The following is a 288,358-nucleotide window of genomic DNA, read 5'->3' on the forward strand; positions in this document are numbered from 1 at the left end:
GCCAGAATTTATGTTCAGGGTAGGGAGAACTTGGAGGTATTTTTTATTAGGAGCCTGAAGGGCATTTTAATAAACCTCTCCCAAATCCCAAACCAACCACAGTTTGTTATTATTAAGCCTCATCTTAGCTAAATCCTACATAGTGAAAAATTTCCTGTTACTCCATAGGTTTCCTCTCACAAACGCCAAAGATAGCCTTTCTAAAGTTAACAGAAGAAGTTAATTTTCCAGCTTTTATTTAACCAGAGAAATGTCCATTTTTTTTACCATGACATCAGTGATCTATTGCCTTACTGCATTTTGTAAGGCAGGAGAGGTTTCCCTGTAGAAAGAAAAGTTTGTCTTTCAGCTATAGGAAATTAACTGCTTCTTTTGAAGATGTGCTGTTTCCTTCGTGCTCCCGTGCAAACCATGCGGCTTACACTCTAGCCATTCCCTTAATGCAGTGTAGGAAACTCATAGTGAACATGGGCCAGAAAAGGAGTTATTTTATGAGCTATTTTCATGTGAACTGAAATTAGTTAGTAGCCATCCCCTGAAGAGAAAGATGCATCACAAAGAAATAGGTGATCCTCATTGCCTATGAACTCCACAGACTAGAAGAGAACAAAAGAAAGAGCAAGAAGTGTTCAGTTTTGTTTGGGTTTTTTAATAATGTGACACAATAATTTCTTCGGTTAGGTCGTGAGGTCCAGAAGGAAAAAGCTTACAAATAGCACTATGCAATTGCAATTGCAGAGTTTAGCTGGCTTTTACAGAGAATTTTTCCCTTGCTCCTCAAACTGATCTCTGGGCATTTTTGATTGCAAAACATTTTTGTGATGGGTAACCTTGGTAAGAACATCTATTCATTTTCTTAGTTTCTTTGTTGTCATCTCTGTTTTAATGTGCTTTTTGTTGCATCTGAGAAAAACCAGCATGACTTTGAGAAGTAGTGTGGAGAATGGAGGAGGGTAGTACCTATTACCTTCTTCGTTCCTGTATCTCTAGGAAGATGAATGTTTCCTCACCCCTCCATGCTCCCAGGGCAGAAGCTGAATGCAGGGTGCAAAAACTGGTGAGCACTTGGCCTATTGCCAAATATTCTTCCACTTGTTCACTTAAATATTCCCCTTGAAAAAATGCCCTTTATTTGATACATGGGGTGTAAATTCAACCTCCATCTTCACTGAGTTTCTGTCATTTACTGAGCTTACCTTGTCAGCTGTTCCAAGCCACATCAGTTGGACTAGTGATGAATCTGTCAGTTTATAGGTTGCCCCAAAAGGCCCCTGCAAACTTATCTCAAGTGTAGAACTTATTTCAACCTCAGATGAGATCATTCAGATTAGACAGGCAGAGCACCTGATTTTGTTTTTGCAGCATGAGGAAAGTGTGTGGTTGAGAGAAGCTTGTAAAAGCCTACTCAAAACCAAAAAGGGCCTCAAGCATAGTTCACTTTTCTCATTATGCGTTCTGTAGACACTAGCATGATGACCCCAGCTATTTCTACTTAGAACCAAACTGAATGTGCAGGAAAGAAAACAGATTAATAAACTAACAAAACCCTCAATGAAAAACAACACATTCCTTGATTTCCCCATGCACTGATAGAAGAAAGTATAGTTTATTTAGCTTCATGAAATCTCTGACAATGGACATGGACAAAAAGGATGAAATGTATCTAGAACAAAGGAAGACTCAAACCCCTGCATGTTTGTTAAAGCCAGACGTTTTGCTGGCTGCTCAGATTTGATAAGTGTTACAATAATAATGACCACTGTCTAACAGTAATTTTGTCTCACAGACTCATTCACAATTTTTTCCTGTGTCATTGTTCACAAGGGCACAATATATGTGCTTTACAAAAACATAAATATTTCTGTAAGTGTGCTCTTATTTGCTGGCTGCTCTGTGTTCCTTGTTTTGATGCATCTGTTTATGCCACATTTGCTATGGCAAGTTTTGTCTGACACGAAAAGCATTTTGATTCCTGAATTATTAATACACAAATATGAACTTTGATTGAACAAGAACCATTGCAACTCAACTTTGAGTGAATATAATGTTTTGGTTTAATATAATAAACAGCAAGTCTTTATTTTGTGTTCAAAATTGCTCTGTTTTCATAAGTAACAATATTTTAGAAATCTTCAGGACACATCAGGAATATTTGCAGTAAAAGAATACAGAAAAGTATAATTATTGTTGTTATCATACAGGTTGTATCTGCCCAGTTCATTGTAGTGTTTTGCTAAATTGGCTTTTTGGAAATAGGTTAATCCCAAAATAACTGTCAATTCTCTAATGATGTTCCAACACTGAGACCAGCAATACTGTTATTCTTACTTTACCTCTCTCTGATGCTGGGTTCCTTTAATGTGGTTCCACTCTGAATCCGAATTTACTTCTGCTCTAAAAAAGAGCTCTCAAAATACTGTGTTTGAACCCATGTGTCACTGAATTGTAACATAAGATAGTGTAATCCTGTAAGGCCCAGCAAGAAGATTTTAGTTGTTCTAATATGCAATCTTCAGGCTGTTTCTCAGTCATTATGCAGAATATCTTAAATCCCACCCAAGAAATATTTTTTTTACTTTCTTGATAGGAAGAAATGGTTTAATATTTTTAAAAATATATACATCAAAAAATTGTTGTTGTTGTTGTTGTTGTTGTTGCTGTTGTTGTCTTCAAGCATGCAATATCACAAGACCTGAGTATCTTGTGACATGAGAATTACCACAATGAGCAGGTAGGTGTGGGAATGGTATCTGTGGAAATGTCTGAGTGATCTACAGCCTGATTTTGAAGTCCCAGATCCTGAAATACCTGTCAATACTCCAGCCGATATCAAACAACTGGGCATACCCAAAAAATGGCTGAGAACAACCAGTTGGTGTTTCATGCACCACTTTTCTCCTGGCTGTGCCTTCACCTGGAGCTCCTGCAATAGGGCTGCAGCCCACTTCTGTGCGTTATCCTTCACTCCAAAATTATTGTGCAGGACAGGAAAAATACCTGGCCTCTGGCATCATCCTATTCCTGTAGTGTACTTTTATTCTTATGAGTTTGTTTTGTATCCCATCTCCACCTCTTTTCATGTACAAACCTGCTCCTATGGCTTGAGAGGATTAAAACAGAATGAAAGAGTGAAGTTGTACCTTGTAAAAAGGGGGAGGTGGGGGGAAGAGGTTTTAGTTTTTTGTTTCTTATCCACTCTATTTTTAAATGGCTATAAATCAAATTAATTTTCCATATGCCAAGTATGTTTTGCTTGTGAGGGTAATTTTTAAATGACCTATCTGTCTTTATCTAAATCCAGCAGCTTTTTCATCTTATTTTCTCCCTTCAATCCTTTTGAGAGTGAGGAGTGGGCAAGCAGATGGGTGGGGATCTTGCAGCCAGACAAGGTCAACCCACCACAGACACAAAAGAAGAAATTCTGATCTGAAGAAAGTTGAATCTCTAGCATACACTTATAAATAGTTCACCTGCGCAAGCTTCACCTAAAGTGTGAATAGTCTGATAAGGAAAGAAAAGAAAAGAGTAAAACCACTTTCTTTTTGAGAAAATTAAACCCAGGTAGAATTCAGGAAATATTTCAGTAGATTACTGAAAAATAATTAAACTGTAAATAGCAAGTCAAAGTTTAAAATAAAAACTGATGGAGCCTCTCAAACAGAAATAAAACTTTTAAATCCAAGTTTGGATAATGTACAGATTTTATTTTGAAAGTATAAGGTACAGTTCAATATCCATCAATCCATTTGGTTTCAGAACTGAGAATTTTTTATTTGTACGTAGAATGAAATGGTCAAGAAAGAAAACCTCTGAATAATTCCTGCTTCCACCACTCCTACAACAACCATTTTAACCTATCGCTTTGTACTTTCTTATCTGTAAGTCAGTCCTCAGCAGTAACACTGAAAGATAGCAGAAGGAATTAAAGCATTGCATGTTCATGAACAGACATCCACAAAAGGCGCTAAGTAACACAGTATGGCACCAGTCTGGTTTGAAGTCCAATCATGACAGTCTGGTTTATTTTATCCAGATATTCTTTGTTTTTATTATGAATATAATTTTTGCATTGGATGGAAAAACAGCTTAAGATGCATCCTTTACTTGAATACAAGAGCTGAAGGCTCTACCATCTCTTTTGGTTGCTTATTAGTAACATAAATGTTTAAAAAATAAATTTTTTTTTTTTTTTTTTTAATTTAAATTGCCTGGCTTCAGCTTAAAGGCATATTCCTACCATTGTTTGTCATGCATATTTGATAAAGAAACCAGGTCAAGCACTCTAAATTTCCCACAATACTTTTTTCTGTATTCCAAGTTTATAAAGTATTTCTTCCTCCAAGATGATCTGTTTTTGTGCTGTAGATGTTCACCTTTGAACTACTTCAGGATAGGCATGTTGCTTTTACTATCATTGCAGACACATGTAAAAGCCACAGCAATGCCCCAAGTTGGGTGGGAGTGTTGATCTGCTGGAAGGTAAGAATGCTCTGCAGAGGGATCTGAACAGGCTAGATAGATGGGCCAAGACCAGTGGTTTGAGGTTCAACAAGGCCAGGTGGAAGGTCCTGCCCTTGTGTCATAACAATCCCGTGCAAAAATACAACAAGCTGGGGGAAGAGCAGCTGGAAAGATGCTTGGCACGAAAGGATCTGAGGGTGCTGGTCAACAGAGGGTGAACATGGCCTAGCATGTGCCCAGGTTGGCAAGAAGTTCAATGGCATCCTGGCCTGTATCAGCAATAGTGTGGCCAGCAGGACCAGGGAAGAGATCATTCCCCTGTCTTTGGAGCTGGTGAGGCTGCGCCTCAAATCCTGTGTTCAGTTTTAGGGCATTAATGACAAGAAGGACATTGAGGTGCTGGAATGAGTCCAGAGAGGGGAAATGAAGCTGGTGAAGGGTCTGGAGCACAAGTTTCATTAAGAGTGGCTGGGGTAACTGGGGTTGTTTAGTCTGGCGAAAAGGAGGCTCAGGGGAGACCTTATGGTGCTCTAGAAGTACTTGAAAGGAGCTTGTAGCAAGGTGGCAATCAGTCTCTTTTTCCAGGCAACTAGCAGTAGAACAAGGGAAAATGGCCTCTAGTTGCACCAGGGGAGGTTCAAGTTGGATATTAGGAAAAATTGCTTCACTGAAAGAGTGGTTAAGCATTGGAAGAGGCTGCCCAGGGAAGTGGCGGAGTCACTGTCCTTGGAAATGTTCAAAAAAAAAAAGTAGTCATGGTACTTTTTGGATAAAGTTTAGTGGGCATGGTACTATTCAGCTGAAGGTTGGACTTGAATCTTGGAGATCTTTTCTAACCTTAATGGTTCTGTGGTTCTGTGATTAACTTGTCTGGATTTTTTCAGTTCTCATTACTCTTTACAACACAGTTATTTTTCAAACTACCCATTCAAACTTTAACACTTTTTCAGGCTTTTGGAACTTCAATGGTGCTTAATATTAAGTTAATATATTTCATAGACTCATAGGATAATTTGGGTTAGAAGGGACCCTAAATATAATTTGGTTTCAATTCCATATTTCTATACTATAAATAGCCTTTGACTCTCTTTGAGTACCCCACTCTGGCCCTACGTGTGCTTTGAAAATATTGTTCTTCATCCTCAGCAAAGAACTGAGAAGCACATCAACATCCTGATGACATACAGGGTCTATTTTCTGCTTCTTTGCAAATAGGAACACATTTATGGGAGCACTTCTCTGGAATCAGTCTTTCCAGCATCATTATGAAATTATCATCATCTCCATTTCTTAATGGCCCAGTTCCACTGGGCCATTAAGAAATGGAGATGATGATAATTTGTTCCTAATGTATTCTGGCTCCTCCTTATTCTGAGTTCTCTAAACCACATTACTTTTTTTAACATCTTTTGTTTCCCTTTATTTTTGTCATGTTACATTTCTCCTTTTTTGTACATCTTTTTAGCAGACAGTTCCTCTTTTTTCCATCCTTTCTTGGTTTTTGTTTGTTTGGGTGGTTTTGGTCTTAGTTTGTTTTGGTTTTATTGCTGTTCTTGCTGTTGTCTTTTGGGTTTTTTGAAACATAGCATTCGAATTCATCAGAGAAGATGTCGGACTATTTTCTTTCCACTTGATAGGACTGAAATCCTAAATTATTCATTTGTGAGAAATGAGACAACTCTTAAAAAGATTAATTTATTGAAAACAGAAATATTGAAAAATTACAGAAATTAGAAAAATATAAAAATTTGGGATCCTATGGCTCAGTAGATGGTATGCCCCAGGAGTGCAGGGATTTGAGATCTTCTGGCTGAGACAGCACTAGACCTCAGGTAGAGAAAAAGAACTTGCAGTGCTGGGCTGACTTTAAAAAATTACTAAAAGCCCCTTAAAAAGGGGTAAGGCTTTGAATGCCCAGCACCGACCTCTACCACAGCCGGCCTGCAGAGAGAGAGAGGAAGAAGAGAGGCCCCGCCTCTCTGCTTCATCCTTTTTATAGTGTCTTTGCTCCGCCCCCCCCATCCGCCCACAGCCCGCCCCTTCGGTCCAAAGCGATTGGTGCTTTCCCTTTGATGGATCATCTCCATCCACCAATGACTCATCGTTGTCAGGGGGCTAGTATTAGTTAAGGGAGCTACAATGCCTTCATTAAAATTCAGGTATTCAGGTTGCCATGGAGCTTGCCTGCAGAGTAATGGCTTTGTGGCTAAAAATAGCTGCTTGCTATTAGCCTGGGTGAGGTTTTTTGGCCTTGGAATCAGAATGCAAGTGAAAACCACCTACAAAAAAGTATTAAAATACATCCAACACATCTCAAAACACTTGTAAAAGTATACAGTAAACACAGGAAAGGTAACTCTTATGGTGTACAAGTGGTTTGAAGTTTGAAAAGGGAGCATAAGTTGGTGATTTTTAACTGGGGAATTTTTAATTGGGAAGGGTGCAACTCTCTTAATAAACTATTTTGGACAATTGAAAACACTGATAATGGACCTGGATTTTTGTACCTGGGCTGATGGGTTAATTTTAAGATTCAATTTAAAAATATTTAACTCAAAATTAATTAATTAAAGCACTTAATATGCAAAGACCAAGCACAAATAGGGATTTCATGTATGACAATTAAAGTGTTCAAGTCAGAAAAAAAAATCCTGCAAGGTGATTGTGAAAGTTGTTGTCAGATCACCATCACCATTACATTTTTTACTTTTTTTTTCTGCTGGATTAGTTATTTGCTGTCTAGGAGAAAAAGGAATATCTAATCAGCATAAATCTAATCAGAGGACAAATATCTTCTAAGTGTTTAAGGTAACAAAACACATTGCAGATGAGAACAGAAGTAGCAACTCATGCTAACATGGCATGTTAACAGCAATAAATGAGATTGTCTCTGAGCACATCATCTGCACAAAATTATGATTTAAAAAATTTTGAACTCTGTGCAGCATACAAATTCCCTCACAACAAATGGCATAAATGCTAGACAGACTGAAGAATGGGAGTAACTTGTTCAATAGTGTCTAAAGACACCTCTTAATTATTTTTAGAAGATGCTTGGGTTTTCTATCCTGTCAACCTAGGCAGCAAATCCAATCTAGCAGGTGAGTTCCTCATCTGCAGTTTTTGACAGCAAAACAATGGAATAACATCAGGCAAGATCAACATGAGTGCTCCTCCTGCCACTCTTGATCCCTGCAAATGGCAAAACAGGCCATAATCAGCAGTACATTCCGGCCCTTTATTGACAGCAGTTCCTATTGTCACCTTAAAATGTTTGCCTGGCAGATTTGTTCATCAGGTCACCAGGTCACCTCTGCTGTGCTCTCGGAACAGCTGCTCAGCTGCAACGTGCAGCACCACTGTATGGGACACTTGTTTTAGTTTAAAGCTGATTCACATTCACTGGTAAACTGACTTGCCATACAGTTAAACATCTCCCCAGCTTTCTTAATTTTGGTCAGTTTCAATGAAGCCATACTTTGGAGGACTTTTTCATAAAACAGGTATTTGGTAACTGAGCAAAGACTTTCACCCAGGTTCTGATTGTACAATCAAAATGGAAACAGAACCATACAAATCATGCAAATTGTGTGAAGGAACATCAACAATCAGGTGATTTGCTAACATTTACTCCAGCTGAAGAATTAGTTTTTTCCTATTAATATATTCAACATCAGTGAAACAGCTGAAAAGAAAGAACTTAATACAGAACGTGAAAATAGTAAATGGGGATAACGTTAAAAAATTGTACGTAAACACTCAAATTTGGGAACTTAATTCTCCAATTATTCCTGCATATGGAGTTCAACATTTCCAGTGGCCTGATGTGGAGGTAATATACTGTTTATATTGGATCAGGCATCTCAGCCATCTACCCCCAGGTGCAGAACCCATATATGGAGTTATGTAGTTTTCAGGGGAATTTTTATCTTTTCCCTAAGTATCAGATTTCTTAACTAAGTCAGTTAAGGTTGTCTTCACTGGAGAAAGTCTGCACTTTCCCAAATTCTTCTTCAGAGAGGAAGCTTCAGCACCAAAATGCAACCTAATGCTATATTTTTAGCAATGCAAAGGCTCTGGCTTTAAGCAGCAGTCATTAATATTTCCTCTTTTTCTGCAACTGCTAGGGTGATGACATCACTCGAACCATATCCCTGTATTTATTTCATTATCAGGCCAGACCTTCTGCTTAATCAAAGACCAGTTGTGGAAATTAGAAGTTTCTACATATTTCAGTAACAACAAAGCACAGTGATACTAGGAGCCAAGGCAAACAGGTGAATGTTTTCATTCTTTGCAAGGTTTCTGACTTGCAAGAAAACTTTGTAGAGGAAATGATTTGGATTCCTTCATTCAAGCTAGAAAACTTGAGCTTGAAGAATTTGAGATCTATTAAAACTTTTAATGCATTCAAGTGGAGAGAGAAAGCCCTGATCATCACTCAAACTTTGTGAAAACAAGCTGTATTAGAAGGCTCCAAAATATGGTTCTTCCAAAAATGTGGATTGAGCTTGTAACAGTAGTTTCTTACTTATATTAATGGGAACACTTAGAAGCCTCAGTGAAATCTGCAGGTATAAGTTCCCATAAGCTTAATAAGTAGACCATACACTGAAGTGCTGTTATCCTATTTGACCATAGAGAAACAAATATACAGGAAGGTTAAAGCCTGACTATTCCACCTTTCAGTCTCCATGGGCTTTCATTTTGATAATGATTATTGTAAATCAGTAGACTGTGCTTCTGCTAAGAGCACTCACAATTAAGCCCTTGGTGACATATTTTTTATATGATGACATCTGTATTTTACCTGCAAATCAACTGGAAAAGTTCAGTGTGTTGTTCTCAGAACACAGCCTTGCAATTATGCTGGCTTCAAGGGCTACTTTTGCTTATGAAGCAACATTAAAAATTGTTGAGTCTGAGATGCTGACAGAATCTTCAGCATCTGCTCTGTGCTTTACTAAGAGCTAATGATAATTGTAATTTGACCCATGCCCCTCAGGAAGTGCCTGGATTTTTTTTTTAAAGCAGATTTTTAATTCAGCCCAAGTATCTTTACACCATACAGGTGTCATCACTGTGCCTGAATAGTGGCACACAAGACCAAGAGCAGAGCTTTTGAGTTTATAGTCATTAGATAGGGCTAGATGAAGGCATTAGAGATTAAGCTCCTTCTTAGAGACAGTTTTTAATATGTCTGCCTCTAATCTCCTATAGATTCCGTGGTATAGCACCTGGGACCTGCCACAGTGCTGCACATATCAGCGTGCACTGTGCCAAGCACAGAACACAGTTTGGTCCTGGAGCAGGCTCCTGATCCCAGCTCACACCTCCCTGCTTTCTCAGCCTGGGGACTTGACTGAAGCACAGAGCCTCTGAGGTATTGCCTGTCCCAGGAAACAGGGAGTGAATTCATCCTTAAAGCCACTTCTAGGTGCCATTAATTTGAAACATTCCCTTCTATACCAATACTTCCTTCATTTTGATAGATTGTTCCAAATCCACTCTTTTACTGTTAACAGCTAGAAAACATCATTCAGAATCATAATTTTGCCTCATACTTTGATCAGCCTGCAGGAATTTTCCCTTTGCTGGATACTTCTGGAGAGGACCTCCCCACCCATTGCTCCAGTCATGCCTAACAAAGCCCTTCAGAAAGGGTTTTCTACCAGCATAACTCAACCATCTTTGTAAAATCTTTCTTGCTTTCAGCACAACCATGGAGCAAATACATTAAAGTGAAATTGTTTCTGCTTATAAAACTGCAATCACTTGACAGTCTCTATAGGATTAAATACTCCAGCCTCCAGCAACAACACATATGGCTACCACAGACCCTCAGAATTTGGTCATTTATTTTCATAGTTGCCACTAAAAACTGGATTTAAATGCAGCTGAAACAGAACATATAACTTTATCTGAAGATTTAATTCTGAGATGACTGAACCCAACAGGTCCCACCTTCTGTTGAGATATCAGGTCAGCCAACCTTAAGTCAGGCTGGAGAGGGGCTTCTGACACTGATGCTCTGGCATAGCTACTCCTCACAGAAGTGATGCCACTGGAGGTGAAGAAAAGAATAGGATGTCTGTCATCTCTGCAGGTGCTCTTGGTACTCACTCATCCCTCTGCTGCTCCCTGGTATGGGAAGGGATCATACTAGAGCTCCTGCTCATCCATTGTTTGCCACATCCCTCCCTGGGGGAGAGGAATCCAACTCCATCGCCTTTCATCCTCAGGAGAGACAAGGAGGACACATGGCATGAAGGAAGCTCTCATTGACATCAGGCTGAGGTAGTGGGGAATGGCAAGGAAGGACTCTAAGCAAGTGAAGAATTAGGGTAAAAGCCGGAAAGGGAAGGGGGTTCACTGAGCATACTGGAGAAGAACCTAGTGAGCCCATGGAAATAAGAGGACAGCACTGGCAGCCGGAGTTGTTTATGAATCCCACTGTGAGCCTGGATATGTCAGCTCTCTGTCTGTCCCTAGAACACAGCGAACAGAGAGATTTGATGTTTCATCGTGAGATGCTGTGCCCAGTCAAATTTCATCCTTGAGCACAGGACAAGACTCCTTCTTTTCCTGTCTTACCCTAATATCATCCTCCTGGGACCCTCTGAACAACTATCAAAATAGAAAATTAATTAATTTATAAATATATAAGATAGCAGGAGTTTCTGCTCCTCACCTTGCTCTTTGCATGAAACATCACAGTTCTGAACAGAAGGATTATAAATCTAAAAACTGCTGTGAAGGTGTCTTGCATATCTCCTTCAAAACATAATGGTGTGACAGGAAAACTAGCTACTAGAAGGCCATCACTGTACCACTCATTTTATCTTCCCTATTCCACTCCTTTATAGAAGTGTTCCAAAGATCCCCAAGGTTTCTTAGGACCAAAGATCAAAAGCCACTATCCTAAAGGAACGCACCATCCACAGCACGTACTGTGGGAGCTTCCTACTGATACACCAGTCCGGGCTTGCCAGGACCCCACAGGACCCTCTTGCTGCTGTCTGTCCTGAGCAGAGTGATGCTGGCACCTGTAAAGTGACAGTCATGCTTGTGTGATACTCACATAGCATGCCCAGAACGCACTAAGATTAACAGGTGAACATGTTTGCATGATCTGCTTACCTCCCTTTCACATCCTCCAAAGTGCCTTAACTCATTTAGAGTCCACATATTGATATATCCAACTTGTGCAAGCTCTGAGTCTTAGAGGCATTGTGTTATATTTAGTTAATTTCCTTATTACTGAGTGCATTTTATGAGTATTGTGGTGTGTCTCCTCCTCTCCTGTTCAAAGTCAAAACAAACTAGCATACATTAGACATTTCAGGTATTGGATACAAAGTGAATTCCTGTATCACATTCTTTCAAAAGGAGGGACTGAGGATGCCACCTAAAAAGAAGAAGAAAAAAAGGCAACAAAAGGAACAAAACCAAACCACCACCCAAAAAACCCCAACCTTATCTTTGTATTCTTGTCTCCATGAAATAGAAAATACACTCAGCTTCTAATGGTTTTCACAGATCCACCTTTTCTGGTCTGTGAAACAAATCCACTGTAAGTAACTGTGACATTTTTTCAATGTACTTCAGCAGAAAAATACTGAGGGAAATATTTCAATCTCAAATAATTTGAGGGAGAGGTGTTTTAAAACCAGAATAATGCCTGAAAAGTGTTTAAGTATTAAAGCCCCCACTTACCCTTTGGTGACCTCATTGCATTGTGCGGCATTTCAGTGCTCTTACTGGGGGCAACATTTGTTTCTTGAAACATCAGCAATTATCTGATCAGAGAGTTTCTGAAAATTGAATAGACAGCTGCTTACAATTGATATGGTTCCAGCTTCACAGTGCTGCAGAGCTTGACTTGTCAGTTATGTAGAGATATATCTCTTACCCCTGCCCCAGTCCTGTGGTGTATCAGACTTTCTTGCCTGTCTGCCCATTGCAATATGTGCTGGTTGTGGCAGCTGCAGTGCATCTAAATATAGTCAATGGAGACCATTTTCTTAGTAGTGAGCATCATCTTAGCAGCAGAAACTAATATTTTCTGCTTTGAGCATCTCCTTTCACCCTAAGGTGTCCACCTCAGGGGAAAAAAGAAAAGAGTATGCATATAAAGGCTTGGAAAAAAATACATCTTCACCTTAATTAGGGCGCCTTGCCAGCAATATGGGCAGATTTTAATAAGACTTGTTAAAAATCAGTTGACAGATTTCTAATGACTCCAGTGGCATCAGTCAACTTTCCAGAGGAACAGGTCCCACCTACCCCTCACTCCCTTTTTTTAAGCAGCAGGTTCTGCTTAGATACTCATAACAGCATGTGCAGAAGCCAGCTGTAAGAGAATGTTGATATGAAAGACTGGTGGTGTTCTCCTGGCTCCCATATGTTCAGCTTTATATTTTACAATGTCCTGTAACTTGGTTCACTCCGTTCTTTCTCTGGAGAACATACTGATATGACAGATTAAGAAAAGTGGACCAGGGTACAACATAATGGTGAATGCCACAAAAGGTTAATTGAGTTCAAGACACACTTGAATCCTTGCTCAGCTTTGGATAAATGTTTACAGCTCTCAGCAGCTCAGTCCATCAACATTTGTGGGTAATGGCCTTGGTAAGAGTGGCTCATCTCATGTCAAGGACCTTAAATAAGCTATTAGGGGACACTCCAAAGATATATTTGCCAGGCCAGAAGAGGATACCTCTTCTCATGAAGATCTTGTTTAGGTCCTGCATATGTCTGTCAAAGTCTGACAATGCCAACAATTTGTTTTAGAGTGGTCTCTGTTTTAAAATCTTGGGGGACATAGTTCTACCATTTCTAAGGGTAACTTATATAACCTATCTATGAAACAAGCCTGTGAAACAATCCTGTAGTTACCTTACCAGAAAGATTTCAGGTTGCAGCTCTTTTGAGTGGAGATATGACAAAGTGCATGAGAATCACCTGGAGAGCAGCGATGAACCTTTCATCCCTCCAGCAAATTGCAGGCAAAATTTGGTTCCATCCTTGCATTCAGTAACCTTCTTGTGTTCATAGACACTCCTGACTGTGACTCAGATACAGGCAGCTAAACACTCCCAAGGGTCCCCTAGCATTCAGGGGAACAGATCCAAAGAAACAGAACATCAGGGGAGCATCCCCAAAGAAACGGATGCCCATGGGCTGAGGCTCACAAGCAAGATGCTAAGACTATGTTTGCTTTAACCTTTACCCAAGAAACCGGAAGCTGATTGACCAACAGTTATAATGTGCAAATTTAGATCAGTAACCAGCATAGAAATTAAGATAAGACTCAAAAAGAATCCAAGATATAGCAAAGATTTAAGAATTTCATTTAATTACTTAAGCAGCAAAAATCTGTGAGGTGGCACTGCACAATTCTACTTTGTTGCTTGCATATGTGTTTAGATCTGGTGTCAAGATTTATGTTATTTTTCAATAACAATTTTTAATCTTGTGAGAAAATACACAAAAACAACACTGGACTTGGGAAAAAAAATAATTGTTTGTCCATTTCTTCTCAAAAATCTTGCAAATGGGAAAACAGAAAGGCCTGAACCAGGTGTGTTCCCCTTTTTGTACTCACCACAAAGTTGCAAGTCACGGTCTTTGCATTCTCTCCTTCCTGCTACTTTCATTTTGGTCTTCTTAGACACTGTATTGTGTATCTTGAGCATGGCATTGCAGCCCAGGCTGTGGCACTGGCAGTGTCAGGCAGCTGCCATTCTCTTTCCTGAACTATTTTCATCGTGCCACCCTACAGCTGGCTTGCATAGAATGGGGGTTCAAAGTCATTCAGGATTGCTGCAGGCATCATCAGTGGTGTGCTTTGCACGGGGCTTAAGAGTGGCTAGAGAAGTAGGGCATTTTCTTAACAGAACGGGGAGGTAGGAGTGAACTTAATTATCTCTGGATTATGCAGGAAAGTTTTCTGGTTTGGATCTTTTAACATGGAACCTGATGTCCTTAATATAGTCTTCAAATCATGGCCAAATGACATCATTTAATGAAACCCCAGCAGGAAAAATCATTTGAATTTCCTAAATTTTCATGCCTGACAATTTGTTTTGGAAAGACACACGCACAACAAAGGGCCTCTCCCTGAAAAATTAGTACATTTCATAAACAAATGGTCTTTGTGTAAAAAAAACACTAGGGAAAAATAACAAACCACTTTACCTTTTTCACACTACTAGTTGGAACTGGATAAAACTTATGTTTTAGAAACTGCAGAATACTTTTATCTAAGTAGATGGAGAGCTGTTTAGTTTCACTGTGGGACAAAATTTGATGATTTATACATAATCCAGTTTAAGTCTTTACACTGTTATCCCACCAGTCTCTTGACTATATTCATGTTTCTTGCTAACTGCTACTACTGGTTTATGGAGTCCTAATGGTCTAAGAAGAAAACGGTCTGTTTCCTGGAACAAGAGCTGAATGAAACATCCCATATATACATCTAATTCACACTTATGAGAAATAATTCTTTTGTAGAGTTGAAAGGTCTTGACCCAAGATAAGTGTTTCTGGTTTCAGGAAGAATTTTGGGAAGCTTGGATCTTACTGTCTTTATTTAATGAAAATGTAATCATGACAGCAGTTAGGAAATCAAAAGTCTGTCAAAAACCAAGAAGGCTAAAAGAAAACAGAGGTCTCCTGCCCTTCTGCTATCATGCCTAATCTTATATCACAGGAGATGCAGTGCAGATTGATGCCTTTTTCTGGTCCCTAAAATCGTGAGCCAGACACAATTAGGTGATAAAATGCAGCTACATTTTATGAAGGGTCCCCTCAGGCTCACAGCAAGCTGAAATACACGCTGAAAATGTGCTGAAGATGCACACGTGACACAGAGCAAGTACAGTTTTATAAATTTAGCAAATTAGCATAATTGACAAGAATCCCCAATTAGAGGTGGTGATGAGGTAATTCTCCCTCTTGGTTCGACCCTCTTCTGAAGCCCCCCTTCCTCGCTAGTTGTTTATGGGAGAGTATCTCAACCTTGGTTCTCAGAAGAAGCAAGATAGGATAGGGGCCTAGGAATGTGGTTTGTCTTCCTGTCTAACAGGTGGAAAACTACTGGCTATGAATCTATATAGTTATAAAATAATAGGCTGCAGAGCTACAAATATTTGTGAAGAATATATAAAAGCAAAAATCAGTCTGGCACCAAGATCACCTGTATAATTTGTAGGGTTGGTTAAACACGATGATGAAAACTAAATGGAAAAATTAAACTGAACTGATTACCTGATTGTATTTCCTTCTGTTCTTGTTCTCCTCCATTTTCTGTGTAAGCTAAGCCCAAATGTGTGCAAACAAATACATTAAATCTAAACTAGGTATACAGAGAACTCCGTAAGTTGTGCCACACTGTCAGGCTACAAGGTTTAAGGTTTGTTTCTGAGATACTGCCAGTTATGACTCTTAGAAAAGAAAACGTAAGACCAGGTCTGTAGCATAGCTCATTTTTATTGTTTAAACAGTTTTTGCATAGGAAATATATCCGCTTCCAGTAATTGACTGCAGTATGAGCAGCTGCTAGCAGTATAGGCTGGATATAACAGTAACAATCACATTAAGTCAAGCTTGATTTACACCAGTTTAAAACTTGTGGCAGTTGAGTTCATTTGTAACCTAAAAAAAAAAGTACCAAAAAGAACATTATTATCCTCCAACCAGGCACAATAAAAACCTTTGTTAACGCTCAGGCTAAAATCAGATCTGATGCCAGAGGGCCCTAATTCCAAAATTAAGTAGCTGTACTGTAATGCATCCTCCTAGTGAAGGTTCATTACACCAAGACTCTGCATGCACCTTTTTTTTAATTAAAATGGGACCTTCAGGATTTATGGCCTACAGTATGGGGAAAAATGCCAAAAGTTTTAAAATGGATCAACCCTGGTATGTAGCTAGCAAGCAATAACTGACTACTTGTCACCTATAGTTGTACTAAATGTATCTAAAGAAACACACAGCCCTACAAAAGTTTTTCTCAGAGAAATATCATTGAGATGGGGTGCCTCTTCCCAGATTACTAAAAGTTCTATATGATATAAGCACAAATTAACAGCTTGATGAAGACATAATCTAATGCAGCTCTTGAGAAGCCTATGCCTGGGATTGAGGAACCCCTCACATTCTACAATGTTGTAGAGATTATTTTTGAAGAAAATGTTATCTGAAACATATTTACAACTGAACTCAACAGAGACTGTGAAATTGAACAGGCACTGCTCATTTGTTTGAGTTTTTTGGTAAACATTTTGCTGGTTTTTGTTTCTTTCTCATTTTGCATCAACTTCTATCAGTCCATGCAACTTCAATGCCCTCAATGAAGAATGCATAATAAGCCATACTTCTTAAAAAACTTCCTTCTGCATATAGAGATACATTTGCCACATCAGTCCCTGTAGCACAGTTTTCAAAACCATTCTGTCAAAAATACAGTAATACAAAGACTGGCTTTAGTGTCACTAGCTCACACTGCTCTCCCTTTATTCAGGCCACCTTTTGTTTTACTGTTACGGTATCATGCAATGAAAGTATCAAAGGCTTATTCCAGGATATCATGATGCTAGTGACACTGAAGCCCTTTTCACAAATTCAACATACATCTGAATTGCAACACACAGATATTTCTAAAGAGTACTAACTAGTGAACCCTTTTATCAAAAAAAAACCAAACAACTACTTACAACCATTGAAGAAAAATTTGCAACAAAAAAATGTAAAAATTGACCGTCTCCAACTTGTCCCCTTTACTATTGACAACGTGACCAACAGAGCTGTGGCATGGAAACAGTACAAAGAGTTGTCATGGCAATAAGTTTGGCTGATGCAAAGGTCATTGTGCAGGGTTAAAGGGCAAAATCAGTGGTCCATGTTATCCTCCAACTGCAGTGCTCCACCACACCCACACAATTTTGAGGAATTATTAAAACTGGGGAACTAGCAGAAAGTGCAAATAAGAAGGAGGCAGTTTTCAGCTCCTTCAGCATGGAGTAGAACATTCAGCTTTGAGCCTTTCCTGTTTAACTTGATTAGCTGGCATGTGATTTTACTCTCTTTTTTTTTTCTTAAGTTTTCTATAGAAACCAAATTTAAAAATCCAGGAGCATACAGCTGGTTAACGTTAACAAAAGACCTTGACAGGATCATGTAAACCATAGAGGATGTCATGCTTGGGGCCTTACTGCCAGCAACATTAGAGAGTTTTTTCATTAAAAGTGAAAACTGTACACTGAATATGGGATAACTTTCTGCAGCCTTCATAATCTCACACAGTATATATAATTTAGGTTTAGGTACAGAACACACTCCGGTGTCACAGATGTCTTTGTGCAATCTCTTTCATTAAGTCCTTATGAAGCTACAAGTTGCAAATCCAAAATTCTGCTCCCTGAGGACACAGCTGTGTGAGACTTAAGTACTGTTTTAGCTCTCTGCCTATCCTGAATAGCTCTGTGAACCTAATCTTAAATACCATCATGTAACAATCACAAAAACTTTTGCTAAAGGCCATATATACTAATAAAAAAGACAGTGGTACTTCCAACATTTTGAAATGCTCTGAAAACCAACTTTTCCAATACTAAATACAACAAAATAACCTTCATAAAATATAACTTTTCTCCATTTACATTTTTAAAGGATTAGTAACCTATGCTTTTCAAGCATAGGAATCTGCGAAATAACTCCTAACATGGACAGATTTTTCTTAATACATAAATTAAGAAACTGGAGAGTTTTAACCCAAGTCCAGTTTCTAAACAAAGAATATTCTTGTTTAAAAATGGAAAGGCATTTCCATTATAATTGTTAAAAAGTTAGCTTTACAAACAAGGGTATTTTAATTAAAAAAAAAAAATTCTTAACAAAACTATACAGTGTACAAATTACTGTCTACAAGGTAGGCGGTTTATTCAGAAGATCATCCTTTCTTCTTGCTACTTGCAGCTTCACAAACTCATTCACATATTTTCAATGGAGATGCCCACCTGAACATCACCCCACAACTATATTGCTATAATTAATATTTTTGCCATGTCTTTATGTACAGTCTCCTTCACTGCCTTTTTTTTTTTCTTAGTTAAGCCTCAAGCGTTCATGTCACTCCAGGGGAAACACACTTCAGTGGCACAGCCATGAGGCCAGGGCTGCAAAGCAACTTAATAAAGGCAGAACAGTGCACATAGAACGGGGTGGCTCAATTTAGTCAGAATACACTTCCTGGTGAAGGAGGAGGCCAGAGACTGGATTTGAGTTCTCAATCTTATCTTAATCTTTTGAATGCTGAGCTTAAAACACAACCAACCAACAAAGCCAACCTAAAACCAAACATTAAAAAAATGAGAAGTTTGTTATCTTCCAAGCAGGCTTCTCTATTAGAGAGGCAGGTGACAAAAACCCACAGTTGTTGAATAACCCAGTTTAAGGAAGGAGATTATGTCTCTAAAAAATTGCATCTTTAAGCTCAGCATTTTTTCATATAGGAGGCTAAAGATAAAAAAATAAAATAAGAGCATCTATCTTCCTACAAAGGGCAATCATCATTCTGGATATTTCATGTTGAAGCCTGAACTTGTTCCAGTTTTGTCCCAATGTGCTATAAAAAGCTTTCAGAGAACACCTTGTTAATGGTACTCATCAAGGACATGCCCCCAGCACACCTCTGCTCCCAAACTGCTCTGTATCACGACGTGTAAAGGACAACACATACCAGGCTAGAGACTGAGGTGCACTCTGTTTGGGTCTAGCACACTTTGCCATGTGCTTAGCAAACAAATTACTGAGGGGCTCCAAAAAAGAACCCTACATTTCTTTTTGTGTCTGTGTCTTATCTTTTTCTTTTTTTTTTTTTTCCAGTTCAGCAAATCTCAAAGGCTCCTGTCTTTGTAGCCATTCAAGCCCTGCCTACACACTCTCTCTCCCTGGAGCCATGGGGACGTGCCACCACTACTGCTCTTAACCACACTTGGAACCAGAAGGGACTGGTTCCAGAAGCACGCCCCCAACCAGTGCTCCTTGGGGTGACTGCTGCTGGAGCTGCACCTCTAGGACTGCTCCAGGGCAGGAAAACCTCCAAAACACAGAGACAACTGCGACGGATGAATTTTCCCATCCACATGGCTATACGCTCCTCTGCTTTTACCCTAATTGGAGAATGTGTTTTAGAGAAAAATTCAGCCTGTGTTGAGCCATGCATTGCAAAGATCCCTTGTGTGTAAGAGGTCACCAGCAATAGGCCCACTACTGGTCTGCAAAATGGGATTTTACTGGAAACACACTTTAATTTCCACCATGATCTAACTCCTTACAAAAAGAAAATCCTTCTCTACTACACCCCAGGGGTCTTCATCTGATCTGCTCTATCAGAAGAGAAGACTGCAAATCTCTGACATAGCCCAAGCAGGCTGAAAGTTGTAATTCAAATGCTGAATTAACAAACTTGGCAGGGTGAGAAGGGAGTGGAATATAAAAAAAAAATTATGTACAGGAAAAAGTCAAGAAGGATGGGGGGGGGGGGGCAAATTCTCTGCATAAGCAATTCCAGAGTACACTGGAGTCAGTGGAATTATGCCAGCAAAGATGCCCTGTACTTGTATTTCCTAGACAAAGTGAGTGTCTTTGTCATTCTGAGCTAAAAACATTTTCTAACATGAACACTTTAGGATGCACTATCTTTGCCAGAATGGAAAAGGCTTCATCTCACTGTGGGTCTTGACCTCTTTCTCCATCTGTCTCTCTTTCTCATGAAAAAAAACCTTGAAGTAAAACAATTTCCTCAAGTCAAGTCTGCCTCCAACAGAATTCATTATTTATTTTTTAAATCCAGAAATGATTTCAGCTTGCACCCCAGGTGGGAAGTTAAAAAGAGGGAACCGATTTGAAAGTTTGTCACAGTAGGCAGAACAGTTGCTTTGCAGCCCTTGCCTGGCTAAGGGTGCACTGCTTCACAGCTACACTGTAAAGTGTTAAAAATCCTCCCCCCCCACCCCAGAATATATATATATGTATGTATAAAAAAAAATCCCCTGTCCACCTCTCAGTACAGAAAAGGACCTCATCACACTGCAAAAATAGCAGTACCCACTTTGGTCAATTAAAACAAACAAAAAAAGCATACATTATTCTTTTTTTTTTTTTTTTTTAAATCTGTGTACTTACCTATAGTAACCAATACAGCTAAAAGCACTACCTACATAGGCAAAACTTGGTATTGCATAATTCGTATAAATTTGTATCCCCTCCCCCCAATATTAATTGGAAGATGAAAAACATGAAAGGTTAATAGAAAAAACACCAAAATACTGAAAATATTGCTGGTCGATTACAATTCTTAAGCGGCAACTATACACAGCCATGATATGCTTTATAAATGTGAGATAAAGGTATAACTGTCTAAAAAATCCATGATGTCACACATTTTTCGCATCTGGAGTACAAAATATTTTGTCATAAAAATGGTAAAGATTTAAAATTATAATAAATGCAGCAAAACAAGTGTAGTGATGTCAATTTTTTTGTAGTTTTTTTCTTTTTTTGTTTTTTTCCATTTTTTAGATTTCAAGGCAAGGCACGTAATGTGGACATTATATCTTCGTGCAAATTAGGATTACTGGAAAGAGTATTTTAAATTTTTAAAGAGACATAGAGGCAAAATGTCTGCCCATGCACATTATATTCCTGTCAATATGTGAAAATTGTTGAACAAGGCTAACTTCTGAAAGCACCATGCAAGTTTACAGCACCCTGTAAATAGACTTACATTAAGAGTGCATTATTTAAATACAACATATCCCCATCCTGGTATTACCAGTTTGTAAACGGTAAGCTTTGCCCTTGTGACATGGATTTGCCTATGTCTTTGTCTCTATGATGTAGATTTTACAGAAACATGTAAACCCTATGGGTTCTTGATGCAACAAGTAACTTTAAATAAATAAATCCTACCCCTCCGAGGAGGCAGCAGCTAAACCAACATAAGTGCTGTATTTCCATTGATTTCTTATTCTCAAGGACATGATTTGTCTTGACTTAATGCCTTTTAATGCCCTCAAAAACTGAGGGGAAAAATAAGTTTGTTCAAAGCAATTTTTATTTTTATTTTTAATCCCCTCAATTTAGAGTCCAAGGGCTGAAGGACTTATAGTGATGACCTCTTAGATATGATTTTTAAATTGCACTTGCCTCTGTAAGTGTTTCTTTAGTGGGGAAAATGTCATTTTTTTCCTTTTCTTTTTTTACTGTTGCATGAGAAGATAACACTTTTACCTGCATAGAGGCATTTCTTCCATAGAGCCTGTGTGTCCATACTGATTGAAAATTTCAAACTGCATAACACACTAGAAAAAGGCTGAATTAAGGGCCAAAGTTTAATAAATCCATACTGATAACTAAAGGCTACAGAGCTTATTTTTAAAACATTTAGAAATCAGACTGCTGAGAAAATGGCTGGCTCACGGCCCTTGTCCTCCTGCAGCTCTGCTGCTGCTGCCTAGCCTTTGTTTTGTGAGATAACCAGGAATAGTGATCTCATGCGTAAACAACAAGAATACTAAACCAATAGAACTAGCTTATCATGCAAATATTAAGGCATCTAGAAAGTCAGTTAAAATATATTGTCGGAGACAGAACATCTATTTCCCAGCGGACTTCATATAACAAAGGCTACTTAGCAGGAGCTGCATTCTACTCATCAGTGAAATATCATCGACCCTTTGTATACCATTTCAGTTTCAACCATAAGGGAATTAGTGATTGTAAGAGCTGCAATTGCTGGTCTATTTTTTTCTTCTTTCTTCAGTTTCTTTCCTCATACTGTCTTCTTTTCTTTTTTCCTTTTTTTTTTAAATTTTGCTTTTAATTTTGTTTCCCTCAGTTGCTTGTTTCTGCTTGAAGGAAAGGCTCTCCAATTATGTTCAAACCATAATTTGGGACATTTGTCGGCAGGATCGGTGTCCTATTTGATACTTGGAAAGGAACCAAGCTAGCCCAGGTACCAGGACTGTTGAAAAGGTGAAACAGACAAGGAGGGAGAGAAAGAGAGAGAAAAAAACAAAACATAAATTAAACATGTATACAATGAATTTGAATCAAGGTTCAGCCAATATTCATTAATAATAGCACTACTTAAGATAAAATTGGAAACAAAATTTGTGAATGTAACTTGAGATTCTACTTCACAGTTTTATTTGTGAAAGTATGAGTTGTTTGAAAGAAAAATAATTGTGTTGAACTCAGTAGCAAGTTGTATTACTCCTAAGTTACAGTAAGTGGTCTGTTTGTTTATGAAAGCCTCCCAAAATGTCGGATGCAAATATATGGAGCAGGCACAACTAAACCATATAAGTGACACTATATAGCATAATGTCATTTAAGAACTAGTGAAATGTACCACAGGGTACATGTGTTCTTTTTTCAAGAATACAGTATAAAGATTCAGTGGTTCAGCATCCTGTGAGATTTCCTCCTCTCTTACAACACAGCAGTTTATCTTGTCACCATCCCAAGATGGACCTCTGAGATGCACAGATGCCCATAAGAATAGAGGTCTTGTAATTTCATAAAACCTGCTTCTTTAAAAAATTTCAGTGTCTAAGAAACACCAGTTAGCACAGGACCTTGTGCATCTACACTTGCAGCCAAGGGTAGCTGTGAGTCAAGGGTAACAGTGTATTCCATAGTTTTTTCAACAAGCCTCTGAGAAAAAAAAGTTTTCAAAGCCAATTCAACGACTTAGGAACTTAAGTCGTCATTTCAAAAGCACTCTGTCACTGAGGAGCTGAAGTCCCAATGGCATTCACAGGTTCACCGGGCACCAACCAGTCATAATTGCAAGATGGATACTCAAAGACAGCCTCAGCTACTGGTATTCAGTACCCTGCAGCCTGAGCAGCCCTTTCCTTAGATATGGTTCTGGCAACCCAGAAGTTCAAACCAAACTTTCCTAAGTTATAGGATTCTATGACTCCAAAGAAAGTTTTGTTACATTTATTCAGAAGAAAAAACAACATCATTAAGTCAGCATCTTTGCCAAAGAACTAGAACCAAAACTGGACATACAGCTTGCAAACACATCTTCCCTCTGCATTCCACTGTATTGAGCTTTTCTGTGAATTAGTCTTTTCACAAACGTAAGTTCTTACTTGAAAATACATTTTGGGATTAGACTAACGAGTTTCATGATAACACATCTTCAGATTAAACCCTTCAACAGGTGCATTGTGGAGGCTAAAAGTTTTCTTTCCTCTCTGTCTTTTGTCCCATTTCTGCCGTGCTCTCTCCCTGGGCAAGAAGATGCACTTTTGTGGCACCGTGTATAAGGAGGAAAATAGACTCTTTTTATCTATTTTAAATGTGCACAAAATAACTACATTTCATTTGGCAGATTTTTGTGACCACTTCAGTTCCTGAAAAGCGGTCAACTTATATTGGGGAAGAAAAGTCAATGAAAGTGGGCTGCTGTGCATGAGCCCAGTGAGTCTTGTCGCTCGTCTGTCTCCAAAACTGCAGCAAGGGGACATGTTTCTCAGGCCTTTCATATTAAAAATAATACAAACAGATTCCGTCGTTTATTCCTGCTTGAAACTACTTACCTCTCTAAACCTGTTAATTTAGTATTTTACCTCCTAGCAATTAATTTCAGGTGCTATGCCTTACACATGCTAAAAATGCAAATAGTTCCTGACCTGTTTGTCTCAATGATGGTCATATTTCCAAAGGAGAAGGACAAATTTAATTTCATGAAGAAAGCACACTAAATATTAATATCTTAATGTTTTCAATGCCTGAAGAACAAATATTATTCAATAAGGCTGTTGGGGCTTTTTTCTTCAATTGGGTATATTCTCAAAGGACACCTAAAATCCAGAGGATTTTAACCTTTTCAGAATTTTTTTTAAAAATTGCTGTTTTCAAAACATTTGCTCAGGTAATATGTTTAACTTCTTTGTCATTGTTTTTGATTCCATTGAATATTACACAAAAAAATCTATTGGAGGAAACAAAAAAACTTCTGAAATTTAAAAATCACAATTACACCACAAATCTTGAAGCACTCACAAAGATTTAAACCTAGTTATGCATGAAAGATTTTTCCAAGATGATCTAATGAAAACATTATGTTCCAAAAAGAAAAAAAATTGCAATACCAGAATTTCATTTAAGAGGCTTAATTGTTTCAACTTCTTCTTCTTCTTCTTTCACAATTTGTTTTAAAATGCATTTTTTTGTTTCTTCCTCCTTGGATTTCAATGATGTTAATAAGCAAATTCTAAAAATAACAGACACAAAGCAAATTGCTTCCAAGCACGTGGAATTGTAAAAATAAGAACTAGTAATAATACAGAGCCAAGCAGATTTGTTTGCTTGGGATCTGTCTGTATACATGTTTTACAGTGCACAGTTCTTTGCTATCTTGTTACATGGGATTTACTGTGTTTAGTGACTTCAAAAAAAATACAACACTAACTCAAAGAACATAAATTCTGTTTGAGGTCAAGACTCTATTTAAAAAATTTCTGTGGCTAAGGCTAAACACACAGGCTCCAGGTTATCTTTCTGAAGATTTACAGATTTACTTCAATGATTGGATATATACTGTTGTGACTTTTTGCTTTTTTTTGAAGTTACCAACCTTCTAGTGACTACAGTGGATGAAGGAAACAAGTCAGTGCTAACTAAAAGCAAATTACTATTTGCAGCTGAATTTTTATTTATTACTTGAAATTCCAGACAGAGCTCTTGATTTCTATGAAAAGTGCTCAATAAAAATAAGTTGTAGCAAGTTCTTAATATGACTGTTGTTGCCATATGACCTACCAGGTTAATACAGGTGTTTATTTAAACCTTTCAAATGTCCCACCTTATATTGTGACTATGACAAAAATGTAGACTGCCAGAAATTCATCAGTACTACTTATGGATCCTGAGGGAGTAATAAATCTCCAGTGTTGACACTGTGTATATCCCACAGGAGTTTCAAAGTCCCTTTTACTGCTCACACCAAGCCTTCTGCCAGAGATGGTGGTGCAGACAGTGGAGCACCTGTGGGACCAGGACAGCCACACAGTGTCTGCCTGCAGGGCTGGAACTGCCACCACTTCCACACCACTGGAGGCGGCTGAAGTCCTGGTCTAAATACACACACTGGGCAGAGTCTGGCTGTGCTGGCAGCTGGGAAGAATAGCCCATTCCTTCTGTTTGCTGGCATTTTCTAAGCTGTTATCTTCAAGGCTTGATGAGTTCTGGTTGCAGTTTAGAAAACAACCTTATCATACTATAGGTGGATGTAACTCTGTCTTAGGCCACCCCAGGGCTGGTACCACCACCAGATGCTTACTGCAGACAAAGGAAGAAACCTGAATGAAAGCTATTGAGGAGAACAGCCCTAGTTACGGAAAAGCTGTGACACAACTGTGAATAACCAAAAACACAACACAGGCTCTGCTAACCTGAATGAGTATGGCTGTCTATCCAACATTCCCATGACCTCCCTTTATATTTATAGCAAATTTAGCTGGACTTTCAGCTATCCTGTGAGCCACACTCTGCTCTGTAGAACTACAGCATGATGCCAAGCCAGACCAACTACCTCAAAAAGTAAGGTTCCCCTGTTAGCCTTTTCCAGCCTACTGGGAAGGGACTTCTTGAGTACTGCAGAGCTTAGCTTCTGCCATGGAAACCATCCACTGTTTTTAGGCAGAACATCCTAACAGGAATGACAGTTACTTCTGGCTGCAAAAGCAAACTTCACCTGGGTGCCTATGAGTGGAAATACAGGAAATGGGGAAACAACTTTCCCTCCACCATACCATCCAGCAGTCTGTGTTAGTCCCAGTTAAAGTTCAGCACTTGGTTTCACAAAACCAGAGGCAATACTCTGCCTCTGTGCACTAAGTACCTTAACCAGGGAAGCCAAAACTCTTTCCATTGCTGGGACACAGACAAGGTTGTTGTCCTTGCAGAAACTAATAGAATGTCTCTCTGCCCACATGGCTTCTCCTTTAGATAAGAAATCTTTGTATGTACGAGTGGAATAAAACAGGTCTGTCACACACTCCAGCTTACTACTCCTGAGGAAATCTGCTATCTGTCTGCTGACAGAAGGTATAATATAAATGCTTTTCCCTTGAAACATGAAGTGAGACTTAAAAAAGCTGCTCAAGGCTAAGTTTTGAAGAAAATTTCATGAGAAGCACCATGAGATTCTGTTTTGAGATTCAGATCCACCTTTGTTGAAGGACCACCTTCGTGAAGCATTTTGCCTTTCACTAATTTCACTACTGGTAGTGGTTTTCACCATAGCTAGACTATCAGATACATTATACAGTCATCATCTCCTCTCTATCCACAGGAGGTATAATGTATTTATCTGTTCAAATGTAATAAAACAGTAAAGGAAAATTGTGCAAGCATCCTACAGGGTTAACATTCTCCATTACACTTTCTATTACAGTTTCCAGATGTTAATTCAATCAAGATTTCTGCCATGATTTCCTCTTAAAGATAATAATTGCTGTTTCAAGAACCTCTGATTAAAATATTACTGGAATGAACCACAAGTAGTGCTTACATTATATGTGTATACAGTCCATTTTGGAGGTTGTAATAACATAAAGAGCATAATAATGTTAAAAAATTAACTAAATGCAATAAAAAATAAATCTAATCTGACCTGAGTAAATGTGGAGGTCTTTGAAATTCTTATTTTCCACCAGTTATTACCTTCTTTCTTTTACAGTTTCATAAGTCTGTAAGAGAATTTTACCATTCAGAAGTACATCTAAAGAGTACTTCCTTCTTGTGGCTTTACTATCACCTACATGAACCCACTAGCTAACAGAAGGTAGATCAGATTCTGCCAAGTCAGACTTTGGACAGAAAAGGTAGAAATACCTTCAATGTTGAGAGAAGGGACAATAGCAAGTCACCAAGCAAGGCACATCAGTCTCTGTAGTAAGTGCTTGCCCACACACGTACAGGGACTTTCACCATTTAAAATTACTAGGATCATAAGAACTTTGGAAATGCAAATTTGCTAACCTCAATGCCTTGGCTAAATTCCCACTTCTGCCTACCACCCTTCCAACATCTACTTAATGGGGTACTTCTGTTACCATTCTGAGCTGGTATCCATAGGTAAACAGCTGTCAAGTTTTACCTCCAAGATGAGCACTTGTTTCAAGAGATGTATTAAGTGTGTCTCAGGTTAGTTTAGGATGAATTCTACAGTTTAGCAGGCACATACTACCCGTCTAGCAGATGGAGGAGTTGAAAACCTAGTGATTTCTTTCCAGGGGAGGGAAAAGGGAAATCTCCTATAAGAATACTATTATTCTATTCCCTGCAGACTCCTTTTTTTTGATAGTGTAACACAAAAAAGTATGTAAAGATCAGGAAGAGGCTACAGAGCCCATTACTAATAAATACCCACAACAGAGGGAGGGTCCAGAGAAATGCTGCATGTCCCTGCTGTGCTTTGGACCATCCAGGTATGAGAATTTGGTGCAGGAACAGGCCTAATAGAGGGTTTCAAATACGCACTTGTACAGAGGAGACTATGACTAAGTCAAGCCAAACCATGGAGAACATGTGCTCAGTTACTAGAGCCCACTGGGTTGCCTATGAAAAACTGACTCTTCACTTTACACACCTGCACTACCTTTTTCTTTTTCCAAATATTATTATTTGCATTTCAAACCATTAGAATTTTTACCTTAGCACTTATAAAAAATATAACTACAAGTTTATCAAATTAGCATGACTAAATAATAATGGAGACAATCCCAACTGTACCAAACAAACAAACAAAAAAAACCCCACCAAACAAAGCAGTTCTACTGCTTCAAAAGAAACAGTTGGAGGTAAGATGATAAAGTAGAAAGCTGGAGTAACCAAGGGGTTAAAGATACAGTTTACACTTGGGAATTTTCTATAATATGCTCCTCCTTCCCTAGCAGCTGCCAAAAATCATCTGACAGGAAACATAAGATTAAGTTTGTCCCACCTAAGTGAACAAAGAGAGCTCAGAACAGGCAACCAGTTCACTACAGAGCAAGAACTTTTTTAATCCTGCTGGAAGCTACAGTCCTACTCACAAATTATTGCTGAAGTTGTTTTCTTGATTTTAACATCTTGCTTCTAGAGCAACTCACATTCATTTTGGTCACACTGCAGTTCTTGTTGCTTCTCCCACAAAGGTTAACTTAAAGCTCCAAACATAATCATGTGGAAAATGGACATTATTGATTCCTATGGTCCATTGTTCCCCCATTCTAAGTCCCTGAAGTTCAAGTTCAATCTGGAATTACATCATGTCTGGTTTCTCCTGGTTACCAGACGGCTTGAGACGTGACCACAGCTACAGAAAAAACAAACAGCCTTCTTCACGCTTCGGCTCCCCTATCGATTCAAACATAAACTTTTTTTCTTTCTCTCAAGTATGCTTCAAGTATGGAGCATGGTTAATTTAGAGATTAAGTTCCAAATTAGATTATCTAATGGCATCTTAATGGATTGCTGACCCATTTCCTGTGGGATGGCAGCATGCAAGTCTGGCTTGAATACAACTAATTTCTTAGGAAGTGTTCAGAAGATGTTTGCCTAGATGGAGAGGAAACAGTGTTCTGCACATCTCTTTGCACTACAGAGTTGGGCAAAACTATTAGAACTAGTAATTTAAATTTATAAAGATAAGAAATCATTAGATTTTCTCTCTGTGAATATTTTATCAGGATACTTCAGCCTTTTTGTTCTTAAATCATAATGAAATGGTACTTCTATTCCAAACCATTTCGGGGGAGAGGAATGAGGGAGGGGCACAGGTCAGAGTGTATAAACCACCTCTCTAACAGGTGTCTGTGTTTGCCAAAATGTGCTTCCACAGATAAGCTGTTGCCTGTGTAACTTTAGCTATATATTTTCTTGATACTAAACATGCACAAGGTATTGTGCTACAAAAGCAATACGCACCCATTTTCAATTTCCCTTTAACTTCTTTCACAAATCAGATTATCCCATTTGATTGCCTTATTATCACTGTTATCATAAACACACAGTGGTGCTGAGGGGGGCTGGGGAGGGGGTGGCCGGAATGATGTTCGGAATGCTGAACACCCCTACAGCTACAGCTGAGAAAGAAATTCAGCACTCTGAGAACAGACCTCCTCTCAGCATCTCCAGGAAGGAGACAGCTGTTGTACTACACTGATGTGTCAAGATAACAGAATGAAAGCATGAAATTCTAGCCTAGTCCATTTCCTTGGATACTGTAAAGGTAATGTTAAACAGTTAACGCATAAAACTAACACAGAATGATTGTTAAAAGAATCAACATTAATAAAAGTATATTTGTCAATACCTGAGTTGAAATGTACTCTTTGGCAATGAAAAGTTGCTAACAGTCTGTGGAGGATTTGCAAATACTCCATATGGTCTAGGAGAGACCCATCATGCCAGCTTTTATAAGTATTCATACTGGAAATACCATCAATGGTGTAATGACTGGCTTAGATTTAGGATCAAACTCATGCTATCAGCCTCACATACACACCCACCCCACTTTTTGCCACTCTCACTCATTTCTTAAATGTACTTTTTGCGTAAACTTGCCCTCATGTGGTGACCGAGACTGTATTTTCCTAAATGAGCCTTACAGATTTTCACAGCTTTCCCTTGCCTTCTGTCTCCAGGTAAACAGAACTGTTGTTACCAAAAATATAAGGATTTGGTGTTTTTTAATGTTTCTGAGTATCTTCTTCACATGTACACCAAAAAAATTACCTAAATGACCATAAAAGTGCTTGAGAATTTATTTCTATTGATGTGTTTAAATTGTGCTCAAAGCTCAGCAGACACAATTAAATACATAAACAAATAAATGTAAAAAAGCATATAAAGACATAATATGCACCATAAATGCTCTAAGTAAGCAATGAAGAAACCAAACCAATCCAAACAAAAACTGTAGATGGTTTGAGTATGAGGAGTAAATTAAAAATTACTACTTCTAAATACATTACCAAATAACTGGGGTGGGGTTTTTTCCATTTTCTTTTGTGTTTTTTAGGATGCTCACAGAATATTTAATGTAAGTATTTCCTTTAAAGATAGTAGAATGTTTTATTCAGTATTAATCTATTTTTTGTTATCACTATTCCCTGCAAGTCTTCTGGTTTTGTAGAAAATGATATCAGTGACCCAAAGTTTCATGGCTTGTTGTTCCTTTTTATGTTTTTTATTATTCATATTCTCTTCTTTTCTGCAAAGTTCAGCCTTTGCATACAGATCACTACTGACTTATACCTGAATCTTTGAATACCAACAGAGAGGTATGATAGGAAACTATTGCTAAGACAAAGAACACAGAAATAACAGAAGGTTTCATCATCCAATTTCCCAAGGTTTCCAAGGTGTGGTTCACTAACAATTCTTGATGACAAAGCTTTCAACCTGACCATCTCTGCTAGCTGGTATCTGTAGAGACAGGGCAGCTAATGCTGATGGACTGCCAACTTTTTCACCTGCCTGAGGTCAATAATACTTCTGAAAAATCAGTATACTTAACCACAAAAGCCTGATGTAAAAGGTGAGATTGAGCACAATCAAATTGAGCACAATCAAAATGATTTAAGGAAATCACATAATCAAGAATTTATCAAACCATTTGGGGTTGCAGAAACTTGTCTGGACTGGGATGTGTTTCCTTGTCAATGTGTGACAATTCCTTTTGCAATATATTCTCATTTTTCAATGTGAGTTTTAGTGCTAGAAAGGCTCACTGCTCATTAGCCTGTGCAGGTATAATTTCTCTTCTTAGGTCCTCATTTCAGTGGGATTTGAAGAATGTCATATTGCAAAACCTAGCACCTAAAAGCCATCTATTTAGGCAGAACAGTTTGTTTCTTTGTCCTTCCAGGCTGTGCGTGGTCCAAGAGCAAGTGGCATAACCTAGGCCTCTAATGAAATGCCCATGGCAGAATTTGTGCCTAGGCTCTTCTGGTAGTGCCTGTGTATGTTGGCAGGGCCACAGTGGAAGGCAGCACTCTGGGAATGACCTGCAAAGCAGTTTGGTCTGTAATAGTGAATGGATCATGGAGCATTCACCACCAAAATTTTCTTGGTCATCACCCAGAAATATTTTCCCCCACTTTTCCTTTCTTTACACAGTTTATGCCCAGGGTTTATGATGGTACTGAAAAACAGAATTCAGCAAACGCTAGGACAGTGCTTCAACCACTATAACTGGCATTGCTTTAAAGGGGGCTTGAGTGGGAACTGATTAAAAGTGAGTGAGGATGTTCCTAGATATGTAGTTGTGATGTAATTTTCTAAGGCCTGTCAATGCCCTGAAAAATGCCACTTCATAGAGGGAGAATAAATCACCCCTTCTGCGCTATGCAAGCTCAGTTTGGTTTCACTACTGGCAGTACATTGAAAACTCTGCAATTACTGTATGATGGGCATTTGTAACGTGAATCACAGCCCTTGAGGAGATGAGATTACTCCATTAGATAATTTTCCACTGTACTATTTAATAAATAAGGAAAGAAATGACAAGACCTCATTTTGCCACCACAATTGTTCCAGATTCAAAACATTATTTAAGAAAAAAAAAAAAAAAAAACAGCAAAAAAAACCACAAAAAAATTAAACTTCAGATTTATAAACAGCACCAATTTTCAAATTCGGTAATTTCCATTCCAAATTGATTTTCAAAAGCCCCAAAACTTCTAGCAATCCATAGTACCGTCAGTACAAGCATCAAAAGGCATTTTGTACATACGTATAAATTACACTCACACACATACTTACACTAACTATTCAGAAGCACATGTATTTTCGTGTGCACATAAATTTCAAAAAAATATTTAAAATTGTTTCATGAGTGACTGGCTAATACTTCATCTGATAGGCTCCCAACCTACAAGCTTTACATGTACAGCTCTTGTTAAGTGTTGAGTGCTGCAGGTAATCATGTACATGAAATAGGTGAAAACTGATGTATCAAAATTATGCGGATTCGTTTATATGCCCTATTTAGACAGACACACACCTTCTACTGTTACCATAACCCACTATATACCAAGAGACGTAAAATCTAATAAATTAACAATATACCAAAGGTTAATGGGATTTATTTTTTGGTTTATTTTGGCCCTTTTTTTCATACAAAAAGAAACTCCTTTTTTTGTAAATCATTCCTAATTATTCTGTTATTTAGTTGAAAAATAAGATGGTTTATATCTTACCTTCACATATAAGTTAATGACCTAAATCTACACCAGCCAATTGGTAAGAAATGTTTCTATGAATAATATAGTAATAATAGTAATTCTTTGCCCAAAACCAGCCACCACCTCAGCCATTTATTATTATACTCATCTATACCTCTAACAGCACCATTTTCTTTCTGTTAACCACTAAGGTCCCAAAAATATGACTGCAAATGACATTTTTAAAGTCTAAGATCAGTATTTCCTTCAACTCGCAAACCCTTTGCATAGGACAGCATAACATTGTTTCAAGTGTTACATTAAGGGACCGTCTAAAGTCAGCTTACATGAAAGATAACCTGAATGTGTATAGGAGGAATGTTACACACATATTTTGATCATAATGCTGTCACGTATACCTCTGGAGGCCCACTAAAACAGATAGTGTAGCTCTATGCAATTTTTTTAGAGGTGGTGTAGGGGTGGAAATAATTAAAATGTTACCTTTGCCAAGTAATTCCCAATGTATCCTCACTGGCACTGGGGTATAAATGCCTGCCGTTTTGATTCATGGTCCAGTCACAAATTCTCAGCTGTCAATTGAAACCTAGCAGTCAGATATGGATCGAGCATACTACAGTTTTTAGTATTTAAATGAACACATGCAAACTAGTACTGTACATGGCAAAAGTCTTACTTTCCCAAGAAGTAACTTTAAAAAAAGTAAAAAATAAGTAAAAGTAAAAAAACTTTAAATAAGTAAAAAATACTTCCCAAGAAGTAACTTTAAAAAATAAAACAAAAATAAAACAAAGTAACTTTAAAAAAAACTTATTTTGAGAAATAAATGCCTATAGACTTGTTTAATATAATGCTATTTTAATATGATCCTCTATTAATAAAGCATAAAAGAGTAACTAGTGTGTAGCACATAACAATTAGCCATTATTAGATTACAAAATGAGCTGGAATAAAAGGAAATGTTAATAATCAATAGTGAGATACTTTAAGAAAGGAAATAATTAAGCTGGCTTTTAAGCAATGCTCTATATAATGTGTATTGCGTAAAGGTAAAATTTAATCAATATCTTCTAGCATGCTTTTTGTGAAACATAGAAGACATGCAACTTACAGAAAATTTGCCCAAATTAAACAAACTGTATGTCATTATCTTACTATTTTAGAATAGTAAATGTATTTTGTAACTGAAGATTATTAATCTAGTGTTACTGAAAGTGGTATTACTTAGCTAGAGGCAACAAAATAACCTAATCTTCTTCAGACTCAGAAAAGTAGAATTTAAAATACTTTACTGCATTTTAATATAATGAGGAATGTACTAAATGTTAACTGGAACAAATTCTTCCTCAAATCATCAGTTCTGCCTTCACAGATTGTTCAAGCAGCCCTCTGCAGTTCTCTTTATTTAACAGCTGCCCGATAGTGTTAGCAGATTTATTGAAAATATATGCTGCTTATTTTTAAGTTTAAGAAAGTGAGCTTATCTGGCTTCTGAAGAAAATATACATTTTATCCTCTGTATAATCGTGTTTATATAAATTGCTGTACTATTATATATGGTTAAACACTCTTAATTGAAGATAATGTTGCTGAGTTTAATTGCATTCAATGAATTTTAGTTTTCTCTATCATATTCATGTTCTTGAGATAGCACAGGCTACAGCAAGCAAACTACAATAAACTGTTTTCACAGGAGCGCGATTAATTGCAGTCCTTTCCTGAAAAATACAAATGCTGAGGACAAGACAATATTGCAAACACGACCCTGTCTGGCTGTTAGACTCATAAGCTTCCTGCTGTTAAGGTCTGAGAAATGGAAATGTTAGTCTTTGATGTTTTCATAGGGATTGTTTCTTGTTTGTTATCTAAAGAACTCCACGGGACCTTCTAAAGACCATTAAAAGCATGACTAAACCACATAAAATTAACCAGAAAAGGAAACATGCAGTCCAAAAGTTTGCTAGAGGTAACTGTGAATAATACATTAAACATGTTTTAAGAAATGGGTAAGTAAACATTTGATTTAGTCACTACACAAAACAGGATTCTAAGTCTGATTTTAATAATGAAAACATAATAAAATATGTCAGCCCAGTTATTCAATGTACAGTACATGTATTTCAGCTATTATCCTTAAGGATGTCATAATTTTCACTACAAATGCATATTTTAAAGCTTCATAACTTAGCCATAAAACCTCACTTGCAGCTGAAACAAAAGACTGAAAGGTTAAACCCTTCCACCCATCCTGCTTTTTTGCTTCTTTCACAAAATATAAAATCTATGAATAAAAGCCATTTGGCTGATTAAAACCATTAAAAATATAGTAAAATCACAAAATTAGTGTTACCAAATTATTAAGTTCACTTAGGTCTAATTCAGGAATCTGGCAAGCACTTAGCTTGCTATATAGAACCTAATTTCATTTGCCATTTGGGGAAAACAGTAAGAGACTGATACATTACATTTCAGTAAATTAGCTCTGCACTAAATCACTATACTCTTCCTAGTCTGTATGAAAACCTTCCTCACATACAGTTAATGTGTTAAACTTATCATTAAGGAAGCTCCACAAAGATTTGAAACCTATTTCATAAATGTTAGAAATGACATGCTTCTTATTAATTTGGTCGTATGTACATCAATTCATCTACATCCAAATTCTGCAAAGGTAATAGTGCAATATGTGCATTTTATAGGTAAGCTGTAGGCATGTACATGCACAGTTATATGAAGGTTCATGCTACATGAGACTCATAGTTAGTACTGTAGTGCTATTCACTGCACCAGCTGTGCCATGCTTGCACTACTGACAACACCTTGGAGAAGTGCAGGTTTGCATGACAACTGGTTCTATGACAAGCCCAGGGCTGTATTAGTTGTACTGAAATACACCTTCCCAACATCAAAAACTGCTGCTCCACACTTCTCAGTAGGCTCACATAGCAGTCTCTAAAAACTAACCTGCCTGGAATTTTTTTTTTTTAATCTCCCTCACAAAAACTTCCCCTCCCAAGTCACCCTTACTGAAAGATCTGCATGTCTAAGATTTAGGAATATCATTTCCAAAGACTGTATCTGCATCCTCTGCATGTGTTGAGTGCTTTCTGGGTAAAAATACTGTAGAATTTAATAGCACTCTGTAAGCCTGGGCTCCATTTGGAAGAAGTGGGAGGCAGTGGGAGGCTGCCCTTGGAGGATGTCCAGACAGCCCAGCAGGAGAAGCCTGGGCACACAGACCTAACGTGAGTACCAAGCTTTGGAAGGCTGTAAGGCTCTTCATTACAGTATTTCCAGTGCTATATGTTGTCTGAGTTCATACTAAAAGCTTTCTGTAAAGCAATGCCACAGTGTTAGCTGGAGATGAGAAGGCACAGTCACTCTCACACACTATAAGCCATCTAAAAGAGTTTCTCTTTAGGATATGTGAAGAGGAGAGGCAGGAAACTACTTGAAGGCTACTTGAGAAAACTTACATTCCTCAGTAGAGTGACGTAAGAAATTGTTACATTTAATAAATGCTGAAAAGCATTACCAATTTTCTCAAATGTATGTTACAAATGAGAATGAATGATGTGACTTGGCATAAGACATGGTGAAAAGTCTTTCCTAGAAGGCTGTTGAACAGACTTGACCTTTAGTCCACAGTTCTGTGGTTTTTTATCAAGGCAAGTCACAGGAGTCTCACTACCATAATACCTTCCATCCTCAAAACATTATCAACGATTTTCTTAGTTATCTCTCATCTAACCACAAAAGAACAGAGGATGATGCCTGTGATACATCCCCACTGCTGCACTCATGAAGCAGCAGAGAGCACAAAGCCCACTGCATGTGTTTTTCCTGGGAGGCAGTGCAACTCCCTCACATTTACATCAGACACTTTAGAGGAAGGGGACATAGGCCTGGAAGGGGACACAGGCCTGGAGAAAAGCAGAGCAGTAGACCAAGTGCTTCTGTTCTGTACAGTGCCAGGAAATGGATTTTGTTTTGCACTTTCCAGAGCTGTGAGACATACTGATGTGAAGTTCTGCCCAAGTGCTAGATTTTACTGTAGCTGTCTTCACAGTTTAAACAGCACCTTGCAAGCACAACCATCCTGTGGTGTCTTAAGTATGCAAATCACACATACATTAAAAACCCACAGTCAACAGCTTAATCTTTAATCATAGTATGAATAATGTTTAGAGGTTAGTAGTTAAGGAGATTTTGTAGTTTTGTATTTAAAGAACGGCTGTCTAAGACTAACACTCATTTCAAGTTTCTGTGATAGCTAGTAAAAGTAGAACTGTGTTTTGGAAAGTGTAATGGGCTATTGCTATAACTTCTGTTAGTTGAGAAGAGCCCATAAAACTTAACATTTGCATATTGTCATTGTTCTGACTGAAACTTCCTTTAAATGTGTTTCCTTTCCAGCAAGCATATGTGAAAGGTGACCTCTTAGCCATTTACATACCTCCCTGGTGATCATGTGACCCAGTTTTACGTCAAACTGTCAATTATGATAAGGGACACAATAAGAACAGCCTAAGTGTTGATAACCTGTTTCCTGACTTTACTGACAATTCTCTTTAGGAGTCTGCCTGTGTTCTTCTTTCAGTCTGCTGCTGAAAGCAAAAGCAACATTTACCCAAAACATTTTGTAAACAAATACTCTGTGGTTAGTGGACATTTAAGTTCACAATTTCCATGATTAATAGTATGAAGAGAAATACAACTTAATAACTAAAGGATGCATCTGGTAAGAACAACTTTCTACTGATGAATCAGGGAAGGCATCTGTAGGAAATAAAAAGCTATCCACAGTTTTCTGATCATTGTAGAGACCTTATTAATATGTACATTGAAATGATCTCACTCAGAATTGTAAAATCTTGACGAAAATCATTAATACAACATACCATACCCAGAAAGTGTATGCTTTAGTGAAAACCATGCCACTGAGTTTATCAGTGCAAAGACTGGAAGAGCTCATTAACTCTTCAGCAATTAGGCCAGCATTAGTTGGCACCATTTACAGTGACTGGAAAGTTCTAGAGGTTATTGTCTTCACAGACCTTAACAGCTGTGGTTTTCTAATTAAAAATAGAATCATACATGCAAGGCCCCAAGGTGCACTAAATTTAAATGGTCAAGAACAAAAACATTTCCGTGATTTCATTCATTCCAAAAGAAATCTTATTTTTTTTGTGAAACCATTATTCTGTACTTGCAATAAATACAAGCGTCTGTGTATTCATCCATTCATCCATCCATCCATCCATCCATCCGTCCGTCCATCCGTCAACACATCCATCCATCCATCCACCCATCCATCCATCCATCCATCCATCCATCCATCCATCCATCCATCCATCCATCCATCCATCTTTTTATACTGTTTACACAGGCAAAGTGTATGACTAGTGTTTCTGGCAACTTTCTAGCATTATTGCCAGAACCAACGTAACCTGACTCTCAGTGTTTGTCATTTCAATACCATAATAAATCCATGAAGTGGAGAACAGTGACACAAGGAGGCTAAAGAAATGCTGTCACGTAACCATGAGAATTCTGAGCACTAAGACTTTGTTACTGAACTAATGATCTTGCCATCAGCAAAAAGAATACAGACAACTAGAATCTGGCAAGGAATTTTGTCCACTTGTAGAAGGTTGAATTTGACCGACTTTCCTCTGTTAGTTGGTTTGGTTGGTTTGTTGCTTTTTCCTTTAGTCTAGGCTTAGAAACCACAAATCTTCAATAAATGCAGATTAAGAGCTTGGGGGGGGGGGGGTGATGCAGAAGGTGCACCCATATAATTGTGAAGATTAGCCAGCCTTTCCCTTATTTAATTTACTGAGGATGTTTCTCAGCACAGATACAGAACAGTGAGCAGTTGATTTGGTTTCAATCACCAATAATAAAATTAAGAAAAACTCTCTCACTCAGGTGCTAACTCTTATCACTTCCCTTGCCCTGTCCCATGGTGTTCTCCCTGCAGTTACATTATCAACACTTAACAACTCTCAGAAGCTGATGCTGAATTAAAAACAGAAAAACAAGTGGTCACTAATAATTTTTAATAGACAGAGGAGGTCTGACATGAATTTTTTACAAGAAAATTATGACTCTCTAGATGCCATTGAAGCAAGATGTATTTTTTGTAACTATTCATGCCACAGTATAGAAATACCTGGCATTTCAAAGCAAGCAATGGGAAGATCTGCCAGTTAGTGCATCAGAAAGTGGACTGCACAGTTATAATTCCCCATTAGAATCTGGTCCTTCTAACTATTAATGTTACAGACTAAGTACTGCACATAAGATCATATTTTCACAGTATCCAGACCAATAAAGGACAACGAATTCTCCCACTGTCCCTATTATGCACTGTCTTTCAAAGTTTCATTCAGTGCTTCCCGTCTAAAGGTGGGTATTTCAGGTGCGCTGTGCTATAAATTGTTTACAGGAAGTTCTAGCAAGCCATCCCTTTGTCAGGACTCCATGTGAGTGTGTGTTGCAAAATAGATGTGTAACTTTTAAATTTATTGTGGTTACTGTAACTTAAATGGGCTATATAATGGCTCTTTTTAACAGCAACAGAAGGTACTCAAGGGTACATGCCAATTTTTCTCATACACAGAGAGAATAAATCTTCATAAAGACTCTTCCAATGAAGTAAAAAAAGTACCAGTGACAATATTTATTCTTGAGGGGTCACTGTGCATTACAGGGTATGGGGAATGTTTAAAAGACCTTTCTGGAACTAAAACCACTGGCTTTCTAATTTAAAATTTCTCTCCACTAATACAAAATGATTAATTGCCTTATTTCATGTACCCCTTGATTTTTCTTTTCATTCATCATGGGTTGCTTTAAAGCAAATGCATTTAAAATCTGCCACAAGAAGAGTGGTCTCTTTTAAATTCTTGTCAAGTAATGAAAGGACATAGTAAATCACTCCCATTTCTGCTTTGCCAAAGGATAACCTTTGCTCTATTAAAGTTGTTTAAACAATCTCAATGCTCTACCTTACTTTCTGGGTAATTTATGTGTATGTGCGTATATCTATATCTATATCTATATGGCACTATTGTCTCTGAGATACCTTTAGAATTGAGTGAAGGCAACTAATTCATTAGAAACATACATATACATATTTATATGTTCATATTTATCCATCTGAAAACCTCTCTACTTAGAGAATTCTGTTCTTTCAAATGGTTTCAGCTGCACATACTACTCCTTAATTTTCTACATACGTGTAGGCGTTCATACACACACACACACACAAACACTCTCAGGCAAGCATAGATATGTCCATTCTATATGTTGGAAGAGAATAGTGAGTTAAGAGCGAAGACAATAAAACACTGATTTTTTAAAATGTACTATATAGCTCACTGGTCACCAAGTGATGTTCTTGGATCATTATAGTGAGACTATGAAGCAATATACTCTAGAAAGGAGAACACTGGTTTAACAGAGTGGCATTAAATAATTTTTCTGCTTCTGAAGTGTATGTGAGATCTAACTTAGTTTTCCCTTCCCTCTATGCCATTTGGCCACATGTTTTACCACAAAAGGGAATATCAGGCACAGTACATATAAACATCAAAGACCTTTGAGATCTCTCTCACTTTAATGTTCCAAAGACACTGCTGAAATTTTGAAATCTGTTTTGATCTACACAAAGACAAAAATAAATAGAGATGCAGAACATTAGCAATATATATGTCAAAATTCAGCCAGGATAAAATTAAATATGCTTCTACTACTTTCTGGCATGTGATGAGAAGTTTAAAAGTCTTTCAATGAGCTTGGAAGAAGGTGGAGTGGGCCTAAGCAGTAGAAATTTGCAGAAAAAAGTGTGTCCAAAAATACAGAGGGGAAAAAAATTATGGCACATCCCCCAGTTAACAGGATGTCAGAGACATTTCAAAGAATACTATATAAAACTTCACAAGAACTCCACAAATTATATTCACTGTGCGTAAAAAAGAGAGGTGTTGTGTGTGCTTTAAAAAACAATAAGCATATACTGTGTATCTTTGAAAAAAAAGTTATAGTAATTATAACATATTTCATAATACAAAATCTTTGAGAGGTTAAAAAACCTAACAAAACAATATGTCAGAAAAGTTATTGAGAAACTAATGGCTGGAAAACCATTAATAGTCATTACATACTTCCATTAAAGTGTTCAGATGTTTGAATTTAGGTCTTACTAGTTAAATAAAAAGTTGGCAAAGCATCAACTATTTTGGATAAATTATCAACTTTATGATTTTCTCTGAACTCTGCATGTGGTGACCTTTAAAATGGACATACTGCCACCTTGCCCTGGGAGTGGGTATGGATAGGGAGTTTCAGCAGAAGCACGTCATCTATACCTCAGCAAATACAGAACAGGTAGGTTTTACTGAAAAATGAAACAAGAATGTGTATAAACTGCTGACAGGAACCCAAGTCTGAGAAAAAAAATACAGTACAACAAATACCAAGGCCTGTTTAACACCCTCTTTCGTATTGCCACATTCAGCTCTTTTCCTTGTAACATTTTACATGCTGTGAATTTCAAGTCCTCTACTGCTAAGAGGAACACAAACACATATCATAAAGTACATTAAAATTCAAAAGGGTCTGAATTTATTTTTGTTACTAGTAATGTGCCATTTCTGTATGTGCATGGCCTTGCTACTGACTGCAGCTAATTTATTTGTATGCCATCATTAATCTCGTCTGTATATGTTCACAGTTTGGGTAAACACTTCATTTGCATTAAATTTACAGCATTAATGAGATGTGAAATTTAAAATGCTACTTGAAATATAAATGATGTAAGAAACTAGAACAAAAACGTGGTTTTATCACATTTGAAATCAGCAGGCCAATTTAAACCTATTACACTAGAAGTGACAATGTGTTGCCTTGAGAATTCAGTTTTATAACTGATTTTCTAAAGCTAAAATGAAGAAAAGTACTAAAAATCTGAGGGAAAAAGAAAAAAAATAACTTGGAAATAATAAACTGGATGTTTTGCTTTGAATATTTTGTTTATTTTTTAAACTGATTTTGAAATTTGTATTTGTTTTTTAAACACCTCATTCTGCTTCCTAAAATCCTATTAAAGATTACATGTACAAACTCTTGAAAAATAAAATACTGAAAGAAACATGATTAGGAGTTCCTTAAGATGGTAGAAATCTAAGAAACAAAGCATAGGCTAAATTGATATTTTTTAAAGGTTTCAGTTTGTTTTGAATAAACTTCATCTTCACATAGCAAATACTGAAACCCTCAAGATTTCAGTCTAATCCAAGATAACAGTGGCACCATGTAGGAAGGTAATATCACAAAAGCTTCTCTATATCATTACACCTATGTGAAACTTGCCCACCTGTTGCTGGTGTAGGAAGGATGGGTCTCTTGGGCTTAGTCCCACATATCGATTGGCTTGGGATGTGCCTGAGGCTGTGTAGGCTGATTAAGGAAGAACAAAACATATTGATAAAAATACCAATCTATGATATCTATTACCTTGTACAGGTACAGTACAAATATGAGATCCAGAGTTATGATTTTGCAATATATAGGATGTGTCTTTGGTTTTCCTTTAAGAGAAAGCAAAAGAAATACTGGACCAAATTTGGAAAGGCATGTGTAAATTCCTATAAACTTCAATGGAAGCTGCATGTGTAAATCATAATGATGTCTCTTGACAATAAGAGTTCCTTTGATTAAATTTTTTCAAATTATTTATTAATGTATTTCTTTTACAGAATCCCAATTTTAATTTCCAATATACAAATCTAAAGAAACTGTGAAATCACCAAAATTACAATGCTGAGAAAAAACATTTGTGATCATATTATTTTTATTTCTGTAAAGGCCCTGTTTTTACCAAGAAAACCCCAAACAACTGTAAAAGAGCAACGTTCATTAGAAAAACTTATGTTGCATGAAATGATTCTTTGCAGTAATGGGATGCTATCTGATTAATATTTTCCTAAGAAGGGAGCTAATTCTTACTGTGCAATAGAATAGTAAATATTCAATTCCCACATACATTAGAAAGCAATCTTTTTTGAGGGGAACTATTTAAAGAATTGTCTCTCTGCCTGATACAAAAGGTTGAAGAAATCCATTTCTGAGGGGAAATTGATGCTGGGATTTGTTACAGAGTATGGCTCCGTCATCTGTAGGACAAATTCCTGTCTGGTCTCTGCCAGTAATTCCTAAAAGCCATTACCTTATCATGGCTTTTTGTGGAACTTATTGAATTAGTTAGATGGTCTTACTCAAATTCCCAGTGTGGAGATGTCCACACTGCAACCTGTAGCACCACAACCTGGAAACTTGCTGGAAAATTGGCAAAGACTTAGTAGCAAAACCACTAAAACAGGACAGATATATACAAGCATGCCAGTGAGAAGCTACAGGAGAGTACTTACTAAAGTGACCTGCTAATATTAAAGTCACATGGAAAAAAACAAGAAAATGAAATGCATTCATTTAAAAAAAATTTTAAATGCTAAATACAGTAAACAGGCTTTACTGAAAAAATGTCATAAAAATTAACCAGTACTAGAAGGAAATTATGATGGAGGCCACAGGGATCCCCAAATATTATTAAAGCTTGCTGTTCTTTCTCATTAAAAACAATTCTGTTATTGCACTTCAGAATGAAAAGCAGTGCTAATCATTTGCCAATTTATTCTCATCGCACTGAATAATAATGGTTGTCCAAGTTATATAAATGGCTGAACCATAATTTGTTGTCCAAGTTATATAAATATATAACTACATCTGTTTTGACCCAGTCAGTCACTGAAAATAAAAGTAAAACTATGCCATAAAATATATTCAGTGTTGATTTTCCCATTAAGTTATTAGCAATCTGTGTGGTCGACCTATTATGACTGATAATACAGTTTATATTTATTCATATGTAATTTATATATCAGAAGGACATGATCCCTCATTTTATCACTATTTTCTTCATGAACAATCTATATTTTTTCATTTTTTTCTGCTCTTACAGTTACCAATCCAGCGTCAAAAGGCTTTACCAAGGAGATAGACTAATGCAGTTCTCTGAAAATCATAACACCCTGAGAAGGAGAGGTGTTGCAAACTATCTTGTAGGCATACAGGCACATTCGAATAAAATTTGCATACAAGGATTATTTCTATTATAAGTTATAGGCTGTAGGGGAAAGAATTTACTTGGAAACTACTATGGAAGAATAAGGAGGCCTTATTTTAAGTATCTAAGCCAGTATGTTTTAAAGGGTCAGCAGGAATCAGGTATTCAAGTTCCCATAAATTGCACAAGAAACTGGGCGATGATTTAATTGGAAAATATAGTCCAAATAATTGCCTTGGTAGTAGGAAAATGGACAGATTAGGTATGCTTTCCTATAATGATGATAAAGGTCAGATTGCCAGAAATTATCCCAAAACTGTTCTGGCAGTTACTGTGTCCTTTTTGGCATTTTTACCAGAAACCCTGACCTCATCTAAGAGAGGTATGTAGGCCAAGCACAATCATGTCAAAGCAGAATAAAACCGTGAATACTTGAAACTATACAAGTGTATACTTAGTTTTCTCAGTTTTCTGTTTTGGTGCAAATGTTTAGAGCAACAGCTTCTTCTTTGCTGCTAAAACTAACTCATCTCAAAAGGTGCAAAAACTGTACCACAAATCACCAGTGGGGCTACAGATAGACTCTACTACCTCTTAATAAAAGTAATATACTGAAAGGGCAGATAAAATACTTCCATAAATCTATCTGTACAATTTTTTTTTAATATACTTGAGCAGTAGTTTCTCCTTTTATAATAAATGCTTAAAGAGTTTTCCTCCTTTACATCTTACGCATTTGAGTCTCATCTCTCTGGTTCAGATTCTAATGGAAAGGTTTAAAATAGTATAACACCTGAAAAGCATACAGTCTCCATTAATGACAGACCAACAGTTAGGGACTGTATTTGCAGTTCAAATATTAAATAAGTCTAGAACAAGTAGTTTTAATGTAACAGACCCTAAAGAGACTACTACTTTTAAAGACTGATAACGGTTTTTCCAAAAATCTGGAAGTGCCTCCTAAAAATCTTCACCACTCTGATAAATATTGGTAACACTGGCCATCTCAAGTCCAAATAAAAGTTCAAGGACAACAGAAATGCAGAACACAACTAAAAAGTAACATTCTGCACCACTGATCATGAATACCTGGAAGGGAAGAAATTAGTCTAGATATTTTTCCTTATTTCTAAAACTGCAATTCCATTGAAGAAAATAGGATAAATAACATGATCCTATATGTAGCAAAGAACTTAAAACATTGAATTTTGAGTTTGTTATTTTCTCTTTTAAAAAACCAGACAAACATAAACAGTGGATCTACCATCCCTGGTAGCAATTACAAGGAATTAAAATTTTCTTCTGCCACAACAGTTGTTTTTGCTAAAAATGACACAACCTAAATTAACATGCAATTATCATAGCTCGGATTCAGTATGCATTGTAACAAGGTTTGATTTCTGTAGGAAAGTTCATTGAGGAGCAAATTATCCAGTCCCTGTTTGGAATTCATCTGGGTCATTGTAAAACCTTACTGCCTGGGTGTGCTTCTCAATGTCTTAACAATGTCCACCTCAGACGAAAAAATATATTTTCTTTTCCTTGAATAGTGGTCAAATATGCAGGCTTTTCCCTTTTGTTTTGGTTGTCATGTCACAGACTTTGGTTCATGTAACATGATCCATTGGTGGAAATTCTGGGAGGAAAAGCTTTGCAGTCAGATCATGTTTGCTCTCCATGTAAAATGATGAGCACCCACTTGGTCAAATAGTAGGAAAAGGCGCCTTTTTCTGGCCTCAATTTGAAATCATACCAAATCTTTGATGGACATTTTTTGTTTCCTAAAGAAATACTTACTGGTTGCTGTAGGTGAAGATGCCTCACCTTCAGTGGATGTAGTGATGGGTTTAGTATCTGTCATGGTCAGGGTCACAGGTCGCACCGCACTGTGATGGGGAGAGGGTGCCAAAACTGGAGTAAAATGGCCAGGCACTTTCCCTACTACTTGACCACTGCTGTTAGGCTACAAAACAAAACCAAAAGAATGCCTTGTGAAACATACACATTGTGTTTAAGGAACCTACCTATCTTAGAGTTTTCCAGAATTACCCATCATCATCGCACCTGTGTTTTGTAATGTGCTGTTCTAAATAGGCTACGAATTTCCATGTGAAGGCAGGTCCCTTCTCAGATAGGTAGTACCTGCTTAGTTAGTAGTACATTTTGGTAAGCATTCTTCCTCCCTGGAAGCACATGCATCAGATTGTTTCAAAATATATTTGCTGTTCATGTTGTGTCTCTGAACCAAAATCCCATGACAGCAGGAGTAAACTGACCAGGCATAGGCCCTAATGTATGAAGTATTAAGAGCAAATGACTGATGTAAAACCTCTGTTTTCACATGCCATACCACTCTGGCTTGGAGGGTAACCAAGACTTGACCACAGTTGTCCACAGAGATTACTCACACTGGAAGGCTAACTAATGACTTACATGCTTGGGAGTAGGGTAGAAGGCTTGGATACGATGCACTATAACATATGCATCATAACATCTGGCTAAAAGCCACCTACTAAAAACACAGAAGTGTTTAATAACAGGAACTTTGCAAGTCTAGAGTGTAATAAGTAATGACACTTCTTTCATAGATGCAAGAGGCAGTCTGCAAATGACCTTATGCCAGGTACAGGTCATCAAGGTAATATAATATTCCTACATATAGGCACATCTGAATATGGCAAAGCTGACTGGTAAATATAGGTTTATCCAGTGCTTAAACACACCTTAGACATTCTCCATGACTGCAAATACTCCAACAGTAAATAACTTGCAATAAAAACTAGCATGTAGTAAATAGTTTTTACAACAGTGGCTGATAACTTCTGTCTTAAACTGATTGTGTGCTCTATGAGTCACAAGTATTTTAAAAGAGCCATACAAACATGAAATACTGGGAATCTTGTAATCAGAAGGATCTTGTCAAGTTAGGATAAAGACATGGACTGATAAAGGATGCAATTCAACTGATTCAATGAAAGGTTAAAAGAGGCAAGCATGACTATGGTAATAAAATAATAACTGGACTGAGACAATTACTGCAAGTACGTGAGAAGTATAAACACAAAGAAGAGGAAGGAATTATTTGGAAAATACAGGAAATACATACTTCGGGTAATGGAATGAAATCGAGAAGGAGGAAATTTAAAATTAATAGCACAAGAAACTTCCTGGCTGTAGGATCTACTAGACTTTGCAAATGCACCCAGGGGAGAGTCTTGTTTAGGACATCTAAAACTAATCTAGCAGAAAACACTAGAAGATATAAGTGCAAATGGAAACCGGTCTGGTGTCCGTAGGAACATTGAGCAGTTAGCTGACTATTTCCCCTTTCTAAAAGCCTTACAATGAAAAATAACAGTAAAAATGTACACTAATTATGAGTGGCAAACCCCTCTTAATGAGAAAAAGTCACTCCCTAGACACAACTCTTGTCAGTAAGATGTGCTCACTAAGTTGGACTGGATCTTCACTATGCTTCTAGGGAGACTGCTGCAGAGGCAAGACCCTTCTCCTGTCCTGGCAGCCCAGCTGTCCACACAGCCTGCTGAAGGGAATACCACCTCTCAGTTGCATGTGGTAGCTTGTAGGCGGAATTGCTGACCTGCAACCACAAGGCTACCTTAGGAGCCTTATCTTATGTGGTGTGCTAACATCACAAGAGTAACTGAGAGTCTATTACCAAAATGATAAACTTCTATTTAAACTAAGACAGAAGATATGGATTTAAACAGACAGTATAATCACCTTACAAAAGCAGTTGTCTCCAAAGACAGACTAGAATAAATTAGAATAAATTAAAATAAATTAGAATGTCACAGGAGACCATGATGATTTACAGCAATGTATCACCTTATATTGTGTACTGCAGTGATCCCAGCCAACAGGAATCCAGTGGCTCATGTGGACCCCAGTTTTGCCCTTGTAAATATGGTCCAAATGAGCAAACCCACTCCTTGTTCAGTTATAAGACAAAAATTATGCTTATACCCCATTCTGTTGTAAACCAAGTTCTTCCCTGTGAGACACATAACAGCATAGCAGTACATCACCCCGCTCCATCCAAATAGAGGGTGAAATCCTGTCCTTGTTGACACCCATAGGGAATTTACCAGTGATTTCAGTAGATGCAGTTTTGTGCCACACCAAGTGCCTGCATTTCTTTTATTTTATGCCCCAAATTTCCTCCTAAATGGAGGTTCTGTATCTGTCTCACATGTAAAACTGGGTGCAGACACACTGCAATGACACTGAGGTCTGCTAGACACAGAAAAGAAACCTCTGAAGTAAAAACAATGTAAACTTGTTACTTCAGTAAGTCTAATTCTTATGGTTCCAAGATTTCACACGCTGCACATTAGATTTCAAATGCAATTGCAATCCATTTGTAGGTAAGCACATACCTGGTGTGATGTTTACAAATACAATTCTTCTTCAACAATCCTAGCTGTCTTTGAAGTATAAATCAAGGTCCTCCTTTTGACAAGGGTTGTCATGGGAAATGGTACACTTGAATTTTTCTTTAAACTTCAGCATTTTTCATTAAGTGTGTTACTTTTGAAAACAGAGTTTATGAATAGCACTCTCATACTCTCCAAAATTCTATTGGAGGAATGTCTGTTATAAGAAGCCTTCACAAAACATCCATATTTGTTTTTCTTCCATGCAGTGAACAGCAGTGAAGCAGTTAACCAAACTGGTATTTAAGTTATCACAGTTAGTTTGCAGCTTAAGATAATAATAATCCTAAAAAACACATCATAATTGTCTCAGAGTTATTGCTTCAGAATATCTTCAGATTGATGTAGATAGTGCTGCACCAGTTTATATTCAATTCACACTTCTATGGTTATCTTTGGAAGCACAAAACTAAAAGCTTCTGAAATAAAAGTCTAGACAGCAGCAATTGATAGCAGTACAAGCTCATGAACCTTGGCTCTCTTGAATGTCCCAAATCCTCTGAGATGCTTTAAGTTTTCAGTTCTAAAAGGGAAACCTTCTGATCAGAAACACACCCTTCATAGCCTTATTGAAAACTGGCAGCTAGAAAGAACTTCTGTGACCCATTCTCCTTTTTACAGTTCTATCAAACAATGTTTTAGCATGGAAACTGCGTATTTATTTGGACTGTATCCACTTGAATTACAAGTGCAAATTCTTACAGTACATCTTTAACACAAATTAATTTTGTCCTTATACAAAACAAGTTCTACATTCTAGTTCCAGCTTCCCAGAAGAGATTCTTACAGACAAGTGCATTGCAGGCAAAGAATCAGCTGTTACCACCAAATAGGGCATCAATATGTCTGTGTGATGGGTTCACAAAGGTCATGCCTGAGGCACAAACCTCAAGCAAATGCCATAGAGGTAGCTGTGCTAGATAAACAAGCTGTGCATTGGAAAAATTGTGAGGAAAAGAAGCAAACACAACAAAGGTCTAAGAAATTTAGCCCTTATTTATGCAGGTATACATTTTTCTACTGTTGGATTGGACGCTAATTTGATTTTCAGATGTTACAATTTTCAGCTTTTTTAATTCCACACCATCTTGAACTGCCACAGTTTAATTCATTTATGTGCCCAAAGCCAAAGACAAGTTGTATTTGCTGTCACAGCTGTAACATAACTCAGAATGTCAGGCTGTTGTTATCTGACGGTGTGCACTGTGCACACTTTATCTTAATCCTCAGGTCTGAAGTCTGAACAAAAACCTGTAACAGATAGGAATATGGACTTTCTTAAAGTCAGGATTCACTGCACCTCTTTTCCCTGATAGGATTTTCTAACATATTTATAATCAGTTATTAAACAACCTCCTTTCAGACTTCTGCCCAAATATCAGCATATTTAACCTTAGTCAATTACAATTCAGGACAGAGTTTTGTCATATAGTTCACTACCTTTAGTGTTACAAAAATATTCCCGATGCTATAATGAAATAGAAACTACTAACATCCATAGATGAGCTATCCAAACATAACAGCAGTTTGACACATCTATTAAAAAATTCACGTCAATTATTTATTGCTTAAATTGTCAAATATATTTGACGTTCACATACGAACTTTATTTTTTCCTTACAAAATAATAGTAATTGTACTTCTGAATTCCAAATAAAATAAATCCAGTTTTCTTTGGAATCTTAAGTATAAATCATCTTCAAACAAATAATTTTAAAAGGCCAGAAATAATATTAATCTGTGCATGTCCTAGATATAGTGGCATATGATACTCTGTTAGGTGTTTCAGAAAGAAGTTTCATGGATTAACAAAAAATCATGTTACTGCAGCTAGCCACTACACTTGGAGAATAATATATTTGCATCTTCAAACACAGGTTTTTAATAGAAATTCTGTGTTTCACAGTGTTACCATATCATAGCCAGGTGATCAACCAATGAATGCAGTTTAGTCAAACTGGATTCCGTGCATTTGGAAACACTGTTACCCATCCTCTCAACAATTCCAGTTCCAATACTATGGTGAACAATATCACTGTAAAACCCTACGGCAATGTAGTTTTGAGAAGGTTGATTGAATTAATTTTGTTGACGAAATTATAGGAGATCCAGTTCTGGATATTTTGGTCCCCTGCTCCCATAACAAATACCTTACATTAAAAATTGTCTATTAGACACGTCTGTGAACCTGGAGATCATAGCTGATAGGTTCTGTCTTTGAGCCCACGTCATTGTGCTTGTGGTGCCCACAGAGAGTGATGAATATTTTAGAAAAACTAAAACTGAAAGGTATCAGAAATATCTTTCATTTTTCTAACTTTCCCCCTCTCCTTTTAGTCTAGAGCACCCTATTGCTCCATCATCTGTAAAAATAGAATGGCTATATTATTCTCCCACCAGACACAGCTCAATGGTACAGCAGGCAGTTTCATGAAATGTGTGAAACACATATTTATTTATTTTAACACATATTTAATTTATTGAGGATATGTCTGACTAATAATGATGTTTTTGAGATTTTGCTAAACATAAGGGAATGGCATTACTAGAGGACCACCAGTGAGACTGTAGAAAATACTGTAGGGCAGTTTGAACCTGGTGGGTGCCATAAAGCATTTGCTTCACACAAAGCAAGGCTACACAGGTTCCCTCTCTGCTATTGGACATTATGGCAGCAACAGAAATGCACTTCAGCCTCTTTTAGTGTCCCTTACCACTTTTCACAGCAATGAATCTCCCTAGTTTCCATATTAAGAATCAGAGTAACTCATTGTGACAGCACAACTTATACAGACCTCACTCTGAAATGCCAGACCAAAGCTTCATGTGGTATGGCACACAGCTACCTGTCTGTTTGAAACATTAGTTTTAGAAAAATACATGCTGTTTCCCCCTCTTGGCTGACAACATCTCTTCTGTACTATTCTCTATGAGAAATCAAGGTGTTGGCTTCAATCTAGAAAGACCTTCATTCATTTGATGAACTGATGTATGAATTTTCCTCTTGATCTAATGCTGCTGAAATTGAGGCAACTGCAGTTTCAGCAATACACGTTCAGACATGGATATAATAAGAGAGTCAAGAATCCTACAGCCTGAATCACAACTTTACCTGTGAGCTCACAATACCAGTTATTTGTCAACAGGTCGAGCAAAAGGAAAAACCCAGCTTTTCTTGTATATTTGCCTTAACTACAGGGTAAGTTTGTGTGACAGAAGCATGGGAAAGGAATTCTCTTTGTTGGTAAATGCTCAAAAGATATCTTCATGTTACATAGCATTTCATGCACTCTGGAGACTTATGCATTTAGAGCAGACTAGATAGAAAATAATAATTTACAACTGCAGTTAAATCTTAAAACACCTTGTCAGTAGATAGTTTTAAGCTAGGACTCTCTCATTCTTTGCCTCCCAATCACAACCAAAAACTGCACATTGCCTTATTTAATCTTCAGTAATTTCTTAAAAATTACAAGGAAGGACTTGCCCAAGAAACTGAAAACTATTAAATGTCAACAAATAAAAAGAGGTGCTAGCTATACCAAAGAAACCATATGCACACAATTTTGCTTTTTTTGGCTTATTCTGCTAGTACTTTCCCAAGAACCAACAGGAAACACTTTGACAGGCCCAAAGAGAGCCTCACAAGATTCCCTCCTCAACACTAAATGATTGTAGTTATGGTATTGAAGAATGTAAGACAAAGAGTCTTCCTGGTATTCCTGAAGAATGTGCCTTTCATTGAACAAAAGGATCAATATCCCAATCAATTACAGGAAGAAAATAAGTGGCCTCATCAGCTTCCAGAAACAGCTATTCTCAAGCACCTCAGATATTTCTGTCTTCAGGCAAAGATAAAACCAACAAAAAGATAAAGCTACAAGCTAGCCCACACTGCAATAAATTATGTTTTATCAGATCCAGGAATTTTAGTCAAATATGCAGTTAAATATGCTGCAAATATGGAGCAGTTCACTCAGCCTGTAGTATATAACACGTGAGCCATTGCTTGCAAGAAGAAAACAGTCCAATACTTAACTCCCATCAGGTTTAGTTAGTTTTACCATATTATGAAAACTTCATATATCATCAAAAATATCACAACATTTGAGCTAAGGTTACAGGTAAACAGTATAGTCAAAGAGCTTGGAAGATTGTCTACTTCTGTTTGCTTGGTTCAGTCAGAAAAAAAAAATGTCACTGATACCAGGATGTTCATCAGCAGGATTCACCTCAACTGTTTTGTTTGCTTTACTACCATTTCCTTCATCACACTTGCTGATACTTTTTCTGTGATTCACCACACCTTGACCAGGAAATTATTCCATTTAACTCAAAGGTGAATTAAGTTTGGAGATTTTGGTTTTGATTTCAGCCACACCAGTGATGTTGTGCTTGATGATTTGTTCAGGCTCACTGAAAGTCTTATTTTGATACTGTATATGATTCATACAGTTCTGAGTAATAACACATTTCATATGTGTGCATATGTGTGTGTGTGTGTGTGTGTGTACTTGTGTACACAGACACAAAGGAGGTAATATTTTCTAGGATTAAAGGATGCACCCATCTGGAATCATTCAAAAAGGAAATACATGCTGGAAATTTGTGGTAGCTTTGAAAATCTCAAAACACTCTAGGTGGATGAACACCATAGGTGGGTTAGACACATTCAATCAATTACTTTTTGCTGAAACTTGCATTAAATAATCAGTATCAACGGAGATATCTGCACCCCATCATAATACAGATACATACTCACACACACAATCTCAACCAGTAACGTGAGTACATAGCTAAGAGGAAAAGCACTGAAATAAGTATAGTGAAAAGGGCTCAACTGAAATTCTAAATCAGTGGAAAGTGCAGCCGTTCTCAAAACCCTGGGAACTCATCAGACTACTAGCTTGAGGCAAGTCCAGCTCTATATCTAACAAGGTCCATTTCTGTTCAGTACATTTGTTTGTTTATTCTCCATATTGAGCAGGGGATAAAAAGCAGATATTCATGAAAAGCTCTCTTTTGTTTAGGATCACCCATTGTTGAACCATTTTTCTCTGCAGCCAAAGGGCCTGCTTGAACTTCCTGACTGTTCATCACACATAATTTGGACTATTTAACATTACGTCAAGAAAATTGCCCAGTGCTTCCCATCATGGAAACCTATGAGAGCTCTATATCCTTGAACTAATTTTACTTGAAGTATTCCATTGAATAGCATGACTGTCTCACTATAATCAGTGCAGCAGTAATGTAATTAATCTCAAAATTGCTGTGGGGAGAACAAGGCATCTCAGTTGCTTGTCGTAACAATCTAAATTAGCGTATTACTGAAAGATGTTGAGGAGGAACAGTTCATTTTAGGTAAATGCTGTCAGGGTATCCATCCTTTCTACAGCTAAATTAAAACTATCATCATAGTTCTCCTTTAGAAATCCAAATGAGTATGTTTTGAGGTGGGAAAGTATAATTAAATTTGATGTGCTATTTCTACAGATGCAGTTTTGCATTTTATAATAATTAAATTTGTTTGAATAAAAATTCATGTTTTATTTAGGAAAGAAAAACTGGTTTGGCTCAAAGCATGCCATTGTATCAGAACAATTCCCTTTTGTCACTGAAACTTCACAGACAGTTGCTTCTTCTTTTCCTAAGCAAAAAATTAATCCTGCTGTTTTACTTTACACAGCCAAACTTTTAACTATTCTATTCAGAGATATTTTGACTAGGCATGAAACTACTCCAACTTACAGCAAATCTCAGGGAAGAACATTAAAGAATTAAATTTTTAAAAGATTCCACTAATAATAGTGATTAATGATAATAAATTATGGTGAATAGCTGATGCAGATGACTGAAATTGCATATTTGGTGTTATTTACCCCATCCCTTCTTGTCAGGAGCTAAATCAAATGTCAAATGAAATTTTTAAAAATTACCCTAATAAAAAGGTTATGAAAAGTGATGAAAGTAGTAAATTTAGGCTAGTTAAGTCTGTTATTCCCTATTAAATATACAAGAATATGAAGTGTTCTCAGTTTGCTACTATGCTGAAAAAAATCAGCAGAGTAAAATTTTATCTTTTAAGGTCAAAAGATTATTTCTTCAACCAGAGGTAAGGGAAAAGAGTTGGGCAAAAAGTTGAAAGCATAGCTCCTGCTCAGTGAATATACTCCCCAATGTTAAAATCGTAAGACAGCACATTTTTCAACTGAAAGAAAGTCAGATACTTCATTTAGATGCTGTAGTTTTTTTCAGTACTGATCCAAAGCAGAACGTGGAACAATCCAGAGAGATTATCACCTAATCTGCTCTTTAACATATATAAGAAATCAAAATGTACGTAAAACAAGCACTGAATAATTAAAGAAATGCATAACAGTAAGGGCCTGATTTAATTTGCATAATTTTTCCCTTAATAGTGCCTAATTAAGACATCAGTTTAAAAAAAAAAAAATCCAACAGAACTCTGAGATTTTCCGCTCTGAATTAACGCTAAGGACTTTTAATGGGTGTCTTAATTAGACTTTGTTATTCATGGAAATTTTACACAAATTAAAATCAGGTCCTGCATGCAACATTCCCAGCTGAGTCTCAGAAAAAATGCTATACAGGATTGAAAGACTTTTAATCCATGTGCAGATAGCAATTTGTATTCTAAAGTCAACACACTCCATGTTCACTTTTTGGTTTAATTTTCAGTAATACTGTAACGAACAAAACCCACATAGCTAGGATTTGTCTCTTCAAAGAAAATTTTTATTTTATGGAACCACTTTTTTTCCTTTTTTTTCTTAATTAAATACAGAGAAGTCATGAAGCTGGACCAGGGATTTAGCCCATGGGGACAATAGCCATGATGACCTTCTGCACAGTCCAAAGGGTAACGTATCTGTTATTCAACAGAGAAAGTTTGATTCAGTCTCAAGTTCCTTTGCTGCTGTGTCCAAAATGAATGCTGCAAGGCCTGTCATTATGAGTGAAAAAAAAGAAAACAAACGAAGCCCAAAACAAAATGCTGTCATAGCAACCCCTTCATCCCTGTTAAGGAAGTCCTTCCAAAGGAACCTAACTCTTAGGAGAAGAAAAACCTGACCACTGCCTCTTCAGTTTACATACCCAAGGCTCTTACAAAAAAACATGCTAAAACAGAAGCACCAGGGCTCCACAAGAGCCTTTCAGACAAGGCATCAAAAAAATAACAGCCTGAGCAGCAAAGATTACATTACACTGACACTGGACATATTCCAGATATTGACAGACCAAGTCTCAACTGCAGTTTATCCTGTAGTGCAGATCACACGGTAATGCTGTGTGCTGATGCTATCATGGAAAGCAGTTCTGCACACAGTCCTTCACAAATTACTTCACTAATGAAAAACATGCTAATTTCCAATATCAGACACAACTTTGAACTGGTGCAGATGCCAGGAACGCATCTGCTACAGGATGTTCTCTACAAAAGGAAGAAAAAAAGAATTTGTATGGCTGTGCTGTGCTCACTATGCAAAGAAATATCAGTGCCTATGGAACAGGGCAAGTACTAGCTTGCCAGAGTTTATTTTCATTGCCAGTCTATAAATATACCTGTATGTCCATGTATGGACATATGTATGTATGTACACACTTCTTCCTGCATCCTGCAGTGGGAGCTTTGCCTCTGGTGGCCCAACCTGCAGGAGGAGTGCAGGACCAGGACCTGCCCTCTTGCTGTTGCCAGGTCATTCAGTAAAGTATTTTTCTTATGCTTGACAGAGGAAAAGCAAGTAAATATGATTAACCTGTACCCTTTATTCAACCATGATGAACAGGATAAGTTGTATCACATATATTGCAGCTCCCACATTTCTCTAAGACCAGAACTGGCGAGGTACCAGTCTAGATGCTCTAGAAGACACACATTCCTCACAGGACTTGTTTTGGAGGGGTCACATAATTTTACAGTACCTGGCTAGTCTGCGGGCTGGACGGGTCGTAAGAAGGTACGTAATTCTTCAGAGTATCCTGAGGATTCAGGTGGGGAGGATATCTGATCGTTGGATGAGAGAAGTAGCTAGATGGGGCAGGAGGGAGAATAGCTTGTGCTGGAAATGGCAATGGTGAAGGTGGAGGTGGAGTTCTAGTTGAGATGACTGGAGAAGATAAAATAAAATTAAAATTACTTTACATCTTGTTTCTTCTAAAATTCTTCACCTCTGTGTTACAGCAAGAAAAATAAAAAGTCAGTTATAAATCAACGGATTGCACTCCTGCATTATGGCATTTTTACAGAAAAATTTACAGGTCCTGCCCTCAGATTATCCCAGGAAATGGAAAGAGCAACTTTTTCAAAATCATAAATATTTTATCTTGTTTTGGTTTTGTGGGTAATGCCATTATAGTTTTTTTCTTTTTTTTTTTTAACAGGAGTCATTCTCCAGCATAAAAGATATTCCAATTATACAATTTTCCCATCTGGAGCCCAAAAAACACAAATCTAATAAAGCCCCCACTTTTATTTACAGCACTCAAAGACTGAGGAAAATCACTAAGCCCCAAGAAACAGGGATTCCTCACTCCATTGCACTCTTCCTGCCTCATCTGGGGACAGGGCAATATCTGCTCACCAATATTGCTGCAAATATTTGCTGACCTTTATGAAAATGATAATGAACATTCAACTTCAGGGCCTGAGAAACCAATCCATCCAATAAAAATATCTACCCTACCCATTTTTATCCTTTTCACTCTCTTTTATTTCCCTGCAAACATACACTTCTCTATCTAAAGACTGTGTGCAATATCTAAACAACTGACATTGTTTTCACAGTGCAAGGAAGGTACAGCTTGTCTTTCTGCTGCCCAGCAGCTGTCAGTCTGGAAGTGTAGAGCTTTCTTCTATCACACTGCACAAGAAGACACTTTCCATCCTTACTACACAGCTAGAGAGCACATTCTTGGTGTATTAAAAAAAGAGGTTCTTAGTTCAATGGAAATGGAGAGGAGACAAGGAGTTTCCATTTTCATTAGTGGAAAAATACAAAATCAAGTCTGTAAAGCAAGGTCTTTTATAAACTGTTCCAACAGTTGTCTACAGTATCAGCATGAGCACACCAGCACTGCTCTTCTGGACCAAATTTCACATCTCTGGGTTTCCTCAGCTTAATTTTTAAAGGACAAGTCCTTTTTTGGGCATTGCTCATTGGCATAATAGATCAGGCTACAAAGATAAAAATGAGGTTTCCCAGCAAGTAAACAGTTCAGCCACAGGTTAGGTTATGATTGTCACTCTAGTATGAGTATTTAAAAACTATACTCTAAATTAAAGATATACACATAAGTATAGGATCTTTTTTTTTTTTTTTTTTGGTGGCAGGTTCATTTTAATAACACCCCCACCAAGCTCAGTTTAAACCTAAAATAGTAGTTACTGCTCTGGCATGTCAGACGTTTGCAAAACAAACACAAATGAAGAAAAACCTATCCCTTCCGTTTCATTCATCGTCTCTGATGTGCTTGAGTATCTGCTGCTAGTGGAAACCTCATAGAGACCAGAATGAGTCCAAGACCATTTTTTAATACAAAATATGTGGACTTTAAGGGGAAAATAGTCCTTACACATTAATTTAAAGGGAAGCACTTGAAATCATGGAGGAAAAATAAAACAGAAACTCCTCAAAGCAGAACTGCATGTGAAAAAGAAGTTTTCAAATCTGTTTTACTCATCTAGACAGTCAGTTCTGCTCAAGAAATTAAAACTTTTACATGCAGTTTATAAGGAGATCTGATGAGATGCTGAGGGGACGCTTCTGAGGACTCTGTCCTCATCTGAAAGACCAGGGTAAGTCTCAACTCTAAAACCAAACAGGCCCTGGTGCTGGAATTTCCCTGTCATTACTGATAAACCCTCAAAACAACATGCATTCTGTCATATTCCAGTATCTCCTCCTCACTTCAAGTGAACTTTTACTATGGATTTACTAATGATTTCAGAAAACAGGTGTTGAAAAATACTTAATGAGCAGTCTACATCTTTAGATTCAGCATTCAAAAGAAGCACTGCTACTTATTTCATTGTGTCTCATGGTAAACATGGTGGGGGCTTCTCTTGTGTATAATCCTGCTGATTCTGGTATCCAAATAAAATATAGTAATAGCAACAATAATTAAAAAAGGGATTTAGGTGAAAGGACAAAATACAGGGAGGACTTTTCTTCTGTCAATTTCTTCATTCGTTGTTCAGTTTATTTTATTCACTGGTTAATCCTAAATCCTGTTTAGTGACTTCCAGCAGTCAGATTACCTGAACAGTTAAATGAACACTTCTGCAAGGATATCCCGACCTTTTCCATTTTTATTCTCACCAGTATTATAAATTGGATTAGGTCTCTAAGTCTGAAAAAATGCATCACAATCTGATTATAGGAAAGGAGAACAGAACAAATGAACAAGGAGGTTTTTATTTCCTCCTCCATAACCCTCACCACTGTGTGCAACTCCTGGGATTCCTGGGTGATGATGTTGGGGAAAAGTGCTCAGTCTTGATGAAGAATCCTGGGGAGAAGTAGGACTAAACAAAGGCTTTTCAGGTTTCTTCATTGTAGGAGAAGACATATCTACAATAGAAAAACAATGTAACAGTGACATTAGCTGAGAAGCCTGTCTCAGGACACATCATTTTATGGACTGAAGATATTTCTTTTTACTGCTCTTGCACAAATATTGGATGATGATCCAGCTCGCCTATGATGAATAAGCTAATTTTTAATCACTTCTTTCAAACTTGAGAATTAAAAAGAATGTCCTAACAGGTCCTTGTCCTGCAAAACAGAAACTACATTCCTTTCATACCAGAAAAGTCAAACTGGAGAAATTTGTCTTTAAAACTTCCTTAGATTCTTCTCACCTCCACAGAACATTACCAAATCATCTGCTCCTTCAACAGCCACTTAATTTTTATTGCATTTTTTTAATGGAACACCTACACTCAGGTGTGTAGGGTAACTGCCATACACATGCTGGTTTATGATTTATTATTTTATTACTGCAAAACCTATCCCTTGCTCTTCCCAAAACCATAGTGAAAAAGCATAACCTCCCTAAGAACAAAGGATATTTCAACTTGTCTATCTCATATTTTCTGTGTCTCAGGAAGGGTCTTGTCACTTCTTCCTTCAAGTTTCCCTATCAATAAAACTTTTCTTTAGAGCTCACTATGTGAAGTAGGGACAAATGTACAATTTCTACCGAGCTTACTGATATTTCACAGAGCAAAAACACTAGATTTTTTCTGAACGTTTAAATTAATTGACCAGCATTTTTTGGACTTCACACAAAAGTATTTCAAATGTAATTACAATTGTTTTATAGGAAAGACATCAATATTGCAACCATTTCAAGTTCCATTTCAAGTCAATGATACTAACTCATGTTCAAAGCAAAGGTCATTTCTTAAGCACTTTACTGGACGAGGCCGTCATTGCAGCTGACTTTCTTACATGGACCATGTTATTTTTAAAGGGATTTTTGACCCTTTTAATATTGGCACACTCTATTCTGCTAAGACAGGCCTGCAAAATGTGAATGTCTTATTGGGACAAAATTGGACTAATGCTTTCTGAACTGGCTATAGCCTGAGTGTGTTTTCACCATGAAAAGCATACTTAGAGCACGACACATGAAACTGAGAGTCCACTTGTTTACTCTGCCCCATCCTGCTGTCCAGCCCTGCACAGGCACTGGCACCAGATCCAGAGCAAACTCTGCCTGTGACACTCCACTGTCCCCCTGCAATTCTCACCCTCCATTTTCATCCTGAGTACTGAGGCTGATGAGTGCCTGAATACCCTGAAAATTTCACATCTTCAACAATGCTGCTGAAAAAGGATTTATTTGATTTAAAGTTTCAGGAAGGGATTCCAATCCTTATTACTTTGAGAATGAAAGTAAGACTTTTGGAAAAAAATCCTAAATACAGATGAAAAGGAGAAAGATGCCAAAAGCACTCGGACAAAGTCATTGAAAGGTCAAAATTAATCAGACACAGTGTCCTGTCCTGCCAAGAATGTTCTTCATATGTGAAATTCTCAGTGCTCTTCCAAATCGCTATTGCCTGTATTCTCATTACTTTGGAGATACAGGACACAGGCGCCCAAATGAGTGGCATGTTATACATTTTAAAGCATCACATCAAAGTAAAAAGGGCTTATGCAAATAAAAATAGTTAAAACATCTCATCTTCCAACAAGGTAAATCTGCCTACATAGGAAGTCAGAAGAGCTGCTGTGAAGGATAGCATATGTAGCCTGTTCATCAGCAGCTTGCACAAATGGTGCTCCAGATGTATAGCTGTTCAAGACAGCCCAAGGCAACAATTTTGATCAATTCTAATGTGATAAAATGCTGCAGGGAAAGTGCAGAAACATGTTTACATCAGCCTTTAATTAAACTGTTGTTCACTTCCAAAGAATCTTAAGAAACACTAATGAGACATGAGTTTTGGCAAATTCATCATGAAAGCAAAGACCCTCTTCCTCAGTCTGAAGCAGCTTGCCATCCAGGCAGTTCCTGGATGAATGTCATCTTGGCACAGCACTTGGAAGCCCCCTGTTAGGAGAACTCAGCTGGAATCCAACAGTGACCCAGGGCAAGTTTAAACATCCACCTGCCTGTTTCTGCACACCCAACCTGCTTTCTTGGTCACCACCACAGCATAGCATCTTTCCTTTCTTGCTCATGAGAGATGCTTATGAGCAGAGCAAGAAAAATCCATAAACAAATATTAAATATATTTTAATCTTTTAATTCTTGAGCTCTTCTTGTTAATATATTTTGTACTGCTTGGTTTCACAAGTCTTTGTTTACAAGGTACACTCTCGAAAACAATAATCTGTAAATATTTATTTACAACTCACTAGTGTAGCATTGCCTCCAGAGAAAGTAAGATAAACCCATATTCAACTTACGGTATATATCACCACAGTGAAGGACAAAAACTATGGAGTCCATAGCACCCCTGTTAAGCTATAAGTCATCCTTCCTTCCTTGCTACACTTTTAAATGAACTGTTCTTTCTCAGAGGTGGTATTTGGGATTATTTCTGGTGGCAGGAAACACTACATACATCATATCCAGTTTAGGCTTACTCTTCACTGCTTCCACCTCCTCTGGCAGGTACACTTTCACATGTGCTTGTGTGAAGCACATGTGAAAACTTAGGTAAAATTTTGAATTCATATTGGATAGCTTTATAATGACAAAAAATCATGACAAATCCCAGTGTGCTCAGGAGAATTTGTTTTGCTTTACACCTGTACATGTGAAGAAGGAGTAGAGCCACTTCGCACAGGCAGAGCCAGCACCACCAATTTTACGATGAGCTCCATCATATTTCCTTTAACATTACGAGCATTATGTATTTCTCAATTGTGCATTTAAATAATGCACCTAGCACTGAATACTGACAAGTGAGTGACTTTAAACCACAACCACCTCTCACTTATTGAAAAAAGGCTTAGTTATATCTGCCCTAAAGACTTGGCACCGGGGCTGGATGGAAACTGAGAATCCTGAAAATCAAAACATTTTAATTCATTTATCTTCTCCACAAAAAGAAGAAAAGGAATGGGGACACATTTTTATATGGATATGTGAATAAATAGGAGAGAAAGAGAGATGTGCCTGAACAGCTGGGTGTCTGACATACTTGATGTTTGTAACGGAGAAAGACTGGCTTAGAGTCCCTGTTCTGTATCAGACAGAGATGAGTCTTTGCAACTAGCACTTCCCTTTTACAAATCTCTGCCCTAATCCTTGACGTGTTGGTGTCTGATTCCACTTCACTGTAAGTTTTATCTTGGACAGGAGACAAGGCCTCCTAAAAACATATTTACTTCCATGAAAAATTCAATTCTGGCAATCAAACTTCTCCAGAATGAAAATCAACAAAATAAAATGAAACAAACAAGTTGTGGTCAATTTTGTGCTATGAATTTCTGAGACGTTTAGCAATTCTCGAGGTGAAGGCCTTTGTACTCACTTTTGAGAGAAACAACGGGGTCATGCAGCTGCATGCATACTGCTTAGCAACTGAGAGTGTTCTGAACTCTAGGACCAGTGTCAAGGTTTGGAAAGAGCTGCTCATTTCATGTTTAAAAGACTGATCTGTTTTACTTCACATTTTAAAAGCTCATCTCAGTTTTACTTTTACTTCTACATCAAGTGTGGAAAACCATTTTACATATGAAAATTTTGTACTACATTAGAATATTTCAGTGTATGAAGCTTTGATAACCTCCCATTTTCAAATCAGCCTACTTAGCGCCAATGTTATTTTCACAGGCACACCTCCGATATTACACAATCCAGTCTACCAGACTGTGACACCTGTTTTCCCATCAGGAACCATGCCCAAGGCTAATCAAACACTCTGTTGTGCTATTATGCCATTTCACAACAGATAAGCCATTTCAATGTATCATCATTTGAGATTTGTATTGAAAAACCTAGGAAGAGAAACCAGACTAGAATTTCTACCAATGTCATTTTCAGTATTGTAAGCTGTCAAGAAAAACACAAAAACAATACTGAAATTCAGAAAAGCTACAGCAAAATGAGTAAATTACTTGCAAGAGAAACTGAATTATTTCTTTTTTCATTAGTCTTACAATGAATTACACTTTTTATTTTGCATTGTTCTATAAGTATTAATATACATAAGAGAAGAAAGTGATACAAGAACTTCCATGCAACTGAAACACAAAAGCCAAAAACCCTTTAGTTGGAGCAGACATGTCATTCTTCTCATCCTTATCCACATGAACTTGCAGATACTGTCCTCCATTGCCAACAGTCACATTCTGTGGGCTGTGTTTACCTTGATGATTTCTTTTACTTCAGCAGAAAGGGGTTTGGACAAGAGACAGAAAGGTTTTACCTACCTGCCCTTATACCTCCCAGCATACTGGGGGAGGGGGAATACAGGGAGGCAGGGTGGAAAACCCAGATAAATCCCTTTACAAATGAATATAGGACACTCTTTGCTGATGTTTGTGACTAGCTCTATAAAGCTGGACTACTGGAATTCTCCATTGCATTACTGATTATCCTACTGTTTATTGACAGAAAGCAAAACAACTCAGTACAGTTCCTGTTAAAATTATATGCATTAGCTTTTGGAAAGTACAATCTAGTGCATGGACATTTAAACTAAGGTAACTGGGAAATCTGCACACACATTTCCTAAAATTAATTTTTTAAAAAAATTTTCAATTTTCAAGGCCATTTATAAAGAGGGAATGACAAAAGCTATGATGGTCAGATTAAAGCATTAATATTGAATATGTGGGCACCAAAACCATCCACATTCCAAAGTAATTTCAAAAAATGTCCAGCTGTAGGACAGGACATATAGACCTAATCCCATAACTGTTGTTTGACAGTATCATATGACATGTAAGTAATCAACTGCCATACTGAGGAGACTAGGTCTATGAAAATTTACATCTATTCCCACCAAGATTAGGCTGAAACTATGGCATGCTGTCCTGCAAAAACTGTGAGCAGCAGTTCTTCATTCTCATCCTTTAAACACACCTCACCACTCCTCATCACGAAGGACCAGTACAACTCCCAGGAAAGGTTTATAATCAGCATGACTATGTTACCATATCTGTACTGTTTCCTGTGAGGAGAAAACATACCTTTTTTTCCCATGCATTGATCTTCTGGCATAAAGCTGGCCAACCTTCCTCACCTTTCCTCACCCTTGACTCATACCAGAAACACTGTCCTGCTGTGAGAGCCCCAAGATGCAAGTGCCATCATGCAGATCATTGGGATATGGTGTGCTGCTCTTGGAGGGAGATGAGAAGGTCTCCATCACCTTCACAGTGACCGACAGGGACCAGCTGCACCTCTGCAGCCTCTCCTGTCTCACATCTTCCTACGGCTGCACTCAGTTTATCCAACCACTTCTGTACCAACACAGCTGATCAGATGTCATATGGGAATTATTTGTGACTAACATAGAGCTCAGTGGGGTGACAACTTATTACAGGTAATATTTTACAGGACCTTATTGAGCAAACAACGTTTCCAGGAACACCAAAAAAAAACGCAAATCCTTTTTATATGCTTCCTATTGCATCTCCGACTGTATTTGTCTTTCTGTTTATATTTCTAAACATTTTGTAACTCTTCATTCAGTCAGAATCTTAAGTGCTCATGGTCTGAAGGCACTGCAAGTAATGAGGCTGACTTTGGAAATAGAGATAAGAGGCATCAGACCAAAAATACTGAGTTGCTATAACGAATATATAGACCATCATTTAAAAAGCCACATTAGGCTCCAAGAACTCTGCCCTGCCATAAAAACCCTTAACCATCTCCAGTGTACTTCAGGTGCATTTTTGTACATCTTTACACTTCAGAAATAGACTGGGCCATTTTATCGTCTATGAATCATTTTTAAGAGGTGTGATTCCTGCATATAGCTGTGATAGAAGAGCATTGTGGAAGACCGAGAAAATCTTCCTAAAAAACCAAACAAGTTATAAAGACTTTAGAGTACATTTTAGTCATTTATTAAGTTATCCTACAGAAAGTCATCCAGACTTCAAGGAAAAATGTACAGCTGTAACATCCCCTTAATGCTGAGACTCCCAGGACCTTGGCCAGAAAATAAAATCAATACTGTAACCATAACTGCAAAAGTCACAACAGTATTTCCAGTTTCTAATGCAAGATTAAAGGGCTATTTGAGATAAACTAATGTGAAGGAATTTGTTGATTTGGAAGCATTCAGATTATGAAATCTCCTTTTTATTACTATTATAGTCTACACAGGCAACAGTTAAGGATAGTTTAACAGGTGTGCTACATTAATTGTTGATCCATCTGGGAAATGGTTTTGAATGGAGGTATATCCTTCAGTCACACTGACATTTACTACTTTGCTCAAGTTTGATACAGATTGTATGAAAGCAGTAAAAAAGAGAACCTTTTCAAACATATCTATGTACACAGCACAGAAAGAAAGAATCTACGAATAAAGATAAAAGAGAAAGATACCCCAAAAATTACAATACCTGCGTTAAATTAATATTTTTCATCTGAAGGAAGTACCATTACTGGGAAAAAAAAAAGTTACTGCAGACATCTATGGTTCAGGAGGTACTAACACCTCTCCTTTCTGTAGATGAAGATATTCTGTACCACACAGGTTAAATTATGCAGACTTACACATACCCTACAAATTCTAATAAGAGCTGATCAGTTTCAAAATACTAAATCTCTTATTCATCAAAATTGGAAGAGGAAAATTACCCACAGTAGCTCCTGGGACAAATCTTGAATTAAGATATTCATTTTATCACTAATTTCAACCAAATCAAACCATCCAGATAACAGGATGTTGCCACGATATAAAATTCATCACAGGATAAGTGCCATGAATTCAAGAAAAATATTATATTGCACTAATGTCATTCATTGATCTATATGGGAGACCTTGAGTGTATTCTACTCACTAATCACACTGAGGAAATATCAAGTGATAGGTCTTCCCACAAAATATTTTTCAAAACAAAAGACAAAGAACTTGTCATTAGATTTTTTACAGTGACTTTATTGAGCAAACAACAGTCATTTCCAGGAATGCAAAAATAGCAAACCCTTTTTGTATGCTTCCTGTTGCATCTCCAACTCTACTTGTCTTTCTGTTTATATTTCTAAACATTTTGTTACTCTTCATTCAGTCAGAAACTTAAGTGCTCATGGTCTGAAGGAAAAGTCAGGTCACTGCTCTGTCCAGAATAAAAACTTCCTCACCTGCTGTTCTGGATACTTGAAGGTACTTACAAACAAGTTGTTAATTTGTCTAAACCTATTCTAAACACTGAAGAACAGATAAAATCTTTGTTGCTTTATTTTTTGAAGAGAGCATAAACTTGACATCATTCTCAATAATGAAGGATGTAAATTTTCTTGATGTAAAGCAACTTACTCATTATAAGGTAATGTTTTTGCTATTCTGTTCATGGATTTTTTTTTTTCTTTCTCTGTATTTTCATTAAATAAGCATTTGGGAAATCCTTCAGCTATTTTTCTGTACTTAGTGCCTTTCAAGCTTTAAACATCTTTCATATTTATGAAAACAATGTTTGACCTATTTCAGGTACCAGCAGCTTTTCTTGTAAAATTCCCACTACAGAAAACAAAAGTAAACCAAGTACCTATTGATCTTAGATTCAACCATCACAGCATTTAACATTATTTTTAACAGGGAGACAAAGTTCATTCATTGAACTCTACCAGCATCTTGTTCTGCAATGAAGAAGAACAAGGAGAACTCAAATTGGGCCTCCAGGTAAGTCTTCCTTGCTAAGGCTGTTGTTTGTTACCATAATGCAATTTTTCAGCATCATAGCAGCCAACAGGCTCACAGAAGCCATGGCTAAGAATTTAATGTGGAAATACACTTTCAGAAGTTAGTCTTGGTGAAAAGTATCTCTTGCTTTACAAATCTGAAGTTATGAAAATTTATCAAGCAGTAGTATTTGACTGCAGTGCTTAAAATAGTCATATTTTGCTAGTTAAAAACCCAGAAAATTTTATGTATTATATAGAGATACATAGATAGGAAAGGTATGAGTATATGTGTGTATACATTGTTTAAAAAGAATTTTAAAATAATAAAATATACAAAGGTAGAAGTAACGAGTTACTAAAAAGACACAAATAGCTTTCAAATATACTTTGACATACAAGGATTTTTAGAACCCAGACTATAAAAACACAGAATGCTATTTAACAGGTATTCATCAAGGTAAGCTTTTGCAAGCTGAATTGATGAGTTAGATGGAGAGTGTGTTTCTAAAGCATTAACCTTCAGAAGAAGTTGGACAAAAATCCTGTCCAACACAGGACACAAAAAAGCCAAGGTGTTCTGTTACCGTTTTCAACTCCTGGACTACATTAACTACTTCTTTTTTTCAGTTCCCTCACTTCAGAAATGAGAACATCCATCCTTGACAGTTGATTAGAAGAAGACCCAAGAAAGAAAGAGCTGTCAGGAAGGACCCCAATGGGGAAGGAGTGTCTAGTGAATGGGGAGAAAGCAAAAGGGGACAAGTGTCCAGAAGAAGGGTATCCAACAAAGGGTGTTGGGACCTGAGAAGTGGAAGGTCCAACAGATGCTGGCCAAACAGGTGAAGATGGTCCAGCTGTTTCAGTTTTAATGGAATGATGGCATCTTGACTCTTGACCATTGGTAGAGGTGAGGTGTAAGAGAATGAACATGATTAAGAAAATGTAAAATTAAAATTCACTTCATTGAATATTGACATTCAGTATTTCCAGACCCCTGACTACTATGGAAATCCACATGAATCTCTCATTATCATGAACAGTATGCATTGATGACAACTGTTTAACTTATTTCCAATGTACATAGCATTGTAACACTATAACAGTAGAACAGGTCTCAAGGAGAAATACAGAAATTGCCTGCAATTATGTTAATGAACTTTGCTAAGCCAGTTTTCAGAAAGGAAGCCATAGATGCACACACTGTCCTTCTCTTTTCTGATATTCCTGTTTCCTTACAAGTTAAGAAAAAGGTGTCTGATTTACTTACCAGTTAGTAAATCAAGATGTTCACCAGCAGTTAGTAGCCTATTAAACCCTAAATACTCTTTAGCCACTGCACTAGTCACTAGAGGTTTTTAGATTTTTAATAACTTCCTCTTCCAAACTGTGAGGGGAATTTTATTTTTTTACTGCATAAAATTTCTAAATTTTTAAAACACTCATCAATTTTACTCAGGCAGAAACTTACATCTATCTCACAAAATCTTACTAGCGCAGGAACTCAAAATTTTGTTTAATATAGAAACATAGTAAAGAATTCAGTAACAGCAACCTGGAGAAAGGAAGACTGGAAGAGATCTACAGCAAATTGCTTTTTAGATGTAGATATATTTCTTGATGGAATTGTAAGACATGATTCAGACATCATCAAAGTTATTAAGACATCAAGTTGGAAGAAACAAGGCACAAGAGAGAAAAAATAACTTGCACAATATCTGACAGAAGACACAGCCATTGAAATCCTAATTGTCGTGTTAGCCCTCTACTTCTAAGTAAATACCATTCTCAGAGATTACTTTTCCCTTTCTGAGACTGTGGGATTTTTGGAGGACAGTTGGTTACTTGAAAGGCTAATGGCAAAAGTCTTGGGAGATATCTTTGCAGTTATAAACTTGCCTATTTGCTCTATCAGAAAACCTCAAACCTGTTGCAAAAAATCATGCAAATAGAGGCATATTTTAAGTATTTCAACATAGCAAAAATAATGGCACAAGCCACAGAATCTTCTCACATTGACTTGATGTCTCCAAAGTAAAAAACACTGTCATTCTACAGTATTTTTTTAAATCTATTTTTGAAACAGTTATGCATACTCTTGTGGTTACATATGTTTTTAAAATAGTCACAAACTTTTTCGCAAACCGATGAAGTAAACCTCCAGGACAGTATCACAGCTTCATAAGACCTTCTTCTCTTCTATAGGGATTAATAATCTGAATTAAATGAGTAAAATAATAAAAACTTATTTTTAATGTTAATTTTGGTTAATTAGAGGGGGGGTTATATTTTTATATCAGATTGGTAACATAACTCTTTGCGGATTGTTTTTTACCAAAAGTATGCCAGCTATAAAGTTACTATTTTTAAGATATGCTTACTTATTTCTGGCCAGAATTACATCTTCAAAGAGACAGCTCCCCCAAAACAGACTATAAAGCACAACATCTGGAAATCTTATCAAAACATTTTTGGAAGTACTATGACAGGAAGACAGCTAGCAGCAAAAGGACAGTTTTACAACTGAAAGCAGAGTCTGGTATGAGCAAGATTTTACTGTAACTGGGCTAGACCTCCTTGTCTTAGTTTCACAAATGTTACATCCTGGCTACAGCACAAGTACTCCTGCAATCATGTCCCTGACCCTCATGATGCACACTTGCATAGAGAAGCTGTAAAATCTATTGGGAATACAACAAAATCACTTCTCCCTTAAAGTCTTCTTACCTACTAAACTTCATGATATTTGTTTTTCAAAACAGTGGAAGGCTGATCTAACCCTGCTGCAAACTTTCCTCTGTCCTATTTTTAATGTCAGTACATTTCTCTGTTGCCCATTAATTTCTGTCTCATTCTCTGAATCAAAACTGTTACATACCCATCAGACACCTAGGAAACTCCTAAATATTTTATTCAAATGTATTTCAGATGTCATTGTCTTATTGTAACCATTCAGTTCCAAACTACCACACTCATGACATTTCTGTTGCTTTAGGAATAGTTAAATAAAGATACAAAAAGCCTAAATTATGAGTATGAGAGTCTTTCAAAACTATGTAATTTCAATTCGTATGAAAATACATTACATTTAGATACAGTGATGAAGAAACCAAATCTATTTCAGCTCAGAAGTTAGAGACCTCCCTCTGTCAAGTTCAAAACTGAGACAGTGAACCTGAAATGAGCAACAGTATATGTTAGTATCAACCCTATTCCTGATGTTGTCTCTCTTAGAAAAGTTAAAATTGCACTAGAGCGGGAGAGAAGCTATTTACCCATAAACATGATATCCAGAGACATATTTATTTGTGGGTACTGTGAAATGATTTACATTTTTGATGCTGATGACCTGTGGATACTCTCTGAAGAAGCAGTGACTGTTGTGACTACATGAGCATTCCCTGTTGACAATGGAAAAACACAAATGTGACCTCAAAAGGCTTATTTCTTTTTCATTTATCCCTAACCTCATACAGTACACATAGGTGAGAGGGAAGCAGCACAAGTTAGATCTCTGGCATAGAAACCACCTCCAAAATTTATTTATGTTACCTTTGTTTAGGCATATGGAAACAGAAAATAGGTTTCCATAAATGTGATATCATGGTACAACATCTGTGTCCAAAAGGAGCTTTTACACAGATACATATAAGCCATAGAATCATCATAGAATATCCAGAGCTGGAAAGGACCCACATAGGATCACCAAAGTCCTACTCCTGGCCCTGCACAGGGCAGCCCCAAGAACCATGTGTCTGACAGCATTGCCCAAACACTTTTTGAACTCTTTGAAATTGGAGTTGTGATCACTTCCCTGAGGAGCCTCTTCCAACGCCCAACCACTCTATGGGAGAAGAACCTTTTTCTAATATCTAACCTAAATCTCTCCTGACAGAGCTTCGTGCCATTCATTTGGGTTGTACCACTGGTCGCCAGAGAGATAAAATCAGTGCCATGAAGATGATAACGAGCACCTAACAAACCAGCAGCAGAACAAATATGCCTGGAGCTGCCTCCCACACCCTTTCCCACTGAGCCCAGGCACCAAGGGCAGGCATTGCAGTTACTACCTTATAATGATTCTGCAGCAGCACAATAACCTCAGAAACTGAGCGGAGATGAACATAATTTTTTAGGGGTAAAAGGCTTCTATTTCCCCCAGTACAATGGTTTTCACACTGGACAGTGCTGTATCTGTGCCTCTGCAGGAATGGAAGAATATCTTAAGGATGGAAAAAACTAAGTACCTAATAGTGACTTAAAGGCAACATCTCTGACAGGGATCTGGCAAAATTTCACTAAGGCCAGTAGTGCTGAAGGACAGGATATTCAGGGAGAGATGTAAACTCCAGGAAGCAAAAGTAAAACACACTGATTTAAGTCTATCTTCTTTATTCTCTCTTCCTCATACTGGAGTTCCCTGATTTATGTAACATATTAAAGGCTGTTTCAGCTCAGAAGTCTAGCTACCCAATGGCACAGAAACTAAGTAAAGGTTCATTGTAAATACACTGAAGAAATTTAAATCATAACATTGTTCGTTACTGATAACTGTAATATGAAGTTCATGCAAACATGAACAAATCCAACGTTCATGGAATGTGATTCTCTGCAAGCAGAATGATTCAAAACCTAAATTGTAGTTGAGATACTTGAGAACTATAGAGTTAGTCTGTGAACTGTCTGTCAGCAGGGCTTGCGCTCAGGAGTCTATATGGCAGTGCACTTCTCAGAAGCTCACTCAGCAGCAGAAAAACACTTCATTTCACAAATGGGTATATGTGAGAGAGGAAGAATGAGCTGTTTTCCCTACCACTACAGAAATAATTTATCTAGAAAGCAAAAAATTTATTTGAGGTATGATCCAGTCTTTCATGAAAAATTGCAATAAAGTTTCATGACGAAACAGGTAGCATTCACAGAGGAAAATATTGTGCATAAGGAGGAAGATTCTGGCTAGCAGAAGTCCTATTTACTGTTCTTAAGTTTGGTTATGCAAAACCACAGGCAAGACATTTTAAAAAAAATTCAAAAGTGAATGCTTCAAACTGTCAAAAATAAGACAGTATCAGAGCCTCCATGAGAAACAGAGTACAAAAAAAATTATGAAGAAAAAGACTAGTTAACACTGACTGAGAAGAACAGCGTAATGGTTAAGAACACAGATAAGAGGGTAGGCAAAAGCAGATTAAAAGGAGACCAACTATGATGGAAATGTGAAAGTAAAAGGCAGCTAAAAGAAATACCAGCCACATGCTTCCTTGCACATGGAGATGAAAGAGAAAACAGAAGGAAGAAATAAAAGAGAGAATATATTTTTTTTAAAGAAGCTTTAAAACAATATAAAAATGAGGTAAGACCAAAGGGTCACTCAGTTACTGAAGAACTGAGAGCAATGATCAGCAGAAACTGAGGGCAAACACTGAAAGATCCCCAAAGGAAGCAACTGCACATCTTTTTCTCTATTTCCCTTTTACATTTCACAGTCTCTCCAGACAGCTACGGCACCTCAGCCACAGGATCCATTAACCAACACTGTACAAATATATGAGTTTAAGCACATTCTCACATAACAAAGGGGAGGGAAAAGACTACACTGGCACCTAGGTTTATAAAGCATCAAGACAACATGAGGGAAAGATATGACAATTAATCTCACTGTTTTGATAGTCACAACTTTCTTTCTCCAGGTAAGCATGTTTATTGCTTTGGATAACCCAGAAGATACCATCACTTACCAAACCCTTCAACCTATGGATAGAGTCCAGAGAGCTACATGTGGATTCTTCAGAAAGAGCTTATTGGATCTATTCCAGGTCACATGGTACAGACTAAATGTCCATGTCATGGCAATACAAAAACAGAGTATTCTTACGTTGACTAAACCATAGTAAGCAGATGTTTTGATTTTTATTTAAAAGCACTGGAGTCCAAACTCTGCTGGCATGATCACAGCATACACAATATCAAGTACTCATTTTTCATCTTTTCACACAATAAGGCTGTCACCATATAAAAATTATTATTATTATTATTATTATTATTATTATTATTAGTGGTTGTTTATACAATATCCTGTTGGCTGTTGGCTTTAACTACATTTACAGAACCAGCAAGTACATACACCACATGGAAAAAAAAAGATTCTTCTAAAAAGTCATCATTTTATTGCAGAAATTGAATGGCACATGCAGTGATTTGTTGTATATTTAAGTATACTTCAAGGTAAAATAATCCCATGTTACTCACCTTGATCTCTTTCATGCCATGTCCTACTTCCTGCAGCTGGTGAATTTGGAGAAGGGTAGAAGTCTCCTGTTGGGCTTGGCTCCATATTTTCATCTATGGAGATAGTTTTGGGTCTTTTGCTGTTGAAGAATTGTGAGATTTGGCAGTGAATAAAGTACAAATGTAGTAGTGGTATATAAACTTCCTGGATCTTTACAGATATTTTAATAGAGAGTAATTTAGGCTTACTAAGTGAAAAAAAGAAAGAATATTACTGCCTACATTAACTTGCACAGGTGATATTAATAATATGTAATGCAGGTATACATTTGCATTTTTCACATGACTTAATATTTCAAAGACGGCATGAATGGGTAATATAAAAGTCCACCAGCATTTCACTGAACAACCAAGAAGCCAGTTCCTGTAGCCTACCAAGGAAAGATTGGGTCGTGAAGGTACCAAACACTATGCAGAAACCATGAAGTGTAGCAAGCCACTGGAAAGTGTTACTAATAAAGGTAGAAAAAGAAATTTTGTGAATGTGTTAATGAGGAAAAAATGTAGTTTACTGTATTTCATCAGGTCAAACTCCTAAGCTTTTCAGACGGCTAGTCTGAAACAAACACTTTTCATTTTTGACTAGTTTAATTAAAAACAACAAAAGGCCCATATTTCAAGTCACACTATATAAAATGAGGCAGAACTTCAATACAGTGGAGGAAAGTCAAGTTTCTTCATAGCAATATATACTGAAGCTGTTATACTGACTGCCAAAGAAAACCAGGATGAAGGTTTTAATGGTGTAGTATTATTACTATTATTATTATTATTACTATTATTATTATTATTGTTATTATTACTACTACTACTACTACTGCAACTATAACTGCTACTGTTACCCTGTGATAATTAATCCATCTATTCTAATTAATCCATCCGTTTCTAAAGTGCATTTGGTATACTGCCAAGCTGAAAATATGATGAAATGAAATAGGGAAACCTGAGCAAAATAACTCAGAAGCACCAGATGCTGGTGGAAGAATATGTCAGCGCCTTGAATGTCCTGTTAAATCCTGTCCCACTGTGCAGACAGCTTCCTGACTCACTGAGGTCCACAAACGTGGGACAGTGACAGCTCCTATAGTGCTTGTGATTTCATGGTATATCAGACAGTTTCAGAAAACCAAGGGGCTCTAGGGGTCTGACAGACAGTACATTCTCTGGGAGTCAGGAGGAGGGCACAGCAGGTTCTCTACATCCATGGGCCCACCAGCAGCTCCCAAGGGAGGAAATGGGAGTCTCTCTCAGAGATGGGAGAAGGGAGCAGTTGAACAAGGAGGAAGTGAGTCCCTCAGACTAACTCGCCTGTAGCAGGTGAAGGGAGACCCTTGAGAAAAATTAACCTGTAGCTATGTCACATGCTCCTCCTCCTTTCCACTCTGTTGGGAAAAGACCCTGAAAGAGGGTGGCAGAAAACACTTTCATGAGCTGTTATGGATGAGAATACCTTGTCTTTATACACCTGGCCTAACACCTTTTCTAGAGGAAACAGTATCTGTCCAAACATATCTTTCAAGACAGAGCTCCAAGAGGGAGCCCTGAAAAGACAGCCTTTGTGCCTGCAACCACTCTGAGACCTGCCAGCATGTTCCCAACCACTAGACCTTCCTGCAGCTCAGCAACAGTTTTGGGATGTATAGCTATTCTCTTGGCAGATGATTTAGTGGGCACTTCAAACCCTGAAAAAACTTATAACCATCTTCAATATCGTGCAAGGTGACAGGCAATAATGACACCATTTCAAATGACAAGATTTATAACTTACAAACCCGTACAGAGATAACGGTAACATACATAAGAAGCTAGCCTCACAAAATCAGAGGAAATTAAAAAAACTGTTGGTTGCTGACCCGATTTGTGAATTGCTTGTCCTACACTATTAAACATGGTTCACATTAGCACTTATTTCAAGTTTTTACCTGCTTGGTGGAGAGGACAAGGACCTCTGTAGGTTTACACCCGAATTCATATCATGGTAATATGGCTGGCTCGGAAGCTCTCCAATTGGGAAGTTCACTCCAGTTCCCTGGGTTATGGGTGCTGAAAAACACATCACCATAAGAACTCAGAGATAATCTTCTATCTTTTTAGCCATCTTTTTATTTCTAACACTTGGAAAAATATCAAGATGTTAATACATGTATCTTATTTTCTGCTTCTTGTGGAAACCAAGTACAGACAAGTTGTATCAATGATTATGTATCTAAAAAGTAAATTACCTTCCCTAGTGCTTACAAAACCTTTAGCACTTATGCAGATATAATACATTTGTTTTATAAGAGATAAAATGGAATCACCAATATGAAAAAGATAATACAAACCTCAAGCACTATAATGAATGAGCCTAGGCTTATGAAGAGAGCTAACATTATTTATTAAAGAACTGAAATAAAGGAAATATGAAACTCAGAGACACACAAATTCCCTTTCCATTAATGTTAACTCTTTTGTATTAATAAAAGCCTTCTGTGTTGACAGGCTGGTTTTCTTCCTTTTTCTTTCGCCCAGTGCCACAGGTTCTGCTCTGCATATGCACACCTACACACAAGTACATACACTCAGCGTTACCTTCACCTCCTTATAGGGTCTGTGTACCATACGGACTCTGGCAATTCAAGAATAAATTATGTGTTATGTATTGTGGTGTATTTACCTTTGTTCATTGTCTGTGCATCATGCATTTTAACTACCTTTGGCATTTAAAAGAATAATTGCATGTTGTGTAATGTATTTGAAGGTTTGTATTTTTCTTGACAGTTTAAGTACACTCTGTTGCGGCTTGAGGTTAAACAAATGCATGGTAAGAAATCCCACAGAAACCACATGATTTAATGCTTATTATTAGAAGTATATCATGTATAACAGCTGCATAATGCACAGTTTCATAGCATAATTACAATATTGTTTCTTTTTTAACCTGAATGTCCTGATACTTTAAAATGTACTTGACCACCTGACAACTAAAAGAAAGCTATAATTCACACATCCTCAGCCTCCTAAAACAGCAAAACCATATCTTAAGCAAGCACAAAAAAGGATATGTCTTAACTCTGCAAGATGGCAATGCTCACTGTTTTGCTGAAGGATTTAACATAGTTTTAGTTGTTGAATATTAATTTCTGATCACAGTAAATTAAATAACCCATGCATCTGAAGCCTCAGTAAGTAAATTAGATTCCTCAAGCATCCTGACCCTGCTTGAATTAACACCTGTGCGGAATATGGACAGACATTTTGGAAACTTGTACCTCTTTGGCTCTGTCCTCACCTCACCAGAAAAGTGATTTTTCTGCACCATTCAGTTTTTACTGAATGGTGGTATCATCACTGTGGACACTTTTAACTATAACTTTCAACTATTCTTTTTCATTTCCTAAAGAAGTCTTAAGAAAAATACCTTAATAGTGTTGATAGTAAACGGAGAAAAGAAAGGGTCAGGAAGAAATGTAAAATGAAAATGTGGACAGGTTTTATGTTATACTATCATAACTAATTGTTAGATTTCAACAAAAGAGATCTTATATTCCTCTTGGTTTTTCTTTCTGCAGTTCAAGCTTTACCTGTAATTTTATATTTATATTTTATGAGGGTTTTTACATATTCATGTGTGTAATATTTCTGATGCCAAGACAATGTAATTAGAAATTCAGTTACAGCCAGTGCTACGAGTAAAAGAAACACAAAGATTCAATAAATTGTTTATCATACTTTACTTCCATACTGTGATTTTTATTTTAAGAGTTACAAATTAAAAAACAAACAGAAAGAATAACCAGCCCTTGTAGCAATATCCAAGGATGTGTAGGGCACCCTTAAACAACGGTAAGTCTAACAATAGAAGGTTTTGCTCCGTATGGTAATTTTGTTGATGTGTCACTCCACTAAGGTGCGCTGAAGGAGATATAACAAATCGATTCCATCTTTAAATATCAAAGAGACAGAAGAAGACCTATTTGTTTTATTGCAAACATGTGCAAGATGGCCTGTAATACTGTAGTCAAATATATTAAAATTGTGCATGGTTATAGGCGTTTCCTATGCATCTTACATCTTGTGGAGAAAAAGCTTCAAGGGAAAAACCTTCACTTGTTTATAGCAGGCTTTGGAAATGGCTAAACACAAATGTTAACTTACTTCTTGACACCCTCACAAGTTCTGACACGTTGAATACTCCGGATTTCACAAAACTGTCCTCAAGGTACACTGAAAAGGACCACAGAACCATAGTCAGTATAATGAGAAGATTAATAAATAGGATTTTTATAAATAGAATTAATAAGTAGGTTTATACACAGTTAACAATGGTACTAACAGAGTCCCAGAACTATAATACACAGATCAAAGTACACTGAAAGCTGATCACAGGATCTAATGTGAACTGAAATTCAGGCAAAGGTGCAAAATAAGTCTTAAGGATCTGTGATAAAGCAATTTTTTTAAAGTATATAAAAACTATCAAGCAATATACTGAGTGCCTAGCTAACCATCAAAAAAAAAGTCTGAAAACTTGTTTCTTTTATTAGTATCTTCAAAATTTAAGTCAGTATTGAACTATGACCCATATCAGCCAGATAAGCAATTTCACTACAGAGCAGTCCTCTCCTTCTGTATGTTTCTGCTAAAGAGATTTTTACTTAACTCTCACCTTGCTAATTGTCACTTTACAGTATGACCTCCACTACCAAATCAACATTTCTAAGGCAGATGAGGGGTTTGCTATTATTTCCAGGAAAAACAGGAACTGAACAAAGCAGCTGAGCTGTTCAGTGGGGTGTTTTATATACATGCTGAGTTCTATATCTAGAAACCTGTTTAAGAAAACACATATTATTGGTTTGGCTTATATTTACTTATTCTAAGATAAATGTATATGATATACCTTCCCTGCTGTGAGTTTTAGGCATAAGTTGGAGTACTGCTACGAAACAGCAGCTGATAATCAAGACTTATCTCAGTAGTGTAACTAGTAACCTTATGCAAAGAGAGCTAAGAAACCCATGTTTCTGTGGAAGCCTCACATCAGTAATCACTGCAAAAGCTGTACTACTGCGTTTGAGATTACACGGCATTACAGCCTTTTAGAGGTAATAATATAAGTAACTAGAACATAGTACTATAGGTAGTAATATAGTAACTATACTTGGTGTACATTGATGCTCCAACAGTGTTACTTTTTTGTTTTTTTTCATGTGAGACAGTGCACTAAGAATTTCTTACTGTGGTTTTTCTGGTCTCTTTTCTGAATTAACAGAGTTTTTTTTTTCTTTTGGAAATAAACTGTCACTTTTTTGTTCAAAATGTTTGAAAGAGTAAAAGTATTCTAGATGTCTTAACTAACAAAACAAACAAACAAAAAGTACACCTACTGGAATATCTACTGAGTTAGAAAAAAGTGGTTTGGTACTATTCCCTTTGGATTTCTTTTGGAAATTACTGCTCTTATCTTCAGGTAGCAAATTTAGCAAAAACATGGCCACTATAATCAGAAAAATGACTGTAAAAGCACTATACTTCACCTGAGAGGTCTGTCCTTGGTATATCTGGAGAAACCTCTGCTTACTTTCCAGGGTCAGACGGAGGGCATAAGTAAAAGAGTGGTTTTTCCTGCTTACTAGTCCCACAGATCTGCCTCACCTAGCACCTCTGGTATTATTTACCAGTGCAGGTATAAACTGTTGGGAACACATCCAACCAAGCACGTTTCCCAACATCTCTGTTACTCTGTCAGACCTATAGGAGAGTTGCAGCCTTTCCCAGCTGAGAACAATCCCATGACCAAGTGCCATGGGTATACAGAGCACTGCAGGCCTGTGGGATCATCCTGAACAGTGTTCTGCCGATGCTGTCATCTTCCCATCTTCCAGTCAATGTCACTTCATACACTACTCCTGCACATCTTTATTTACACCAGTAGCTCTTTGGGTCTCCCTCCCTTTTTAATTCACTTCCTTTCATATTTCTCTCTCATTTTCAACAGATTTTCTCCATATCCATTACTTATTCCTCTCTTACTGTCCTTCACCTGGATATTGCCAGCCCTTCTGCAGTGTCTTTCTCTTTTATTTTCTGCATTCTCTTGCACCATTTCTCCGTGTTTTTTGTGTGGATGAAAACATGACATGGCTTCTGAAATACTTACTTCTTTATTTGACAGAACTTGGTATACCCATAAAATAAAAAAGGCAAACAGTAAATTTTCACTTTTACTTTCCTCCTCAGTTACTGTTTTTTAATCTAAGAACAGGCAAGCTGGATGGATGCTAATAATTCCTCAAGCAATCGCAATATTTCCCTTCTCTGCTTATTTCCTCCAGCAGGAACAATCTAAAGTACTACACAGAAGGGAGATTTCCAGAGAAAATGGTTTCTTGATTTTAGTTGGCTCATAAGCAAAGTGTGGCTAAAAGCCAGTGTACAACCATGCAGCCAGCTCTGAAGCTGGTAATGAGACATGACTGAACTTCTCTGCTGTTTATCCAAGCATGACTACTTTGAAGCACAACGTCTCTAATTCAAGCCAGACTAACTTGAGAGGAGCTTTAGCCAAGAGTAGATTAATCAAGCTATCGTTACAGTGAGAACGAGGCCCAAGGCTCATATTAAAAGAAGAAAAAGCCCATGTTTGATTTTATATGTAAAATAATATAAAGAGAAATACAGTGTTTCTCTCCTTGTGATAATGAAATGGGAGCAGGGAAAGTATTTTGCCACCAAGTGGTACCACCATCTATCATCCCCTCACAAAAGGATGCATTGTTGACTTATGGGTCATGTCTTTCACCCAGGTTTCATCCTGCCTTGGAACGGGTCAAAAATAATGACACCCACAGATACATGCAAATGCTTTATCTGGCATAGGGAAAGAAAGGGAAGCTGCAGCTCTTGCCAATCTCAATCAACCTGAAAAACAACTTGACTTTTTCCTCTATGTAATGTGACAAATTGTTATTAAACAATTAATGCAACAATAAACAATCTATTTCATAGCACTGAGCAACTTCATCCTGAGCTTTACATTCGAACAGGGCAGGTGGACTCCAATGGTGCCTCTGGGTATATGTTAAGGTCCAACACCAGTGAACTTCAACAGTTTCACCTAGTTATGAAGATAATCTATGGTGGGTATGCTACAGAACTGTTCTTGGCTCCCAGCTGTGCAAGAGGAAAATATTCAGTGCCAATAAATTGCTGTAATTTGTTGTGGAAACATGCATTCTATGTAAGATAAAGGTTAAACAGCAAGACTGTATGCAAAAGGTAAGCAGTATGGTACATTCTCTGTGTATGGTGTGAGATACTGCCTTTTACCTGGTGAAGCTGATCACACTACTGAGTAAGAGTTAACATTCATGTTCACATTACTACACTTCATGCAAGACAAGAATATGTGGTGATACTTCATAAAGTATAGGTCTTACTAGTTTTGTTGATTGCCATTCCCTAATGCACTGTTTACATTAATATGTTAAAGAGCCTTAAATTAGCACTCCTGGTGTGTGTTTCTGATCTGTTCAGTACAGACATTTATGCACTTGATAAGTCTATTGTATTCCTCACAGACAATTTACTTTATCTCTTGATGGTCATGATAGCACTTTGCTGTCTTTATCATTCAAGCCTAACAAAAGCATTGAGTATTATGTAATAAAAATCATCCTGCCCGAGAGACAGCACTCTCTGAAATGCATTTTATTATTCTTAAAAATCTGATTTCTACAAAAGGAGCATTTCTGAAAAAAACACTGTAGCGCAATGTTGTATAAAGAGTCAGTAACTTCCAAAACCCATATAAAAAGTGGATCTTTTTTATTTTGTTCTAGCTTTTTTACATAGTGAGTATAAAATCTTTCTCTTCTTGCCTTTTTTAAAGAAAACTCACTCATGAACAATACAGTTTCCATACAATTCCACAATGGCCAGGGCAGTGGTATCAAGGATGAAAGATAAACAGGTTAAGCAAAGCAGCAGTTCTGATCAAGCTCCCATGTACAGTCAGTAAAGGGAGAAACCTTCAGCAATGCCTCCAACTGCTACAGAAGTCACTGCTCTAGTCATTATATATATTCCAGTCTATTTCTCACTATGCCTTGTATTATGCCTTGAAGAGATGAGTTACAAGTGTAGCTTTTAATTGTTTCAACCATGCAAAAAACTTAAAAGGGGGGGGGAAGGGGAGAGAAAATAAAGTAGTTTCAACTGACTGAAAAACAATATCAGTTTGCACAAACAATTACTCTAACAAGTTTGTTCTCACATTACTTAAAATCTTACTAGTGACGTTTAGCTTTGCAAATTTTTAACCAGTCTTTTTATGTCTTCTGATTTAATTGTACTTTTATGAATAGAATGCCTGTTTATGTTCTGCTGCATATTGACTAGAGCCTAACCATAAAACTTTTTCCTGGTACTATTATAAATATCGTTTTCTCATTGATACTGCCTTGGTTTTGAGCAACTTATAAAAGAAGAGTAAGGATCCAACCAGTGATGGAAAAAAATTGTACTACTATACTTTTATTTCTGCATCTTTAAAAATAGGAATTATACAAGAGTAGATAGACTTACACATACAACATCAGGAGCTACTGTGAGAAGGCTGAAGACTTTAGCCTGGTGTATAGCACACAGTTCTACATAAACTTTAAGTTATGCAGAGTAATGTTCGGGATGCTGCTGGCTACAGCTTTGTACAGCTACTATTTACAGTCAGAAGTTGTAGAGAAAAATTAGTCTCACACTGTTCATAAGTCAAAATACAGTCAGCAGACATGCAGTTTGTTTTCTTACTGCATGCGTTTTGAAACCAGTATCCAAAAAATAGTACCAGAAGCAGGTTACTACCAAAATAGAATATCTTAATGGCAGTTATGGGTGGATAATATTTGCCAAGAAGTGACAAAGAAAATTTCAGTGTTTATATCATTTGAAACAGTTGAACTAAGGACTGTTCAGAGATTGAGGCTATTTTGGTTATCACACAACATTCCCCAGTCATGTGGCATACCCACAGCTTTTTTGGGGTTCTTTTATCCTGAAAGTTGCAATAATGTTGTAACTGGGACAAGAAACAAACTTGTAAAAAGATCCCCTGACTTCATAGAACCTTTTAGCATGATGAGGAACTAGAAAGCCAAATGTGACACTTTCAGAAACAAATGAGATTTTTGATACTCTCAAAATTATAGCCAGAACCACAACAGTCTTCTGTGTAGCAGTAATTTGAAGTAAAAACCAGCTTTAATGGACTCTGAAATCCATTACTAGAATTCAAGTAAGTTGCCCTGAAACCTAGAAATAAACAGAAAGGGTAAGTAACACAAATGCCTGTTGCTTTGTGTTCCAGAGGGTCTCAGGTTATACCAAAACTACAGCTGAGATTCCAGAAAACGTTGGGGGAACCACTTTCTAACAGCTATAGGACTAGCAGGTGCCAAAAGGGAATTTTCTGATGCCAAAGAAGGTTTCTGGAGTTCTAACATAACATAAGAATTTTTAGTAAATTTTTTCTCTGTACATGCTTTGAAGTAAAAACCATCACATCCACCATTGGACAATGGCATCTGAATCAGCATGAGAATAGATCACAGCATCATTTATTCACACAGCAGGTTCATAAAGAAGGACAGCCAATGCAAACAAGAATGTAAAAGTAATCTTAAACCAGTAGACGGTATTAACTACCCACACCAAATTCCAAACCATCCTGAAAGGCCAAAAACTCTTACTTTTGGAAGAAGGGACTGTACAACCTGTGCAGATCTATGACTGCCGAGACAGTACAGCTGGGCACTGACCCCAGAATGCCTCACCCCACTCCAGCTCAGTGCTGGGAAGCTGATAAAGAAAAGTATCTTCTCTCAATCACTGACATTACCAATTCATAGAGCATTTGGGAAATGGAGAATTTCACAGAAAATCAAGCCCTGACCAAACCCAACCCTGTTTTGTTTGAAGATCACTATCTGAGATGGCACGGCTGCAAGCATACGAGAAACAACAAGCATCTCAGGATATCCACTTTCATGCTGAAAAAGAGGGGAATATGTGTTTATTTAAATACAATTCTGTTTGAATTCCCTAAACTGCTACCACGGCACCATTGCTCCCACAAGGAAAGCTGCTGACAGTGACGAGGCCTGGGAATATCTTTTCTATTCCTATTAATTTTGGGGCTAATTCTCCATCCACAAGAGGGTAGATTGCAATAGAGTAAAATAATGAACCCATCTGTAGTCTGAGACATTCAAAACCTAAAGGCATTTGTTTATTGCATTTCCAAAAGTGTGCAAAGGTTGATACCATGTTCCTCTTCAGAAGTTATTTCTGAAACTACACACACTAAAAATTAAAACTGAAAATACTCCTATCTGAAAAAGACATATATAGGCAAATTTATTTGACATTTCTTAGGGCTTGATCCCAAAAAATGTTCTCCCTATGGCTGCTAGCCCATATGAAAGTGCAAGGAAAGCCTTTGGGGCTCTACAGCTGCAAGATATATTTGCATATTGAGAGATAGGTGAGGCTCATTGCAAGCTTTTTGCCAACACCTTCTTTAATTAAAAAAAACAAAACAATATGAACTTCAGAGTTGGTGATTTCACTCAGGTCTGCTTTGGAAGTGGTTCCTAGGATAAAATTTCTGGGGAAAATAGAAGAAAAACCATTCCAGAGCAGTGAGGCTGGGGATTCAACTACCTATGTCTCATTCAGATTAAGGATTTTATCTCTAGGGAAATTCCCTGAAAACATATCATGGCATATCATGGAGGAAAGAAAGGAACCAATGGGGAGTAATGAAAGGCAAAGAGGCAGGGACAGTTTGTCCATCTCTTCATCTAAAACTGTTACCCCATATAAAAAATTTAATATTCATCATCACACAGGCTCAAACTTGAGTTCTCTGCATTCTGACTGATTTATAGAGTCAGAAAAATTTATATGAAAATATTTATTTAACCAGCTAAAATGGAATAAATTCTATCACAAAACAAAACAAAACAAAACCCCAATCAATCAAAAAATCTAGCACCTTGCCAAAAAAAAAAAAAAATCTTGCTGTTTGCTAGGAAATAGCTCTAGTAACCTCTGAACCCAACTGCTTGGACAAAAGGAAAAATCTGAACACACTCGTCTTCCCTCACCAAAAAGGCTTGTACCTGTCTGTGTCAGGACAGCTAGGTTTCCTTTGCACTTTCTGAAAAGCTGTCTTTTGTATTGCCCAGTGTTGGACAAAAATGGCTCCAAATCTAGAAGGCACCCATACAAAAAGAGACTGGTTGCAAGCTTTACGGCAAATTGAGTCTGCTTACTGTCCCATCCAGACAGTGTTTAACTCTATCAATATTGCTGTTTCTTACCCCTATTTTAGTAGCTTTAAAAGGCTGTGTTCAAAGATTTGAGCAACACAGCAAAACTGGACACACATGTGTTAATGCCAGCTTGTAAGTAAATCAAACCTGCCAAGCAGCAACCTCAGACCAATGGCAAATAGCAGGTAGCCTTAATAACATCCAGCAGTTGTGGCCAGCAGGCAGAAAGGGAAAGAATAACAAAGCAAAGCAAAACCCAGAAAATCCTTACCTAGAAGAAGTGGCTAGTAAGAACTGTATCTCTGAAGATCATATTGTTATGGTTGGTGTCAATGTCATTAGCTTACTTACAGTTCTAGACACTTTTCTCTTTTTTACTCGCCCTCATAATTTTCTTATGCCTAACAGATGAACTTATTGAAAGATGACATCTTCTGTCTTCAGTACCTATCCTGCCACAGCACTGCAGCTATTTCAAGATACACTTGTGAAGGCTCATTTTTCAGATTTTCTTAAGCTATATAAAAGACCCACGGGACTTGCAGGGAGCAAATAATAATGCAGCATTACACTGGAACTGCTGCACTAGGTTATCTTTAACAGATTGCTTCAGTAGTAGCTCAGAGCATTCTGAGCACAAAGTAAGAAACAAGAAAGGCCTAAAGTACTTGGGTTGCATTTGGTTTTTGTGGCTTACTGGTGTTTGTTTTTAGTGTGCAAAAATACGAGTATTTTCAAACTTATTAATCAGGTGTGCCTCTATCTGTTCAGACACCCTCACTGGAGCCATTATCATGTCCATTGTCTCTTTTAAAGCATGTAAACTTTTACTAGTTAGGACTGTGCTAGCACAGCACAAACTTTTAGATAACCAGAAACTTAATGGCTGATGCAGACAATAGTAGTGTTCTGATTTTTCTCTTCTCTCACTCCAATTCAGCTCATTTATCTGTCTGGAACTTACTTAATAGTCCCTGCAGAGAAGAAACATTTACAACCCAGCTCTCTGAAAAGCAAGATTCAAGCTTGAAAAATATAAAAATATATGTTAATATAAATATATATTTTCAAATATGTATTATAAAAGTATAATTCAAGGTCATTGAAAAATAAAACTTAGAGGAGGATACCCCTGGATTTAGCTACAAAAGGTACGTACCACTTTCACCACAAGCTACACCATCTTAATACTGCATTGGGCCATCAAAATATTCCGTATATTTTTAGGAACATATTGTAAAGAATTCCAATAAGTGCTCTTAGTGCTCTTTTGTTTGGCAAGTGACGCTACCGTCTCTCCAGTTTGTTGTGAGGACAGCAAATTACCAGACACCATAAAGAATGAAACAGTCTCGCCAAACCTAGGAAAAACCCACTCTTAACACCAAAAGCTTTGCCAACTACCACTCAGTTTTCAGCATTCTCTTCCCTGGCAGTATCTTTGTGAAGGTGGTGGCATCCAAATCCCTTGCCAGCATCCTGGCTCCTTGACATACAGGCATTAGAACACAACATGATAGAACAACCCTCCTGGCACTACCAGTCCACATGCTCCTGGCCTGGGACTCAAAAGAAATCTCAGAGTGGATATCCTCTGGCATTCTGACAGAAGTTACTGTCTGGCTCTAATAATAATAAGAAGAACTATGTGAAGTTTAGTAAGAAAGAATAGGACAGTAGTCCTCTTCCCAGACAAGCTGAATGCCATGCAATTCCCTCTCATTCTCCTGCACAACCCTAGAAGTCCTGTATTCTGCTGTCCCACAAACCACAGCACTTTCACCTTGGCAGTTTAAGTCCAAAACAGTATTACACAGGGAAGCTGAACAAAGCTAGAAGCTCTTGTATCTTCCAGTAGATGACATTCAATTATCTTTCTGCCTCTGCTTAAATGAAGGGTTTCAAGGGAAGTAAGACACAACTTCTATTTTCTGTCCCTACTTGGCAGCATATAAAGGAATAATACTGGCTGCAGTGACTCCAAATCATGAGAAAATGTTATGCTCTTATTTTAAGCAGGAAGTTTCATGATGAAATCAGCAACAGATTTATCTGCTTTCTATGTCCCTCCACCTTTCTGGAGACAGCTGAGTTTGTCAAACATTACATCTTGACCCACAAGTCTGCCACAAGAAAGCCTATACAGCTTGTCTGCTGCCTCTCCAAGGCTCTCTTGCTGACAGCAAGAGTACTCCTTACTGGAGTTAAGACTGGGGGCTGGAGAGACTGGACTCACTATAGGGTGTGAGCCTCACTAGTAAAATATGTACTTCTACCTTTCTATTCCAAATGCTAAATGGTACTTCAAAATCAGAATTTTAAGACCTGTTGAAGGTGAGCTGACCCTGCCATCAGCTTCCCAAACCCAGCAGATACCAAGGATCCTTCAAAATGACAAGGGGTAAGGTAATGCATTTGTCTGTTCTTGCACTCACAGAGATTTTCTAAAACCAAAATAAATATTCTACAGCTAAATGCTCCAAGTTTCAAAAACTGTAATTATCTGTAAGGAAACTTTTCATATTTATTTTATGTGTAAATTTGTTGGTTTGGGTTTTTAAACCACTATTCTACATAATATAATGTATGGCATGTATTTGATAGAAAAATAAAATTTCACTCTTAACATCCCACACAGTTTGGAAAGAAACAGGATCAAAGTCTCCAACTGAAACTGGTAACAAGCCTGCATCATCCCTTGAAGAAAAAAAAATCACTTGCATTAGAGCTTAGAATGGTCTTATTGACTTGCTCTGCCCTCTTACCTTTAAAATACAACTGCTATCTTCAAGTATATGTATCTGGGGTTTATATTACAGGAATATGGCTTTTTGTATAATGATCTTTGATGGTTCTCCCCCTTTTGGGTATTCACACACAACACACATGACATATTTCACAAATAGAGAATACTTTGATCATATGCATACTATAAAATTGTACAATCACAAAGCAGGCTGTTTTTCCTAATGTTTCAACAGGTCCAGAAAATATCCATGTATATGTTAAGAGCTCAGCGACAAAAAATTACTTCCTGGTCAGAATATGGTTCATTTTGGATTTAGAAGGTCAAACTGAGTTAGTTGCAGCTTATTTTAGATACACACATCTTCTGAGAGCAAAAATGAGAAGATACAACATGCTGGTGGTGGCTGGAGTCACTCTTGCTCATTAAGAAGTGATAGTGTGTCTGTGACAACTGTTTGTCTTACTCTGATAAAATTCATAACATGGCAAAGGTTTACAAGATTTACTAGCACAGCCCAATTGATTAGAAGGATAACCTCATGAAAATACAAGGAACCTTTTGTCTAAGCAGACTGGAATGGCAAAGTCTGGGTTTGACTTTCTCTTTTATTTTCATTTTTAAAAAGTCCTTTGAAGGACCACTTACACTAACATCTCTCAAAGAAATTTCAAGTGTCACTAGCCATGACCCATTAACATGTTAGAAAACTGCTCTGAGCTGATACCAAAAAAATAATTTTATATTAACACATTTGTATTTTATAAAGCACTTATGAAAAGTAAAAAGTCTGTTAGCTCAGTCACAGAGTTTAGACATAGGTCAATTGTCTTTTGTCTGGGATGAAAGAAAACTGGTAGCATTTGAAGACTTTTATAAAAATAATCTGGGATCTTGCTTTATTACTCCTCTAACCAGCCCCACTTAGAAAATTCTAAAAACCATGAAACAAAAGAAAAGCTCCTTAGATTAAATGAGTGCTGATGAAACTGCAATTGAGGCACTGCCAGTTTAAAGGAACTAAAGTATCACCACTTGTCCTGATTATATATACTTACCAGTGCAAGATAGGTTGCTGCCCAATTACACTCTCTTTAGCTATTAACAGTAGTATCTTTGTTCTCGAACAATGTTAGATGCACATGTTCTGGAACTTATATTTACCTGGTGGATTCTTGGCAGGATCATTGTGGCTTGGACTTCCTGGTTGTCCAGAATCTATAAAGAAATGAAAGAAATATTTTAATAATTTGTTTTGCAAGTATCTCACAACCTTTAAATACCCTCTATTAACTATTAAACTAATACTTTACTTTATTCTTTAAAGGTCACTTCCCTGACTTTCTATGTGAAGCATTATTGAACAAACACACTATATGTAACCTATTTTATGCAGATGTAGAAACATTGTGAAAGATGCAATGATCCTAATAAGAGGAACTTGTAGATCACTGAATAAGGACAAGAGAGTCATTCAGGCAAATACTCAAGTTGTAAACACATTTACAAGGGTACCTTTTCATTCCCTTTCCCTCCATCCCCCAAATATAATATTGCATAATAGAAAAGCAGAAGTAACTTCTTCTCAGGCAATGACCAGAAAGACACACTGGATCAGGCAACTAGTGGTGCTTGCAGTGATAAGTCCTGTTGCTTTAGCCTTTCCTTAAAGCACAAAGGCCTACTTGCTTCCACAGACTCATGACTGCAACGAGGATATGACAGTCTGTTTAAATATAATATGGTCTTTGTGTTCCTAGCCTGTGAGAGCTGCTGTTGTGAAATAAAGATTATGTAACATAAAAACTAACAAAACGCAAAAACTGTAGACTTCAAATTGTGTTCTTTTCATAATACATGCACCTAACGAATCAAGAAGAGAATGTAATTTCATATTAATACACTAAATAATAAATTATAACTTTATTCATAAAATCAGTTGTCTTTAAAACCATCTACTTTTCACTGTATTCCCCTATCAATAATATAACAAAAACCTGCTCTACTGCAAAAAATTATCAAAGATGTAAGAAATAAAAAATGCAGAGAGGAAGAAAATAAATGAAGAACAGTTATTTGTCCCATATACAGGCATCTAAAATTGAGCTGTTGTAGAGTCTGAATAAAAAATACTGATTTTCTTAAATGCAGTGGCGTTACTAATAGCATAAGACCACCAAAAGATTGCATCATAGCACCCCAGAAACTGCTACCACCAAATGGACTCCAGATGGATGTAGAGTTGTTGAATGCATTGCTCTTTGAGTGCCCAAATTAAAGAATAAAAAAAGATAGAAAAAATATATATATCAACAAATATTTGTCCTTCAATTATCATTACTTCTTCTTATAGCTGAGGTAGACCTCAGCCTAGAATGAGAGATTCCCTCTACCTGCTACAAGAACTTCAGTCTGTTGCCACCTATGCAGCTTCATAGACATAAAGTCACATGTCTCTCAAGCACTTTAAGTTGACACAAGCTTGACTCTACAGAAGATATTAACTGAGATGGAAATCCTTTTCACAGCTCAAGTTCTACTAAGCTGATCTGAATGGCAGTTGTCACAAAACATATACATCTGAGTAGCTACCTGAGTACTGGAATTCCAAAGCGCATGTGAAACCCAGTTCCAGTGGTATTAAGAAACACAACTAAATTTTCCAATACTGAATTAAATCACTCTTGTACTCAATAAAATACACATTGAATAGGGAATTTCCCATGAAATTTCATCTATCTTCTTCAACCTTTGGCAGGAAACATGAAGGGCAAGCACACAGGTTGGATTCTGCCCTTACCATGGTTTTGGCAGTTGGGTACTCTTAGGAATCCCATTGTGCAGCACAGTGTGTTAACATTTAGTATGTCTGGTTCTTCGCATGATATGATACAGCACTTCCCTTAAAAGAATTTAATCAAGTTAAGTTGAAAACTTAATCAGCTACAAGAAATGTTAGAAATATAACATTTCTCCACATATGGACCAATCTGTGGAGAATCGTCCTTTTTTCTGTGTGTTGAAATTCAACCCCCTGCAAGGGGTGAATTTAATGTTCTTCTGACAGACATTTTTGATTCTGCAAACCGTACATACAGATATTTAAATTCAGATTATCAGAGGGGATTAATTTTACACAGCAATGGTCCAAGTGTAAAACTACTGTAGATGTGTGGCTAAATGAAGTGTCAATTTGGTAGTAGATAAACCCAATAAAGCTTGAACATCATAGCTTCAGGATCACAGAGATTTGAAACTGAATTAATGAGGCCTACCAGAAAATAACCTTTGAAGTTTTCTCCTGTTAAAGTTCACTAAAAAGAAGCACGAAGTGAAGTAATTTTTTAGACCTTGCACAGCAATTTGCTTTTACTCCTAGTTTCTGGATTCAGGATTTAAAGATTAATGGCAGTTTAAACACCTGTTGTTATAATTAGAAACCTAGCAAAGAATTTTCTAATTATAGGGATAAGCAGTTGGCCATTTATTATAATTTTCCAGTCAGACTTAGCTTTGGGTTTTGTTAACTACTGAAAAATCATGTTTTTTACATATTGATTCTCAGTCTGTGTTTTCAGAGACCTCAATGAGATTTTGAGAAATAAAAGAATTACCAAAGATGAATATGAAAAGCAACTTATCTAACCCTTTACTAAATGCAGTTGAAAAAGCAAAGAATTTTATTCTGTATAAGAGCATCCACCTATGGAACTCTGCACTTAAAAGACAGAGAAGCATCTGATACTCAAGATGAAAGACTTGAGACCGCCTGTGATGATCCAATTCTCTTACCAGTGTCAGTAATTATAAAGCACTCTTCTGTTTCGATTGGATGCAAATAGCTTTACAAAGTACAAAAGAAACATGTTCATTACAGGATTAAATTATTGGAATAACTTCATATAAGGAGAACACTGAATAAACAGATACATTGGAGCAATGCTAAAAAGACGGAGTAAGAAGCATTTTTTGGAAGCCACAGAAGCTAAGGAAGAAAAAAGACATGTTAAGACAGTTTAAATCTTTCTTTGTCCTCATCTGTACAAGATCACTAATTAACAACATGAGCCCTTTCTTCCAGAGTGATTGAGAAAGACATAAAGTAAACTCATTGTCTAGCTGATTTGCATTCAATTGTCCCAGCAAATAACTTTTGCATATAAAAAAAAAAAAAAAAAAATCCAAAAACCATCCAACAACCAAAAAGCAAAAGAAACCAAACCATGAAAAGGAAACCCAAATGCCAAGCAACTTCATAAACTAGAAGCTGCATGAAAAGATAAACAACAAAAAACAAATAAAATTCCATCATATTTATGCAATGAAACTGAAATTTTCATAATTTTCATTTAGGTAGCTCCCAGCTGTAAGTTCCATTAGGAACTTGGTTGTTGGTTGTTGGTTGCTGTTGTTGTTGTTGTTGATATGGAGCAAAAGGTCACCTACACGTACCATTTCCACAAAATGGTTTTCATATACAGCTCACAGCTACAGTAGCATATCTTCTGCTCTGCTCTTCTTGGTGCTGATTTATCCAATTTACCCTTGGTAAGTTATTGCCCCATGGATGAACAGTTTATACAAAACAGGTTCAAGCCAGCCTTTACTTTTAACAGGTCATGTAACCCTGATACACTTTATGTATAACTTACGTTGATTTAGCATGGCTATCACCAAGACATCCAAACTCTATCTCAAATTACTCTTGTTTCTAAGAAACTGTATGAAAGATTGAGTCAAGAATCTGATGTATTTTATACTTAATTGTTTTCCTATGTTTTCATTTCTAGGGGTCGATAGCAATGAGCATCTGTGAGTGCAGGTAACTCTCAATGCAGCCAGAGCTAAGACAAACTGATGGCTGAGGCCTGCTTCAAGTGAGAAAATAAGTTTCCATTTTGCCTGTGGTACAGTAGGAAACGTCTTGGCTTCATAAGGCGCAGAAAAAAAAAAAGCTGGTGGTTTTCCATACAGCCAAGGATGAGATGCTCTCTCCCTTTGAACCACCATGTCTTTGACAAGCAGGAAGGATGCCCACGCCAGCAAAGCCAAACAAGTCACATTATTGTTCCCCAGCTTCCTGAAGGATTTTTAGTATTGCTCACTTTAGTAATCTAATCTTTCACTTTTCAGCTGATAAGATACTCTCTTTAAAAAGTAAGGATGCTGTACCTTCCTTATGCCCCATCCTGTACAAAAAATTTTGTTTTTAAGGCTCTCTGTAAGAGCATAATATCAAAGGCATTGAAAACAAGTAGCAGAAGAATCTGTTCAAATCTGAAAATACTTTCTAGAGCTATGTTTTAGGGAAATAAGTAGAAATAAGTAGGCATCACACTAATGAAATAAACTTTCTCAGCGGTTTCAGTGAACACATTTCTATTTGCCACAGGCTAGGAGACAGCCTTTGATCAGTCTCAGTTGATTTCAGGTGACAGACACCGATTTAATCATTCACCAACAGGTAAATACATCCTTGCTCTTTGATAGTCTGTGATTTTGGTATGGGGGATAAGGGATAAGAGATGTAGCCATCACCAAATCATGTGTCAGTCTGATGTTGTTCAAACTTTGACATTCATATACAGAACTTGACCTGACAGCTGATAGAGTCACTATCACGAACAAGAATCGCAACTACCTTCTGGACTGTCAGGATTACTTTGCCGTCTGACATCAAAAGCTTGAGGCATATGGTTGTACCCCTGAAAAGAGACCTGGGGATGTCTCCTGCCTAATCAGTTCTTGATCTCTCCTGCCTAATCAGTTCTTGATCTCTCAAAGACTCTCAGAACATCCATAGCAAAGAAAAGTAAGACATCTTCCTCTCCTCCAAAGCAAATAACCTGAGCAGCAAAAATCCATAAAACAAACAAATAAATGATTTCATCACTCTACTTTAAATCATTACCTTACTTATTATTACCCTACTTTTACTACGTAAATACCTTCTACTGCCAACACTATTTTACCTTGACAAAGCAACTGATTGGTTTGACAAACTTCACAAACACTTGTAACAATTTCATTTTGCAAAAGCAGTGTCTTTCTTTGTGTAGTATTTCTCTGATAATCAAGAATTATTGTACAATTTTATGACCATTATTCACACCAACTCTTGTGATAGGACAGCTAATTTATGGTATAAACAAGCTAAAAGTGGTTTATTGCATTAAGTATCTGCTGAAAAGCTGCTATAAACATAGAAATGTTAGTGTCAATCTTGTTTTCATAAGTATGTCAACTTGAGGGGGGATTTATTTTTCACATTTTCATAGATCACTACATTTAATTCAAATACTTCTCCATAAAATTTTGGCTGTCCAATTTCCTCTGATAAAATGTTCACCACCACCAATTTGTTTGGTAGAGCACAAGTCCTGTGAGGAGTTCCAAGGGAGCTGGCATTGTTTAGCCTGGAGAAAAGAAGGCTGGACACTACTGCCCTCTACAACTACCTGACAGGATGTTTTGGGCAGGTGGGGTCAGTCTCTTCTCCCAAGTAACAAGTGATAAAACAAGAGGAAACAGCCTCAAGTTGCATCAAGGGAGGTTTAGACTTGACATTAGGAAAAAAATTCTTCTCCAAAAGGGTGGCCAGCCATTGGAATGGGCTGCCCAGGGAAGTCAGGAAGCCACCGTCCGTGGAGGCATTTCACAGACCTATAGATGTGACAGTTAGGAACATAGTTTAGTGGTGGACTTGGCAATGTTATGTTTACAGCTGGACTTCATGATTTTAAAGGTCTTTTTCAACCTCAAGGATTCCATGATTATATATCCCTGAAGATATATGGTATGAAGCACAGTTCACACAAGGAGGAAGCAGCACCTTAAAAAACAAATAGGGTTTCACTGTGAGAAAGACATGTTTCCCCTTGTATCTTTTCCCAACATTATATACTTGTTAGCAATATGTGCTCATGACACCCAGACCAAAAACATCCACAGCACTGAATCAGTGACTTCTTTTAATAACACCGTTCTGCTACCCTTATTCTGCAAGAACTTCCTCTGTGTTCACAAGACAGCTCTGCTATTGCACTGTGTAACTACATGAAGGGCTAGTCCTATACGTTTTTACTGTGCTTCTTGTTCATACAACTGGTGGTAAACGAACAGCATAGAGAAGTGACCCAGGAGACATGGTAGGGACCTCTCAGGAGACCAGTGCAACAGCAGAAGCTTCCCTGAAGGCTGGATGTGGTGAACACACTCAGGCAGGCTTCATCAGCACCCATGTACTGCACCAGGAGCTGTAACAGTGACTAAGAATCTTTACCTCAAAAGTTTGCTGCCATCTAACCATCACCTAACTGAAAAAGGCAGCAAAGAACAGAGCTGACTGCTTGCCCAAAAAGCTAAGGTGGCACCTAGGCTTTAGCCCAAGCAGGCATGTCACTTCACAAAGATTTCAGGGCTCAGGCCATGGAGGTGCTTTCCGCTGGGAGCTGGTCAGGCCAGTCAGGAGAAGCTGGGGTCTGTTTTCATTTCAGTTTAAAACTGCTTTGGAGTGGGGACACAGCAAGAGCTACTAAGCCATCAGCTGACCCATCTCCCCACATGCCCCCACGCCCTTCCACCACAGACAAGGTCGCCTGTGGCCAGCAGGGCTGGCTGAAATCCCATGTCTTGGCCACTGGAGGAGCATCCCCATGCCTGGGCTTGTCGGGGCAATGCCAGTGCCACGTGGGCTGACAGCAAGGTGCCATGTGACGGGCTGGGGCGTCAGAGCACAACAGGTCATGGCAGGCTCCCTGCTTCACCTCCCCTTTTATCAGCAGATCTGCCTCTGCCAAGTCACCCAACCGGGCATTGTCAAGACTGTTAACTTTCCTTCAGAGTATTTTAATTAGGTAAATAAAAAATGGTAATTAAATCAACATTACGTAATGTGTTTCTGATTTGTAATCTCATTTAAATTAATTAACTGACTCAGTCCTTGTTTAGTTTTTAAACTGCCCTAGTTAAGAAGTGGAGCTCTGGGAGTAAATCCAGTTTTTATATAGTTGAAAGAAATTCAAGGACCTAGGAGCACTTAGCAAACGAAAATAGCAGTAAGCATAGTAAGATTTTCAGCTTTATATCCCATGCATAGATTTATCTTTTTAATCTAAATTCCTTTATTTGTTTATGTGAAATAAGTCACAACACTTATTTATTCAAAATATTCCTTATACAATTTATAAAGACCATATGTTGCTCATACTGAAGACGGAAAAAATTTCCCCGGTTGTGTTATAAGTTGTGCATGAAATATGTACATATCTATGTATGCACACACACACACGCACACACACACACGTATTTTTAAGTTAAGAAAAGAGTTACATTTTTTCATGGCCTGAAACAAATATTTCCCATACCTCATAATATTAGTTGAGCTCTTTTTTGACATGTACATTAAGAAGAGATTTACATAGGTATCAAGCCACATGTGGATGAATGTGAAAGAATGACATTTCTTTCCAAAACTTGTTGGATTCAGTAGGAAAAGATGAGATACGAATATTTAATTTTCTCCATCTGGAGGATACTAGCTATAGTTAGAAATATTCAGAAGTAGTTTTTGGAAACCAAGAAGACCTTTTTTGTTAAGGTATGTTTCATAAAGGGCTTTTATTACTGATACTTCAGAAAATCAAAAGCAAAATGCAGAACACAGTGGAAGACTTATTGTGATGTTTAGAGAAGGAAGAAATTATATGATGACTATATTAATTTAAAAGTTAATATCTGCAAGCAAATAATAGGAATTTCCTTGAATATACCTTCAGCCAAATAATAAACTGTCCATTTTGTTCTGTTCTGTAAGACAGAGTTGACCCTGATATTTATACAATGTATATTGCTGAGATCTTCACAGAATCACAGAATCAATTAGGTTGGAAAAGACCTCTGAGGTCATTGAGTCCAGCCTATGACAGAACAGCACCCTGTCAATCAGACCATGGCAGTAAGATACAGATCCAGTCTTTTCTTAAACATCTCCAGGGACAGTGACTCCATCACTTCCCTGAGCAGCCCATTCCAATTTCTAATCACCCTTTCTGTGAAGAAATTCTTCCCGACATCCAACCTGGACCTGCTGCACTGATTCTGGTTTCAGAGAAGTAAATGCAGATTTTACCACTGAGTCCCATGCAATCAGGATTTCATTTTCTGTTGAACTGTAGAGCAGTAAAGCAAAAAGAGTTCAGGGAGATAAAATTCACATTTCCACTACATAAGACAACATTCTTACGCCAGGGATAATGACAGGATGAAGAAAAAAATCAGGTTTTTTAACATGACAAAGGTTGTTAAAATCAATGGAAAGTTGCTCCAGTGAATTTTGGATGAGGCACTTTATGGTAAATTATAGTTTAAAAGTACAAAAAAATAGCATATTTCAACAAATACTGTAGGAGAGATCTGCATTTTTTCTTCCACATGCATTGCACTCTCCACTAAATCATAGAGTAATAAAAGACAGATTCCTGAGCAGTTCAGAAATTTACAATCGTATGCTACTTAACTTACTTCTAAGAGACATGGGGCATAAGGAATGCCATGGTTCTGTGGATCCTCAAGTAACACATTTTTTTATCAGAGATCTTTTCGAAAACAATGTCTCAAATGGAAGTATATACATGTGTTCTTTATAAGGTGGATTTAATTTCATCTGCTGTAATCTAAAAGTTAATAGACAAAATATGCACCACTTTTCCTACCCATATTCACAAACACACACACAATTAAAAAAAACTAGCCATGACAAAAGAAAGATTAAATCTATCAATGGGCACTAAGTAGGTAATATACAAGAACTGGCTGAGAAAAATCACCCTACCTTTTTATGCCAGTGGTTCATAACTTGATAGTAATTGCATGTGTGCTCACAGGCACCATGTTTATACACAAGTTCCTAACAAATAATGAGAAAGTACTGAAGCAAAAGTGATAAAAATATTATGATCTATGAATTAACTTTCTGTCTAATTTGACTTTTTACAGTAGATAAAAATTAGAAGTACCTAGTCATATGATGTGCCCCAGAAGAATTTAAAATGTAGAACTGACTAACACATACAAATATATGACCAACTCAGTTTTGAGTTGGGGTGTTCTGCAAATAAATGCAAGGAATTATTTTTGAAGCATATAACTTAAAAAGGAAAAAAAAAAAGTTATCTTGGTTTAAACCGTGACTTTCAAGTTTAAAACAAAGGAATTTTAAAGAACACTTTTCCCACAGGCTCCTCATCTCCCTACTAGCAACAGTACTGCTGTTGCAGTCATATTGGTCAAAAGCTACTAAAAAAGTATTAAATCCTATATGATCGTATTCATTTGTGCCTTCCCAAAATAACTCTGTCATTTTGTGGTTAATATCACATGGCAGCATCTGTTTTGAAGTTCTGTAATTTTCACTGTATATTTCACATTAGTGTATCGCTCACTTCTTTAAGTTCCCAATTTCTAATTTCCCTAACTTTCTAATCATCTATGTAGGTGAAGTTCCCTGACAGGGACTATTGTACCTGATAGGTACAACACCAGCTGCAGGTTTGCAACATTTTAAAAAATGCTTGCTCATTCAGTGTACAGCAAAGGCTGCTTTTGCTCTTTCCAGTTTGTTTTATTTACAAAAGTTGGCACATGTTCTTGCAGTACATAAGGGTATTATATACTTGAAAAAAGGATACTACTTTTTATCTAAAAAACCAGATGTATGGGTTCAAATTCCAAGGCTTTCATTTTTATTGCTTACTACTTTTTTTTTTTTTTTTTTTTTAAATGAGTAAAAATTGAGTGCTAATTAAGGAGGGGGAGGCAAGGCAGAATGAGGGAGAACAAAAACCCTGACTCAAAATTCTTACTGCACCTGGTAATTTTCCAGTGCCTTGAATACTATTTAACCATCCACTGTTTCTAAGGCTTATTTTCTTACCATTACTACATCACAGCAGGACCTTGAGAAAGCTATCAAGACTGATTTGTTCTGCAGCTATAAAAAAAAAGTCTTTGGAGTTAAAAAACCTTGTACAAGTTCACTAAAAATGTATCAGAAACTCAAGTTTCAGTCTGTGTATAAAGCAAAAGGAGTTGTACCACCCAACAGCTCCAAGACATGAAGCCAGTGTAACCTTAGATATTCAGTACGCCTACTGTAATTGCAGATTTAGATTTTTATTAAAGGCCCCTTAATACTTAAAACATAACTTTCTGCTAGCTAAATATATATGGCAAAATTCAATCCAAACAGCTCCTTTCATTTTAATAACCCTTTATATCCATGTATCTATGCATATGTGTGCATGTGTGCAGAAATTATAAATTCATATAGGTTCAGGGTTATCTTATAGCCAGTGTTTTGGGCTTTGAGAAGGGGAAAGTCTGACGGGTTAACTCTCTTGTGCATTATTGAAAGAACAAGAATAAATGTGAGCAACAGCACCTTACAATAGTATTCATTACAGAAATATTTCAGATTTTTCAAAAAACTTCAGAGCAAAAAATAGCAACTTCATACTTGCACTGCCCTTCTTCTGTGAACAATACAAATCATTTCCCCTATTGTGCATCCACATAACAGGTTCAAGATTCAGTTTAATGCCTTATGTGTATTCAAGGCCCTTGACAAGCCTGTTTTTCTGAACAAATTCGTTAAAAACACATGACCGGAAGGAGTTAGATGAGACACAGTGAACTGCATAATAGTTGAGTTGTATGCACTGAAATTATGGCAGACATTTTTATGACTGATTTCAAGCATGTGACAATACTCTAATGCAAACCTGCAAATTCAAACTTTGCTTTACCTTCCTCCCTTCTGCTCTACACAAATACACAACACATCTTGTGTGATTCTGAAAAGAAAACCTTATTACAGCTCCCTTTTGGCCCAGCCTTCTTTCTATGTGGTTGTTGCAAACACTCCAGAGCAGTATAAAATCAATCTATCTGTGCTGCCTCAGCAACTTAAAGCGAATTCAGAAAAGTGTGCAATGCCAACACTAGACTTCATTCACATCAGCCTGATTTTGAGCAGTTCAAGTTTCCATGCAGTTGCTAGAATTTGCATTGCTATGCAGATGAGACCAGTTGGCTAGTTTGACATTAAATTTTATACTTATGAACAGTTATATCAAGCAAATCTCCAAAGCCCCAAAATGCTTTCAAGCAGTTTTCCAGGAGGTGTTGTACCTCTGAATAACAACTGTATTCCTTTAATGCCAACTTAAAAGTGAAACCTGAACAACAATGGAGCCTTTTCAGAACAGTGGTATGATATCAGTAACGGCAAGAACATGAGAAAATACAATTCTCTCATGAAATTCACCTTGGCCTAGGGCTGTGTTTCTCCGCCCAGTGGGTGTGACTGACAGGCAAACATTGAAGAGGGCCCACAACTAAGTCACACAGTGAAAAAAAACCAAAGAAAAACAAAACAAAACAAAACAGCACTGATCCCAGGACTCAGCACAGTTAAGTCTGCTGGTTAGGAGTCCTCCCAAACTTGTCCCCCCTCTCAAAGGTCTGAACTTGCCACACAGAAGTAAACACTTTTCATTTGATGCTCTTTTGTTCGATGGCCCACATTCACTTCCACATGTGGAAGGAGAACAGTGGTGTGTGACCTGCCTGCAGTAGAGCAAGGCAGCATCAGGGTTGATAAGAGAAGCACTCCACCAGCAGCAAAACAACCTCCAGAAACTAAGCATAGACCAGCAGCACATTGTTTGGCCAATTTTTCTAAAGTGATTCTGGCATTAGTCTTACTACATACACAACTGCTAAAATTAAATCTGTGTAACAACATTAAAACACGTTCCATATCAAGTCAGTTTGTCTGCTCTAAGTCTGAAGCCCTGCGTCCCCCCAGGAAACACTAGCCATATTGTATGGACCCTTTCTTCTATTTTAATCAAATGAACAATGAAATCACTTCCATACGCATAGCAATTGATAACAGCATGATGTAAGTGTTCAGGAGATGGAAACAGCACATGAAGACAGATTGCCATGACAATGAGAATAAAACTAAAGTTTTAAACCAAGTTTAGTCTAGAGGTTACCACAGTTTGTTAGACAGTATGTGACTGTATATAAGAGACAACCCAGAAAACATCAATCTAGGAAGACTGTTAAGCTTGCAAACCTACAGTGTTTTTCATATACCACTTGGCTCAGTCACAGCAAGTGCGGGTATCTTCGCATGTTTCCCACCTATACTATTTCAAACAACACACCACAACCTAGCATTAAGTTCATGTAGAATACAGGCAATTGCATGAGGATCTCTCAGCAAAGGCATATGTCAACACCAAAATGATAGCTGCCTTCCCAAATGTATTAGCATAAGTCTATTTTAATAAGCAGCAGATGGAAAAAAATGTAATCAGTATGTTTCAGCGTTAAAAAAAAAAGACTAAACACATATAAAAATATTCACATGTCAAATAATAACAGTTATTAAGTTATAAAGCATGAAAAAAAATTATGCCCCTGATTATAGGGCAGAACAAGGTGAATTCTCTGGACCATGTCTTTCCATGCATTTAGCTGGGGGGAGCGACAGAATATAGACATATATTTCTACATGTGTGGCTGTCCACAACCAATATTTGACTCTGAAAAGGGCACACTTATCCCACTAAAGATGTTGGCAGCCCCCTTCACCCAAGATCTAGGTCTACAATTAACTTTAGGCATACTGTATTGTTAAAGATTTACTGTATGGTTAAATTGTTAAAGATTTACTCTAAGATAACTTGCAACCACCTGTATGAATGAACAAAACAACCAGCAACACATTCTTTTCCTTATCTTCTCTTTTCATTCTCTCTCTACCTTCCTTGTGCCACCACTCTATGCCTAGGAATATTCTTCAACCCTGCAATTTTTTGCAGTGTCCAGGAAAACATTTTTAGTTAAACAAAGTAAAAGCACTAAGAGCTGTACAGTTTTCTTGCTCATCTAAGTAAGAGACAATCAAATGCTGCTTATGATGAAAGGCCTGTTGCTGAAGGCATCCCTGTGTTTTGTTTTATTTTGCTTCTCACTATCACTTTAAAGAAACACCTTCTCTTTAAGGGTGTGCAGGGTAGGGGAGAGGCTGAGAGCATGAGGAGTAAAGTGAGTAGTTTCTTTTGAAGACTGGCTGAAATAGTAAGCTGTGCTTTGCAACCTGAGCTTTGATGAATCATCTGAACAGAAGGCTTACCCTACAACTCTGCAATTTTAAAACTCATGGCCAACAGTCATTCAGCATTTAAGGTTATTATTATCAGTCTTAGTGTTTAGTTTAAAACTTGGAGATTAAAGCAATAAACGAAAATTATTATCATGATAAGAAACATTATAGAAATAGCAGTGGTAGGTATGTTTTTCTGCTTCAGTTTCACGAGGTAAGAAGATGCTGAACCACAATCAGGAAAATAAATTTTTTTCTGAAGAAAATATATAAAACCATATAGTTCAGGAGTTTACAGATTTATGTTGGTGAAGTTTAGGTTCTAGACAGCTATATACTTATTATTAGAATTTTCCAATTATAAATATTAAAGAAAGCTTAATTTTCTTAGTGGTTACAACAGGGTCACAGATGTCAATGTAGCTGCAGATCCAAGTGCAAAGATCTGTAGTACTAAATTCCAAAGTAACTTGATTCCTAAATATAGTAAAATAGCTAGAGTAAGCAAAACCAAGCTGGGTGAGGGAGGTGAGAGAAATAAATTCAGAAAACCAAAAGGTTATTATATATCTTTAGCATTTGGAAGTCCATAAGGGGAATTTTAAGAAATGTTGACTGCTCCCTGCCTCCATGAGCCGTTTGTAGAGCTATTATCGATACACTCTTTTGCAAAAATTTCTCTGTCTGCCTGTCTCAGCTATGTGTGTGCACTTTCCAGTTAGCTGAATACAGAAGAATAGAAGGGAAATACAAATGTTGGCATAGGTGATTTCAAGCCTTAGTTGTTTGACCTTTCTGTATAAGCTTTTGGCATCTGTGACTTGGCAGGCAGAACGCAGGCCAAGCCAGAACAAAGAGGAAGACAGGAAGCAGAAAGCTGGCCATGTCTCCTTGGCAGTCAGCATTGCAACAGGGTGAAAAACCATGTTGTTGCCAAACCAGAAACAGTGGGGGAAGCCCAGATAGTTGGCAAGTCACATACGGCTGTATTGTACATCCCAAACAGTAAATGCTTGATAAACTTAAGTGCTATGCCAGAGCCTAATCTATTTAAACTGTCTTCTGCTCTACAGGGGAATACTTCGTTTACCCTTGTTTGCGTGTTTTCTAAGGAACTGACGCAGCATTTTTACTGTCATCTATGGCAGGTTAAAATCTTGCTGCCACTGTATGAGCATGAGCTTTCAGCATCTTTCTAAAGAATCCACTAAGACATTGCTAGAGCATGGAATTCCCTCCACACACATTCATTTTTTGCCCCCAACTCCCACTCCTGAGGATCCGAGATTTCAAGCACCCCCAGGATGCATTGTGACAAACTGCATTTACCACTTTGAAAACAGTTTTTTAATTCTTGCCACATTGGCTGAGCAGTACTGCTTCACTTCCAGCATTTGCCCAAACATTATGCAAACATTCAGCTTCAAACCTAGGATGAGAAATTGGCTTTGTTTTTGCATCCTCCCAGATAGCAGAACAAAGGGAGGTTATTTTAGGCTTTTCTGTGTCTACAGCTCCCACCCTGGGTGCAGAATTGGGTAGGTCACTTCCAGCCCTGTGCTCTGCAGATTGCTGCAGGCTGCTGCTACCTAGGGCAGCACAGCAGTGGTGCTCAGTGCCACAAAGGAAGAGGTGGGTACATTGCCAACATGTGCAGAGGGAGGAACACTATAGATGTTTCCTCTGTTAGTTAGTCAAGGTCTCCTGCTCTTACAGTGTACCACAAATTTCAAAGGGGACATGGCAGAGTATGGCACATATTTCTCTGCTACCCAGGAAGGTCTGGCTCCCTGCTAGACCTGGAGATTGTCTTTCACATAGGAGGCCCTCAGCAGCTGTACAGAGACTCTGCTCTCCCAGAGCGGAGCAAAATCACCTCGGGCCAACCCCAGCTGTTTAGGAGGCTTATTCATAGAGAAAAAAATACAAGGGCTATTTTGTCCCCAGATAACATCCATGGTTCAGTAAAGCCTTGGGAAGGGAGGTGATAGGGGGGGATTGCATTTTATACAGTTCTTTATTTACCAATAATCCATTAAAGTACTGTTGTCAAAGATGACTGATAAACAATCTTTTTTCAGGTATGGAATGCATTTCTCACTGCCTTTCAGATCTTTCATTCCTGTGGCCAGGCTTTTACTATCTTGACAACACATGTTATTTTAACACCAATGAATTACAAAGCATAATTTTTTAAAATGCTGATTCTGCCTTTGGGCCATGACCATCAGTCTCACAGACTCCCATGACCTAATAAAGGAGATAATAAGGATCCCACTCATCATGGTCCTTCTCCACCAAACTGAATTTTTTTAGTCCATGAAAAGGGCAAAACCTATTAAAAAGTTTCATACTACTCTCAAAAGCACTGTGTTCTATACTGTACTTACACTCTAATCACAGCAACAATGCTGTATTCCTTATAAAGCAGACAGCAGGTAAGAAAAACAGGTAACTCCAATTTATGAGCAAAACTGATTGATTGATTGATTGATTGATAAAAAGTAAGAAGACTATAAATTTAAAGTAATGAACACTTCCTTCAATAGGAATGTAAGAAAATGTCTTGTGATCATGCAGGACAAGAAGTTATTCTGGATTCCTGCAGTAAACAACTGTGTGGGATCCCATGCATAAACTATATGCCCTTCCTCAGAGCTAATGTTTATAGCTCGAGATTTCAGAGACAGAATTATCCTTACATCTAGGATGCTTACATCATTAGTGTTTAACACCTGCTTTTGCTGACCTTCTTCAATTAGTTTTTTAAGATATATATGTTGTTATGCTTTAGTACTTACTAGTTTAATCACATTTATATGTTATCTACAATAAAAAAGTAAATTCACTTTTTAAAAAAATGTATAAGATTAACTCACTTCAATGAAAATTGGGAAAGGGCAAATCAATAGAAAGAAGCCCTTGTTCACTCACAATTTCACAATTTCAAACAAACTTTCTGGAATCCATTAAAAAAATGAGGTAGTTACTTCCACTGAATTGCTTTTCGGCCATAACACACCCATTCAGAAACTTTCTGGTAAACTATGCCCTCAGTCTTATCACTTTTGTATCTACTTCCATACCTTTTCTTCTCTCATTTGAAGTTTAAAGCAAAAATACTTCAACCAGTCCCCAACAAGTTTCTGCACGTCAGCTGTAAAGGCACTTCAATGTCCTTAACTAGTCATCCCCCTGCCTCACGCCACCACATCTTGGCCCCACACACATGCAAACCAAAGCTGAATGCTCTGTGGGGCAGAGACCATCATCCAGACTGCTGTGGGACAATCAAAAGCCTTCATTCTGCTGCTGCCACTGCATAATTACCAACAATGAGTGGCTTGGCCTGGAAACACAAATGTCAGAATTAAAGTAGAAAAGATAGCTTCTTCTTGGTTGCCCATCCAAGTTTCATAACTAAAGTCTCAACATACTTTCAAAAAAAACCAACCAACAATCTGTCCTACTCCTCAGCTTGTCCAAACTGAAGTGATTCTTTGAATCCTGAAGTCTGGCATCCCTAGAGGACATGCTGATCTTATTCTGTGCCTGTGCTTACTCTGTGTTGCCTAGCTCCTAAATACAGAGCCATCCAGACCGGGGACAGCCCCTCTGACACGGTCTGATCCCTCACAGGATTGGGGGGAGACTGTGAGGAAGGACTCCACCTTTTGGCCTTTCAAAGTCACACTGAAGGTTTTCATTCCCACAAAATGCAGAAGTTATTAGAGATAGTTATTTTATTTGATAGTCAGTGAAAAAGTTTTATCTAATAGGTCTTCTTATATTATAAAACATTAACCAGTTTCACAAAGCCAATTAACTCATCTCATTTTAAAATACTGTAACCTCCAGCATTCTGGAGTTTTCAGGAAAGGCTCTTTGGCTGCTTTTACCATCTAAGACTGAATAATTCTTGTGATTGGAAATTATTTTTCTTTTACTCTACAAGAACAATTACTGCAGCTATCACACAATTATTGCAATTATACTTGTAAGGACTGCTGTTCAGAGCTATTCTCTCTAGCACCACTTTGCAACACCAGGAACATTTGTCTTTTCTAATGATCACCACCAGCACAAATGTCCTTTTGTAGCTCTTTAAGTGATTTCATTTCTTTCTATTAATATCCTGTTACTTGCTTTGGGAAAAAGCAAAGGAGACAGGCCCCAATTAATATATGCTTTTAAAGCAAAGGCTTTTAGTGAAGCCAGAGCTAAGGCATTTTAAAACAGGAATTGACACTTCCCTTTACAACAGCCTAACATTTTCAATGTGCCTAGCTAAATGGATAGAAACCCCCCAAAATACTTCAAATCTGTGTTTCATAAACTGTACTCTAGGAGAAGCAGCAATAAAGTTTATTGCAGACCTAAAGTATCTGCATAAACCCGGTTAATTGAAAAGTGGGTGGAGATGGCTGCCAAATTAAATGTTTACATTAGCACAGCTGTATTGTAAAAACATTCTGCCCCCTGTGCTTTGTAATTATAAGATATTTCTGGACTGTGTATCTCTGCAAAGTTTATCTCAACTGCCAAGAGTGTTTTGGCACAGAGTGTCTGCAATTTTTGGCAGCCAGAGAGCTCTCAGCACAGGCAGTATCTAAAATGGCTGCCAAACAGTTATCCTGAAATGTCGTCGATCTAGTGTCTTCCTGTGTGAAGGGCAAAAGCCAAAACTGGTTCTAAAACCATCAGACTCTTTTAACTGAGGCAAGGAGCTGGTTTTCCAGACAAGAGAGGGAGCTGGCACTGCAGGTCAGTCACAGCAGGCTCACCAGTACACTGTACATGGCAGTGAGTTAGACGACATGCTGACTGCTCCACATATCCCATCACCGGGGAAAAAAGGGGGGAGGAGGAGTTTCCTGAAGAGAAGCTTACTTTATTGTTTTAAATTATGCAGAAATCGTCATATGCTTCCCCTGTGCCAGGAGCACAAACGTTGGGACCTTTGCAAAGCACACCTACTCTGTGCTCAGGCACAAGGCACCAGCAAAGCCTCAGACACTTAATTCCTCCTTCCCACTGATTGCATTTGCTGACTTTAAAAGAAAATCACTCTCTTTTCCAAGCAACCTGCAAAATGTACAAAACCCTTCCAAACATCTCAAGCCTTTGCTGTGGTGACAGTCCCTATTTTATTTGAGGTGGACCTCCTCACCAAGGTATGCCACCCTTGGCCAGAATTAGAAAGCCTTACCTGTTCTGTTTGTATAATAGACAGAAGACTCTTCTTTCATTGTGTCCAATGTCAAAACAAACATAAATTGAGAGATTCCTTAGACCTTGTACTCTGCTTCAACCATAACTGTACACAACCAGAGCAAAGGCATTTCACTGCTTTCCTATCGCTTGCCGGGCAGTTTCACGAGATTCTGGTGGCTTGGGTAGTGACAGCTGAAAAGTGCATCATGACATTTTCATTGAATTTCCTTTATAAAATGAAACTCTACAGGCAGTTTAGCATCACTTGGAACTATCATTATATAATAACATTTGAATACGAGCTTTTTGTGAAAATGCTAGTCAACTGATCCATGAACTGCTTATTGTCCATGGCTACATTGTATCAGAAGACTTCATATCAACCCCAGTCAATTATTTATATCACTGTATTTCATTTCTAATCCTTTCGACTCTATTGAGCAAATTTTTGTCCCATTAAATAGAGACGACATGCACTGTGATAGTTTTCTCCGCTCAACATGCTTCTGAATTAAGTGACTTTCACCTCTGTTTAATTAGTAATCAGGGTCAAAGTCACACAGCTGTGTAATACTGATGTCCTTGTAAGGTTCCAGTGAGCTGGGGTTAAGGTTCCAAAGAGCATCTCTTCTATTAATATTTAATAAGTGTACCTCTAAACTGCTCTCTACCAAAAAAAAAAGGGGACAAAACTAGAAAGGGACTAGGTTTACCAGGCAAGTATGCAAAGGGACATCTTCAAAAAATCATGTCATTTTCTCTATCTTATCTGCTGCTTGCAGTCTCTACAGATGAAGTTTCATTCTGTAATTATTGTGCCACTCTTTTTCCTTTCAAATGCACATATGTGTTTTAAAAATAAATGTCTATCTGTTCCCCATTTCTCACCCTCACTGAGTCTTTTAGTTAAAACACTGAACAAACACGGGCCATTTTCCTCCATGGAAGCACCAACTACTTAGTTTACTGGGAATCCCAACACTTCCCCTGGACTGGAAGAAATATTGAAAGTGCTCAAGAACACAATTCTGTTCATTTATGAGACACCAAAACCAGATATACAAGAACAGCTTTGTCCAGCTCACTTTTTCTGGCCATCCTGATACCAGGCCAGTGACTAGGGATAAAAGACTACTATATACTTGCATGTAACTCAGCACATTCATGCTATAAGCAGTAAGAAAATGAGTTCGCATCCCCAGTCCCTGGGTTCTGCATGCTACCACAAACAGGTTTACTAAATCCAAAGTGGACAAATTTTACCTATTCCAGCTTTCAAATGATGGTGAAATTCCATTTACAGTATTAAAAAATATTCCATTATACTCATGTTCTAATTTTAATGCTGTAGGAAACATCCTTGTATCTTAGCAGTATTTTAGCAGTTCCACCTTTGTATTTAGAAAAGCTCTACCAATTGGTTCACATTTTCACTGGTACATGGGTTGCTGAAGTGTTCAAAGGAAAGAAGGATAAAGATGTATTTTATTTTTATTTACACTTACTCCTACGTTGTCTTCCTTTTGTTGAAAATTTCCAAGACAGGAAAACTTAAAATATTTCTTCTATCAGGAGCATTACTAAAGATGTTTCAGTTTTACATAAGTGTTATGAATAAGACCTTCACTTTCCTTGAATTCCTTAGCTGGTGGCTGGAATTTATGGCTAAATTCCATAAAAATCTGTTGGAAGAGAATGCTGAATTGTGTACTTTACTCTAAAAAAGGAGATAAAAGTTATCACAAGACAATTCTGGGTTTTACATCAATTTATTATTTGTTTACTCTACACATGCAGAGATTTCTAATCTATCTTGCCTGAAGTATAAAAAAGCTGTATGCAAAAAAATAAAGTTGCAGAGATAGGTGCTTGAAAGTCAAGGTGTCACAATCGGTGTTGGCAGTACCTTTTATTTCTTAGCTCTCTGAGCCAAATGCACTGTAGTTTTCGTAATCCATTTTTAAAGTTGTGCATCAAGTGAATGTAATGTCTTAAATATTCATGCATTTAAGGCTTTATATAAACTTAGAAGTCAAATTCATGCTGTACTGATACTCATGCAGCACCTGTGCACATATGTACATGTAAAATTAAACCAAAAATTTTAATTTTTCTAATAGAATCTCTATTAGCAGAAGGGTGCCTCCATTTTACATGGAAAACATATTCCTGAGTTCCAATCTTCAGCTGAAGATGACCTACCAAATGAAGCATCTCCTTGAGAGCTTTGTTCACGAAGTACATATGCCCATGGCCAACTTCAGCTGTGCCAGACATGTCCACAATAGACAGCTACTGTATTAGAGGTTAAAGGGGAGGAGGAATCTAGGCTGAGCTACACCTGGGATTCCGAAGCACTATTCCTGCAAAAATGCTGTGCACGTCCCTCAAACCTAAAATAATCAGTGCAACGCTCTTCAGGGTCCCCAGCATACAGTTTTTCTATCTCAAGGTATTTTTCACAGGCAAATACTGCAAACAAAAGTCAAAAGATCATGCTGATTTGATACCAAGGACTGTCCTTTTTGAGTCTCCTTATACATGCAAACCATTGTCATCTTCTTTGCTCAAATTATATGCAAAGCATGACTGTTTTCTAAGAGATAGAGATTTGAAATTTTCAAGTCCAAATGAGAGGCCTGAAAGCAGAATGGAAACTTTTATGAGAAATCAACAGTTGTCAACATGTGCTAATATAACAAACTATTTAAACAGACTGAGGCATTTTTATTTAAACTTTCTGCTTTGCTACCAACTCTTCATTCCATCCACTACTGAATTTCACTTCCACATTTCTTTCTGTATTTCCTATTGTTATCCCCATTAAATCTATGATTACTTTTTTCCCTGATAGTATTCATAGGTTTCAGAGAAAAGTATCCAGGGACTGGAAATTGGGATACTTTTTAGTGAACAAGGACTCTTAAGTGATCACTTTTATTTTTTAATGATGGAAGGAAAAGTGATGAAACAGCCTGCTTTTAATAAAGTGTTCACATATATTTCTGCAATGAACCTTCTTTATTCTTGTTCCCAGGCATTAGAACTTGTAGAGTGTATCACCTAGTCTTACTTACTTCATTGTTTGAGTGAATTCTAAATTTTAAAGATGGGTAAGAGGAGCCATCGCCTGTTGAGAAATGTTTGCAAAATAACTCTTAAATCACACCAGACAACCAGCCTACCAGTAACTGACTTCTGGCATTCATTTTGAAGCTATTTACATTATGTTAGCTCTTAATATAGTGTGTACAGACTGACTATGTCTCCACAGTCATGCAGCCTTCACAGTCTTTTATGGTAAAGTCCAACCAGAAGCTTTCAATACTTCTTTTTCTGCATCAGAAAGGAGGACTCTCAGGGCCAAAGGTGGTGCTAGCATGGAAAGGAACATTCACAACACAAATTTATCCTTGCAGAGCAAAGTTTTGCATTATGGAAAGAAATATACAAAACTGTCATTAGAAAACATTAGGAATATCATTGTCAAAGACTTAACATTTACTAGAAGGCAATAGCTTGAAAACCTGGTTTTAATTGTGCATACATATTTTTATTCATTAAAATGAGCAACCAATAAAATCCCGCACTATGGTGTCCCAGCCTCATAACACATTAATAAAGTTTCTTAAAGGTTTTGGCAGGGGGCCAGCACAGTCCATTAACTCCTTGCAAGTTGTAAAAAGAGGTAAAGTCATTTTGGGCTGCCTTGTGGTTATGAATGAAACAGCAGGCAGTCTGTATGGAAACGTCACTTTGGATATGGCATTGGTAATGGATGCTTTGCTGTTCAATCAAAGCAGCATGGGGACAAGTTAATGCACTGAATCACAATCTAAATCCTGAGGAACTGCAAAACTAATTTAGTTAAAAGTGGAAGGAAAATTCCAAAAGGTTCCAAGTTATGAAGCTCTGAGTATTTTCCTAGTAGGCTATCACATTGTAACAGGGTAAACTTGTCCACTGTGAAACCAAAATTATACGATAACTTATTATACAATTAGTTTTCAATTATTCTAATGATTCTGTAAGGCTGCTTAGTAAGATCCATCACATTTTGGGCATTACTAATAGCAAGCAGCATAATCAAATAAACTACCGTTTTGCCTTATCTTACCCTTTTCTCTCTGAATGTACAAAACATTTTAATTTCCTTGTTTTCTTCTTTTACACAAAGGGGCATAAATAACTTAAGCAATTGGTAACTAAGTGGCTGTCTTTAGCTCTGTCAAACAATTTGAATTAAAGTGCTATACTTTCCCCTTAAGCTTTATGCTACCATCTGTTCTCCCTTTTCATAACATTACAAGCATTCGGTTTTGGAGAAGGGATTTAGTGTTTTGCATCCTTTTTAGAGCAAAAGGCAAATTTGAATGGTGTTGAATATTCAGAGAGCCAACAAGATTTTCCAAGCAAGGGAACAAGTAGGCTGTAGGATTAGAGCATTTTCCTTAGGGTGTGGCCAGTCTTTCCTCCTGCCTTATCGTAAAACATCAACATGCAATTTTTGATTAAAAACATATTCTGAAAAAACAGCATATTGAAGAGGTTTTTGTAAGGAACAGTAAACGGAAAACAACTTGTGGAACAAAAGACTGTGCACTCCTTAGAAAAACAACTAAAATGCCACAGACTGTTCACTGATGTTGTAATAATAGTTTTGGGTATTTTGATGATTATTTCAAATTAAAAACTTGAAAGTTGCCTGAAATTTCCAGTGTACAAATCTCCCTGAAGGATTTGGGAGGGACAACCAATCAGCTGGAATGATATACTAATCCTGTACCTCTGACAGCCCAGTGCAAATGCGGCTTAAATCACAAATACAGAAGTTGTTTGTCTAGCACCTAGTGGGACTTTGCCGCACTACAAAACCACAAAATATGTGAAAATTAGCAGTATCTTCAGAGGACGCCAAGTAGTGAAATAGATGGGTCCTTGAGGCCAAGGGGGAAAGCCAACAGACCTCACTACAAAAAGTTACAAAAGCTTACAAAATAACTGTGACACGACTATGTGAAATTCTTTTTGATTTAGCTACCACTGGGCACCAACCATTTCATCCATAAGCAGCAATGATGATTCTGCATCAAAGACAGCCTAACACTTCAATTTCAATATATAAGGTAGTTTTCAAAATCCCATTTTGCCACCTGGAGATATACCTAAGCCATTTTAACAGTATGAAATATATTTGCTCAGAATCACACCTTTTAGACACAAACTACATCCAGCAACCTGGTTATCTAAAGATTTTCCACTGGCTGGGGATGGAAAATAAGACACGACGCAGTGATGTTAAAATGGCTAATAAACTCTGTGGCTCCAAAAATTTTTAGAACTTAACATTTGTTAATGTACTTTGTCTTTGAAATGAATGGCATCCCTCAATGACTCCAGGGTAAACCAGGAATAGTTCTACAGACTTATTTGAACTGAAGCAGATTTATGTAGACAAGCGCAAAGTTTGGCCCACAAACTGCATTTCACACACAACTGAATGTCAGCCATCTCTGAGATATGCTTTTTAAGCTGCACACAACTCACAGACACCACAGTTTATAAGCCTAAGTAATAAATCTGTATTGTTGCATACATATCTAACCTGCGAGTAGTCATATTGGAGCTCAATGGAATAATTTAAGCAGGAAGTAAGATATTCCACCTGAGCCTTTCAAAAAATTAACTTTCAAACAGAAAATAATCTGCAAATTGTATCAACATATCTGTCAACCTTGCCACTGTAAAAAAAGATACCGTATATTAGAGAAACCGAATCAGAATTTAGGCTGGGCATGATTGAAGTGCTTCCAGTCTTTGGGCTCTTAGGAAAAAACAGTCGAATTTCTTTATTTTTTCTACCAGCATCCACCTTGAAGGGGAGCAGAAGATTGTCTGTGAAAGATGTTTTTAAAAATTCCCTCCAATTAGCTTCTGGAAAAGCTTATGTGCAACCACAGGACATGTTCATCTTCCCAAACATATCATATTCCTTTCGCATACCCAGCCCCACAATGTGCAGGCATAGAAACCTGTAAGAGAGGATAGAAATCTCAAAAAAATCAATTACCCTGGGTAGTTTTTCATACTCTAAATAAGCAATTTGTTTTCCAAAATGGAACATAGAGGTTGTACATCCTGAGTACTCTCTCCTTCACAATAATATAAGGGACACATATGAGCAGTCATGTCTCCCAGTATGACATAGTTCCAAGTGATCATTCACACCACTCTAAGGATGTAGATCAGTCCAGTGGGGGTTTTGCTATTTGATTTTTATTTGCCTGGATTTCTTTTTCAGTGTGAGGCAAAAAAGAGTGAAGGCACTTGATCTGTGCTGAAAATAAAGGAGGAGATCCTTCTCAATTTTTTTTTTTTTTTTTTTTTTTTTTTTTACTTGGTGTTCTTTAAAGTTATTGCTATACATTTAATGATTGCTGTCAGAAGTCTGGAATGCTGGAATGGTTGCAAAAGAGAATGATTCGCAGGTCAGGTACTCTTGTCATAACATTGATAACAACCAGTCTATGCAAAATAGCAGCAGGAAAAGATCCTGTGTTAAACAGTATAGACTTGTTTCCTTAACAAAGGAAAAAAATGCATATTTTTTTCTATAATGCGGTTTGTATTGTGAAAAGATTATGTCAGCTCTTGGTTTATCACTCTTAGATGAGCTGCGTGGAAAGAAATCCTCAGATGACTTGACAACAATCCTCTCTGGTTAAATATAATGAATATAATGTCCTTTACAGATGAGACTTCTTGAGGTGCATCCTGGGCACAAACCACAGAAATTAATACTTTGCTAAAATTTGATCTTCTTAGTCCCTGCCAGTTTTGTTAGCCATTCCTGGCATGTACCTGATAACACTGAATGCCCAAAACATATCTGATGTCAGTCAGGAGGGCAACCAGAGTCTTCAGTACTGGCTGACAGCCTCAAGTACCATTTACCAACAATGGAAGAGGCCTTCCACAAGAGCAACTTATCTAAGGATGCTCTTTAAAATCACAGGATAGAGCAATGTGCAGAGCTATTACGTGACTGCCATTAGACTGCAGCTCATCAGAGGAGCAAAATGGGACATGGTTGTACTTATCCTTAACTGCCAGCCCTGCAAACTCAAGTTTGCACCATCACCAGTAAGAACCACAATAAACTGAAATATGTAGGTGAACACCTGTGCAAACCAATCCTTCACTTATCAGCTGAATTAATCAACCTTTTTTCTGGGCCTCCTATTCTTTTATGCCTGTTATCAACTCCAGTGGGTGGTGAAGGAAAAGGAGAGCAGAAACTGATGGAAGTTATTTTCATCCCATCCCTCTCTCATTTTGGAGCTACTTGGTGTTCTCTCTTTTGTTTCTGGGAGAAGAGAGTGCAAAAAATGCAAATGACATTTTGTTGATTAGCACAGGAAGAAGATGCAGTGAGACCCATTCACTCTGGTGCTCAGACAACAAAGCTGGAATCTCCATAAGGGGGAAAATGTCATGAAACTGAGGTTCCCAAAGAAAAAACAGAGGTTTTGCAAGGCTAAGGAGGCATGGCAGGGATACAAGAACAGACAGCAGCCAGCACAGAAGAGAATCTGCTCCCTCTGTCTATTCAGTGATAGAATTATCCTGATGCCTACTTAGGGTTCAACAAGAAATGCAGAATCTTAACATACTTTTCCTAAACATGGATGAGTGCATCTTCTGGAGATGTGAGCAAGTTTTCACTGCAAAAAATACAAGACAGGTCCATTCATTTCCAAAGAGAAATGCAATTTCTCTTTGCTGAGTAAGCTGTGCTTTTGGCTTGGGAGCTCTAAACATGCATATTGATAGGAGTTTCATTTCTCTACAGATACCACTATAGTTGGAGTGGCATCATCTAGTTAATTAAATGGAAAGTGTACCACATAATGCTAATCCTTCAACACTATACTCTTAACTGTCCTTGAGTAACTTATACCCAGATATTACAGCACTACATTGACTTTTCCATTTCACCACACTTCAGGAATGTCTAATGAGTCACAATTTGCCTAGATGCCTCTGAGAGTCATGATCCTCCCCACAGCCACTCATTGTATCCAGGTGTAAAACAAAATAATAAATAAACTCACTCACTGATCTTCCTTTTCTACAATATGGTGGCACAGTGGGGCAAGAGGTGGAAACTTTAACATGTTTTGAAATTTACTTCTCTTTCGAGAGATCTGTAGAATTACAACTTTACCTCTCTTTTTCAGCAGATCAGTAGAATTATATCTTTTTACTACACGTGGCTAAACTCAATTATCTTTAAATGCGCACTTGTTAGATATGAGCACACAGTAAAATAAAAAATTAAAAGAGAAGTAAGTCCTCAAAGTGACAAAATATTAGCATGAACTGTGTCCATGCTACTTTTAGTGGTTTTACCCACATAATCTTTTTAAAAATAATAGTACATATGCCTGTTCAAGGGATCACCCAGGGGAACTGGCTGTATGTTATTTAGAGATTTATGAGAGGCATTTATAATCATTATCAAATATTTCTGCCTACAAAGCTACGCTCTAAGTTATTTTTCAGCATGACTTGAATATTTATTATGCATAAAGACAAGGATATTCCCAATAAATCTATAGGTAATTTTTATTAGGAAGAACTAAAGAATTCAATTTGTGGTAATCATGGTATCAGCTGGTGTCCTCTGATCTAGAGATGGAATTGAAGTCTATGTCAAAACATTTATGCCTCATGGAATAAATTAGGTCCCTCATAATATAACTTTCCTTTACAGTTCTTCTGCCTTTCTCTACTTCCTTTCTCTTGCAAAAAATTTTCTCTTTCATAAAAGTCTGCTTCATCCCATATCTTCCTCACATCATCTTTTTCCTTTATTTTCTAAATCCCCACACATTGTCCCTTTCAGAATCCAGTATTTTTGGTTAGGATTTTCACCCATACTACAGACAGCTTGAATTTTGGATGTTGATTTTAGGACTGCTCCCTTCTAGTAAAAAAAAAAAGTACAGGGAGAAAAAAAAACCAAGTTATATCACACAACTTTACAGCTACCTAGAATTCAACATGTACACAAGATAGAAATGCATTTGAAAAGATGTCAGTAAATGTGGTTTAAAAAGGAAAACAAACTTAAGAAATTCCATCGTGCAGTCTTTCACTAGGGAACCCTGTAGAATGCGCTGCAGATACAACTGCCTACCCCACTAGGTCACACCTCCAAATCTTAACTCATGATCATATTTCAAAGAGTGATCAGCACTGTGTAATTGTGATGATAACTCAAAATTTCCACATTACAAAATATTAGACCTAGGTAGAAAACTTCCTTTTTCTCTAAGACAACATTTGTCCTAAAGCATAAGTGCTTTAGGACCCTACCAATTTTTTTTTTTTTTTTTTTTTTTTTTTTTTTTTTTTTTTTTTTTTATTTTTGTCACAGCCTCCAAAGCTGTAGTGTTTGCAGGCATTATTTCTACTAGAATTTGAGGTCATTTAGCAGTCACTGGAAAATTATCCAGTCTGCCTCCTTGGCCTTCAAAGCTGCCATAAGAAAAGATGCAAAAACATACTGCTCTTAGATTGGTCTAGACAACTTTACACACACCAGCTGGCAGTGTCTTGTCATTATTCATAAATATGGTGTAAGAAATAACTGCTTCCCAGATTTTGATGAATCCCAAATATAAGTGCCCACATTTAGCAGGCAAGTTGATGCTGGCTTATGTAACAGTTGGGGATTTAAACTTCCTGGAAAAGCAGAGAGCCTCTTAACCAGTGACCAAGCAATTTGACTATGTGATTTCTGCACATGTTGTAGGCTAATTGGACCTGAGGTGACCTATTACACTGAAGTGATCTTTGCACTTGCTACTGGTTACAGTAATTAAACTCAAAGAGCCTGGAGAAAAGTCATTAGTGCAATGTAGCTGGTTTTATTTGATATTTCTCGCTGTAAAGCGCTTCATAACTCTAGGATACATACCACACACACCTGAGAGAACCAACTTCATGTGCTCTCTTATTCACAAAGAGTTCTGATAGAATTAGCAAGTCACGTTACTTGGAAGAATAAAATTAGGGAGCTTAGAGAATATTCCCACTCTGTAACTGCAAGACGACCCTGCAGTGGCAAGTGTACTTTACATATGAACCAAATTTTAGTTTAGGAACATTTCCCCTCCTATTGTTTTCTCTCAATGGGAAAGGGAAAGCTCCAAAAGTAATTTTGAATTCTACTTATTTTGGTTAACAAGATTACTTTTCTTCTTTTTCCCTCAAGCACATCCCTGTTTTGGAAAGCATTCCATCTAAATCTTTCAAAGAGGCAAAAAAGTGCTTGTGGTTTGGCTCCCACTATAATTTCTCATGGATGGCTTCTGGAAGAACTAATTTATTTAGAATCTTTCATCATTACTATAATTAATATTTTACAATTTCAGGTTTCTTAGAAATTTTTTTTGCTGTAGTTCCATCCTATTTGACACTATGTGGAAAAAATTTTGTTCAAGAGAGTTTTTGGGGGAGGCAGGGGAGGAATTTGGCATGGCTAACTTTCAGTATGATACTTCAGTATGTTATTTGTCTGCTAATTTTGATTTTGAAATGCAGAGGTTTTATACATAAAAAGCTATCCCTGGTGCTAAAAAGTTTTGAAAAATTACCTGAAAATTGTTTGGTTGTGTGCTTCCATTGTAAATCCCATACGAAAATCCTGCAAAGCAGCCGCACAATTTTGGGTCGTCTCACTCAGAAAACCTATTTCCTGAATTTTCAGGTATATTTAGCCTACCTGTCTTCTGGTACAAGAGCGGGGCTGTGAAAGCATTCTCGTGACCTGGCTGCATTCCCATAGTTCTACTGTTAAAATCAGTAGTCAGTTTTGAAAGTCTCACCTGAACTTATTTCTACTCTATTCTTCACTTTTTTCTCCTGGTGACACTACTGTGACAGGACACCAAGACACTTCGCTGACCTTCCTTCACTTTGCATACACTAAACACAAATATCAAGTGAATTCCAAAGCCAAGATAAAATACTTCCTGGAGATTTATCTTGTGCAGTGATCCTACAAGCACAATATGGATGTCATAGACTTCACAATATGCAATGGTGCACTACTTTTGAACTCAGTTCAGTCCTTGTATCATTCCTTATTGTATTGGATCTGCAACGTCTTTCTTCCTCCCTCCCGCCTCCCTCCCTTCCTCTATCCCTTTTTTGCCTTCTTCTCTGCTGTCCCTTTTAGAAGTGCAAAATCATCAAGGGGTATAGCAGCCCACTACATGCTAGTACCAAACATAGGTGCCAGTGATCCCACAGTAGGCCTTCTACAGGAAAAGGCCATTTAAAAGGTTGATATTACATGGAGGATATCTTAGCTGTATTTTCATTTTGAATGAAATTCCCACTGGAACATGGAACACTGAAACTTTTTCAGGCTTCCCTCTTAACTGTGAAAAGCTTTGACAACAAGAAAAAACATCTAGTTTCCCAGTTCTTTGTCTTTTGGCTTGATGGAGCTGGATTGGAAGAGAATATGGTTTTTATATGGGAGGTAATACCAGAATACACACCAAGTCTCTGCCTGGCACAGAATAATGTTACACTTGCCAACAACCATTCTCAGGGCCAATGTCAGCCTCCATGCTTTAGTTAGAGTTCAGGACAAAACTTTTTAGAGATAATTTGGTCTGACCACAGGCTTTTCCTTGTCCAGAAACAGTCTATATCCTGGCTGAGGTTGTAAATAGGTGGCGGGGAGCCCTCTGTAATACACTGTCTGTATGGAGGAGCTCTTCACCCTCTGTAATACAAGCAGCACCAAAATCTGGTCAACTGTTGTGACTTAAAAAAAACTACCTTATTTGAATGCAGTATAGAACGAAGATCAACACCTTCTGCAAAAAACTCTGTGTTCATGAAGCCTTTGGCAGCAGATCTGTTATCATAAACTATTTTGATTGCATGTGAAAGAAAAGCCCTAAGTGAAAATTATTTATTCTTTATTTATTGTGCAATGAGGAGATTAACTCCCTTAACAGTAGGTTCTCTTTTTGAAGGTGTACATCCTACTTTCATTATCTTATTTTTACTAATGAGAGGTTTATAGATGGTTTTAACTTAAGAATGATTGCTGGCAGTGAAATGCAGTAATTATGTGCCGTATGACAAGAGACAAAGGTGCATACTAGGGAACTTGCATAAAATGTGAACTTAATCTTCCTCATATGAAAAGGAATACCTTACAAGTTGGCAGATCTTCAACTTTGAGTAATGAGACCTGTTTCTTTTTATGCATAGAACAAAAATGGGTTAACAAAAGCAGGAGCTAAAATATCTCTATTTTCTTCTCTCTCTTATTCATAAATTATAGTATTACAGGACTTAAGAAATTTGAAATGCCATGATTTGAGAAGTTACGTGAAGCAAAAGAAGTGTCTTCTGATAATAACAAAACAGTCAAACTTGAAAATGAGTTCATAATCAGTTCATACTGAAGGTCTTTGGGTCCATCATATCCATCATATTAACTTAATTTAGAAGCAAAACAGAAGTCCTAGGTAAAAAGGCCAAAAGGCATTATGGGCATGAAAGTTAAACTAACATTCCATTCTGTTTAAAAAAAAAGAGGAGGAGGAAGAGAGAGAAAAGGAGCAGCAGCAAATAGTGTTTGTACTGTTTCTGCATGACTGCATTTTCTCATGCAAGAGGTACTTCTGAACTACAATGGGACTGTGGTAAACCATCTGTTTAGAGATTAAGGATCCATCAACACTGAATGTTCAGTTCAACATAAACTGGTCATTTGTTTAACTCTGCATTTGCCACTGGCCCCCAAAACTACTCAACAAATATTACCTCTTTAATTACATGGATAAAGAGAAAATGTATTTTCCACATGACCTTGCAATAATAGTGAGGTAGCTATAAATTTTAATGTAAATTACAATCAATCTGAAAATTTTAGGTCCAGTCATTAGACTGCAGCTGTGGAATTCAAAGGTCAGTTGATGATTGCCAAAGGAGTTTTGAAGCATTCAAATAGTGAAAGTACAAGGTACATCATAAAATATAGTGTAAACAAGCTGGGAGTCTAAAAAAAAACTAAAAATTGAATATTTAGTCTAAGTTTCAGGAAAATTCTCATATTCATGAGATATTTAGCCCTTTTATGTTTTCCCAAAGAAGTGACATAACACCCCCTTTGCCAATCTATACTGGGTTTGTGGAAGTAGGAGCGTTTGAAATGCGTGTTTCAGTGAGACATCCGATGAGAAGAGAGTTAGGTATGGAAGATGTTGGTCTCATTTACTGATTAGTATCACAGTCCCAAGGATTAGAACTAGATTAGAACACTACATCAATAAAGGCCTAAATGCTTAAAACGCAGTCCAAAAAAAAAGGGTAAATCATATAGATTTTACTGTTTGTGTCTCACTAAAATGCATCTTGCCTTTCTGCTTTGACCTTTCTCAACTTACGCTTTTCCATTTCAACTGCACCTATGAGTGGCACAGGGCAGCTCTGAAAGTAGGAGCACAACACAGTTACAAAGTTTTGCACAGCCATGTGAAAGCTCTTATTCAGCAAACTAAACTGCTTGCTCACTAAAGACAAAGTATGCCAACTCCTGCTAAAAGGCAAAAGAAAACCACTAATTGCCCGAGCTGCGAAAGCAACTTCCCCTATGGGCAGGTTATTCTCTAACTGTCAATTAATGTGTTTCTTGCACATTCCACCAGCTGCCATCAAACATGGAGTGCTGCACCAAGAGCTGAGTACGTGGACCTGGACCACTGAATCCTATCTGATATGGAAAAATCCCTGTGGTCATAGCACAGCTCTACTGTAGCATCTTATACACTTGCACACAGAATTTGTGACCTCTCTTTAAGGGATCCTCTGATAACAAGCCATTCCTACCTGCCCAGGGCAATAAAGCAGGCATTGAGTTTCTATGAGCTCTGAGAACATACTTCAGGATGCCCTATAAAGAGAATGTCTTCCTGAAGTGGTTCATGATCTGTCAGCAGTCTGCCTCCTTCCCCAAATGAGCCAAAGAAAGGGGGAGTGAAAGCCGCTAAAGAACACAGCATCCTGTACCCAGAAAATTGGTTTATCTGTTTTAGATACACTGTATGCTTGCTTATTAGTTGACTCCCACTGACTGAAATGTTCACATGGGGAAAGTATTTCTCATCTTATCAGAAATGCAAGGGAAGAAGAAAACCCCCAACTATTATGTTTACAAAAATATTCTTCTTTTGGAAATAAAAGTTCAGAAAATGTATGTCAGCACTGCTCCTCTGTAGGAGTAGATATATCAAAAACCAGACTATAAACAAGGGGTTAATAAGCTGAGGCCCAAAGCCTCCTGCCCAAAAGTGAGTATAATAAAATCTGAGAAATAGAGCTGACAGTAGCTCTAGCTCATAAATTCACCAGGCCTGTCACAAGACAGATGACTAGCCATGATTACCAAATGCACCAGTGTTTTTGTTTGCATCTTAACCTCACTGAATGAGGCTGACACTGAGCAGAGTGTTTATCTTGCAAGACAGGATAGTCACAAGTTCCTAGAACTACTACCTCTTCCTTGTTCTCACTACTTGCTACACCCTCTCCTGGCATCAAGCCCTGAAATAGTCCATAAACTCCTTAGGGCAGATATTATGTCTGTGTTGGCTTTGCACAGTGCCCAGTGTGATTAAATTTTGATCCCAGCTGTCATTTCTAGAGATTTTTCAAATAGAGAGGAAGTAGAGTAGCTAAGGAGAAGCTTTGAGCATTGTTTTTATCAAATGTCATCAAGATTTTGTTCACATATTTCTTGGCCCCAGAATTTCACATCATGTAATAGAAAACTGTGATTTAAAGTAAGAATAAAAATATTTTTAAATCCTTATTAAATATTCAAGAGGAATCACAGGTGCATTGTCCTCAAGCTTTTGCTGCCCTCATGGGCAGCAAAAGCATTTTCTATTTTCTATTCATACAGGTTCTTCAGCAGAGATGAAAATAGCACATTCCTAAATTTTCCACTAATGTAAGTGTTCCTTTATGTGGGAAAAACAAACAATAACAAAAAAATTTTAAAATAACTTAAAATTGTCTTACAAGTAATGAATTATCCTTGACCATGTGAAAAAGTCTAGTGCTTTCCAGATGACAGTACTACATTTACCTTATTTTCTAAATTATCCATGTAATCAAAATAATATTCAGCAAGCTTGATTTTGTGTATACATTGAATTATTCAATCTCAGTCCCCCAGAAACCACTTTCTGAGGAATGTATCAGCTAGAGGAAGGAATAGAAGCCCTAAGCGTGGCTTGGGCAAGCATTTTTGCTGCCCTTTGTGACTAACAGTGAACTGGCTGACTCCTAGGCATGCCAGGGATAATTGCTCAGCTTTAAAGCCTGAGTCTCCCACTCACAGAGTACTATAAGAAGTTCATATCTCTTGTTGTTTTTATTCCAGGTTGCATGGCTGCAGACTAACACGACAGTTGGGCCTCACTGTAAAGGATGTTTCCAACTGTGACAGAAACACTTTTTCTTAGCATTCAAGTTCATAAACACCAACAAAAATTTTTTTCAAAACAAAGGAAATATCAACAGAACTAGTAACTGCAGCTGCCATGGCACTTCAAAAGAAAATCCACAGATGAAGTATGGGAATTATGTGGTTGTTACAGTGCAACATCAGACATTTCCAGGTTGTCACCTTGCTTGGCAAGTCACAAGATTTAAGCATGAACTTTTAAATGTATCACACATTGGATGGGGTTCAAAAATTGGATCTACAGAGAACAAGTAGGTGGTTTGCTGGTGGAAAGAGGCAGTTGCTTGACTTGCTGCCAAGGACAACCAAGGAGTATCCCCAGGGCAGAATGCCATTTCAGGACTGCATATAAAGAACAGAGGGCCTTCAAAGTATAGGTCCCCATTAAGTTTTGCACACACTGGGATGAACTCCTGAAAGTCTCTTCCTTTGGATGAGATCTAAAATGTATCAGTATGCTCCTGAGGAATTGGATTTGTTAAACTTCACATCATGGTCTTCTTCCATGCATTTTGCATAGTTTTTTATTTTCCACCCAATACGTGTAATACAGCATGAAGTATTGAAAAAAGTCATCTCCCATTCTCCAGCTCAGTGACAGAAAATATTGGTGGTTAAAAGCTACTTTTGGTTCATTTGTGAACTACCTGCTGACATCATCATAAATTTTACCACAGACCACATATGTTGTGAATTAATTGAATTTGACTGGTGGAAAAAGATGGACAGCTGTATGGTACAGCTTCTTTTCTGCCACTCATAGAAGACTGTTTTACTCAATATTAGCTGGTTATACAAGCAAAAAACATTGCCTAAGGACTCAAAGGTATACTAAGTTAGTTTGCCAATGGAGGAACTATTGACTGCCTCAAGGGTAGAAGGGTCCTGCAGAGAGACCTTGACAGATTAGAGGGCTGTGCAATCACCAACTGTATGAAGCTTATAGAAGTATCAGATTCTGCACCTGGGATGGGGCAACTCTGATTGTGTATATAGACTGGGAAAGGAGAGGCTAGAAAACAGCACTGTGGAAATCACTACACCTGGGGGTAGTGATTGACAGCAGCTGAACATGAGCCAGCTGTGCCCAGGTGGCCAAGAAGGCCAATGGCATCCTGGTCTGATCAGCAATAATGTGGCCAGCAGGATCAGGGCTGTGATTGTTGCCCTGTACTTGGCACTGGGGCGGCCTCACCTTGAGAGCTGGGAGAAGTTTTGGGTGCCACAATAAAAGAAAGACATTAAACTATTAGAGAGCATCCAGAGAAGGGCCACAAAGATGGTGAAGAGTCAGGAGCGTAAGCCATGCGACGTCACTTGGTTTGTCAGCCCGGAGAACAGGAGACTGAGAGGAGACCTCATTGCAGTTGATAGCTTCCTTGTGAGGGGAAGAGGAGGGGCAGGCACTGATCTCTTCTCTCTTGTGAATGGTGACAGGACTGACGGAAAAAATGAAGGTGTGTGAAGAGTGGTTTAGGTTGAATATTAGAAAAAGCTCCTCAGCCAAAGAGTGGTTGGGCACTGGAACAGGCTCCCAGGGAAGTGGTCACAGCATCATCCTGACAGAGTTCAAGAAATGTTTGGACAATACTGTCAGGCACATGGTATGACTCTTGGAGTTTTCCTGTGTACAGACAGAACTCAAAGATTGCTGTGGGTCGCTGCCAACTCAGGATATTCCATGATGATTCTATGGTTCTGATTTTGCACCTAATGATTCTGCTGTTGCCTCTGTGATCTGTGACCCAAGTCCTTTTAAAATTCATTTTGAAGGACACGCTGGTAACCTTTAGTGATTGAGGCAGTAGATAGAATTGATCATTTGCTCTCTGCAAGACATTTACCCTCCTCATTAACATAAAAGCGCAAGAAACACAAAATGCACAGGCCCAGAGGGATTACAGAGGGAGCATGATATAAAATAATCAATGTTCATCTCTGTAAATCACAGGATGTTTTTCTTGAGAACATAATTCATGTTACGTTATTATTTTTTCATGTGCTAGAAAGCCCATATGATGCACATTTCTCTGTTCCTGCTAAACCTCACAAAAATTTTTGGACTCTGTTTAGTGAATGAGGATGTATTTTCATACAGTGTCATTGTTTTACTACTTCCCATGTTTATTTGGACAGATTCATAGCACTGGGTAGGAAATGTATTGGTTGGCAACTTTGGTTTTGGAAGAGAAAGTAAACACATGGTGATTAGCAAACAGTGAACTCTACTGTGTTTAATTTTGGCTTAACAAAAACTAGAAACACATACAGACAAATACATGAACCAGGGACCCTTTTCTATTTTGTTCCAAGCAGGAGCATTTGTCCGTACATCGTTTCCTAACCCTTCTTTGGAGAATTTCCAAGATTATACTTTTTTCTTTTCCTTTAAATGTGTTCACTAACACCGACTGCACATGCCAATAAGGCGCTAGTTAAGAAAAGAATGATAGGTCACCAATAAACACTGTGCCTCTGAGATATAATTGAAATCACTAAACCAAAAATTATACACCTTTTAAAAACAAAGCAAAAAAATTTGAAAAATTGTGTCATGTCGTTAAATGAAAGGTCACAAGAGTCATTTATAAAAGACACCAGAAAAAATATAATGGAAAGAGTCTCAATGAATTTCAAGGCTAAAGATAAATACACAACCACATAAGTTTTCAACGGTCATGGTTTTTTTTTTTAGTACTTCTATTGTTCCTTTTAGTCCTTCATTGAGTTACCTACTCTGAAAGCTGGAAGGTTTTAAGGCATGTACTCTTACTACATGCAAATGTGCTTTCTTTTCTGAGATTAAGACATACCCGTTTAAGTGGAGTTAAGTGCTCAGAGCAGAAAAATAGGAGCACAAAGTCGTACAGACTATTTTCAGAGCAACCATTGAACCCCTAGCATCACTTCAGGCAAGAAAATACATTTTTCAGTGCTTAGTTTCATCTTGTTGTTACAGTGCTTCTCAGATTCAAAGAAGAGTTGGTGTCGTTTTACTTACACCTGTAAAACAGCCTCAGAAAGAGTGCAAGTGGACAGTGGTCTTAGAATTCATTATCTCACCTCCCTTGCCACACTTTTCTAACTACTTGGCAAGTATTTTACCTGAAGTCAATAACCTTGGAGCCACAGGTGGCCATGTGGTATATAGCAACACACAGCAAAGCCTTTTACATGCTTGCCATATGTGATGCACAAAGTAATCACTGAGCAACTTTCCATACTCCATAAAGATGAAAAGCATTTCCTTCCACCAAGCCCTGCAGCCGAGGGCCGCATCCGCCAGAGCCGTTCGGTTGATTTCAAACAAAGGTAGGAAATGGCTGTATCCTAATTCTTCATTGTGGTCCCATGAGTCAGTGCTTTGGAACTCTGTACCTATTCTTCACTCTTTTACCAGAAGAAGGAAAAAAACAAAAAACAAAACAAAAAAACCAACAGAAAAAAGCTCCCCCAGAAAAGCAGCAGAGAAACAGAAACAGCAAGGGCGTTCAAATAAATGCTTTGCTCAAGAGAGAGCTCCTGGTCCTTAACTTTTCTTTTCAATTCCTAATCTCCAGCTCTGCAATAACATTTACCCACCAGCAGGAAATCACTTGTGGTGAACAGTTTTTCTACTGCTATGATGGCCCAGCACTGAACTGACCTGTCAAAGCCATGTTGTCGGGGAGAAAGACAGAAGGTGTACAGGTTGAGATGGTGACTCAGTAACCCCTCTGAGTGGAAAACCACTCTTGCAAATACAAACATAGGAAGGTTATTCACAATAGTAACTAAGGTAGCCAAGCCACAAGAAGTAAATTTTCACATACCAGTTAGCATATTTTTTTCAGGGGTAACAGATACCTTTTACACAATTCATAAGCATGAACAATGGAAGTGTTGCCAAAACCACATCACACAGCATTGACCCTGCTATTCCTCCTAGCCTACAAAACTATTTATGATGTGGATGACCAGATTAACATTACAAGAGCTGTGGCTGCATGCTGACATGGTCTGATACTGGGTGTACATCCCAGCATTTTAAAAAGTCCTACAGAAAAAAGTATTGAAAAGTTTGCTGTTGTTTTATGTCACTAGAAATTATGTTATGCGGCTGCCTCTAAGGTGAACAGTGACAAAAGCCTAGGCCCGAAAATCAAAATATTCAGTATTTCAGAAGCTCAGTATCCCAGAAATGCCTGAAGCCGAGTATGACAAACCTCTGCAGTTACAAACATTCACAGTTAATATAATCTTATCTTCTCGAAGGTACCTATGGTGACTGCCGGATCCTGCACAATCATTAGGTACCACCATCAGATACAGGACAGAGACCTCATTCAGGCAGAGAGAACTTTATTCTTCAAATGGAGACCTCAGTTATAAGAGCAGCATTAAAAACTGAAAAAGGAAAAAACTAAAAGAAGAAAACAATGCATTTTAGTTGGGTTAAAATGCAGTATACCCTTTTTAACATTACTGAAATATATTATTGTAGATTTTATAACCTGAGAACTTATAGCATAGGCTCAATGATGTTTTGTATGACCATTTCCAAATGTAAAAATGATGTAACTGTTCTTCTTTTGAAGAGATAAAATTTCAGCCTATGAATGGATAAATAGTTTGTAGACTGATATAGTACACTTTTAGAGATTTCAATGACTTTCACTAAATTTTAGAGGTTTTGCATTTTATGAAAAAGAAGACTCCAGTTCTCCCTATCCAAAGCAGAAGACTAAACTCTTGTTTTTCTTAGAAAATCTTGATCCAACTGCTGTTAAGGTACATCATTACATATCCTCTGACTCTCATATTGATGATTGTCTTCTTGCTCATTAAAAAGATATTAATAATGCCCCCTTTGTTTTGTTTTATTTTTTGGCCAACACCTAACAATCAAATTCTATTTATGTCATTAGCATGCTTTAGGGACTCAAGCTGACCACACTATCAAAACTGTATGGAGTGTATAACGTCATATAACAAGGAGTAATGTGCAACAAATTCCCTCGTACTTTGCCAATATATCAAATAGTCAGAACTGTTTACAGAGGTACAAAAACCATGGAGAGCACAGTTTATAAAACAAACAAGGAAATGTACTGTATGCAACAGGAAAATTAAAATGCAGTAACAGCACTATCTTGTTAGAAACACTTGGCAGCATGTCTAAAGCATCATGGTCAAAGGCATGATGCAGTATGTGCTGTGTTCCAGTCAGAAGCATTCCCAAACTCCAAACCTCTCTAGCCATCATCACCACCTCATTTGGCAGTGGCTCCAAAAACTCATTTCATCTAGTCTAAATTTACTCCACGTGAAATAGATACAAACTTACTAGATCTGTGTTATGTTCATACAAAATAAAAAACCACGAACACTGGCAAACAGCAATACAGAATATAGCTGGGAAGCTACAAAAACAGTTGCATTGTATCATGAAAGCCCTCTTCTGCATCATGTTCACATCCTGTTTCCATTTTAAATTTTCAGTGACACTTCTCTTTATTTTTCTTCCTTTCTAAGTTCTTCCAGTTTCTCAGCTCCACATTTTTTTTTTCCATGCTGCTGCTGCTGCACTGGACACAGAACCAATGTGTTCAGAACAGATAATGAGCAGTGTTTCGAGTGGATAAAAAGGAAAAAGGACACCAAAAAAAGAATTGACATCTCTTTGATTATGAGCTGAGCTACAAAAACCCTGAAGGCTGTATTTTGCTTTCCTAGGAGTTTTCACCAAAATTATCTTCTCAGATTCTCTAAAAAGCTCACCAAAGGAAATTAATGCATTCAGCCACACGGAATTCACATTACCACCTGCTGTATTTCTTGAAATGAACACAAATAAACTGAAAGAGGTATTTTAAAGCAGCTTTGGGGATTGAGAGATTTGCTTTTCAGCACACTTTGTCATTAGTGTGTCACTGCTCAGAAGAGTGAGGAGAACAAACAATCTCAAAGACAGACTGGTGCATACTAGAGACTATGTAGAAGACACAAGCCAACCTTTCTGAAAGCAGAGGTGTTAAGTTAAACAAAAATATTTATTTTTACATTTCTATTTTCCAAGTTCCCTTGAACACACCAAAGAGGCAATTTTTTCATTATCTATTAAGAACCCTTTGAGTACACTGAGCAGACAGTTCCTCTACAGTTCTTTCCCACGAGTTTTTTAGACAGGAAACACAAGAATGGAGGACTATATTCCTAAAACCTGTGACTGAAAGGCTTCAATCATGAAACTGCAATACAAGCTCCCAGCTATGATCTAGGACAAATTATGATGTAGCTCTATGATAAAGAGGAAAGCAGAGGAAGCACCATTTTGTCTTCTTATTTTAGAAGGATTGAGACATAAACCTTACTTGGAAGATAGAGAATAAGTCCTAGACTTCTTCAAAAAGAAGGAAAAAAGTGTTTTAATTAGCATGTGTAAGTACCTTCATAGAGAGAAAATAACAGGTCATAAAGAGGTCGCCAATTTTACATGAATGGCACAGCAAGAACTATACAGTGAAGGTAAACAACATCAATTTAGCATCAGCAAGGACAAAATGCATTGGAACAAACTACCAAACTATCAAATTTTAAGACAAGTTTTTTGTCTCAGATGACTCATTTATTTGACTCATTATATCTGAACTTTGAAAATAAAATTTGTGTATATGATGTGTCTACTCTTTATTAAAGTAATTTGAGATATGATTTTAGCCAAAGACCGAAGCACCCCTGCAGCCTATATTCTGCCTCTTTCAAGAGATCTGACCCTGACTAAGTAACTTTGCACTTTTACTTTAATTTCTTCATCTGAAAAATGGAGATAACACTACTTATTTACATATCACAGTGCATAATATGAATTAGCTAACGTTTTAAACTGCCATAAAGATGAAAGCCAACTTTAAACATAGTTTGATTAACAGAGCCATATATACCATCTGCAAATTAATAAAAATAAAAATCCTTCACAGATTTCTCGCAAAGATCAATAATAATTATACCAACAAGGGAGTCCAGATATTAATAGCTTATAGGTTGTTCTGTCATATTCATGAATGTCACAGAAATATCAACATAACTTCTGAAAAATGACTGAGAGTAGCCCCTTTGAAAACAAAGTGTTCAGGAGTTCAGGACTCAAGTCCTCCCACCTTCACATAAATTCTGTGTCTGTCATGAGCCTTTCTCCTGTTCTATACATCAGATATGTCTACTTGTAGAAAAAATTAAAAAAGACTATGAAGAAAGCCAAGTTTTAATTTAGAATTTAATAAAAATTGATTAAGCATCACAGAGCACAAACAAAGCTGCTCCATAAATCTCTCCGCTCTTTTTATGCAGGAATGAAAGAAAACACTGTCTGCTGAAGCAGATGACAGATGCTGGCTTAAAGATAAGTATTATTTATACTTCTGTACCAGATTTCTTCTTATGCATATCTTATCATGCATGGATATACAATCAACACAGCAATTATTCTGTATCAGTCAAAGGCCTTACAACATACTTTTACTCCATGGAAATTTATTTTATACATTTCATTGTTCAATAAAAAATGGAGGAAAGAGACTTTCAAGAAAATGTTTAAATTATATCTGAAACACTCTTTCCTGCTGAAGTGCTGAAATGGAGCAATTGAAAGGTTTATAAACCGTCATGTTTAGAAGTGCACTGAGGCTTGGTAAACCACTGAGGAATACCTCTAATATCTGCAAATATCTGAAACAAGGGATTTTTTAATAAAATTAGCTAATGCAGGTGATTTCTACTCAGACAAGTCCAACAGACTCTTCCCTCCCTGCAAAATGTAGAGTATCTGCGCAGCTTAAATCCATGGTAGCAAGTCTTAGCATTATCATGACTATGAACATATATATTTGATAAAAATTATTCTTTCATAAACAAAATTAAATATAATTTCCACATTATATTTTCTTCATTTTCTTCCACTTTTCTTCCCCGTCCCCCCATGAACATTCACTGAGTAGCAGTGCACTGAAACACTATATTTTTCTGGTTTAATAATCTAAAAGAAAAGAGAGAAAAGGATATAATAATCTAAACAGCTGAAGAAACCTTCCTGCAGTGATCTACTGTAGTTTGTCTAAGACCAGATTTTGAATAATGCAGACATAAACAGCGTGCTTCTGCCATGATATACAGGCACCTTCATCATAATCACAAAAGATTGTTCTGAGAGAATTCAAGTGACAATTCCTCAAAATTATACTGGCAGAGAAATTAATTTGTAGGCACTTTCTTTAATTGAGTAAATTCATGTCTTGAGAATCAGAAATGTGTAACTAAAATAGGTTTCGTAAATCAGCACTTATGCTGCAATATGGAATCAATTTCACCTTTTTGAATTACACAGAAATACACTATAGGACCATATCAATTAGAGGATGATAAGTCTTCATGAGTTTCCAGATTACTATCACTCCCCACAAAGATACACCACACGGGAAAGTTTATCTGAGTACACAAGAAATCCCCTTTTCAAATCTGGCTATTAATATCCATCAAAAGTATCTTGGCAACCTGTAATATGATTAAGATTCAAGCAAATTAAAAGCTTTAGTGCGCATGTATATCTTACCTCTGTATGAACAGTCTGCTTTTTTATTCATAGTGAATGACACTCACAAACACTGACTACTATATTTATGGGATTTAAACAGCATTGTACTCTTCCTTTTAATTAAAAATGCTATCACTAAAAATTTTTTGCTATGCCCGGACCCTTCAAAGTGAAGAGGTGGTCATGATAGAAAAGCAATTAAAGCTCACAAGAACCAGAGAGACAAATATAGGCATCTTTAGAGGAGACTGCTGCTTGTGTTCTTGGTGTATTTTCATGCATGAACAAGGAAACTGTGTCTCATTTGTATGCTGTGTGAAATAAAAATATATATTGCCAAGAGTGAAGGAATCTCCTAACAGCAATGGGTCCCATTTATGACTGGGTTTCAGAACATGTTATCTCTTAGCAGATAGTTGATAGAAGTTATTCACAATGACTGGTCAGTCCACTGATCAGCCATTGTCTGTCTGGCAGACATTTGAACTAATTATGACCTAAGCCAAAGATGCTTAACAGTAAGGTTACTAAAAGTTTTAGAGAATAAGAGGAGAAAGACTTCCGAAAGAAACACCAAAATACACTCATTTTAAGTGGTCTTAAAGTAGGGAGTCTGTTCCCAAATTGCCCCTCACTGACTGGACTGTTCAGAGAAATGTCTTACAAGTCAGTGGAGTCTAAATTTTATGGTCATAGCAAAGGACAGGGAAGTGCAACATGAAAAAAGATGGGATCTTCCAAAATACTTTAATGGAAACCTTCCAAAGATGTCCTCAGAATGTCATTTTATCTTTGAATTTCTCTGCCTGCCATTTTCTTAAGAGATAGGAAAATAATTTTCAAATGCAACCAGTCTAAAGAACCAGCTAACTTGCATCATAAGGAATGCAAAGATATGCTAGCTTACACTACATACAGATTTGACACTGTGTCTACACATGTAACAGATAAAAATAGAAAGACACAAAATAATAAGCTTTTATGTTTCTCATAATTGTCAGAGAGGGAAGTGTCATAAAAATTTCCACTAACTTCAGAAGAATTTGGATTAGTTCCTCTGAATCATGATAGTAACACAGAAAACTCCCTATTTTAGAAATTTATCTAAAAATTGTCAGTGGCTTATTTTATATTATTATTGACTTCAAGACAAGTGTGTCTTGGAAAAAATATCACTATCAAGCAAAATACTACACAAAATACACACTGAAAAAATATCTATTCTACAGAAGTAGTTTTAGCACATTCTTTTATGTGGGACAGTACTGTAACTGTATTTCCACCAACTCACCTGATAATAGTCAGCTTGTTAATAAAACCTTTCTTGCTTATAATTATGACTTATTCATTACAATTCTGACAGCAAACAGTCTTCTGCTTATGACAATCAGGTTTTCAAAACTATTCACAAATATAACTCTCCCTCTATGCTCAATATCCCACTTGGATACATCAAAATTTTTATTGAAAGAAATATATATGACTATGTCTGTCACAATAAACACTAAATGTTCTTGGCCTTTCAAAGGGTTGACTTTTCTTTTGTCTATCTTTCCTCCAGGGATTTCTGCAGTGTAGGAACTTAGCAGTGCTGAATATCTACTAGAATGTCACATTTCACTAAAAATAAAACAAACCTTAGAAACTTCAAAGAAAAACAAATCCAACAGCATTTCTCTGAAAATTGGCAAGAAAGGCAGTGGGGAAGAAAAAAAAAAAACAAACAAGAAAAGGAAACTCCTGCTCCTTAAGACTAAAATATATAACAAGTGAGAAAAAGAAGTGGCATCCCTCCTCAATAAAGTCCTCTCTGGCACCCATTCTTCAAAGGGAAGCACTGTCAGCGCTGAGCTGCTAAACAGTTAATCTTCAGTAACTCCACTAAAGAGCAGTAGTGGCAGGCTGCCCGTCATTCTCTTAGACAGAGCTTGTCAGAGAAAGTAGGGCAGCTTGTCCAGCCCAGCAGTCAACTGATTACTAGGGAGCTCAATGGGGCTGCCGGCCAACCCCTGAGACTGCTGCCAGCCCCTTGGGTATTCAAAGGCCAGGATCCAGTGTGGCTCACTTTGCCAGAATCACATGATGTCAGTGCTGTTTTCTCCAGACCAGAATAACCAGTCATTCAGGTTGCTGCAGATGGTATGCAAACAAATGTCATCAGCTCAGTAAGGCTTGCGACTGCATTAAGTTCCAGGGGTTACAGGCACAGATCGGATCCTCACCTCTGCAGAATGTTTCTGAGATCCAGAGGGCCACAGAGTGTTGTCCATTCAGGCCTCCTGTAGTAACTATATAAAAAAACTGCTACAGTAATTGCACTGACCAAATCCTCCTCTGGAAACTATGTTTCTAAATTTTTTTTTTTTTCAAAGGGATAACAGAGAGTTGGGTCTGGTAGAGCTGAATAGAAACCAGCTAGGTATTTACAGCTAAATGTATGGAATGGAAATGAAACTCCTAAAATGTCTTAGAAGAAAATGTGTATTCATTTAATATCTAAGGAAATTTAAAACGGAAAAAAAAAAAAATGAAGCTGATTTCTAAGTACTATGTTTCTTATAAAAGATTTCTCTCCCTGCAAATTTCACCCAACCCTGTACACAGACTTGTCCACTTTCATCTGATATACTCAACAGCATATATAATACTGTAAATGTGCAAATCATTTGCAAAGTGAAATGCAGTGGTGGTAGAAAAAAAAAAGAACAAAATTTCTTTTCCACTTCAAAAGTTTGCAGGTTTGTCAAGCTCACAAGGGAGCTGCACTGGTGCAGTTAGGGTTCTGAACTCTGGGTCTGGGTAAGTGAAGAAAAAACAGGCAGCTCTTTCCCACCAAGTTTTTTTGGGGTTTTGGGGTTTCTTTTGCAGGTTCTGTTCCCTGTATCAGTGTATGAAACCCAGACAAATATCCCAAAGGTGTTAAGTGGTGCTGCACCTGGGTCAACACAGACTGGGGGATGAACAGATGGAGAGCAGTCCTGGGGAGAAGGACTTGCGGATGCTGATGGATGAGGGGCTGGATGTGACCCAGCAATTTGCATTTGCAGCCCAGAAAGCCAAACGTGTCCTGGGCTGCATCCAAAGCAGCGTGGGCAGCAGAGCCAGGGAGGGGATTCTGCCCCTCTGCTCTGCTCTGGCGAGACCCCACCTGCAGTGCTGCAACCAGCTCTGGAGTCTCCAGCACAGGAGGGACATGGACCTGTTGGAGAGAGTCCAGAGGAGGCCACCAACTTGATCAGAGGAATGGGGCACCTCTTGTATGGGGAAAGGCTGAGAGAATTTTGATTGTTCAGTCTGGAGAAGAGAAGATTTTGGGGTGACCTAGTGGTGGCCACATAGTACCTGAAGTGAACTTACAGGAAAGATGGGGAAAGACTATTTACAAAAGAATGTAGTGACAGGACAAGGGGTAATGGGTTCAAGTTGAAAGATACTATGTTTAACTTAGGTATTAGAAACAAATTTATTTGCTCTGAGGATGGTGAGACACTGATTGCCCAAGGAGTCTGTGGATGCCCCATCCCTGGATGTGTTCAAGGCTGGTTGGATATCACTCTGAGCAACCTGGTCTAGTTGAAGGTATCCCTAGTCATGGCAGGGGATTTGGAATGAAATGATCTTCAGGATCCCCTTCAAACCAAACCATTCTATGATTCTATTTTTAGAAAAGTCCTCTGGACTTCATGGAGAATTAAAAGTGAGAAGAATGCAAACTATGAGGAAAGGAGGAGATGCTGAAGGGTATCTCTAGCACGCTTACAAGAGGAAAAAAAGTGATGGAGTTAACAATAATTTTCACAAAACCAAATTCTGCTGATTTTGATCACTTTTAGGTAGCATCTCTGTATCTAAACCAAAAGAAACAATGATGCAAGATACAAACCAACATGAGTATTGTAGAAAAATTGGCCTTAAACACTGAGCTAGAGCCTCAGGCCCAACACAGCTGCCCAGAATACTTGAGGAAGCCAGGAATTCTCACAGCACAGACATAGACTTGGGAACAAAAAAAATCTCTGGCTGACAAAGTAAGCATGTCAGGATGGCCTGGTGACAAAAGCAGATGGGGTTGAAATGCAGTCCCAAACCTCTTTGGCTCAAATGCCTGTCTCTGTAGATGTGTGCCAGTATCTGCCTGAAAAAATGCAGGGACTCCTTTTAATTTGGAGGACCACTGCCAATTTCCAAAGTCAATCCAACAGCCAATAACATCTCAGCTTTTGACTTGTCCTTGTTCACCCCAGTGTCTATCTCTTGTGGAATTGTGAATTAGAGTTAAACCACACATAACTTTAAACCTCAGCCAATTATCAGCAGAAGCATGGCACGCTGAAATAACAACAGGTGTGTGCTTCTCAGATTTCTTTGGCATCAGCAACATCCTGCTCCCCTCCAGCATCTGAGACTTTGACAAGTGGCCCTTCTGTCTCGTCCCTACTCTAACCAGAAAGGATATAAGGTTGCACCTATGACAGCCATTTCTGTTAACTTGAAGAAGCAGCTATGACCATAAAATGAAAAATAATCTGTTGAATTACAGAATTTAGAAAAGCAGTGATCCAATAACAACCAAGAGAGGTTAAAACTGCCACTCATTTAATTTTCAAGACAGAATAACAAAAGTAACACATGGTTTGTTTGATTTGGAGGAGAGGCATCTTTTTTGTCATTCAGGTTTGGTACCCTTCCACCTGGTGGCAATTAGGCAGGTAGTGTATATTATTCTAAATCCTAGAATAAAGATACGCCTATCACACAGTATCAGAGATCAAATTACTGTGTATGTTTTTCAGAGTAATGTCACTTATTCTTGGGAAAAGCACAGTACAATAGCTATACTATATGCAAACTAAGAAAAACCATGACTCATGGCTCACAAATTAAATCCAAGCACTTCAGGCAAATCTTCTGGAAATCTAAATATCCAGGATGCAAAGCAAGGAGATGGCATTAATATTTCAGCATTCTCTCAAAATCTATTTAAGCCGAGTGTTGTGCCTTAGTTTACCTCCTTTGAGCCTGGTAAATATACAAGGCAGTCAAATTAATCTCTGAAAAGTGTACATTTTTAATGAAACCTGATCTTCACTGCCACTAACAGCTAGTTCTATGACTTCATTTGGTCCCATAAGTTACAAAATCTCTCAATATATTATACAACCTGTGATTTTGGTGTGCCCCTCTTACTACTTATATCCACTTCTGTCAATCCCAAAGATAAAATTTATTTAATTAGAGGTATAGTACTAAGAGTCAATTTCAAATTTCAAGGTCACTCTAATTTTGGTTCGTCTAGTTACTCATTCCTAACAGCATTGTATTCAAGATTTGCATTTCATATACAGACTGACTTCTATTACTAAATACTCTGTTATTCTCAACCCTTAAGTGCCAGAGACATGCCACATGACAAGTCCAGTCCCTTGATTCCATTTTTTTCTTTATTGGCTGGTGAATTTTTTCTCCCATATTCCAACCTCAGCTTTGCTAAATTGAACTTAAGATTGAGGAAATGGTGGGAGAAACATGATTTCATATTTTGTTTAAAACACAGCTACAAAATGATTTTACCCTTACAACTTGCTGTAATGTATTTTACTGTCACTGAGTACATATGACAAGTATTAAGCTGTAGTGAAGTATCAGTCAAATACCTCTTTCATACAAGCAGGCCAAAAAAGCAGTTAATAATCATTTTCACCATGGAGGGCCCACAAACCAAAAATCCAAAGCTAGAGATGAAAAAGCTGTCTGAAAGTTCTACCCACAGGTCGCAAATCACAGGAATGGTGTTAGTAGCCAGTTTTTGTGCTTTTACAGAGAACTCATTTCTTGAACTGGTCTGTCTCAAAGGTACAGTGAAACTGAAAGTTTAAAAATAAGGGGAAATGTCATCTTATCATATAATGAAGAGACAGCCAGACTGGACTGAAATAACCTTATCCAGTGAACACCCTGGCCTTTGGTGTTTCAGTAAGTCGAGCAGCATCCTGGGTCCAAGTCTTCACACCCTCACAAGGCTGACACAAGTCCAGTCACTACCTTGTCCTGTGACACCGGGACACAAAACCAAGCACGAAGCACTTGGGCACAGTTCCTAAGCCACTGCAGCCAGGAGAGGGGTAGATCCAGAAGTTCCCAGCAAGTTCTCAGCTGCTACTGGGGAGCACAGCATGCAGTAGAAACAAAGCAGTTGTTCCTGCCCATGCCTTGAAGAAATGCCCCAATAATTTTTTTAAGTTTTCCATGGCAGGCTTTCACACGATTGCATGAACAACGTGCCCAGAGGTAGCAGGCAGCTGAACTGCCTTAGAGCTCTGCATTTTTTAACCCATTTTTCTTTTAAGTCTACTGTGAGTTTTCTGGAAAGCTGATGGAGAGCAGAACTTTGGGGCAGGAGTGAGGAGAGGGGCATAATTAGACCCTGCAATTCTCATCTTACTGAGGGGAAACAAAAAGACAAAGCTAAAGAGCAGCCTGGTCTCTTGAAATTCTTCTTTGAAAGTAACTGGATTCCAAGCATATTGAATTACAGTCTTTAATGAGACAATTCAGTCTGAGCCTCTCAAGTTCATAATTTTTCATTTGTCTATATGTTTTTCTGGGATGAGGCACCTGCCTCTACAGGAGTTATGCTTCCTTCCCTTCCTTCCCCCCCTAACACATACCACTGCAAATCTGAAGGGATATTTCAATCACCACTTTGATAAAGGAGATCATTTTGGCATATAGGTGATCTCCTAACAGATTAAGGATATTTACTTTCTTCCTGATGGATCATTCCCAGAGATATCAGCACAACACAACCTACGCAATTAGTTTTCACAGGTGGCTGTTTTGCCTCCAGTAAAACTGCTTTCTTTCCCCTCCTGCAAGTCATAGCAGAGCAAATGTATATAAAAACATTTCAGATATGAAATAAACACTTTCATAAAAGCAGCTGTGATGCAATGCATCATTTCTGTCTGACCTGAGCTATGGAACAAACTTTTGTTGCCAGAATCAAAGATGGTAAGGAGAGAGTGGAGGACAGGGGCCAGGACAGGGCTGGGAGAAGATCAGGGCTCAGAATAGCACAGTGTAAAATGACCTCAAACACTCAAAGGGTAAATGCCTGTTTGGTGCAAGCACACACTCTCTGTGTACTCTGCTGCAGAACCTGTGCAAACAGGCTCATGCTGCCATGCAAGAAAAACCAAGACAGTTATCTACAACTGAGAGTTAGCAAAGGCAAGCCCCTCACATATTATGTGCCACAGGCAGCACTGAATTTCCTCAAGCATAGTTAAAAGCATGTCTGAAACTGTAATTTCACCCTTATAGCCTTTAACTGGTCACTGTCTAGGAAAGTATAAAATAAAAACTTCCTAAGACAACTGTCTGACACTTTCAAAAAAATTTTGTTCATAGTCATTTTGAAGATACTACAATGTCAACGTGGAAATCTCCGACAAAATATCCATTAAAGATGTCTCTAGGAAAAGAATCTCAAACTGTAACACAGTAGGGATTCAAGTGAAGTTTTTTGACATGTTCCTTCAGGACTACTGTACATAGGAATTTAGCTATATTATTTAAACCTCTGGCAAGCTTATTTGAAAATGATTTTTTTTAGTGTTAGAAGAAGAAAATGTAGGAGAAAAATCTTATTTATTTTTGTTAAGTATCTTCTTTAGATGCTAATTTCATACTGACTAACAATACTCGATTAGTCAATCAGACTGTAGTTCAACCAATAATTAAGATCTCAGTGAGCTACGTAAAATAACTTTTGAGGATGTACTGTATCTGTGGGGATAAATTATTGTAGGTTTATGTATGCTACATAATGATTAACTGCAAGAAGGGCAAAGGCTCAAATCTGTCATTCTTCTTCACTTAAAGTGTTGATAAAAGCACTTTCTTCTATAGATACAAGAATTGACCAGAAGGGTTTTCTTGTGTAATCCAAATATAAAATTCTGCATGATACTCTGAAGAAATATTAATAACTTCAAAAAATCATGAAAATACATATTTAGTAATATAAACAAATATTTTCTTTGTCTGTTAAAAAAGGTTTTATTAAATTAATTGGAGAGTGATGGACACTGGAGTGGGGACTTCACCTTCAAAAGGGCACAAAAAGTAAGTTATTAAAAAAAAAGTTGGAAAAGACTAATATGAAAATCTGTAAAAACAAAGGGTAGTTTCATTATTAAAACACCAGCAACGTGTTTATCCAGGGCCAACCTGCTTGTTTTGCAAACTAAAGACTTTTGCTTTGATTGACTTTGAAGAGCTTATATGGTTAAGAGAGAATGAGAAATAAATTCTAACCTTCTATTAGAGCTATATTTGTTTATTAAAGTTGCACATCTGTACAGATTGACTCAAGGCAAAAGTGCAATTGAGGATATAGTTTGGCCTGTAGAATAATTTTCACATGAGAAGGAACAAGCCCCATGCAGCTATAACAAACTCTGCATAAGTTTGCAAGTTGATAGGGTAGAAAACAGACAAAGATAATTTACACTGTGTTGCTCAGACACAAACAGAGAACTCTCCTTCCTCAGACTAACTAATGTTTAGCGTTCCAGCACACTGTCGTACCAACCTCTGTACACCAATTAATACCACCATTCACAGCAAGCCTCTAAGGAAACCTAAACTAACTCAACTTCTATGATGTGATCAAAACATTTTGAAGAAATTAGGGCCTGATTTTTTGCTACTAGGTAGCTTATTTTTCTTCATTTCTTTGCCATTGAAAGGCCCTTGCCACAGAAAAGAACCACCAACTTCTGACTGTCTAATGACTAATGGCTGCTGACCACACCAGTATCAGATCTGAAAAATGCTTCATAGCTCTGTGGCTTCATGGTTTCAAAACCATTTGTATTTCCAAGAAGAAATAAATAATGCCAAAGACGCAAGGAGAAATAGCTGAGGTTTGTTCATTCCCTCCATTCACTACTGCCACTTCAGCAAGCCAAAAATTAATTCTTGTTCCTTACTTGAAATGATCCTAAAAAGAACATTTTCTAAAGCTGTATCATTTCCATTAATAAATCAAATATCATTACATTATATTTTTTAACAGTATAATATTTACAAGTAATGTGTTCTTCTTTATCCTAGATTTTTACCATTCTTCTCTGAAGAAACTCCTTGTTTGTTCCTGGTATATTAAAAACCAACAGCTTTTCTCCTCACTTGCCTGTTTGATGAACAACTGAGACAAGAATAGGGAATGCATTCCTCTACTTAACTCCAGAGAGGACCTCAAGAGCTGGTAGCAAAAGCTGCAGGAAGTCCAGCACTATTCCCAGACTGCAAATGCTCAAAGCACTCAGCACCCTCAGATGAATTTGTCTGCCATATTCTGATGTGACTGTAAGCTAACATGCAAACGGAATCTTTGCAAAGGCTTGTAACTTGGCCACATCCAGGTCTTCTTTCCAGAAGAACAGCAAGAGGAATACCCTCACACCACAATGACCACTATGCCAAATTTCAAGGCTTTGCTCAACAGCATGGAGAATTCAAAGTTTGTCAACAAAACAGCTGCAAGACACATTTATTATAATCAAATATATTTTTTGTTAATGTCATTTTAAAAAATGTCTATCCCAATTTTGCTGAAACTTTAAATAAAGTTCAGCTCCAGGTGACATCCTACATGTCAAAGTTTAAAGAAGTGAAGCTTGACTGATTTTTAAGCAAAGGGAAGCACACCTGTAATGGGAAGATCCTGGCTGCCTCAACTCTCAACAGTGTTACCAGTCCCATTTAGAATAAAAAGAAATAATGAACATTTTAAGAAAAAAAAGAAAAATAAAAAAATTGCACCTCTAATGCAGACATTCTAGAATTGTAATACATGAATATAGGAAAAGCCTCTGTCTGGGACAAGAGCTGAAAATATCTTTCCAGATTGCTGCCAAACAGGCAATGAATACTAGCCAAGCTCGACATAAAATATGGGTCTCCATGGGGTACAGTGACAGCATTTAGCCTCATCAGGGATTTGTCTTTGAAAATATTTTGGATGACAAAATTCTGTGCCCAAAAGATGTTGACCAGTCTCATTTTCTATCCAGCTGCTTTAAGCAGAAGTCTAAGCCACCCTTCTTAGCCCACAAGACACTGCATATTCACTGGTTTTAAGGAACATTTGGGGTTCAGAACAGTGCTCAGCTGACATATGGTTGCATCTGTCTCTCTGTCTACCCTCTCCACAGCAATATGGAAAGGACTAGGTCAGATTTTTAAGATTTCCATGATGAATGGAGGCTTTGCTTCCCAGCTTAGATACACTGTAAAAAGCCCTGCAGTAGAGAAACGCATAATGCCCTCTGCCCTTTTAGAAGGCAGGTTCCTTTCTGACTCCTTCCACTGCTGTGATTAGGAAATCACCTTCCTCCAATAAGCTCTACCCAGCGTCACTCCAAGTATGAAGACCACACAGAAATTTTGTTCTCATATTGCCCATCAAGTCTTCAGAAACAGGGAGCACACCTGACTCTTCCTTAGGTGATTTGCCTCAGTAAATATGCTTTTGAAAACGCTGGTAAGGAGACAACTACATGGTATTAACATGATATAAAATAGGTGTAAGGAACAATGTACAGTAGAGACTTGCTAAATTACAGAAACCAATAATACACACATACACACAAGTTAACTCTTTGCTCATTTGAAATAAAACTGATACATGATTCCTATGACACAAAATTTTGTGGCTATCACAAATTGCCAGTGTTTCGGTCATTATATTCTGTATTCTTTTGCAGCAACTAATTCAGTTGATTGCATATCAACTTTTCTTTGCTAAATAAAATAAAATCATGGAACAAAGTACTTGATTCTCTGAACTTACTGCCTTACTAACCTAGGGAAATGCCACAGAACAACTGACGACTCCAACACAAACGTTTCTGCAGCTGAATTGAGCACAGGCTACAGTTTTACTGAAAAATCTCACAGCCTCTAGCCAGCATTGTTCGAGTGGTAGAAGCTTTGGTTTTATATCTGGCCCTTGCCTCATAAGAAGATATTTCACAAAATGTTGAACTAAGAGTCTTATGAGATCAAGCCAATAATGTCTTTCTCCAGCTGGAGCAGAAATAGTGTAAAAATTGAAGGACTTGCGGTATTTCAGCATTTCTGATCCCAGATGAACTGGAGAATAATTCCAGAAAAAAGTTAGTGAAAATCTAGTTAACTATTTTGCTGCCTTGAAAATACATCTGATTCAAGGTTGGCTTTAACTAGCTGCCAAACAGTACTTCAAGCATTATTAATAAAAACATTCATTAAAAACTGTTCTTCTGGAAGCTCGTATGTTAGAGGAGCACCTAGTATCAGTAACTACTTCTGCCAAAAATTATGCCAGTCATTTGCTTAGGATTTTCCTGTTTACATATAAGTGATCCACACTTGTTGCCACATTCATCTTACTGTCTATTATATATTATCAGTTACTCTTCAAGGTGACTGTTTCTCATGTTTTTGTGATTATTATTCTTTGCTCCATGGAACTTTATTTTTGGACAGTCCTGAACTAAATGGTAGTGACTGCAATGACAGTGATTTTTTGCTATGGCATTTCATCTTTCCCATTATATCTGCAATTTTTGTCACTGAAGAAACTTTTAGGCCTTGTGTGAAATATGTCACAAACTCTTACCATAGAAAAAAAGATAATAACATCAGAGAAGTGTCTTCATTGATTACCAACTCCATATGCTATTATTTTCATTGTTCATGTCTCTTACTGGGATGACCACAGCCATCTTGAATAATTATAATAAAATTTAATGAAAAGAAGTTCTTTTACATGTGAAGGGACTTTTTATTTCACATTCACTTTAACCTCTTAGGTTTTTTTCCTTACAAGCCTGCTGAGACATTAGATTGGTGCCCTAGAGACTGTTAAACTTATTTTGATGTATTTAAACCTCTTTTAACTTTTTTGTTTTCCATGAATATGATATATGGTGAAGTTGAGAAAATGAAAGACCATCAGGAAAACAATAAGCCATTCTGCTTACATTCAGTGTTTTAGAAAGATTAAACCAAAATAAGCAAGTATGTATTTTATTTTTTTTAATTATCACTTGGTTTCTCTTCAGACAAAATTGTCAACAACTTCAAAACAGGTAATATGGATAAAAGGTCAGAATGAAATTGTATGAGACTCTTAGCAGCAAGGTTTTTAGTATATGTCCTTAGCATGCTGATGTACTTTGTGCCCTAGCAGATCCAGGAATTTTTTTTCCTTTTTTTTCTCCTAATGCTAGATATATGATTTTGAGGGTGGTTTGTGTTTTCTGCTTTTGTTTAAGAAGACAAATCTTAATCCTATCCATGCATCCGAATAAGATATTAAAATAATGCCATTTTGGAGAAGAGTTAAGGACCAACATCTTAATATTTACTGGTCTGGTCAATCAATCTAATACTGGTCAATCAAGTGAGAAAAACTAGGGACAAAATGGAACTAATGCCTGAAGGTAAGGAATAATATATGGAGAGTCCTACAATATCAGCTTCCTGGTGCAACATGAAAAAGTAGAAAAACAAAGGTTTTCACGTCAGTCTGTCCACCATATGAAGATGTATAGAAGCTGTGCTTTGCTGTTCTCCCTAAGACAATTCAATTGCTTGGGTTTTGAAATGTTGCTGCATTATGTTCTCTTCTTTTTTAATTCTATTATACCAGACTCTAGCTTTAGAAATCCTAAAAGGATAAGGTCAGCAGGTCAGCAAGAGTCCATGGACTTGCTGAAGGACTACCATGAAAAATAACACTGGTAAGATTAAGGAAAATAAAATCTTACACCAATGTATCAAGGAGTTTCATTCATTCATTAGAGAAAAAATGAGTCTTTGAATTCGGGAAGTCATTACCATTTTGATGTCTTGTGAAGCAAGTTAATATACTGTGTTCAGACTGGAAAAATCGAAACTGAGCTAGTTAAAAGAACATTGTGGTAAATAAAATCTTAGTTTGAGCTTTTATGACTCTTACAATACTTACTGAAAAAGACTAACAAAGTTTACAAGTCAAACATACCAACTACTTAATTGTACATATTTGTATAGAATATATGGATCTGCTTTAAGCTCTCTGTCCTTTTAAAAGCAGTATTAACTACAGTTTAAATGGCAATGAAAGATCAAATGTCTTGTACATCTTGTCATGTACCAGTAAATTTCCTTGGTCAAAGAGACTGTAGGACAACTTCCCTGTACGTACCATATCAGTCTGCAAAAGAGCCAGCAAACTATCATTGCAGATAACAAATAAAACATAGAGGCAAATGGCTCAGAACATCATCTTTCATAAAGCATAGTCACCTGGATCTTGTGATATTTTCCTGTTGTATTTAGTTTAACAAGCATCTATTTCTTTTAAGTCAGTTATACTACACAAACATTCAATCTATTGATTTCTTCCAACAAAGGGATTTTCTTTCTCCACAGAAATACAATCTATGCTTATACAGATTTGAAAGATAGGATGGAAGGTCCAAGTGTTTTAATAGCCCATTATCAAAAATTATCCCTTGGCAATAAAAGCCCAGACCACTGGCTTGAGATCAAGTCAATGAAAAATGGGATTATACAATTTTATTGAGAGAGAGGGACAGAGAAATGTGTTCTAAAAAGCCTAAAATCACAGAGGGAGGAAAAAAATCCAGAGAGGGTAAAAGACAGATCAGCTCTGTTTTCAACCCAACCTACTTGTCTCTCACATGCAAATCCTCTGGATTTTCTAAGCGATTTTTTTTTTTCTTTTAAAAGAATAAAAATGGACTAATATTTGATATTTGTTATTTTTTAATAAAGAAGAAAAAAAACTCACTTGGAAAAAAATAACCAAGAGGTGACAGGAAACAAAACAGCATTTTGTCTTAAATTTGCACAACCTAATTTATAGTAATAAAGGAGAACCTATGAGTTCTGGTAAATGTCAGTGCAGTCATGTTCATTACATATGTTGATAGGTATGAAGCAAAGTCTCTGTAGGCCCTTCAAAAATTGCACACAGCCGATTTAATGCAAACCAGAAGTCGCTGACTTCTGGATGAACATTCGGTTTCATTCCCACATGGATATTAAGACAAAGCAGGGGGAGGGGGCTTCCTCCTCATTTATTTACAGTTAAAGGGTGGGTCTTGAGCAATGAGCATGAGGCTAGTGAAGAATGGATTTGGTTTATGGGAAGACACCTCCCAGCCTCCCATTCTGCAGCCACCGCAGCGAAAGCGCCTGGGTTGTGTGTAACCTCCTCCCCCATCTCGCATCTGCCTTGCCCAATCTTGTCTGGGCCCGCTCCAATAACAACATCTGCTTGGCAGCTTTTCAAACCCATGGATAGTTATCTAACTGAGGCTTTTGTGCTGCACTGTTTATTCTATGTGAAGAAATGCCTCCTTAGTTGAAAGAGTACTTTAGAAAAGCTGTGCAGCTATTAGCAAGTGAAGCACAAGGCTAATAACCCCCACCTGCTCATCAAATTAATTATGACATCTGAGTCATTATAACTCAGAAAGAACACATAACTGCAGACTTGTCACACGTAGAAATAAAAACACTCCGCACTAGAGGAGGGAAATATTGGGGGGGGGTGGCGGGGGGGGGGGGAGGGCGTGGGGTGTGGAAATAGTCCAGGAGGAAAAAATTTAACCTTCCACAATTCAGTTATTAAAAATGTGCCTTACTAACTGCCCAAAGGCAGTAACTAAAAAGGCAGTAACTAAAGGAGAGAGGATAGGAGTGTCTAGAACTTTCCTCCAGAACGCTCTACCACTCTGCGTGGGCTTTATCAAGAAAAAAAGAAAAACATATTAACAGATTGATCTTCACAGAAGGATTGTAAATCTGCATGTTTTGTGAGAAATCTTGTTTCCATAAGATTTCATAGTAACCTGGTAATTCTTATCTCTAAAATTGTTAAAATCACTTGTTATATTTGTAAATGTCTCTGGCATTCATAGAAAAGGTATGCATTTCCTGTACTTTGCAACACTTTTCTGGAAATCATAACAATTTTTCACTGTAAAAGATACAGTCCTGCACATCACCCTGTACTTCAGTCTCAAAAGTGGTTCTTAAATGCAAAGTGCAACTGATGGCTAATTCATTTTAAATAACTCTTACCAAAATCATGTGATAGGTAAAACAAACCATTAATACATGCATATATATTGTGTTTAAGTTCAGTGAATAAAAATACGTTGGGCACTAAATACATAAATGTTGGAAAAGTGTTTTGTCTTCCATCAGTCCCAATTGAATCATTGTCAACAGTGTTTCCTCCAGAGCAGGACACAAGGTTGCTGAGTAACTTCTCTACTACAAAGAACTCGCCTTCAAGAAACGTCTGTATCACAGGCAGGATCTTTTAATCAGTTACAGAAATAAAAAAGATTTTCTGAGTCAGTCACAAAACACAACCTGAAGAGTAGATAGGAAATTACTTGGTACAGATCATCTTCATCTACACCATTTCTCCCATTACAGCATATTTTTCACTGTGTTAGTAGCAAATTCCACCCTTTGCAAGTAAAGACCTCCAGCATTACTTCTGGTGAAAAAATGTTGTAGAATTAGCTTTCAGACAAGATGATACTGGTTGTCTGGCCTCTTCATATTTCTCAAGTAATATGTATGCAAATTGCTGGGGAAACCATGTCAAAACCTCATTTTAACTACTCATTTTTATTTGGTTTTACTTCAATTATTTTTCCTACATGAAGGAAAATTTTGGTTCACTTATTCAACTATTTCATTTAGCCCAAAGTTGAGAGGCATAAAAAGAATGTAAATACTAAAAAGGAAGTCCCAGCTTTGCTTTGGCCAAATAAGACTGCTACGTATCCTAGAAAATAAATTACCATCACTTGAATGTGTCAGTGCTGTAGAACCAGAATAAAGGAGAAACAGGAAACATATTAATCACATAGGCTGTTCTGCACAGATTTTTGTGCCTGGCAGGATGAACTTCACATTCTGTTTTCTCAAAAGCTCCACTTTGGAGAAATTCTCTTCAAAGGGGACTTGATACGTTGCTATTGAAGCCTATGGCTTCCTCCACAGTATGATTAGGTCTGTAGGCAGAAAAACTGCTATGCTACTCCCTGCTACACTCATACTCCCTGCCACAGAACTGTTTGCAGAGCCCTCCCTGCAACCTGATCCTGCCTTGTCTGATCCATAGGCACATATTACTCCTTCACATCACCAAAAAAACCCAGGAAAACAGTGAAGAAATAAAGCAAGGAAGAACACAGCACATTCAGGATTCTCACTGACTTTATTTTAATGGATTATTTGATAAAAAGGATATACAGTTTTTATTCACTGATAAAAGCATGGGTAATTCAATTTGCAGGGATGTACTGCTTCTGTTCTTACCGTAAGAACACACAAATCGTATATTGCTCTAGGACATGTTGCCCTGCAGAAGCACTTAAGCGTAGCTATAAACCACACTGAATCTGGCCTTGAGCTAATATGTTTAGGGAGTTCTAACAGGAAAGAAAAGGAAATTTTTTTCTCAGCTGGTACACTGTTAACTGAATTTACAAAAATGCACATGACCAAAGTTTGAGTGGTACCATCAATTTACAAAATACCTAGGAAATCCAAATTTCATCTGAAGGCTCTATGTATTTTTCCCAAAATACCATGTCATCAGAAATTAAAGTAAGTAGAGACATAGATTTCATGAGTCTAAATTTAAATCCAGACCACTGTTTGCAAATGCAATATCCAAGTGGAAAGAGTTTATGCTAAACTGGTCTAAATATTTTTAGTTATTTTTTTATTAAAGTTATTTTTTTATTAAAGTTATTTTTTCATAACTAGTTCCCACAGTTACGGAATTCCTTTACCATGATGAATGATAAATATGTATTCCAGAAAAATGCAGCTAGAGCACGAAAGCTTGTGCACCCACACACAGACACATGTACTGCATACGCGTTATGTATGCTAAAGTGCATGAAGGGAACATTATGCAAAAAAGTGTGACCTGTGATAACTACATATGAGAAACAGTTCTACACAGAATTTTCTGACAGGTTGCTAGATTTAACAACATTGTCATTGAACTCTTAAAAGTGCCAAAGATCATGGCAGTTAGAGTGCATATTTCTCTAAATTCTGCAGTTCCTAGACCTTTACAAAGCACACTGCTTCTCGTATCCACTTAATCTCTGCATACATCTCCACCCCTGCTTCCTTCCCAATGGTACGTGGTCTTGAAAATACAAATGTTCAAGTTTCCTGGAACTGAGTGAAAGAGGAAAAGTCACACTCCCCAGGGGCAAAACTAAAGGTTCTCGGCGCCCCTGAAGTTGTTAACTACAATACAACATAACGTGTCACTTCACCATAATTAGTAAGAGGGAAACAGCCTTTTTTTCACCTCCAATGGCATTAACGAGATAAGACAATGAATTCCAGATCATATCTGAAGGCACAAAGATGTCTGATCAAGAAAGTACTTATATGGACAAAGACTGACATTTTGTGCAACAAGCAAGATACAATAACAAAACAAAAACAACAAAAATCAAAACAAAAAAAAAGTGGGAAAAAAAAGAAAATAAGAAAACTAATCACAGCAGCACAAATCTGATCAAAACCAGGTGTATGTAGCTGCAGATATTGTTAGCAGCAGCAGTTATTAACATGCAACCAGGGGAAGGAAAAAAAACCACACAACTAAGAGAAGAGTCCTCAGATTATTTCTTCCTCATCAAATTTTTCTTTATAAAGTTGTTCTGAATTATTTCTCCTAATTTTATAAATGCTCTCCTCCTCCTTCATGTGGATATATTTTTTTCTGAGTGTGCCACTTTGGGTATGCAAAACCTTTTAGCCAGAAAGGATTAATTCTCCAGCCTTTTATAATTGACACTACTTGTGTGAATAATACCAAATGATTTTATTTTGTTTTTCCATCCATCTTCCACTCCTGTACTGTAAGTAACTTTGAAAGTGAAGAACCAGAGATGGTACTGCAAGCTTTTAGTTCTTTGAAGCTAATCATCATGGAACTTGTACACAGACATTCCAACACTTTAAGGCTCCTACAACAGTTTTGATTTTGTAAGCAAGGACAAAATGCACTATGTGCTTCACTTGTTCAGGTTTGGAGGGGGAGGAGGGGTTTAAAGCACAAGTAGAAGTAGCACATAAAACTGGCCTGCTAATGGCTTAAATCCCCCCACTACAGAGCAAACCACATATAAACAGGGACAGTAGTTTCCTCTCACTGATCTATCAGTGTGCCTTAATGATTTTCTAGAGCAGCCACATCAAAGAGAGCAACAATTGCTCAGTAAACCATGCCTCTTCATTCTCGGGTTTCTCTGCTGAGATCACCAACCATTTCAATGATGCTTTTCTATAAAACAGACACCATTTCACCAGAAACCAGACTAAATCCTCAGTCTTTTATGCAAGTAAGACCACATTCTTCAGCAGGTACTTCTGACACTTTTATTCCCAGCTTTTACTGGTTAATCACAGTAGCAGCTCCGAGTCTCTTGCGCAGTTTTTACCATTTTCAGACTGAAATTTGTCCATGTTGGACATCATCAGTTAGTGTGTGCTCCAACAACAGCAGTGCTTGGAAAGGACACTGCAGCAGACAACCCTACCACAGGCCTCTAACTGCAGAACAGCAGACAAGAGGACATCCAGTACCAGCACAGACTAAAAAGTGGGAAAAAAAATAGGTTTGGGGGGTTTGATTGTTGGAACTTTTGTTTATTGGGAGGGTTTTGTTCATGTTTTCATATCTTTTTCCTTTGATACAGCATCCTTCACTACCAAAGACAAGGAGACACTATAACCCCATTCCTCCACTGCTAGATAAGGAGTTCCCAAATGTGTTGTCCTGCCTTGCACTACACTTTGTGTTTCTGTTCTAAATCACACTGCATTACAGATTATACCAACAGGGTGTATGTTTCTGGTACTGGCTGCCAAAATTATTTTAAAAAGCAGTGTAGCTCACTGTGATTAAGCCAAACCAAAACTCTCATCAGTGCCAGATGTGGCACTACTGCCAACAGTTGTCTACTGTTAGACTATACCACCCATTGTGGGATCATTTTTCCTCTCTATCTGTGAAATAAAATTGCTGGACTCTGTTCTCCTGGAGTAACACATCAGTGCTTTACTCAGAAATGAAAACTCATTTTTGGACACAAGAGAAGCCTTTTTTCCCCCTAATTTCCCCCAGCTGACAATACTAACAAGATTTTAGACATAATTGAGGACACAAAAGTACAATTACAAAACAAGACTTATATCTTGACAATAAAGCTCCTAAAAATAAAGATTTTATTATTTTATATGAGAACACAACTTCGTCGCTTTTGTGGACCTACCAGAGTGCCCAAGCTCTCATTTTAATTTTATAGACACCAGGAAAAATGTATTTTTTTCTGTAAGCATAAAATTTATATTGTAAGGCTAAAATTTTAAAAGCTTGCCCCCAGTCACCCAGCCAAAATAGAACACAGAACACTCAAAAACCTGGTCCAGAGATTTTGGATTCTTATATATGCTCCTTATCAGAATTTATCGACAGTTCCAAAACCACAACCTCTGAAATACCGCAGTCATTTCCTATTTTAGAAACAAGGTAATACAGCAGTCTCCAAAACAGCACAATGCAATAACCATGGAGAATTGCTGATTTTATACTGATAACCACTGCACTGCTTTTTATCTGAGTGCTTCGAAGTGTCTTACAAATATGATTAAGACTTACCATGACTAGGAGATAAGAAAACATGTTAAGAGTTTCAGCCTAAGAGTTGAGAAGCTGATGCACCTAGAAATGTGCAGAGGAGTTTTGCCTTTGAGCTCCATTCAGGCAGGAATCTATGAGAAGCTCACTAATGAAACTGAAGAACTTGATCTAAATTCCCAGAGAATCTATGTTCCTGGCCATTGACTGACAGGGGCTAAGACAGTTTACAATCTGAATGGGTGCATACAAATGAAAATGGATCTTTGAAATTTTTGACAAGTTTATAAGCAGGTCCAAACACATGACTGTGAACTGGGAAACTTTAGTTAAGCCAAGATGTAATCTTCTCTATCATTTCAATAGAAACTTTACAGGGAATTAATTTCCCTGGTTAAATGCTAGGGATACATATAGAAATGGTAATCATTATACTAGTTGCATTTTTGTGGTCCTACAACTTCAGAATAGGTCACATTACTTGTGATGTTCATGTTATTTTTCATGCACTTTTTCTCCCAAACTTTTAATCTCAATTCTACTGATGACTAATTGTTAGCCTCTCAAAAGTAATTACAGGGACTTTTTTTTCTATTAAAAGTTACAAGAAAAAGAAATTGCTAAATGTTATTCATGGTGTTATCAATGGGCTTTTAGCACAAGTAAATCAGTTTTCATGATTCTTCTAAAAAGTTCTAAATATGAACTTTATATGATGAATTCTCTCTTCAGCAGCCCATCCACACCAGTTGCACAGGAAAATAGGGTAGTTTCCAAGTTGTATTTCATTTAACAGTCTGTCTACACTGGGCAATCACTGCAGCATTGTCCAGAGTTAGCAATGCCATCTTATTTCTGAACTCTGCCAATGCAATAAATTTTCCTGCACAAAGGCGCTTACCACAGGCTGAGAATGTTCACAGCAAGAGCTGGTACAAAGCTTTCACTGGAGTGCAGAAGAGAGTAGCTGAGTTTGCAGCTGTGCTTATTTAGCTTACTTTAAAATGGCTTTCCATACAGAAAGAAAACCCTAAACCCATTTGAAGAATATTTAATATACCACACTACTGTCCTAAAATTTAGCTATTGCTTGGAGGAGGCAAAGGGGCGGAAGAGAAGAATGAATAATAGTGGCATTTAGGTTGGAGCCTCCAACCACAACAAGAAAGTAGATAAATGCAAAGTTTTTTGTCAAAAGTTTTGAAATTAATAAATTGGTCCTGTAATACTAAACCACAGTTTCCTTCATAGAAGCCAAAAAACTGTTTACCTACACTAACTCAAATTTTCCTCACACCTCCTGATTTAAACTCACCCAAAACCTCAGCCGAAACAACTGCTGACAGGTCTCATCCTTCTTACAAGATGTGTTTGAAAACTGCCTTCAAAGCAGTGAGTACAACTGTTAGTGTCTTTTTGTTCCATACTGAGTCCTTGAAAAATGTAATGCAGAATACTTCTCTGATGCTTTGCATATCTGGTACCTGCCTAGCTTAATGCTCTAAGTTTGAAGTATGAAGGAAGAGTAGGACTCTCAGTTCCTTCTTTGTTACCTATTAAGGAGAGGCTTAAAGCCCCATGGCATAGGCAATGAATGGAGTCTTCTTCCAGGAGGAAACATCCTTTAATGCTGAGTGTACTGGGTATAGGTATCCAGGTGTTGGCACTGGGGGGCTGCAGGGGTGGCCTCTGTGGAAGAGGCAGAACCTGCCCTGGCCCCAGCTGGCTCCAACAGAGCCATCACAGGGCAGAGCTGGGACCCTCAGCAAAGATGGAGGTGCCTCTAGGAAAATGTATGTAAGAAAGGGCAAAACAATGAGGGCTGAGGGAGAAAAAGTGTCATAAACAGCCCTACAAGCATTGAGCTCACAGAAGGATATGGAGGAGAGGCTCCAGCACCATGGTGGAGCAGGTATTTCCCTGCAGCCTGTGGACAGGACCATGACAGAATCACAGAATGGGTAAGTTTGGAAGGGACCACTGGAGGTAATGTGGCCCAACCTCCCTGCTCAAGCAGGGTCCCCTAGAGTATGTAACTCAGGCCTGTGTCCAGTCAGCTTTTGGATATCTCTGGGTGATGAAGACTCCACAACATTTTTAGGAAACCTGTTCACCCACACAGTAAAGTTTCTATTCATATTCAGATGTCCACACTGCAGCTGGTGGAGGACTCCACATTGGAGCAGGTTAATACTTCCTAAAGGACTATTCTCCATGGAGAAGATGCATGCTAGAACAAAGGAAAAGGAGGAGACATAAAGAAAGGAGCTGTTCTGAACTGACCAGTACCCCAGCTCCTCATCCTCTTGCACCACTAAGGCCCAGGACAGAGAGTGGTAGAAGAGGCAGGAATGAAGGTGTGAAGTTGAGCCTGTAAAAACGCAGGAGGTGGGAGGAAGGTGGCTTAGTTTTTTCTATGTTTCTCACCATCTAACTATTTTAGTTGACAATAGATTAGATCAATTTTCCCCAAATTGAATATGTTTACCAATGAGGGGAATATGTAAGTGACCTGCCTGTCTTTATCTCAACCCACCAGCTTTCTGTCCTCATTTTCTCCCCTGTTCTGCTGAGCAGGCAGAGCGAGACAGCAGCTGGGTGGGCATCTGGCAGCCAGCCAAGGTCAACCTACCACAGTAAAAAAAAAGACAAAACAGGCTTTGTCTTTTTCTTGTTGAGACAGAATATGCTGTGCTTGCCTCTCTCTCCTAGAAGTAGTGTCCAGACTAAAAGAATCTCGGTTTATGATATAAGTTGTCTTTCATCACTCTTACCTTTCAGGATACTCTATAATCGTCATTAAAAAAAAAAAAAAAAAAGGTATTTTTAAGTTTTTAAACTTAAAACTTAAACTTTAAAGTTTAAACTTTAAAACCAATGGTATCTAAGTTTTTAAAACCTAAGAAAATTCAGATTTCTCTTGGTTTTTATACAATGTCAGTCGTTGTTCTGCTGAAAGATGGACATAAGTATGAACTAGAGTACAGATGGATCTACCTCACTTTTTTGCACATACACTGTGCAATCAAAAAAAAAAAAAATTTGGCCACAAAAGATTTGTCCAAAACAGCAGATTTACAAGCATAGATATTCTGGTATAATACAATACTACTCTGGAAAACTTGCTTTGGAATTAAAGTATCTTTTCCTCTTCTAAAGCATCTTTTTTCATTTCTAAACACCTGCTGCTAAAACAGTAATTTATAGTGGAATAGCTCCAACGGAATACATTACTTAAAATTTTGTGGTTTTACATCTAGAGTGGCAAAAAAGCATGACAGAAATGAGATTATTGCTTTAAAGATAAGGGGAAAACTCATACCGCTTCAAAAAATGGAATGGCTGCTTACTCTTATGCTGTTTCATTGCATTATATTTCAAAGCATCAAATCATTACATCTGCTTTTTGTAAATATAGTATTTTAAACAGATGACTTTCCAGACTAAGTTTATCCTCTGATCACCTAAAGACTTCCTGCCAGCATGAAACAGAAATCAGTAAAGAGATGAGACGAACAACCAGCATTTTCAGGGCAACAGAAGCCTTCTGTGGGAAGCTGTATGGAGATGGTCAGAGGGCAATAGTGTCTTTTTTGCAGAAGTTATCCATAAAGTCATCACAGCTGTTCCATGGACTTGTACCCTTAAATTTATCTGCATACTTAAAACACTTTACCACAAAGTAAAAGATGTGCCTAAGAAAAGCTTAAAGGGATTCATATAAGGAACAATGGTTACTGTAGGAAGAAAGACTGATTTCCTGACTTATTTTATGGACGGGGTTTCTGTTAATTTTTTCTGTTGGAACCCAGGGCTCCAACAGGTTTCTACTCTAGTTTTGAAGTCTCTAAGCAGTAGTCATACCGTATTTTAAAATATTCTACAGAAAGAGAAGGAAGAAGTAGCAGAAAACATAGTAACGAGGAAAAAAAAGCAATTCTGACTAAGAAATACTCTTCAATACATGTCCATTTTATGTACATTGCCTCTGTGAATTTTATGCACCATTCCACACACACAGACAAACAGACAAACAAACTAACAAACAGAAAAAAACCAAAAACAACCAAAAAAAAAGCCATCTAGTGCCATCTGGTACATTAGTAGGGATACATAATCTTCATATCCCAAATTCAAACATAACACTTAACTTTCTGGTGAAGTTCAGACACTCAGTGCGTGCACACAGGCAAATATTATAGAATTTTTGAATCAGTAAGTCATTTGGAAGAATCTCCAGAAGTGTGCCGAGGCATGCTTCTGGTGCTGTGCCAAATTATGTGCTTCTGTTTGTGGCTTTCATATATGGATTAGACAGATGCACAAGCATGTACTATTTGGCAAGTAGTGACAATAGCCTACTCTGAATTTAGCAATTCAAGCTTTACTGAAGTTTTACTAGGTGAAATAAAAAAATTAATGATATATTGTTCAGGCTCTGCTTTTATATCCCTTTGCCATCTTCCTGCTCACTTGCAAAAGACAAGCCTCTGCAATTCCAGAATATCCTCTTTAGATCATTCTAGTGCAGGAATTTCAAATTAAAGGTTGAAATATTAAGTACAATTAAAATGAAGCTTGTATTAATTTGCTGTTATTCTAAAACTGCTCAAAATTTCCAGAAGTGTCTCTGTGGAAGTACCTAATACTTCAATTTCTGACCACAGATCCACCTGGAAATTAGTTAAAGGCCCAATTATCCAGTCTTGTGACCTGACCGTGCCATAGGTAAATACAGACTTTGTTACAATACATACCATGGGTTCACAGGCTTAATAACTACAGAGCTCTTCCTTCCTCCTTCCTCCAGAGCACTTACCACAATGAGGTTGAATGACATACCTGGGGCAATACTTCTTGATTCTCTACTCTTCAGAGCTTGAAACACCGGAATTTCAAACAAAGCTTTCTTCTAGATCCTGCAATCATTACAACGTTCTGCAAATAACAGACTTTAATCTTCACTTTAATCTGAGTTTACCAGGAATATAAACACAAGTGCCATTGTCTTCTATAAATCACATATAAAATGTCGTGCAAGGTCAGTCCGTTTACAGTCAGCCACTTGCCTCAGTTTATAGGTAAGAGTTAGACATGGAAATATGTACAGAAACCAGGAAACTTTTTTTTAAATGATAGAAAGGATTAGATACTGAAAGTGGCTCATTGTTAATTGAGTCCCATGTGTGAAAGCTACAGGAAGATTAGTTTATACAGCTGCTGCTCTTTGTCAAAACATTGCTAACAAGGTACACATGTTAAATCTGTGCATCTCCTTTCAGTCCCTAAAAAAGAATGACCACGCTAAATCCTATGACAAATATAAATTTAGAAAAAATCATTGTTATTTCCTGGGGAATTCAACTATTTCAGACTGTTCTTATTTTATTATGATAATAAGCATTTTTAGGCAATCTTCCATCAAATGAAAACTAAGTGGAGAGCAAAGAGGTAGGAACAGAAGGAAAGGGAAGGTTAAATCCTAGTAATTTCTCCTCTGGGTCTCCAAATCTAAGTTTTCAAGGACTGTTTTGAAACAAAACCAAAAAGTAACGTTGCGGTCATTGCCAGCAGAAACAAGGAGCTTTTAAATCCAAAGCATTCATAACTCAGTAAAAATAGTGTTCACTAATGTGAACTTAAGATTTATTTTGCTTTTCTACAAACTCCAAAAAAACTCAGGGGGACTGGAGATTGAAATAAATGAGGAAGCTCTTCGACTAGGAATCAGAGAGAACAAGGCCTACAGCAAGCCTATCCCTCTGTCCTTCTGTGCAAACTGCAAATAGGCAACCTGGCCTTCCAAAGAGGGAAGACATTTAGCTAGAGCCACTCCTGCTGCTGCTGCTGTGCTAGGTCATGTTACAAGGATGGGCTACATTGCTAAGTGGCAGCTGGGTACTTCAAAGGGAACCTCTAGAAGACAGTACCTGCATCTGAAAAGCAACTGGCCTCACCATCCCCCTCTGCGGACACATGGCCTCCCTCATGCCTGTCACTTGAGCTACAAGGGAGCTGTTTGTGAGGTCAGTGTGACCACTCCCCTGTTCACATTGCTATTACAAGTATAGGAGTATATTTGTAGGCAGTGGTATGCAAGCCTTGACTGTGCCATGAGCCAGCTGGCCAGAACTGAGTGCCATGTAGCTGCTGCAATGTGCCTGGCTGGCTCAACAGTGTAGAGAAAGTTTGTTAGGTCTGCTCACAAAATGCCGTATAAGTATGTCCTAATCTTGCTTCAATTTTCTTAACTACTGGCTAAACGACTTTAGCACAAAGCACTTCCCTAGATGGTGAGCTCAGACTTCTCTGTGCAAAAGTTAGGTTGTGACAAAAATGTCCTGCTATCACACGCTTCGCAGCAGTGCCCACCAATATACTTAAGAATATAATGTGCTCTCCCTTATAAAACTGGATGCCAATATGACAGTACCACACAAGACTAATGCAAGAGGAAGTTAGTGGAGTCTCAGGGGACCAAGAGGAAACACTGATAAATGTGGGTAGGAAACCAGCCATAATTTTCAACAGTTGAGAACCAGGTAGCATGGACCATTTCAATGGGTGTAGGGACCAGACACTGGAGATTAGAACTTCCTTTTCAATTTGGCATGTACTTTTTGTTTGGCCTATCCAAAGTTGCTTAATGCACAAAATGAAAAAACTTTATATTAACTACAGACCTCTTGCTACCTGTCATATTCAGTTAGACCTTTCAGTAGCTTCAGGTCACTTATGTCTATCTCTTGTGTTCCATATTTGGCTAAACATTTTGCATCATACAGATTATGAAAGATTTGCATCTTTTCACATAGTGATGCTGGTGATGTTCAGGAAATTAAATATTTCTTGTGATGAATTCAAGTTTGCCTCAGTAAGAAAATAATATTTAATTATATGCATGATTATGGTAGGAAGAAAAAATAAAAACATGAACCACAACAAATAAACTGTATTCTACATACAGAGTATTCAAGTTTAACTGCCAAGTATCAAAAATAATTATACATGTAAATACATCTGTGCAAATGAGTTGTATCCTTAGATGCTAAGACTTCCATTATTATAGAATACCTGTTGCATATTAGTCTCAATTGCACTCGTTTCAACCTTAGAGGCAGCCACCTCATTTAAATATGTTTAACAAACATGAGCAAGCCAGTAGAGAATAGTGGCTATGACACTTCACGGTTGTGTATGATGTACGTGTTCTAACCTTGCTTACGTATTTCCTGCACTAAGGGTAAAAACTGCACAGGTTCCACACAGCACAATGCCAGGTTACTGTAGAAAGACATTATCCGGAATTTACAGTTCTGCTGACTCAAAAGGAAGAAGTGGCACATAATTACAACAAGAAGATATTCACAAAACATGTAACTTAAACTCTCTTTATGTGGTCACATAAACACAACGTACAGTGGTAAACTCCCCCAAAACCAAATTTAAGTAACAGTCATCATTAAACCAAAAGAATGTATGGCAATGATTTTACCCTGTAACTCTTTCTTGATGTACTGCATCAATGGCATACCTTAACTTCACTTTCCTAGTTTACTGCTAAGCTATGAACATGGAAGTAATTACAGTTGTTGGCTTCTAACTCTCTCTGCAAACCATGGAGAGAAAAACTGCTGTTACTGAACATACACACTACAAATAATCATGTTTTGACAATATAGGTAAAGGATAAAAAAACCTGAGAAACACCAGAAGGAAAGCCAATGACAGCAATAATAAAGATCATGGCAGAAAGCATGTCAAGGTCACTTATGCCGCAGACTAAGTTGCTGCAGGCCAAAGGTTCATTCCATTCACATGAACAAATGCATTCATATTTTAAAGTAGAGGCTTCTCAATAATCTGGACTTGCTTAGATGCCTCAGATTTCTCACTTTTCAACAAATGTGTGAGAACACACCTGCCACACACTCTCAAATATTTACTTTGTGTAGGAAAAAAATTTCTTTAACTCATAAAATCCATAAGTCACTTATTATTTTGATACTGTTTTCTGGATAAATGCTATGCCAGAGTCACAATTTTGTGGTTTCCAAGATGACCATTTTAAATATTCTGATAGAAATATGCTATTGTATTGCGTAATTTCTTTTGACTTCTTCTACAGAGAGTTTGATCTGTCTGCAAAAGAACTGCCCATGCTACCCAAACCCTTTTTATCAGTGAAGATTACACTTATAATCTTCACCATTTCTTACAAACTACCATAAACTTTTGACATTAAACATTTAATTTAAAAGGTTATTTTTCAGTATGATTCTGTGGACAGGGAGCAGATTACTTAAATGAGTAATCTGTACACTACAGATTGAAACACACTCCTTCTGAAGCCTATGCATTTACGAATGCTGACTGTCAAAAAGCAAAAACTCTTAGCTGCGTATGAAGAGTTCTGAAAATCAAAAATGGAGAAAGAAATGTTGTCATTTTTAAAAATACTATGGATTTATGCATAAAATTAAAATGAATGCTTGATCCAAAGAGAAGTCATAGCAGCATATGCCATGGCCCTAATCTTTCTTACGGTTAGAGACTTTTATAAATTGTCCTATTTGCATCAATAACGATGACAGCATCACAAGAAGCATCAGCTACAGAACTCTCAAAGAGTACAATGCAACCCCAGAATAATCCAGTAAGATGAACTCATTCTTTAAGTTTATATGTATGTTTTAGTTTGTTTATTTTCTTTTGAAGTAGTAAAATTTCATCAAAAGCTATTTCATTTATTTCTTAGAAAAGTTTAAAGCGTAACTGTGTTTATCTACAATGTGTTCTATTAGGTTTGGTATACTGAGCTTTTGTAACAGCTATAAAGATTAGAAAATATGTTTTCACTTTGATTAATTGAAATCTGTTTTTCTAAAATAAAATTTTAGCTTCTTTCAAGAGTTTCTTCCACTGACAAGCATTTCAACAACTATCATAGGAAATAAAAAGTTAAAAATCTAAGCATTTATAAGAATGAGAGCACTATTTCTCCACCAACTTTAGTTTTATTGTCAGAGATAAGATATGCAAACACAACAGTTGTAAAGAACCTGATGTAGAACATACTTATCTCTTTATGCTTGTGAAAAACTATTTTCTTATTCAGAGAATTTCATTTCAGAATACTGTATTGCAATGAACAATATCAGAAATGAACAAACCAAATCAGTTTAATGATTTGCTTTATCTAGCAATAAGAAAGTGCTAAGAAGCACAGCCTGGGTTGGAATGCAGCTATACCGTGCTGAGTACTGCTTTAGCACGAGATTCCACACTAAGCATTTCAAATACCACAGTGCACCACAATCTCAACAGGACTGAAGGCCATGCTGTGCTTGGTGCTGAACTGAGGCACAGAAGGATGTGGATCTCAAACACCTGCATTCCTTCTCCATTCAGACACTCAGCTGCAAATCTGTGTAAAGCATTTATAGAAGCAGCAAGAAAATGTAGCGTGTTTATATGAACAACTGTCATTTCACTTAGGTAGTCAGGAGATGGCATTTCAAAAGTGGAAATAATGCAAAACTCTTTTTGCATTCCAAAGGTGTTCACCTTCTGCAAGAGCCCCATAACATAGCAGAGCGACAGGAGATCCTGTTGTCTTGAAGATTTAACAAGGTACATTGGGTCTGATGAAGAAGAATGTTACTTCTGAGATACAAGAGAGCAATATAGAAAACTGTGGAGAATGACACAAGGAATCTCTTGTTACAAGAAGTCTTCTGGAAATAAACAATGAACTATTTTTCAAAACTAACCAATTGTTTTCCTTCTTGTTCAGAATCAGTTCTACTTTCTTCCCATGCTGTCACAATTCTGTAATGCATTTCCAAATTCTGACAAGGATTGATTTAAAATATCAGGAAAAATCTCAAACCAGAACAATGTCCAGTAAAATTTAAAAGGACCACAGATGTTTGTTACCTTATTTGGATTTAACCTAACATAAACAAAAGACAAATTCAGACCTTAAAGAACTTACGATATTTCTTGGGATTTGAGACAGGGGAGGCAAATGAAATAGTGTGCACAATTTCAGCCAGCTTGATCGTATACACTTCCTATTTTGAAAATACTAATTCTGTGCAGTTCCAAAAAAGAAAAAATTAAAAAAAAAAAAAAATGCTGACTGCACTAATTACTGCTAGCAAATGAAGATGAAAATATCTCAATATAGAAAATTAGTATAAGTGCTCACTTGATATTTTCTTATTATAAACTTTCTTGAGATTTTGCATGACTTTTTTTTCTAAAACCTTTCATATTAGCATATATGAAAACAAATGTGTAAATTATTTTGCTCTCAGCCTCAAGACCTGTTCCCTGGCAGTGTACCTTTTGTAATTTCAGCTGATGTTCATCTCCATTCTGCTTTTTTGAAGCATAGTAGAATAGATTTTTTTTGCATATTTAGCATAGGTCTGATCTTGCACAGAGCTCAATATAAAATCTAGAAAATATTCCCTAAAGCATATTGTTTGCTTCTCAAAAGCAATTACTTCTAAGTAAACTGGTACATTTAAACTCTCATTAAAAAATCATTAAGAGTATAATTCCTAATTATTTCCTAAAAACATGAGGGAAAATGTGGGCCTATGACAGGGAAGGAGGAATTGTGGTAATCTCAGAGCAGAGATACAGGCTACATAGTAGAAAAACCTAGAGCAAACATTTTTTTCCCTAATGAATTGTATGCTTAATCATGATTCTTGTACATTTACAGAAACTTGATTCATAATAATCAGAAAAGATAGGGAGACAAAACAATACTGTAAAGTTACAGCTTGTGAATAAAAGCACCGCCTTTGAACATATTACTTTCTCAAGTAACTGCACAGAATCTTTATTTATATTCTAGCTTTTGCATATCTCTTAAATACAGGTCCCTCAAGCCTATGCCTTTGAAGATTATTTTATTCATTTCACAGATGTGAAAGGGTAATCATTAGAATTATTCAAAATTAGCAGGAAATTTTACAAGAATATACAACCATCTAGAGGAATAACATGCCTCTGGTCCACCAATCCTGCAGTTGCTGACAGCAAGCTACCACTGTAGGCATATTTGAATTCTTATTCCTTTTTTTCCCACTGATCTGATGACATGAGTACAGTAACTTATTGTCCATCACATAGCTCATGGAAATCCCAGGCCATTGTCCTTGTCATGCGCAGACTGACTGTAAATTTTAAGTGCTGGAAATCCAAAGCATGGATGAAGTGCTAGAACTACTGTGCATGCACTTCATTATTGATACAGACTCCCTTTGCTTTTGGACTTTAGAGATCTTTACCCCCAACACATTTGTGGCCTAGCTGAGCTGCCTGGCTCTTCTGCTTTTCTTTTCTACACCTGTTTTACTATAACTTCTGTGCTACAAGGCACAATGAATGACACATCTCTATCTTCAGTTGCACAGCCCAAGGAATGCAACAAACGTACAGGACTACACACCAAATGACCCCACCACTATGAATCCACACCTGTGTGTTATGAAACCAGGCCTACAGAAACTGGTAGTCAACCAAGGTAATGCAGCAGTCTATTGTCCCTTTCCAGATCTCTATGTACACGTCACAAAAGCTGCTAAGCTCCAGCTGCAGCAAGTGCTACCACGGCTGTGCAAGTGTTCTCTGTTCCTAAAGGAAAGCAAAGGAACTGAACTTTACTCTTCCCAACATAACCACCACCTGCTTTTGCTGCTCCTTTTTAGTTGCTTGCAGTGTTACCAATTGACTATCCATGCTTCCACAGTGAATGCCAAGTGGACTCTGACTGTAGAACTTCAGTTAATTCAGCCAAAGCAGCATAGACTTGAACTGCAGGACTCAAAACACCCTTAAATTTTACTGAAGACATTTCTTTCTCTACTTCCAAAAGCTCCAAAAGACAATGATAGTCTTTAACCTATAGGCCAAAAGCTTATTTCAGTATCTAAGCATATCTCAACATCGGCAGTTCTCAAACTTTGTACAACATGGGTGTAGAGCAGCAACGACCATACATAGCTACATAAAGCATTTTCCCTAGAGTAAATAAAAATATGCAGGAAGGGAAGAGGGACACAGCATATAAAGAGAGTTGCTTTTGGTAATAATGCACCTTATAGCAACAGATAACAGTTTACTATTTTGTTGTTTTCTTTTAGCCCAGATAAAATGTTTCCTCAGAGTTTTCTTTAACAGTCATGAGATTATCACAGTTGGTGCAACAGATGTTGGTCCCTAGGAAGAATGGCCTGATCCTGTAAAACCTGCTTTCTCATGTGCAGGCCCTTTGAAATCAGTGGGATTTATGTAAATAGGGATTTGCAGGATTAGGTTTACAGTCTAGGGAGTCTGCAGTACTTCAGTCATACGTGTTCTAGTTTTGTTGCCTGGGAACTCAATACGCCAGAATAGCTTCTGAACAGGCCTTTACAGAACATCCTTTACAGAAGCAATATGAATCTAAACACAGTCCTTGCAACATGAATTCAGCTTTAGAACTTTGAATTACTGTAAAACCACCCCTCCTGAGCCAAATGAGATTCAAAGAGATCAGATGAGATCCATATTAACGTACAAAATACGTTGTATTTTGTAGAATACAAAAGAAGAATGTCCCTCACATTTACAAACCTGCAGAAGGGGAGGAAAATAAATTAGAGATTCTTTTCTCCTTTGTCTTTCTCATTGTTCCTAAATGGCACACAACATTCTATATGCATATTTTCTTCTTCCAGCACCAAAACTCAGAGCTACAAACATTCTGTATAAAGTAACTTTGGGTTACTATGGAGACAGAAGAAGAGAGATTACTATTCAGAAAACAACAGACCTGTCTAGTGAAGGAGTTTCACAACTGGTGCTATTGCAATAGAGATGGCATCCTCCACCACCCCCTACTCACACCCACTCTTGGGTTCTCCTCACACAGCCCCTGCCCATTCCTCCCCAGCCCCATATCCTCTCTCTTTCCTCACCTCACCCATTCCCCACATCTGCACAAGTCGTGGCAGGAGCTGGGTTACCGCTGCAAGTTGTCATTGGCAAGGAGGCACAAACAGCCCAGAGCCACCTAGCACTCAAATTGTGGCAGAATCCAAAAAAGCTGATGAGTTTGAACTGTCTCTGTGAAAACAGTCTGTGAAGGTAAGAAATGCCGGCATATTTATTCATCGCTGGCAATGTCCAAAGAAGCAGTTACTCTGCCACTCAGCTGTCTGTCCCTCAGACAACAAGAAATATGTCAGCGTGGCACTGGGGGGGCCTCACTTTGAATCCTGTGCTCAGTTTTGAGCTACTACAGCAAATACTTTGAGGCGCTGAAGTATGTCCAGGGAAAGGGCACAAGAGATGTTGAAAGGTCTAGAGAAAAGCTTCTCTAGGAGGAGCAATTGTGAAAGTTGACATTCTTTAGCCTGGAGGTAAGAAGAAGGCTGAGAGGAGATCTTTGTGCTCACTGTAACTATCTGAAAGGAGATGGTTGCCAGGTGGTTGTCAGCCTCCTCTCCCAAGTAACAGGACCCAAGGCAAGAGGAAATGGCCTCAAGTTGCACCAGGGGAGGCTTATATTGGTTGTTTGGAAATAAATTGATTATCAAGAGAGGTGTCAAGCATTGGAACAGGCTGCCCAGAGTAGCGGTTGAGCTGCTATCCCTGGAGGCATTTAAAAGAGGTGTAGATGTGGCGCTCAGGGATTAGTGGTGAACTTGGCGGTGCTAGGTTACTGGTTGGATTTGATGATTTTAGAGTTCTTTTCCAACTTAAGAGACTAGGATTCGATGTGCGGCTTTCAAAGAGGTCATGCATTACCAGTGATAGAGAAAGCAGCAACAAAAACCAAAGGCACCTTTTCAATAAGATACGTAATAACTAGGATGAGTACCAAACACCATGCACTCAGACTGAAAGCTACGTATCAAACACCTCATGACAGACACAGTCAGACCCATATGCATATATTATTACTGGAAAATAAAACACACATATAACAGACACAAGTTCAAATTAATCTATTATGGTTACTCCAATGGGCATATTTTTCCAGAGTAGATTGACATCATCCTGTGGGGAACCCAAAGGAGCAGTGTACATGAAAGCACATGAAGATGCCATATGAATGTGATTTTGCTGCTTTCAGGACCCACATGAGCTTCCTCAGATCTCACCATGATGTCTCTGGTTTTCACTGTGTTGTTATAACACGTACGCAAATTTTGGCAGAATCAAATTTAAAAATTGTAGAGCCTTTTTGAAACTTTTTTGTCATGTGTAGATTAATCACTAAATTTTCTTCTGTTCATTTTGACACCTGTATCCAGGGCATTTACCATGAAAGCCAAAAACTTCATAAAACATTTTCTAAAGCTGTCACTAATCACTTTTTCCAAAAATACAACCCATAATTATTACTATTCAGCAGTCACATCTACATGATCTAATATTGCTGCTTTATAGTGTCTCAAATGCACTTTTTGGTCTCTGACACAGGTGCCTATCAATGGCAAGAGAAGTGTCATGAGCACAGAGAAGGCAGAATCTCATTATACCACAACATGGAATTTAAGGAGAAGTATATGTTTAGCTCTCTCTGTAGGTTCCTCACCAGATGGAATAGGGAGTTCTGTGTTAATGCTCATCCTACTGTGAAACACGTCAGCAAGCCCAAGTTACCAGTAATATGACTTGAATTCTGACAAGGTCAGAGTGGCTGGACTATATTTAAAACACTTTTATCTTACTGCAATAGGATAATGTGTTCTAAGACTATATACCGCAGGAACATAAGACTCTTTTGCTGATTTAACCTAGGCTCAGAAGCTTATGCTCTGTGCCATGCTTCACGTTAATTACAGCTGAACAATGCAGAAGAACAGCACAGGACTCTAATACAGCGCCAAGTGAATTAGTGTGGCCTTCTGATCAAAGACTAAACAGACTATGTCCAGAAAAGCAATTAAGAAACTGCAAAAATCTGAGAAAAATTTTGTCTGATTTTAGTTGCTCATTGTTTGTGAAGTCAAAGCTCAAAAAAGGAAGAAATTTGACTACTGCATTAGTGCCACTGAACTCTGAAATTAGAAGGAATATCAAGTGATCACCTGAAACACTTCTCTGCTAGACAACTTGATAAAGCTTAGGTGTGACATCTTGGTAGATGTTCCCTAAATCTGTCCTTGATAAAAATAACATTGTCCTCATCATTAGAAAGATATTGAATTTTTTCCATGCACATATTCTTAACTGATGAAATGTTGAGTCTTTACCTCTTGACCTACCTATGAAGAAGGCTAATCAGAAAATTAGAAAGTTTCTGGCTATCTCCAAATAATTCACACTTTTTCCTCATGTACACAGAGCAACCAAAACTATTCAGCATTGAAAGCCATTATTAGTTCTGTCAGTTGGATGCAATTAGTAGTGTGTGACTCCTTCCAACAACTGTTGCAACTTCATTCTAGGGCTTGGTTCATGCTACTGAATGATCAATATAACCATTTGACTCTATGATGATCCTAGTCCTGAATGTGAATTACATCTTTGAACACACATTCTTTACATCACACAAATATTGAAGGACAAACAACAGATTAATTTCTGGTCCTAATGCTGTGTTTGTGAGTGCTAAGAAGCCATTCCAAATGTTCCAAAAAGGATTAATGCAGTATAACTAGTCAATTTAATTACTGAAAGACCAGTGATCCTCATTTTACTGTAAGCAGCTTTTCCTTTATTTGAAGGTTGTAAATAGAACAGAAATCATTACAGGACAACTATAATTCTTGTCCCAAAATATTCAAGTTATATCCACAGTATAGTGAAAGAATACATGATAGGCCAAGAAAGACTACATAGACATACTGCATTTGTGTATGACAATGCAAGATCAGCACACATTTTAAAATATACCATAACTCCTCACTATAAAGTGCAAAAAACAATTCTTATGCTCTAAGTAACAATTTGATATGTTTTCTTAACTAAAAAGAAAAATAAAGGGCAGCAATTGAGCCAGTTAAAGTAATTACACATAGCTTTAAAACAAATTCCCTTGGGTTTAATAAAACCAACTAAGTCTGTGACTCCTACAACATAAGCCTCTACAAATGACTGAACTGCTGAGAGTAAACTCACCTATGAATGCATATATGGTAAAATCAAAACCTGATATAATTTAAATTATATGTCTGAATCCAAAAGTCCAATGAATTCTTCAATTCTCTTTTCTGCACAAGCCGGTTATTCTTTAACTGGAAGTTAAACAATAGAATAAGTTTTGATGTTAACCCTTGTTTTGCTGTAAACTGCACTGTTTCAGTACCAGCTGGAAAAAAATGCATGGACAGATTTCATTTTTGTAAATTATTTTGACCTTCCCTCTCTGAGAAGCACACATAGTAATTTTGTAGCTGTTGGTATGGCTAGCTCATTACCAACCCTGAAATATCATCATAGAGGAAGAATGAGGAAAGCCATGACTAAAGGAGTAGAGCTATATGGCATACTGGGTCCAAAAGGCACAGGTTACTAAATATTTAGGAGCATTTCACCACAATCACTTGGGGCTTCAGGCAAAGCTAGGCCCTCTAAGACACAGTCCTGGACTAAGCCCCTACAAACCAATGATCTCCCCATCAGCTGCCTCACAAACCAAATTTGTCCAAGTCTGGGAGATGAAACAGGATGGCCAGCATATTCCAGGCACAGGCACACTGTTACATTAGCTTGGGTTTCATCTCACCAAATTCCTGACAATCCATCCTGTGCATGGGACAACAGTGAAGGAACTTAAGTGTGTTCTGAGCTACTGACCCACTTGACTGAAAACCTGTGATAATAGCTGAGAGAAGGATGGGGAACCAGACTGAGCTCACAGGCCACCCCTGCAGGCATTGCAGATGCCTCCTTTGTGGTTGAATGTTGATGAACATCCATACAATTGCCCCATAATGGGTGTTTCTTTTGTCTTTCCGTCTGGAGTGTATTTTCGCCTCACTGTCACAGGGCAGGGAAACTCAGAGAGCTCCCAGTGCCATGTCCCATCCCCAAGGGCCAGCCGTGCCCAGAGCTCCTGCCGCATGAAGCAGGGGTGAAATGAGGACCGGTCTGCGCACAGCCCCGGTCCCCTGTGCTGGGCCAGCCCTGCTGCGTTGTTTCGCTCTGACACCATCTCCCAGGAGCAGTACCACCTCAGGGCTTACAGGCAAGGAATGCTTTGTGCTGGCCCTTCCTGCTTGGGCAAGTTTCTTCTGTCTGGGCATGAGAAAACTGTGTACAACACTTCTTTATGATACAGAGCCCTCTTGGGGGCTGGGCACAAGCACATGGGTTTTGCTTGCTGTAGCGGAATACAGGAACTTTTCAGCTAGTTCGTTATCTCAGTATTTATCACAACCCTCGCTGGGCCAGCACTGAAGCAAGTGGTGTTCTCTCTCCCTGGGACCAGAGACACAGAGATATTAATTAACTTGCCTGCAGTCACACAGGGAGACATGGCAGGGCTGGGGATCAGGGACAAGGATTTTGAAGTCCTTACAACTAAACATTGAGTCATACTTTATATTGTCATCACAATGATAGCATTCAAGTTCCTTGCACCAGCATTCCCACCCTCTTCCTTCAGAGGAACTAGGTAACTGCAATTAGAAATCACACCTAGCTTGCAGAGTTTCACACAGAAGGAAAAGATTTCATCATATACAAGTCCACAGGAATGCTGTATGTAAACATACCATCTGATTTATTTTTTTCTGTTTCAAGAAACAAAAAAGAATAAGTTTACAAAGAAATAAGGTGTATTGCAGAAATACAAACCTGCTCAGATGCTGCAAAAGTCAGTGCATAGTGCTGTGAAAGAATATGGGGTTTAAACTATGTCAGTTCAATTGAATAAATCCATTCATGTGAGCAAAGTCTATGGCTAAGGACTTAAGAATATACCAATTATCTGATGGTCACGGGAATACAAATTTACTTGTTTTGTAATGTTGCCAGTACCAGCCTATAAGCCATCATAAACTAGCCAAAGTTTTTTCACAGACCAGTCACTGATTTTGAAAGGCTCTATGTCCTAAAACCATGTAACAATGCAGCATATGATTAGATGTAATACCCATTTCAATAAAATAAACTGTGGCAACAGTCAATTTTTGGTAGTTATGGGAAGCACAAAGTCCACATCAAGAAGCTGACATTAGCATCTGAGATACTGACAGCAGGAAGTCTGTCAGGGTAAGGGGCCAGTGACTACCCCCCACCAAGAATAATTCCTAAGGACAAGTAGCTTTCCCTAGAAATAATGCATTTCACCTGTTTTTTTGAAAGAAGTAATATAAACATTGCTCTTTCTCCCTTTCACTAAGTTTAGATACTGCATCAAGCATAGTGTTTAAAGTCCTTTGCTTAGAAACCATGACTACTCTTGAATACAATCTAGGTCTTTAGAAATCTATGTTTTGGTACTAAAGAAATCAAGAGCCACTTATGACACTGACAGGAAACACTCCCCCATTTCACGCCAAGAAATTATTTCAATCACTCCTGTGGCTTAAAAATTGAAGTGGTTTGCATATTCATTAGATTTTCATCACAAAATATTTTCAAAGCAGAACCTTCTTCCCAGCACATCCCACTCAGACAAAGCTCACAGTGTAATGAGATTGACTAAGACTGATGGTGTTTGCCCTTGAAAAAAGTAGTGACCCCGTGCACGCCAATATAACAGAAATGCACAGCAGCCTGAGAGAGGATGGAGTTTTCCTCCAGCTCCCAGATTCCCGCACCAGCTCTTCTACTGTGAAGGGCTGTCAATTTGTCCCCCTCACTGTCAGCAGACAATAGGTGGTGACATCAGGAGCACTTCCAAAGGAGGATACAGATGCTCTGGAGGGACACTGGGGTGTAAATTCGGGGCCGAGGTCTTCTTGTCAGCAACTACCACAAAGAAGTGGAGGACGTGGCATGGCCATTGAACAATGGAGAGGTCAAGCAGTTCACAGCCATTTCATGACCCAGACAAACCAAGGTCAAGAGATTCAGGTAGCAACTTGGCCTGGGCATGAGTTACAGCACAAATGAATTGTTTTAACAAATCAGCTTTGGTCAATTAAACCTAACAAGATGCGTTGCATCACATAGTTCTTGACACTAAGGCCAGGAGCTGAGGCCAGCCTCATAAAACACATCTTTTAACGTGGCATAACAAACTTAAGGCAATCTCTCTAGAAACTGCAGATGTCAGAGTAAGTTGTCTTTTGATTAGGAGAATTTTTCACGCTTTAAAATCAGGGACACTGGAGTCATCCCTTCAAAAAATCTGGCATCATTCTCAATGGCGTTACTCAGGCAATGGAAAGCTGATGCTGCAGTAAGTATATTTGTTATCTCTCAGACAATGCACATCCGTAACAATCTTCCAAGCATTTCCCTGTTAACCACTTCATAAAAAAGGCTGAAAATGGTTTGGCATTTTAGCCCAATGCAATTCACAAGCAAAAAATATATACTCTGTGAATATTTTAATTTCATTTAATTTCTAAAGGCATGGAGTTTGTAATTACTGTTCTCTAAAGCATGCACAATGTTTTGTTTCTATTTTAAAGAAAAATGTATAAATCTTATGACATCTCAGAACACAGCTTAAGAAGGATATGGCAAGGTAATTGACTGGAAATTAAAATACCATGCTAGGTTTAAGATAAATAGATAATTATCCTTCAGTTGTTTAAATTGATCCTTTACGAAAGATGTATAGTAGCTCAGGTTAATATATCTTGGAGACCAGAAAGTCAAATACATAAACAATATGTTCAAAACATACATACTTAAAATTATCAATTGTCAAATAATTCCAAATAACATGGAATATACTTACCTGTGCACAGCATTTGCGTCCAACAAACAATCACAGATTTTTTTTCCTAATTTCTCAACAGCCACACCAAGTTTCTCAGAGTTCACTAACTGTTCATTTTCGCATTTGGCTTTCCTGTTCACTTTCTAAGGAAGAAAATGGGAACTTTTTGATCAATTTCCATATACATTTTTTTCAGGGGGAAAATAAGAAAAAGCCCACTTAAAGCCAGAGAGATGCCTTTAGTGAATGTGCCTTTACAGAAGGACGCTGGAAAACTTAACATGTCCCTTCTGCTCTGAAGATAAGCAGTTACTTATGTAAAAAGTGCAAGGTTTCACTGAGAGAAATGAACACAATGACTGACGGGGCTTCAGCTAAGCTTTCACACCATGCTACATCACAATAACTTCTACTTGTTTCAATTCTGTTGCTTGGAATAAAAACAAACAAATATATATGTAGTTTAAAAATTCCAAACCCCACCGGCAGTTAGGAGAAAATTAAGGTTAAAATTACACCAAGGCCCCTATAATTTTAAGTCACCTTTCTGACTTGAAGAGGAATCTGGGATAAAGTGGGATGTAACATACAGGAGCCATAGGGCATGAAGGCAAAAGCTCTTGTCCTCAGGCTAGCTAACAACTTTCAAAATACTACTATTGATAAACACACTTTAGACTATCAGCCGTTCCTCAAAATTCCCTGCAAACACCAAGTCTGAAGTGCCCATCTCCCACCACTCTCTTTGGGGGGAGGGGGGAAACTAGGACAAAAGTCACACGCCAATGTTGATATTCCTAAGAAACAGCTAAAGAAATGTATTTAAAATTTAAAAAGCACAATATACTTCAGAAAATGAAAGAACCACTCCCCCCCCCCTCCCCCCCCAGAGGAAAACTGGGGGGGAGAGTGTAAGTAATCTTTTTGTAAATAAAAACATGGTAGGGGAAAAGATAAACAGCTGTGCTAGAAGAATCCTTCCAGCTTCACACACAACTCACTGGTACCAGACAGTACAATAGACTCACCAAAATTAACTCTGCTTTCTCTTAGACAAAGCTAATAATCTAAGATTTACTTCCCCTTTACTAGCTTATGAGACTTTCAAACCTCTTTTAATCCAGGCTTCACTGCCCTGAGCCTGGTTTTCAGCAAAAACTTCTAAAAATTCCAACAGTTTAAAATTCAAAAAATTAAAAAGAGCTACAGAGTAAAATCATGAAACCTCCTTATAATTAATGACATCTTGTTTGACATCTGTCAAACAAACTGAGTAGTAACAGAGACTTTCTTCCCTTTTCACATTCACTTAGCATCTGAGAAGTAGCTCCACATAAGGAGCCTTCTTCTTCGCCCCACAATGGAAGGAGCAACCCTATTCAGTTAAGATAGCCATTTAACTTGATCTTAAGATCATCCTAATCCAAGTAATTACATCAAAGAAACATTTCACCTTGCTGTTGAAACTGGAAAGTAGCACTTCAGGAAACCTCTTGAATTAGTGTTTGGCATTGTAGACCACCATTTCAGAGGGCCACCTGTCCTTGACATGATTATGTTACTACACTAGCAGCAGGGAAGAGGAGAAGGAGGAAAAGCAGAAAAAAATAAGGAAAGCTAGAAAAAGAAGCAGGCTTGACAACAACCTCATGCAATTAACTTTAAAATCCAACCTGCAGTAGTGTTTAGCATTTAATTGTTTTAATGAAGTTTTCACAGTTACTGTGAATCCAATATGCATGAAAATTTAAGAAATTAAACATAAAACTCTGCTTTAAGTTGACGTATTTCCCTTATGAATTAATGATCTTATACATAGTTTAGTAGCATTATTTTTATTCACAGTATTATTTCTGTCTGAAACTACAATGAAGCAAGAATTTTCTGATTCCTTTTCCATTCTTTTCTTTCCTTTGTGGCTTCTTGCTGTTGAACTAAATGTCATTCATAAATAACACTGACCTCTACATATTCAAGTGGTTGCACAGAATTTATTTAAACTTAAGCTTCTTTTGTACTAAAAACAATTGATGTTATTTAACCCTGTGAAAATTACTCCTCTTAGTGTATCAGGTAAGAAAAATCAGAATGAGGTAATTGCTCCTTCCTAAAATGCACATAAATTTAATTCCTGTTAAAAACAGTAATATTAAGTAATATTAAGTTCTTTCCCATGAACCTGTCATACAACCCACAACCCTGCTCTGAGGGAAACTTTTTTAAATTAAAAAGAAAAAAAATAAACATTTTGAATTCTTCAGATCTGCTATCTGAAGTTCACACAAAAAATGTTCTGAAAAAATTAAAATTGCCAAGTGACCTTTCAAAATGTTTCAGTATCCTACATCTTCATAAACAAAGTAACTATAATAATCAATTGAAAACCACTATAACATCCATACATACGCTGAATTAGCTTCCATTTCCTACTGGCAAATGTCCTTCTTGCCTGCAATTTTCAGTACAACAATCAACAAAATAGTCGTCCAAAATTTTACATTGGAAAACTGGAAAATAATACAGTGTCTTTTTCCATTGACACAAAAAAAAATTTTTAAATTGCATTTTCTGAACGCCTCAACAGACTGGAATTGTCCCGAGTAATTCAGTTTTAAGAGGCTTTATTATTCCCTATGAGATTTTTAAACTACCAAAAGCTCTTTTCATACTGGAGCAGATAAAATATAAACTCATACTTCTTGTTCTATACTGGCTTTCTGATTCAAAATGAGAATTTAGAGCAAGGGATCTGCATGCCATTTCACTATGCAAGAAACAAGGTCCTAGAGCACATAGAAGCCTGTAGGTACAGGCAGTAATAAGCTCTATTTCCTGTTGTTCCTGCTGTAACTCATAATTTGCTGTGTAAACTCCCAACAAATCACCTTGCACTTTGACATATCCTTCTGCAAAACAGGCAAAATGTTCTAGTGTGTGTTCCTAGGTAAAGTACTCAAAAGGAGGCAAACCTTTAAGGTTAAAAGAAGTAGGAACAATCAGAAAATGGTTGATTGTTCTAAGCCCATTGCTTTTTTATTAATTGTATGTGAGAACATCAGCCCACACAAAAAATGCAAACCCTCATCCAAAATCTATCTGGGTGGTGTGACATTTAGGCATATGACCGTAATATTACTTAATCAGGAACTGCTCAAAATATTATTTTGAGTATGATTTTAAGTGGAATTTCATGTAGTCACAGCAAACTAACCAAAATAATTTTATTATCATTTTAAAATATGAAAAGAACGACTACACAATAAATTTTCTCTACTTACGGAATGAAAACTAAAATGTAACATGAAAATTAGTATGCAAACCTCTTTCAAAATCTGAGCTCCCTATAGACATAAATTCAAAAAATTCAAAAAGCTTTAAAAAAGATCAAGCCATTGATAAACCCACCCACTGATGCAATTCAGAAACGTCACGTTAAAAAAGAATTATAATTCCTTCTGGAAGAGTGCACATTTTTCAAGAAAGACAAGACACACACGTTGCCAGGATTGTCTGAAGTGGGAAAGTGATATCCCCACGTGGCTAGAGATTGCCACTTTGCTGGCATTAAGCTAAGGGCAAAGGAGTTTCTGCCTGATGTGGCGGCAGCACCTTGCACCCCAGCTGAGGTTATCTGCCAGCGCACTATTTAGGAGTGTGGGCACCACACCAGGGTGTGCCCATGCCCCCTCCCACACCCCCCGGCAGGGCATGCCACCTGGGCCAGGGCAGGGCACTGCCAACCTCCCCGGCACAGGGGCATCTAGGCACAAGAGTCCTGCACAAAAAATTCTGCCCTTGGCCGGCCAGTGCCCTCGCTCTTCTCTCATCTTTCTCTTGCTTTTTTCTTTTTTTTCCTGGCTCAGCATCCCCCCTTCAATCCTCAAGAGACAGGACACAGTCTAGCAACTCAGGGACTCACACAGGCCAGGCTTCCTTCTGCGCAGCCCTTTGGGTAGAGCTGCTAATCCTTCTTATTAATTAACAAGATAATAGCAGTTAACCAGAAAGCAGTATTAATGTTAACTATCTAGGAAAGTTCCAACAGAAATGATTTATTCTTTTTGCCAATTTCCTGGTAATAAAGTCACACAGCTGGAGCCGTGGTAGCATCTTGATGGTATAAGAAGTTAAGAAACGAAGAGTGCCAGAACACTATAGGACTAAGGGCATCTGCATCTATTTTCTGCCCTGCTCCCTAGATAGTTTAAAAGATCCTCTCCTCCTTTGACTCCAGAGTTTATTAACAGCTGGGAACGTGGGCTCCCCCAATTATATCACCCTTACATAAGGACAAAGGAGAGTGTAAACAGTAACATGACTGATCAGAGAAATGCACTCTGAGAGGCACATGGACTAAAAACACTTAAAAATATTAACATTTACATGTACTACTGCTTCAGTTCTTTAAACTCTCAAAGCATTTCTCAAGGTCTACTATGCTTCATTCATTCAGTATATGCTGAATTACCTAACATCAAGTTTGCATTTTATTTATGCTGCAAAAAAAAGTAGGAGAGATGATGAGGGAATTACGAATTCTGCAGACAAGGCACATTGCTATAGATATTTTGTGGTTTAGAAAAAAAAATAAGGCAATTTTTAGCTTTTTTTTTTTAATTAGTCACTGTAAGAGTAAGTAAAACATCTATCTGAAGGAAGGATTTATATTATCTTGGTTCTGTTGCAGCAAACAAGTACTGCAGCTTTCATTCACTGATTGTCAAAAACTTTCCAATGTGCCCACTGCAATGCGGATGCCAACCAACGAATCAAAGGCATTCAGCAACTAGACAAAGAGGGTCTGATGCCAACCTCGGTGCCACTGGCAACCATTATTGGCATCAAGCACATTGTCTGCCTTTTTTTTCCCCTCTCCTGGCACTCGACAAACAAAATGGCGGTTCTTGTAGCAACGGGAACACAGCATAAGTGCTGCGCTGAATCAAATACCATCAAATGATTTTATGGACTGAAATGCATTTCATACCAAAAGATAGATGCTCTCTGATGCTGACAGGAAAAAAAAAAGGGGGCAATTCTGTCAATAGAAACAATGTTCATACCATTTTCAAGTTTGGGTTTTATAAAAGATCTGTGTGGGACACACACACGCCCCTGATACCCACAACAAGCAGAGCCCCTTGGAAGCCTGTTATGATTAAGAATTATTTTGAAGTTAAACATTGATCACAGTGTATACTTCACAGTTTCTTCTTCCATTTCAGTCAAAGGAGCAGCATTGCAACCTATGTCAATCCTCTTTTCTTTTTTTTCTTTTATTTAAGAGGATAGCAGGAAAAGAATAGAGGGGAAAAAGGATGCTGAATTTTGAGATGAGCAAAAAGTAGAATCTGAGGAAGTTCATCAATGATAGAACTTCATAGATCAGTCCTTATTTCTTCTTTCAAGGCAGATATGGAAGTAGAAGCTCTTTTTGTTAAGAACTGAAAAGATTATTGACACTTCTAGATCTGGAAATTGTCAATATATTGTAACATTACTCTGCACTGCAATGCGGATGCCAACCAACAAATCACAGACATCCTAGGCTAAACAAAGAAGGTCTGATGCCAATCCTGGTGCCACTGGCAACCATCACTGGCACTCAAACTATCCTTCCTCCTCTTTTTCCCCCCTAATCTTCTATTTTAAAGCAACAAAAAAAGCAAACTACTTGGCCCCCGTATTCATTTTATGTGCTAATTCCTTGTTCATATTTAGTTCAGGGATTGAATTGTTTCTATGCTTCCAGTTAGTTTTTACACGATGCTATTAGGCGTGTTTATATGTTTGGAAAGATAAATAAAAAGCAAAACACCATATGTATAATGCAGCATTTTGGTTGACTTCGTGCGTTTCTTTCACAAAGCCTGGCACTCTTAATCAAGTGCACTACAAAGTGCCACAATCAACCTGCTTTCAACGAGTATGGAGAATCAAAGTTTAATAAAATGGAAAAAAATACATACACAACTTAATATGACTTCTTTGAGAAGAGAGACAACAGATGTTAATGGAAGACTTACTGTAAAGCAGCAAGACAGATACAAAATACGTGCAGTTCGCAATAAACAAAAGGGTCTTCTATGAGTTACTTGGTATACAGAAATTATCCAGCTTCATATTCAGTATATTCTCAAAGTAGCATTGTGTAACTTTGAAAGTTATAATATTACAGCATGCTTAACTTACTAATTTCCAGTTAGACAATAGTGTTTTAAATAAACTTATATTCTCAATACATTTAAATCAACAAAATCAGCTATGCCCTGCAATTCCTTCTCCCACTTCAAGTTACTGGCTTTCAACAACTTATAAGTCAACAGTGTGTTAACAGTACTCTGACCCCAGTTTCTTTGGCTCAAGTGCTACTTAAACTGTTTTGCCTCCCTTTGTAGTTTTGACTTCTAGAGACAGGTAAATCCACAGAATTAATCAGTAAGCTATGACTTACACTACATGAATTCAAAATATAATTTGAATTTTTTTCCACAAAAGGAGTTTAAAGGTGAGAATTATTTGTAGTTAAGCTATTTTGTTTAATGTTGTCAAAGAAATCTTTCTTCCTATATTATTTGGGATCAGATTTACCAGACTCTGCAGCTACTTTAAGTCGCTGTAAAATATCCAAATGTGTCTACTGCTGTGGAGAGACAAAAACCACAAAAAATACTAGTGGGGGGGAAAAAAACACTTTTTTTTTTCATGACAGATAATCAACAAAGAAGAACCTGATATATACATTCATAAAAACAGTTCTTCACTTTAGCAAATGCTAAAAGGGAAATTCACTTAAAACAAAAATATTGCATTGTGTATCTCTTCTCTTAAAGAATGAGTATACACCAAATGAAGACATGCAATTTTACTTTTTTGTTACTAACAAAATCAATTCAATTTGTTCTCTTGTTAAATCCCATAGTTATTTATCAAGCATCAGATAACTGCCTGCCATCTGCCCTTCTGCAGGCCATTTCTACCTACCACCAGGCCAAGTTGTGAAATGGCCCACCATCTGCAGATGGTCAAACTTTCCCTAGTTGAGATTTGCGGCTAAAATGAAATGTATTATTACTGCTGATCAGTCAGCATTACAAAGACATTTAGAAGATGGTATCATTACCAGAAAGAACCAAAATTACTCTAACAGAGAAAAAGTATTTCAGAAGACCTAGTATTGGAGAAAAAAAAACCAAAACAAAACACCTCTTTTTTCTACTTACAGCCATTTACAATTTTAGGGAACCTGCCAATGGGTATTGTTATTGAATATGCAATATATGCAACAGGGCTAGTAGGTTTTTTCCCTGATACATGATTATCAGAAGCCCTGTTTTCATTTGCGTTCTGTAAAACTAAGTTTAGGAAGCTTTTCCATAGAGCTCCTACAATTTTCCACATTTCAATTACCTGCCAAATAAAAGTATATGAGTGTGATTATGAAAATATGCTCTTCATAAAAATTTCTCAAAATATTTTGAGCTGGATCTTTGCTTTAAAGCTCAGACAGGTAAGATGAGCTATTGATGTAAAATATGAATAAAACATTAGATAATGCAATTCTGATTCTATTTGGCTTTACAAGAAATATATCCATGTATTTCGAAGCTTTTATTTTATAGGTATGAGAAAGTCTACAATTGCTCTTCAGTGTAATAGCAGATTCATCAATTTAAGGATGACTTCTTGATTATTTATGACTACAAAGGCAATAATAAATATTTGTTGTATTTATTGTGACTGTGCAATTGCACATACCTCCATCTGTTATTAATAGTACTGGGGTGGGGGTTTTTTTTATTTTTTTAAAAAACACAACTTGAAAACAAGAATGTTTTCTGAAGTCACAACTAAGGATTGCCACTTTTTCATAAAAAATGGAAGGCAACTTCAGTGGAACAAAAGTGCTGCCTTGGTATGTGTCTCTCTCTCTTGAAAGAGGCACGTATGTCAAATATGCGTGTCATTTACACAGGTCTGCAGGAATATGTGTGTATTTAAGTATATAGGTATACATGCTGATTTACAAATGGGTATGTAGCCACATTACATCTATAGACCACAGAACAATGTTTCACTGGAAGCCAGCCCACAGGGGAAACAGGGCTATTTGGAATCAGAGTTTGACACACTAACATAGAAATATGACAATCCGCTTCCTACCTTGCTCCTGCACGTAGTATGCCAAAAACAAATCAAGCTCCTTGACTGATACTGTTATGTGATGTGGCTGGACGCAAAGTGCTGGATTTGTGCAATGTGGGGATTTCATGAGACGTTCTCCATCCGTACTTTCCAAGGGGATGCCTTTGAACAGGATCACCATGACTAGATCCAGACGCCAGACTTTGTCAGCCTGTCGCAGGCAATCGATTCTCCTAATCTTGCCCTTCTGGTCAGGATTGGACAACACACAGCATGGGTGCTTCTTCCCAGTAACCGTGAGCACAAAATCCTCCCGGAACTCTTGGCGAATATCTTTGCGCAGCTTGGCCAGGAGCCTGGATGCCCACTTCTGTTTAATTTCAGGCTTTTCACTAAGTAGCTCATCCTTGACTGCTCTTTCCTCATCCTTTGACATTCGTTTCTCATGTTTTTTAAAGTACTTGCGTTTTCGAGCCTGAAGATTGAACCAAGTATAGGCAATTGCACGGACATGTGGAAGAAGTGCCTCAATGAATGGGTGAAATTCATCCTGTGGAAAGAAGTGAAGGAAAAAAAAAGAAGAAGAGAACAAGAATACTCAAAGTCAGCAAGTTCTCATAACCAAAGCAGTATCAAGAAACGTTTCTGAAAATCTTTAAGTGAAATACAAGACGAAGAGAATAAACACTTTAAATTTACGCAAATTTCTGAATAACACTTTTTATGAAATTATTACTGCTGTCAGGCAGTAGACAAAAAGTGCATAGAGAATCACATTTTTCCCGTGTTTCATTCTTTGAAAGAACCGTGTGAAGATTTTATTTTGTACTCCTCCCCTCACTTCATCCCACAACGCTGCAGAGAAAACATAATTTAAGAGATGCTACCAAGATGTTTTCTTCCTAACATTTAAATATTTGAGTGAACAGGTAACATCAAGAAAAGTACCATTGCACAAAGAGGACACTATACGGTTTTAAAAAATCTGAGCAGAAATGTTCAGAAGGCTGAGGCAAATGCCACAGTTCATTTCTCTTCTCTGTGGCACAGAAACACAAAGCATATACATGCTCAGTGTAATGCCACACAGTTCCCGCTTTTGGAGCATGCTCTCAGCAAGAGACTGCTGGTGGCACAAAGAGCATGCGCCATTAAACTTGATCCATTTTCTTATCAAACGTCCAACATTCCAGCACTGAAACAGCACCATTCCAGTGGTGGTAACTAGAGAAACCAGTATACAGTAAGGAAAAGCAGGCGAAAGACACAACATGTCATATACAAATCCTGAACAGAAGCCTCTGTACTTTCAGCTCTTCTGGCTTCCCTCCCACCATCCCCCAAACTCTGTAAAATTAAGAGTTTATGAAGGTGAGAACAAAAATTTCATTTATGTCCTTCCAGCAGCTCCACTGAGGGTTTTGAAGCCCCACAGAGTCAGTTAATTTGTTAACTGATCACATGAGTGTGGCAATTATTCTAAACCCCTTAAAAATCAATCTGAGGTGTACAATGAAAAATGGCAACTTGGCACAAACTTTGCATTCTTTGTGTTTCTGCATGCTGTGGCAAAGAGACATTATGAGTCCACCACTGGTCCAATGTCGCTTTTGTGAAATCCATGCAATTTATTTACAGTTTCAAAATATCCCTTTCTGTCATTTGGCTTCACCTGCAAGTTCTTATCTTCTGCCTAGCAGCAATATGGATTGCATTAAGGGGGTAATGCTTAGTTGTTGTCTACAAGCACATCCTATAGCAATTAAATTAATTTCATTTGTCTGCTTAAAGTACCATCCTACACATAACTGTTAATATCTAAATAGACCTTCCCCAAAAACTTATTTTCAGTGAAAAAATCTGCTGTTTAAAACACTGCAATCTGCTTATCAAGCATTACTATATTTTGGGTTGAAAGGGAGACCTTAGGTGAGGTATCTTTCCTCCTGTGTGCAGGCATATTTAGTTTTAAATACCAGATTGCTCATCATACTTAGTGGCACAGTGCAATCAAACTAAAACTGAACCTATTTTATGCAATTATATTTAAGAATACAATTAACAAACTACTATTTTAGTTACACTGCTAGACAAGGAATGAATTATGTTTAATCAATAGGCTGATTAACTCCATTAGGTAAAAATGATGAAAGTAGAACTAATGGTCTCAATTATAGAGTGCAGACTGCCATTGCAGAAGCTTCAGGCAAAGAATTCCATTTTTAAATCTTTGAATTTCAAACAAACTTCAACATTTCCTGAATGTTAAAAATCCCACTAGATCTAGTTACCTCTCTTCCCTAACCATCCTTAAATCAAACTGAAAACAACAGAAAAGTTACAAACAGTTTGCCTATCACATTGTCTTCACAGGAAAAAAAAATAAGCAAAGGGAGGAAAAAAGGGAAAAAAAAGCAGAGTGGCAATATAGGAAGATACTTCAGGACATAAACGATTTCGCTACAGTATGATGCTGGAAAAAGACCTACAAAGGCAACAATTAAACTGATTAGTAGTTTCCAGCACAGATTTGAACAATTCTGATACTATACTGGCACATAAAACTAGGCCGTGGAAAGAGTTAAACCACAATCTGTTCTTTGTGTGGGAAGGCAGTACTGCTCTGAGCAACCACAGCCCATGATAAGACTTCCCTATCTTCATACGCTTTCTGATGCCATGCTTTTTTTCCTCTCAATTATAACTACTAAAGAAAGTTTATTCTTTCTCCTACAGACGTCATTTTAATTGAAGTATTCAAATAAAACAATTTTTTTTTTTTAATTAATGGGAGGATAAACACTGTACACTGTTAAATCCTCACAATTCATTTTAGGTTGAATAACACATTTACTACAGATTCTGAAAATTCTAACATCTGGGGCTAAAGGTGGGGTGATGGCAGGTGGCTGAAGAGCTTTAGGAGAAATTAATTTTTGCCTCAATACAATGATTTCCCCTACATCTAAACAGACTTTGGCATTTATAACTTAAAATGGCAATAAAATAAACATGGACATATTCTACACTAGAAGAATACTGCACATCTAGTTTTAATTTTGAAGGAGAGCATCATAAACTATTTCAGAATGACAATGTCTCGAGGTAATGCATATAGTATAAGCAATAATAACCTATAGTATTTTATATCTATGAAAATTTTATAGAGAATTTCACTGTTTAAATTCCATTCTGTAGCAGTTGAATGTTTCCTTTTCAAAAAGAGGGGAAAATAACCCCAAAAACATACACACCAAAAACTCCAACCTTTAAAAAACTGTATTAAGTTTTTTCTTTCACACCATTATTAAGTCCTAAAGATATAAATACAGCTGAAAAGTGTGAAGGATAAACACAGCAAAGAACATCCTGTTTGAAAGCAATTTTATCAGATTTTTTGAGCTATTCATTGTGCACCTGGAGTATTTTCAAATGAAAATACTACTGGACATGGAGACGTGCCCATAAAAATGATCCTAAATGGACATTTGCAATTAATCACACACATTCTCCACCAAATCTCCTAGAAAGGTATCTACAGAATTTTACTTTTCTCCCTTAATATTCACATAGACAATAGTGCATTATTTTTTGGTTTTATGTGGCGCTTATCCATGTGTCACAGTTGCTCTTGCAATGAAGTGATTTATGAAGGTAAGATTTTCAAATGTCATATCAAATAGGTCAGGTGAACCTTGTGTACTGGAAATTTAAATAAAATGGAAGTTACTAAATAACATCTATGTAGCTTGTAAATAAAGGAAAAATAACAGTCATCTAATGACGATAGATAGGCCAGGTTTTGTATATGGAAAAGAGAATATGCGGTGCCCTTCTTCTATCTTCCACTTTTAAACTTTGTATCAGCCCATGAAAGTTCAAACTGGGGACTGTATAATAAATACACCGGGCAGAAGTATAGAAATTTTATACAGAAAACTTCATCTACTCAATTTCCCTGCATAAATTTTCTCATGCCCAGTGAAACAACATATAAGGGCAAAAGAAAATACAACATATTGTGGGTTTTTGGACTACTGTAACATAAAAATAAACGATGGAAAAAATATCACAAGAGAGCAGGCACTAAAAGGCATGCAGTAACTACATCCTATTCATGCCTCAGCAAGACAGATAAATGCAGTCTCCACTCATTCCAAAACACAGAGAAAGATGTATATGGGAAAGACAGAAAGGGAGCCCCCAAAATTAAATTGCATTTGGTAAGCTTTCTTTGTCCTTGGATTAATTTTCACCCACAAAACTTTTATTGTAAGTGTGATGGTTAATACTCAAATTGCTAAGGATTGTCTTAAAGCTGTACTTCAGATTTTAGACTTGTTTCTAAAATGTGCTTCAGCGCTCTCTCGGCACAAACTGAACTACCACTTTCTTAAGTAGCTCCATCCAAACAGGTGTTCTGTGTTTACATTTACCAAAATATTTTCTTCTGAATATATATTACCACAGTCAATGTGCATTGCAAGAGTCCTAGAGACAGAGAACACAATAGAGAGAACAATTTTGTCAGTAATACTTTAATGCAATTGCTACTCAAAGTGAGATGAATCAATCTTTTGCCTTAAACAAATAAAGAATGCAAGGTATAAGATCTCATTGCTGGTGTAATTTTAATTTTTAATTTATGTAGAGAAAAAATTATTTATAAACCATTCGTATCATTCCAAGTAGGTAGGTAGTAAAAGATTTCAAACTAAAATCAATTCGCTGCAACTACGTTACATGCATGTATCACTAAATGGGAAGCGTCTCTGCACAGCACATGGTAGAGCATGATTGTAAAATATTATGGAGAAGGTATCAATGCACAAAAGCCAGGAACTGCTTTCTTGAATTAATGGCAGAAGTACATTGTAGTGGGTTTGTATACACCTGAGTGCAGTATTTTAAAACAAATTTGTAAAGAACGAGGAAATCTATTACATCAGTGAGTCCAAACAGCAAATATATGAAAGAAAATCATTAGAGCAGGAAACAAGATAATAAATTACCACTCTAAAAGAGGTGGTTGTGAAAATCTGTGTCGCAAATGCAAAAACTGCTTTCTTAAGTTGTACTCTCACATTTATATTCTGATGCAGAGGTTTTATTGCCTGTCAATAATTTCACACACCGGACAGCCTACACAGAATTAATTTTTCTAACCACAGATTCCACAGTAAGTAATTATTTCTATGTGTGTACCTGCAAGCATGTGTGTATCTGTTACGCAAAACGCCTCATATGTTTCTCTTTTGCAGAAAAAAATATCTCAATAACACTTTTTTCCAGCTTTCTTCCACTGCAGCTCACGTTTACTTACTGAAAATATCCATATCTAAGTCAATCACACTTAGATGCCAAACAAAATATAAACAATAAAAAATGTGTCAGCCAAAAAACTACAGGACTGCGTCCAATCACTGAATAAGCCTTATCATTGTTTCCATCTTCAATCACAATTTATGAATACTTTACTCCTTTTGAATTACAATGGTTTGTAACTGGGGAATAACTTAAATCATATTTATTTATTCACGGTGCAACTGTAAGTGCATCGCTGGCCTCTCTATAGCAGCCTTGCAGCAGACGTTACTTTCACACATTTTCTGCTTCTTTAGCTATTTGTTGCACCAATGTGGAAGCATGCAGTTATCGCTTAATCAGTTTACATCACATCCTCCTAAGACAGACTTTCACGAAAGCTGAAAACTGTCCCCGGGCTTTGCAGACCGGGTTTACCGTCCGAAACAAGCTCCGGTGCCCCGACGCTCGCTCGCCGATACCGTACGCCGGGCGAGGACGCTTCAGGGGCACCCGGAGAACTTCCCAAAGCTGCTCCCGAAACCCTTCAGGGTTCAAAATGTGCGTTTTGCCGCAGCGGGAACCCCCGCTCGGACTGCCCCTGCGCTCTGCGCCACGCCGTCGTCGCCCCCGCCCTCCGCTCCCCGCTCCGCGGCCCCGCATCGCACCGCGCCGACCGCCGCTCCCCTCCCGCCGTCCCGGTGACAGCCGCCGCTCGAGATCGAAAAGCGGCCGCGAGTGCGCTTGTAAAAAAAGGCTCGGTTTTTCCCCGTGCTGGGGAGAGTGCATGCTCCTCCGCCAGCACCACAATTTAGTGGGCAGGGGGAAAACGCCGTGCCCTAGTATAACTGAACGAGAAAACACTGCACAGCTTGGTCATCCCCGCTCACATCTCCCTCATTGTTGGCAGCCTGCATATTATTAATTAAGCATAAGACGGGATTACTTCTCACCGGCGAGCGGTCGTGTTTTGTCAAAAAAAGCACTTTTCCTTTCAAACCCTTTCATTAGGCTGTATGCAAACAGGCGAGCTGAAAAGAGTGCAAGTCGTTTGATTCCAATCAAATCAATACTTCTCAAACCTGTTTTTTTAGCTTAATTATGCTCATTTCCAGTTTGTTAACCTTTGACTTCTTATGCACCAACAATTAACAGTATTTGTCTACGGGTGACACTTTGAATGGATCTCCCCAAAACAATGGCCTGGTACAGTTTATTCTCTAATACTGCCTCCTGAGAGAGGAGTTTGGATCTGACAAGCAGTTACAACTGTGCTTTAACCCGTTACAACTACCAGCAATGACTCATTAACAACTCACATACATATAAATATTAAAAAAAAAAAAAATCCAACACGTGAAAATAAATAAATTAACAAATAAATTTAAAAAAAAAGTCTATACCTGAGTGAGACAGATTGGAGAATACATCATGACTTCGCTTTGAGAACACGCTGCCCGGAGAGCCCCTAAGAAAAGCCTCAAAAAGGAATAATTTCATCTATTCATTTTACAGTCATCTGAGACTCAAGGAAGATGAAATCAATCAGGACGGGGCTCTGCTCTGGATCACCACAACTTCACAACAAACCCCAGTCCTCCTTAAATAGCCAAAGATTCAAGTTCACTCCGTGTGCTAGATTTCCCGGGGTGAAATCCAATCTACACTTTTAACCCTCTTGTAGTCGGCGGCGCAGGAGTCTTGCTTTTGCTGCTGCTGCTGCTGCTGGTTGTTTTGCAGATGAGGGGGGAAGGACTCGGGGGGGTGGGGGGTGGGCGGGAGGATTTTTTTGTTTGGCTTTTTTTTTTTATCCTTCTTTCTTTTTCTTTCTTTTTCTTTTCTTTTTTTTTTTTTTTTTTTCCCCTTTGGGGGGGGATTTGTTTTTTCTTTTTTCAGAAGTTGGTGGTGCTGCCGTGATAACACGACACTGTCACCACGCTTTCGAAAGTTCAAGGTTACAGCCCGGAGCGGAGCAAGAGGCTCCCGGGCAGCGATGGCAGGCGAAACTTCGCCGGGCGGTCGGGACCGTGATGCGGGGGCGCGCCGAGACGGGGGCGCGCTCGGGCGGGCAGAGCGGGCGGCGCGGCCTGCGGGCTCCTCCGGCAGCTTCTGCTCGCCCGCCCGCCCTCGCTCTGCGGGCAATGGTGAGAGACTGCTTTCCAAACGGCCACCGTAATAAAAATGATCTCCTGAAAATTCAAACGATAAATCTCTCCCTGGCGCTCCCACCCGATTTGCTCTCAACGTGTCCGTGAGCGTCCCCCCCCCACCCCTCCCCTGACTCTGCAAAACTTGGAAGTTGAAAAATTCACCGGTTACACCCTGTGGACCCTATTCCAGCTCTCTCCCCAAATGAGATTTAAGTATTTTTTTTAATTATTTAATTACACCATCACCGCTTACACTCCTCCTCCTCCAGCAAACACATTCCTTCTCCACCAGATCCCTTTCCTCTGCCCTCCCTCTGCATTCATTACCACCGAACGCTGCAGAAGGAACGAGCACGTTTCGCAAACATCCCTCCCTCATTTTCCCGCTCTTCTGGTGGGAGAAAGTTGCGGGGGCGAAGGGGGGGTGGGGGGGGTGGGGGGTGAGACTGCCATCTGCGAGAGGCTTCTTTTTCTTCTTTCGGGGTACGACTTTGCCAGCTGCGGCGCGGCTCAGGCGCCCCCGCTTTCCCCCTCCCTCCGCGGGGGACACGGGGGAGGGCACCCCGCTCCGCCGCCCTCCCAAACGGAGGAAGCCTGTCCCGCACCGCCGGTGACTGATGTCCCCGCCCTCGCAGGCTGCGGCCGGGGGCGGCGACGGGGTCCCGGCTCCCGGGAGGTAACAGGGCGCGGGGTCTGGTTTAATTCTCCCGGGGCAGCTTTAACCAGGGGAGCCGGGAAAGAGGGTGGTGGGGGGGGGGGGAAACAGCGAAACTTATTTCTGCTCCTGTGAGGAGCGCTGCGACTCCGTGCCCAGCTCACGGAAGCGTCCGGTGTGTGCGGCCCCCACCCCCAGCACCGCCGCTGCGGGCAGGGGCGGCCGAGCGCCACCGGCGCTCCCTCCCGCTGCCCTTGCGCAGCCCCCGGCGGCGTCCCGGAGGGACCGCTGACTTCCTCCGTGCCCAAAGTGAGAGTTTATTCACGTCAGGCATTTCACAACGACACATCAAGGAAAGTAAGCAGGTTCAAGTCAACCATGAAATGGTCACTTTTTAACCCCGTCCTGTCCTCATTAGGGAAATGCTCAAACACAGCCCATTTTCAAAGAAAGTTCTTAATGAGGGGAGCTTGCCAAGGCTACCAGCTGCAATTCCCATAAATTTACAAACCAAAAGAAGCAGAGCGATGGGTGGGGGGAGGAGAGACCCCATACAAGACAGGTAATGTAAAAGGAAACAGCAACAGCACAATGCAGTAACCCTTGCAGAGTCCACGCCACATCCCCACAGCTCGGTTTCTGGCTACTCTTGCCCCTTTCCCTCAGATTTGCAGGGTTCAAACAACAGACATTCATCCTCTCTTCTACAGACTATCCTGATAAGTGACAAGTTAAAGATATACATTTAGGCTAGAAGGGATTACGCAAACTCGGGGTTAACGGTAATTAGCAACATTTATTTTTATATCTGGTGTAAAATACCCCCAAATCCTAGCGGTTTTTCCCCTACCCAGACAGTACATGAAGCTGATAATGCCAGATTTAAATTGTGGAGTATCCCTTCAAATAAGTATTCTATTTAACTGGAGTTAATTTACCATAAAAGACATTCCTCTCGGCACAAATGCACTGATGTCCTTGAACACACCTCTTAGAGTGCTTGAACTCTAACACAGCAAGCCATTATTGTGGACCTGATTTAAAATGACAGTAACTATCCTCTATCCCCTTTATCACTCTCATCCCTCCATAACGATCAGGGCAATCTGACCAACCCCTAACACCACATCAGCAAGACTGCCCCTGGGAGCTGCATAGATGTGAGAAGTCTCTCATTTCCCAGGCAGGACTTGCAGAAGGCCCCACTCCCTCCCATGATCTGGCCAAAGGATTGCTTTGCACAAGAGTCCTGTGCACTAAAAGCAAGAACTGCCTGGCAAAGTCTGGCAAGCATGAAAAAACAAATGGAGTGAGGTAAGGACAGAGAGAAACCAGTCACTTTCTGTAGCCTTTGCTGCTGCGAGGGATGTGGAGTCAGTATGAGATTGTGTTTGCATTCCCACAAGAGCTGGCTGAGGGTGGGTTTGCATCCCTACCCAGAGTGCAGAAGGTGGGAGACAAGCACAGACAGCCCTGCAGCATGTGCCAGTATCCCCCAGAACAGCACTGCTGAGGACCAGGCAAAGCCAGATACCCCCCACCCCAGAGCCAGTCTGCTGGCCAGGATTGAACAGGCCTCTCATATGGAAGCATCTTCAGGAAAATGGAACTGCCCAGCCAGCATGGCTCAAGCAGCATTTTGTCTTCTGAATGATCAGGAAAGGCAGGAATGGTACAGGTTGCCATGGGTTTACCCATGGGTTTGACCCAAAGGCCCTCAGTACGTGACAGAAAGCAGGCTGAACTGGGCACCCAAACACATGTTTCAGCTCTGTTGCTCCTAGTTAATCCCAACAGGAACCCATAAAGGACAGGGGCTTTGTCCTGGGAGAACTCTCCTCAGAAACATGTGTGCGTGCATGCCTATGCCCCCCATCTTCCTCCATCCCACTCCAACCCCTTGGCTCCTTTCACAGAAAAGCAAGCTAAAGATTCTTTCCAAAATGGATAAAAACCTACATTAAAACCATAACAAAATGTAAGTCTATCACTTACACTTGCTGCAGAGGTGTTTTAAAAAGGGTATTTAGTAACTGGGTTAGCCTGGAGAAATACAGCATTAATGCAACATGGACAGCAGCCACAGTGGCTGGGCCTTCGCATGCAGGGAGACCTTGAGAGAAAGTGGTTCAACTGCTTTCCAATTTTTGCTTGCATTAATTCCTCATGGCCCCAAAGACCCTTCTCTCCTTCCTCACATACTAAAAACCCTGTTAATGCTGCAAGTTCTCTACCCTTGAAGCTCCAGGCTGGAGGACAACTGTTTTTTGTCCTCACTGCCAGAGCTATGCCAACCGCATGCTGTATGTGGAAGTTCAACTAGCATTTCAATGTGGGCTATTAAGAAAATAAAAGTCACTGTCTGACCTTCCCCGTGAGACACACTGAGAGCTGTTCTCTAACACTAAATCCTAACCCATTGACTTCACAGAGCCAGGCTGGCCCTAAGGGATCCTGCTCTCAGGTGGGATGCAGTATGAGCGCTGATAACACCGCTTGGACACACACACAGCTGGGCAAAGGCACATGGGTGCTAGAAACCTCCATGTGACAAAAATGTACATTTAGAAAGAAAAGGCAGTTTTCACATCAGTAAGTGGCAGATATCAAAGCTGTGTGTGAGTGATCCTGAGCCTGCACTCTCCAGACTGGGGAGCTGCTCCCATGCTCCTCCTGCCTCCCATTTAACTCTGGCAGGGTGGCCAGGATGGGAGGACATCTACTGCATGATCTGAGATGCTCATGTCACAGGAAAGAACCACAAAGGCTTTTAGACACCATCGGCAGATGGGCTCACTCTCCTCCACCCATCCTAGCTCCCCAGGGCAGTTTTCTGCCAGCGGTGCAGACCCTCATATGCCAGACTTGCACTGAAAGCATGTATTTTCCCCCTCTCCCTCACAAACCATGCCCACAAATTTCACCAGATGCTGCAAAGTGGCACTGCCCTCAGGTTTCAGAGGTAACAACATTTAAAAGTGGAAAGGCCATTTAGACCATATATCTCACCTAGAGCAGAATTTCTGGTGCCCTTTGGCTGGACAACTGCTCAACTTTTTCAAGTTTTGGAGAACAAGACTATTATTAATGGAGCAAAAGGAAAGGAATTACTAATGTTGAAGTGTGAAGCCTAAGATTATCTCAGAATACAAGTGAGCAGTTTGGTCAAATGTCTAAACATACACAAACTGAACTTGTAAGAAATCAAGTTTTCATGAATATTCCAGTTTTCTCTTATAAAAGTCAGAAATAACTGATTGTGGCATATGGCATTTCATCTAAAGTACGAAATAGTTGAGAACTAGCACCAAAACTCTTATGTAAGAGGTTTCTTACATATAAGAGGGTTCTCTGTGATCCAACATGGAAGTTTTACATCTAGTTTAGTACTACCATTAGCTCCTTTTTTTACACTTTGTTAGAAAATTAACACACATGTCCATTCGATAAACAATTACTTAAGTACATATATAAATATTGAGTAGCACAAATAGAGTATAGTTTATGTCACTTATGAGCAACAAATAGTCTACACCATATTATATATTATATTATATTATATTATACTATATTATATTATATTATATTGTATATATTATATTATACTGTTACCTAATGGTGATTCTATCTGTAGGAGTGGTCATGGTGCCGTGCAAGACTTCTTGTACAAGCATATTAGCCTACAAAGCAAAGCTTTGCATCTTTGGCATAACCAGAGCCTTGGACAGTTTTCTTATGTGCAGGAGTACTGTCTGTGCATGGAGACATATATGTATATATAAACACATGTATATGCACAGAAATTCAGGAAAAAAACAACTAGTTAAATAAGCAAACTGAAAATATACTGGTTTCTGGGGCCTTGATATGTTTCACATGAGATTGAATTTTAAGTTACTTATGACTTAAAATGTAAACAGCAATCAGTACAACTTCTAAGTCAGTAGAGTATCAACAATAAAATCACGTCATAATAACTACTAGCACTTTTTGCTGGGTTTTGGGTAGGAAGAAGCACACACTGTATAGAAACTGTTTACATGTATGATCAATAGAAAGTGTGCACATATACAATCAAAAGAAAAGAAACACACTACTTACTCTAAACAGAGACACATATACATATGATGGGTGTGTGCACTTGACCCCTGTCCATGTATGGTTTGATGTGGACTATAATACTTGAGCTTTCCACAGCTCCCAGACCAGCAAATAAAAACATCAAACCTCAAGTGAAAAGCTGTAAACCACAGCATTTTGGGTTACACAACTGTGCCGTTTTTGTCCTCACTGCATCAGTCACATCCTCAGCCTTACAGAGGCATGAAACCCTTTTTCACCAATACAGTAAATTCCTTAAAAATTCACATGTGCTAATTTCAAATGCCCTGGACATTACCAGCAATGACAACACCACAAATAAAATTCCAACACATTTCTTTTCTGGCAGTTTATATCACTTGCCAGATTTTGAGAATATTGGGATAGAGGTGGGGGTGGGGGCAGCGTCTAGAAGCTGGATTTAAATGTCTGCCTAAATTAGAATTATAAAAGTGCTTGATCTTTTCCTTGTGATTCAACATTAAAATTGTAAGCATTGCAGCTCAAAACCTCTTCAGAGAATGTTATGAGTTAATCCTGTGTGTTTTGGCGCCTTTTCCCTGCCAGCTACTGTACTTTAAAGAAAAAAAAAAAAAAAAAAAAGCTGGAAATCTTGTCTGTCCCATCACAAGTTCAATGGCAGCACTTTCCAGCAGCGGGAGGAGAAGATGGCTATGTTCGCAGAACTAATAATAATTCAGATCACGCCACATCGGCATCTTGTGTCAGAGTCGAAACTGGCTTCCCCGCCCCCTTCAACCTGAGAGCTGCCAAGTCCTCACACACTCCGCATTCAACCACAACTTAATGGATGGGATATTGTGCATTAAAATGTGGCCCAGACACACAGGGGAAGAGAGGACAAGAGGGAAAGCAGACAGACACACACGCACACACACATACAAACAGACACGCAAGAGAAAGGAATGAATTAAAATACACACACAGGTCCTACAATAAAACGGCAGTGAAAAGGGGGGGGGGGGGGGGGGGGGGGGGGGGGGAAGAAACAAAAAGAAACCGTCTAGAGTAACTTTAAAAAACAAGCCAGAAATGCCACCCTAACACTGCATCCTGCTATATAGCATGAAAGAGACCAGCACAAGTCTCCAGACAATTTATGGAGCAGACGATACACAGCACCAATGCCATTTCCTCCACACGATACATTCAAATTGCAGTCCATTAACTACAAAAACCACTAAAACAGCCAGAGAGAAAATATTATATTAAAATGTGAGTAGGAAGCAATTTCTACAGCAACAAGAAAGAGGGGGAAAGATCTGTCTGTTAGGTATCAATAAAGTAGCATTTGCATTAATCCTTTCCAGCATTTAACTGATAGTTGTCTGCCAGAGAAAAAGGGGGAGAGGGGAACGCTTGAAGCAGGAAATGTGCCAAGTTCAGCACTTTTGGATGCAAACTCCCATCAACTGATTTCTGGCACAAAAGTATGATCCATATACAAAATCTGCCAAAAAAAAAAAAAAAAAAAAAAAAGCCAAATACAAACAATCCACCACTTAAATCTTATCCTATAAAGAAGAAGTAGTATCAGCATTTAACAACAGGGTATAACACCCACTTTGAAACCACAGAGACACAATCTCAGCCTGGAGGAATTACAAAACAAGAGTCAATTGAGTTTTTAAAAAAATATATATATGTAAAAATAAAAATCACTTAAGCACCATGTACCATTATGGTGTACTTCATTAAATGAACGAGATCTTGAAATCTGCAACACACCACTGGGCCTTTCGCTTCACGTTTCCCAGGATGCATATCAATTTTCTCAAGGGCCCAGTGTGTTGGGGTCTTTTTGTTGTTCTTGGTTTTTTGAGTATATTTTTATTTTTTATCTCCTGAAGTGGCCTTCTACTTTTTATATTGGTTTGGGATGTCGGGGGGGCTTTTGTTTTGTTTGCTGTTGCGGTTTGGGCTGGTTTGGGGTGACTTTTGGGGGGGGGGGGGCAGGGGGGTGTTATTATTATAGTTGCTGTTGCTATTGTTGTTGTTATTATTATTATCATTAATATTATTATTATTATTTACTCAGGTAAATTTGAATTTATTTTGTTGCCAGCTTTTTGCCTGACACCGAACGGGATGAAAATTCTTGGAGTGGGCGAGGGAAAAGGCGTTGAAGTCACAGCCTGTGGGCAGAGCGCTCCTCCTCCTCCTCCTCTTCCTCTCTTTCCCAGTCTCCTTTCCTCTTTTGAGCTGCCAGGCTGGAGAACACGTTTCAGTGGCGTCTGACTTGAACTCGGGCCAAGAATTCCTTTTCCACCCCCTCCCCCCCCCGCAAATTTTAAACTCTTATATATCCACACACGTATAGATGGGTATGTTTACGGCAGGGACGTCCCTGCCCGCCTTCCTCCTCTGCCTCCGCCTGCGGACGCCGGGCCGCCCCAGCCTCCTTCCAGCTTCGGCCACGGGCTGCTCGGCCACGGGCTGCTCCTCCTCCTCCATCTCTCCCTCCATCTCTCCCCCTGCTCCGCCGCCGGCCCGCGGGAAGCGCGGCTCTCCGCTTCCGCCTGGCGGCTGCCGCACGCAGCGGGGCCGCCGCGGGCTGCTGCGCATTAAGGACGAACAATTCCTCAGCTTAGCCCTCTCAGGCCACGCTAGGCGAGTATGGTTCTTCGCACTTGTTTTTTTCTGAAAGGCTTTTGCACACAGGTTATGTAATTTCATGGTTTCAGATGCCACCTTTTATAAGCTGTCGCATCATACTGCTCGCTGCCTGCAGGATTAACTCCGCCCCAGAGGAATTGTTAGCCGGTCCAAACCCGAAGGCCGTAAGGCAACCTCGCACAGGAAGGATTTCACATCTAAAACTTCCTACACAATTAAGGCACTTACAATGAAATAAATAAAACTGCATGAGGTAAAAGTGTGTGAAGAGTTTTAATCAATCAGATAACAAACACATTCCTTCCTGTTAAAAATTGGCAAGTACAAACTGTAAAGAATCTTCATAATTACTTGGAGGCCATTGCTAGGAGTATCAGAGCTTCTCAGGAAGTTAATTTTCTTTTGTCTGGTTTGAGAAAAACAGCTTAAGCTTCTAAAAATGCAGTCTACTCTTATAATGAAGCAGAAATTGCCATGAAATAGGAAAAAAAAATGAAATATAAGTTTCAGACTTCAGACAAATCACTCTAGAGTTTTGCTTTATTTTTTAGAGTTTTCTTTACTTTTATGATCCTTTTATAAAGAAGTAAAACCTAAAAAATTTGAATTATGAATTTGTCTATTCACTGAGAATGGGAAATGATTGTTCGTGCTATGTGTGGCAGATTTTGAAAACTTTACACCAGCCAGTCAATCAAGTGGAGAGCAGACCTTTCTCTGTGCCAAAAGGAACCTGCAGGTGTTGATTTTTTAATTTTAAATGTTTTCCCCTTTTCTATAGAATGAAAGTTTTATTTTTGAAAGTTGCACACTATTAACAATTTGCGCTAGTCAACAATTCTCAACAGAATTTTTGCAAGAACTTTGGCAGTATTTCATTTAGATTTTGAGGCCTTTTTTTGCTCCTTAGTTTTGACTTTGGTCTTGCTGTTGTGATTGCTGACAAAGATTCAATTTCTGGTAGACAGTCCCTCTACTCACTGCAGCTTTCTCTGTTTTGTTGATTGGTTGGCTGTTTTTGTTGAGTCTGTATATTTACTAAGCCTAACTTTGCATGTGATTTAGCAAACAATTGCTAAATTGATTTATATCAAATGACAGCAATAATGGTGTCAGGAAAGAAATAAGTATTTCGGTCCTTTAGAAAGAAAAATTGTGTTGCACAAAGCTGTCATACTTAATCTAGGTTTAGTTTAAACCTAGATGGTCATAAGCAAATTTCATTAACATATTTTTAAGTCCAAAAACTGTGTTATATGTCATTTCCATAGCTTTCGATTTCTGAGTTCTACAGCACTAACATGTGTTGATTATGGCTTTCTTTTCCATAAATGTAATCAAAGGCTCATATATTTTGTAATAGGCTGACCTTAATTCCTGTTGATTATGGATTTTTTTTTGTTTTCTGAGGTTGTAATATCAATATGCTTGATACTTTTTAACATTCAGAATGGATAAAACAGGAAGACTGTAAATAGTTTTCTTCCATGGATAATGGTTACCAAGTCAGTTACTCATCCATGTATGAGTGGATAGCAATCTGAAGAAAGATAGACTCACTTGCAGAATTTCCACTACAACAAATAACAAAGAATTATTTGACATCTTTATAACAGAATTTGTGAGAAATATCAAATGTTTCAAGACATGTTATTTTTGAAGATGCTGATGTAAATTTACTCTATTAAAATCTCTGTATTTCCAAGGTTTGCTTACTAACTGACAGGACAGGAAAATTAAATAAGTGAAAGGGGACCTTGTACATCAGTGGTTCAAGAGTCAAGTCTGTGAAGTAATGCAGTCATGGGATAGACCGAGCAAACAAGGATCACATTAAGCAACAATGCAGTTGGCAGGGTCTGGGTACAGTTTGACTGTGTGCATGAGGGGCACAGCCATTCCTATTCATAACAGGGTAACTGAGAAAACCACATAGCTTTGGATAAATACATCATTTTGCACGTGTGAAAAAATACTCTTAACCCACCAGCTTTCAAGTAGGAGCTTCCCACTTTTTGCAGAAAGGCCACTGTAGTAAAAAGTTGCTGCTTCCTATTCCTGAAGCCTATTCCATTCAGGTTTGTCTGAGCAGGACACCATGAAAACTCCACGATTTGCACATGTGCGCAACACTTGCTCATTACTTCTGGAAGTTCATACTTTTGCCATGCTGCTCTTCACAGGACCCCAGCCCCGCCGAGCCTCCCGCACAGTCTCCTAGCAACTAGGAGAATTACAACTCTCACTTTGGCACTGGCAAAATCATTCCTTCTGCTGCTTCCCCCAGGCAAGCACTCTGCAGTCCAGGGTGAAATGCACTGGGCAGAAAGATGGGGAGTACTGGTCAGAAGGCTTGCAGAGGCTGATGTCAGTAATTCTCCGTGTTGCCAAGCAAAGCCCGGAGTTCCCACCCGCTGCAGCAGGGTCAATTTCCAGTTGTTTCCAGCCCTGCTCTGGCATATTAGGTAGGGGAGAATTCAAGCAGATTTCATCAAATTATTTCTAAAATTCTGTGACTTCAGCAAGCAGTATCAAAGTTGTTACAGTAGACCGGATTTTCCATTTTGGATAATAAATCAAGACAGGAAAGGAACTATGGCATATACAGTTTTAGTCAGCAGCAGGTCTCCCTTTCCTTGTCCAGGAAAGCAACTGTAGAATCCTGATACACAGCATCTCTTCTTGCCCAGTTAATAGTCTCATACTGTGTATTTGTATTTTTTTAGACCTCTTCTATTAAAATATGGCAGAAACATTATCACAACATCACCACTCAACCGTATCATCATGTCATCACCAAAACAAATTAAAAGATTAGGAAATAAGTGAAACAGTGAAAGGTAGAAAATCTTGTGTATGTTCCATAAAAGAGCCTTCAGCTCTTCAACTTTACTTAATAATAGAGGAAAGTGTAATTTCTTCCCCCACACCCTTGTTTCTCTCAATCCACAGGATTGCTAAGGAACTGTAACATTGTTGGTTTTTAATAGGAAAAAAAAAGAAAAGCTGAGGCTTAATGGTAGCATTTAAATGGCATACAGAGCCCTTTGAGTTCACACCTCATTAAGGTGAACAGGAAGAGAAGGGGTGCACATCTTTGTTGTTACTTTTGCCTTGCAGCATTTTCAGCCAAGCTATGTGAACAGACCAGCAGCATATTAACTAATTTTGTAGCAGCTGTATTTTTGTAGCAGGTTTGTTTTGTTTGGGTTTGGGGTTTTTTTTAAGTTTAAAAATTTCAGAACATTGTGAAATGGAGCCAGGGCAGGCCCTTAAAGGATAATTATTTTGGCTTCCTATTTTTTGCAAGTCAATCTACCAGATCCAATTCTCCTTCCTTATCCAGTTGAGGGGTTTCTTTGGACTAAACTTCACATGCCCTTCACATTCTGAGATGTGTTCCATAGCATCAAAAGTGACTTCGCACAGTATCTTTTGCCCTGGGCACAAGCATGCTTATCTGAGATGGCCAAACACAGGTACATTTGTAAGTTGTCTGTTACATACCCCTGTAACAGACTGTATGCTGCAGTTGCATAGGTGATCAGATTTGGCCCTAGAATAGGTTTGGCACTGGGATCCCTCAGCAAATTTGCTGACAACAGCAAGCTGTGTGGTAAGGTCGACACGCTGAAAGTCAGGGATGCCATCCAGAGGGACCTTGACAAGCTTGAGAGGCCGGTATGTGCAAACATCATGAAGCTCAGCAAGGCCAAGTACAAGGTCCTGCATCTGGAGTTGGAGCAATCCCAAGTGCAAATACAGTCTGCGCAGAGAATGGATTGAAAGCAGCCCTGGGGAGAAAGACTCGGGGGTGTTCGTGGACAAGAAGGTCAACATGACCCAGCAATGTGTGCTTGCAGTCCAGAGAGCCAACCACATCCTCAGCTGCATCCAAAGCAGTGTGGCCAACAGGTCAAGGGAGGTGAATCTGCCTCTCTACTGTTCATGTCAGACCCCACCCAGAGTGCTGCATTCGGCTCTGGGGTCAACATAGCAAGGACATGGACCTGTTGGAATGAGTACAGAGTCACTAAGTTGATCACTGGACTGGAGCATCTGTCCTGTGAGGACAGGCTGAGAGTTGGAGCTGTTCAGCCTGGTGAAGAGAGAGATTCAGGGAGACTTAAGAGTACCTTCCAGTACATAAACAGTGCTACAAGAAAGCTGGAGAGGGACTTCTCACGAGGGCGTGTAGTGATAACACAGGAGTGAATGGCCTTAAGCTGAAGGAGAGTAGGTTTAGGTTAGATAATAGGAAGAAATTCTTTACTACAAAGGTGGTGAGGCACAGGCATATGTTGCCCAGAGAGGCTGTGGGCTCCCCATTCCTAGAGCAGGCTGGATGGGGCTCTGAGCAGCCTGGTCAAGTGGGAAGATCCCTGCCCATGGCAGGGGGATTGGAATGACATGATCTTTAAGGTCCCTTCCAACCTAAACCATTATATGATTCTAGGATTTCTGACCATGTCTTCCAAGTCTTTTAGCACTTTTCAGCTTGAGAGCATGATTCAAAAGAGTAAGAGGAAGAACTCCTGTAAAAAAGTTCTATTAGCCTGCTAACCCAGCTTCTCACTTCCATTTCTCTCCTTTTCTGTTACGTCAAACTGAACGTGGATCAACAACTCCCAAAAATGGCTTCACTGTTATCATAGCAGGAGAGATTAGGGAAGGTAGTAAAGGTTATTTTCATGCAAACATCTGACTTTGCACTTTTACACTGGCATCTCCAGGATGATGGAAGGAGAGCTTATTTCTACTGATGGATCCTCATGTGATGTCCGGCAGACACTGACACTTAGTGCATGCCACAATCATTGTGTGTTGTCCTGTTGGCACACCAGCATGACAATTTGTGCAAAAGAAATCTATTCTCTCAGCATATAGTCAGGATATTCAACACTTCCGCATGAAAAAGAAATATGCATGAGGATCAATCATAAACTTTTCCTGCCCCCATCTCCAGGACCACCCAGCAGGGCAGATGTTTTTGTCCAAGCTGAATGATTTTGACACCCGGTGGCTTTTTCATCCTGACTTCAACAGGTCTGTGTCATTTTGGTGTCATCAAGGCAGCTGAAGATCCTGTGGTAGAGAAGATTTTTACATGATTGATGATTTTGTTTCTCTTGCTGGTGTGCTTAAGATAATACCTAAGGTCTAAAAGAATGGACTTCACAAACTGCTCTGCAGACAGGGTTAATACTGTGGATATACGGCACTTTACCAATCCCATAGAACGCCCAACCATCTCAACCTGAAAGACAACACAGGTTTCTGTCATCCACGGAGCAGAAAGATGACCAGAATGCTGCTGTCCCAGAGATGACATTCACCATTTTGAATAACAGGGATCTTACTCCCTCATGAGAATATGTATATTGAAAATATGTGTATGTCATTTTAAGAAACACCTCTTGCCCTCTTCATGTATCCAGCAGAAGATTCTCAGCTGGTTGAGAGTGGTAAAGTGTGAACTCAGTAGGCTAAAGAAAATCAGTAAATCCTTCTTACTGATTAATTTCTGAATAGAAGCATGGCCAGTGCCATTTCTACTCCTGCCTTCTACAGTCTCCTGCACAATATCTCTAAGGAAGAGGCCCTCCAAGGCTCTCCAACAGTTTTCAGGGCACTGCAGACCTGAGACAGGTGGCTAGCTAGTGTGCTTCCCATCAGTGGGGAAGGGTCCAGTAAGCAGCAAAAGAACAAAATTAAAGCATTCTCTTTGGTGTTTTGTAATATGCAAGACAAAATTTCATGCTATGGAAACAAAATGGGACATGGCACTCTTCTCCAGCACCCATGGATATGTTTTCCATGGTTTTTTCGACTATCAGGCAACTGAATATGTTAGAGTCTTCCTAATTAATTCTTCCCTGCTGCACATTCACAAGCCTGGGAATACCTATGAAGATTATCTAATGTATTTATTAAATAATTTTTAGAACATTAAAAAATATATTACAAATAATCTGTTATATAAGCACTTTTAAAATCATCACAGGCATTTCAGCTGCTTATAATAATGATTTTTAAAGATGCAGATTTGCAGTGCCAGTAAGTACTGGCAGTACAGTCACACTGTTGGTTGAGAATGATTTCTGAAGGATACTATTTCCCTTTGACCACACACCAGTGCACTCTGTGGGAACCGAGTGAATGGTAAGCAGTACCCACTTCCAGTCCTGGAAAAACTGAAAATCTTGTACTCTGTGGTGACAGCACTAGTTGTGTGAGAAGACAGTGTACAGAAGCAGGCACCAGTGAAATATTTGGGCTGATTATGTTCCAGGAGTGGGAACCCTTGCCTTGGAAACCGTGGGACGAGTCACTGCTACTTTTTCTCTTCTGTCTTGCTGTGGGCTCTTCTAGTCCTGGTCAGAGGGGTCACTTTACCCTCTTCCTTTCCCTTAGCTTCTTTTTTCTTTTGTTAGGCATTGCTCTTCCTCATTTCATGGCTTAAGTGTTCATCTGCCTAATGTCCAGAGTTGATGCATACTTCATGCCCATATGAGCTCCTTCTATACTCTGTTGATTCTGCTTTGCTTATTGACTCACTCCAAGAGGAGGAAGATTTCTTCAGGAAAAATTATGAGCATATCTCCTGTCCTCAATTCAAAGAAAAGAAGACTATCTCCTTTACATTCTATGACCCGGCAAGACCACAGACCTCCTCCTTTATGCCTGCATTTTGGCCCATATATTGTCTGCTAGCAACCAGGTTCCCAGTTCATTAGTGCATTATGGGGGGGACTTCAGGTTAGTTTGTTAATTGACTGGAAAGACAAGTCAGGGAAAATGGACTAGACAGTCATACCAGAATGTTTGTAAGGAGAGATTACTGGTAAGAAGACAAGTTTCTCATGTGTAAAAATCTCCACCTGACACCACATGAGTCAATTAGTGAAGAGCATACTATGGTAGAGACAGGGCTGGTGAGCTACAGGAAGTTTATTCTGGCCAAGAAGCCTATGTAATGTTGATATATTAATCTTTAAATGCTAAAGGCAAATACTGGCATCCTGGACTATTTAAGCAGGCATTGACACAAGACTAAGGTGAAGATTAGCCCAGACTGTCAAATTTATTCTCTTCTCTCCTAGGATGAAAGGTTATGAATGGACAACCTCAAGAAAGCCTTGGGTGGAGATTTTTACTACAAACAATCACTGATGATCTATAATCTGGATTTGGAGACAGTGTTTCAGCATAACTCTGTACTGTTGTAGACAGAGAGTGCTCTCTGGAGAAACAAGAAGCTGGAGTGGCTAAATGAAAACTCATTGTTTTCTTTAAAAAATAAGATATTTAGTTCAAAAGCAGGTATTTTAGGCAGTCACGTGGGCTATTCAAGATCACCATAGTCACAGCTGTGCAAGTGCACAGCAAAGTGTGTTTTTGCTGTATTTTGCTGCACTAGATTTATAATGGCACACCCTGAAATCATACAAAGCTTTCTTGTCTTCATCCCTGAACATGCCCCACTAACAGGGTTGATTTTCCATGTAGCTACCAAAATGAAACTGTAAACCGTGATCACATCAGGGAGTAACCAAACCCCCTGATGAGCGTGGTGTTGTCAAGATCTGGTTAACCTCAGCAGCATGTCCAAGGTGAGACAAGCATGTAAAAATAGAATGAGCTACATGACAGGAGATTAAATGTGCATAAGCCACAAGTGACCACAGGTAATTTGTGTTGCATAGGGGTAAGCCACAGTAAGGGAGTGGAGCAACACAGGCCCAGGGAACAGCAGTGCAGCCCTGAAGAGCTACCAAAGTGTGGCATAACAGTTTCGAACTTTGCTAGGAGTCACTCACTATAGTGAGCCTCTCAGAGCCAGTTTTAAAATGAAGCCCATATCCTTTCTGTAACTAACAGCTGGACAAGCAATCCTGTCTCTCAAATACATGCAAGTTCAGAGTGAAAACAAAATTATTTAGAAGTATTTAAGCTAAAATATAAACCCTGCTTCATACTTTAAACATACAGTGACTTTTCTGAAAGACTTGGTTTTGTGTTCCGAGGAAGAATTCCTGGCATGCTAATATTTTTTATTAGACACAGGAAATTTGAATTCCAAAGGTGACATTTTCGGTACACTTTGAACATATGGAAAACAAGGCTATAACGGAACTTCTCTGTAGCTTAATTGTACCCAGTAGTTCTGTGAATACTCTGAATACAGAGATGCATGCACTCAATAAGGTAAGACTATTAATCTTTCTGTTAATTGGCTTAACTGATTAATGAAGTAATATATTTTGCAGCACAATATATATTAATGCAAGCAAGTGGCAAAGAAGGACACAACTGAGCTCTTGAGTAGAGGAAATAGAGAAAGTCAGAAGAAGGTGTGACTGCCAGCAGCTGGAGGTCTGTCTAGGCCAAGAGCAGCTCGATTTGACTAGGATGAGGAAAAGCAAGTGTTGTCACAAGAGTGGTGCTGATTGATAAGGCAAAACCAAATCAAGGCAAGTTTTATCTCTTTCATTATCCTTCTAGCCCCCAACATCACCATTTTTATCATAACCCCTCCCTGTCTTCCTTCTGCTTTTTGCTAAGCTGGAGAAATGAAAATATGTTTGGAAGTAGGAGGAGCTGAAGCAGCAGAAAGGTGTGTAGAGGGCATGAAGAAAGGTCTATCAGACTTCAAAGTATGTGAAGGAAAGTAATACATGAGCCTCTCCAAAGAGGCAAAATTAACTTACAGCCCATAAGTAGAAATACGATCCATTTTGTTCCAAAGAATGTATTTTGGATATATTCATACTTTCTGTATAGATGTATATTAGAGGAAAAAAAGCAAGCAGTGCTTTTCCATGATAATGTTATGTAGTGCTTTCTTCTGCACCAATGAGAGGAGTTTCTTTTCTCATTATGGTTTTACTTTCCCTCACTGAACCACATCCTCTCTTGTTTTCTGTGAAATTTTGACAAATTTCTCTGCAAAAACATGGGTTTCTTTGTTTCTGGAGTGCATTGTGCCTATAACTCTCGTGGCCTCAATTCAGGAATAGGATTTGTTTAGATGTCTTTTTTCACTGCTACTCTCTTTTCAAGACTGAGCTGTGATAGTGGAATGAAAATATTAGAAATAAGTCTTCTCCAGCACCAGAAAAGCTGCAGCGTGTCCTAACACCTCTCCTTGAAGGCAGGATGAAGATTAAACCCAGACCACACCAACAAGACCCAGCACCATCCTTAATCCAGCAGTGCCCACACAGAGAGGCTGTCCTACCAAAATTGCAGTTCAGACCAGGGTGATCCCAACCCCATGCTCAGCAGCTGCGTCAGGGCCTAGGGCAGGCTATTTTCCCTATGGCATGGACAGTGCCCGTACGGCGTGGGCAGGCTACATGATGCCCAATCTCCTTTAGCCCAGGGGAAGCAGGGCAAGCGACTGCAGTGGGAAAGGCCCCGTGGCAGCCAGTGTGGGGCTACACTGCTATGCTGCCTCCTCTCTCCACCCCACAACAGGCAGGCAGAGGTGCCACAGCTGGAGGGGAGGCAATTACAGAACAGTGTGACAGGGAAGACATGACATTTGTGGGCTCCTTTCCTTCCCCTGCCAGGAGCACTCACTCAGCATCTCTTTTTTCTTTATTTATTTTCTTTTTTTTTTTTAATGTTTGTTTTAATTTTATTGTATTTCCTACAATGTGGAAGGGAGCTGCAGCCAAAAATAATGTTGCCAAGCCAAGGGGATTGGCACACATTGCTTGGAGTCTGCAGCAAGAGCAGAGGCTTTAAATAGACTGAGCTCTGGCTACAAGCTGCTCCTGGAGGGCTGGCAGTCTCACCCCAGTGAGCAGAGACACCAACTGAGGGTGCAGGATGACCTGCACCTCTGTGTCCCTGTGCCTGTGGGGTGTTTTACCCCCATCTGTGTTCAGCACCTTCACCACCCCTAGCTCCCTGCTCACCCCAGGGCAGACTGGTGGGCTGCGAAGGCTGGCAGTGCAATCCATCCCCTGGAAATAACTCTACAGTTACTAGAAATCTGTCGTCAGTAAAGCTGTAGTGGTCTGGTGGCAGCACAATGTGCATGGTGGGGAAGCCTCCGCTCCAAGTGTTACACGTGTGAAATGCCAAATGTGGTGAGAGCTAGCCCAGAGAGGAGGTATTGGATGGCTTCACAACCCTGCTGCCACAAAAGCTGTGCAGTATTGCTGTTTCAAGAGACATTGACCACTGGTGAATTTTTCAAGATAAAGCAGATAACACGATTTCTATTTCATCATCCTTTCCGTGAACCAAAAGTAATGCCTGCGAACAAGCCTCACCACAGCTATTTAAACAAAAACCTCAAAGCCTGGCAAACCCGGTCAACTCTCCCCCTTGGATGACAGTGCCGTGGGGGCAGGGCGATGAGCTCCGTTTTGTAGCAGTGCACTGCCACTGTCGAAGACGTAGGAGGGCCCGGAAAAGAGCTCCTCTGAAGCCTGCAGAGTTCTTCGGTGTTGGGAATTTACCCTTTGCCTGGCACTTGTCGTGCAAATAAACCACGAACCCCTGCAAAGCTGCAGTGCTGAAGGCTGAAGCGTGTCTTTGCTCCTTTGAATTTTCTCCTGCCTCGCAGCCCTTATTTCGTCACCACCCTGTATTTCTGTTTCACAGCAGCCGCCGATGACTTCTCTCTTCCGAGGGGAGAGGCTCCCTCCGCCCTCCCCTCGATCCCTGCCCTCCGGGAGGCGCTGGGGCTGGGGCCGCCCGTCCTGGGGGGCTTGAGGGGGAGCCGGGCGCCCGCTCCGGGCAGCATCTTTCCGCACTCTTCTGCGGCCTCTCGCTGCTTCCGCTTCACACTCTCGCTGCAGGGCAGCTTGGCATGTCCTTCCCTGAGCTTTCAAAGGCTGCCTGCGCAACGAAAGTCACTTTCTTCACTTGCTAGTTTCATTCCTTAACTTCGGACCTGCTGCGTCCTCACAACCTCAATCTCCCAAATAGACGAACTCCAAAAATGGGTCGGTTTCTCCTTGTTTCCCCCTCTATATGCACATTTCCTTGACTCTTTTTTGTAGTTGTTATTCTGACCGGGTATTGCTCCGTCCCGAGAAAGAACAGTATTTTCAGTCCAATACCAATTTCTAATGTAGAATAAAGAAGACAGCAGTTAACGTAAATAAATACTTAGGATACAGCAGACATATGTTGGTCATTTCCTCTCTGACATCCCAGTGTTATTTCTACGGCGGACGGCAGCACCACTTACGCATGTTCCAAAGACAGGGTACTCTTTCTAAGGGAGTATCGTCTAAGGTAACGACACAGAGCAGGTAGGGGCGCCCCTACCCCTCTTTTAAAGACCCGACTGCTTCTTTTTCTCTCTCTCGCCAATGGATACACAAGACAATGAGGGAACAAGGAAATGTTCAGACTCTTAGGCTTCACTAGATGGAAAAAAAAAAAAGAAAAACAAAAAACCACACCAAAAAACAAAAACAAACCAGAAAAACCCAAACCAAAAACCCACCCTCCACTAGCGGCTTCAGCCGCGTTAGGAAAGTTTCCACTCACAACAGCAGCTGCAAAGTTGGTTGATGGATCGACTGGTATTTGGGGCTAAAAATTCACGTATTTAAAGCTGAAAAAATGAATGAGCCGATCCTTCTACCGTCACTGCCCTGCTCCCGAAAAAATCCCACCCAAAACATCGAACGGGCTCGCTCCGCCGCCGCGAAGCCCGAGCGCAGCCAGAGCATCGGCAGCAGCGGAGCGGTGCTTGGCTTTTGTCTCCATACGCTTTCTGCCTTTCCTTCCAAACTTTTGGACGCTCGCTCCGAGCTGTATTTATAGACCTGGAGCTCACGGCTGTATTTTTCCTTGTGCCTCCTTTGGCTTGGGCTTAAGTCACTGGCGGGGGAAATATAAGAGGCAGGCAGTCAGGCAGGCAGACAAATGGGAGGACAGAAGGGGGAAAAGCTGAAAGTACCGCAGGCAGGACGCGAAGGGAGGCTGGGGAAGGCGGCCGGAGGTACGGGACTCCCCTTGCTCTTGGTGGGCGAGAGAGAGGTAACGGTGAAAGTCCAGCCCCAGCTCCCTGGGTGGGGAAAGGAAAGCCTCTTGCCCGCGGGAAAGGGGGAGGCTGGGACTGCCGTCCCATCCCAGTGAGAGAACCTCAGAGGAGCCGAATCAAGAAGAGCTTGTGTTTGTGTCCAGAGGCGGGGGGCGGAGGGAGGGGGAGAGCGTGGCACACACGACACAGAGTTTGTGTCGCAGGACCAGATGAAAATAAAGTGGGTACGAGGGCAGCGAGGCTGCCGTCCACTGCCGGGGAGACTGGAAAGCCGGAGCTTCGACCCGCCCTGGAGGCCGGCTGCTGCCGGGGGTGCCCGGGCTGGCGGGACGGCGTAGCTGAGCCGGGATGCTCGAGGGCTGCGGCGGGAGCCGCGGGGCATCCCAGCAGAGCGCCCCGGGGCAGCGCAGCTCTGGGCGGCGACGGGCGCTGTGCGGAGCTGCTGGGGAACAACGCCGCTCCGCTGGGCTGCCGCCGGCTCTTTTCATACGACGTCTCTATAGTGCTTTAAATTTTCAAATCCAAAAACAAACCCCAAGCCGCTCACAAGAATAGGAAAGTAACAGCTATCTGGAAACACGCTTATTGGAAAAGAGGAAAGCTTTTCTTGCCCGCAGAAAAAGTGATTGGGGGATTAAAAACGTGGGTGTTCGGGGTTTTGATAGTGTTGTTTTGCTTTAATTTTCTCCTACGGTCTGCAAGTAAAGCAGTGCAGTATTGCACTTTTCCCACAGGATGGATGATTAAAGTCTCTAACCAAATATCTCGGTAACGTGGATGGTGTAATTTTCACGTTGTTAAGTATTTCCTTATTGACCTTATTGAATGTGCACCACATTCAGCCTCTAATCTCCGAAATGTATGTCAAAGCAGTTTCTCAGTTTCTGACCTATTTAGAGAGCCTGTCCTGCAGGTAAGTAAAACGTGAGGCTGTGAAAGGAGCTTGCTTTTGGGCTGAAAATGAGTCTTTCAGGTTTGGCTTGGAGTGGCAGAACGGCTGGAGCAGTATTATACTTGGCTGTGCAGTTTGGCATTACTATGACCTTGTTCAAACGCCATATTCTGATGTGCCATGAGGAAGGTATAAAATTATTGAATCTCCCAACAACCCATCAAATGCTGTTCAGAGCCCCGGCTCTGGACTCTGGTGTTTTTAAAGCATTGACACTTCAGAACTTTCACCCTTCACCTCTCCGGGCAGATTTTTCTCTTCGATTACATTAATAATCTGATTTCTATTTGCCCTTCCAAATGAGAGAATCGACCCCCTTCCAACACGGGGAGGGGCTGTTATTTTTAGCTCGTTCACTGGAACAAAATGTTCCAACATTCTCTGCTTTGAATCTCATTGCGGTTTGACCACTCTTTGATATATAAGACTGTCAGTTATCCTTGTCAAAGTACCTGTAATAGGAAATGGCTTTCTTAGCTTGGTAAATCTCTCTGAACTAAGTAGACAGCAGCATTTTCCTAACTAAAGAAACGTTTATAGTACTGCAAGGAAATACTCGAAATATTGACAATTTAAATATTAAGAAACCATTAAAAATAGTAGATCTACTGTAGGTGCTACCCTTACGATGTATTTAATGGTGTGCCCAGCCATCAAAATAATCAAGAAATGAATAAAACATTCCTATGTCTTCTTCTCCTTGACAGGTATATTTTGTCGGCACTTGCTGAACAGTTTTGGGGGGTTCCATATGCATTTCATAAACAGCACTAAACATGCGAGTCCGATTCAAATACCATTTAAATAGTCCTGCTCCCTCCTCTCCTCCCCCCTATACCCCTCTCCCCACCCCCCTTCCTTCCCAGTTGCAGTTCTGCAGCCACTGTTTCGGTAACAGAGTATTTTAAAGTGCGTTTAAATGTTCTTCACCCCTGCCCCCTCCCTCCCGCGCCCTCCGAGGACTTCCAGACGACATTACTTCTGTGTTCATTTTAAAAACATGTCTCCGTATTTAGCTACAAACCATCCAACATAAACGCAAATAGTGTTATAAAGGGACATAACAAAGCAGAAGGAAAGGAAAGGGAGGGGAAGGGAAAGGGAGAAATGCGCTTCTGTCAAGTGATGCTTCCTAAAGAGAGAATTACATTAAACCGGACTTAAAAAGCTAGTATCCTTGAAGTCATACTGCTGTACGCTGTATGCTGTATGCATACTGCTGTATGCACGCATAAGTACAGCCTGAGGTGTAGAAGTTATAACAGGAGTTTTGAACTTCATGGCTGTAGATTTTGGAAGTTCTTATATCAGTTGCGTCTGAAAACCCGCATGCATTAGCAAAATCACTGCATTGAATCAAGTGCCTGAACAGTGCGATCGGGTAGATGCCCTCCTTGGCCAGGGGCCAGTGGCTGAACGAAGTCAAGTGAATAAGATAAGTGCAAGGTAGTCTTTGTAAAAAGAGGGTGAAATGCGCGTACAGGGAGCACCTAGAAGAGATGAAAATCCGAGTTTAGCAGCTCCAAATCATTACATTCTCGGCAACAGAACACCATCACTACGAGCGAAAGGGGCAAAATCCTGTTCATATAGTGATTATTGTTATGACAAGGACCAATAACGTCTTTGTTATAAAAGTAGTGTTTGTTATGAAGAAATTAGGTGAGCAGCCATCCAGATAAACATTCCCTGTGCCTAACAAGCCTACTGCCTTCGTGATGTTTTGTGTGCTGCTAACTGCCCGTCCTTTTCAACAGTTGTGGGTTTTTTTCTTGTAATTATGCACATTGTTTCCCACTTACTCTAATTTCAGCACTAACGCTCCGAAATTGCATAGAGAAGTAAAAGGAAGGCTATTTTTTCCTGCTTGTGCACATGGATAAATTCGATACCTGTTATTTGCTGTGCAGTAACATTTTCGTGTGATCCTGTAGAGCCCGCTCAAATATAAGAGACTCTAATTCCTCTCTTTTTAATTCATCTCAGTTGCTTTTTGGTGGTCTTTTGAAGAACAGTAATCAATTCTATTTTTACAGCGCAACACTGACCTTGTTCTTTTAAGTTAGGCGCTTTTCATTTGTATCTCTATTTACCTCGTTGTTACAACATTCCGCGGGACCGGTGTATTTAAAACAAGAGGACGGGCACACGCCCAGGGAGCCACGGAGGGCACTGAAAGCTCAGGGGCAGCGGGGGTCCCACTGCGGCACCGCCCGAGCAGTAGCGGCAGCTCCGGCGCAGACCGCGGGCTGCAGCCGGAACCGCCGCTTGCCAGCGAGGGCAGCGCCCGTGTAGGCACCCGGCAGCACAGCGCTCCTCACACGAACATAAAGCCCCCATAAAGAGGCTAAATACAAAGCAAGGAGCCCACAAACATAGTTTGGGGATGATGGGTAGCGGGAGGACGTGCATCCCGTGCTTGCCACGGGAGCCTTCAGGAGGCTTGATTTCAACTCCGCGTCGTACTCGCTGCCGATGACCCAGGTGCAGGCGGCCGGGTTTGGCCAGGGCGACGGACCCCGCGCACCTCTTCGCCCTCGCCGCCCGCATGCCTCTGCGAACACCTTTTCGCGCACGCACTACCTCTGCCTCCCGGAGCATGGGGGAATCCTCCCCAGACCTCACAGACCACTTCCCGCCGATTCAGGCCGGCGGGATTCCTGCGGTCGCCGCGGCCGACCCGCCAGCGGGTACGTCCGCCCCCGGGCACGGCGGGCACCGGGCTGTCGCGGGGCAGCAGCGCAGCCCTCTTTTTCATCCACGGACCGTCTCGAGGCTTTCCCGCATTTATTCTTGCACGCAGACGGACGCAGACCCCGCTGCCGAAGCCGGCGGGCGAGCGGTAGCCGTTTCCCGGCGGGGGCCAGCGGCAGACGGTCCCTCCGCCGGGGCGGGAGCGCCGGCCGCCCCCGGGGTCTGCACTGCACCCCGCCTCGCCCCCACCCCAAAAACCACCTGCCGCCTTCCCCCGCAGCGCTGTGACCGCCGGCGCGGCCTCGGCCGGCACTATTTTAAGGATGCCCCAGATTTCCACTCCCCTCGGGAAAACAGCTCCCGACCTGGCCAGCGGCCCTCGGTGCCCCGCGGCCGCCGGCGACACCCCCGAGCTGCCACGCGGGGCAAAGTCGCCCCCGCAAGCCCCGGGCGCGGCCCCCGCGCGCCCCCTTGCGCCGTCCGCCCGCGGCTCTCGGCTCCGGGCTGGGAGGGTCCGCGCCCGCCGCCGTGGGGCTGCCGTGCCGCTCTGCCCACCTCCCTTGCCGCACGGGCGTGGGGCCCAGAGCCCGCACGCGTCTCCCCCGGGCCACAGCAGCTCCCCAAGGCAGCGCCGTGGGGTCTTCCTGTGCCGTCCCTCAAACGCTGGCTCGCCGGACACCAGACCATAAGCCTCACTTTGTAGAAGGGAAGCAATGGAAAAATTACTAAGTTTATAGGCTCTGCTTGAAATAATTAAAATGTTGTTCTACTGTGGTCTCCTGAGTACTGCACTCAGTACAATGACTACGGACACAAGTTTGTATTAAATCTCCAGAATACACCTTAGTTTTTAATTAACTGAGGCATGGTGAGTGCTTAAAACTGTTTACTGGTATCACTGCATGCTGCTTCTTCATTAAACTGAAAAGTAACGTCCTATGGAATAATTCTGGCAGGTTTTCCCAGAGAGTTTGATGCCTGCAGAGATGCTTATGCAGAGCTTTTCCACAGAGCTGTCAGTTTCCTGCAGTCTAAGCTTTGCGCCATGTGCTCCAGGATGCCATCTCATCATGGAGAGATATCGTTTGCTGAGGACCTACACCCCCCCTTCCCCGACTTCTTAATCAGATCAAATCAGTTGGCTGCTTGTAAGTCATTGCTAACTTAGTCATGCAATCAGATCTTCAAGGTCAGACAGGTGGCCCGTCTTGTCCCATTTCATGAAACTGAGGTGTTTCACCGGTATGGCATTGCCTCCACGAGGGGCAGTGTGCCACACCTGATCTCTATTTTGCTTTAGGCAGATAAGCTTGGCAGAGTAGCGCAACCCACCAAAGTGGAGATCATAATCTCTTACCATAGCTATGAAATGAATTCCACTTCTCCCCTTACTACAGAATTTTACTAGCGGAAATTTAGACTAAAATCTAAACAAATTCTTTGATTAACATATATGTGACCAAAGTAAAGAGGCATCTTCAAGAATAATAAGAAATTGGACCTAAAAAGAAAGGATGAAGCACCCAGATTTCTTCCATCTTGAACGCTGAGGAAAGCCATGGTGATGACCTATCACAGCTTTAATGGCAATGGGGACAAGAGAAGAAGATGATATTTTTTCCTTGCTATTTGAATATGTTGAATATGAACATTTCCAAACAGAAATGTAGCTATCTGGAAATTTGTCCTGCACCTTTGGGAACTGAAGCACATATGGCCTATTTAGAGATGACAGGTGGGGCAAAGATGGCTCTTACTATGCCTGCTGTTCTAGAAGCCAGATTAGATTTTGTTGTAATTTATCAGAGCTGGAGGCCACCCCATGTTGCAGTAGTCATCCTAGTGATAGTTATAGTTACAGTATGCCATACTTTTTTATGCTAATTTCCTTCCCTTTGTGGCCCACAAAGGGAAAGAAATGAATAATGGTGTTTCTAGTCCACCAACAATTACTGAATACCTGAAAGCCAATATCAAGTGTCAATGAAGACCTCTCAGAGAGACTCCAGCAAGTCCAGTCACCACACAGGCTGTCATGTCCCTCCACATAAAAGTTTCCTCAGACCAGAGCATAGCAGCAGAGAAGGACATGAGAGAAGGAAGGTTTTGAAAGGGTTACTCAAGTCTTAGTCCTATGCACAAGGCTCCACCCTGTCTGGTAATGGGGGATGTTCAGCACATATTTCTGGGCTTAACTCACAGTATCTTAACATTACCCCTGGGATGAAATATACCCTCTTTTATGAGCTCAGGAGTGGTAAAATAAGAACTCTGTAAAGTACACAGAGGTCATCCTAATTCATAAATATGAACTGGGTTCCCTCCAAAAATTATTTGCCATGTTTTCTTACTGTATTTTTGGATTGCCATTATTTTCTATACTTAATTTTTTATGGGGTTTTATGGTTTTTTCACAGGAGTTAATTTCTGGGGAATTTTATTCTGCTCCCTGCCCTGGTCAAGACCCTAGCATGCAAAGTCAGTTTCATTTTCATTTCTTTGTTTTGTAATTCACTTCTCAGAAGGCTTTTGGATTTTGAGGGAAAAGAATCTCTCCTATAATACTGCAGCAGGGAGCAAAGGAAAGGAAAACAGAAATGTAGCTTTTTTTACATTTAGGCCACACTTTGTGATGCTTATTTAGAGCAAATCACATGGCAACTCTGAAAAGCATACTGACACTATATCCTCACTTGGTTTGAGTATTTTTCATTTCATTTCTTTAGATCCTCTTCACATCCACACCTAAGGATACTAACTTAAGAGTAAGACAATGTGGTGGTGTAGCCTTCACAGAATCACAGAATAGTTTGAACTGGAAGGGACCTTTTAAAAGTTCTCTAGTCCACCCCCCTGCAATGAGAAGGAATACCTTCAACTAGACCTTCAAGACTGTTTATCTTTGACTGGAACATCAGATTCACTACCTCACTTGGCACCCACAGCAGACCACACCATAAGGCTACCTACATTCTTTGTCGGGTGACCTGATCTGCCACTGCTTTCATTCACCAAATAAATGAATCCATCATGCCTGAAAGGGAGAGAGGCAGAATTCATGGGGGACTTAGTGTGATGACCCCCACCACAGCTTCATAAAAATGATACTAGTTGGTCTGCAAGTGAAGTTTAAGAGCAAGGATCCCAAGCAAGTTCTACTGTTGATGAGCTGAATCTGTGTTTGCCAGAGGTTTTCTAGTTAATCCTCAGAACAAAGAAGGTAGCTTTCTTATTAAAAAATTCCCTGTATCATTCCTGAAAAGGCAGCCAGAATTAGAGGTAACCGGTACTTTTTTTCCGAGGCAAGCTCTGTGGAACAGCTGATACTGAGCAGGAGGGATATGTTCAAACATCTGTCTTTGTGGCAGAGTTGGAAGCTTCTGAGATTATTCCCCAAACTGCAGATATGAAGAAGAATGAACAGGCTGATTTTAGGGAAAGCATGATTTAAAAACAAAAAAAAAGAAAAAAGTTTGAATTCTTTGACTGTGCAGATTTTTCACTAGAAAACAGAACCGATAGTCTCAGTCATTTCTTTGTAATTTCATTCCATCTGTTAGGGATGTAAGTATTAAGACTGCTACTCTCTTTTCTCGCAGTGAAAATGAATAAAAATTGATGTGTCTGCCTTCTTTTCATTAACGGAGGGATGTGAGAAGTGAATATAGAGTAAAGATATATTCATGGCAGTTTGCTGTCATTTTGCACAATTCCAGAAGTGTATGTAAAATGGAAAGTATAGGCCAACACAAGTAATTTTTTGAGTCCTATTAGCTTCCAAATGGAATCACAATATACAGGTAGCTGAGAATCTGCAAGATTTCACTCCTAATTCTACTGAACTTAAATTTTAATTTGCCATCAGAACAAAACCTCTAATTGCAAGCAGAAGCAGCTTATTACATCTTTTATGTGACTCTGACTCACATATTGACCAAACTGTAAAGAAATAATTTTCCTTTGCATAGAGATGATGATCCCACTTGGATGTTCTGTACCTAAGAATTCCTCACAATTTACTAATAAGAAACAGAAAATGAGAGGAAATTATCTTCATCTGTTTCTCTCACCCAGAAAGCCCAAAATAGACAACGTGTTAGAGCAATTGCATACCCTTGCACCTTCTCTGGTTAACTCCTCTTGCACAATCCTCAACTAGCAAGCTGTTAAAGAAAATAAATATATGGGGACAAGAACTTTTATATCTCAGATATCAGTGAAAGGATTGTAGTAAATGCAGGGGAGAAACACAGAAAAAGAGTACAGTTAGGAGTTAGACGGGTAAAGGGAAAAATGGGGAGAAGAGTGCCTAATGAGACTTCTCTCTCCAGACATTTATGATCAAAGCCCACCACTGCCATTAGGCAATCAATCTGCAGTTGCATACATAAAACTTTGGCAGTGTATAGTCTCCACTGCTTTCAACAGAGGCTTTAGACATCTGAAACTGGGCACTCTCCCAAAATTTAGATCCAGTTGCACTGTACATTCCAGAAAAGGCAGCATCAAATCAGAGGCCCTCTTTTACCCATGTTATTTTCAATCTGAAGTGTATAAAACGTTATGCTCCAGCCTCTCCATTTAACCACTTTGGCTGGCTATGTTTCTGTCCTCCAGCTTCATAAAATGGTACACAATGCTAGTAGGCAATTGCTGGCCAAATGCATTGTTGTTTTAGGAGAGAATACTGATAATGTGTGCCTTTCTTTCCTGACTAATTCTTCCCAGGATCATTCAGTTGCTTTCAGACTTCTTCATTTTGCAAACAGAAATGTACTTTGGCATCACATCTTGTAAGTGTAATGCACTTTGTTTCTTAACATGAGAGACCCCAAATCTCCTGATTTGTTTTGCTTTTCAGCTTTTGAACCTTTCTGCCTTTTGTGGTAGGACATTCTCCTGCACTTCATTCAAAACCAGTACTAGCAGCCAGCCAAAGTTTCAGCAGCTTCCTATTCTCACTCACGCCATGGCCAGAGGTTTCTCAAGCAGCTGTACTGAATTTTTTGTAGAAAGATATATTCAAAAGAATTCTGCAGTCACAATCAAAGTACAGAATGCAGCCTCAGTTACTTAATCCTAGTCTATTTACCTCTATCTCTGGATGCTTCTGCTTTCTTCTGGTAAAACACCTCTTTAGAGATAACTTAATCTCAGTGTATCTGAAGAATACAGAGGCTGCTGTAAATGTACTAGATTTTACAATTACAGAGTATTCAATTTCGTAATACTCTATCTATCTATCTATCTATCTTTCATTCCATTATCAGGAAAAAAAAATGCTGCTGCTATAAATATACGGGACATTTGCAGAACTCTTCCACATCCACAAAAATGCCCTGTGGAATGTGCAGCCTTCAGTGAAGTTCTGCAGAAGAGATCCTTCTACAAGAAAAAGTCAGAGACCAAACACAGCTTAATAGGATACACATAGACGTGTGGTGAGATCCAGAGCATGCCCATGAAATCATCTGTTTATTTATGATAAGAAACTCACTTCCTCTTGGATAGCTTCAGGATTGCTTTTGTTAAACCCTTGGCAGCTTAAAAGTCATCTTGCTTTCCAGAGTCTGAGCTTTCTTCCTTTCTCTTTCCTTCTCTCTTCCCCATACAAGGGCCCCCTCTCTTCACTCAGCTCCCACTCTCCCTCTCAAATGACATTCTTTCTGTACTTGTCTGCACAAACAGCACAAGGCCCAGGCTGTGCTTCTGAAAGCCAGAAATAATGCCTTAGTCTTTTGCAGTGATTGATGCACAATCCATGAAGAATACTGTGCCATGGTCAGAGGGGTTCACAAAGCTATGTGCCATTAAGATACCTGCTGATCTGTCTTTTACTTTCACTGTAACTTAAACAGAAAAATGTGGTGAGTGTTCCATGACTATATGGTCTTCTTCATTGTTGTTGTGAAGCTGTAGGCCAAGATTTCAAGTCAGATCCAGAAAAGGAATCAAACACAGAGACATATATGTCACAAAAAGGTCTGTATTTAATATTTAAAACAAAACCAGAAGAAAATTTTTTGCTTGAACAGATCTATGAGGCAAGTCTTTAGTTCAGGCAGTTCTGCCTAGTCTAATCAAACACACAAATAACCTTACTTTGACTAGTATATTTAGGGAGCTCCAAGCAGCTCACCTCCGCTTTCTGAAAGATTTGGCCTGACATTACACGAGTATCTTCAGTGTATATCCAAAGACTAGAATACAGCCCAGGATGTTGATACTTGCCCAGCTTGGGTAAGTAGAGACATTGTGCTTCATCTTATGACTGAGCCTGCACCTGAGGTATGCAGACATCTATTACAAGACAAGTTCTAAAGGGTTAAGAGATTTCAGTTTTACAGTGATCTTAGTAGCAGAGTAGCTGAGTTCTATCTTTTAACATTACAGGCGATGTTCCTGTTCCCATCAAGTCAACAGCAGAATTCTCATTAATTTCAGCATTAGTTGGGAATATTCAATGACCATCTGTCAGGGGAAAAAGATATGGTAAAAATTGGAGAGTTTTAAATACCTATTCTGAAAACCTTGATCCAAACATACTGAGGTGCTAGCAGTTCAGGAAATGCTTTATTGATAACCCCTTAAGAAATTAACTTGCTGCTTTTCTCTGGTTATGGTTTTGTGTAAGGAAAGCTTAACCCTAAGGACATTGACATTTTACCAAATCTCCAAACAAACAGTCAGAGCACAGTTGGCTTTCAGTCATAAAGTCTCCTGGGCAAGCTGGAGTTTTGAAGGTAATAAGATAATTGCAATATTAATTTATATAGATAATTAAACAATTTAGTTAATTTATAGTTTCTAATTATATGCTATATGTTATTTTTCCTGTATGTCTAAGTCTTGTGAGTAAAACCAGAACTCAAATGACTCTGTAAAGCCCACAAAGGTTTTCCAAGTTTCAACTAAATGTTGCCATCTACTGTTAGTATAATAATAATGATAATACTAAATAAAACATAAATGGGTGAAACTAGCACTGTAATTGTGGAAGAACTTTGTGGTTATTTGTGTCCTATTTTGCTGATGCACAAGGGACTTTTCTTTGAATGCACAGGCAATAATGTGTTCATAAATCCCTCTGTGTGTCAGAAGGAGAATAGAGTTCATTGTTTGCAAGATCTCATTATGATTACTTTTCAGCTTCTAAAAATGTTGTAATAGTTTCCAGAACCAGCATTTATGCTGTTCAGTATGTTGAGAGAATATAGGCTTAATCAAAAAGCTTGTTCTAAGTGTTCTTTGTCTATTTTTTTTTTTTTTTTTTTTGGACCCAGGAAAGTGATAGTGCCTTGCATAGCAGATTGCTAAATATTTTACTTCTCCTATTAAAAGTTAAAAGCACAGACACACATACATGCGTGCCCCCTTTAATGAAAAATCCATAAGGGATACATCAAGATCAGGCAAGAGTATCTTAACTGAGGACATAAATCTGTTACAGAGTTACTATCTGTTACAGAGTGCTTCTGTTCTGAGCTGACAAGAGCAAAACTACTTTTTGTCTTTTACTTTATGTACAGCAGAAACTGAATTAAAAATTGGTTGAAAGTCTCAAAGAGGAAATTATCTCTGAAGCACCAGAAGTGAAGGCAATGTGCTTTTCTCCTCTATGTGATGCTGGAGCAGGAGGTGAATTTCAAACCATTATAGGATTTCTGAATTCCTGCTGTGTGTACCTTAACTGGCATACTGAACTTTTTTTCTCATGTCCCGTATTTGCTCACTGAAAAGAACCCACTGAATTTTTTACATCAGATTTTGATGAAAGAGTAAAATCTATTTCTCTAACAAAGCCTAACATGTTTCAAACAGAACTTCCCATAAATTTGAGAAATCCTCTGCTCCTGTGTTCTTTTACTACATTCTCAGAGAAACAATCTCAGCTGTCTGTCACAGGTGCAGGTTGTGAAAAAGCTGGAGGCATTCCATACTGTCTAGAACAGAAGGAATGTAAACACAGAAAGAGCAAAACCCATGGCTAGTGTCATGCAGTGCCACCTGCACCTGAAGCTGTGAATTGTAAGTGATGTTTCAGTAAGGCTGCGGAGGCTTGGTGTTGCTGCTGATGGAGCATTGATGTAGAATGGCTCTTGATCAGCTGTATAACACAGACATAAAATGGAAGAAATATTAGTCATGGTTATTGTTTCAAAGTACACTTATTCGAGGTACAGGAAAGTGAACTTTTGTGATAAAAGTTCTGATCCAGCAGACAAGTGCAGTTCTGTGAGGTGCAGTCTAGGATAGATTGAGAAACATAGAACAGTAGCCCAGGACCCTGGAACTCTGTGCTGGATAGCTTGTTTCACCATTGTGCGTTAGCCAAAAGTAGTTTCAGAAATAGCATACAGGTCTCTTCGTTAAGAGGTTATGCAAAACAGGCCAAAGCACCAAGAACTTTTTGAGACACAAAATGGATGGAGTTAGGAAAGCCCATACTTAGCTGGAGTTGATATGATCAAGGGACATGAAGAGCAGCAATAAAGGATTCTGTGGAAAAGTCTAAGACTCCCAGTGACATCTTTGCCTTGATTTTTTACTGGTTGTGCTTGTCTTCAGGTCTCCTAGGTCCCTAAGCCTACTATCAAGGCCTTGGGGAATGAAACATTGCCCAGGGTAGGGGAGGGTGGAGTTAAAGACTACTTAAGCAGGCTGAACACAAACAACTCCATGAGACCAGATGGAATGCCCCTCAGGATGTTGTGGGAGCTGGCTGATGCCCCTGTGACACACTCTGTACAATCTTCAGATTGTCATGGTGTTTCAGAGAGAGGCTCCTGATGGCTTAAGAAAGGTAAATAATGTAGAGGCATGTTCAAAAGGGTTGAGGAGGTGGGTCTAGGGATATCAGGCTGGTCAGCCTGACCTTAGGTCCATGGTAAGATTATGAAGTGGATCCTCTGGGCAGCCATGTCTAGATGACTGAAGGAGAATAAAGTGCATAGACAATATCCTTAGGAAGGACAAATAACACCTGGCCAGCTGTATTGCCTTCTGTAACAACCCATTTAGACAAGAGGAGAAACGTGGATACTGTTTTCCTCAGCTCAATGAGGCCTTCAGAGCAATCTCCTGTAGTATATTTACAGATGCATTGGTGAGATACAGATACTACAGAAAAACTATACAGCAGGTGGAAAAGTTTCTGGATGGCCAGGCTCATAAAGTAATGATCAGCATTATGAAATCTGCTTTTGGGTACTTGTGATATTGTTCAGGAATCAGTCAGGGACTAGGAAGTGTTTAAAGTAATATTTTGCTGGTGTATTTTGTAATTATGAATCTTTTGATTGAATAAAAAGCAAAATTTTCTGGCTTTCAGACTCTTTAAGAAACTGAATCCAAGCATATGCTGTGATTTTCTACTTTCTTGGACTTCCTAAATTGTTTTTCCTTTGTTTGATACTGGTTCTTGGGCTAGAATTTTCAGTCTATAGTTGTCAGTCTGTTGAGAGAAGACTGGTCATATCAAGCTATTGCTAGATGCAATAAAGGAAGCATCTTACTACACATGAGAAGAAATGCCTATTGCCAAGAGATTATCATTTTGCCATCCTTTACTGTGGCTTTCCCAATACGAAACTCTTCTGGAAGGTGTCCTGCATTAGCTCTAGTGCCTTTTCAGCGGTGACAGTAAAAATTGCTTTAGAGTTAAAAAAAACCTAGCTCTAATTTTCCTAATTCTGGTGATAGGTTGTCTGGTGGACACAACAAAAAAAAAAAATCAAGTAGAAGATATGGCAATGTTTTTACTAGGAATTCCCCCATCTCATGCTATCAGTGAAAACATTTCATAAAAAACCCACAGTGGAGGTATCTGGATTCAGCATATTCATAATGTTGCTCTTCTGTGGCAAGGAGGCATTAAAAGGCATTAAATGGCATTAAATGTCCTGTTCATAGATGAGTTGTGGTTTTTATCTCCATGAGCAAATACTCATGGTGATATTTTGTCCATGGTCAGAGCAGAGGTATGGCATGAAGAATGAAGCTGTGGCCAAAACAGTCTTCTCTGTGCAGGAGAAGGCTCGGTGGGACTCTTACCAGAGTATATGAATACCCAAGAGGAGTATGTGAAGAAGATTCAGTCAGGCTCTTTCCTGTGGCATCCAGTGACAAGAGAAGAAGCAATGCGCACAAATGGAAACACAGGAGGTTCCATTTGAATGTCAGAAAACACCTTCTCACTATGAGACTGACGAAGCGCTGGCACAGGTTGCCCAGAGTGGTGATGGAGTCTCCATTTGTGGAGATAGTCAAAAACCAACTAGACGCTGTCCTGGACAACCAGTTCTAGGTGTTTCTGCTTGAGCATGGGGTTGAACCAGGTGACCTTCCAAGATCCCTTCCAAGCTCAACTGTTCTGTGATTCCGAGCAGCTTTTCCCCGTAGGAAATGGTGTCATAATCTACTAATCCCATTTTGTTTAACAACAGCACTTTTCTACTTTTCCAGTAGTTAGCAGCGTTATGGTTAGATAGGAAGAAGTGGAAGGTAATATCAAATGGAAACATGTAGCTATGCTTAAACACACTGTCCTCCTCTAACCATGTAACCAAGCAAAGGGTTCCTGCAGTTTCCTTAAAGACAGTTTTGGTCCTTCCTCACTTTCACTTTTGTTGTTTCTTCATTGTATGCATATTATGGGTCAAAATTTAAATCACTTGAATAAAACCCAAAAGGGTCTAGTTATGTAACAATCAGTTATTAAATTGCTACAAAAATCATAGGAGTTAGATGCAGTGGGATTTATGAAAACCAGCTCCCAGAGGGTATAACTTTAGATGTGCAACATAATACAATTTAATAATGAACATGCTGTTCGTCTGTTTTGGAGAAAAGCTAATCTTTCCAAGAAAGCTTTCTAGGCTTTATTGGTCACAGTTCCTGGTAAGGACAGAATGTCACAATCATCTATGCAACTTTGCGATTTGGAGCAGAAACATGTCACACTTATTAGAACCTTCTCAGTTCGTACACATCAGTTAGCATATGCTGAGTCCAGGGACAGCAATGATCCAAAGGAGAAACATTATTTAAACTGGGCACATTTTGTCATAACTGGTTTTTGTTTTGTACCAAACTTTGAAAAATGAGGGCTTTTTTTTAGATTGTGTGAATTGCAGTGTCATCAAATGTAATTATTCTGATTTTCATGTCATTTGGTTTTTTTCCTTAAGCAACTGCTGGAGAGTGAGGATTATATAATAATTATAACCACATAGTTATAACCATCTAGTAATATTTATAACCATATAATTATAATTAATAAATATTATACAGTAAAACTATGATGATATGATCATAGAATCATAGAATGGTTTGGGTGGGAAGGGACATTAAAGATCACCTAGTTCCAACACTGCTGCCATGGTCAGGGACATCTTCCACTAGACCAAGTTGCTCCAAGCCCCATCCAACATGGTCTTTGAACAGTCCAGGAATGGCACCTCCACAACTACTCTAGACAAACTGTTCCAGTGTCTCACTACCCTCACAGTAAAGAATTTCTTCCTGATACCATATCTAACCCTACTCTATTTTAGTATAAAGTCAGTAAAACAATAATCTCATCTTTCGTTAAGAAAAGAGCATCCCAAAATGTAGTTGCACGGCTTTTTCTCCCCTTCTGAGCAGCCCTTCAAAAAATGTGCTCTCTTACTGTCTTAATGGTTTCACATAAAATCTCACAATGTCTGAACAGGTCTCAGGATTTTGAAAGACAGGGCTGAGCAAAAGAGAAGTGAGGTATACCTCACTGAGGAAAAGAGATGTGAGGTATACCAAGCAGCAAATTAAACTCTTCAGTGCTGAAAGAGACATAACCAAATTTCCTTTACTATTAAAAATCTTAGTTTCTTTTCACAGTAAGGACTGACTTTCTAATGACTAGTGAAAAACACTGGTCTTGAGAAAGGCATCTTTGTCCGTTTGAACCCAGTAGTATTCATCAGTGCTCCAACACTTCTTGCAGATAATACTTTCACATCTTTTCCTTTAAGTGGTGCTTTTAACAAGCTAGATGAATAAGAAAATCTACTTTCCTGAAATGAATGGCAGAGGCCCAATCACTGTCCAGCCCTCATCCATGTGACCTAGGCAGATTCATATTCTTTTCTGCAGATCCAGCAGAGGGAGCATCCAGAAAAAAGTGCTCAATTGAAATAACAAGTTGTTTAAATTTTGGGGAAAGAACACATTGCCTAACCACATGAAAAAAGTCAAAATTATATGAAACAAGTTATTAAGTCTTAACAGACAAATCATTTGGAATGATTTTCATGCACAATTGTGTAATCTAGTAACACAACACAAAAACCCCCAAACCAAACCAAACCAAGACAAATAACCAACCAGCAAACCCCATGATCTGTGTTTGACTGTAATAATATTTTCATTGTGCTACATTTTCAGTCAAAATGAAGTCTAAAATCAGGATCAATTCTGTCATTTCAGTCACCATAAAAATGTATGTCATGACAGGCATGGCAGTTACCTCTTTCTGCTTAAACTTATTATTATTATAGGGCAATAGCATCTAAGTAAAACTATGGAACTGTATTGGTTAATACAGAGGAAGGCTTTAAATACTTCCAACCTATTATCATTGTTCAGACTGTGGTTAGGTGTTTGGGTTTGAGACACATTTAGGAGATCACTATACTTGCTGCTGTTAAAATTATACACCTATTGTGGTTGACCTTCTTACATTTTTTCCATCTAAGATTTGAAAAGCATCTTTCCATCAGCCATGATAATTTACTTTATTGTCTTGATTTTACAGATATCAAAAAAAATGTTGTCTGGATTTTACAGATATGAAAAAAAAGGATTTGTAGTTAGACGTCTTGCTGAGGACTGGGTGAGAACATAGAAGAGAATTCAAATATCTGGTCTCTATTTGGTTTGCTCTCCCCACAAAATACCACAGTAATGAATGCACTGCAGACTGAGGACACTGATAGCGTGCTGCAAAATGGGGAAGATAAGGTCATGTTTGATAAACATTTCTTAGTGTTGGCTATTACAGAAGAAGTGATTAATTGCCTCTGGCTTATATTAACCTTTTCAGGTTATATCCATTTAAGACAGCTCACATAATTATTTTTTGGTAATTACTTGATTGCATAAGTATTAGGATTGTATAACTGTAATTGCTACTAATGCATCCTAAACAGAGTTCTTTAATTATGCTTAGGAGTATATCTGATTTTGAAATGACACTGACATATCATTTATATTATTAATATCTCAATATCATAGGCAATATACTGTCTCTTCTGAGAAACAGAGATTTGCTAACATTAAGAAAATACATCCTCACAGTGCCTTTGAGGGTCAATTTACAGGTGTGTTCTAGTTTTGGCCAGGACCCAGAGGTTTATTCCATACCACTTTACACCATTGCCAGGGGAGGGGGCAAGGTACTCACTGTCTTCCAAGAAGAAGGGTGAAAAACCAGTGGCATTACCTGCCACTGTTCGTGGTCTCTAGGTCCATGGTGAGCATTTTTGCATTTGGATCACCCTCTTTTCCATACTTTTGTTGTTAATATTGTTGTTGTTACTATTTGTTTTCTTATCTCATTGTTGTTTACAGTAAACTGTTCTTATCTCAACCCATTATCTTCACCTTTTGTACCTCCAAATCTCAACTCCATCCTGCCGAAGTGGCTAGGGGAAGGGAAATGGGGAGTGAACCAGAAGCATCTGATTTAGAAGAGTCTCAGTAGGAGCACTGAATTGGGAAGTACCAGTCCTAAACCACGACAAGGTGAAAAAACAATCTGCAGATTGAATGATATGCCTGCTGCAGTCAGCTGATGCAAGCCTATGGCCAACCTTCTTTTCATATTGCTGACAAGTGAGGTATCAACCATCCTAGCACAGAGGAGCTAGGTTAGTATTGCTGTTCCCTGTCAACATTCTCCAAAATCAGAAGTGTTTATGTCTCACTCATAACTAGTCTTTCCCACCAGGAAAGATGTTTAGAGAGCACGTGTCATCCTGAGGGCCCAAGGAGAGGATGAGCACAAGGCTGGTTATGCCAGTGGTTGTGAACTGGTTATAATCTCTGGTGAAGGTAGTGGTGATTAACAGAGGAGGGAGGCAGCAGTAAACCCAGTTCAATTACAAACAGAACAGGATGTGAAGCTGCAATCACTTAACAGCCCCAAACCTTATGAAAGCTCTTTCCTCATCACATGTTTAAGATGATTCTGATGTACATCAAAAAGAGAAAGATAGGAACATGGTGAGAATTATGTGGCAAACAGCACTACTGCTTACAGAGAAAACCTGGTGTCACTTTCCTTTTGGCAACACATACAACTACTTTTTTCCCAAAACCACTATCTATTAAAGGAAGATTTTCAATGAAACAAATCAGATAATATTAATGAAAATCTGAATTCTTCAAATATTCAAAATGTAGACATAACTGGTTAAATCACTATGAAATAACAATCCTCTGTTTAGAGGATCAATTTAATAGCCACTGAACAGATTTTAATAGTTTTTAATTCAGTTCTGAGATTCAGTTTATAATATTATCCAATTCCTAGACTGATTTTCAACCTGGTAATAACTTAACATTTTGTTATTTCACAGATATAATTTGACCAATTGTTTGAACAATTGGTTCAAACATCTCTAAAAATGTTCAAACAGCTCTCTCAGACCATTCAAATGCAGAGAAAAGCATCATGAATTAAATTTCTGAAGGAAGTCAGAAGTTTGACATTATTATGCCTGTTCCTTATGAGCTCCTGCTAGCTAAAACATAATTACCAGACAAATATAAGCCAAATAATTTTTATATTCTGCAGCTTTGGAACATAACAAAACATCATGAATATGAGATCTTAACAAATTTTAGCTGAAGGTAGAGCCTTAAAAAAGGCAATTGGGGATTTTTTTAACAGTGTATGTGTGGGGTTTGGTAGAATTTTTTTGGTTTATTCACTTGTTTGCATTCAGCAGATACAATAAAAGACCATATAATGGAGTGTAATGTCTTTGTAACTTTAGGACTGAAAACACTACAAAGTTTTGCCACCTCCAGAGTTTCAAAGGCCTCTATTAGAAGTGGCTCTCATTTTTTCATCCCCTGAGCAGCATTGTTTTTATTCCAAATAGCATACTCAAGAAGTAATTAGCACAACAAAATCTGATTATAATAATATGAAGACCCTTGTTTTAATGCTAACCAACATATTTTTTTAAGTTTTCTGGTTTGTTACCAGAAATAGAAAATGAATTTATGTAGGATTTATAGTGCAGGTTGTTGAGCTGGTCCTTTAGGTAGATTTCACCGCACCCAATCTAAGGGTCACAACTGAATTAACAAAAGCTTTCCCTGGAAAGATAAAGGGGTACAATAAATAAAAGAAAACAAAAATTACAGTATATTTTCAGTGCAATCCAAGAAGTCTCACAGAAGCAGGAAAAGTGCTAGCATGTTTGTGGTCGACATCTGACGGCTGCCAATGGGATGATGTCAACAGGGAAATGAATTTGAGTTCTCATGGGCACCCTGGTACACTGCTGTTATCTCATTGACTAGTAGTATTTTACCAGCCTGGTGCTTTAGATTGTGTTGTCAGCATTATACAGAATGAACTTGTGATATACTTATACCATCCACTATGCCTGTGAGGTTGTTTAAAAAATCTTTAAGTCTGAAGAAAACTTTTGAGGAAAACAGATGAGGAAAGATTTTTGATAGCCAAACAACAGCAAGAATAGTCCTACATAGATTATGTACAAGGACTTGACCATGGGATGTTCTGAGCAATGTTCTGGTGATACCAAGGTTACCTTTCCTTGAAAAAAAAATATTTGTAACAGGAGGGGCAATATCCCTAAAAAGGATATTAGATATCAGAGAAGAAACCTGAAAGCATCTGTACAGAAGGTGAAGCACCATTTCAAGCAAAATTGTACTAAGATTTTACCAATTTGCACAACAGTTCATATCTGCTTATTGATCTGCTTATGGACTGTCTTGTCTTTTATTAATTTCTTATTACTTGTGTTGTGACATGATTTTACACTGGAAATCATGACCTACAGGAGCACCTGAAAGACAAAAGGAATCTGTGTGAGTTCCTTTAGGAACTGGTAGATGTTTTTTGTTTCCTGCAACTGCAATGGGTGCAGTCTGATAGCTGAAGGTAAATGCTTAGATATAGCAGCAAAATTTGTAAAGTTGCTTCAGCCACAGGTGCTATGAGCTGACAACGGTAGGCAAATGTGGCTATCATCATATATCTATACCTTCAGGACCTCAAGGCAAGACCCCCTGGCAGAGATTAATATTTCTTCTGATCCACACACTTCTGATGTTTCCTAGGAATGGCAATATATTGCTAGAAGCATATATACTATGCTGCTAATGACTATTCATATATTAGAGGAATTAAGCAACTAGCCATTATGATAAAGATTTCAGGAAGCCAACAAAGTGTTTTGAAGTGAAGAAGCACAGGACTTGAGATGCACAGAATGAAAAACCAAGGCATTCATATTTGCTGGTTGATGCTAAGGAGGACAATGCTGCCTAGACCCAGGTGAAATTACAAGGTGTTTGGCTGTAGAATTGCAACAGAAAGGTCATTTCATGCTTTGTTACATAAGCCTCTTGATGGAAATCTTTATATTGGAATATTTGAGAAAAACCTGGTTTTTTCCAAGAAGAAAACCTCAACCTTATTAAAAAATGTTGAGGTTTCATATGCACCTTGTTTTACAAAAGCTAAGCTTCCAAGAGTCTAATGCATTTTCAAATAATTTTTCTTTTTATAAGCAATCTCTTAATTAAAAAAAATGGCTTTGTAATCCTTTTCCTATTTTGAAAGATGATCAGGTACCATCCATGATCAGATTCAATCTGGTTATAGGATTGAAATTATCAGATAAGTATTCTCTTGTAACAGCTGGTCTGAAATTTTTGCCAGTCCTCTGTATAAGAGAGGTGTGTAAACATTTCTTTTGTCTTTTTGCCTCATGGTTATTCTTTCCAAGAACAAGCTGTAAATCAAGTTAAATGTAGCTTCTGGAAAATTTCTCTCACTACTGCCATAGTTATCATAGAATCAAAGAATAGTCTGGGTCGGAAAAGACCTTAGAGATCATCTAGATCCAGTCCCCCTGCTATGGGCAGGGCCACCTTCCACTAGACCAGGTTGCTCCAAATCCTATCACCCTGGCCTTGAACATTTGAATGGGGCATCCATAACTTCTCTGGGCAACCTGTTCTGGAGCCTCACCACACCTACATGCTTTTGTAAATAGCCTCTCTCCACCTCTTTTGTAGGCTCCCTTCAGGCACTGGATGGCCACAATTAGGTCACAATGAAGCCTTCTCTTTCCTGGCTGAACAAACCCAATTCTCCCAGCCTTTCCTCATAGGAGAGGTGCTCTGGTGGGAAAGTTTCTTCTGAACAGATGCAGTACAGTACTGTCTGAAGAGCCAAGCCATCTACATTTGTTTGGCTGCTCTGCACTCTAACACCCAAAAGTCAGAATTTTGCAAGTGGGTCTTTTTTGTTTGTTTAAAATGGTGGCCTTGACTGTACCTATCTCTGTGTCTACATCAACTATGAGTACAAAAGATAGGATTTCAAAGCAGAAGTCTCCTAACAGTCTGTTCCAGTCTGACATGCTCATGACAGAGGGACATATCACCTCTAAACTGCTTTAGAGCTAGAACAACCTTCAAAAATAAAAAAAATAAAATTAATACCAGTCATGAATTAAGACAGATTTTGTCATATGTGTGCCAGACAGACTTAAACAGCTGGATGTGATTGGTGCTGGCTTTCAGTATCTGCCCTTTTTCTCCTCTGGTTTCTTTTCAACATTATGTGAGTCATGTTTCTGCACCAGAACTCCAACTCAACAGAGTAATAGGACATTTTATGGATTTCCTCAGGATCACATATGTCTAATTTGCCAGACAGGTTTACTTAAAGGTAGGTTTATTATCCAGTGTATTGTTTAGACACTATAAAATTCATATCTACGTAAAAAAACATTCACTAGCTTTTACATTAAGCCAGTACTAACATGAGATGAGAAATTAATTTTAAAAGCGATTTTAAATTGTGAGATATTCATCATCAAACTCAGGTTTTGATAAAGGATTTTTAAAAAAACTTTATTGGAAAAGACACTAACACACTTCAAAACCGAATCTTTTTTCTGTCTAATACTACATTGCATACATACCCTAAGCATTCTGCAGTCTGCATTGAATTCTCATAAAATCTACCACACATAACAACTCAGACAACTGAAAAATAAGTATAATTAGAGGCTCAATTTCTACATTTTGAATAGTTGCAGAGATAATACTGTGTTGCAAGCATTTAGTTTAACCACAAGATCTTTTCAGGCTAATTTAGTGATTCCTTGTCTTTAGAATGATTGCAATGAAACTTAGTTTATCAAAGAGTTTGCTTTGGAATGCACACCCCTTAGGGAGGTCCATTATTTTTCTCAGAAAAGTGCACAGGCCTTAGCAGCTGAGTTAGCTCTTCTGCACCCATAGCATAGCCCGGGAAGAAGTCTCTTACTCTGGGGCTGTTTTGATGGAAGTTGTGTTACTATTTAAGTGTGCAATAACCCATAGCATGTATCCATGCTCTCCTTTACATTGCTATAATTACACGGGAACAGAAGTTCAGTGAAAATTTAAGTCATGATACACAAGGAAAGAAAGGCAGTAACATAAGGTGGGTGACACAGTGAGGGGATTTTACTAGCAGCAACAGCAGAATCTGAACTGTAGCAGTAACATTTCCTGCAATGTTGAGAACTGCACCACAGATGACTCCACAGATGCCTTGGGGCAGAGGTCTGCTCCACCACTGTGAGTTAGAAGACACATATACCCAAATGTGGGTCTTGCTGTGCCCGAATAGCCACACACCGAACACAGAAAAGATGACTTTCGCTCAAATCTACTTGACTCTGAGTTTTGCCTTATTCTGGAACCCTCTTTTCTTTGATGTTGCCATTGCTTGTTCTAATGTAAAGCAGCCTTACAACCCTATGAGCACAACTAAGTTTCTTCTGCTTCTGCTACCAAGTTAGGCCCAACCACTGGATCATTTTTGAATTGAAGCACTGGAAAAACAGTGTGTCAAGATTATTTCAAAGAGACCTGCTGGTGTTCAGTACCATTAGGTCAAGATTCTGAATTTCCAAATGGATCAAGGTCTTACCTAAATTTCAGCAAGTGCAGGCAATTAAAGAAACTAACATGCTATCAAACCAAATAATTCCCGGAGGCACATGCTTTGTATTCAGACATGCTGACAAGTCTAATGTGACAAGTTTTCCCTTGATGCCAACAGCAACTAGTCATGTTTTACAGTTACAAATGCACAAAATGAGTCAAAGACAGAAGCTTTGATTCTTACCTAGTAATGTTGCAAACATGCTTTTCAGTTTAAAACATTATAAAAATCACTCCTTTTCTTGAATGACACACAGTGCCATGCAATTAGTAGCTTTGCACTGGGTTTTCTGACAAGAATGTGGTTTATTTTCAACAAAAGAGACTAATGGAGGATGGAAGCAACACAGAGAGATTACTGGGCTGCAAGTAGGCCTTAAATATGAAGTGGATAGGGATTTTATCTACATTAGACCATGCACAAGTATTACAGATATAAAAGTCTTTCGTTTAACACAAAGTTTTACAGAGAATTGCAATTAAAGCTATGCACACATGTTTAGGTGCAGAAATGTGGCCCTGTGCACTGATAAAATTATTTAGACCTTTGGATCAAATCCAGAACTGCAAATACTGGGAGAGAATAAAATCCAATAAATGGAATTAATTTGCAGCACAATTGTGAATATTCCCATTATTATTCCAACACATACAACACATTGGACAAAGATATTTAAAAAAAAAAAAAGAAAAGAAAAGAAAAGAAAAGAAAAGAAAAGAAAAGAAAAGAAAAGAAAAGAAAAGAAAAGAAAAGAAAAGAAAAGAAAAGAAAAGAAAAGAAAAGAAAAGAAAAGAAAAGAAAAGAAAAGAAAAGAAAAGAAAAAAAAGAAAAGAAAAGAAAAAAGAAAAGAAAAGAAAAGAAAAAAGAAAAGAAAGAAAAAAAGAGAAAAATATTGTGGTTTGAATACAGTGGTAAACTGACATATTTAAATTTATTTCTGGCTGCTAGATAGCCAATTCCTTTTTTCATAATCACTTGGAATTTGCCTGAAACAATGTAATCTATATTCATTCACCTTGGCAAAATGAGGAGCTGGAAAATTCCAGGAAATCTTGCTAATCCCATTTAAACATTCATATCCGTGACTGGGTACCTTTAACTCCCAGGAAAAAATATGGCACACACGTGTGCTGGGCAAGATGCATGTTATAAAGCCTTTTTCAATTCTGAAAACATAGAAGAAGTTTTTGTACCAACTAAGATGCTCAATCTCTAGCTATTGCTTACTTCTCTGGTTCACACAGACTTTGTGGGTTTTGACAGGGAAGATTGTCAAGTTTTCAGTATCCCATTTCTTGGCACTCATGGACTCCCTCTGCTCAACTGCCTGTGCTGTTAAGCACATATATACATTTCAGAAATGTTAAAAAAATATTTTCAAGCACTGACATTTTATTTTTGGTTAACAGGTTTGGGTTGCTCTTATTGTTGGGGTTTTTTCCCTTTCCTGAGGATCTGAATCACTGAGGCTGCCTGGTCCCTCCAGAAATCTCGAGTACCACGATGACTTGAGCAGGGCCAGCCACAGCGAGTTGCTCAAGACCATATTGAGTCAGGTTTGCATACCTCAAGGAGGGAAACTCCACAACCTCTCTGGGCAATTGCTGTTTAACTACTCTCACAGTAAATAAGTTTTTCTTATATTTAAAAGGAATTTCCTTTATTTCAATTTCTGCCCATGACCTGCTGTCCTATCACTGCATACAAAAGATGGGAGCCTGGCTCCAACATCTTTACCCTCCCATCAGATATTTATGCACATTGATAAATTCCCCCCCTAAGCCTGCTCTTCTTGGGTGTAAAAAGTCCCAGATTCGCTGATGAAGCTGCAAGCCCTTCATCATCTTAGTGGTTCTTCTGTGAACTCGTCCCATCATGTTCACGATTCTATTGCACCCAAGAGCCCAGCACTGGCCACACCACCCAGATGTGTCCCACTGGTGCTGAGGACAGAGAGAGGGTCACCTCTCTTGACCTGTTGTTATGTTCTGCCTGATACAGCCAGGCTGGGTTTTGGTCTCTTTGCTACTAGGGCACACTGCAGGCTCATAGTCAGCTTGGTGTCCATCAGGATTCCTAGGCCATTTCCTGTCAAGCTGCTCTCCTGTTGGTTAGCCCCCAGCATGTGCAGGTGCATGGGGTTGTTCATCTCTGGGTGCCGGGTTTGGAACTCTCACTTGTTGAGTTTCATGGAGTCTCTGTCAGCCATTTCTCCATCCTGATGAAGTCCCTTGTGATGGCAGACAACCATCTGGTGTACCCACCAATTCCTTCCACTTTTTTAACTAATTAACAAAATTGTGAAGATACTTGGTATTATCAATCTTTGCTTGCTATCACTGTCAGACACAGAACTAAAAAGTGAGACAAAATGGCAGATATGAGATCTTTAATAAGACAATTACTAGAATAACTCTACTAAGAACACTTGTGTTTTGAAACATTAACTCTCAAACCTGAACAGAAATCCTTCTTTAATGACACACTTCTGTCAACATTTGTTATTTTAGTAGATTTGGTATTTTTCTGCCATGTCTGTTCAAAACCTGTCACAATGTGCCAGCTTGCTGTGACAGTCCAGTGGCTGGTTCTATGCGCTATGTCTGTGGCAACTTTGGTTCAAATCTGGCTTACAGCAGGAGGGGAACATGTGTTTTCGTGCTTCCTTTTCAACAGCTTTTAAAATAATTATGTAACTTCGAATGTACTTTCACCAGGTTTTCCCCCATTGCTTTCTGAAAACAGAAAGAAAAATCACAGACCAAAATTACTGCACGTTTGAAGACAGATGTTGGCCAAACAGAAGGCAATGGAAGATTTCATCAACAGACTGCAGTTGCCAAAAGGAGCAGGAATATTTTTCTGCCACCATAACATTTGTGCCTGTCTCTGGCATGTATTCTGAAGGCAGCGCCGTTTTCAGCTGAGGGATGCCCGGGGGTGCCGCAATAGCAGTGGCCACGCCGGGGAGGGTGGCCGCAGGTGGCATGTTATAGCCGGCCCACACTAGGTGGCAATGCTTGCGCGGCTCTGCAAAGGGGGACAGGAAATACTGCATCGGACATGCCCCTCGCAGCCTGCCGTGATCGTATAGTGGTTAGTACTCTGCGTTGTGGCCGCAGCAACCTCGGTTCAAATCCGAGTCACGGCACGGTGGAAACGGAGTTGTTTTAGTGCTCACGTTTGGGCCCTGGTGCTGGAGACAGCACCGGGGAGGTGACACCCACGCAAACCCTCACTCGGCAGTAACTGCAGAAACGACTTCAGTGTCTGATGCACAGAAAAACAGGCGAGAGAAAGCAGTAGGTGCACAAAAGAAAGGTTCATATAGCTCATTGCTACCTGATAAGGCCGTTGGCACTTTTTGCACCATGAGTTTTTTGTCTCCTTCTGTGTGATTTCAAGAAGATCACACAGATGTTGCTGTACTAATGTTATCTGGGACAACATTTTCTCTGATTTCACACTGTCAGTTTTTTAACAAATGTCCCTGCCCTCTCCCAGCAAACATTGATTTCTTTCTATGATCTGTGCCCAGGGATTACTCACCACAAAGGAAAATTGCAGAAGAATTTTTCCAGAAAGAGCAGCAAAAGAGGCATGAAATTACATGCAAATTATTTCTTTACTGTGAGGCCATATAGTATCTTTACTCCAATAATTATGCGCTTATGAGACGAGCAACCAATAGTAGCAAATTGAAGACATCATGTATAGGTATAAAAAGGCAGAAAAATGGTCTAATAAGATTCTCAGTTTTTCAAAGCAACATTCATTCCTCCTGCCTATACTGCCTGGTGGTCATTTCCGTCTATTAAGGCAGGGGTGCTAGGGACCAATGATTCTCCAGTGTGAAAATGGCGAGGTAGGGAAGCTGGCTGAAAGGCACAAGGGAAGAAATTTTGAAGAAACACTGACCAGTGCCTATTGTTGGCACTTTGTATACTGTCTGAACCATGTGGTAACACAGTTCTAATTTGTTATTAATAGAATATGCTCAAAAATTTATCAACAAACTTAGATTATGTAGCCAATTGTAATTTTATCTGTAGATAGCTACACATGTTGATGACTGAAGTAAAAACTGCTCATTTTGACCAAATTATTTCTTCATACTGAAGCACATGGCCTGACTACAGGTAAAAAGAAGAGACAGGTTGAAAAAGGAGGAAGAACAAACACTAATTTATGGCAAATGGATTTATTTCACAGTTTCTAACAGCTGAGGCCTGATTCTCAAAAGCTTTTCTTACTGAAGATAGTGTATGTCCTTCTGAGGTCAAACACTATTTAGGCAACAAGACAGAGTCTTCACAACTCTTGGCAAACTTCCTCCAGCTGTCTGTCCAGAGCTAAGTAAGGAAGCGAGACTGTCTTGAAACTATTAAGATGAAAAGGGTTTTAAAGCGGGGTTCACATAACCATGAAGACCAGCAGGGAATATTTAAAAAACAAAGCTGGTGAATCAACCACAAATCTCTCTCTAGAAATTACATTTTTGTCTTTCTGGAAGACTTCATGTTTCTTGTATCAGACCTTCTAGAGTTCTTTTGCAATTTATTTTTAAGTCAAGCTCAGTTCTTATGCAAAGAACCCCAACAACACAGCCTTCAAAACATATTTCCTAAGAGAATTTTCTATGATATGCTAGCTTTCTTACTGTTCCTTTACCAAAATTATTCAGACTTTGCTTTCTCAAGTGTAACTGTAAAATACCAATTTATCCCATGTGGTTTTAATACAGATATCTTCATGGCTGTATCATAAGGAATTTTACTTCTCTGTGCCAATACAAAGGTCAGTACACCTCCTCACCTTCAGCTGCATGGTAAATAATAGCAGTAGTGCAGGTCCAAGAACAAGCACATCCTAGTATGCCAGATTTTCCTGGAGTTTAGACACAATTATGGAGGGTAAAATAAGAGGTTTGCTACTCATATTAGGGAACAACAACAGAAAAAAAATCATTATTTGAGGAGACTGGAAGCACGAGATCTAGATTTGGAATTCAGGAATCCACAAGAAAGAAGTTACCCGAAGAATTGAGGGAAGTCTGTTGCTGGCTCTATGCACAGTTTTCAGGTGCAAAAGGCACATAGGTGCTGGTTTTGCAGCACAGAGACACTGGTTATGTTAACATTACAGACTGTGTTATGAAAGATGATTTTTGCTAATTAGCACAAAACATCAAAACTATACTCTCTTCTTAAAGATTTTTAAAGCACTGTGTTTTGAGATCCTTTTGGATGGAGGCTTTTTTGTGGTACAGAAGGAATTCTTTTGGAAGCAGTATCACAGCGTTGTATCCTGAGTTGTATTTGGTGCAGAGAAAACACACACAGCATTTCTGCATAAAACAGTGGAGGAAAAAGTTGTAAAACATTAAGTACAAGAATCAATTTCATGAAGCTTTGTGAAAGTGATATTTATCTTTCGATTGTTTTGAATTTGAATGAAAGAGCTGATTATGTTTCTGTGAAATGAGAACTTGGAATTTTAAGATGAAAACCCATAGAGAAATAAAAACAACAACAACAAAGTGAAACATAAACCGTTAGTTAGGTTTGGAGACATTTGGTGTGTTTGTATTTGCGCTGAGATTTTGATGAAAAAGTAAAATGAGGCCCTACTCAGTAGCTTGAATTGTAGTGCAAAAGGTTGTAAGATTCAAATATGAGTCAAAGCTTAACCCAAAGCAGTACAAGTCAAAAGCTTAAAAAATTGAACAATGGTCTTTATGTGTTCTGGTCCAGCTCTCTCCAGTGCTGCAGCTGCTGAAGCATTATGAATAAGAAGCAGTCTCATTTAGGGATGAGGACATGCTTTCTTTCAAGAAACACCAAAGACAGATTATGAGAACAGAACTGCAACATCAGACATTGTTCATGCAGTTCTGTTTACACATCAGGCTCAGGAATCTCTCTGTCTGCCAAATTTTTCCCAATTACTACCCATTCTGCAGTAATAGCCTGTAAACTCAGAGCTGAATTTCCAGAGGTAAAATCATCCCACCTGTGAAGTGAATTCCTGGCATTCTTTGCTAAAGCACAACCAGGTATTTAAGGTTTCAGAAGTTCTTTTTACCACATATTTCCTTTCAAAGAGTCTACTTGACCACAGCCTTTTGAAAGGATTTCAGAGGGGACCTATAAATTTTTAATATGAGCTGCACTCCTGTTAAGAGAATGAAAAAAACAGAATCAATTTGATTTGATGACTGCAGATTCAAAACAGCCACTGCCTTCTATCCTGCTCAACCCCCAATGTGGACATCAGACAGGATACAACTTCACTGCACTCCTGAAAAACAAAGGAAGAATAACAGTAACCTACAATAGCTTCTATTAATGTTTCAGAAGTTTTTCAAGACTTTCCCTTCAGTGCTGCCTTTTTAAAAATTAGGTGTCTTTCTCTGTAACTTAAAAAGTCTAGCAGTTTTAGCCCTAATCAACAGCTAATGTTAAAATACAATAACAAGAAACAAATCTCTCCCCAAGAACTTGGTGAGTACATCACAGTTTTTAGTTTCAGTGCCAAGAAGCAAAGTACTTGTGCTGGAGATGTGGAGATAGACATCTCCATGTCCTAAAGATTTTAGATCTTATGCAGAATGAGCCATGCATGAGAACAATAGCAAGCACAAAATGATATGGGAGAGCTGCAAAGAAAGATGTACTCTCTTCTCCTGCCTTGTTTTTAAATAACTATTAATTTCATGCTTGCTTTCAGCTTGCTGCCTAAAGGTGGAGAAGGCTGCTGAAGTGAACCCTTCTCTCTGGCCTCCAAATCGTCCTTAGACATTAAAAAATTAGAACTTCAGAAACAAATTATGTAAACCTGTTAATATTTTTAATATATTATTATTATTTAGACCACGGCTTCCATCTGGATAAGTGTTTTGTGGACGTGTGTGCTAGACATGACGACCTGCATATTCCAGAAACATGCAGGCAATTCTTTGTGTAATGCAAGGTTCAAAATCAGTTCCAGGATAACCTCTTTGTGTTTCCTAGTCTGCAATCCTGTTATCCTTGGAAACTCTTTTGCACTGAAGTTTTTGTTTTCTTTTTTCTAATGAGAAGGGAAAATTGATAAATATTTTCTCAGGAAGTGGAATGTTGGGAGCCATCTGCACTTGCATGCTTATATTCCAAAATGAAGCCAGTTTTTAATTGCCACTTTCTTGTGAGAAGAATAAATAACTGCAGGGGGAAGTTGTAAGAAAGGTCTGATACCTGCCTACACCATTCTTGATCTCAGTTTATAGCATGACCATTGAGCTAGCAAAACAAATATTGGTATCCGAAATAAAATAAATCAAACAGAATAACCACTGTTTCCCAGTAAGTCATCATAAAACAAGACTAAACTTTTTGAAAAGTGATCTTGGAATTTTTCTACTGTCCTATTGAAATGCTTCAAAATCATCAATATTACTATAACTAGAAATAAGGTAATATTTAGCTACAGATGAACACTGGATAGAGAGAAGTCAGTTCCAGGGAGGTTGAGGTCAAGCAGGGGTGAACTTTGAGTGCTTTAGCAGCCTCAGGATGATGCATGAGTAGAGCAAAATTTGAATTTCTTTTTTAGGACTTAATTCACTAGGACTGTTTAAAGAGTATGTGCACCTGTGATGAGTTAATTTGGTATTTCTGGATTTCATAAAATCTAACTCAGCAGATGACATTTCTGAAAGACTACAGCAGGGATAGAGTATGAAAGATCATCCTGGTCTCTTTCATGCTAGTGGATATTTCTAAATTGCTTTCTTTTGGGAAATCAGTCACATCTGTCTCATCAATTACACCAAGAATTCACAAGCTAATTGCTCTGACATGCTCCTAAAAGGCTGAATGATATTTAGACAGGAAATTGAAGGCCAATCAGAGGAATAATCATAGATACTTTGAAAAACACAACACAAAGAGCTCATGTGAACCTGAGGAAGGTCATAACACGCCAGTGATCACTAGTCTACTACACTAAAACTGGGACACCTAAGCCCACAGCCTCCAAAGGTGAAGTGCCCTCCCAGGCATGCAGGGCTTTCATTTTTCCTGACAGTGGTGCTAAAAAAGATTTGTTTCGCTTCCTCACTCAGTAGGATGGTAAAGAATTTTCCTGCTCCCTTGGAGAGAGAGAAAGGCACCTGTCATTCACACTCTGAAGCAGCTGGCGTCTTGTGTGAAGCTTGAATCCATCTGGGCTTCTTGGAGATGTTATCCATTATAAAGGTGCTGATGTCCCATCAGATGCAGCAGTGAGAGAAAAGTAGTGCTTGCTCTTGAATTGGCTCCATATCAAATAAAAGGACCAACTACCAGAAACTCTATTCAGTAGCTTACAAATTATTTGATTAACTCATAATAATGATGTTTTATAGATCTTGTTACTACCAGTTATGTAATTTTTTTGTTTGCTTATTGCACAAATGGCTTTTAGTTACTATAACCAATTCACTAAATCAAAATGGTAATTTTAGAAATCTTCATGCTGAGAATCTGAGGTCATACTGCTCAGTGAAACAGGACAGTAAAATTACACACTGTTTCTACTACAAAAACAAAGAGAATCAATAGACAAGTGAGGGTTCCTCTTCTCTGTCACCAGCAAAGACCCTCTGCTAGCAGCAGTTCAGGCCTAGGTAAGCAGGATTTCCACATCTACAACTGTCATATTTCCAAGCAGTTCAGGTTGATTGTTTTATTAGAATGGGAAACTAGGAAAGATCAAAACCCCAGAGGCTTCATAGCTCGGTCCAGACATTAAGTAGCTGTAATGAGTAAAAGTTCCATGGTCACTATGAGGCTGCATTTATCAAAATATCCATAAAGATTAAATTTAAAAAATCCTACTTGGCAACAGGATTTCTGAATTAATACTTATGCTACATACTCTTTTAGAAAAACATTCTTATAAAAGTTACAGAGCTTCTAATTGCTTTCTCATCTTAGTCTTAGACATCACTAATAGATTACTTTTGGTATGCAATCTGTAATTACATCTCTTCAAAAGATAAACCACCCCCTGCCGTGACTCGGATTTGAACCGAGGTTGCTGCGGCCACAACGCAGAGTACTAACCACTATACGATCACGGCAAGCCATCAGAAAACTCAAATTAAAAGCGAGAATTTTTTCCCCTGGTGCTCTTTTAAATGTTATATAAATGGTGCCACCTGCAGTTTACACTGAGTGTTGGCAGCAGCTTGCTCTAAACCTTAAAATTAAGTACTGTCATCTCGAAATTGCTTCCAGACTTATTTTTCCTTATTCGTAATAATCCATGCTTATCAGAATTACCTAAACAAAGGCTCAGGATTGTTATAATATACTTTCTCCATCCCTTAAAAGTCTTTTCAGAGATGGTTTTTTTCATATTTTGTCAATAGTGGGGAAAACAAAGTCATGACAACAGAAAAGTCCCACAGAGTAGATACAGATTTAAGCAAATGATCAAAATCTATGGAACTGAAAATTACATTTGATTAGCTGAACCAGGTATGATTGATTCTGGTGTAAATATTTTTATTGATGGACATCATCTTCCTTACTTCTGCCATAAGCACAGAACATAAAACATATCTTTTCCAGAATTTATGTTACCTCTGTGAAAGAATATGCTCAAACACTACAGATGAAGTCTGAGGGGAGTAAGTCTTTTGTTTCTATGAATGAAGACCATCACCTAGTGTAACACTGAAGCTGAAGTTCTGAGTAGCACTTGCCCTTTTACAGATATTCAGAGAAAAGAAGACTGCAAACAACATTCAAGCAGGCAGAACAGCAAAAAAATTACTAGTTCTTTCAAATGAAAGCTGCAGCAGAAACCAAGTTATATAACATAAAGAAAGATTAAAATGAGGAAAAAGAATAATGGGCAAACTCCAGGGCACACAAGTCCTGTTCAGAAAATGCAGGCTGGCTTTTTTGTGCTCACCCTCTCCAGTTATATTCATTATTTTAATACAAAATATTGTCTGCTTAACAGCCTTGGAGAGCAGAGCAGCACCACCACTGCAGTGGTACATGTCCCACTGAATCTCTGAAGAAGGAGACAGACAGACAAAAAACTTACTAGACTGTAATATACGAGACCACTGACGTGTCTTCAGCATGTCTTCAGCATGTTGAGATGTGGATTTACTCTGGATGAAGGTCTGCAGAGTGGGATAATTCATGAGTAGACTGTGCAAAAGAAACATCAGCCTGGGACTTTAAAATGCAAACTTACTAAACAAACAGACTCTGCTCCTCTCTGGTCTGCTCTGCTCTGCCTGAGGAGCAGAGGCTCTCACTGCCTCGTCAAACACTGGTACCTCTAGCACTCACATGGAAGCCCACCCTGCCAGTGGAGCTGCAGGAGAGAAAGAGAAATTCTGGTGGTTGGTGGGGGCACTTGGAGCAAAAGGGTGCTTTAATGGTAGGTTGGACTGCTGTACTTCACCCTACAGCCTTCCCCGATGTCTTAGTGTGACTAGAATAGCATTTTTAACTCAGGGGTCAGCATACCCTTCCACAGGACAGGAAAATGGCCATTGCTCAACATCATGGAGGTGAACAAACTAGAAAAAAAATTGTTCAGTAGCATCTTCTCTGAAGTTTCTTGTTGTTATAGACCGGAAAGTAGAGCTCTCAGAATATTTACTGCATTTCAATATTTATGGCTTTAAATAACTTTAGATTTTCTAATTTCAGATCTTGTTATTACTGGTTACCTGTCTCAAAGTAATGAACAACTTAGGTTTTGGGTCAGCTTCTCAGAACATACAGATTTCTCCTAAAGACAGAAGTCAAGTAAACATTATAGGTATAGGTTTTTGTCCATGGCATCCCCCTTCAAAACAAGGGCATTAAGTAAAAATTACTGCAGAATACCGTGAGGTGCTTTATAGCACGATAATCAGGAGATTATGGAGATTTTAAATGTGATTTAAATACTTGTGGCTGTGATGAGACAAGCTTCTTGCAAACTCTGGAACATGCATTGTTCCACTATAGTGTCACCTCCCATCTCAGTCATAGGGGTGCTTTTATTTTTGCAGCAGCAAAACAGGTTTGCTAGGTTCCCCTCAAAAAACGTCATGTGATTTTAAAAATCCGGGTGTCAGAGAAACAACAACTACAAAACCCCCCACAACAATACTGCATTTCCTGCCTTGCAGAGGCAGCTTTCACCTGAGAATAAAGCATGGGCAATAAAGCCATCAAAGGGTGTACCAGGAGGGTGAGAGAATGCCATCCATATCTCCAGGAGGGATGAACCTACTGCTCTTTCTGCTTAAAGGGCTGTCATTTTGCTGAGCCTAGGACAGAGAGACTGAGTACATGCAGGCAGCTTAGATTTACTGTAACAGGATTATGCAGAAATATAGAAGAATTTCCTATGTTGTGTATGTGTTTGCCATTTGGCTACAGTACCATTCTTAGGCAGATTCTGCACAGAACTTCACTTTAGTTTGTGTATAGATGGAAAATACCATTAATGCCCATTAGAAGTAAAGCCTGGGCTGAAAAGACTCTTTGGCAATTCATTAGACAGCTCTGCCAGGAGCAGGTAGTATTTTCTTTTCTTCTACTAATATTATTTCTATTAGTAGGGCAACCACTCTTTTTTTCTGTGTGATCTCTTACACTAAGAGTCCTAGTACAGAAGAGTTACCTTGGGATTCATATTTTTCTTAGAATTCCAATACATTCCTAGTATGATGCTTTTCTTTTGCTCTGTGCACTCCCATAATCAGTCAAAAAAGTCAAAAAACACTATGGAAGTGTCTATTATTTTCCCTTAGCCACCATCATGTAACTTTTTTTAACTAATTGCTCCCCCTTCTAATGATTTTGGTTTTCTTTTCTTTTGTTCTCTTCTGTTCCTGCAGCTTTCAGTTTTCTTTTTGGTAGCCAGAGGCCTAGAGTGAATAAAATTATTCAAGCATTGTTCCACCAGAACTTTATCTGCTTACAGAAACAGAATATTCTCAAAGCCAGTCTGTCTACTTCTACAACTATGTATACTTAAATATAGACATTTATGGCACAAAGGGAGCAAGTGACAGACATGGCTTAAGTCTTCAAAGCCACAAAATTCCATACCATCAGCATTACTTAGTTCCAACCACAGTTGTGTAATAAGCCTTACGGCACAACTCCTGTGTCAATGATGACAAAATTGTCAGCTGCCAATCACCCCACTTTGAACAAGCTACAGCCAGCAGAGTGCTCAGATCAGCATTCTAAAAACTAGGTGCACTCCTGTTCATGAACAGCAAACTTCCAAAGTCTATATAGCAAGTGGAATTTCCTACCCTGTTGCCCAATGCTCCTGGTATGCAGTCCAAGCCTGCACTGGTATTTCGTTCTGCCTGTTTCTGGTACAAGTGAATGTGTCATCTGTTGTTCCTTCATTTTGTAGCTTTTATCCTCTTGCAAAATCCTCCATCTTACTGTATATTCATGCAGATTGTATTCCTACAATTGAAGATCCTTATGGGTGGGAATTTTTTTCCTAAGTGATTCTTGCTCTTTAAAATTTTTTCATACTATTCAAGGAAAACATGTAAATAAAATTGGATTATCAGAATGTGCACAGTGGCTTGCCTGAGGTGGAGCAAAATTTCCCTGTACCTCCAAACAGGGACTGAGAATAGGAAAGGTCTCAGGATGTTCTGTTATTGTCATGTTCTTTTAAACTCTAACAGAACGTAAACACAACTTCCCATTGAACATCTGTTGTTAGCAAATTAGTTGAGGTATATCCAAGGGAAGGTTTTTGTATATATACTGTTCCCAAAATTTTAATTTTTTTTTTTTTTTTTTTTTTTTTTTTTGTTTGGTTTGGTTTGTTTTTTTTTTTTTTGTAACACAACAAAGCACTTTCATCTACAGCCAGGAGACTATCATGTGTATCCCAACAGTTGCAAACCACACAAGAGGGAGGATGACTGTTAGGCAAGTTTATAGTTTGTTCAGCACCATGCTCTCTCTTCTGATGAAGAAAAAGAGGATATGCCTTGTTAAGCCAGGATTTTCCAGTCCTTTTCACAATGCTGCATTTTAACTTTTCAGTGTTTTCAGCTTTCTACATAGCAGCACGTTCTGCACACATACTCTTGCATGATAGGTAAGTCCGGAGAAAGCACCCAGAGAAAAGTTAGGACATAAATCACATCTGCATTCAGCTCAGACACTTGCAAACATCGAAGGACAAGTGAAATTTCTTACAAGGAGATAGTAATAAGCAAGGCAGTCAAACCAACAAAACTGAGCTAAGACCTCATAAGTTATATGATCTATACATGATAATGGTTCTTAGACTGAATATGTCTTGATAAGAGTTTTCAACTAAACATTCAGAAAAAAAGCAGGTATTTGATCACTCTGTGTTTATTGTGAGCTCTTTCTAGAAGCACTCAAAAAAGTGTGAAGGAGATAAAACATTAGCCTTTTTGTGAGATCAGAACTGACACAGCCCATACCCTCCTGTCAGTTCGGAATATAATGCCTTTGGCTTTCATATCCCAGGAGGTATTCCAGGGACAAGTTACACAAGCTCTGAGATATGTTGATCATTAATGGCTCTTATCTCCAGCCTCCTTATAAAATGAGGGTGAGCATTATCTTCCATACACCTTCCTGGCAGAGCAAATTGCCCCATGTTTCCACAACTGCAAGGGGCAGAGCCACAGCTTCTTCAGCTATAAGCAGTTGAAAACCTTAGCTGGTCAGATTTTCAGGGCACTGTCAGTGCTGATGAGGAGCACATGGCTCCTTCAAGACTTGAGGGTATATATCCATCTCATTAATCTTTTTCTTATTATAAGCAGAACTGCTTTGTATTTCTTTCACCATGAGTCATGGGGAAATTTGTTTGCGCCTTCTATGTAGGGGTAGGATGCAGAGGAGCACAGGAAAGCACTAAAGTAAATTATCCTGTGAGGGAGTATTTCCAGCCTAAATTTACAGGATCAGTTGGATTTTAGCTTGCAGTGCCTCACAACCTAGATACCCTGGACTAAAAGTAACGTTGACTGTGTGAGAACAGGTACTGCCTGCAAGGTGAAGCAGAGTTGGAAGCTCCAGTCGCATCATCAAAAAATAGTAGCTTATGGTTCTGCTCTTAGTCACTGTGAAAGTGATAATGTTACAGCAAAAGAGAGAAAGCATCACACCTAAGGGCTGGCTAAAGAGAAACAGTAGAGTCCTCAGGACTGAATTCAAGTAAATAAGTTGTTAGAAATGAAAGCCTAAGTGAAGCAGAATTTCCAGCCAAGAAGCTGGAATGTAGTGGGATGATTTTTTAGCTGAAACAGGGAGAAGATATTCCCAGTTTTCAGATCCTTTCGTTTGGTTAGATAATATCTATCCTTTAGATTGCAACTTCTCTCTCATTTCTGAAAGTGCAATCATCTTAAACCTACAGAAAATACACATTTTCTGAAGTTATGAAACAAGCTGATTCCTAAGAATCAGTTTTGTTGATGTAAATCAGCTCCTCTTGCTGTCAAGAAGTATGGAATAGTTGACCCTAGACAGGTTCCTGTCTTTTCCAGGTCTCAAGGAATTCATGCACTACTACTCACTTTATAGTCTTCCCTCTTCCTATTACTCTCTCTTTCCCCATTAGTCTAATTATTTCATGTACTTATTTCATCCTGTAAACCAGTACCTATTCAGAGGATTACTCAAAATGAGGGAGTCTGTACTGAAATATGTTCACATTACTGTATCAATTTACCTCATTGCAGCAGATTTTTTTAGGATTTCATTTACTTGTGTATATGTATCCAAATGGGACAGATGGATGTAGGATTTATGCAGGGATTTGTTGTGACACAGCTGAGGAGCATGATGCTACCTGCAGTCCTGTACCAGGCCCTAGCAAATACATGAAGAAAAGGGTGCTGAAAATAGAAGAGACAGATCTCCTTCCTTCCTTCCTTCCTTCCTTCCTTCCTTCCTTCCTTCCTTCCTTCCTTCCTTCCTTCCTTCCTTCCTTCCTTCCTTCCTTCCTTCCTTCCTTCCTTCCTTCCTTCCTTCCTTCCTTCCTTCCTTCCTTCCTTCCTTCCTTCCTTCCTTTGACTTACTTATATATGAAATATGTAGTTTTCAACTATAGCCAAAGTCCCTTACTGATTTCTTCTTAACAATGAGAACTTCAAAGAGAAGAAAGCACTGTTCATTCACCAGAAAGACTGTACCTCTCTGACAGACCTGATTTCTAAAAGTCTTTTCTAAGCAGAAGTATAATTTCACAATGGGCATGTACTATTTCCTGTTTTCCCTTGCCTATGATAGTGGTGTGTATAATAGCAGTGAATTCATCATCTTCTGCATTCTGAATGCCATTTTTGCAGCAAGGAATGACGACAGGACAGAATTATGGAAACTACTAAAGAACCATCAGTAATTGAGCACAACCAAGACAAAGAAAGTCACTGCACTTTTAATCAGATTTTTCGTACCTATTTTATATATATAGTCCACCCTAAGTTATACTAACCTAAAAAATCCTGTATGTCCACAAAGGTCATCATAAGGAGCTTAATTTCTTTTTATATGGCTGCAACTTACATTCATCAGTTTTTAAAACTTATTCTGCATTAATGTAGGGAATATGACTACTAGCAAAGTAGGAGCATTCACATGATATTCAGACCATTATAGAAGAGCTACTTTTTGAAAATCTTATCCTGCAGGCCTTTTTGGAAACATCAAAGCCAGGCAATAAAAAAAGCCATCAAATTATATCCCACAAGTCATGGGACTGGCTCTGAAGTTCAGTTTGTGATAATTTTGTTAAATATGTTTTAAAATAACATTTAAGTAAGATTTCAAAGTTACCCATATATATTTATTTTATTTTCTTATATCCTTTGTAGGCCTGAAGAAAAAAAAAAATCAATTGGAAAATAGATTTGCAGTGGACAGGGTCACATAGAGAATTAAATTATGTCACAAATCTGTTCCCTGAAATAGCAACTTTTACTTTCAGAATTTTATTTTTATTCAGTAAGGAATCAGATCATAGTTATTTTCACTTAACACAAAGATAGGTTTTTTTGTTTGGGTTTTTTTTCTCACTGCTCTGCAGATGAAAAATAAAGTAAAATATAGTACATAACTTGCAGGATTATCAAAAGTGTTAGTTACCATGCCAAAGAATGAGTCAATAAAATTTGTTGAAGTTTCTTATCATTTGCCATGCTTGACTCACTAAAGCAAAAACCACAATTTTCAGTTCTGAAAGATAAAGTGTCTGTGTGCTCTTTAAAACATCTTATGTTATTTCTGCTCAGACTGCCAGATTCCCATATCTGAACTTCTCCATCTCCCAAAAAGCCATCAAAATTTATTTTCCCATAACATATCCTCAAGGTTTAGTTATGTAACATTCAGCTTTGCACATTTCAGCTACTTTTTAATGTTGTTTGAAGATCAAACAAGGTTTAACCCATCAGTAGTAGATATAGAGGATTTATCTGCAACCACACTATGCTGTTCCTTTAATACCTTTCAGCAACATAAGTGCTTACATCCTAATAGGTTTTTAGCTTAAGATCTAATCATCCACTCTTGAATTAAGATGCTTGAATGAAGCCAACTCATTTGGAACTAAGCACTTTAATGTCAACAGAGACATATGGTATTGAGACTGAATTACAAAGGATCTCTTCTGAGCCATCTATTACGAAAGCAAGACTAAGACCCCAGCATTATTATTAGTTTACTCATTTATTTGCTAACAAATAATTGAGAGTAAGATCTTCTTAAGAAAGTGGAAATGGTCTATTAATTGCAGTCTGGTGGTACAGTACATTCCCGTGTACATTGATTAAATCTCCCCCATCCATACTTTATGGCACTATGCTCTCTTGTAAAATCTCCTTCTGAAACTGAAAGAAACAAAAAAGAATATGCTTTGAAACAATTCTAGCCCAGTGATTAAAATTTTAAGTTAACAGCAGTAATGTCAAGTCCTCTAACATTTACTAGGAACTCTAGACATTTTCTTGCCCTGAATTGTTCAAGTCTTATTATCTGACAAATATTTCTTTAAGAAGTTGTTCATGACAAAATTTATGGCAATAAATAACACCCTCCATCAAATATAAAGTTAAAAACAGAGGCTTCCTTTTGTTCTCAAGCTATTCTACTCTCTGTAGTCTCAACATGGTGCTGGGAAAAATATGCCAGAATAATCTCCTGTAGCATCAGTAGGAAAAAAATGGACACCCCTCCACATTTTTTGTTTATGGAACAAAAAGAGCAAACAAACAAAGCAATACAAGCTGAAACTGAAAGTGTATTTTTCTGGGATAGGCCTTTTATGTAGAACCCGGGAGCTTTTAAATGTTCATGACCATATAAGAAAATTGCTGCCGAGATGTTGTGTTTAAATACCATTTTGTGGCTGAGAAAAAAGTTAAAGTTTTGTTATAACATGATCAAGAGTTTCTGTCTACATTTGTAAGGAAGATATGGTTAGACAATAAAGTTGCATTGTCTATTTAAACCATATGTTACCAAGGGCCCCAGCAGACAGTAGTCATCTCTCTGCATTGCTATTATTGCATATGCAATAATAGCAATGCAGTTATTCCTACTCTTGGCTCAGCAAAACTGACACATGCTTCCCCCCTTTAAAGGCAAATACCATCCAAAAGGCAGAACTGCCTCCTCTGTGTCAACACAATAAACACCTGGCAAATATGACTGCAGAAGTAAAAAGATGCAGTGCAGCTCTAACAGGAACATCAGCCACTTCTATAATGTGAAAGGTTGGACATAGTTTTTCTTTCTGCCAACAGACTGTACAGAAGAACCAGGGTCATGCATCAGATTGGTTTTATCCGAAGATTTTCAGCTTTGTAAATTTAAGAGATCTCCTCTCTTTTTTAATATAGAGACCTTCCTATAAAAGCTTGTTGACATGGAAAAAATTGCTTAAAAATTTCTTTACATTTGTTAAATATTACATTAAAGTGTACAGGTTTGCTAATAGCTTGAGAGCTTCATTTCTGATTTTGGGATATATGTTATTAACTATCTCAGAAACAGAAAAAGCAGTTTAAAAATAACATTAATTTCCAAAAAGCTCTGCAAAGCAGACTTTCCTATTAAAAACTTTAGAAAGCAGAAAAGTTATTGCCATTGTCTAAATGCAACCATTATGAAAGGGACTTCAAGAACCATCTGCACTGTAGTACAGTACAGATTAGTAAAACCCACCTGAAGAACTCTCATTGCATTTCTCCGTGTCAACACACAGTTCTGGTTTTGTTTTGGCTGGTTTGCTTCAGCTTACTTTTTATCATTTCCAAAGCTTATATTTAAGGTGGATCATGAGCCATCAGCTAAGTCTCACTGAGATCTCAGCGGGGGCCTGGCTGCAATTAGGCTACAAGTCAGACCATAAAGCCAGGTCGTGTTCTCAGTTTGTAGTCAGTGCAAGTAACACACAGACACACACCCCAGAGAGAAATGTGGCCTTTGGCATGTGCCAATTTGGCAGTGCCAATTCTTTAGCCAGGAGAGAGGCAAGCCACACAGCAAACAGCGAGAAACTGGGGAGCTTTTATTCCTGAAGTTAATCCCCACAAAAAAACTTGGGGAATTTTGAGCATCCTCAGCCTGAAGAGCTCATTTTTTCTGTTTTGATCTCTTGTACAGGTAGATTAAAACACTGAGGAGTACTGTGCCTAGCATGCCTGAAATTTTAAAGTGGACCACAGAGACACTCATATCGTGAGTAATTTCTTCCCAAGTGGCAAAAACTGTATCAGTCAGATTTGGAAGTTTTTCTTCCAAGGACCAGAAACAAAATTTTTAGTGAATAAAAGCAATATGAACAACATCATTGTATCAATATTGATCCAACTGGATTCATTCACAGAAGCTTACATAACATGTGAAGGAAAGGTATTTGTAAGGATACAGGAGAAATCTGTGTTTCCGATTCTCTTTGAAGAGCAACTAGTATTTCTTCACAGTCTAATTTTTTGTACTAATTATTTGAGGGGTCATGGGAGACATTAATGCTAAAATAAAGAGGAGGAAACGAACAGACTTGAGGGGATGAATAGCAGCTGTGGTGAAGAAATCTACCAGACGGTAATTGCACAAGTCCTTAAATACCCTGAACTTAATCTGAAACCTTCTCTGGTGTAGAAAGGCATGTGACAGAAAGGCATCGTTTCAGCATCTCCAGGAAGTCTTTTGTTCACTTACACAGAGCTTCACTTGCTCAGGAGCTCACAGACAGGGCAGCAGCTTTCAGCTCTGAGGAAGGTAATGGCACATGGTGGTACTAAGCCAACACCGACAAACTGAAAGCACAACCTAACAAAAATGTACCACCCCTTGGACTAGTTTCCTGCCAAGATCCACCTGCTTTTATGTAGGAATATAATACATTGTACAAACCTTAAGAGATACCCGGCAACTGTAAACATAGAACAGGACATCTTTTCTGTGTGCAGATTAATTTTAAAAAACATTCTTTGTTGGTGATTTGCTGAGAGAAATGGCATAAAGTCTGATAAAATTAACTGTTGTAAATTTAAACTTCATGTGAAAATGCACAGTTTGTTACTTTTAACATGTGTTAAAGCATGTGTCCACTTTTCAATTTATTCTGAAACACACGTTAATTGTGAAGACAAACAAAGGTACGCCCACTTAAAAGATTAGATCATAATGTGCTACTAGTAATAAAATAAAAGCAGACCCTTACTTCTGAGGCCAGAATAAAGTTATCCATTCCTCTGAAGAAAGAATGAATAACTTTCACACAGTAAAAGTCTAACTATGACAGTATTTAAAATAAGTACACAATCATTTCCATAGCTAACAGCTAGGATTCTAAACTATCAGGTTTTCTGGCCAATCCTCGCATATAAAACATTTTGCTCCTTGCAAAAGCCTGTACTCCTTTCCAAACTGCAAAGCAATGTTTCATATTTTGCTGCCATTCTCATGAGCCACCACGTGAGGGACTTCCATTTGCAAACCAGATTTATACCCATGTTAAACCTATTGCTTATGTTAAAATGAAAACTTTTGGGAAAATATCTCTGCACTTGCCATCACTAATGTTGATAACACATGCAGAAGATTTTACTGCAGCAAATTAAATTTATCTGTTTATATTGAGAGGTGATGTAAGTAGATGGTAACTTACAGAGCAAAAATTCACAAAATGGAATTTTTCTTTTTTTTAATAAAAATATTAACAGCAATAAACCCCACCATTTTTCTCCTTTGTTTAGTCAGAGGAAACTTTCATTTTGCTAAATTAATATATGCCCAATATGCCTCTAGCAAATGAAAGCATAGATTTCATTTGTTCTAAGCACAGAACTGACATGAACAAAAGACAATATGAACAGGAAATGCCTGCATCACCAGTGACAGGGGAAAATTTTACCCAGAGCTTTTGTGCTGTTTTAAAATCAAATATGACTATACTTGGAGGTGCTTAAACCCTACTGCTTGCTGAAGGTTCAGACACAGCTTTGTAAAAGTTAAGATTTTCCTACATGATATCCCTGCAAATCAAACTAAGGAATTTTGACACAGGCAAGCTGTAAGCAGATGAACCCTTTTTCAGAGTACAATTATAGACAATAGATGTGTAATAACAACTCAAGATCATGTGGAAACAATATCTATTGTTCCAGAAGCAGAGTAGCCATGTCAACCAGGCACAATGCCATACTGATGAAGTAACTCCTCTTCACAGTTCAGAATAATTGAGGAATTGCTACTATAGTGAAATATATGGCAAGGAAATGGTCTTTGATTTCAAGTTCAAACAACTGATTTTTCTTTAAAAAGGCAGGTTCTTAATTTGAATTTTCTAAATGGAAGTCAGGTATGAGCAACAAAAGCCAATACATAGTTTTTGCCCTTAATCAGCTGGCTGACAGATATTTGTGACTTTTAATCTGACTTGTTAGTTTGGACTACAAACAAAAAAACAAACAAAAAAGGTGTCTTACTTTTTCTAGGATTTAAGCTAGATTAACTGACTTCAGGAAAAGAACATACTGTTTTCTCATGAAGACAAATGCAAAGTTTCTTCCAAATACTGACTAAAGTAAAAACACTTTTAAGTTGAAATCATTTGGTTGGAGAGTAAAATACAGCCAAAGGACTTGAAACTGGAATTAAAGTGAATAATAAGCCAAGCCAACTAGAAAAAAAATTGAAAAGAACAATCACACATAATTATCATAATTATCTAACTGAAGTATGATTTCATATATATAATATATGCACATAAGTTATGAAAAAACAAGAAGGACTCGCAAGTCTCACAATCCTTCTCCACAATCATGAATAGAAAGGCCCTCATGACACTTCATAAAAACTGGGAGGTTTAAATTTTTTCTACTAAGTTGTTCCCTCACTTTATAGCATGCTAGCAGAGAGCTAATGTAGGCACAGAGACTGGAACCCTTTGCTTTCTCATAGATAAATGAGTAAAAAATCCAGAAAAACACACAGCGTACAGTTCCTGCAGTTTCTGTTGTCCACAATCTGTTGCCTACATTGCTTACAGTCTTTGGAATGCCGAAACTGCTGCTCAAATACAGCACCATGCACATGGAGACTGTGCTCAGCTGACATGCGTATGCTACATAATATTAAACACTTTTGTATTAGTAGCACTGGATGTTGTCTGTAAAAACAAGGACCAAAAAGATGGAATGATTGGTGTATTTCCCAATCCCAGGAAATCTAAACTTCCTTCTCATAATGAAAAAAGATTTGTAGAACATATGTGTCATATCTATTGTCTGTAAGCCCAAATGCAGAGAGGTGTTTGGAAAACCAGTGAGGTGTAGCCAGGACCTGCCAACCGGTTAGTGTATCATGCTGTGGTGAGTGCTCTTTTACACTTTCAGGTACTAAAATGGAGAAGATAGTGCCATTAAGACCAGAAAATCATACTAGAAATTAGTAATTGCTGAAAATTATCTGTCAGGGCAGATCTGTTTAAACAAAGCTGGTATTCATCCGCTGGGAAAAGGAAGTGCCATCTCCCTAATGAATGCACGCATGTGCATACGTGACAGGTATTTTAATGAGGAGATTCATAAAAAAAAGCTAAAATTTGACAGTAAGAAAATATTTGTCATGTATTCTCTTGGGGTGTTTACCTAGGGCAGTTATCTAATGAACATTATAAATACAGCACTGCAGTTGCTCTGTGGACACACACTTCTTCAAGTAGTGGCAGACCTGTAGTTGTAACAGAATGTTAAAGTACAGGAGAAGCAAAATCAGATGTGTTTGTGACATTAGTTTTTAATTATTTACTTGTTTTGTCCCATCTGCTTTTCCTTGTTCAGCCAGAAAAGATTTGGCAATGTTTGCCCCGTCCATGTGAATGTTCTAACCCTGTAACTGTCATTAGCACCATTTTAACCTTGTCATCAGACTATTTAGGAACTTGCCCTTGCTAGTGTTATTTCTTTTACTGATTATTTTGTGGCTCGATAAGGAATGCTGAGTGCCTCACAGTCACCCTTTCACAGGATTGGGCCATTTCTTTGTTCTGTGGTAAGAACAAAAACTTGGTCCCACATTCACTCCTTGAGGAATCTCATCTCTCACTTCATTATCTCCTCTGTTAGACAGGAAACATCATGATTTCCATTTTTATTTTCTTTCCAGATAGACAACTCCCTTCATGCTAGGTCAAGTGTTTCTCTGAGGTTCCTATGGACTGTATCCACAGAGTAATATTGTGCATTCAAATAAATTATTGTGTTTACATTGACATTATGATGTTTATAAAGCAAACATTTGCTTCTATTTTAAGTGGTTTTTCCACAAAGTCTTTGACCTTAAGAAATAGTCTTTGTAGCCTGCCTCATTAATAGAGATTATATTTATAGCAATCTCAAGCAATGACCAACATTCAGGGAAATAACTTTAATATCCACAGGACCAAATGCTTTCTCCTTGCTTGAAAACTATGTGATTCAGAGAATTCCATTAATGTTCACATAGAGTTTATTTTAAAAATCTTGGTTTCTTCTGCCAAAAACTTTACGCTTAGCAACAGCAAAATGCTAGTTTTGTTTGTCCTTGCAAATCTTTAATTTTAGGATTACTGAATTTTGCAATGCCTCTTTAAATTACTTCATTTTACCTATCGGAAAGTTCTGAAGGACATTATTCCTAGAAGAAGCTTCCCAACATTTCTTACCGTTTGCCTCCATCAGTTTACCTGTTCCCATAAATTTTCACTGATGCCACAGTTACACAGAACTCTAAGTGAAGACCATAAAAACATGGGATGTCAAAGCCACTTCACAGAGGGGGTTTGGTTTGGTTTCCTTTCACCCTTCTCATCTCCCACATAGGTTACCAGAGAAGCATCTTTACAGTTCCCATTAACTCAACTGCCAGACATCGGAAGTACAATATGAGGGAGCTGTGTCAAAAAGATGACAATTTTATCCAGAGTAGGAAAGACTTTTTTGCTCTTTCTCTTGAAAGATCAGTATAAAACCTGCTTTCTATTTGTATTGCAATTATTAACATTTTAGGAATAATTAACATTATTCCTAAAACACAATCTGTTCTGTTCCTTCTACTTGCAGAATGATAATGCATGACTTCTTGTTTCCCACTCCTCTGGCATAAAACATCATTCAGTTGTAACTATAATTATATGATCAAACACGTCTTGGTCATACTAGAATCTGAACTACCTATCATTGTTTTGAGCATATGGCGTTTTTTTTCCCCAGAAAATGAACACATAATATTTGTGCACACATGTATGCAAAGACATTATGAAAAAACCCTCTGTTTGCCTTTGGTTAGTGGCTGATTCATATTTCTTTCTTTTTTCAATTCAGCCTTTGCCCTCAAGACTACACTTTGATCATAAGACCTTGCTTAGAGCATGAGACTTACAGTACAGGAAAATTGCTCCCAGCACAAACACAGAGAGAATGAGTACTTGGGAAAAAGAGTTTAAAGAAACATTATTTAAACAAAAAGATAAAGGAGGAAACTATTTAGGAAACAGCAGTCAGACTTGAAAGAGGGGAAAAAGAAATGTATTTCTTCATAGACCTCTGAATCTGCCTAAAGTTTCCAGATTTATGAAACTACAGAACCAAAGTTTGTGCAGTAAGTCCTGAAAGGCTTCTGCCTAACTGATTGCTCCACATGAATTCTTTGATATTTATAGATAGACAAGATTGGAAGAAACATTAACATATACACATAGATAACAGAGAAAGGGAAACAACAAAATACACTTTCACATGCCAAATCTTCTGTTTAAAACATGTAGGAGGAATAAAATGGAGTGAAGGAAAGGTCATGGTTTCAGTACTGGTCTGCATCTAGTTTTGGCTGCACCAGTACAGGAAGGACCCCACAAATTGGCTGAAGGTGTAGGGAGACCACTGACACAGTGGGGCTGGAACCTTCGACCTGGAAGGAGAGGGTGCAGGCCCAGGGCTGGTTCAGCTGGGACAGGAGGCACCCAGCAGCATTCCTAGCTTTGGGAGGAGTGTAGGGAGAAGATGCAGCCAGGCTCTTCACAGTGGTACATGGCAGAAGGGTGAGAGGCACAAGCTGTCAATAAAGGGGTTCACATCCTGTCTGGGAGAAGCCCCGAGCAGCCTAGTCTGAGCCCATGGCTGAGCCTGCCTGGAGGGACCCTTCATCCCCCAGTTTGTCATTGTGACTTATTGCTGGAAAACACAGGTGTTGTACTTGAATGTCTCTCAACCCTAGGTTACTTCCCTCCCCCTCATCCCTTTACACGGGTTCTGAAAACAAGAACTGAATGAAAAAAACAGGAGGTTCCAAGTAGTTGTCCTTTCTTAATGAGATCTGGATGGCAAGAAACAAATCAGCTGGACTCATTTAAGCAAAGCACGGTAATTAAACTAGGCAGCAAACTTGCAAGAATATTTAATTATCCTCCTCCGAAATAACTAATTTAGTAAACAAAACTTTCACAAGTTGTGTGGCAAAAATCAGAAGTCGCCATTTTATGGTATATGGAGAGTCTGAGCAGTTGAGAATAAAAACCGATGGACAGAGAAACGTTTCTCCAAACAAAGCATAATGCACAAAGGCAAACTCTGTTTCTTCATTATGGGTGATGGTACATCTTTATGAAGAGAACTTCACGGATCAGCACAGGCATTGTACATTTAGTAATAAATATGTCATTTTAGAAAATCTTCCTCTGTCTCACAAGTAGACACACATACATAGACACAGACATAAACACATATCTATACATACATGTGTATACATATTTATGTATATATATGTATTTTTATACACATATACACACATACTAGTCTTTCCAGGCAGATGTATATAAGATATCTCCTTAAAGACAGCTCTTAGATGATTCAGAAAACTCATAATGGCTGGGGATCAGGATAAAATCATGGTATAGATATCAGCACACCTGCCCTGAATCACAGTGAGATTTTGCTGAATCCTCCACCACAGAGTTAAGACAGTAGTACAATTGCTGTGCACTTTCTAACTGAATGTGTTGACAAGGTATTTATATAATCACATAAATGTTTCAGAGACAAAGTAACTGAAAATCACAAATGTGAAGGGCCTTTCCTTTCAGGTGTAGTAGTTTAATTACTTAGAGAATATTGATTTCCTGCAGATAGTCTCATTCTAAAGGTATTACCATGTGATACAGATGAGACATTAACTGCTAACATCCCTTTCTCCCCCTCATTCCACTGCACATGCGCATTCACTATATGCACAAAGAGGGTACGGTTGAGTCTATCTTATGTCACTACCCCATCAAGCAGGACAAGAAAAACTGATATTGAGTAGAGCAGTCTTAAGCCTGCCACATAAGAAATTACAGGAATAACCACCAATTAGTTGGATTACCATTTAACTGAATTTTCTTAAATCCATTCTGCATCCTTCTCTTCCGGGCTGACTGATGCATATTTTAATACAGTCTAAGACATTAAGGTGCTATAAAACCTCACAAGAGAAGCAACAGTTCCCTTTGGATTTTGTTAGCATTTCATTATAAATAAAACAGGCAGACTGAAACCTGTGCTAAGTCTTAACACTAGCAAATATCTTGCTGTACAGAGATGTTAATTATGCTCAGCACTCCTACCCCAAAAGGATGGAGAAGAACCTGTAGCTGTATATATTATTTTATAGACAGCTACGCACAGGCATTTTTTACGTCATTCTCTTTTTAATTTGTTTTTCCATAGTCCTGGTTTTTAGCCAGATCATATGGTTTTTGCCCTGCTCATATGTGTGGGCTCACTGCCGTGTGTTTGTATGCACACATGTGCCTTCAGACAGCCCAGAACAGTCTTTGCTGCATTTAGAAGGATGGGTGAGCCCACAGCCTTCAGAGATCAATGTCCAGTTGAGCATCGTGTTGTGGAATGAAGAAGAGGGTGGTGTGTGTGCTTCTTCTCCTCCTGACAGCCTGCCCAATGCCTGCAGAGGTCTCGGCTGTGCACCAGCTCTGGGAACAACAATCTGTTGCAGCCACAAACACAGAAATGTCTGAGCCATGGCAGTATTTTCATCTAGTTTGTCACATTGGTTGCAAGAAAGACAGGGATTTTTAGCATAATCTGCTGACATGCCAAGATTATACCAACGAGCCAAAATCAAAAAGAATTGCCGGCAGAGTGATTTCAGAAAGGTCCAGAATAGTTCCTAGGAACCTGGAATAGCAAAGAGATTTCCAGGCAAAAATGATTGGCCACTGGAGAGAGGGCAAAAAATAACAAACAGATGAGGTTCAAAGCATTACTTGTTACCAGCTCAGCACACAGTTGTGTTCAAATGCCTGAACCTTCAGAATTGCATATTTTTAGAGAGGTAAAAAATACCTTCTGTGAAAGGCTTTATTACTACTAGGAAAAAAAGGTTTGATAAAACATAAATACTGTACTATCATAAACATCAAGTCATTTTAGTTTTTAGAGATGCCATCATCTTACATCACAGATATGCCATTTACTTCAAAGAACTGTATCAAGATGACTCAGTACCTCATTCACTTACTATTCACAGGGATTCTTTTCATCTATTAGTGTTTACTAATTTACTTACTAGTTGGGGAATCGGGTTGTTTGGGTTTTTTTTGATACAAAACACACAGAGCCATCTTTTGAATAGCATTATTTCTTTGCATTCCTACATTCAGATCAGTTTATAGGAGTAAATTTTTAAGAAGAAGACAACTAAGATAACCATGACAATACTAAACCAATACTTCTACCCCACTACTTGTAAAAACCTGCTTGTCTGTATTTTTCAATGGTGATTTTGTTCAAATGCACTATGAAGGATGCAGCCTACTGATGACAAAGTCATATTGAGGGTTTTTACTCAGACCAATCCCATAGCATTCTACTGTTGCTAATCCTCTGGCCTTTCAGATGAGACACAAAAGTATAACTATTCACATAAACACAATTCACAAATTAGATAATTCACAAATTAGGAGTTAAATGCAATTTACAGCCCATATTTTGCAGCCATCTTTGAATGTTATGGAAGACATTATACACACAGAGCTACTAAAATGGCCTAAAATGGTGACTTGAAGAGAAGTCATGTGAGATATATTTTTTAAAAAATCCTTTCACTTTTGGGGAAGAGAATATTTTTAACATCTAGCCAAAACTGACTAAACCACAAGAAGAGGCTTTTGTGTTTAAAATGGAAATACTTTTGGTTTCCTCAGTTACCTACTTTCCAACCATAATAGAGTTTTTGAAGCTCTATTATAAATTCCTGGTAATTGTGGTTGGAAATGGGGACCATTCTATAACTAGCACAGGAAGTCTGCATACCACCATTGCAGCAAAGCATTTCTCTGAGAAACAGGATAATGGGAAACCAAAGCAAACAGCAGAGGGCTTTAGCAAGAGGACATCTCCGTTCAGAATCTATAGTGTTATTTAATGTCTTTTGTTTTACAGCAGGCAAACAATGTTCTTTCCATGTCTGATTAATTTGGCAGGAGCTTAGTTTAGTATCTTGCTCTCTGTGTCAGCCAAAACAAAAAGCATTTGTTCTTACATATGGAAAAATGAAACTTTTACTTCTGATTCCCTCTCAGTGGAAAAATAATTTAGCAATTCAGCTACCACATCTATTGAACAAAGGCTATGAGCAAAAAACCAAAAGTATGTTTGTAACCTCAATGAGCTTTCACAGTAAAATAGCTGAGACCGATTTGTCCTATTCTCCTTCTCTGTCAAGCTTATTTAATTCACCCTTCACTAATGTTTCCTCTAACTTCCTGACCAAAATTCTTCCCAGCTTTTCTAAAGGCTTTTGGACACTGAGCATTCCTTAATGCCTTAACCCTGTCTTGAATCAGTCCAAAGGAGCCCACCAAGAAAACTATACCGATACCTCACTGTTTAATACACACACACACACACACACAAATACACATATGTGAAAAACACTTTTATTTTGACTGGCAGGTGGGTTCCTTGCTCTCGCTAGCCACTTGGGAGTAGGTGTTGGGCAGGGTTTCCTCTGGCCAGTGGTGGTGTGACTAAAAAAGGGCTCTTGGGAGCATGGCAACCCAGAGCAGGCAAACAGGGATGTGGCACATCTCTGAGGACATGGCATGGCAGTTTGCAGGGCAGTTTGCACAGGCAGGGCAAGCAGGCAGGGTTGCAAGTATCCTCCTGCTTAGGGGGGTTTTTAGTTTGTTTTGAGATTTGGGTGGTTGGGGTTTTTTCAGCAATGGTCTTCATGTGATCAAAAGCTATAGCTAGTAAAAGTGTACCTAGCCAAGAAGAAACCTCCAAGAAGGACGCATCTGTCCAGACCGCTTTCTGTGAGGAGTGTTTGGGCCTGTCAGAAGTACCAGTGGACGCTTTAAAAGACGCCTGCCTGAGGTGTGAACAGGTGAATGATCTCCTCTCTCTGGTGGCTGAGCTTAAGGAGGAAGTAGAAAGATTAAGGAGCATTAGAGAAAGTGAAAGGGAAATAGACTGGTGGAGTTTCACCCTTCCATCCTTGGGAGAAGCCCACCAGGAGTCAGAGGACTCCCATGCCTCCTACCATCAGGCAATAGGAGGACACCTGGTGGATGAAGGGGAGCGGAAACGGGTTCCTGCTTGGGGAGGTAATAAAAATTCCTCCTGACCCTCATCACCTACCCAGTTGCCACTTCAGAAGAGGTATGAGGCCCTGGATGAGGAGGGTCAGCTAGATGACATAGAAGAAAGTAATCTGCCCAGTGAGCCTCCCAATTCTACTTCGTCTGTCAGACAGGTCACTACCTCCAGCATTATAAAGAAAAGAAGAGTGACTCCCTTCTGAGGGGAATAGAGGGCCCTGTGTGTCAACTGGACCCATCCCACAGGGACACCTGCTGCCTCCCTGGGGCCCAGGTACGGGATATTACCGAGAAACTGCCTGGGCTGATGCAGTCCTCTGATTATTACCCATTGTTGATACTCCAGGCTGGCAGTGATGGAACTGAAAAGAAGAGAACCAGGACAATTAAAAGGGACTTTAGGGCACTGAGTCGAGTGGTTGATAGGGCAGGAGCACAGACAGTATTTTTCTCAGTCCCTTTGGTGGCAGAGACAAATGATGAAAGGAACAGGAGAGCCCACATTATCAACAAGTGGCTCAAGGGTTGGTGTTATCAGCAGAATTTTGGGTTCTTTGATCTTTGAAAATTGTCATGGGACAATTTTCATGGCACCTCAGCTGCTGGAGTCAGACAGGCCCTATCTGTCTGTTAAGGGTTAGCCCATGAACTGGCAGAACTCATTGAGAAGGCTTTAAACTAGGTTTGAAGGGGGAAGGGGATGCAGCTGTGCTCTCCAGAAGCAAGCCCAAGGGTAAGCCAGGGTCAGGAGTGAAATCAGCAGTCCAGCTGAAGTGCATATACCCATGCTGTGTGCATGGGTGGCAAGCAAAAAGAGCTGGAAGCCATGGTACAGCAGCAAAGCTATGATGTAGTCGCCATCCCAGAAATGTGATGGGACGACTCACACAGCTGGAGCACTGCACTGGATGGCTACAAGCTCTTCAGAAGAGACAGGAAAGGGAGAAGAGGTGGAGGGGTGGCCCTTTATATTAGGGAGGCTTTTGATGCCATGGAAATTAAAACCAATGATGATGAAGTTGAATGCCTATGGGTAAGAATTAACAGGAAGGCCAACAAGGCTGATGTCCTGTTGGGAGTCTGTTATCAATCACCCAACCAGGAAGAAGAGGAGAATAACTTATTCTACAAGCAGCTGGAGGATGTTTCAGGATCACCAGCCCCTGTTCTTGTAGGTGACTTTAACCTACCAGACATCTGCTGGGAACTCAACACAGCAAGAAGAGGCAGTCCAGCAGGTTCTTAGAGTGTGTGGAGGACAACTTCTTGTCACAGCTGGTGAGTGAGCCCACCAGCGGAGGGACTACGCTGGACCTGTTGTTTGCAAACAGAGATGGGCTGGTGGGAGATGTGGTGGTTGGAGGCCGTCTGGGGCATAGTGATCATGAAATTACAGAGTTCTCAATATTTGGTGAAATGAGGAGGAACATCAATGAAACTTTCACACTGGACTTCCAGAGGGCAGATTTTGGCCTATTCAGGAGACTTATTCGGAGAGTTCCTTGGGAAGCAGCCCTTAAAAACAAGGGAGTCCAGGAAAGGTGGGCTTGCTTCAAAACAGAGATCTTGAGGGCACAGGAACAGATTGTCCCTGTGTGCGAAAAGATGAGTCAATGAGGCAAATGTCCAGCCTGTATGGGCAAGGAGCTTTTGAAGGAGCTAAGGAATAAAAAAGAGGATGTATCATCTTGAGAAGGAGGATCATATATCTCAGGAAATGTTTAAGGCGGTTGCTCGGGTATGTAAAAAAAAAAAACTAGAAAGGCAAAAGCTCAGTTAGAACTTAATTTGGCAACTTCTGTGAATTATAATAAAAAAATGTTTTTATAGATATATTAAAGGTAAAAGGAAGGGTAAGAACAACCTCGGTTCTCTACTGGGTGAGGGAGGGAATTTAGTGACTGCAGATGTGGAGAAGGCGGAGGTCTTTAATGTCTTCTTTGCCTTGGTCTTTAGCGGAAAGACGGCTTGTCCTCAGGACAACTGTCCTCCTGGGTTGGCAGATGGTGTTAGGGAGCAGAATGGTCCCCCTGTTATCCAGGAGGAGGCAGTCAGAGAACTGCTTAGCTGCTTGGATGTTCATAAATCTGTGGGACCAGATGGGATCATCCCAGGGTGATGAGGGAACTGGCAGATGAGCCTGCAAAGCCGCTCTCCATCGTTTACCAACAGTCCTGGCTCACTGGTGAGGTTCAGATGACTGGAACCTGGCCAATGTGACACCCATTCACAAGGAAGGGCAGAAGGAGGATCCTGGAAATTATAGGCCAATTAGTTTGACCTGGTAATTGAGCAGTTTATATTGAGTGCCATCACACAGCACCTACAGGATGGCCGGGGGATCAGACCCAGCCAGCACGGGTTTAGGAGGGGTAGGTCATGTTTGACCAACCTGATCTCCTTTTATGATCAGGTGACCTGCCTGGTGGATGTGGGAAACCCTGTGGATGTTGTCTATTTGGACTTCAGCAAGGCCATTGACACTGTCTCCCACAGCATTCTCCTGGAGAAGCTGGCAGCCCACGGCTTGGACAGGAGCACTCTTTGCTGGGTTAAGAACTGGCTGGATGGCCGGGCCAGAGAGTGGTGACTGGTGCTGCATCCAGTTGGTGGTTGGTCACTGGTGGGGTCCCTCAGGGGTCCGTGCTGGGGCAAGTCCTGCTTAATATTTTTATTGATGACATGGATGAAGATATTGAGTCTACCATTAGTAAACATGCAGATGACACTAAGCTGGGAGCACGTGTCCATCTGTTGGAAGGTAGGAGAGCTCTGCAGAGAGACCTGGAGTGGTTGGATGGATGGGCAGAGTCCAATAGGATGAAGTTTAATAAGTCCAAGTGCCGAGTCCTGCATTTTGGCCACAATAACCCCCTGCAATGTTATAGGCTGAGGACAGTGTGGCTGGACAGTGCCCAGGCAGAAATGGACCTGGGGGTACTGGTCCACAGCCGACAGAACGTGAGCCAGCAGTGTGCCCTGGTGGCCAAGAAGGCCAATGGCATCCTGGAGGATGCCGGGAATTGTGTGGCCAGCAGGACAAGGGAAGTCATTCTTTTCCTGTACTCAGCACTGGTGAGGCCATACCTTGAGTACTGTGTCCAGTTCTGGGCCCCTCAGTTCAGGAATTATGTTGAGATGCTTGAATGGGAGGAGGGCAACAAGGCTGGTGAAGGGCTTGGAACACAAGCCCTGTGAGGAAAGACTGAGGGAGCTGGGGTTGTTTAGCCTGGAGAAAAGGAGACTCAGAGGTGAACCTTATCACTCTCTACAACTGCCTGAAATGTGGTTGTAGTCAGGTGGGGGTTGGTCTCTTTTTACAGGCAACAACTGACAGAACAAGAGGACACAGTCTTAAGCTGTGGCAAGGGAAATTTAGGTTGCATGTTAGGAAAAAGTTTTTAACTGAAAGAGCGATAAAGTACTGGAATCACCTGCCCGGGGAGGTGGTGGAATCACCATCCCTGGACGTGGTTCAGTCGAGATGGTGTTAGGGCACAGGTTGGACTTGGTGATCTTGAAGGTCTCTTCCAACCTGGTGATTCTGTGTTTATGTGATTCTGTGACTGCAAAAAGATGCTAAATATTCCTTCTGCATTTCAGCTTTATACCTCTAAACATGAAGTTTTGTGCTTGTTATGTATAGTCTCAGCCCCACTTTTGAGCTAGTGGCTTTATATCACTTAGTTCTTACTACTAGACGAGGACTTCACTGCATTTCACTTGGAACAAACAAACAAGCTTGGTGTTAAACAGGGTACATTTATCCCCTCCTTGGACCCAGGTAGATTACTGGCTATAATCTAATCAGCAGAGAAGCAAACAAGAAGATGAGTGAGGAACAAAAGGCTGTTTCCCTGAAACCCTGGGCAATTGGGTTATAAAGGTGGACAAATGCAGGAAAATTATTAGGAAAGCATGGCTGAAAGAAATTTCCTGGGTTATTGAACTTGACCTTCTACTGACCTTTTCCTGCTATGGATCCCCTTTCATCCTCAAGCTATACATGTTCGTCTTGTATCACCATAGGCATTGGAGCAGGTTTTTATTTGTCTTTGCCTTGGAGACTTTGCCAGGGCTTTCTCCCTCTGTAGTCCTGGGAGTTTTCTAGATGTGCAGCAGAGGCAACTGACTTTTACACACCTTTTCTGACTCTTGATGCTCTAAGTTATGATGGCTTTCAGAGTCACAGTGAAGTTGAGACCAAACACCTCAGTGCCAAGATGCACGAAGATGTTCAAAATGAGTGAGTGGGAAGCAATTGTAAGCTGCCATCACCTATGGCTGTTGCTTGTTTTGAGTAGACTCTGCAGCATCACTATGAGTCTTAGCATAACGTTTTTATATCAGAAATTGTTTGGCAGCTCTACTGTAAAGGACAGCTGAACCAGTACAATTATGCTTTCTGATTTAGCAGATGTTCTGGGAAATCAGAGTTGAGAAAGTTTAGACAAACAGCTATGTTCAAGCTCCTTTTACAGTTATCTAGCATATCTTCTATCTCTTCTACAGATGAAAAATCTGCATGTGATATCAGCAATGCACAAAAATACATTTTTCCTTAATCAAAGGAGTCGTACCAGTAGTATTTAGACCTTCTTTCCTGTCACAGTCTGTTGTGTTCCTAAAACTCTGCTACGAGCTCTACATTTTTAAATGAAAGGAACATCTGAAAAAAAAGCAAGAGTTTTTCTTATCTGTGAATGCCTTAAGTTGTCCCTTTACTATTTCCTAAGCAAAAAGACTCATGTGGAGCCAATACAAGTATTTAAGAAAACAATATGCAGTTCATTCACATGTATGTATACAATAGCAATCTGCTTGTGCTGTTGTGAAGATTAAAAGGACAAGATAATTACATCCTGTCTAGCATGCTGATAAAAATACATTAGTCAAGGAAAAAAAAAAACAGTAACGTGTGATAAAATCAGAAGGGTCCCGGAACAAGCCATCAGAGACCTGAACTGAGGACACTTGATACAACTGAGTCAATACTGTCTTTGTTGCTTTTAACTTTCATTTTGCTATCCATATGAATAGAAGCCTTTTCTATAGAGGGGTAGCAATGGCAGTAGTAGTTGAATTCTCTGAGATCTCTTTCTTTGTATTTAATAAAGGAATTCTTTTATAATTTTCACTTTTGAGGACAGAGCAGAAGTCGCAAAACTGGAATTTCTCTGTGAATATCAAGCCTCTCCTTAAAGATGAGAGTAATTATACTCCCCCTTTTCACAGGCAATCAGAATAATAGGGCCCTTATTAATTATCTGCCTAAAATATTAGACAAAAAGTTACACCGTGCACATATAAAGCAGGAGAAAAAATAAGCAAGATTTAAGGCAAAATTCACTTCTCTTTCCATGCATAAGGAGCTGGGACGGTGAAATTTCACAACCCATCCCAAAACTCAGTTTTAGTAAATTTCTTCATGAACTTTTTATTAAGGAGGGAGAAATTTCTCAGACAGGAGAACTCTAGACAAATAAGGGTAATACAAATGAAATGCAGAAGTACTCTGACAGTAAATGTGACCAGTTCTGCTGCTAAATGGCCAGAGTATATCTGGTGCTGGGCAGCATACACTAAGCAGCTGGTACCACAGCGCAGCCTAATTTTGGTGCCAGCCTCAGGGCAGTGATCTGAAATAGCAACTCGCATACACCTCTTGCGGTACTAAGACTAAAACACCTCACCTGTAGCAAACTTTGCTGGGAATAGCTATCATTCCATCTGAAGTCCCACAGGCTGTACACAGAGCAAAGAAACAGAGTCCAAGCCTCTGCTCTTCATGAAATGAGAAGAAACTGTATGGTGCCACTGACAGAGTGCTTGGCCTGCTCTTCTCTCCTTGCCAAAGGAACGGTGTCATCAGCATGTTTGAGAATGGCAGAAAGGTCCAGAAGTAATTTCATTTATATACGTTGTACTAGGCTTGCAGATAAAAACATACATTAGAAGACTGTGAGTTTGTTCATATCAAATGAATATAGCATAATGAGGACCCTGTTTTTCATAGTTTCAGTAGTTTACTTCTTCCGCTCTTCTAGCCTCTGCTTTGCCCAGCCACAGCATCCACTCCTCCAAAAAAACAAATTTCATACTTGTAGGAAAAAAGATATGGACAACCTAAAATGTTGTTGCAGAGAAGGTTTGCAGCAAAAAAGAACTTGACGCTTTGGGCTTCTGAGTTCCATTCTGCTTCCTCAGAGTTACAGGACCATTTATCTTGAGGACACAGCATCTGGAAACTCTGCATTTTTGATGTACAAATTGGTGCAGAATGCTTCATAACATAGTAGGCAAAAGGCTGAATTGTCTTTAAGACATTCGCTCCAATATAACTGTTCCACTTCAATCTGAATTTACTTCTGAATTATGTCACTAAAACATCAGCATGTTACCAGTTTTGACTTCGGATATAGTTTAGATTTAATTAGCCACCTCAGGTTTTTATAGCCTTTAATGTAAGACCTTAAAGATTATTCTATTTTTCAAGTTTTTAATTATTTTTGTTTGCTTTTTGCTTTATGTATTTAGACTTCAGAGAAAGGTTTGTTTCATTAATCACTTGGAAGATGAAAAAAATGTGAGTATAAATCTAGCTAACAATAGAGGCAGTAAAAAAAGTGGGACACAGTCACTTGTTAACTACAAAGCAAAATTTAGAAAATAATTGTAGGAGCAGATCAGACAAATAGAAGTATAAACACCCATTTGGAAGGTGAACCTCTCTCTGCTTATAAACATAGTTTCACAGCATTATTATGTCACTAAACATATATGTGTGATAATAAAATAACAAACTTCTCTGAACTGAAGACAGTCTGCTCATTCTTGATCCTACTGCTAATTTCGCTACTAAGCCCAGCAAGATTAGTAAGTAGTGAATGTTTGTCAAATAATATCCTTTAACAATGAGTTCTATTAGTTAATCACTTGGCATATCAAACATTATTTGTGTGTCTCTCGATGAATGTATCCCATCTCACTGAGCGCCACTTTAGTTATGTATAATATAATAGAGTAGAAAAGTTCAGCTGGAAGGGACCTAACACCTGATCATCTAATCCATCTGGCAGGGGCATCAGTCAGTCGCCTTCCTTACATCTCAGAACATTTATATTTCTGTTACATATCCTCTCACTCACCTGCCTGCCAGCCTAAGTAATCCTACTCCATTTAATCTCTTCTCTAAATGGGCATAGTCTCCTGTGGCTGTGTAATTTGTGCCATGGGATCAGAGGGAGAGGAGCAGCCAGTGCTTTTCTGACCAGGGCAGCTCTTGATTTTCTCCCAACAGACTTAGAAGGCTAGGAGAAAAAAAATAAAAAGAGGGGGTGGGGGGAAGAATCCTTCTTAGTGCCAGTCATGAGGTGATTATGAGCAGTTCTGGCTGTGAGTGCGTGCTAAAAATAAAAACAGATAATACAACAGGACTGATAGGGACTCTGGGTGCACAGAACACCAGAGAACCATTTTTCACTCCAAAACAAATTAAGAGGACACACAAAAAGTTGCCAACTTGGAACACAACAGTGTCTTTCAGAAAACAATCACTTCTCTGGAACAGGGCATGTGATTGCATGTGTTCAACTGCCCATCCTCACTCATAAGTAGTTGAAAGAAGGAGAGCTTCTAATCTTTTTCTAAGCACAGATTAGTACATAGTCTTCATTACCCAGTTTTTAAAGCAGGGATAAACTTGGCCATTATGATTAGTAACTTGGTGGAAATGGTCAGCAAATTGACTGTGCCTTTGAAACATACGCTGCTACTCGCCTGGTTGTTAGTTCAAGTATCAGATTAATTAGAGAAATAAGTTCCTGGAGTGCTTCTGAAAAACAGTCTTCCCTACAGGAATTCTTTCAGTCCCTTTTTGGTGAGGGTGAACAGGCTTGTAGGCAGTTCAAAATCTTGTATTACATTCAGGTCTCAAGTTTCTTGCAAAACTGAATTCCTGAAGTCTGTTGTGTCATACACTACGGTTTCAAAGTACTCTTTCTCACATATACCTCAGCTTAACGTGGGACCATGTACAGCACAGCCAGGCAGTGAAACAGCTGCAGTCAAACACTGCAGTAACTGAAGTAACTGAAGAGCATCATTCAAAAATATGTAGAAATATATGTAGATATATAGAAATGTGTGGAATATTCATGAACCTTTAATAAAAGAAAGGCAGACAAAACCTCCCTTGTTCCCTTACCAAAACATTCTGAAGTCAAAATCATTTAGTTCATATAGAAATGTTCCTCAGTGCAGTGCCCATATAAATTACAGCAGAGAGATCAGTAAGTCAGTTTCTCAAGAATATATTCATAATCAGAGCAAAGTGATATTAATCTAAAGAGATTCAGAGATTTCTGAGGTAATGTCACTGAAGTTACCATGCAATTTCTTTGTAGATAGCAACAAAAATTCTATGAATTAACACCTAAAATGATGGTAACTCAACAGAACAAAAGGACAACCCTTTAATCAGTTAACCTACATATGAGATAAGGTGCCTATTTAGATATCCTAATTCAGATGTCTGCTAGAGACAGAAATCCCTCCCAAAACTCCACTGTTTGAGTAGCTTTTAACTGTACAGGGAGGCTGTGGACACTTGTTCCGATGTAGATGTCTACACCATAGCAAACTGTCTCCACCAGATGAATCCCTCCCTGTGCACTGCTGTGAATGAGCCAGAGCAATGTTTTTGTGCAACTTTGCGTCTGGTCTTTCTCCAAGAAAAATCATCAGGTGAAGTTGTAGGAGCTGTCGTGATTGCTGTTATTAGGCTATCACCTTGGGATTCACCATGGCATGTTGATTTATGGACATGGATTATTCTCAATTCTATCTCAAGAATAAAATGAGAAAACCTGAGAGCTCCTGGAAAGTAAAGTCATAAATACTATCCCTTTGCCAAAACATTCCTTCACCTCGGCTGTTTCAAGCAAGATTTAGTATCTCTGTTTCAAGCTGTGGTTGTATTAAACTTACGCTTTGAGACAGCCAAGTCCATTACCATTCCAAAGAAGACCAGTGTGTTAAGTGCAGTGAACTAAGTCCAAGTTCAAAATGTTATATATTATTGTTTAATTCCAACAGTAGCTTAGAGCAAAGCAACAAAATGTACTGTACTGCCAAAAAGCACATATATCGAAACCAGTACTGCCCCAAAAGTGAGGATTCTGCTTCCAGGTAAGGAGCTGTAATTTCCTAAAATGCTTTTTAAAAGTTGCTTGTGGTTGTCTGGACCACATTTCCTAGTGCTGTGTACCCATTATTCGTAGAATAGGAAGAATTCAACTTCTTGAAAGATGTTCTATGTCTTCAAATAAGTTTTTAGATCTGACTATGACCTGCTGAGACACTTTTAAAGGTAAGAATGCTGTGCAACCTAATACCATAAATACTTTTATTTAAAAAATTAAATCAGTGATGAAAGACTTCACATACTTTTCATCCAAGCATGGATTTGAGCTGTCTGGCAATTCTTGTTGAAACTGCATTTTTCTCAAAAAGGCCAAATAATCCCAATCAAAACTTTCAATAGAAAATCAAAGGTTTAAATAAAACCTTAACCAGAAATAGAGGCCAAATATATTTTTTTGTTGTTGTTAAATAAGAAAAAGGGGGAAAGAGTGAGCAAGAAAAGCAGCAGCTCAGTCTAGGGTATATCATCAGTGTGGGAAACTCAATTTTACCACCTTTATTCTCCTTTAGATGAAAGATATATCCCCTAAATTTCACTACTTGTTCCAGTTGTTAAATATCTTGGAGTGAGTCTCTGATTCTACTTTGTATGTTTGCAATAAAAGAATAATACTGCATTCACTGACTATGTGTCAGAGCAGGGAATTCAATCTTGTCTTCTATTTTCCTGGATGTGAGTGTAACATGCTGTTGCATAACTTAAGTTACTGTCTACCCATCTGTGAGCCATCTTCTCTGTCTCTCTGCCTCCCATCTTCCCACTGCCCACCTTTTTAGTCCAAAGGAGTAAATAAATAAAACCAGAAACATTTTTCACTGATCTGAAGTAGAAAGTACTTGAAGCTTGGGAAATTTAGAGAGGAAAACCAAATTACAATCCACAACATTTGTAAAAATACTTGCAAAATCTACATAATACTACTTGTTGTAAAGTAAGCATTTCATAATTTTTAGCCACTGTATTTTCCTGTGTGTCCTACCTACTCATCTCAGATAAAACCAAAGGTAGTGTTATAGATATGATAAAATCACCATATTGGAATGCCTTTGGAGCTTTCCCTTTTTCAGAAAAAATGACCTTTCTATTCAGTGTAAGGCTTGGTGTAAGGGGTCCGGCACTTCTTTCTTGCAGATTCATCCACAGAACATTGACATTACATTTTATTTAAATCAAAATTTCTATCTTGTACTTTTTGGGATAATTCAGGAACTTGGAGTTCCTATGTCTCTCCTTCCTTAGCTGCTTTTTTTATATATATTTCTATATACATAAATATATATATAATTTCATTAGGAAGGGAGGCTTTCATAATCGCTGTTCTGTATGCATTTATTAACAATTAAGGAAAGATGTTTTATGACACTTTTCCTGCCTGGCAGGAGGATTCAGCACAAAGCAGAACTGCTAATGAACTTAGATTCAGCAATAGTGCCCAGATTTCTTGGCTAAAGGGCATGCTCTTGTGTTTCAGCCACAGAGTGCATCTGTACCACACACTGCAACACTGGTCACAGGGATATGCTCCACATAAGTTAGTTTAAGAAATATTAGTATGAGAGACAGAGGTCATCACACTGATGCCTTCAAAAATAGAAACAAAACAACACATTTTCAAGACAATATTTAATATAGGAGGTAATACATGTCAGGTCTTTAACTGGAGGCCTCCAAGTGCAAATATGGCAAAATGCACGTGGGATAAAGGACTTCTACAATTTTGTAAGTTTTTAAAAATTAATATATTTAACAATAGTGTCCAGTTAGGAGAGCAGTTAGTTAAGCAATTCCCCCTTTTGGTTCTTCCCCATTTGGAGTCCCCCCCAAGTTTCTAGCCCCATATTTATTATTTCTAGGATATATGGTAAAAGGAAATAAGACGTTCTTGGCTAAAGAGGCAAGACTAAATAATATTTCAAAAATGTAGCATAATATGTGTTAGAAAGTTATCTTATTGTTCTAAAATGTAGGGGAGAAGGGGTAGGAAAAGTATTGCGAGCTACAGCTGTGTATTAGAAATCTACAAAGCTACAAATACATGAAAATATATAAAAAGCTTAGTCATCAACATGAGGAATTAACCTGCTTCTTTTTCAGAGAGAGTTTGATTATGTTTAAAGCCTTTTACATTATGTTGCGATGCATATTGTGGATATCCCTATAATGACTACTTAGGCCAATATTCTGAAGGTGTACTTAAAACTGTTCTGCTTGCTCTGATGACAGAATTATATTTTCTCCTTTTAGTCAGAGACCTAAGGAGATGCACTCAATCATACCTTGCCTTAAATGAACGTCTCTTACCCTTCTTTCTGTTGAAAAGGGTCTTTCCTTGAACATTTGTCCTCATCACTATAGTATTTTGAAAACCAGTTTGGGCTGTCTGCAGGAAAAGGGAGATTGTCAAATACAACCCCTACTTCCTTTCTTTGCTCAGTTATGCTTTTGGGAAACATTTATATATTGAATTCTAGCAGACATCATCCAGTTTCTCTAGTTTGGTGGATCATCATGCAAAAGAAGATTCATTTAAAGTTAAATGCTAGCACTATCAAGATAGGCTTTGTGTGAAAACAGAATGAAAATATATCCAGCTACTAATTGTCTGAGCACTCTGCAGTGCTCATAAACACATCTACAAATTATTAAGTAGGCTGGTGTGTGGTTGAACTTCTCACAAGACATTGCTTGGAAGGCAAAATTAACCTACAGCACTGCATGCTATTTTAGCTTGAGAAGCAGCACCCTTGACAAAATGAGAATGTTTTGAGAATGTAGCCTGAACAGGCTTCATGTTTCTAGAAAGGGCTCAGGCTACATTCTGAAAAAATGTTCAGAAGTTTGCCAGAGACAAAACTGATTTAAATTTTATTAGGATTAGGTCTCCAAACAAATAGACGTCATAACTATAGGTTCCGTAAGAACAGGCAATGTATGTGAGGTACACACAAAACACTGCCCCACTGTGTAATACCCCTGTACTCTTCCAAATAATATCTATTGTGCTTTAATTTTGGTGACTAAATAGGCATTACTTTGAAATTGCACTGTCTAACCAAGAACTCTTTGGTGCTACTGAAGAAATTGTATACCATAGCAATACTACAGTACTGTATTGCAACAATAAATAATCATAAGCATACAGGCAATTCTTGAAAAAAAAAAAAAAACTGTAGGCAAAGGCATACCTAGTAATAGTTTTCCTAATCTTGTATTTAAATAGCCATAAAATCTGCTCTCAAAGCTTTGAGTGACCACCCCGATGCAGGGAAGAGAGGTGTTGCATATCTAGATCATAGCCTTAAAATAGAAAGCATCTTAGAGTATATTTTTAACATAGTCTAAAACATTGAACCCTTTTTTTTTTATTTCAAAGAAAGCACTTGTATAACCTAGGCATACTTTAATTATTAAGAAAACAGCTATACCAAATGCTAAAACGCTGAGGGTCAATTACATTTTAACTTACAGCATATGCCTTCAAATATTTTTTTCCTACCTACCTAGTTTGTGTTTGTTAGCAATATTATGGATGCAAGCACACACCATCGAGTTCTCTTTTAGCTTGAAATGAGCCTAATTAAAAAAAAATCCTTGAAGTATCTCTACTGTGTAGTGTATTATTCACCCTATCTTTTACAGATTAAGGTCTTTGGCATTATAGGAGAAATCATCTGCTGCATACTGGCATCAAGCAAAAGCAGATTCATAAACTCTGCCCTTAATCTCTCTTTCAGTTTTCTTCTAATTAGAAACAATCTTTTGCTGATACTCTAATTAATACTTACACATTAAAATATTAGGCATTATAGGAGAAATCATCTGTTATATTCTTGCATAAAGCAAAACTAGGTTTGTAAGCCCTTGCCCCTAATCTTTCTTTCAATTTTCTTCCATTTAAAAAACATCTTTCCCCAATACTCTAATTAATGCAAATGATATTCATGATTAGTTAGTATTATGCTAATCTGAGCCCCAAATTTCCCTAAATCTACATGGTGTTGTCTGAGTACCAGATTGCTTTGCGTTCCTAAGTAAAATTACATTAGCCTGCCAGCTGTACAAAACATCATGATAGAGTAGAAATCCAAGCAAATCATCAAGATTACATTAGTTTTGTTTCTTAATGAACAACTGTTTGCATTAGGGATTACAGACAAATTATGATTTTCCTCTCTGTACCCAGGCAGCCAGGCATCTGTTGAGAAGTTTCATTTTTTTTTCCTGACTAAATAGATTGAGGAGAGCTAAGACAGAGAAACAAGTCTAATATTTCACATAATTGAATTTTTTCCATTACAAAGCCATCAGCACTCTGGGGCTCAGTGCTAACCTTGAATTCTCTCTTCCACTCCAGCCTGGAATGCAGGAGAAACCTGAGCAGCTTTTTTTTTTTAGAAAGCCATCAGTCACCCAGTTTCTCCTCTCTTCCTATAGAAGCAGATTATGTACTTTACATTCATACCTGCTTGCTGTTACACTTCAAGCCTGTTTCTCAAACCATGCTACTGCAATCCCTGCTGCTCTGATATATAAACAATGTGCCGCCAAAAAGCATCATGTGTGGAAAACAGAGCATCGAGCTCACACCTCAGTCTGAGCTAACAGTGCACAAAGGGAAACTGAGCCAGGAAAGTTGGGTGATAACGAACATGGTACACCAAGACTGCTAATCTTCATAGCATAACAATGAAGCACAGATCGGTGTACATACACAATTTAGCAGCCTGTTCAAGTTTGTCCCTGTTCCATGTCAAACTCCTGTAACATGCTCGTTGTTATGCTCCACTTGATTCAATTATGCTCCTAGTGTACAGGTTTACTCATTCTTCCATGCACTAATCTGGTCTCCAGAACTCACACTGTGACAGCTCATTATTTTTGGCAAAAATGTAGGACACTGATAGGAAAAGAAAGGCTCTGATACGTTCATCATTGTGTATCAAGACCACCTGATTACAAGATACAAGTAACAAGTTAATGGTGGATCAATCTGTAGAATGCAGAGCAGTAAAGGGTGGGTAAATCACCATCCACATCTTGGATGACAGAAAGTAGCAGCAAAATAATTCTGCACAATTTCTTTCCTCATACCAAAACCTGTTTTAATATTACAGCTCACTCTTGGCCTATATACAGAGCATCAGATGTATAAAAATGTGTACCAAAGGGCACGGCCACTGTTGTGGAATTTACAAAGAAACCTCACGTGAATATCCTCCAGAACACAACCTTCTTTTCGATTCTTTCAAATGGTCAATTTAGGCAGTTTTAATTAAGTGTAGCAACAATATGTGAAGTAAAAAAGTAAATTAAACTGACAATTATCTTTTCTATTTATAGTAAAAAATGCACATTTCAGATTTTATTCTGTACTTCTTCAAGTTTTTTATTGCAAACTACTGCAGAATAATACCACTCTAAATCTGGTGTTACATGTTGTCAAAAGGAAAAAAATCTAAAAACATCTGCATATAAACTCTACAACAAATGTTATTAAGAGTATAGTGTTATAAAACTCATTGGAGAACTTACGGAAAAATCTAAGCGACTTCCAAAATGCTTTGGAAAAATTTTTTTTTAGGATACCTAGTCTGAAACAGGTGAGCTGCAATTCTGTCTTTACTGGGTCTTATTAGATTCAGCAATTTAAATTGGAGCAAGATGAAATCAGGCCTTTCACTTGAAAAATTGCCTAAGAGACAATTTGAGTGTTTTCCCCTCCATCCTTGTGACATATTGTACTTCTGTATGGATATTATTTTGCTGTTGACAATGTATACATAAAATTAAAATTTTCACTAAAATTAGTCAAGGAGGAGACAACCTTCACATCAGATACCAGCAAACTTCTAATTACACATCAGCATCATTTGGGATGTAGAGACACTGTATCAAAAATACCAGGGAGTATAGCATGTAAAAAAAATCATTCACTCCAAGAACTAAAAACATCTTTCAGAGTTAAAGGCCTCTACAATTTCTTCTGTGGTAAAAAGCATTGATAAGGCAATTAGATGGACTGAACACCTGAATAATTAATATGCTACTCAGTGTAGACATTCTGTCAGCTAATGCTACATTGGTTTGCTTATTGATTTATGAAAGAACAATAACAATTAGTTATATTCTCCTCTATCACTTTTCAGTGAGATAGCTTGAGATAATTCTAGTAGCACTATGGAAAAACACATCTGGATGAAGTGGTCTGAAGATCACTGTACTATATTAACTTTGGGTAAGACTTTTTAGTTATTCAGAACTTATCTGTCATTGGTATTAACACATTCACATTGCACTAAAGTGAGATTTTACACCAATTATTTGGGCACAGCATTAACATTACATAATGTAATTTTACCTGAGAAAGAATAAAAGAACTTCTCCCTTCTCTCACTGACAAATACTCCTCATCTAAGGTAGTCACAGGCTTAAAAGAAACTCATCATGTTTTCCCCTCTGGAATAATTTCCAGGTTCATAACTAATTTCAATGAAAAGGATAGATTTTTATGACAAGTCACAGCATGAAGTTGGAGCAAGACACATCATTAATAGGATTAAATTGGAAAACATATTGGTGGGAATGAGCTGAAATCACTACTGAAAACTTAAATAATAATTCAAATCAAGAAAATGGCTGAGTTCAGATCCTGCCCCAAGAGTCCTAACCTGTCTGTCCAACTTGCTAATTATCAGCATCAAGGATAGGAAACTCTTGGGCTTTAGGACTGCGTTATACCCTTGTAGAACTGAGATTCAAGCCCACATATAAAGTGAAAGCCAGTGCTGCTGCTGGTGCCTCTGCCATAGTTTTTGAGTGAATAAATGGCAGCCTTTGGGTCAGATTTGTTTAATACCTTCTCCTAATGCTGGGCTTGTGAAAGAGCACTCAAAAATAAATTTGATTGGGAGGCTAAAAAACCTGACAAAATATTTATACAGACTTTTGTGGACTGTATTCTCCTTTCTTAGCATGACAGGCTCTACATTGCTGCTCTAGCCAGGGAGATGACTGTTCTGGGAAACCAATGGCTGATATAAGAACACACCACAGCAATACTGTGGCCAGCAGGCAACCAACCACCATTTCCCCCCAGCATTCTCAAGGATTTCACTGAGAAAGCCTTCATTTACACTCATGAAGGAACAGTGCTGTGGCTGGGATGCTGAAGCAGTAAACTCTGCTTAAAAAACATCAGTGTGTCTGCAGACATGCTCTGAGAGATAAAATCCCCATCAGACTTCCAGGGTGGCACAGCAAATCTCAATGGTTTCTGAAACTATATGAACTTTTACTGTCAGGTAGCATAATGACACCTTAATACAAGGAATGAGCAGAGTCAGTTTTTTCTGATGACAGAGTCTTGTTTAATATCCTTTAGAAGGTAATTTTAAAAGGTGTTATAAAAAGAGAGTTTCTCAAAACATGAGAAAGGTAGTTACAGCTAACAAACATGAGTGTGCCAGAGCAAATGGAATATGACTGGTTAAATGGGACAACTTGGCAGTGCCACAATAGGAAGATGAAGCATTTTAAGTATTTAACTAGTTTAATTTAAAGACACTGTATTAAAGAATTCAGTTTGATCCTCTATTTGTTTTTAAGTGAAATTTAGCTCCTATATTTTATCCATGATTCTCAAGATAATAGGTTTTGGTAACAGCTTTATTTTACAGACTGCTTGCCCTAAAGGAAAGATCCCATAACTTTATTGGTTCAAATTTATTACATGGAATAAATAAAAAGTCTTCATTATATGGAAGAAATGAAAACCCTACTGCCTCATTTTCTTGAGCACAGGGAAAATTTACATCTAGTCTAACCTACCTAAGCACAATCTTTCCTTGACTTACAAAGAATTAAGTTCACTTCCACTGGAAGGTAGTATTATTCCATATTCCCTAAGAAGTGAGTCACCATTTGAAATGATGCTAAATAAAAAATCTCCCCATCAGTGCTGAATATCTTTGAGAAACTGACGTTCCACCATGACAATCTGAGATGTGATATTTGACATTGAACCTTTGTTTAACAACATTGACCTATCACTGCAGACTACTGTAAGGACAGAAAAACTTTTAGATTACAATGAACATTCAGAGGAACATTTAGACGACATTATAAGGCATGGGATCTGTTAAAGTATTGATTGTGTGGGTTTGTTTTGAATTCTGAACAGCAGTAGTAAAATTTTTAAGACAGTTAATTGCATCACTGTATAATAGCACAAAGTGTTAAAGTTGCTAGTAGCAGTTCATAAAGAAAATCAAAGCTACTTTCTAACCCTATTGGGCTTACAGATTTGAAAGAACTGATTTCGTTTTTCTCAGTGAAGCTCTTTCTTCTTCAAACTATCTTTGCCTTGATGCTACAATCTGAGTGCCAGTTGTAGCTAACACCTAGCCATCTCTTTTCTTCAATTACTGAAGGAATGACCTACTCACTTTTTTTCTATGAGCAAGTTATTTTTCTAAATTAAATTGCAAAAAGAAATTGCAGAAAGTTTCACCTGTCTTTCTTTAACTTAGCTCTTCCATTTCTGTCCTGATTTTGCTTCATTCAAGATTGTAATTCTATTGTCTTACACTAGGACCCTGAAAATATATCTTAAAGTGTAAATGTGTTTCCTGTTTTGACAGAATTTTCAGTCTATTAGTATCAGAGTGTAAAAAAATCAGCTTTATTTCTTCATGATTTTGATTCAGTCATCATCAAGTAACATTGGAGACCATAAATTCCAGCTAGAATTTTTTCACATATTAAGTTTTTTTAAAAAAGGAGCAAAGAAATCAAATATGGGGGAAGGGGGAGAAAGAAAGTGAAAGAATCAAGTGATAACTTCAGAACAGAAAAAGCAACTTTATTATGAGTTGCACAGAATTTCTGTAGGTCCTACAGAAGATTCAGGTACAGCAAGGTGCCATAGCCTATTTGGAACATACATTTCCTCAGTCATAATATGTGTTCAGAGCAGTTACAAAGGAAAACTATAATTGAACAGGTACACAAAACACCAATGTTAATTACATCTTGAATACTACAGTTGTGTAAATCACAATTACATTATCAAAACTACAATTGCACTTTTCATGCTGTAGAGAGATGCTTTAGAATTACATAGTTGCTTTCTCCTGATTTCAGTGAACTTTGGATCATGCCTTACACCAACACAATGCACAGACATTTAGATACACAGTCACAAGCACACCTTCACACAAACTAACGTTCATAGTACTGCTGGTGTACAGTTTTCACCATAAAAAAACTATTAACATTGCCAGAGTGAGCAGACAAACCAGAGGCACTATCAGACTCCAAGAGTAGAGTGCCTTCTGGATGCAAGTATGAAGCACAAGCAGAAAAAGTTACTTTGCTGAGAAGGTGCTGCAACTCCTAAGAGCCGCACAGGAGCAAATCTAACTGGAAAGACATAGATCACTTGTGTCTAAAGGCAGAGAGGAGTTAAAGAAATATGTGCTTGTCAATAAGCACAAATGTGTTTTTCTTGTTAAAAGGACACATTTTTTTAAATCAGCAATGAAGGAGTATTAAAAGTGATCAACAATACCTTAATTCTACACCAGTGCATACTGTGAGTATGTGCATAATGTTAGTACGTGCACTGCAAATGCGTTTTCACTTGACAAAGGAAGATTATTGCCCCATTCCATAGTAAAAACCATTAAACATTAGAAATGAACATGCTTTCTGTATTTACAGTTCTCCATACAGACCTTTCTGATTTTAAACAGACTTATTCTGAGTTGTCCAGTTATACAGAGTACCTGAGCCAAATATTTTTTATAGACAGAAATGCAATGGTTCTGAACCAGAACTAAAAATTACATACTTGTGTCTCATAAGCTTACAAACATATCTTCAAAAAGATGTCTTGTGGCTCATCATTCAGAATAAGCATTACATAGTCAGTAAAGGATCTTGCAGTAGGTTACGTATGCTGTTGGCACGTTCATGTAAGGAAAACTGAACAGCAGCTTATGGATATAACCTTATATCCTTTTACCCACTCATCCCCCTGAAATTTATAGAATTAAGATATGGTGTTCTAGGTCCATGAATAAGAACAGCATGTTCAATATGTCCACAGTTATACTGACATTTGTTTCTAAATCATTTAATTAAAAGTCATTATTGAGAACAAAGGATTCATTTACAAGCTATACATCTGAACAACTGATGGAGTTGTTGTGTTATGAATATCATTTTAATCCAAATTAGAAAACTGCACAGATGTGCTGCTGCAAAATATTGACATACTGCAACTCCCCTGGAATGTGATTAACATTTGTGTTAAACCAAAAAGTACATTAAAACCTGGATTTAATAACAAATTTAGGCTTGGAATAATTCTTTCTAATGCTGAAATATAGCATCTAAATTGTTATTATTCTAACCTCCACTTTGGATTATATGCCCTATTAATACAGCCTTAATACGATGTGATAAACTTTGTAATGACAGACTTTTTATTCCAAGATTTTGTTACGATGTTTTTGATCATCAGATCAAGCCATTAAGAATAACAAAATGTCCAGTACTTACAAAAGATCAGAAGTTTTTCAGTGTCTCTGGATTGTTCTTAGTAAAACCTGTGATTTCAATACTTTTTTCCCAAGAGTTTGAATAGACACTTTTTCACTATCTCTGCTGCAGATGCATGTAAATTTGTGTACAAAAATAGGATTTTGAGATTAGGAAGAAGAGATTTTCTTTAGGATATGTATTTTCCCTCTATAGAATTGCATTAAAATGATCTGCAAACCAGAGACATTGATTCAGACTTAGGCATAGACTTAACAAAATAGTTTTCAATAGATGTCTTAGATGGAAATATTTGGAATCTTTTCTCACAAGAAAAATCCAACAGCCTATTAGCAATACCACAAAGTTGTGTAAATAGCTACTTAGATTTTAATTTTGAGATCTGTAAAGTGATGAATTACTAAATTGTGAAGTTAATCACATACATAATTATGACCGTAATCCCAAAATAGCCATTTGTCATTAATGAAGAAACAATGAAAAATATCTAGTGTTTCTATGGGTATCATTCTCTCAATCACCCTCATCAGCATTACTTCTCACTTTGTAAATGGAGATTTTACACCAAAAAATTTTCTAGATTATTTCCCAGCTGTACTGAACAGTACTTGATAAATAGGTTCTGTCTCTTGACTTCCTGTTCTTTCCCTCAACAGAAAACTTAATACAAAAATAACATGATGCACAACTAAGATGGTCATATTTACACCAAGAAGAAGAAAGAGAGAATCAGTTAACAGTTTTCTATATATTCTATTATTTAACATATTAAAAGTTTACTTTTGTTTGTATTTGGTTGTTTATTGCATCTCAGTAAAGCTTTTGCCCAACTGTGTTTTAGTAAATATGCCTGTGTTCAGGAGAACACAGAAGGAGAGTGTGTAATTTATATTTGTTTGGTTTTTCCCTGACAAACTACATGTTATTGTAGCCAAATAAAATAATATGAAGGAAATAAACAGTAAGATAGGAAACAATAAGCAGTCTAAAAGCTTAACAGTCATTCCACTTAACTTAAAGAGAAAGACAGAATGTTGTCTTTTTTGATTAGAATAGCCCAATGTAATTGCTTTAAAAATATCAAAAGGCAATATTTTAGGTTTATTCAAATGAAATTTGATACTAATATTTACATGCTGCAAAACAGTTAATAGACAGCTTATGTATAATAAAAACCCACCAAGTTTATAATGATGCCTGTCATAATAGCATTTGTTAATTAACTTTCTATAATTATGAGGAACCATCTTATGAAATATTTCCTGCTCCCCACAAGGTATTTACAATTCTGTGTTTACAATCATTCAAGAAAAGCAGAAGCAGAAAGATGGAGAATGCTGTCTTCCTTTTATTTTTTCACTCAAAAGTCTTAATGTTTTACTTACACTGCATATTTTGGATAGGAATTTACTGTAAATAGCTATAAAATAAACTTTGTGATAATATTTTGCACACCATGGAATTGAAGCATAAGGTTTTTCTTTCCTGAGTGAAAAAATGTACAATACGTACATGGATTTGCCTAAGATTTACAGCTGCGAATTTATAAGTTAGAAATATGATGCAAAATAGAATGCAGAGCTAAAATATCATTGGATTTTTACCCATACTTAACAGTCAAGCATTCTTAAACTCCCTTTCCAAAGTGTACATGAAATACACACTCATGACAATGAACATTTATATTACATGTATTTTACAGATTACCATTCAGGATAAAATGCTGCAGTGAAAGTATTGATTTTCTTTTCCCTTTGGAAGCAATGCCATCTCACTGAAAGCTATCCTTAGTGAACACTATATTAAACTTAAGATGTGTCCCTTAATGAAAGCAAGCCTTTGTACATGCAATATTAAGGAAATACACTATGCAAACATTTCATAGTGTCAGTGTCTAAACTTCTGTCAGCTACTTTAACAGCTCTTCTCAATATTGTACAAACTTACAAGAAGAAGTCTGATTAAAGATCTAAACATGAATCTAAACATGATACTAAACAGTATAACCCCCACCAAAATAGTAGGTTAACAAAACAGCTTTTTATAATCTACATTCTACTGTTCTTTTTAAAGTTACCCCAGCATTCAACAAGTAGCAAAGACAGAAAAACTCTTCTTCCCTGTATTCAGAAAGTACAGAAACAATCACAAGTAATAAATGTAATTTAAATTAAATACTCCCTTCAGGTTTGATGCCCTCACTGAAGGCACGTATCAACATCCACCTTTGGAAAGATAACGAAGTCCTTGCAAAGCAGTGTAGGAAGGCAGTTATAATCAAAAACGTGCCTTCTGTCCAGTCACTGGGATGTGCTCTCCACTGGTGCTCCCCAGACCCACTGCCCAAGAATAAAGTGCCTATTGTCTCAGCACTGTACTAATTGTTAAAACGCAGCGCATGCAGTAAGCATAATAATTATCCAGACAAACAAGCAAAGGCAATTAATGAAGGAATGAAAAGGATAAAAATACTCCACCAGACAAAGCAACCCAAGAATGAAAGTAATATTCATAATGGAATGCAAGCCAGCCGAATGTCCCTTTCATAGCATGGCTATTGCATACAAGAGACCATTGTCCACACGTGAGAAAATCAGTATATGGAGAAAATTTCATGTAGTTCTGCTGAGGAGAAAAGCTTTTCATTCCCAAAATACTTTCTCCTGGTCCCACTGTTTCCATTAAGTAAAGTTTTGGGCTCCTTTGCCTGGTAACATTAAAAAAAGTTGTCTCTCAGGGTCCACCCTTCCCTGAGCTCTGTAAGGTTTGCTTTTTTTCCAGCTCTCTGCTTTCATTTGCAGCTGTATAAATATGAACAAAAAAGCCATGCTCATCCAAACAAAGAAAAAATGGACTGAATATGCATATCCTCATTAACTAAATTTAATTATGACAAGCAGCATATTAATCAGTAGTTGCTCCAGTTACTGCATTCATTGGTAGGGAGGAGGACTCCAAATTAAAGAGAAGCGTGGGGGACAATTGCATAGTGATTAGGAGGCTGCTCATAACATGATACAATACACTTTCTAAATAATTATTCAGAGGAAACAGAATAAAGAGGCAGATTGCTCTATTTTTAAGACCAACTCAAGAACAATTAGCCAAGAGCATGATGACAAGGCTGCTTTCTTTTTTTCCGTGACTGCTTCCACCTCCACATTCTCATACCAACTAGCCTGGCAAACACTGAAAAATTTGCATTTCATGGGAGGGCGGGGGGGGAAGGGAGAATTAAAAAAAAAGAAAAAGAAAAAAAAACAGAGGAGAGCGAGCTGAGGAGAAGAAATAAAATGGAGAAAGAAAAAGAAAAATCCTGTGCTCTACTTGCTGCTGTTTTAATGAGAAGGCCCATGCACCTACAGCAGCAGAGAAACTCTATGTCACTGGTGTTAGAGCTCTGAAGAGTCACTGAGCTGGAGCTGGAAACTGCGCGCTCTGAACTTTGCAGCACGTGCATTGCAACAGTGAAGGAGGAGTTCAGAAAAGAAAAAAACGTCCAGGGAGAGGAAAAAAAAGTTATCACACCAACTTACCATCCACCAGGTCCTGGCTGACATGTCATAGCAAAGCTGCCATTTTATGGAGCTGTCCGATGCTTTCCCTGCCATTACGCTGTCAGCAACCTTCATCAGATGCAGCTCAATGGAAGATAAGACACCTAATCAAGAAAACATCAGCAGTGGCTTGCTGGGCTACATGTAGGCCAATCCTTATCACACTGCATCATGGGAAAAGCTCCTTTATTAGCAAGAACTCCAACCTCACTGATATAAAGACAAGGATCAGGTCTTTTCTTCTTTTTTTTTTCTTTTTGTCTGAAGGGATTGGTGAAACCAGCCAGCATTCTTTGTGTATCATGTGTACACCAGTTTAGTATCTCGCAAGTGGGCGGCTAGCTGCATTGCTGGGCTACACAGACTTACGTTTATTTGCATTCTTCTCAGTTGTATATTGTTTGACATGGTCCATGGTCAGCTCTGAGTGTTGGAAAGGAGGGGGAAGAAACTATTCTGAATTAGTATCTTCCCCAGGAAGGACAGATGGGTTCGGCACCATGGTGGGGGCCTGGCCCAGAGGTCAGGGCACACATGTGCGCACACGCGGATCTGGGCGCCGCACACGCGTGCACGGGCGGGAGCCCCGGGGAACACACAGGTAGCAGCTGCAGCTGGATGCAGCAGGGGCTGCCAAAGGCTACAGACTCTGGAACAAGACATAGGGAAACAGTTTAACTCTTTGCAATAAGCCTTCAACAATAAATAGGAAGGCTGTTAAGTCCTCAGGAGGAGACGGGAGGCGGTGCAGTTAGGATTTCAGTGACACAGACTTTTCCTCCTCCCTTCCCATGGATGCTCTTGATCTCCTCTGCTCTGGATGATCTAACTGGGAAGGGGGAGGTGAGTAGGCAGGGAACTATTTTAATCACGGCTCCCCTCTGCCCCACAGCTTCAAGTCATTTGCCTCGTCTACATACTGCCACCAGGGTGAGAAGGCATTCTTCCTGCAAAGTTTTCCTTGCAGGGCTTTTCCCCTAATGGAAAATTTGTAATTCCCTGAAGGAAGGTCTAGCATAGAAGGACAAATAATTCTGCCTTTGTTTTAAGGTGCAGAAAAGAAAACGTACATATATAAGCACACAGAGGAAATCAATAAACCCTGGCTTACATTTAAAAAGGATATAAAGAAAGACCAGGATTTTCTAGTCCTGCTGAAGTGATAAACATCAGTTTTATTTATGTATTGCAGATTCTGTATTTGCCTTAATAATAAGTCCCTCTTTAGCAAAATCCAAAACAAAACAATCCCCCTCTCCACATTTCCAAATTTTTATCTTGAAAATTAACATGTTAAAATAATAACAATAATAATAACAGTAATAACAACAAAGCAGCAGCAGCAACAGCAACAACAACTTCTAAAATTTTATTATTATTATTATTATTATTATTATTATTTATTACTTTCTCTTTTTTTTCTTGTTTTTGTTTTCCCCTTCCACAAAGGTCAGCTCCTGAGTTAAGCGCCCATTTATTTAAGTCCTGAAACACTGACAGCACCTAATGAAATGACTCCCTGAGCCAGTCCAAAATGCTGACAACAGAACAGCTCTGTAGCAATAGCCGGTACTTCAAAAGATTAGAGCCATTTTCCCTTCCCCATGTGCACTATTGAGATTGGCTTGCTGCCTCAGTTTCTCCATTGTTTTAAATACACTGATGAGGCCAGCATCAAAAAAGTCAGACAAAAAATTAGTGGGGACTTTGGACATGCCCGTCCCCTAAATTTACATAACTCTTTTTCTAGAAGAGTTTCTGTAAAATAGATGAGGATGTTTCCTTTTTAATTTCATTGAGGTCACAGTGATCAATTAGGACACGAGAAAATTTTTGAATACTGGAAAATCTGCCTGTGATCAGGTGCTGTGGGATGGCTCAGCACATTTAGAGTGCACAAGAGGGATTAACTCTGGCTTCATACCCTACATCCTGCTCAAACAACCTGGTTTTGTGATAAACATTATAAGGTATGGAGAGCACCAGCAGCAGAGTTATATCCAGTTTTTGGCAAGCAGTGCACAGGCAGATGTCCTCAGGCTGAATCTTTCATGTGGCCTTCACTAACAGGCTCATCATGGTGGGACTGCAGATAGCAGTCAACTGTGGGTGTGAGATAAACCCTGGACATGTGCTTTCACACATAACCCCTAACTGCATATATGCCAACAAGCATATTTGCCAGCACAAGAGAAAATGGGACTGATGTAAAGTGGGGGGTTCTTTGCAGCTTCCCTCCCACTGAAGTCTGATCACAAGTGAAGAGACCAGTTGCTTCAGCCACTAATCTGCCTTACTAGGGCAATACACAAATCCCCAGCAGCACTGTGACGGCTGGGAGTGTGAGCCCACACTTTAGGTAATCATGAGCCAGTTCACTGTGCTTAAAAGAGGATAAAAGTTTTATCACACTGTAGCTAGCTGAGAGGTCTCAAGCTGCTCTCAGATGCCCAGCCTACAGCAGATCCAATCTTGCAGAAACCTCTTCTACTAAGTCTTCAGTGAACAGTGAAGCTGCTCCACCCCAGAGCTCCCGAAGTTTCAGGAAGAGTACGCATCTGCCACAAGCACCACATGGATATTTGCTTTTATACATCCAGGAAAGACAGAGTTAACGATGAGCCTCCCTTCTGTTGCTGCATGTTGCCTTCTGGCATTAGCTGAGGGCAGCATGGGGATTTCTGGCACCCAGGGAAACAAAGCCTGCAGCACTGGTCAGTGTGTGTTTCCCGTACTCATGCTGCTCCCATGCCTTCTCCTGCCTGCTGGGAGGTCTGCCTTTCTCCCAGCTATGTCTGTTTTGCAGACGGGACTTTTTTAATGCTGTAATATGTGGAGATACCAGATTTCCTATGCGGCTTGAAGAAACAGTCATACCCAACACAGACATATATATGTTATTGGACAAAATTTTTCAGATGACCTCTTTTTCCTTTCACAAAAAGACAGATTTATGAAGAAAGCATATGGTACAATATGCTTGTTACATAATAGCAGTGAATTTCAAGTTTATTCTGGCTTCCATATTCATAGAAGCTTGGGGTTTTTTAAATGGAATTATTTGAATTTTCAAATGAACTGGGTCATTCAAATTAATTTTTCAAGTGAATTTGACCCAAATTTCTTTTGGCTAAGCAATTTTTAAAACACTTTCAAAGGAACAAAAGACATGTATGAAAATATAAAACTTGGCAGAACTAAATTCTGTTTGATATTTAAAATAAATAAAATGCAAGCAAGTTCACCCACTTTTAATACCTGTCTTCCTAACACATTAAGAAATAATTGCCAATCTGGCCTTTCCCCACAGGTTTAGATTTTGGTAAGGTTTGTTTTCTTTAGGCTGACTCAGGTTTTGATTCTACTCAAGGGAACAGTTCCATTTCATATCCAGAAGTAGCCTTCAGGAATGCTTTAATTTATTTCTACAAGGTCCCAACACCTACTAATAGGCTCAAAGAAGGAATTCACAGTATGCTCCTCTGGAGGATAGGCAGTGCTGGAACAGAGAGACCCAGACTAGTATTGTAGATTTAAGTAACTGTAGAGAACACACCTACCCACACTTGCACACATTTGTTGGTGCTGGGCTGAAGCTGGGAGACCAGTCCCAGCAATTTACAGTGACAGATTTTACAGGTTTTAGGTAGGTGTTTGGAAAGCCCCTTTGGTGTTCCCTTCTTTCCCAGGTGCACATACAGCCCTGCCTCAGCCTTTCATGGGAATCCAGAAGGACTGCTTATCTCCAGAACCTAGCGGTTCTCGGGAGACTTCCTCACGTTGCTCCTCAGCATGTACTTTTCCTGTTTCTCCTGCTGTTTTCTGGTAAATATTTTAATTTATCATCATTGGCAGCTGCAAAACCTGTTGAAATAAACTCGCACATAAACATCCTCAATGTCACCAGGCCTTTCCATTTCTATTAACAGAGCAGTACATGGCTACAGAAGCCTGACTTTGATCCGCTGCCTTTAACTGAGTTACTTCCCCTGGAAAATATACATTGAATTATTCCTTTATAATGTGGCAGTTATGGGGGTGGGGAATAACTTTTTATTTTTCCTCATTTGACATTACTGAAAAGACAAATAAAGTTTTTATAAATTAAAAATTATAAAACCATGTCAGTATTTGCCCAAGAAACTTCTTTGCTGACTGCCAGAGTGATGAAAGCTGTCATTCCTATTAAGCCCTTTACTGGGCATCTTACAAGCAGACACTTCCACCTAAGCACTCTTTTCCTTGCAGGTAGAAATACTTCCTGTCTTGTGGAGCTCTAGGGTGTCCAAGACAGGATATCCATGGCAGGATACTTCCAGGAATGTGAAGAGCTCCATAGCTAGTCCTGAGTCCTGGCAGAGGATCCAGCAGAAGGCAGAGGAGTTTCACTGAAAGTGAAAAAGAAGGCTGACATACAGGCTGACAAGTAGTGAGTGTCCTTCCAACACTCTTACTTTGTCTCCTGTCCCAAGTGCCTTCTAGTCTTCCAGGCCTACCACAGCACTTTTTTGTGACGGGCAGAAAACAGAGGGTGGCAGTTGCCATGGGCTGGACAAGCTGGCTTCCAAAAGGCTAGAGACTCAGTTCCCAGTCTGACGACATTCAGGAACAAAAGTAATGCTAAAGTGTTTGTTTCAAATAGCTTTTTGAAGCAATAGATGCTAAGTGCTGACAAGCAAAGCAAAGAAGTCAAGTGAAAACTGCTGTTTTATTCAAAAGTACGCATCAGTCAAACTGAGAGGCAAATATGATGGTTTAACTTGAAAAATGAGTAATGATATAATTTCATTATGTCAAAGAACAGCTGCAGCTCGTGTACATATGTATATATGCTTGTGGGCTATGATATCTTGCAAATTGGGCAGGAGACAGTCAGATTGCCAATGATGGAGACATGCCCAGAACCCGAGGGTTCAAATGTACATTCTAAACCAGCCCAAGAAAATCATTCATTTGCATTATTTCCATCAAAATAATCATGTGCAATAATGAATCCAATGCACAATAAATCAAATGCTAAAGTTCTATAATTCTTTAACATTTTTTTTTAAGTTTATAAAATGCAGTATGTAACTCTTTTCATGTATAAAAAGACTTTCCCTGAAGGAAACGCATTATTCAAAGGTGAAGGTGAAGTTACACTTGCCATTAAAAAAAAAGTTTGATACTTAAGAATTGTGTGTCTCACACAAATGTTCTTTATTCAGTAAGTTCCCTGTTTCATGAGGAGGGTAGCCTTTAATGTTCAGTGCAGGATAATACTCCATCCATCTGATTTGTGGATTGGATTTCATCCCTACAAGCAATGTGAGAATCATACAAATCTTAATTGTATCCCCTGAGATTCAGTGCTGAGAAGCCCAGTAATAAATGGAGGTCATTATGCTGCCTGTTCACAATCTCCTTAGAAGGGATGGATTCTTTTAGCCTTCTCTTTGAAGAGAGGGGCATACTGATAGGCTTTATCAAATACAGTGCACTTTTGTAACTGGATGTGGAGCAAGCACTTTGCTTATAGCCCATCTCCAGTTCAGTGGCTGCCAAAACAGCTCTAGCGGCCAAGACCAAAACACTTACATCATGCTCACTGTGTGCTGGCGTGGACAAAGGTAAAAGCAGAGGGCTCTAGGGAAAGCAGTGCCCTTACGCCAGACTGCACTGCAAATCTGAAGGGATGTGGGTGAAGTACAAAAAAATCCCCGAAAGCTGATTGCTCCCCTTTCCTAGGACAGTAAAGCAGTAAAGGTTTGTGTTCCCAATATATCTTTCTATGTTTAGCATTAACGTCAATTTGGTGTGAGGCAAGGCTAGCTCCGAGACCTTTGCTGCCTTGTTTTCTCTTTTAAGTCAGGTGTTTCCTTTGCTTGTAACCCATCAGAAGTGGCAACATTTTGTCCTAATTTGATAGACTTAAAATCTTTGCTACTGATTTTGCAGTTCTGTATGTTGGCTTGTATTGCGTTTGTGTGGCAAGGTTCTGGTAGTGGGGGACTACAGGGGTGGATTCTGTGAGAAGCTGCTGGAAGCTCCCCCCATGTCCAGCAGAGCCAATGTCAGCTAGCTCCAAGATGGGCCAACCGCTGAGCAAGGCTGAGCCGCAAGGGTAGTAACACGTCTGTGATAATATATAGGAATATATAAATATATAAATAAAGAAGGAAAAAATAGTTATTGCACAGAAGAAATTGCAGCCAGAGAAGACAGAAACAGCCCTGCAGACACCAAGGTAAGTGCAGAAGGAGGGGAAGGAGGTGCTCCAGGTACTAGAGATGAGATTCCCCGCAGCTGTGAAGCAGCTGTGCCCCTGCAGCCCATGGAGGACCATGCTGGAGCAGAGATCCACCTTCAGCCCATGGAGAAGGCAGGAGCAGACAGATGCTCAAAAGATAGCTGTGATCCCATGGAAAGCCCACTCTGTGCAGGATCTGTGGCCCTGTGGAGAGAGAAGCCCATTCTAGAGCAGGTTTGCTGACAGGACTTGTGACCGGGACCCACGTTGGAGCAGCCTGTTCCTGAAGGGCTGCACCCTGTGGAAAGGGACCCATGCTGGCACAGTTTATGAAGAACTGCAGCCCAAAGGAAAACTGAGAGTGAAGAAGTTCATGAAGGACTGTCTCTTGTTGGGGGGATCCCACACTGGGGAAGTGTCGGCATTTTTGGAGAGCAAACGGGATGGGGAGCCCCAACAGGCATTCCAGGAGCCTTTTTATTATTTTATTCCAGTATCAGTCTCACATACAGAGTTGATACAAAGACGGTATGTCTTGGTTTGAAAGACAGGTGTCTGCTAAGGAAGGCAGAAGCCTCCCTTGGAATGGCAGATGCAACCCTCCTTCCCTCTGAGTTATCATAATTTTGAAATCAAGGGGCTTTTAGGCAAAGATGTGGGAAATAGGAATAACAGTTCTTTACTATTATATATCTATATGTGTATAACCAGTCAAACAAACAGCAATAACCATGGCAGTACCAGCAAACAATCCCAAACCCAGTGCCAGCCTTCTCGGCTGTCGGGCCCTTTCCCCTCGGGTGCAGTTCCGCTCGCAGCCGGCAGGGGCGCTGGCGGCTCCCGGTGAGCAGGGCAGGTGCGATGGTTCCCCCGCGGCTGCAGGGGGCGCTCCGGAGCGAGCTCGGGGAGCACGCGGCACCGGTGCCCTGGGATCCCGGGAAGGGATGGGACAAAGGCTTCACAAACCCCTGGGCAGCCGATCCCAGTGTCCGGCCGGACCCTCGGGAACAGCAGGCTGGAACGGCAGGGACGAGCACAAATCCCAGGTGGCAGACGAGATGTATCCAAACAGAGAGCCACCCGGATGTCTGGGCAGGCAGGGCGAGCAGGGCTACAGCGCAGCAAAGGCTTGGAGCAATGGCGGGGCAGGGCAGTCACGGCCCGGCTTCCAAGCGGGGCAGGGAAGGCGGGCTTGGGATCCCGGGGCTTCTCCAGCAGAGAGAAAAGCAGCTGAAGAAAAAAAACCAGCTTCCCTCTCTGTCCGAACACCAAGACCGACCCAAGACCGACTGCCCACACACCCAGGTGAAACAAAAGGAGCAGCCAGATCTTTTTTCTTAAGCATCCAGCCATTTGTTCCCCTAGCAACATGGGGGGAGGGGGGGGGGGGGGGGGGAATTCCTTTAACAGAAAAAAAAAAAAAAACAAAAAAGCCAGGAGAGCTCCTAAAACCCCAACACGGTACAAAACTCACGCCATCACAGGCATCCCAAGATTTTGTTACAAAGCATTCTTAAAAGCTTTTTAGCTAATAGCATGCTTCTAAAATTTACAGACAACTGTTTTAACCAATCTTCAGTAGTGCA

At 38.6% G+C, this 288,358-nt stretch overlaps 1 protein-coding gene across 7 annotated transcripts; it reads right to left on the reverse strand.

The window, feature by feature from the left end:
- Positions 1-15,940: 15,940 nt before the first annotated feature.
- Positions 15,941-185,270, reverse strand: NFIB (nuclear factor I B). 7 transcript variants are annotated; one of them, XR_014227284.1, is made up of 13 exons: positions 185,011-185,270; positions 178,322-178,853; positions 88,176-88,229; positions 77,088-77,156; positions 74,873-74,993; positions 72,912-73,030; positions 58,781-58,912; positions 56,265-56,449; positions 45,658-45,823; positions 42,112-42,194; positions 33,213-33,301; positions 21,766-22,498; positions 15,941-16,125 (listed from the first exon to the last, which is right to left on the reverse strand). XR_014227284.1 is itself a non-coding variant. In XM_082301856.1 (12 exons), the coding sequence occupies exons 1-12, from the start codon at positions 185,038-185,040 to the stop codon at positions 22,369-22,371; spliced, it is 1,683 nt and encodes a 560-aa protein (XP_082157982.1). In that variant the 5' UTR covers positions 185,041-185,270; the 3' UTR covers positions 15,941-22,368. The 7 variants fall into 7 exon arrangements, 6 of the variants coding, with proteins under 6 accessions (XP_082157982.1, XP_082157981.1, XP_082157985.1 ...); XM_082301856.1 differs by having other exon boundaries at positions 15,941-22,498; positions 45,685-45,823; XM_082301855.1 differs by having other exon boundaries at positions 15,941-22,498.
- Between the last annotated feature and the right edge of the window lie 103,088 nt (positions 185,271-288,358).

Source organism: Coloeus monedula (genome assembly GCF_965178545.1).
Source record: "Coloeus monedula genome assembly, chromosome: Z".
NCBI lineage: Eukaryota > Metazoa > Chordata > Aves > Passeriformes > Corvidae > Coloeus > Coloeus monedula.

What these genes read in the sequence shown, in the direction of transcription:
- NFIB (XM_082301855.1), bottom strand. Translation starts at nt 185,040, where the DNA reads ATGATGTATTCTCCAATCTGTCTCACTCAG. An exon ending in CCAGCCCGCAGACTAGCCAG is followed by an intron (nt 45,824 to 56,264) that starts GTACTGTAAAAT and finishes TTTGTTTTGTAG; the next exon opens with CCTAACAGCAGTGGTCAAGT. An exon ending in ATCTTCACCTACAGCAACCA is followed by an intron (nt 42,195 to 45,657) that starts GTAAGTATTTCT and finishes TTCCTTAATCAG; the next exon opens with CCTACACAGCCTCAGGCACA.